Source organism: Haemaphysalis longicornis, unplaced genomic scaffold (assembly GCF_048455015.1).
Source record: "Haemaphysalis longicornis isolate Haplotype H1 unplaced genomic scaffold, Haemaphysalis longicornis Haplotype H1 scaffold_1, whole genome shotgun sequence".
In the NCBI taxonomy this organism is placed as follows: domain Eukaryota; kingdom Metazoa; phylum Arthropoda; class Arachnida; order Ixodida; family Ixodidae; genus Haemaphysalis; species Haemaphysalis longicornis.
The window spans coordinates 263,652,342-263,914,550 of NW_027526203.1; the positions used below are offsets into that span (position 1 = coordinate 263,652,342).

The following is a 262,209-nucleotide window of genomic DNA, read 5'->3' on the forward strand; positions in this document are numbered from 1 at the left end:
ATGCGCAGCGCGCCCGAAGGAGAGGAAACCGCGGAAGAGAGAGTACTGCACATGCGCCGGCCCCAGCGCGTCTGCCGCGGCTATGACGCAACGTGCCGCGGCTATGACGCAACGCAATCTAACACAATCCAAGCCAAGCCAAGCCAATCCAATCGAATTCAATCCAATCCCCCTCGCGAGAGAGTGTTCGCTATCGGAGAGGAAAGGGGGATGAGCGGCGGAGAGCGCAGCTGGCAGGCGAGGGGAATGGGGGAGGGGTGGACAACGCCGACGACAACGACGACGACGCCGGAGGGACAAGGCGAGTGAATCAGATGCTCTGCATTTAAAAAGCACGTACCTGCGGGGATTCGAACTTGTGACTGGCAAAGCAATTCGGGTGACATACCTAGCGCTCCAGATAACTAGGCTACGGGCGGGTGATGCCGATGATGGAAAAATAAGCTCTATAATGTATACCCAGTTTACACTTTTACATAGTTTTAGTATTTCAAGCAGCTTTGGTGACTATTTGTTGTATTGCGCTCGTGCAGTAAGCGTCCCCCGAGTTTCCACAATAGCTTACGTCTAGCAATTGCATTTCGTAGACGGAAAAGCGTTCGCAGATGCGTAGTCGTGCTGCTGACCGCTGTGCTTGTTCGCCCAGCGCAAAAAAGTGCTTCCCGCACCCTAGTTTTACGCTGTACGATAAAAATATCAGTTGATTTTATTGCCTTAGTACCTATATTCACTTCGCTGACTCTTCTCCCCCTTCAAAAAGCCTTATATTTTCCTACTGGCGTACCAGTCAGCGAAGCGTCGCATGTGCGCTTGTGCAGCGTTTGCGTGAAGCGACCTTGACTTGGAGCTAGATACAGTGTACAAAGTAACGAAGTAAAGAAAGGCACATTCGTCCATTCCCAAACGTGTTGTGGCTTAGTTTCAACTGATCGAGCGAATTGCGACGACCCGTCGGCGGCCGGCGGACTAAACGCTGGGCCGACTGACTCGGTCGCGGAAGGTCGGCGAGCCGTGCAGTAGCGCAGCCAATTGCCAGCTTCAGTGTCCCTTTAAAGGGACAAATCACTTCAGTGTCCCTTTAAAGGGACACTGAAGTGATATGTAAACATTGTGGGATTACTTGCGCAAATTGTAGTCCGGAGTCCCCAGGCCATGTTTCGACCACCCTGGGCGCGTTTACGCGATTTTATTTAGTAGAAAAATTAATTCGAAAATGCTGTCCTCCTCTCTTTACGCTCGCCCATTTTCTGTGGCGTTTTCGTGTGACGTCGAGAGCAGCCGAGCTCGCAATTGGCTGCGCTACTGCACGGCTCCCCGGCCTTCAGACGGACTCACGTCGGCCCAGCGTTTCGTCCGCCGGCCGCCGACGGGTCGTCGCAATTCGTTCGCTCAGTTGAAACGAAGCCAGGACACGTTTGTGAATGGAAGAATGTGCCTTTCTTTACTTCGTTACTTTGTACACTGTATCTAGCTCCAAGTCAAGGTCGCTTCACACAAACGCTGCACAAGCGCACATGCGACGCTTCGCTGACTGGTACGCCAGTAGGAAAATATAAGGCCTCTTGAAGGGGGAGAAGAGTCAGCGAAGTGAATATAGGTACTAAGGCAATAAAATCAACCGATATTTTTATCGTACAGCGTAAAACTAGGGTGCGGGAAGCACTTTTTTGCCCTGGGCGAACAAGCACAGCGGTCAGCAGCACGACTACTCATCTGCGAACGCTTTTCCGTCTACGAAATGCAATTGCTAGACGTGAGCTATTGTGGAAACTCGGGGGACGCTTACTGCACGAGCGCAATACAACAAATAGTCACCTAAGCTGCTTGAAATGCCAAAACTAAATAAAAGTGTAAACTTGTTCAACAATATATACCTTATATTACCAAGGTCCTGGCGTCGTGCAGGATGTGGAAGTGTTGGGAAGGGTAAGGTGTAGTGACCACCGTATGGTAAGATCTCGAATTAGGCTAGACTTGAGGAGGGACTTCAACAAGCTAGTACGAAAGAAGCCGATAAATGAGCTAACAGTAAGACGTAAAGTAGAAGAATTCAGGATCGCACTGCAGAACCGATATTCCGCTCTTAACGAGGAAGCCGAGCTTACGACACAGGAAGCCAGCGACAACCTTACACGCATTATCACGGAGTGTGCAGTAGAAGTCGGGGGCACTATGGCCGACAGTATACTGGTAAACTTTCACAGGAGACGAAAGATCTAATCAGGAAACGGCAAACAATGACAATCTCTTCCGCAGCTGACAGAATAGAACTAGCGCAGCTCTCGAAGTTAATCAATAAGCGTAAGACAGCTGACATACGGAAGTATAATATGGAGAGGATCGAATACGCTGTAAACAACGGAGGTAGCCTGAAAGCAGTGAAGAGACGTCTTGGCGTGGGGAAAAATCAGATGTATGCACTTAAGGATAAGCAAGGCAATGTCATCACAAATAGGGATAAAATAGTCAAAGTGGCCGAGTAGTTCTATAGGGATCTGTACAGTAGCCGGGACATCCAGGATAATGCCGAACGAGACAGTAGTTCAGAGGAGATAGACATCCCACCAGTAACGACCGAAGAAGTAAGGAAGGCTTTGAAAGAAATGAAAGGGGGCAAAGCACCTGGTGAGGATAAGATAACAGTAGACCTCTTGAAGGATGGCGGAGAAATTGTACTTGTAAAACTGGCAAAGCTGTATACGCAATGCCTAATGACCGCAATGGTACCGGAATCTTGGAAGAACGCGAACATCATCCTAATCCATAAGAAAGGCGACATGAAGGACTTGAAAAATTATAGGCCGATCAGCTTACTGTCAGTCGTCTACAAGGTATTTACCAAGGTAATCGCTAACCGAATTTCTGCGACCTTAGATTTCAGTCAACCTAAAGAACAAGCAGGGTTCCGTAAAGGTTATTCAAGAATGGACCATATTCACACGATCAATCAGGTGATAGAGAAGTGAGCTGAGTATACTGAACCCCTATATATAGCCTTCAAAGATTATGAGAAAGCATTTGACTCGGTCGAAACCCTAGCAGTCATTCAGGCATTACGGAACCAGGCGGTAGATGAGCATTATGTAAGAATACTGGAGGATATCTACAATGGGTGTACAGCTACCATCATCCTCCATAGGGAGAGCAGTAAAATACCTATAAGGAAGGGTGTCAGACAAGGAGACACAATCTCTCCAATGTTATTCACAGCATGTTTACAAGAAGTATTCAGAACATTGGATTGGGAACAGGTGGGAGTAAGGTTTAAGGAGAATACCTCAGTAACCTCAGATTTGCTGATGACGTTGCCTTGCTAATTAACTCGGGGGACGAATTGCAAAGCATGCTTTCCGCACTGGGCGAACAGAGTAGAACCGTGGGCCTGAAAATTAATATGCAGAAAACTAAAGTAATGATCAATAACCTCGGGACAGCACAGCGGTTTGAGATAGGTGGCGAGGCAGTGGAAGTGGTAAGCGAATACATCTACTTAGGCCAAGTTGTGACCCCAGATCCCAACCATGAGGCGGAGATAATTAGAAGGATCAGAATGGGGTGGGGTGCATATGGCAGACATTCTCAGATAATGAACAGCAGACTACAATTGTCGCTGAAGAAGAAAGTATATGACAGCTGCATCTTACCGGTACTCACCTACGGGGCAGAAACTTGGAGGCTCACTAAGAGGGTTCAACTTAAATTGAGAACGACTCAGCGGGCAATGGAGCGGAAAATGATAGGTGTAACATTAAGGGACAAGAAGAGAGCGGAGTGGGTCAGGGAGCAAACTGGTGTTAAAGACGTATTAGTAGAAATTAAGAAGAAGAAATGGACGTGGGCAGGCCATGTAATGCGAAGGCAAGATAACCGCTGGTCATTAAGGGTAACAGAGTGGATCCCTAGAGAAGGCAAGCGTTGCAGGGGGCGGCAGAAAGTTAGATGGGCGGATGAGATCAAGAAGTTTGCGGGGATAAATTGGTCACAGTTGGCACAGGACCGAGGCAATTGGAAAATAATGGGAGAGGCCTTTGCCCTGCAGTGGGCGTAGATAGGCTGGTGATGATGATGATGATGATTACCAAGGGCGGCGGAGCCCGTCTCGTGGCCGAGTGGTCTGGGGCGCTAGGTATGTTGCCGCAAGTGTTTAGCAAGTCACGAGTTCGAGTCCCCGCGGGTACGTCCTTTTTTTTTTTTTTGTAAGTTAACTTTTTCGTTTTGTGCCGATGTTTTCTACATTGAGTTCACCTTTTTTTGGGCCGCAACGTTCATGGCTCCACGAACTAGTTCACAGAACGCGCGCAGGCTGGCACTGGCGCGCTAGCGACTGAGTTCTCGTTGGCGTGCTGTTGCCATAAGCACCGACTGCTTGCGGGCAGTGGGCACAGGCCAGAATGAACAGACCCTTGGCCTGGTGCGAACACGCTTTTTACGGTACAGGCATGAGTGAGGCAAGCTCCAAATATGGGGGAAAAGCGCATGAAATTTGGGCGTCTGCGGGTACGCGGAGGGCGTCCATGCACTGCGTAGGCCTCGGCTAGTGAATGCTACGATTCCAAGCCGTCCTGGAAGGCTTATCTTTATGCATTTTTACAGCTGACAACATGGCAGAAGCGCGGTACGATGATTACTGAGTTATTGAGAATGCCCATCCAACAACGCCACCGGTTGTGTTTTACAGAACCGAAATCGAAACCAAAACATGTTTGGTTGCTCACCTTGGGCATCGTCCAATCACGGTGCCCGCTCCTCCCAACGTCACAGCTTTAGTTGGTGCGGCCGCCGCAAACCGCGCATGGTAGTTCTTCTTCTTTCGCGCTTTGTAAAATAATTACCGATTTGTCAACCGGATAAACGATGAAAAGTGTGCTAATTTGAGCCAGTCTACGCAGTGCAAGCAAAAACGGGAGCTTGACAAATTCACTTCAGTGTCCCTTTAAGGGACCCATATGCTTCCGCGGCCGCCTGGCCCCTGGAGACCAGCACCAGCTGGTCTTTCAGCCCAGCTTGGCCAGGACAAGTCGTCCCGCCTATATTTGGCTAAGCCGCACTCTCTACTTAGACAGGCGGGCTTTTACCAACTCTTCCACCGTATTGTGTTCGTCCATGCCTAGCAACTTCTCGGTGGACGACTGGCGCGGGATACCACCGCCATCTTGGTTGCTTTGCGTATGATCGCGTTCACTTCATCTCTGTCTTTCTTCAGTAGCTGTTGGTAGGGCGCCGCGTATACGATGCACGACGTCACAAAGGTCGGGACCAGCGTGAGCGCGTCGTCTTCCGTCAGTGCTTTTCGCCTGTTAGTGAGCATTCGGATCATGTTCGTGATCTGTTCCGTGGTGGTCTTGATCTTGCTCAGCGGTGCTGCCGCCTGGCTGTTGTTCTGGAAGATCAATTCCAGGACTCGGGCTTGCGGGGTCGGCGTTATTTCCGTTTCGTCTATGGTAATACGCACCTTCCCCTGCTTTCCTTTCTTTCTTCGTGGCTTTATGATTAGGAGCGCTGACTTTGGCCGCGAGCAGCCGAGGCCGCATATCTTTGCATAGTCGTGTACGGTCTCTGCCGCTCTCTGAAGGGTCTCTTCCATGCAACCATCGGACCCCGCTCTAGACGTCCACGGGGGCCAGAAGTTCATGTCCGAAACATTGGGAAGCGCTGAATGCATGGTGATGATGATGATGATTAGCGGCTTCCCCTTTGTAACGGGCAGGTGTTGCACAGCGGCCTTAGTAGCAACGCCACTGTACAATCACCTCGCCAAGAAAATACAAACAAAATAAATAAAAAATATCAAAATAAAAAGAGAATACTTCTACGAAATTTTTGTGCTAGTCTGGCTTGTTTGTCCACATGTCTTCCTAGATTGTTCTCTGCTCTTTTCCCACCAACATTCTAACCTTCTTTTACTAACCTCTACTGCTGTCCAATTCACTTTTCCGCTAACCTTAAAGCCAAGGGCCTCCGGAAGCTGGATGGCTCCCTCACTGAGGATTGGCCGGATACTTTTGCACTCCGTTACAATATGTCGCATGGTCTGGCTCCTTTCCGCAGCCTGCGCATAGTTGTTCCTGTACCGGCTCGCGGATAAGCGTTTTTGTCCGCAACCAACCCGCCCGGGCTTCAAAGAGCAATGCACTTCCTTTGGTATTATCGAATAATTTTTCCCTTGTGATCTCCTGCTTCCCGATCCTGTAGATATCTAAGGACGTCTTCGCATCCATCCTCTTTTTCCAGGTCGTTGTCTCTGTTTCTTTTACTTCATTTTTTATTGCCTTAATATGGTTAATATGGTGGAAGTTGCCCCGAACGCTCTCCCTTGGTACCTTCCGGAAACAGCATTGACGGGAACAATTCTACAGCCGAAGAGGGTTGAAGGAAAAAAGGGGGGTGGGGTGAAAAACATTTGTGGGGCCCAAATAAAAATGAAAAGAAAAGATGCGTGTGCGAAATCTTCTCAATTTCCAGGGGCGGCGGTACAACCGATGCTCCTTGGGGCGGATAGACATGGTCATCAAGCCTCGAGCTGGTCAAAGCAAGGGGAAAGCGGAACAACCTGCCCAAGAGTGCAGTTACTTTTTTTAGCATAAGGATCGACCGTGACAACAACGCCGATGACGACGCCGGTGATAAAAACGATGACTAAGATTATCATGACAACGATAATGACGATGGATATTGCTTTTGGCAACCCGGGTAATAGAAAAAATCTCCAGACTGCTGACGAATATGCGGCTGATAACTGACATTTTTAAACTATGCGTTTTTCGTGTAAGATGTGATACGTGAGGCCAATCATGCAGTTCCATGCAATCTAGTATGAAACTCTAATATGCTGGCACCAGAGCGTCGGAAGATCGTCAGCAGACAGCGCGGTTGATAAGACCCGTGGCTTCTGCTATTTTATAGGAAATGGCCAGCACTTCCATTTACATCGAACACCCCTAGAGCATATCTGCTGACGGGTATTTTTCCGATAAAGTGGTTTCAATAGAATGCGTTGTATATCAATGGTTACAATTTCCTACCTGTGCGCAAGCCGTCAAAGGAAATCAGTTTCCAGTTTACTCATTCCGTCCATGCTAGAAAGTGGTGGTTAATATGAGCCAAAAAATGATAGCAGAAACACGGCGAAGGCATTCTGCACGACGGCGCGAGTAGAAAAAAAAAAAACGAATAAATATTTTGCAGGAATAGGCTTTGAGTATGCATCGGACACACGTGGAATGTACGCCCCGGGCAACCATTAAAGATGGAGGGTCCACAGAAGACTATCTGCACTTATAATTCGCTTGCTTTAACCCAGCACATGCCAGAATCTGTATTTTTCAGATATGCGAGGTAACAGTCTCTGCATGTGGATGAAGAATGCCCCCAATTAATTTTTTTTCTACATACGTTTCGTGTGACTTCATTTCCTCAATACCCTTTTTGCAATCATCCTGAAAGTATTGAACACTTTATTTTAAATTGCACAGCTTTTCCTCGATGCGGCACAAGTATTAAAAATTTACCTTTCATAGGCTTTGCTCTCTCTCTCTCTCTCTCTCTCTCTCTCTCTCTCTCTCTCTCTCTCTCTCTCTCTCTCTCTCTCTCTCTCTCTCTCTCTCTCTCTCTCTCTCTCTCTCTTCTCGTTATCCACTGCCACTGTTTCTTCCGAGCGTACTTCTGTCCTGGCAGTTTGCAACAGCGATGTTAGTGTCCGCCTTTCATTCCTTCGTTGAGTCGACACGTCGGCTGCCCTGCTATGCAGCTATTTCTTCATTCCCCTTATTCAATTGACTCCTCTTTTACACTACAAGGATTTCTTGTGTCCTCTTTTTCTTCCTCACCTTTTCATCTTTTAAAGTAACTGCAACCTAGGTCACAGCCTAATTTTTGCACGCAGCCTCTTGGCCAATACCACGCGTGGGCATGTGCCTTGATGCGAGGATACCAACCAGCGAGCCAATCGGGATGCCGCCCGTGGCCCAGCTCAGGCCGAATGCCGTTCAGTTCTCTCGCCGACGACGGCGTGCGCCGCACGCGTTCCGCGAGGTCCTCGTTAAGCAAGGGTTTCGTCCCTCCTTTGTCCTTTTCCGATTGTTGCGGCTGCCCCGACACTGCAGGCCTGAAGGGGAGGCCACCTAGCCCGGGTTGCCGGGCGGCGACGCCTACTCCGCTCTCCCAAGCGTCCAGATCGATTACGCTCCCCTTCGGGCCGTGCGAGCTTCCTCAGGAGACCCGATATTCGCCGCTTCCCGGGCGCTTCGAAAGTGTGGCCCTCCTCACCGGGAATGCATCAATGTAAGCCCCCCAACGCTTCTCTTTCCAATCCGAGAGCACCGACTGGAAATTAACGGCGTAGTATTCCAAGTAGATATGGCGTAGCGGGGTTTAGCCCCGCTACGCCATTTCGAGCTGTCACAGCTGCTTTTACGATGCTGCTAAAACACGCACGCACGATTTTGATAAAATGGCATATACACAACGCACTGCGCATACGGTGGAGGTTCTTGTGTGCACAAACCAGGCCGCAGCTACAACTGATTCGTGGTTACGGCCAGCTTGAGGTCGGACACGGAGAATTCTCCGTGCCATTTCTTTAGACAATTTCTTCTGTAGAAATTGTACTCATATATCTCTCCTACATTCTTTTAAAGACCATAGTCGCCCTTGGACCTATTAAACGCGAAATTTTTGGTCTGTCTGTCTGTCTGTCTGTCTGTCTGTCTGTCTGTCTGTCTGTCTGTCTGTCTGTCTGTCTTCACAAAAAAAATATCTAGGCAGAACCATTCCAAACGACTAAAACTGCTGGCGTTCGTCATACGAGTCCCAATTATTTCGCTCAAAAGAAACCTCAGCTACATTTGAGGCAAATTAAAAGTGCTTCCCGAGTAGTTTCCGCGTTATTTTTGTTAGAAATACACGTTGGGGTAGTTTTTAAGACAGCAAGTTGAAAAAACAGCGCGTTAAAAATGGCCCAGAAAGTTTCAGTACTTGCGAGATAAAAGCAAGCACGAAAAGAACAGAGCTCCCACTGGTGCTGTTGCAGGAAGAACAAGAAATAGTAGAAGAAGAAAAAATGCGCGGTGCCCGAAAGATGTCGCGCGACCAGTGCGAAGGAGGGAATATTTAATTGCTTTGAACAAACCTTTATTCAATGCATCGCGAGAGGACCGAGGTGGGAAAGGAAGAGCTTGAGGAGTAGAAGCGGAGAGCGGCAAAGGAGTTACATAGCAGGGGCGGCCGCAGATTTATACATTTCAAGTGAAGCAAGCAGGTACGCGTCCAATTTGTTTTTCTAGGTGACAAGGTGTACATAAAAGCTCGCTTTTATCACTGAATTCATTTGGCGTTACACTATGCAGATCAGAATCGTTTTGGCAACAAAAATAAGCCTAGAAACGCATCGCCAAGCGCAACACAAGGTTCTAGCGCCGAAAATTGAATGAGGTCACACCGCCATGTACATAAGTATTTCCGTCACACGCTCACTATGTGGTGTCCAGAGCATCATTCCAAAATAATTCCCGTCGCCCCACTGTACTTGCTGCAAGCACTCCCTCGAAAGTGACCCCTGTTATGGCATACTGTAAATAACAACTTATTGTGTGTTAAACCACACCACAGGCTTCACTTGTTTCCTTTAATCGTCTGCTGGGCCCTTCTTTCCTTTACTGAACTTGCTAATTTGCTTTACTGGATTTGTTGAACTTGCGATCAAAAATTCCCACGAGAGTGCCTTCGGGCGTAATAAGTATCCGTGCTAATTTCGTGAGCCGGTTTCCGTGTTTCATTTTTCTTTTTGTCAAATGGCTGCAAATGCCGGCGGTTTCGTGTTGCTCAATAACTCCGCTAGTAAAACGTAAACTGTCGTACATTGCCTCACAAGGGGGTTCTTTACGATGCCTGTCCGTGCTTTTCGTTGAAAACAACCTCCATGTAATCCGAACAGGGACAATTTTCGGGAGGATACGTGTAATGTTGGTCTCACCAATTTTCCTGTTTGAACTGCAGGGAAGCCACGGAATGAGCTTCGAAAAAATACGTTTAAAGACCGTGATCCTTTAGGCCTTGTTTTGAGCTAGGAGGTTTCAACGAAAATTCGTACACCAGTTGAAACTCCTATTTTTGCGCCTTGTGGACCCCTATATAACCTGCCAAATTGACGCCCATATACGCCACTAAGTCGTTATTTTTTTTTTTTTTTGTACAGGATCCCTTGTATAATACGGCAACCCTCCCGTAAACCGCCAGCTACGATAAAAACTTCATGGAGAACTCAGCCGACCTTTTAAATGCAGAGCATTTCTTTAACTCATGATGTCACCCGTTCTAGTTGTCCGTAGTAGTCCGCACCCCTCCCCCTACACTATATAAAAAAATAACACTTACCGGCGCCTGGTTTCGATCCCACGACCCTGCGGGCGGAACGCAAGGTACATGGTGCTCTACCCACTGCGCCACGAAGCCGACACAGAATGGAGGGCTACGAACGCGCCTTATATCCTTGACTTATTCAAACTACGTCAAGAAGCTGCTGACACAACGCATTCACTACCTGTGGGCGGAACGCGAGGTCTATGGTGCTCTTCCCACTGCGCCACAATAATCATACCCACCTGCTAATAAATGATGTCACGTGACCACGTAATTACGTCTCCTCATTTAATTACAATACAACAACCAACAGCAACAAGTGCAACAACATTAACGTAACGCAAACTACTTAACGTCGTGCGCCCCCGGAAATGCTCTGCATTTGATCGTGCCCCTCGCGAGGGGGATGTTTACAATTTAACTAATCAGTCAAATCTCAAGTCATGGCCAATACCCCTGAGTGGTTTTTCCTCTCTCCTTGCCAATAATCTCACGTGGCCGCAAGAAGCTGCCTTTGATGTGGCAAAAAAGGCAAAAACTATGCTCAAAACACCTTGTAAAGTCGGTTTTCTATGTTATTAACAAGCGCATGACAAATATACGGCGCATTTTTCATTTATAACAGCGGTTCTCCACCATGAACGTCCGGACGACCTCTAGGCTATAGCAAAAGGGAAGAGCACTCAGCTTTGTAGTATACATACATACATACATACATACATACATACATACATACATACATACATACATACATACATACATACATACATACATACATACATACATACATACATACATACATACTCGCACACACGCATACGTACATACTTACACATGCATACATACAGATATACGTACGTACTATTATGAGCAATATGAAAGGGAACATAGGAACGCGTGGCAAAAAGCCTCGAAACAGGCGCGGAGCGATACGCGGATGGCGCTGTGAAAAACAAATGGGGAAAGGAGGGCGAACTGTTTGCACTCCCGCCTCGCTGGAATTTCTACAAAGCAACAGCTTACGTTATTTCGCAGATAATATATCGTCCGACAGCCGATAAGACGCACGGCGGGAATGGGAACAGTTAATAGAACAGCGTCCCCCTTTCCACTTTGTTTCCTACGGCGGCCGCTGCGTATCACTCATAGCTGGGTCTGAGGGTGTTTTCTACGCGTTCCTGTGTTCCCTTTCATATTGCTCATAATAGTACGTACATAGACAAAAGGGGGAGTCATAAGTGCTACCGCCGCATAACATCACATTAGGCCTCGTGTAATCGCTGGATAATCTCTGTATAAATTTTGTTACGCTACAATGGCCCACCAACATTTTTATGCAATAGCACAAATACATTATACATTTTTATGACGTGCCAGACATGTTTTCCCATTTCTGTGTTTGCTTCATTTTGATCGCGCCATTAGCGCGCACAGCGACCCCGTGAATTGATGGGCGTGCCAGCCTATTTGACGCAGTTTCATGTTCTAATGAGTATGTTGGTGTGTGACGTTCTGCAGCCGAAGTCGTGAAGGGCATGGAAAATTTCCGCTGGCATGCTGGCGACACCGGAATATCAAGGCGCCATACCTCCCAGTGAGGTGGTTGTTTAAACACAGGAGACTGAGGCACATCTCAACTGCGCCTCGTTTGAGTGTAACCTTACTTTTCAACTTATGATCACCGTCTAACTGCAGAGGAGCTCCACTAGCTGACTTCCGTGATGTTTGACGGTTTCACTGAATTTATGCGGGAAGAGCTCGCGTTTCGGCGAAGTGATGGGTATCCCGGGCTAAGATGCCTTGCCAACACAGGATCATTAGGATCATATTCTCTATCCCCAGTAAACTCTCTCTCTCTCTCTCTCTCTCTCTCTCTCTCTCTCTCTCTCTCTCTCTCTCTCTCTCTCTCTCTCTCTCTCTCTCTCTCTCTCTCTCTCTCTCTCTCTCTCTCTCTCTCTCTCTCTCTCTCTCTCTCGAGGCACGTTCTTTGGTCCGTTGAAGTTACTCAACCGCATGTTTCTTTGTTCGAGTTTGCATTAAGGATGCGAGCAGCATGCGTGAAGTTGTTAAGGGTGCGGTGTATGTGTGTGCGTGCATTGTGCAGATCGGGCGACGCATAGGGAGCACCCCCGGCGGTGGAGTCAGGCGGGAGGGCACCCCCCAACGGGGTTGCCAGCGCAAATGCCGCCTGGAACTCAGGTGGGTGGAATAACGATTGCTCGGGTTACAAGGTGAAGAGGATTGGTTGTTTACGCGTTTGTGTGCGTGCAGGTTGGGCCAGCCGTCGGGTGCATTTGCGCAAGCGCGGAGTCCACCTGCAGGTCACCCCCCAACGGGGTGGCCAATGCGGATTCCGGCTGGAATACGGGTGGGTGGAGAACAACGGGGCAGGGGACGACAGCCACACCGCTGCCGCTGCAGCGGCCGACGACCCAGTGGTCAGCGAGGGGAGTACGAGCGAGTGGACGAGGAAAGAGGAGGAGGAGGAGGAGGAGGAGGAGGAGACAAGGAGAAGGTGGAAGTTGAGCGGTCGCGCTCGCCGCACACGACGTACACAAAGAGCTTCAGAAATAAATATCAACAAAAATTTCCCCGCATTTCCCCGAGGGGGAGAATGTGAAAGTGCGAATGCACGGTTGTCGGCCCGCTTGCGGCGCTTGCGCTCGGCCCCCGCAGCCCACCGACTCGCCGCCTTCTCTTCCATCTCTTCCATCGGGTTTGTAGTATCACGTGTACACCACGCAGTTATCAAGCCGCTATAACGCCGCTGAGTCGCCAACGCACGCCGCTGACGACGTAGTTTGAATGCGTTAAAGATATAAGGCGCGTTACTGATATCAGCGCTGACTGATATCAGCGTCGCGTCCGTGGCTTATTCGGTAGAGCGTCGGGCTGCGGCCCGTAAAGTCCTCGGATCGAAACCTGGCGCCGGATGCTGTCTCTTTTTTTAAATATAGAGGAGCACTGCGGACGACGCCGCCGCCGGCGGTGGATGGTTTGGGGTCGCTTATAAAGTGCATTCGCACTTAAAAGGGCAACGCTATTTCACTTCATCTCGCATCTGGAGTGTGGCTGTTCTGATGACCTGCCCGGAGGGCCAACTAACCGAGGAACGTAAGCAGATCAAAGCTCAAACACGGGAACGTCGGCCTCGGTGGATCGGTCATCTCGATGAATACTCAGGATAAATTGGATGTGTTGTCTCGATGGATCATCCTTCTCGGCTGGATATTGAGGACTGGAGTTTCCGTCTCGGAGAATCTTTCCTCTCGTTAGATATTCAGGCTGTATTGAATGTTTTGTCCAGGTTAATGTTTGGTCACGGCGGAAATTCAAACTCCACTGGGTGTTTTTCCTCGTTTCGGTCTCGTTTGATACCCAGGCTCCTATTCGGACATGTACAGCTCATGGACAAATGAAACGCCAACGCGAAAATATGAAGCAGAACACACAAATAACGGGATTTCTTTCTGTGCAAGTCAAAATGAAGGGTGGCTTAGTTACAAAAACCAAAGTTGGGCATTGTGGCTTTTCAAATATACCAATAGCGCACCATTACTGGTCTTCAACGAACAGTATTTTTAAGTTTTGCGAATTCTGGTTCATATTCCCACGTTCGCTTCTCATTTGTCCGTGACTGTACGTTCGTAACGCTCTACACTCGCCTTCAGTGCCTATTTCACCAGAACAGTAGAGAAAACGCTAGCGCTTTCCCATGCGATTACATAAATTCGCTTAAAAATTTAATGAGAGATAATATATGCACCCTTGATTTTAGTTTTAAAAGTTGTACACAGCTAGAAACGATATTGATGAACAGAAGCTTTTAGGACACGAAATGACCGGCTGATGAGACATTGAACTTCACTACCTTATAGAGCGGAGAGTGCTCGCAACAGACGCTCGTTGCGGATGGCCTGGGTTCTACTTTATGCCTTCCTAATCCTAACTTCCTCTGTGTACTTGTCCGTGTCTGCCTATCTTCGTGTCTCTGTCTGTCTGTCTGTCTGTCTGTCTGTCTCTGTCTGTCTGTCTGTCTGTCTGTCTGTCTGTCTGTCTGTCTGTCTGTCTGTCTGTCTGTGTGCGTGTGCGCGTGCGTGTTCATGCACGTGCGCATGTGTGTGTGTGTGTGTGTGTGTGTGCGGGTGCGTCTGCGTGCGTGCGTTTGTGTGTGTGTGTGTGTGTGTAGCGAGCGTTTGCATGCGTACGTCCGCATAATTTCCCTAAGCAAGAATGTCCGAACCAATTAAATACAACTTTAGATTATCATTATAATAGCGAGTTGAAGTTTATTGATGTTGCATGGGCAAGTGCAGGAGTTTAACATGAGTTTCTTGAAGTCTTTAAACTGGGAACCTTTATTTGCTGAACTATGCCCCATGGTGCTTTCTTATAAGTTTCCGGTGGCTTGTTAATGTCCACCAGTAGCCTGCACACCCACCAGTATTTTGACGCTTGGTACGGAAAATATTCCAAATATCAAAAATGGTCCCATTGCGCTGTGCCGCCTCTGATTTCTTCGAAAGACTTCGCGTGATACTCACCTTCTCCCAGCGATTGAAAACAGCCTGCAGGTCTTCATTTGGTTTTGCGTTGACTTATCAGCTGTCTTATGCAGATGAGTAGGTTAGGTCAGACAGGGAGATCGACTGGAAAGCCGACAGTGCACTGCAGTTATGCCCCTCAGCAAGAGTACTGTTCTCGGGGCTCCAACTCCAAGCAGCAGACTCCCACGGTGGGGGGTGATTTCTATTCGTTGCGCCGCTGCTTGTAGCTTCCGCCTGGAAATGAATGAGTTGCCGGTCTCTTCGCTTCTTCGGCAGTGTTATTCCGGCGCTTTAAGTCCTCTCCCACTGGCCAGCAACACGCGGATAGGTGACATCCAACCAGCGACCCGGATATACGCGCTCATTTTAAAGGTAATTCATTCCTTCGCACGAACTGCATCCGCATTCTTTATCTGCGGATTCAAGAGACCGACCAGGGCACTCAACACGGTGATTGCCCAGATTGGCCAAATGGTTGCCCTCGTAGCCATTGGCATCACAGCCTGTAAGAAGCCAATCCTCTACGCCTTGTCCAGGACTTCATCATCCGCAGAAATACCTATCAACCATTTGTTAAGTTCACTAAGCCGGAGAACTGGAAAAAAACACAGATTACGTACGGCTGCCGAACTTACCGTCGGTATTCCTCCATACACCTTGTAGGAATCCGTGCTCCCCATCTTGGACACGTGCTTTTGTTTACGGGCGAGTATGCAACGTGGCCGGCGTATACTCATGATCGCGCACGCCAGGAATGCGTTTCGCGATTACCCCTGCGCATAACTGTGCGTGGTGGCCCCGACAGTTGCTTGTAACGGGAGTGGGCGCCTGCTCGCGGCCGGGGGGAGGGGGACGTTTCCCCGATACAGGTGCCGACGACTGCACCGGATACCTCTCACGCCGAGCTCGAGCGACGGAAGGGACCCTGCCGCGATTGGGCCTTCTGCAAGGACTCCCGGGTCTTAGCAGGTCGTCCGTAGTCCAAGTGTACCACCGCACGGCCCAAGCCGTGGGAGCAGTTGTGGACGGCACCCGTCTTCGCGCACGGTTCCTGACGAGAGCACCGGCGACCACAGCGGAAGGCAGCCAGCGCCGGCTGTAAACGCGCCGAAACGGTACTTCAAAAAGAACTACCCGGTCTGCAAAGATCGTCTCTGGCGTTGTTGCACAACCCTCGAGACTCAATTTATGACAGCAGCTAATAAACGGCTGTGTTGTTGAACCACTGCTTCAGAGTATGTAGCTTGGCGATAGGAGCAAGGCCCAAATGCTTCAGTGACCCCTAAAGTGGCCCCTAACATGCTTCAGCAGTCGTTCCGTGAAAGATTTTATGTTTCTTTTCTTTTTATATAATCCGCTCTTGTTCCTTGTTTTCGCAGTTGGGTTTTTCTATTTTTCAAGCAGCGATGGCGAATGAAGTTGACACAGTTGGAAAGGTGGGAAAATATGGGCATCCATATCTGCCTCGAAAAACTAATTGCAGCTTAGCGCACCACGCAGCATAAACGTCTCGCGACAACTTTAACTAGAGTCACAAAACACAATTTACTCTCTCTCTCTCTCTCGCTCTCTCTCATTGAACCAGCAATTTTCGACTCTCTCGCGATTTTCCATGCCAAATTTGAACGGCGGAAATACAACGCTAGTAGACGACATGCGAGCTCGCCGTAGCACCTCAGTCCCGCACTATGTACCCGGTCTATTACTATGCGGTACGCCTTGCCCGGTCGCAGACCTGCAAAAAATCTGAAGGGGCAGAAGCTGGGGGTGTGAAAGGCCCCGAATTATGTAACGCTTCCGAAAGAGTAGTATAAGTTACTGATGTCGAAGCAGGACTTTTTCCTCAATTGGTCTCTGTAGCTTTCGCCTACGAATTTTCACAAACCTCCAAGTAGGAATTCTCGGATAGTGGGCAACCATTTTCTCCAGTTGCTCATCTTACTATCGTCAGACGTTACTGCATTACACACGTGCCATGCAGAAAAGCCAAACTCATATTAAGACATTGTATGGTGCGTTTGCTATACACCAAGCCCCTCCAAACCCAGTTTATCTACTGTACATAAATGCCTTCAAGGGCTACATTTTTAAAGAACATAAGCGGTCACATGTAAGTACGAAGGGCTAGGTCGTTTTATTATATACCTCAATGAGACATCATATATACCTACCGAGCGCTCTAAACGGGAGGTTCCCATTTGAACCCATTCCCATTTCGACCTTCTTGTTTGTTCCCTCCCACTTCAACCCGTACAAAATGCCGTTCCCGTTTCGTATTTTCCCATTTAGTCCCTTTTCGGAATAACGGACCCAGTTACTCGGGTGACTCGGACCAAGGCATGCGATTATTGAAATTAAAGTTGCATCCGACTGTACTTTAACCCAATGTTTTGTGTTACGTCCGACGTGACCCCAAGTCAAAAAATACACTTACGCCCGACGTAACCTGAACATTAAATTGAAGTAACGACAACGTGTTCCACAGTAAAAAAATGTTACTGCTGGCGGAACCAAAGTACAGACAATTGAGACATATTAAGCTACACGACTTTTCGTTTTACGATACGTGACGTCACTGATTAACAAAACAACAGGTAGTTTGCTGCGTAACGTCCGACTTCGTGAATTACAGCTGAAACTGCGCCCTTCTCTCTGCCTCTGCGTTGGTCGAGCGGTCTGGAGCGTGTTTCTCGCATGCGTATTCGGGCAGCGGTGAGGGTTCCAGTCCCGACGGTTGCACGGCGGTTTCGATGTATTGAATTGTTGAATGTACGAATGCACATGCGCTTCTTTCCTTATGTAACACCGAAAAGAGAAGGAAAATACGGGAATTAACAAAATAGAACCTCTTCCTGCGGGCGCTGTGCCAGTTTGTACAAGTTCGTATTGTGGCGGAAACGCAGTTGGGTCTTTTACCAAATACAATTAACAATTTATTAGGGGTAGTAAAGGGCTAATGTTTTATTTCTAAGCAGTAAAAGATCTCGCGATATTTAATTCCCAAATATAACTAATAATAATAATAATAATATAATAATAATAAACGTATTTTATGAAAGCGGTAATTAGTATGGCCCGAGCCAGTGGATTTACGATCCCTTTTAATTTGGGGCTAGCGGTCACTCTACGTGCAAATGTCTGTAAAAGAATAACCATTGAAGTCTAAAGATGAAATTTTCTCTAGCGGGAAATCATTCGCACATATTTTTTATCCAGGCGTTAAGAACACGCCAAGCTTTACGCTTTTCCGTGTACTTTTTACGGATAATCCAAAGGTGGTCATGAGTACGTGGAAAAGTAAATATAGTGTCCCTTTATAGTGTATTAAACTATTAAGCTGTGAAAGTGGGTGGGTACCTGTGGGTTAAAGGTAACAGTGCGAATATAAGGGCTGCGAAGAGAAAGAATAAATGTTTCTCTATGAGCGTAAGTGCTGGTCTAGGAGCCCTCGCCGTGTGGACAGCACTCCTTTTACAGAATACCAAAGCGTGGGCTTGCTGTCCAGGCCTTCTCCCCGAAGTCTTGTCGGGATCCAAGGTGATGATCGACCAGGCAAGCCATCCACTGCTATCCTCACAGCCCCCTTCTCTATGCTATCTACCCCACTCAATATTGCCGCGAACCATGTATGGGTTTGTTTATTTACTGTTTGTTTTTACTGCCGGGCTATGCCCGGCTGTGTTATCTCCGTTCCAAACGAAGCGCGTCTTACATTCTTTACTTTTATGCCGCACGGGCTATCACATTCAGATAAGCAGACTGTTTCGCCCTAACGTCACTAGCCCAGAATAATCTACAATGTTCTGGATGTGAATCGATGGTTCCAGAAACACTTGCGCCGAAAGATAAAAGCCTGCAGAGCAGACGCCGCGGCATTCGATTCGACGACACTCGCCTGTGCAAGTCACTTGGTTGACCGCTGCTTCGCCGCCTCTGTATTCTTTTGAGTTGTTAGGGGAGCACAAGTTCGCTCCAATAAACGTGTTTCTCCTTCAAGACAACTGCGTCGTCCTTGGCTTCGGGACAATATGTCTCCCTGGCAATTTGTGCTGCCCTCCCGGCACCCTGTACCACCAGCTATTTTGGAGTGTCGCACGTCCCACCAGCCGAAGTTGAGTATCGCTGCTGGAGCTGGCCGGTTCTCTCGCCCACAGCTCATGTGGCGCAGATCTCATTGCAGTCTGGGCAGGTGGGGCTGTTGAGGGTGGGATTTATGACGTGAAGTTGAACGCACTTGGAGGCAGCTCGAAGCACGAATTCTGTAGCTCAGAGCCGTCGGTAATTTCTTTCGTGGGAGAGTGACGGGCACTTTTCATTCGTTTGTCAAACCTTTGAGGTGGGGGGAGGCGTTACCGTCCGCAGATGAACCTGAGCTGTAAGATGTGCCTGATAGGAGGGTTAGGAATTAATTTAAACCGCGTACGCCAAAATCTCGGCACTGCATGACGTTTTTATTTTTTGCCCCAATCATTTTGTTTATTTCTTACTTTATCGGTTGCCGTTAAATTATCAAGGAATGCCTAAACGTTTGTTTGTTTCAAGGAATGCCTAAACGTTTTTTGGCTTTTGCCATGTGAGTTACTCTCCTAACACATTAAACACGTGCGGAACACGTTAACTAAGTTGAACACGTTAAAAATAAGTGCTATAGCTTAGCTACGTAAGCTATAGCACTTATGGACCCATGGGTTGGCATTTCAAAGCAAATCCCAGACCACTAGGGCAGTGACATGAATCAGGCAGATGTTACTTTTTCTAGTTTCGGTTCTATTATTGCGATCTTAAACGCAGGGGACCTCGGTAAAAACTCCTACTCTCATTTATTTTTCTCTCTCCGGCTCTCCCCGGCGTGACTGGCGGGGCGCATGCGCGAAAACAGTCACCGCTGCGCTCGCAGCCGCACCGCACGGCGAAGCCGCCGCGCATCTCACGTAGTGGGGGATTTCTCTTGTGTGGTCTCAGTCATCATGGTGCTGCAAAAGGGAAGCGAAGAACACCAGGATGTCATATTTCCGAGAAACTGTGGCATTTGTACATTGTGTATATATTTCGCTTGACCAACCACCTGACTGGTTCCCTCTTTTGAACGCTTGTGTGTGTTTGCCGCAATTTTGATGTATTTGTGCTTCTCATAACTTCAGTGTATTCTTTTGTTTGCTGGACTATCGTAGGTTACTTTTGAGCGTATTCTCCCGTGTGATCAAGAAAAAAACGGACGAGGTGGCCGAGCGGAACGCGAGGTACATGGTGCTCTCTTTCACCCTTGTTGTTTGCCTTATACCTCGAACCTCTGTGCCTATATAGTATTCAGCAGAGTGAAAGAGTACGGGGCTTTTCATCCCTATCCTGTGAGGTTAATGTCCTTGCTTACGCGGATGACATTGCCTATTTTTGTGCTGATAAAAAAAGCGTTCAAGAAGCCTTTAATCTCACCAGGCAGTTTTGTGGCGCGTCTGAAGCAGCTGTGAGTATGGAAAAAACAAAGGGATTTTGGTTTGGTGAATGGGGTGCAAAACCGTCCTTATTTGGTGGCATTACTTGGGATAAGGATGCACTTCAATACCTAGGTGTACCTTTGCACCAAATACGAAACACCGGGCCTCATTGGTCATTGGCACTCCAAAAAGTCAAGCGAGCCTCTCAGGCATGGATGGGGCGAGAACTTTCTGTGTTTGCGCGTGCGCACGTTTGTAATGTCTTCCTTGTCGCAAAGCTTGTTTATGTGCTGCACGTACTCCACTGTGCGTGTTCTAAAGTACAAGCTCTACATAGAGTTTTTGCGACATTTGTGTGGGGGTCCCAATGGGAACCTATGCGTAGGGACAATTTGTTTCTTCCATTAGTGTCTGGGGGTGCGGGGCTGATACATTTGTTTGTACACCAGCTTGTATCTCGATTTTTCTTTTATAAGGGGACGCATCATCCACTTCTGCTCAACGTTATTCAACAGCGCATAAGTTTTCATTTACCATTTTTGCTTCTCCCCACTGGTGAAGTCAGTACGAAGCCGCCACGGGGGTTTTTAAAGGAGGTGGTCGACACCTTCAATTTCCTTACTGCGAGGTTTTCCCTGCAATATCTGTTTACCCTTTCCAGGAAGGCTTTGACGAACACTTTATTAGAGAGTCTGTTCCCAGTGCCGGTTTATCGCCAGCCTTACATTGGCCGCCATAAGGACAGTGTTTTGAAGCAGGTCACACGTATGTGTCTTCCTCCAAATGCAAAAACGTTTTTCTTTAAGCTGCATACATCAACACTCCCAGTGAAAACACGGTTGCGCGAGAAAGGAATGTCTATTCCTTGGTCTGACAATTGCCGTTTATGCAGTCAACCTGAAACCATTGATCATTGTGTTGTTTTGTGCCGGGATGCGGTGTTTTTCTGGGATGTGTTGCAACGAACTCTTAAAAAGGACATGGACATTACCCTTTATACAATTCGGTTCTTGCCTTTTAGAGACGTTACTGGAGTGCCCTATGATATATTTGTAGTGATCGGATTGTATAGCTTGTGGAAGTGCCGCATGACGGACAGGCACGCGGAACCCCCTCGCCCAACGAAGTCTATTTTTCGGGAGCAAGCTGCGTTGGTGCGGAGCATTTATGCGGTGCAAAGTGACCCACCAGAATGGCTGCATCTGTTGGACGCGTGCGTCTGCTTGCCAGAGTTTTAACCGACGGCTTATTTTAACTGCAGTGATGTGCATCTTCTTGGATGACTCATAACTTTTGTAGGCTGTATTAAGGCCAGTTTTCCATGCAGTAAAGAAAAAAAAAAGGACGAGGTGGCCGAGAGGTTAAGGCGATGGACTGCTAATCCATTGGGCTCTGCCCGCGTGGGTTCGAATCCCATCCTCGTCGGTGTGTTCTTGTGTTCTTTTTGTTTGTTTTTTATACAGGCAGAAATTGTACCCGTGGAAGGCTGTGTCACCATGCAAGGCGTATTGCCAGCCTTGCCTTCACTGGAAAGGTTGAGTAGCTGGGCTTCTGGCAACATAATTTATCCCGAAAGTGCAATCGCTACAAGAAGTCTTTTTGAGTGCTGTGAAAACCTCGTTCGTGTGCCGTGAAGCTGAACTGAAGGATAGGACTTGTGTCGCGCGTGTGCTGTTTATTGTCAGACGACCTTGTCTGTGTTGTATTGGTCATCAAAGTTTCTCGCCGCCCGTTGCGTTCGCGCGCGTAACGCGAATGAAGTGTTCAAGTGATATTAGAGGTGGCGTCGTTACTGCACAAGCGGCGTACGCCGGGCAGCGCAGCCGCGCTGGCAGCGCGCCGGTTCAGAGCAGAATCAAATCGGCATGGAGGGCGAGAACATCACCACTATAGTGCCTAGAATATAGGCAATATATCACTACTCCCCCACGCAAGCTGCACCCCCTCGCACTGTTGCCCTGACAATTATGACGCCTTCACGGCCAACATGGCGGCGGCGTCGCTATGACCATAATAGCGCAATAATGTTTCCCCAACGGCGCTAGTACCGGCATTAGCCCGGACGCTGGGTTGAAGGCTAAGAGACCGCCTCCTGATTATACTGCACAAGATGCACTTGGCGGGCTCAAAAGTATATACATTTCTTGATAAATCTCCTAAGAAAGGCCATTTACCTGGTTCTGATTTCCTGCTGTGCCAGTTGCATTTTAGTAGACAGTTTGCATAGCTGGCTTTAATGGCGCAGGAGTGGCGTCGTGCACCGTACAGCTTGTGCAAGTGGCTGTGGGAGCTTGGGAAACACTGTCACTGTTTGGAAAGACGTCCTATTTCGTTATTTTAGAACAATAATAAGAACACGCTGAGCGGAAACTATGCAGAATCATTTTATCCTAAGTGCCACCAGTTTAGCAAGCATAAACCCGCGTAAACTTTGTTCCGAAACTTTTTTTTTTTTTCAACGCGCGCGCACTTCCACGAGCACACACACAGGACAAAAGAAAAATGGGTTATAGAAGATAAACAAAACTTGCAAAACCAAAAGCAGAACATACAGCTTTATAACTTACGCCCCAGGCAGCACAGGACTGTTCGGCCTTACTCAAGCCGGTCTACTTTGGCCGGTGATTTTCTGACCGGCCTTTCTCCGGCAACCATGTTCGGCCCGTGTCCAAATGTGGGCCATTTGGCCGTATAAGGCCGTACTCCCATCACTGTCCAACGGCCAGTGTCCGTCGGCCAGTCGACCGGCTTACGTTCATAGGCCAGATTCCAGCCGCAGGGCTCCGACCATCCTACAGCTACCCGTGTGCGGCCGAAGTACGGTCACCGGAGGACAGCCGAGATGCGGTCGTCGGACTCCAGCCGGACTAAAGCTGCCGGAAATTCGGCCGTGCTACGGACATTGTAGTGAACCCACGGTACGTTAACTGTACTGAGTCCGGTGGAAGACCACTGCATGCAGCGCAAGCAGATGACTCAATCGCGCTGTCCAGCAGCACAAACCCACATTTTGGGTCCACTGCACCCACATCAAAGTGAGCCCGCGCGCAACCACCAGCCGTCCAGCCTTCAGCGCAGCCTGGCTTAGTTATCAGCGTCAGTTTACACCAAAATTAATTTATTCAACAGTGCTAACAAATGGGCGTTCTTTTATTTGCTGTGCCTCTTTTACTGTCGAATACAGCAAATATTCAATTCTTTGATGTATTGTCCAGGTCCTGATATCTTCTGTGGGGCGGCTTACCTGTAATAAACAAGGAAGGATGGGGGCGGGGGGGGGGGGGGGGGCAGGGCTGAAGGCGCGTACTTTAGTGGGTTGAATTTCACAAAGATGAAAGTGCCGCTTTTAGGCAATTTCTCTTATGACAATACTTTCATGCTCTGACTAAATCAACTATGTTTACAACAGCTGCTTGACCAGTTTTTCTTTTATATAAAACCGGTGCGAATGCCTTTACGAAGCGGTTCGGTACTCCACAAAACACTCAGCAGCATTCAATATAATTTACTTCACACAAAAAAGTATGTCCAGTGTTTGCCCATTTTTGTTGCAAAGAAATTTTCTACTCGATCAACTTGATGATATTTCACAGGGCTGATCCTAGAAGAGATCAAAGAAGTATTTTCAGTTTCAATATATTTTTTATGTTGTTTTCATGAGTTACGTGCACACTCCTTAATAGTCCAAAAGAACAGAATTTACTACGTTAAGAAAATTCTAGGCGTGTTGCGAATGACGCCCATCTTCAGATGGCTGCAGTTGTATCCCTCTGTGTTCACGCAAGGGAAGGCGTAAGACAAGAGTTTCATATTTTCTTTCAAACAAATAACTTAGCAATTGTAGTATTCATACAGCAAACCTTGCATACTGCAACGAATAAAGCAATAAATATTTCATTGGTCAAGTTCGAATGCGTAGGGTTCTCAACCCGTCGGAGGCGAACTTGCGGCTCCGCAAGTTTATTTATTTATTTGTTTATTTATTATTTAGTTATATTTTATTTTTTATTTGTTTATTTATTTTTGTTTGTTTATTGATTTGTTCAGTTATTTATTTATTTATTTATTTGATTCCTGCTTGCCCTTGCATGCATTACAGCAGGGAGATACATTACACTAAGCATCAAATATCAGACCAAATAACCAAATAATTCTACAAAGCGCGGGGAAAATCGTCAATATAAACAGTGGATAAAATCATACGTGGAAGATAATTACACTCTCATATTGATCTAAAATAAAATTAATCGCGCAAGGCGTCACCTTAAAGGAAAGTTAATAATTTGCTTCAAGCTAGCGATCCCAATTTGGGATATGTAGAATGGCGCTTGGTTTTACTTCTCCCCTCCTATTCCAATTTTCGAAGGATAGATATTACAAAAAAATTTCAAACTCAGGTTTCGTCTATGATCTTTCCGGTCTTACCATTTAAGTTTACTTTTACTTTCCCTTATCCTAAGTTGACAGTGCCAATACCTAATACGAATCGCACTGCCCTATTCTGTATGATTTCGAGCGTATCAACCAGCTCTTTGCTGTGGGGATCCCAGAAAACACATGCGTACTCCTACATTGAGGGCACATGAGTGAAATACGGTTGTTCTTTTAAGTTAGGTGGAGGTTCGCTGACATTTTATCTTGGAAAGCTAAATACACGTGCAGCCGTAACTTTTATGTTGTGCATGTGCCTATTTCTCTAACAACTCGTTAAATAAACTCCTCGTTATTTATATTCCCCGGCCGTTCTTAAAGCAGTGTAATTTACTGTATACGCATTTAATTGGAATGAAGGTTTTCTTGGAAAGTTGACGTTAACACACTTTTTAAGATTCAACGACTTTTCTGAATCAGCACACCAGAATGTTATTAATTTGAATCATGCTGCAAGTATTTGGAATCACGTTCATTCGCTATGGTCCTGTAAATTACACAGTCATTCGCGAACAGTTTTAACAAATTTTAGGCCACACAAACAAAAGAGGGCCCGAAACTGAGCCTTGGAGATTTCCTGAGGTCGCGGGAACATATCCAGACGAACAACCATTGAGAGCGACCAACTGCTGTCTTAGAGAGATATACTCGGCTATCCATGCAATAACCGATTCATTCAGTTTATTTCCCGCAATGGACTAACAAGAAGGTCATATGAAACACCGTCAAATGCTTTCTTGCGGCGCAAGAAAATAGTCAGCTACTTCAGGCTCATCTATTGCTAGAGCCAAATCGTGCGTGAACTCAACAAGGTGCGTTGAGGAAGAAAAACCCGACGAAATCCGTGTTTGCTGGGATGCTGGCGATTATGTTTAACCAAATGAGTCATATCCCACGTGTAGCTAATCTCACTTTCAAACACCGCAGCTAAATTAACATCCAGGCTTCGTCATTTACAAGGCTCTGTTGTTATGGCAAATTCAAAATAACACTTGTTTCTAAATAGGCAGTCATAAAATCCCATGAAGTAACATAGTGCAGGGCACGAAGCTGAGCCTACCAATGCACGAGCTTAGCCTCTTCAACGTTTATCACAAACAATATAGTGCACATTGTTTTTCGCAGTATTATTGGGAAAAGAATAGCCGGAAACTTGCGCTTTTGCGCACCCTTGCCTTTCTTTGGTGGGGAGTCCTTGACATGGTGCCGGTTGAGCTCCTGCGTGGTGGCCGCTTGCTCGACACCCTTTAAGGCCACTTATTTTGGTGAACCTCAGCCATCTCGGGTCGGACATCGCTGCTGGGTCGATGTCTCCAATGGTCTCCATTTCTTGAGGGGGCGAATAGCCTCGAGCTGATGCGTCGACGAAGCCGACGGGTGAGGCGTTGTAGCGGCTATGACTGGCGAGGCTTAGCTCACCCGTCGGTGTGGCACAGTCTTCTTGTGGCAATAAATGACATTTCGATGGCCTAAACGTTTCCTTGGTAATGTCCAGTGAGTCCTTGCACCTTGCCCGTTCATCTAGAACACTCATTACTCTTTGACAAACGTACTTCGTTCATTTAAACGTAGAAACACCGAGTGGATGAAAAACGTGTCTGCGCCATTCGACTCCCTAACGGCTCTTTCTTCACCCAAGGTAAAACCGGTCCTACATCGGCGGGTCTTTTTCCAAGCACGTTTGTGCATGAATTCTCGGCGCCCAGACGCGCGCCGTTGTTCGCATAATGACGTATAACCTGATACCTTACGAAGGCCGGTCTCCTCTTGAACACCGGTTGCCGAAAATTCTGCGGCCGTTCGCTTGACGTAATTCGGCCAATGACCGCTAACCAAATGAAAAACGTACATTCGGACGCTGTAAGTCGGCCGGTCTCCTTTATAACACCGGCTGCCCGAAGAAACCGAATATTCTGCCGCCGGACGCGCGGTTCACCGTTGAAAGAGCGGATGCGTGGCAGCCGCGCTACGGCCGGTCTCCTTTTGAACACCAACTGCCACAAGAATACGGATATCCTGTGGCCGGTCGCTTGCCGTGCTTCGGCTGAACACCGCTTCCCGAAGGAAAAACGGATGCCCTAAAGCCGTACTCCGGCCGATTTCTTTCTCAACATCGGCAGCCGTAAGAGAACTGAATATCTGGCAGCCGGTTACCTGCCGTTGTGCGTCCGTACACGGGCGGACGGAAAAATACCGAAGCGCTGGTTGCCGAATGTTGGCCGTTCAACGTATGATCAGTGGCTGCCAGAACCTGGATGCTGGCCGGACATGCCAGAAAGCGGCCATAGACGGGCCGGTCTTGGGACACACTTTCTGTGCCGCCTGGGGCGAACGTGCATGGCTAGCTAAAAATAGCTTGTACACGCATGGGTACGGAACGTTCATTTGACGCAGCGTGACTCTAAAGACCCAGCAAGAGTCAAGCACAGACAAGCACGCCTTCTCCGTGGGGTAATAATTACGGCCCGAGCGATGCAGGGGTGACCGCCACGCGCGGCGCCAGAGATAGCGCAAAGAGAAAGTGATTGCACCCAGCGCATATGTTTCCAGCACTGTCTTCACGCTCGTACCTCATCGAAGGCCCCATCCTCAGAAGTTAGACAAACACCACGCGTAGCGGCTCCTCACAAAAAAGGCATACAGCTAGCTCAAATCGAAAATTCCTTACGCCCAAGCATGATTTCTGTTACGATTGCCGGTCTTATGACTCACTTGGAATGGACAAGATCAATAGCTGAATGCACAAACGCGGAAAAACCGGTTTACATCGGCTCCGATCTGAAATCCTGCGCCCACAACCTCTGTAGCTGAGACCTACGCGGGCTAAAAAAATTCACTCGGCTTCATATGCACGCAGACTCATACCTACAGGGGACTCATAATCATGCCTCCTGCGCACCCTCGCGCGTAACACACGAGCTGAGACTAACCCTGTCTCACGCCGGCTCAGGCTTACTTGGGGTCGAACTCATGACGCCGCTCTGGCCTGCCGTTCGCTCATACTAACGCGTGAGTCCGAGCCATCATAAGGCTCAATATTTGGACTCATGACTGAATCTACCGACATCTGCTTCCATGCGACCTTACGGAGGTATACGTGCCCGGCTAACATTGTCGTGGACTTTGAGCCGGAGGCTCCGCATGTATTTTAGAGTAAGGACGGGAATGCGAGCTGAAACGCGTATATCACGCCGTACGAAAACACTGCGCACCAGTGACCGACATCCTAGCGGAAACCGGAACCCAACGACGCCACAGCCGCACGAGCCTTAATTTTGACTGTGTCAGCCAACGAAAGGAGCACAAGTAAAAGATGGCTAAGAAAAAGAGGCGAGAGCACTGGGTGCTCGGGTACTCAGTGCGCTATTCTTTTTTTGGTATATTACTTTGGCCCCTCTCAGGCTTTGCTCCCCTCTACTGCTCTTTCCCTTTTTCTTTTCTTTTCCATTTTTAAGGCGAAAGCCTTCAATCTCTATGTTTCATAGGACCCGTGAGATACACAGAATCGCACAGAAAACGTCAGCGTGTGCAGGGAAGTTAAGGAAACAGCAGCTCTTGAGGGGGACCATGGTTCTGAGAAAGCGCGACGGTGCGCGCGCCTGAAAATGCGAGGAGGATAGACTGCTGCCGCACCTGCAATGCCAGCCGCCTTACGGCGACGCACTGGAAGCCTGACATAATAGCATGGACATAAACAATTCTATTGAGGTTGCAGAAGTGTGGCGGTGGCGGTGAAAACGTTACATGGAGCCGAAATAATTGATGGAACCCGCCGAAGAGCGCAACATTTTTTCCCTTGTGATTGACGGTAACGACGACGACGATGATGATGGGGAGGATTACGATGATTATTATTATGATTATTATGATGGTTATAACGGTGATCGTGCTGGTGGCGGCGGTGATGATAATGATGCTTGGTGAATGTTTTCTGTGTAAGGAAAATATCTATAAAATGCTGGCGAATCTGGCTGCTGCCTGGTTAAGCTTTTTTTTAATGTGATACGGGAGGCCAATCATCTAATGCAGCAACAAACTGTTAAGAGGCCGGTACGAGAGCATATGGATGACGCCGGCCGCCCTCGCTATCGATAATGCCTGTGGTTGCACCTATTTTATAGTAATTGGCTCGCACTTTCATATGTCAAAGACCACCGGCACACCCACACCACTGAACGATATTTATCCAGTGCAATTGTTTCAAAGGAAGGCTTCGTACTAAACTGACGATTGCTCAGAAGCCGTGAAAGGCAAGCGATTAGCGATTTGCTCATTCCGTCTAAGCTTGAAGGGGGTGGTTAATGTGCGGCAAAAAGATAGTGGAAACCCAATAGAAATTATGGATGACGACAGGTGCAGTGAAAGTTATTATAAACAGGATCGGGAATCGACTTTGAGTATACAGAGTGCATAGCTAGAATATGCGAGAAGGGCAATCACGTCAGGTCAAGGCTACAGGAAAGCCTATTTGCTTATAATCTTCTTTCTTTTTTTTTTTCTGCACCAGCTGCCAGCTTGCGGATCGCTATTGGTTGGGTCCGGCGCGTGACAGAGCGCGAGCCACACGCCCTTCAGTTCTCTCGCCGACGGCGATGTGCGCCGCACTGCTTTTCCCGAGTCCCCGGCCAGCCAGGGTTTCGTCACGGGTTTCGCCAGGGTTTCGTCATTCTTTTCTGGTCATGGCGGCTGCCCCGACGATGCAGGCGCGATGAGGAGGTCGTCTCGCCTTGTTGGGGCCGGCGTCGGCTACGCAGCCCCGCAAGGCGGCCAGCTCCTGTTGGTTCTGCCTGGTGCCCTTCGAGTTCCTTCAGCCAACGCGATCTTCCCCGCTTCCCGGGAGCTTCGAGGCTGTGGCTGGACTCACCGGGTATGGCTCAACGTAAGCCGTCGAAGTTTTGTAGGTATTGAAAATTACCCGTACGGAATGCTCTCTAGCTATGACGCAGTAGGGCTAAACATGGGAGCATGGTTTTATTTCCAGCGGCCAGGTCTTCTTATTTCTCTGATCAAAGCAAGCTCGAAAGAAGTAAAAAACGCCCGAGTGTCGAGTACGCAAGATTTGCGCGAAATGATGTGTACGCAACGCACTGCGCCTTGGCGGGAAAGGGTCATGCAAGTGACGATCCACCATTCCTCTACAGCACTCGCTTGGTGGGCAGGCTACGCTGTGATTCCTAAACGGTGCAGCAGAACTTACTGGGGGATGTGTGCGCTTTCCTATAGTTGCTTGGTTTGAACATTACAACATCGTGTTGTGGCACGGGTAAATACGACGCTGTCTGACGGGCTATATGCGATACTGCCTCGGGCTAACACTCCTCTTGAGATCTAGCAGGGACAAATTTTTGTGTAGTTTCTTTGGGAAATATTTTTCTGTGTAAGGTGTCCTCGAATGCCTGTCTTTCGCTCTTTACGGCGACAACGTCGTGTTGTATATGATAGCTGGCATTAATTCCCTGACTTTATTTGGCGTTAAACCGCCCAGTACCGCGCCGTTTTGAAAGCGAAAAAAAAGGCTGGACATGAGCACCACAGCGCGGCAGACATCCCTTACCACCGTTCATTCCGTGATAACACATCGTCGCGTACGTCATTTACGGAAGGTGCTATGTAGTGTCCATATCATGGTAACTTGAACTATTCTGTCGCCCTACTCAACTTGCTTAAAGGTCTGCCTCGCAAGTGACACCTGCTGGGGCACAATGCGTGTGTATTCATACATACATACATACATGCATACCTACATACATACATACATACATACATACATACATACATACATACATACATACATGCATGCATACACACATACATACATACATACATACATACATACATACATACATACATACATACATACATACATACATACATACATACATGCATGCATGCATGCATGCATACACACACACATACACAAATACATACATACATACATACATACATACATACATACATACATACATACATACACATACATACATACATACATACATACATACATACATACATACATACATACATACATACATACATACATACATACATACATACATACATACAGCGAATCAGAACGGGAAATAAGGGGCTCCTTGAATTAAAACAGAAATAAAGGTTGGCAGTCAAGAAAACATCGTAAAGCAAAGGGGAGATTGTGGTAGGTCATTGAAACAGATAACCAATTCGGAAAGACCGAAAGAAAGTGGAGAAAAAATGCCCGCCGGGTGGGATCCAAACCCACGACCTCCAGAATACGCGTCTGGTGCGATGACCACTAAGCTAACGGCGGGGCTATTTTCCCCTCCACTTTCTTGGGTATTTATGTTAAGGTATTTTGGTTTCCTGCGCTTGGACGTGGTAGCCAGCGCCACTCGGACTACTCGGGGTGAAGGGGACCTTCTTTTTAACCCCGGACCGTGACTCGAGTGTCTACGAGATGTCGAGAGTGGTCTACCAGCGTTGAACAGTCTTAAGCTCCCTATGGCACCAAGACTGCCAGAACACAGGCCCTCGCTATGCATGTAGCGAATAAGAATGGGAAATGAGGGGCTCGTTGAATTAAGACAGAAATAAGGGTTGGCAGTCAAGGAAACCTCGGAAAGCAAAGGGTAGAATGTGGTAGGTCATTGAAACAGATAACCAATTTGGATAGACGGAAAGAAAGTGGAGCAAAAATGCCCGCCGGGTGGGATCCGAACCCACGACCTCCACAATACGCGTCTGATGCGATGACCACTACGCTACCGGCGGGGCTATTTTTGTGTCTTGTTTCTGTCTTAATTCAACGAGCCCCTCATTCCCCATTCTGATTCGCTACACACACACGCACGCACGCACGCACGCACGCACGCACGCACGCACGCACACACACACACACACACACACACACACACACACACACACACACACACACACACACACACACACGCACGCACACGCACGCACGCACGCACACCCACAGGCACACACACGGGGATGTAGTGAGCGCTATCGCCGCACCCCGTGACATTCGGCTTCCTCCATTAGCCTCAGACTTGTGTACATTTTGTCACGATTCAATGCCATAGCAATGTGTTACCGAAGGGGTCCAATACATAGAAATATTTTATGGCGTGCCAATCATACTTTAACGCATCTGTCCTTGTTTCACGTTGATGAGCCCATTGGCGCATCAGCAACCCCGCGAATCGATGCGAGGGCCAGCCTGTTTTTTAGCGGTGCTATGTCATAAGGAGTGTAATGTGCGAGTGGCGTTCTAAGGCAGGAGCCTGGAGCCAATTTCCGGATGCATAAGGCCCCAACTCCCCGTTGAAATCATTCTTGTAAACCCAACAGATTCAGACACCTCCCAAACGCGGCACCTGCCTGCAGTTTAACGCTCACTCTTCAGTTTTTAATAGGCGCCTATGTCAAGAATCCCCTCAGTCCACCTTCACAATCTGTGATAGTCTGAATTTGCTATATATGCGGAAAGAGTGACCCGGCCATGAACCCTTAAGGCACGTTAATTGGTCAGCATACACCAGTCCAACTGCTCTTCCCCTCTCATGTTCCTATTTGTGGGTTTGCTTATGCTATCAGCATGCGCGATTTGTTGACGATGTGGTGTTTGTGTGTGCAGGTCGGGCGACGCATTTGGGTGCACCTGAGGTGCCGGAGTTCACCTTCGTGTCAGCCCCCAACGGGGTGGCTAGCCGGGAAGCCGGCTGGAACTCTGTTGGGTGGAACAACAACGGGTGGGGCGACATCATGTTGATGACGGGGCGTGTGTGTGTTTGTGTCCATGCAGGTCCCGCCAGCCGTCACGTGCACCTGCGCCCGCTGACTCCACGTGATTTCCACCCCCCAACGGGGTGCGTAGCCCGGATGTCAGCTGGAACACGGGTGGGTGGAGCGGGAACGGGACGGGTGTCAACACCGGTGGCGCTGCAGCGGACGTCACCCCTGGCAAACGAAGGGAGGACCAGCCGGAGGACGAGGGAAGAGGAGTAGGAGGACGAGTATGACGACGACGAGGAGGAAAGCACGAGGTCCCTCTCGCCGTGCACTACGTATGCATAGATGTTAATAAATCAATGTAAAAACTGCATATCTTCCTCGACTGAACGAACTGCGCCTATTAAGTGCGTATCTTGCAAACGTACGCCGCCTCACCTTTGGCGTCGGGTTTAGCTCATTAATACCGCTCAGGTGCAACTTAAAACTCGCTCTTTTCTAAAGCGACTGTTTATATGGCTAGGCGAAAGAGAAATCCGCTGGTCCCGTGCACTCGGAAAACTCCGCCGGCGCATAACCAGCCCAGAGAGCGCGCCCATTGGTCTACAGCGTGATGCACAGCTCAAGCGACAACGGCGGGCAGGGGCGGCGGTGGTGCGGGCTCAGCTACACGTTACAGCTTCGCTCGTTAACCATCTGTACGGAGTGCATGGGCGCATTCTCTGTGCCTGGTGAAAAACAGACGCGGGCATTTGGAGTCTCCATGTTCACGCATAGGAACTTTTCCTGTTCGTGAAGCCAGTCTGGAGCTGTCTAGTAAACCTCCCGCAGTAGTGAGATTGCTCGGAAGATAAAACGTTCATTCGCACCCATTATTTTTTGTCAGGTTTTCTTGCTAGTTTTGCGTCCGCCACTTACTAGCCCGAAAAAAAATCTTTCCGCGGAACTACTTACGTACCAATAAAAATTGTAAAACTGGATGCGAACGATTTTATTTTTCTGGTGGGTGCAGTTATTTACTACTCTCTTGGCTTTTTGCCGGGCTGTGTGCTACAGATGCAGACCTACACCCCGGTATGCGTCAAGGCAGAAGCCAAGCTTAGGGACGTATCTACGGCAGGCGCTCAGACGTTGCGCGCGCGGATGCCTGCACTTACCCTCGCGGCTCCCGTATGGCAGCCGAGGTCACAATCAGGAATGCGCTTATCGCTTGTGCCAGCAAATATTCCCCTACGTGAGTAGCTGAATAACTAGCCGTCACCTGGCCATCATACACTTCCCCTCGTCGACCATATTCATCCACTCGCAAGCTGCATGTCGAAGATTCTTCACTAGGAAGGTGCCTCCCACCCCCTCCCCCATCCTACAACGTCTCCGCCCTAACTCAAACACCAACAGGACTGGCACTATTACAGGACTTCAAAATGTCAACTCCTCAGACCACGGACTGAAAACCTCGTCCCCATAAATGGCGTCAATCCATTCGTATCCACCCTCTTCCCGAAAACATGAATCCCACTTTCTGAGTGACTGCTGAAAAAGGGCCGTTGTTCGAACTCAGTAGCCTAGGAGGAGAATTGCGGCTTTTGGAACGATCGGACAGCGTTCGAGACTCAAATTCTGAACTTTTTCCAAGATACCAGTGATTATTTTACTGTAGAATGTACTCTCTGATCAATTCTATGCTGTATTTTTGTCTAAAGGGGTGGTTTTATACCTTCTAGGTCGGTTTAGGGGCGGGAAGCGCGATAAAAACACGTTCAGTTAGCATTCTGCATCGCACCGGGAATGCAGGGCTTGTGCCTATCTTGGAACAGCATGTCGCCTCAGCGGCACCCAGATGCGCGTTTTGTGGGACGCCGCGTCCATAAAAACTTATATTGCAGTCATGGAGAGGCAACCGGCTTTTAAAAGGGTATCTGGCTGCCTCCACTGTGTAAATTTCTTCCTCCAATCGTCACAAAGCTCTCCTGAGGATTTTTTAATTCAGACATAACAATACACCTGGCTATTTTTGGTTTGCAGCTAGGTATGCCATTTACGATGCAAACGCAGTGAAACTGCCTGCGTTCTTTTTTTACCTTCAATTCTACGGCCCGCTCGATCACGTGTGGAAACGCTTCAGGCACATATGCTTTCCGTCCCTTCATTCCGTCCTGTAACGTCTTCGATTTGAATCGTTCTATACCTGCTAATCACTATTCAATGAACTTACTGTCTTTCTGGCCTCCTTTCACAAGTGCGCCTGAACGTCCTGCCACACACGCACACACACACATGCACACACACTCGCACATAAACACACGCGTGCACAAGCACAGGTTTCGTCAAAGGCGTCATCGTGACCCATCTTCACTTTTCCAGGATCTGCGTAATTCCAAAAAATCCCAGGCGATTCTGGTTCCGAGAAGTTTAAAGTAATTTCTCGTTATTCCAATTTTTCTGGTAGTTTTCCAAAGCAAACATTGTTTCACGTGTAAAGACAGTCATAGGAGAATACTTCTCCCCGTTTTTTTCTTTTAATGCGATCTCCCGGGCTAAGGCAGCGGCTACGGCCATCGGCTTTCCGGACTAGCAAACTGCCACCCACTTTTCTTTCTTGTTAACTTTTTTCGACTCCAATAAATGTTATTCAACAGCAGCAACAACGCGAGAGCGTTATTAGACTCGTTGAGCAATCTTTTGTGGGCTCGAGCCGTCCGGTGCAGCCGTGATTTTCAGCCGTGCCCATCAAGCGTTCGCTAAAGGATGCGATCTCCGCCAACCGGAAGCAGTCACGCAAAACCATTGAGCCCCCCTGAAGCTTTAATAGGGCCCTGCGACGGCGGGAGTGCGGAAAGCATAAGACGCGCCAATGAGTCAATGTTTTAGATGCGACGCTGAGAGCATCTCTTGTCGGCGGCCCTGTTCTTCCTGCGTGCGTCCGTCGTTGTCGTCGGCGTCCGCACTCTCCTCCGCTCACCCTCTCTCCTCTCCGATAGCGAACTCTCTCTCGCGAGGGGCATTGGATTGAATTTGATTGGATTGGCTTGGCTTGGCTTGAATTGGATTGGATTTGGATTTGATTGGATTAAAGTGGATTGTGTTGGATTGTGTTGCGTTATAGCCGCGGCAGACGCACTGGCACCGGCGCGTGCCCAGGTGAGAGCGAACACTCTCTCTCAACATCTGCGGGCATGCGGCCCAGCGCGCTCTCACTCCGCCGGTGGGCGGCGCTGCGTGCGGTGCTGCGCATGTGCAGTACTCTCTCTCTCCGCGGTCTCCTCTCCTTCGGGCGCGCTGCGCATATAACTGGTGTGCCGCTCTCCGGCGGCCTTTCGGTCGACGGTTGCTCTCCGCTGCGCTTGAACCCCCCTCAGCGTCGCATCACACCAGGGTTCCCGCGAGGGGAGGTGGGCGTAATTTTTTCCGTCGTCTCTGGATGCAGTCAGCCCACCGGGCCGGACTTCAAGCTGGCTGACATTCAGTGAATGCTGGCAAAGCGTTCAATCATCGCACGGCCTCTCTGAAGTAGGGGAACAACGCAAAAAGACGCTGCGACAGGAGACGAAGGATTTGATTAGTTACGGGGTTTACTGCGCGAACGCTACACAGGCTATGAGGCGCGCCGTAGTGGAGGGCTCCGGATTAGTTTTGACCACCTGGGGATCTTTAAGGTGCACCGAAATCTCGGAACACACGGGCATTTTTGCTTTTCGCCTCCATCAGAGGGAGACGAAGGGGACGACAAACAGAGGCATTGTGAAACGTGTTCAAGAAGCCCTGCAACAAACAGAAACATTGAAAATTAAATTGCCTTTCTTTCAGAAAAAGACATTTAAAACATGATAAAAAAGCCTGGTTTTAAATTATTTGTCTAAATTGTGCAAATGAGACCCCTCAAGCGAGAGAGAGAAAGAGAGAGAAACTTTATTAAAGTGCCTGCAGCTCGTTTAGATCCCCTCGGGGTGTTTCCGCGACGCGGCCTTGACGGCTTCTCGACTTGTCCCTCTACTTCGACTCCGGCCTCGCTTCTCCCTTCGGCCTGCTTCGCCTGCCCTTCTTTAATATGGCCCTCTTGTGCCTGCCCAAGGCGCTCGGAGTAGTTGAAGGTTTGGGGCACGCGCTCTTCGCCGACGACATTTCGCGCTGGATGACAAAGATGGGCTCTTCCGGATGGATTCAAGAGACGCTGCAAGCAGGCGCAGGTGTGGTTGGTAAATACGCAAAGAAGTGTGGACTGCGAGGTTCGGCTCAAAAGTCTGAGCTGATGGTTGTCCGCCCTCTGGCGCCCAAGACACAGAAAGAAGACGTCAAGGTGGTCCTAGAGGGCAAAGACATCGTTCCAGAACCCAGTGTTAAGATTTTGGGGCTCACCACACAGGCAGACAACAAGGCCACTACGTCCATGCGCAAGCTTAAGCACACTCAGAACAGATCCTGCACATGCTTCGGCGGGGGGCAGCCAGATGGAGAGGAATGAAGGAGAACGACACTCTGAGGCTGGTACAAGCGTTTACCTCCTCTGAGGCTGAGGCTGGTACAAGCCTTACCTCCTGATGAACAAGGGAGAAGAGAGCCAGGTGGTCACAATAATACGCAAGGCAATTAGACAAGCCATCGGAGTTCCCATGAGTTCGTCGACGGACAAGCTCCCCCAGATGGCTCTACACAATACAGTGGACGAGCTGGTTGAGGGCCACCTATCCATCCAAAAACAGAGGCTGAGTCACACTAAGGGGGGCCGCCGTGTCCTGGGAATAATCGGCTGGAGCGTGGCAGAGCTGACCGATCGAGAACAGCTTGCGGACAAATGGCTAGGCTCAATAAACACCAATCCTCTACCAAAGAACATGAATCCGGCTCACCATGGCGGCAGGCGTGAGGCTAGGGCTCGTGTCCTCAACAGGATACTGGAGAGCGAAGACGGTGTCGTCTTCACGGAGGCCTCCAAAAACAAGGGGACGACCAGAGCAGTGGCGGTGGTGACAACCAGGGTCGAGCTGCTGACAAGCGCATCGTTTTAAATCAGAGAGGTGGAAGAGAGAGAGAGAGAGGTTAAACGTTTATTTGAACTGAAAGGTCTTGATTGAACTAGGGTAGGTTCCCTCCTTCCAGGGCCCCTGTTTTCTCTGCCCCAGTCTTGGCCCTAGAGATCAGATACTTCTGAACCCCAGGGTCAGAGCTGGCCAGAGCTGCCTCCCATAGCTCATATATCTTGGTGTTGGTGTTTACTGAGGGCCATATAGTACGACAACCTCAGGATGCATGGAATAGGGTGGATATTTCACCGCACTTATTACATGCGTTTGTGAATTTCTCGGGGAACATCTTCGATAGCCTGAGGATGTTGGGATAGGTATTCGTCTGTATTTGTCTAAGAGACTGATGCTCTGCAGCTGTTAAGGTTTTATCTGGTGGAGGAAAGAGAGCTCTGGCTTTTCTTTGAATGTTGAGTCGCTCACCGAAGGTATTGGGGAGAGGGGTGAGTAAGCTAAGACTACTGGCTGAACGGTTAGTACGTTCTCGCGCAGCTTGGTCTGCTCTCTCATTACCCTCAAGCTCCTCATGTCCCGGTGTCCAAATGATATTTTGGAACTTAGTGATATTTAGAGGTAAAATTTTTGTGAGCCTTTTGTGGATTCGGCCATTTATAATGTTTTGTACGGATTTCTTGGAGTCCGTAATTATTTGCAGGCTTTTTCCTTGTAATTCTCCATACCTTACGGCCAATAGAAGGGCGCCAGTTTCGGCCTCCTCTGTGCTGGTGTTCGTTAATGTGAGGCAGTCCCTGATTACTCCTTCTTGGTCGACGATGACTAGGGAAGCATTGGTCTTGTCGTAAAAGGCAGCGTCTGTATATACAACGTTTGGGTTTTTTTCCAACTTTCTGCGTAGGAAATTGACCCTGGCTTTCCTTCTGTCTTCATGTAAGTGGGGGTCCATGTTTCTTGGAATGGGGAGCGCTTTCAATTTCTCTCTGGCGGCGTTGCTTAGGTCTTCTTTGTCGATAATTGATTGTACATCTAACCTGGAGCCTACTCTTTGCAGAATGACCCTGCCAATTCTCGTCTTTTGCAGTCTTTCCTTTTGTGAAACAAGGGTAGCTTCACAAATTTCTTCAAAAGTGTTAGACACGCCGAGATTCATGAGTTTTTCATTTGCCGTGTAGTTGGGAAGACCGAGAGCCGCTTTGTATGCAGTGCGCAATATAATGTCGGCCTGTTCCTTTTCCTGCCTGTTTAGAGAGTGAAAAGGCAGACTGTAAGCAACTCTGCTTACTACTAAGGCCTGTATGATACGCAAAATTTCTTCTTCCTTCACCCCTGCTCTCTTTTAGGTTATCCTCCTAACTATCTTGGCAGTTTGCAGCGTTGATTTTTTAATTTTTGCAATTGTAAAGTTTGCTCTGCCATTGCTTTGAACAATCATCCCAAGGATTCTTAATTTATCTGTCTCTGCTACTTCGTGGTCCCCAAGTTTGATTTTTATCTCCCCTGGCCTCCTATATCTGGCGTCGCGGACTCTGATAACTTCAGATTTTTCTGGTGCGCACTCTAGGCCGTTATCCCTTGCCAACTTTTCCACCCAGTTAGTGGCTTCTTGGAGTGCCTGTTCCTTTTGAGCCAGGGAGCCTTTAGTGGCCCAGATGGTTATGTCGCCGGCGTACAATATGGAACCTATGTCGGGGATGTCTTGGAGTTTCTTTGATATGTTAATCATTGTAATATTGAAAAGCAAGGGGGAGATAATAGATCCCTGTGGCGTTCCTTTGTTTGGCATTTTGAAGGCGTCGGAGCGAACGTCTCCAATCCCAATGGATGCTGTGCGGTCTGATAAGAAGGCTTTGACGTAGTTGTATGTCCTCACTCCGCAATGCAATTCGTTAAGTGCTTGTAGAATGGCCCTGTGGGACACATGATCAAAAGCTCCCTTTAAATCTAAAGCCAAGATAAGGTGTTCGCCTCCTCTTGGGATGTTCTGTAGCATTTCTTCTTTGAGGATTAGAAATGCATCCTGCGTGGACATGCCCTTTCTGATGCCCAACATGGTGTGTGGTACAAGGTTGTTGTCCTCGATCAAGTTTGACAGTCTGTTCATAACGACTCTTTCGAATATTTTTCCCACACATGATGTCAAAGATATAGGTCTCAGTGCGTCGATTCCTGGCTTTTTTCCTCGTTTCGGTATTGTTATGACATCTGAGTGCTTCCAAACGGGAGGGACTTCGCCCTTGATCCACAGATTATTGTTAATATATTCTGTAAGTTCTTCTACTTGTCTGTCACCGAGGTTCCTGATCATCGCATTTGTGATACCATCGGATCCTGGGGCGCTGTTCTTTTTGGCAGCCATAATAGCGCTGTAAACCTCCTCCTTGGTGATGTCTTGGTCCAGAAGTTGGTTTAGTTTAAAGGGTGGTATCCGCGGGTTCCGCTTGCTGTTAGCAGTCCGTCACACAAGAACCGTTTGTGTGCCTTGCGAATTTCCAGGGGGAAAAGAGATTTTGCACGGGACACGGAGCCCATTCGAACGCTCTAGCCCCCTAGCGGCCGTCGAGGTGGAAGAAACGGAAGAGTTGGCAATTGCCCTAGCCCTCACCGTTCCGGGAATTTCCAAGGTTGTCACCGACTCACAGCAGTCGTACAGGAACTTCCAGTCAGGCTGGGTGTCCCAGCGGGTCCTTCGCATCCTGAGAGACAAAACACCTCCAGAGAGCCATGTTGAATTAGTAGTATGGGTTCCAGCCCACTCCTTGGTGGAAAGCAATGAGTTTGCTCACCGACAGGCCCGCGCGTTAATATACCGGGCAACGGCTGAGGAGGAGGTCAGAAGTCAACCTATGATCACCTACAGAGATATAGTGTGGTACTATCGAGAGGATAGGCATAAACTTCCTGCCCCGCACCCAGAACTCACGCGGGAGCAGCAGGTAATGTATCTACAGATCCAGCCAGGATTTTTCCCTCACCCTCGCTTACTGAATAGCATTCCCAATCAGTACAAGAATTTGCCCGTTATGCAAGCAGCTCGGTACTCTTCGCCACATGATAGGAGAGTGCGACTTCAGCCCAGAACCCCCCCCCGTCCGCATTTCCTCCACTAAGAACCCCACCCTTACCCCTAGCGAGCGATGGGAGATCTTACGGTCCAGCCCCGCCTTGGAGGATCAGCTACGGCTGGTTATACCAGGAACCAGGTGACGAAGGCAGCATATGGAATCATGTGAAGAGGGATCCACTCTCATCCAGCGCATTTAGCGCTGACATTCTCTGAAATAAAAGTTTCTCCTCCTTCTCCTGACCCTTCTTTGGTGCGGTAGCCTTCCGCCGGTTTCGCGTGGTCGCTGCCTTTCGATGACCGCCGAGATCTGCTGGACGGCCTTGGTCTGCTCTTCCTAGTCGTAGCTTCCCGCTACGGTGGGGTGCGCTGCAGGCTGCATTCCTTCGACTAGCTGCCTCACGTCGGCTCCTGCTTTAATGACAATTAGCGAGCGCCAATTAGCCATCAGCACGGTTTCGTTATTACCATCGAACGCAGTAAGGTACACGGACCACGCCGATACCGAATTTCGACCGGAGACCCGAGAATTTGGCAAGTTATCGCCGATTTTCTGATCCCGGCGTGGCCGCTCGACTAGGCCTAACCTAGGCTTAGCACGAGTACGGCCCCGAGCTGCAGCGGCGACGGCCGCCCAGCCCCGCCTGTGAGCCCACGGATGGACCCTGCAGCCGTAACGATGGACATGGACACCGGTGCTAATACTACTACCGAATCAGCGACAACGGAGCAACAGCTACGAGTGGACCGAAGCTCTGGACGAACGGCCGCCGCCGTTACCGGAGTCGAGCTCTCGTCGTCGGACGACGCCGGAGGGTGGACGGTCACCGGCAAGCAAGTACGACAACGGCTATCAGCCAACAACGACATCAGCGGTGAGTCGCCCCCACCATTGATTGTAAAGCCAGCGGTTCCGAATCGCGCAGCCTACGCGAAGAGGATAGCGACCCGTCTAGTTAAAGCGGCACGCATGCCACGCACGTTGCCGAGGGAAGACATTAAGATCGTGATGCGGCCACGTGGCGGCTTGAACGTCGCCCGGACTGAGGCGTCAATATTAATGTCGGCGGTTCTAGGTGCTGTGGGAATGCCCAAAACGCAAACGCAAGGCGATACGATCTGCACGAACGGGGCCCAAAATATCATAATCGTGAGTACCCCCGACGAGGAACGGGCACGGCGGTACGCCGGCGCTCGGAGCCTCCACGTAGGCGGTCAGAACTACGAGATCAGTGCGTATCGCTCGGCTCCCAACGGAACGGCGAAGGGCATCATACGAGGCATTGCCGTCGACGACACGGCCGAAGAAATTGTCGCAAACATTGTGAACCCGGCCAATCCACTGGCGTTAGATGCACATCGCATTGGCACCTCAACCACAATCATAGTCTTGTTCGCGGGCCAGAGAGTCCCGAACTACGTCAAATACGGGTCGATACTCGTCAAGTGCAGCCTATACAGGCATCATTACGAAGTGTGTCGGCAATGCGGCAAAGTGGGCCACCGCACCGACGTGTGCCCGTTCCCCAATACAAAAGTATGTTTCGCCTGCGGAACACCAAACCCGGGCGTAAACCACGACAAAGACTGTAAGCCTAAATGTAAACTGTGCGGCGGCCCGCACCCCACGGGGGCGACGGGCTGCACGAACCGTTACAAGACCCCGTACGTCGTTACACGCCGCCGATGGGAGCGCCTGAACGAAGCCCAGGAACCGCCGCCTTTAGGCCTAGCGGAATACCCGCAGCTGCAACCAAAGACATCGGGCGGCAAAGGGCGCAGCCGTTCCCGCCAACGCAGCAGCCGCCGACGCAGCAGCAGCCAGCGCCGGAGTGTGAGCCGAGGTCCGAGCCGTAAAGGGCACGCGTCGCGATCAACGGAGCGCGTCGCGTGGGTTGACATTGTCAAGCCTCCTGCCGCCGCGACCACCGCCGCCGCAGCTGACGTTGTTCCTCCCAAGCAAGCGCAAATGTCACAAGCCAAGCAGTCGCCACAAAACAGTGAAGTGCACGCGCTGCGCGTCAAGAACGAACGCCTCAAGCAGCGCATAGCCGAGCAAGATGCAACCATTGCCGAGATCAATGAGAAGCTTACGCGCCTCATCGAACTGCAGCAACGGCAGTCAGTGCCGTCAAGCCGATCGTCATCCGTAGAAACCGAAGAAGGCACATGCAACCAAGCATGCACGGTCCGCAAAGCCTGCGCCAAGCGCCGCGTCCCCGACTCGTCGGGTGAAAGTGGAACCGACCTCGAAGAACGATTCGACCGGTTTGAAGCAGCCACAAACAGTCGCCTCGCAGCACTCGAAGCGACCCAGGCCAATATCAACACGCGTCTCACGGCACTTGAGCAGACGTGCCAGACAATGCAGGCAGACATCAAGAGCCGCCCAGTCACTACAGACAACCGTCCAGTCAATGCAGGAAACCCTACTACAGATCCAAGCCACCATTGCTACCCTCGGCGCCGGTCCCCACAATCCATCATCTTCTGTGTAACGCCCAGTATGGCCAGACAACCCCTGAATTCTCCACGTGACCTACTGATCTGGCATTGGAACTGCAACGGCTTTCACTTCAAGCGAGCAGTCTTACAACAGCATATCCAACAAGCCCCACGACCACCCGATGTCATCCTTCTCCAGGAGACGCACAGCGAAGCACCACCCACCCTCCCTGGCTATCGATCCCATGCCAGCCCGCCTAGAGCTCGCGCGGCCGGGAAAGGCACCAGCCAGGGGGTATGTACCTTCGTGCGCAAGGGAATCACCTTCGTAGAACATGCGCTCGTGAGCAAGAGTGCCATCGAACACTGCGTCGTCGAACTCGTTACCGGCAAGAAGCGCAAAGAAAGCACGTACAACGTCAACATCTACAGCAATCCCAAGCACTACCAACAACGATTTCGCACACTCATGCACAAGACCCGACAGCTGGCCACGGACAATACGATACTTTTGTGTGGTGACTTTAACGCTTCCCACCAAGACTGGGGCTACACCGCGACCAACGCCAAAGGGCGAAACCTCTCGGACGAAGCCACAGACGCCGGATTTCACATACTCAATGACTTCGCCGCATTTACCCGCATCGGCACGTCGGTCCACCGAGACACGAACCCAGATCTCACGCTCTACAGACCCGCTCGCAACGGCATGCACGCCCGGTGGCGAAACACGGGACAGAGCCTCGGCAGCGATCATTTCATCGTCGAGGTGCTCGTGCCACTACGGTCGGCAATGCAGGCCCCAAATACGCGCAAGCACAACATCACGGACTGGAACGCCTTCCGCACGTCCATGGAAAGCGTACCGACAGACATTGAAGACATCGAGCAGTGGACGCAGGCGCTGCGGACGGCGACGGAAACGGCCACCTCAGAGATCGAAACGGACGAATCCGTTGCTAACGTCGACAGTCGCCTGGCGCACCTGATCGAGGCGAGTCAATCCTTACGACGGCGCTGGAAGGGCCAGCGCCACAACACCAAGCTACGAAAGAAAATCGCGAAGATCAACCGCGAGATCGAGAAGCACTGCGCCGTTCTGTGTCGGCAGCAGTGGCACGCGGTCTGCCAAGAAGCGGACGGACAGATGCATAAGAGCAGCACCTGGAACCTCCTACGCTACCTACTTGACGAGACTAAATCCAAGGGTACGCAACGCCACAGTTTGGCACGAACCCTGCACCGAGCCACGAAAGAGCTCGGAGAAGCCGAAGTCCGAAAACGCTTAGATGCACGTTACCTGCCTGCCACCCCACCCGAGGCGTTACCGGGATACGCGGGGGACGAGAACGCCCTTCTCGATCGGGACATTGAAGAGTGGGAGGTACGAGCGGTGTTACAAACTATCAACTGCAAGTCGGCGGCTGGTCCCGACAACGTCACAAACAAGATGCTGCGAAATTTGTCGGACTCGGGCGTTACAGCGCTCACTCGTTGCTTCAATGAGTGCTGGCGTTCGGGCAGGCTACCTAGACAATGGAAAGAAGCAAAGACGGTCCTGATCCCCAAACCTGGCAAACCCCCGCACGTCGACAATCTTCGTCCGATATCGCTCACGTCCTGCGTGGGCAAAATGCTCGAACACGTGTTACTGAACAGATGGCAGCTATACCTAGAAACGGCAGAACTGTACCCCAACACCCTTGTGGGCTTCAGAGCAAAGCTAGGCACGCAAGACGCGATGCTACTGCTCAAACACGAGGTAGTCTACTCCCCGACCCTCGACAATCGAGCGGTGCTGGGGTTAGATCTACAAAGCGCCTTCGACAGGGTCCGCCACGCGGCGATAATGACCCAGGTCTCGCGGCTAAACATAGGTGAAAGATCATTTAATTACATCAAAGACTTCCTGACAAACCGCACCACAACCATCCATGCCGGAGACACCCAACTATGACCTAAGACCTTAGGCAGTGTTGGGACCCCGCAAGGCGCGGTGATCTCCCCCATTTTGTTCAACTTAGTAATGATCGACGTGGCCAACCACCTCGCACGCATCCCGGACCTTGGTCATACCATCTATGCCGACGATATTACGCTCTGGGTAGCGAAGGGAAGCGACGGCCACACCGAAGAAACCCTGCAACGTGACATCGAAGTAGTGGAGACCCGCCTAGAAGGCACGGGTCTGGTCTGTTCGCCGGCCAAATCAGAGTTCCTAATCCTACCGCATCGAGAACGCAAGCCATGCGCTTCCGCGGCTGACAACATAAGACTACACACAAGAGACGGTACCACAATCCCGCGGGTCCAGACCCTGCACGCCCTCCTCGACGCCCATCGATGGAACGGTCTGACGATCCACAAGCTGGAGGCGAAGACCACGGCGGCCATTCGACTCATACGCAAAATCTCCAACCGCCACGCCGGAATGAAAGAAGCAAACCTTCTGCGCCTGGTTCAATCGTTCGTCGTCAGTCACATTGCGTACGTCGCGGCCTTCCACAACTGGCAAGCCGCCGTGCGAAGGAAGATTGCGGCGCTCATCCACAAAGCATACAAGGCAGCCCTGGGGCTATATGCTTGTACTCGCACAGACAAGCTCCTAGAACTAGGGGTACACAACACCCTAGAGGAGATTGCCGAAGCACAGCAAACAGCACAACTCGAGAGGCTGACCACCACCCGGACAGGCCGTTACATCCTACAGCGCCTGGGCTTGCGCCCACAGCAGCAACCAAGGCAGCTTCAGTCTGACCACGCAGCCTCCCTGCCTAAGGGCACGCTCGAGAGACTGTACGTGCACCCGCTGCCCAAGCATATGCACTCGGAACACAACAAAGAAAGACGGCTCGCTCGGGCCAGGGCCCTCACATCTACGTACGCCGCAGACACTGGCGCTTCCTACGTGGACGTGGCGGCCTATCCGGGAAGACCCAATGCCTACGTTGCCGTGGCGATGGCGGCCACGGACGGTGCAGTAAAGTCAGCTAGCAGCTTCAAGGCGCAGAATGTGAAGCAAGCCGAAGAGATGGCTATAGCCTTGGCCATCGTGGACCCGCAAACAACCACGGTACTAAGTGACTCCAAGTCGGCAATGCTGGCATACGCAACCAACCAAGTGAACCCAAACACTGTGAAAGTGCTGTGCAGTGCGCGTACCAACGGGCTGCCGGTGGCACTCCGATGGTTCCCCGCCCACGTAGGTCCCTTGCGCCTCCGCGGTGGACTGACGAACCGGAACGAGGAGGCCGACTCCGCCGCGCGCGAGCTCACCAGACGCTCGGCGTCCACGAGTCTGGCCTCCTCACCGGACCCGTCCGGCGACGTAGAGATGCCCGGCCCCCTCACCACATACGGGGAAATCTTGGAGTGGTACCGGCAGACCCGAAGACGACGTCCGCCACCTCACCCAAATCTAAATCGGGAAGAAGCAGTTCTCTACAGACAATTACAGACCGAATCGCTCCTTACCCCAGTGCTTGCAAAACATCTGTGAAAGTGAAATGTGCCGTGTATGTGATAGTGCGCGTGCGACACTGAGCCATATACTCTGGAACTGCAGGACACAGCCTGCTGAGGCAGCGCAAGGAACTATGCCCTCTCATATCACAGAAGCCATGAACGCTAAAGACTGCAGTGCACAAATCCAGGCCGTCCAGCAGGCGAAGGCTGCCCTGGCACGCCAGCGGCCCGAAAACGCAACCCCACCTGGGAAGCGTGAGTAAGCCCGGGCACCAGGCAGGTCTCCGCGACGTAACGGCCACGTCCTAGCTGTCGGTGATTTTAATAAAGTTGTTCCTCCTCCTACGCCTCCTTCCCGCTACGGTTTATAGTCTCAGTCAACGCTTCGCGCGGGTTCTTGATACAGTCCCAGAGGATGGTAGCCGCGGTGGCTCTCTCCTTCTGGCACGCTAGGCACAAGTCATTTTCCTACACAAAAGTACAGCGATCTCGTCTGCTGTTGCCGGTATATCACCGCTTCCTCTCGCGTCAAGTCCAGGTGGGGTGGCGGTACCTTTCGTCTACTCAGACTGTGCCACTTCACGATCTCTTTGTATGTGGCCATGGTGTCCTTGGTCTCCATCCACCACCGCGACGGGTCGGCGTCTGCCGCGGCGGCGTGGTTGGTTAGTCCTCACGCCGCCGCGTTCGCCGTCTCGTTGTGGTTGGTGTTACCCCGGTCCGACACATCGCTGCCCATGTGTGCCTGGAACCCCTTGATCACCACGTACCTTCTCTCGCCGTAGAGGTCGACCGCGCGTAGTACTCACACGGCCTCCATGCACACTATCCCTCTGGCGTAGTTTCTCACCGCCGTTATTGAGTCGCACAGCACCGTCGTGCGCGCCGACCCCCAGGGCGACGGCCACCTCCTCCGCCCGGGGCGCCTTCTGGGTTCTCACTCTCGCCGCCGTTCTCGTTTCGCCGGTAGACGCCCCGACGACCGACGCGGCGTAGGCCCCCTCGTTCTCCTGGTATACTCCGCCGAATCCACGTACATGGCTCCTTTGTCTCTGGCGCGGAGGTCGACGAGTGCCTTGGCCCTCGCCGCCTTGCGCTCCTTGTTGATTCGGAACATTGCTGGCGCTCCTTGTTGAACTCGGAGTTCATGTTTCTCGGTACCGGGCATACCCGTAACAGTCTGCCTGTCTGTGGCGTCCGGAATGGGTACCTCTTCATTTTCGGCTCCCTCCTCTCTCGGTCTCAGACCCAGGTCTTGCAGTCTGCCCGTTATCGTTTCCGATAGCCTTGCGATATGGGCGGTCCTCTGCGCCTCCGCGATCTTCTCCAGACTGTTGTGCACCCCCAGGGCCAGGAACATCTCGGTGCTGGTGCAGTCGAAGAGATCGAGTGCCGCCTGGCACGCCCTGCGTATGAGCGCGTTTATCTTGTTTCGCTCGCACTGCCTCCAGTTGTGGAAGGCCGCGACGCACGCCTCCATCTGAAAAACGGCCGCCGCGGCAACTTGGGCCTTTGGACTCAGCAGAACAACGCGCTAGCTACATTTTGTTTGCACTTACTCCGCTCCATGCTTTCGGTAAATCGAAAAAAATACAAGAAACACTCGCCGGCAAATTTTTTTGACAATTCAGATTTATCCGATAAACCCCTATTTTTTAAGCCTTGTAAAAAAATGGCTCCGGCTTAGCTCCGCTAACCCCGGATATGCAACCCGAAAGCTTGGCTTAGCCTGGTTAAATCAATTGGTTTCACTTAGTTAACCTTCGATTTAGCTGCAATTATACTATTCGTCAAAAGCCTGCCTTTGTTGTCTACGGTCTAGGCTTTGCACTGGAGCACCAGCTCCCGCCAACGCTCAGAGAAGACATCCCGGCCTTGCTCTCACCCATGACAAAGCGCGCATGCACGCGGCGAATCACATGCTCAGGCGCGAGCCAGCTGCGGAGAGCGCATGCGCCAAGCTGGCAGCGGCGGCGGAATCGGCTAGCGAACACAGCGAATGCGGCCGGCGGCGGATCTCGGCTCGGCGAGTCACTTGATGCGTTGCCTAGGATACGACGCAACCGCGGTCAAATAAAGGTCAAGTTTACCGCGACGGCGAAACCGTTCGACGGGATTAGTAAAACTTTGCTTTAAAATTATGATCGAAGTTCTGACTTTAGCGAAGGGCCCACTGAGCGTTCGCACCTTCAACAACACGAGCGCGTACGGCAACGAGGGCTATTTCAGCACCTGTAACTGCTAGCCATTGTTTGGGTTTCTCGTTGAGACCATTTTAGTTTTAATTTCTGCAAGGGACAAGGGATGGTGTTGTGATATGGACGCTGTGACCGCTTCGATTTAAGAGGGGAGGGGACAAGGTGCAGCGTTAAGTTTGCTATAATCCCTCATCCACCTTGCGTGGTTTCCCTAGTTCTGTAAATCAAGGTTTCGAGCAGTGACGGCAAGGACGGTGATCAGACGGAACGGGTGGTACTCATAACTGGATTATTTCGAAAACGGCAGCCATATATAAAGGGCCTGGACACAAATTACCACAAGTATGTGGTGCAAGCAAGGAAACGCATCAGAAAAAACCTGTCTAAAAGGGCGCATTTGCGGGGTAGACATGCGAAGATGGCTCACTCGCGCACATTGTTCCCTTTTGTTTGAAACTGAAATCGTCTATGTTTTCACGTGCTGTGATATCCCGGCTTTTTTTCCCATATACAGATAAACCTGCAGTAACGACCCTTTATGGGACGAATCACTGGATTTAACGAAGTTTTTCAATTCCCCATTGCCCCCCCTCCCCCCCCATTGAAGCCCATGTGTTTGTGACCTCTGGGTAACGAAGGCGTTGCGACGGTTAACCTTGATGTAACGAACTCGCTAAGCTGTCTAGTCGTTGTTTTCTGCACTTCTAGTGAGAAAACGGCGGGAGAAATGAACTAATTTAGCGATTACTAGCACTACTGTGAGTAGCCATCCGCAACGAAAACGTCTAAAATTGCCTAAAAACGAAAGTATTCATGATTATAGCTGTAAGGGTGGTGGGAGCTTCGTCATGCGATTTCTTTTTTTTTTTCGCTTTTACTCCCACCTCCTCCATCACTTGGATCGATGGAAATAAAGACTGTTATTATTATTATTATTATTATTATTATTATTATTATTATTATTATTATTATTATTATTATTATTATTATTATTATTATTGATCTTGCGCCGCAAGATGGCGCCTAGTGCGGATTTCTGTATTTTGTGCTCCCAGGCTTTCTTCGGTAAGCAAAAGTTTTTCCGGTGTGCCGCCTGTAAAAAACGTGTGCACGCGAAGTGTGTTGCGTGGCCGGACGCGGAGCTGCAACTTCTGAAGTCTGGTGCCCGGCCGTTCAAATGCAATCTGTGTGAGACGGCCGAGGCCGCGGCTAGGCCTAGCGTAGCCAACGACGACATCGGCCCGTCCGCAAGCAGGGCTCCTTCCCCCTCCCTTCGACGAGACTCACCGGCAGTCGTCACGAAAGCCCCGCCGAAAGCCCCGCCGTCCCAACCGGTTGACCTTGGAGGGGAAGCGGCCGGTCTTCGCGCACTCCTCATCGACGCGCTGGACGGCATTTCTTTCCTCAGCGACCAAGTGGCCCGGCTGCGGGAGGACAACGACCTCCTACGCCGGGAAAACGCGCAGGCTTTCGACTGTCTCCGTCAGGGGAGGGAGGGTGACCGCGCCCATTATGCGCAGGTGGTTGCCTCCTTGCGAGCGGAGGTGTCCTCCTTGCGTGCCCAACTACTTCACCACCCCGCCGTGTTGCCGGAAGGAGTGCGTCACAGATCAGGGCAGCCTTCTTTTGCCCAAGCTGTAAACAAGGAAGTGTTGCCTTCGGCTACGTCTGCTCCGCTGCAGTCGATGTCTTCGGCTTCTCCTGCACTGCCTCCTACTCCGTCCCAACTTTCCCCGGTGCATTCTGCGCCTGTGCTTGACTGTCTCCCTCCTACTGTTGAGAAGAAGCGTCGAAGCCGGGCATGTGTAGGTGCATCGGACACATGTGGACTGGTAGTCGTTCCGCAGCCGAAGCGCCCCAAAGCAATGTTCGTTTCAAAGCTTTCCCCATCCACCACCTCTGCTAGCCTTAAAACCCATCTGTTAACCTTAGGTGTCTCGCCCTTGAACTGCCGACGACTGAAAACTAAATTTGAAACGTACGCATCCTTTTATATTTCCGTCAGTGAAGAGTTTTTCGAGCGCTTGATTGACCCCGCTGTTTGGCCGAAAGACTGCCTCTTTAACTCTTTCGCTACCGCGCCTATCAAAATCGATCAATTTGATCGATACTTTTGGGAGCGCCTTTTCATAGCGTTCCAGGCGTTTCTCGAACAAGTAAAGCTGTTCGGAGTTAGATCAGAAAATGGCCTTTCAAAATCAGTTTTGTTTTCATTTTTGCAACGGAAACGTGATTTTTGACACGCTTTTGAATCACCTGGATGTGGAAAAGGGGCGTGGTCATCGCGCCTCAAGGCTACCAACGAAGAATGCGTGCAACTCGTAATTACTCTGCACCAGCGCTTGTTTTTTGCTATCAGGGCGTGAATGCGCAACTAGCAAACGATTTTCAATCGTCAGGTTCACGCTCTGACAGTAATAATCCCAGAAATCGGCTGAAAATGTCAAGCAGTGCCTGGTTGCAAAGCTACTTTATGATTTTAGGCAGTTTTATTGCCTTTGCGCAAGTTGTCCTAAGTACTCTGGTAGTTCTACTTACCCCAGCACCATTCCCAAACAGTTTACAACAGTTTCGGTTTCGTTTCTGCATCGCGAAATTCATATTTAGCGCAACTACGCAGTTACCCAACTTCAAGGCTAACTGCCATGGCGCCTGAAGCGTCCGCGACTGATCCTCGAACAAAGCACGCCGCTCCTCATTTCCCCCCACCCTAACCCGATTTCTGCGATAAGAACTTCAGATGCAAGTCAAAAGGTCACACCCAGTCGCCAGATATCTGTTCCGCCGAGGACAGCGCTTCAAACCGGCCTTACACTGCCAGCTGTTCGCCTTCCAGTTTCGTTTTCATGCGAGGGTATATCCGGGTGTCTAATGTTGCTGCTTAGTTGAACTGTCTATTCGGACGGAGTCTCTGATAAGTTTTTGTACTGTTTCCTTTGAAAAATGTTAGGTGGCGCTGCAATAGAGGAGGCTCGTTGTGCTGATCTTTTTTAGCGCGCGACTGCTACTCGGCCAAAGATCGCAGGGGACGATTCTAGCTCATCGTACCTCATTTTTGCGAGCAAGGCTACAATTGCGAGTAAGAAGATGATAATAAAGCTCAGCTTTATGTTTTGAGAGATAACTGACCGTGAACGACAACAAACATCAGCCACGGCGTTCCGTTTTCAACTTCATGCATGTTTTTTTCTGCATCGCGTGCTTGTCCCAAATATTGCGCTCGCTGTAAATGCAAAGTCAGCCATTGACAAGATGTTTTTACGTTATGTGGGGGCAAATTGATGCCTCTGATAACGTCAAACCGCCAGATTTATTCCAAGGAACCACCCAAAATTGCACAGTTTGAATTAGAGGTTGGGCTTCACCGCATGACACGAGCACCGTGCGTGCTAACATTTTTTTTTATATCTGAAAAACTGTTCCGCGCAAGTCGACATTTTTTTTAGGGTGTGTTTTTGAAATGTTTCCCTGCAAAATGTATATTCTAATTTTTTTCTACTACCGGTGGTTTGATATACACAACTCCTTTTTTATCATTTTTTTCGACAACTTGACAAAACTTTTGATTTTGATATTTTTTTTCGCAACTATGATATATGAACACCTTTAAAAAACTGGTGTTATTGGAAAGGCCGTTAAATAATCTGCATTTTGTGCTCCTGCAATTAGTGCCTAAATAATTTTTTAGCAGAAAAAAAAATGTTTTCTTGGACCCCCCAAAATTGGTCAATTTTCTGCGGTAGCGAAAGAGTTAAGGAGTTTCGAGGCATGTTTCGCGAAGGCATGCTTCACAGCTCTGAGCGCAACACATCAGAAAAAGAATAATGACTAGTTTCGATGTTTTTTATCAGAACGTGCGAGGTCTTCGAACTAAAGCGACTGAATTTTTTGGTAATGTTCTGGCTTCTTGCTTTCCGTTAATAGCTATATCTGAAACTTGGTTGTGCCCTGATATTCTATCCAATGACTATTTTCCTCAAAATTACCATGTATATCGTAATGATCGTGCCTTAACTGGATGCAAACAAAAGGGGGGCGGGGTACTTCTCGCAGTTAACAAATCTCTCCCGTGTGTGCTACGTAGCGATATTGAAAACGCAGGTGAGTCTTTATGGGTCGAAATTCATATCTCTAAAACTGAAAAACTTCTAGTTGGTGTTTTTTACGTTCCTCCTGATGTAGTTCCTGACGCGTTCAATAAGTTAGTCTCCTCCATTGAACAGGTGCTCACTACTCATTGCGACCTCAAGGTCCTCCTCCTTGGAGATTTTAACGCTCCTGGCGTTCAGTGGAGCCACCTCACCTGTTCCCACTACAACCACCACTTTCAACAGAAGGGTAATAGGTTACTAGATTTTTCGTCTTTCACTTCCATGGCACAGCGTAATCACATAAAAAACTGCAGTGGAAACATTCTGGACCTGTGCTTTTCAAACTTCGATGGCGTTAATGTGTCGCGCTCTGATTGTGCTTTAGTAATACCCGACAAATATCATCCTCCTCTTTCTATTTCCTGTTGCCTTCCTACAATGCTCCACCGTTCTGTAATTTCAAGCAATGCGCAACCTCGCTACGCTTTCGCCCGGGGAGATTACGTTGGGCTGTATGGCTACTTTTCTGCTGCCCCTTGGTCAACAGTCATTGACCACTCTGATGTCAATGAACAAGTTGACCGTTTTACTGAGATTGTGCTTTTGGGTATGAAGAAATACATCCCGCAATATTTACCAAAGAAGTTCAAGTTCCCACACTGGTTTTCTTCTGAATTGCGGGATGCCCTGAAACTCAAAGAACGCGCGCACAGAAAGATGAAGCGCTCTGGTGCGAATCAGTTCGTTCAGGAGTTCCGGCGCCTACGTGCCCTATGCAAAATATTGCACAAACGTGATCATGCTTTGTACCTGGCGTCAGTTGAAGCTAAAGCAACTCATCAGCCGGGAGCCTTCTGGAAGTACATTCATTCTAGATCTAGTACAACGAAAGAATCTATTCGTCTACTGGATTCCAACGGCGATGAGGTTGCAGATGCGGCCGACTGCTTTGCTCGTCAGTTTTCTTCTTTGTTTGGGCTTAGCGGTGGTAGTGATGACGGCAGCGTCTCTTGTCACCAGGACGGTTACTCCGCTTGTTTCCAATTGGATGAGAACATCGTGCGGGCCAGCATCAAGCGGCTAAAGCCCTCGTTTTCTTCTGGGCCAGATGGTATTCCTGCTGCAATTCTAAAAACGTATGCAAATATATTTGTTCCTGTGTTCACCTCAATATTTAATAACTGTCTCCGGTCTGGCACGTACCCTCGATCATGGAAAATCTGTCGTGTATTCCCTGTTTTCAAGTCAGGCCCAAAAACCGACCCCATGAACTATAGGCCAGTGTCGCTTCTTTGTTCTGCCTCTAAAATATTCGAGTTATCTCTTCATAAGGTCTTGTCTTTCTCACTTAAACACGTCCTCATTCCTAATCAACATGGCTTCATGCGTGGTCGCTCAACTTCCACAAACCTCGCATGCTTCATGGAGCAGGCTGTCCCAGCAGTCATTGGTAGAAGCCAGCTTGATGCGGTCTACTGTGACATGAGCAAGGCCTTTGATGTAGTCAACCACTCGTTATTGCTTGCCAAGCTCATTCTGTTAGATGTTCACGCTTCCTTAGTGGGTCTTATACGTTGCGATCTCCAGGAGCGATATTGCTATGTAAGTGTTAATGATCAAACATCATTTAGGTACAAAGCAACCAGTGGTGTACCCCAGGGCTCCGTTCTGGGCCCCCTTCTTTTTTCCATTTTCATTAACGATGTTGCTTCTGCCATTAAAAATTCTTCTTTTTTGTTGTATGCTGATGATGTGAAAATCTTCAGAGAAGTGCGTAATGTTCAGGACTGTAATTCTCTTCAGGCTGATATCGTGTCATTCCATCGTTGGTGCACCAAAAACGACTTAATTTTGAACCCCTCAAAAACGAAAGTTGTTTCCTATAGTAGGAAAACTCAACAGCTGCAATACTCCTATAAAATAGCAAGCACTGCACTGCCGAGGGTGACCGAAATTCGGGACTTGGGAGTACTATTTGATTCTTCACTGACTTTCTCTTCCCACGTTACACAAATTACCGGACGCTCTCTTCGATGTCTGGGTGCTGTCTGCAGGTATTCTAGAGAGTTTAAAAGTCCTCTTCCTTTCTTAAAGTTGTATTCGGCTCTGTGCTTACCTCTTCTCGAATACGGTTCTGTTGTTTGGAATGGAACTTGCAAGTCCAATAGTGACCGCATCGAAAGGGTTCAAAATAAGTTCCTTTCTATCTTTAGGCATCGTTTCCGTCATGTACAAGAAGACGCAAACGGCAGCACGTCTTGTCTCAAAAGTATTCCTTCCCTTTGGTGTCGACGAATGAGAGCTGACATTATCTTTCTTTATAAACTTCTTCATGGTGATATTTTGTGTGATGACGTGGTTGCACTTATCAATGTCAACTTGCCGAACAAACTTTTCCGAAGATTTCGAACTTTCAGAACAGATGCTTTAAGTAAACGATGCTCGTCCATCTGCAGAATACAATGTGCATATAATGAATATTCCGATCGTCTTGATATATTCCAGAGCTCTTTGTCTTTGTTCTCTAATGAATTGAAAACTGTTGTAACTTAAGTGCCTTTATGTCATTTATGTGCCGTATTTCTGTTCCGTATTTATTTTATGCAAATCATCATCTTGCTTGTTTGTTTTTCACTTTTCCTGATTTTGTGTTGCTTGAATTTCTGTCGGTTTAAGTGTCAGTGCTTGTAACGCTGAACTTCGTTTTTCCATTTTGAAACTTCCTGACATTTTGTTACAAAACCTTTGTTTTATGTGTATAATCTATCTCCGTCTTGTGCATTGAGTATTTGCTTGTGTATTTTCAATTTTTCACGTGCCTTCAACGTTTTGCTGGCCGGGTGTCACGGCTTCTAACACTAGGCTTCCTTTTTTTTTTTGCTGTTTTGCTGTTTTGCTTTCTGGGATCTCTGTAACTATTTTTATCTTATTGTTTCTTTCATATATACGGTTTTCTGTGTTGTGTTGTCTTGATTTTAGTTTGTTTTTATGAATGCTTGTATATGGTGTACCAGTACCAAGACCCTAGGGTTGTTCCTGGGCACCAAAAATAAAGGTTGATTGATTGATTGATTGATTGATTGATTGATTGATTATTATGATAATGAACGGAGCGGCTAGCACCCTCCCGTGGCTAACATTGCATCCACTTCTGGTTTTGCTTGTGTAGCGTGAACCACACCAGGTAGCAAGAGTAACAGCACTTAACTTTTTTAACTTAACAACTTCACTCACACGTGGAAACAGTCCGTGCTAGGCCGTCCTGTCGGCGTATAGTCGCGCGTCTCCACTGCTATGTGTGGTATCGTTTCTTCGGTGATGACTTCGGCAGCCAGAAAACTAAATGTTTTGTCCTTTCAAGACCAGCTCGCAATTTTAAATGCTGTCTCCGCCGAAGAGAAAGAAGAAAGTTGCCGCCCGGTATAGTATCCCAGCTAGCACCCGCTCAACAGTTTTGAGTGCGGCAAAGAGCATCAAGTTCGCGAAAAGGCACCCTTTCAGCACCCGTTTGGTTCTCGAAACGTTTAAGGCGCCGAAAAGGGTCAAAAGGCAGAAGTGATACTTGAGTTACGCTTGTGAATACGGCGGTAAGTGACCTTGCTCTTTTTGGAGCGTCGTGTAGTGCCTAAGCTCGTGCGAAAGCAGCAGGCGCGACTAGCACAGCTTTTTACTGTGAAATAAATCTTTGAAGGATGAGTTCCCCTTCACTGATGTCTTCCATTTTGGTTCCTTTCTGTTTTTTTTTCCCGCGAGCCTTAAATAGAAACCTGCTTGCAACGAAAAATTGTGAACTTTTGTCAACTTCGTTACATACAAGTTTAACTCACATCTAAAACTCGTTAATTCGAACTACAGGGAGAAGCCACCTCCGTTCAAGTTCGAAAACCCCGAAGCGAAGAACAAAAACTGTGTAGTATGTTTGATGAGCGGTAGGGCATGTCAACAACTGAATACTTGAAAAGCATCTGATTGAAGCCTGCCTTTTGTCCTTGAAAACAAAAGCCAGCACTTATTTTACGATCGAGCTGGTGTGGCGGAAGGCCTTCTCTTCGCCTTCTTCATAACTGAAAATGAGATGGGTGGCATTCCCTCCGGCCATGACTCCCACAGACGAGGGCTCCACTGGCTCTTCGTCCTTCTCCTCCACGTCGCCACTGGCAGCGACAACGTTTGCGATCCTCGCCTGAGGAATGTAGTCCTCATTTGCCGTTACACCACGCACCACTGCACTCGCGTCCTCATCAACGTGGACCGCTAATAATATGTCTCAAGGCTTTCGCCTTAAGAATATTCGAAAACATGGAGTTATAAGGAGCTTAAACTCCCGCGTGGCTAGACGCATCTCCGTGCCACGCGTATAAATTCCCACCGCTGATTTTCTGATTGTGCTTTCTTAGATCAGAGCGTATAGTCGCATCATGTCACCACCCCTCAAGAAAGCAAAACGTAATGCCTTCTCGAAAAGATAGCTGTAAGTTAATGCATTTCTTTGCGACGCTGGAGTGAGGACCTAAAAGATACAAAAGGGATCAACGCATCCAGCTTGAACTTCTCGGAATGACCGGTATTGTAAGGGGTGGTGTCTTGCGTAGTTCAGAGGCAAATGATAAACCAATGCGCTGCGTGCTCCAGTCCTGCCCGTATGCACAGTCGAAAAACGAGGAATGGCACTAATAGGACTTGATTGCTGGCTCATGACGTAACAAGGAAGAAGTTTGCGCGAAAGACGAGGACGAAGATAGAGAGGACAAGACGAGCGCAACTTCCAACGTTATTTTGCATGAAATAACAACACACATATATACCTCCAAACAGTATCACCCGCAATCCAATCAACAGCCGCACCACCCGATTCGGCATAACAAGCATCACATGTGAAATACAACAAACATGTATGTATGTATGTATTTATTGTTCATTGGAAAAGGAAGATCCACCAACAGGCGTAAATTGTCTCGCCTAGGGGGCGGACACCGGAACGCCTGCTGGTTAGGGCGGTGGAGGGGGGGGATAGGGAGGAAAGAATACATAGGGATAGGAGGATAGGGGAGAACGTTGACATTACAATGTATATAACACACAAGGGTAAATATAACACACACAAGGGTAAATATAAAACACAAAAAAGACAAAGAAAAAAAACAGTTACACATTGAGGAAATTGGCATTACAGAGAAACACTACAGATATAGACACATGAAACTACAGAGGACAATGTTTAACACACATGTAGAGGACACACACACACGCACGCACACACAAGTAGAGAAGCTGCTTCAGCAGCAGCACTCCACCACAATCTGGGCAGTTAGGAGGAGTTGTAGTGGAGTGCACTGTGCAGCCCCGAGGCCCCCAGGTATGTACCCAGCGCCTCAAGCACTTGGTCCCGCTCCCTAGCACTGCCCGGGGGCCAAAGCAGCTCCTCAAGTGGCCGCACTCCTTGAAGCACGACCAGCAGCTCTGCCCGCCCTGCCGCAAACTTGGGGCACTCGTAGAGTACGTGCGGCAGGGACTACACAGGCGCTCGGCAGTGAGTGCAGGCGGGGCTGGCCACCCGCCCCAGTCGGTGCTTCCGCTCCGCCGTCCACGCGTCCCCCACGCGGAGGCGCAGTGTCGCGAAGCCGAGGTCTGTTGATGTCTGGTTTTTTTTAGTTCTGTTGCCGCCGCCGGGGCTCTTCCTTCCTAGTGTTGTGTGTGCAAACGCTTCGGACGCGGCTGGGCCCTGGCCCTCTTTTAAATGAGGAGCATTTCTTAGGCTCGGGATGTCACTCGTCGATGTTGTCGGCGCCGTCCACACGCTCACTGCGCATGCGCGTCGCGTCGAGGCGCAGGTGCGCGTCTCTCTCCCGTACCCTCCTCGCTCTCAACAACAGGTGCGGCGGTGCGGGAGGAGCGCGTGTACCCCGTGCGCTCCGTCGCTCTCAACAACAGCTGCGGCGGTGCGGGGGGAGCGCGTCTGTGCGCGCATGCGTCGTAGCTACCCGTGCGCTGCGTCGCGCTCAACAGTAACGGCGGCAGGGCGTGTACACGTGATAACGGCGTGGTGGGTGCGTGGAAAGTTCGCGCGCTTGTGTACGGAAGTGTGCGCATGCGCGTCTCTCCCCCGTACTCCTCTCCCTCTAACGCGGGTGGTGTGTATATAAGCGGCGGAGCGCGCGTTCGCAATTGAGTCAAGGGTTCGCAATTGAGTTCGCAATTGAGTCAATTGTCGCCTCTGTAATCAACCAGAGACAATTGATCATTGTTTTGTGTTGTGCCGGGACGCTGTGTTCTTCTGGGACGTTTTGCAGCGGACACTAAAAAAGGACATCGACATCACCCCGTACACCATTCGCTTCCTGCCATTTGAAGATGTTAATCGGGTGCCATATGACGTTTTCGTCCTCCTAGGATTGTTTAGCTTGTGGAAGTGCCGTATGACTGATCGGCATGCGGAACCCCCTAGGCCGACCAAGTGCATTTTTCGGGAACAGGCGGCGTTGGTGCGGAGCGTTTATGCTGCGCAGAGTGATCCACCAGAGTGGCTGCCTCTTTTGGATGCGTGCGTTTGCTTGCCTGAGTTTTGATCTTTGTTCGACTGTCTGTTAGTGCTTAAATTGTGTGTTAAGTGTCTCGTCTTTTGAAGTTTTCTAACATTTCCATGCATTAAAGAAAAAAGAGTCAAGGGCGTCTTTGCTTGGCTTCCGCTTGACTTGACGCTTTTCTTGACGGCACCAAGCAATAAAGACAGACTTTAACTTTACACTCCTTGCCTTCGGTTCTCCTTCATTCAATAAATAAGAATAATAAAGACGAAATAACAATTAAGCATTCCCAAACCATACCCAATTACGCAACATTCACGCGATACCCCCACCACTCTGCGACGCATTTACTCGAGTTCCCCCCATGGGAAGATGCGGGCGGGGTTTTTTTTTTCTGATAAACGGCTCCGGCGCGTGGTTTGCCCGTCGACAGACCAGGAGACGGCCCGTCTCAGGTTACCGCGCGCAGTGGCGTCTCCGACCCCCTGTTGCGTCTACGCGGGCCGCTCTGTGCTCCGGAACCCTCGGCCTATAGGCCGAGGGTTCCGAGGGAAAAAGACAGGCCGAGGGAAAAAGACAGGCGGTCGTTTCAACTATAGTTGAAACGACCGCCTGTCTTTTTCCCTTTCGAGTTTGTATGCACTACTTTATTCTCACCAGTATACCAGTAATTGTTTTGCCAGAAACGGGCGTGATTTTTTCCTTTTCACTTTGGCGGAGACATGTCTGATTGGAGCTAAGAAGCGTCTCCCCGATTGGCTGCAGTAAGCCTTGTTCCAAGGCGTCCGCACACTCCAGGATGCGCTTTTTCCACCAATACGTCCCCCACCGGACCGCTTGAAGCGAATATAACCCGGCGCCTCCGACTATTGGGGGCGAGCAACACCAGGAGAGCCACTTGCTGCCGATCGTCGGGGCCGGACGCCGGGAGCCCTTCGCCCGCCAACCATGTTTCGTTAAGTACTCTTGATTGCCTGTTTCATCCTATTTTATGTAACAGTTGTAATGTATTGTCTCCATGTTTTAAATAAAAGTGTCAATAATTAAACCAGTTAACATTTGAACATCTGAAACCTTCATCTGAGTGCTTCATCGCCGGACTGATCCTTTAAAAGTAGCGGTGCTGGACAAAAGTGGCCGTTACAAAGTGGTGGAGTGTGCGGGGTAACGACTTCCCTGCTCTACTGTCATGGCCCCGACCCTGAGGAGCCAAGGAGAGATGAGCGACGCTTCAACTTCGACGCAGTTCCCTGCAACTAGCACGCCCGCTGCAAGCTTCCATCCAAACAGGCCGTTCATTGGGCCTCCAGTGTTCAAGGGAACCCCAGAGGAATCCATCGTGGAGTGGATCACGTGCTACGAGCACGTAGCATCTCTGAACGCTTGGGACAACGATACCAAGGTGAAATTTCTTTATTGGGCTTTAGATGGGGACGCGAAGAAGTGGTACACCACAAAGATTTTAACCGGCGCCCCAAATTCATGGGAAGAGTGGGCTGTGCTCCTGAAGGCCTGCTTCAGCAGTCGACATGCGGCGGAAATAGCGCGCCTTCGTCTACAAAACCGGGCGCAGCTGCCTTCCGAGAGTCCGGAGAGTCCGGGCGCAGCTGCCTTCCGAGAGTATTTCTATGATGTAGTGCAGCTTTCTGCTAGACTACGGTAGATCCAACCATGAAAGAGAAAGATCGTTTGAGACATTTATTGCGTGGCCTCCGCCCGGAAACAATGGAGAAAATGATTATCGCAAATCCAAGCAACTGTGGCGAGTTTTTGCAGACGTTGCAGCGCATCAACCAGGCCGCTCTTATGGCCCGCGCATCTTGTACACCGCCCAACTTCCCACTATCGGGAATGCAGCCGTGGACACCGACCATCCCAGGGATGCCCAGTGCAGCTGCCGCCACAACACAGCCTTCGCCGGCGAGTCACCTGCCCTGCGATCACCCGCACGGCGCGGCGCCCTGCGCAGCCGGACAGCATGTTCAGCGGCAGGATGCGAATGCGGACAACAGGGCGCTGAGGGCCATTTCGGAGTCGATTGAGGCTCTGACCAAGCGCATAAAAGCGACCGAGGAGCAAGTGCGTCGGCCCCCCGTGCCGTGGCCTCCGAAAACATCACGCGGCGACGACGGCGGCCCGCGGTGCCAGTATTGCCAGCGCCTCGACCATGTCGATCGCCAGTGCCACCAGCGGTACAGAGACGAGGAGCAGCAGCGAGGACGCCGCGACCGACCGGGTGAGCGAGGTTTTGATTCGGGAAACCGGAACGGCCGGGCTTAGGGGGCCAGCCTGGCCGACCTGTCTGCACAATATGGGAGAACCAGCTGCTTACCGTACCTGTCAGCGCAAATGGAGTTAGCACAAGACTCATAATTGACACCGGCTCGACTGTGAATATTATATCCGCTGACTTCGCAAAAAAACTTTCTTTGGGCTCAAAGCAGAGTCCTACCGGAATCCTCATCAAAGGAATCAGCGGAAACCTATTTTCACCAATCGGAGAAACTGGAATCACCCTCGAATTCGCCTCAACACGCATTGCGCAGAAGTTTTTGATTGTTAAGGATTCCCCATACGAGGTTTTTGGGTGGCCTCCCATTTTGCCGAACGGCACATTTGCTCATAGATTTTCTCAAGAAGACGCTTCAGATTGAGGCCGAGGTATTCGAGCCACAGGTCGAGTCGGGCACGCCGGTGCATAACGACGTCCTCACCGCGTGGTGCAAAGATCATGTCCGAATCGAACCCCGGACCGAGATCGTTATCGAGGTGAAAATCCCCAGAAACGGACCCCACCTCGTCGAACCAAATAGCACACTGAAGAATGGACTGCAGGTGGCCCGGACCTTGACAAATGTGGTGTGTGGGGTTGGAATAGTTCGCGTGGCCAATCCTACAAAATCACCGGTGACTGTGCATCGTGATACCAGACTTAGTTGGGCTGCCTCGATCCACGACGTTCAGCTGGGCATCACTGCACCTGGGGACTGATGTGACGGTGAGGAGCTACACTTCGACATCGGGCCTCACCTGCAGCCATCAGACGAGTGTGAGTTATTGTCTCTCATACGCAAGTTTCGCCATCTTTTCACGGGAAGGCATAACCCCATTCAGAGGACAAACATCACCGAACATGTTATTGACACAGGCGATTCTCCCTCTATTCGCCAACAGTCCTACCGCCATTCTCCCTTTGAGAGAGAAACCGCCCACTAACAGGTTGAGGAGATGCTTAATGACGAGGTTATCCGAGAGTCCTACAGTCCCTGGTCGTCACCAGTGGTTCTCGTGAGAAAGCCCGATGGAGGTTGGCGCTTTTGTGTAGACTTTCGAAGAGTAAATGCTGTCACAAAGAAGGATGTACACCTTCTGCCCCGTGTCGACGACATTCTTGATGTATTGCAGGGTGCAAAATACTTCACGACGCTTGACCTAACGTCAGGCTATTGGCAGATTGGGATTCGCGAGGAAGATAAGCCGAAGACGGCGTTCACCTGTGGGCGAGGGCTTTATGAGTTCAACTTCGTTCCTTTCGGTCTATGTAACGCCCCCGCAACGTTCCAGAGGATGATCAACAAAGTACTGAGTGGTCTCCTCTGGAAGGTGTGCCTGGCCTACCTGGACGATGTAGCGATTTTCTCCAAAACGATGGAGTCTCATTTGAAGGACTTGGAAAAAGTTTTTGGGGCACTCGATCAGGCAAAACTACGCCTGAAGCCAGAAAAGTGTAAGTTTGCTCAAGAGGAAATTAAATATCTCGGTCACGTGTTGACCGGGACCAGTAACAGTCACCGCGGCAAGTGTCCGGGCACGTGAGGCGAGATGTGCCGAAGAGGTGGCTATAGCCTTAGCCATCGCGGACCCACACACCAGGACCATTCTGTGCGACTCTAAAGGGGCCGTGCGGAACTTCGCCAGAGGGAGAGTGTGTAGTAGAGCAGTGAGGTTGCTCGCCTCGCTGGACTTCGCGAACAGGCACGTGACAGTGAAGTGGTTCCCCGCACACGCGGGGAACGAAGTGTCAGAACAATATGTGAACCACAATGAGACGGCGAACTCTACCGCGCGAGTGTTAACTGGCCTCGCGGCTGGAGCGAACCCGTCTGCAGAACTGTGGGGGGAAACCAAAGACAGGATGGGGACATATAACGAAATCACGACATACTATAGGATGAGAAGAAGAGAAATGGCGCCGCCGCACCCCGGCCTGGCCAGGGAGCAAGCGGTGGTACTAAGACAATTGCAGACGGGTTCCTTACTGACCCCGGTCATCATGAAGCATGTGTGCCCCGAGCAATACGAGGACGATACGTGCAAAGTGTGCCGCAGTGCGCGGGCTACGATGGCTCACATCCTGTGGGACTGATCGGCGTCAATGGAGACAAAGATCCCGCCTTGGTACCTGACCGCGGCGCGGAGCAGTGACAAGGACGTACAATTACTGGCCGTCCAGCAGATCCTGGTGGCACTTGAACAGCATCGCCCGAGCGAAAGCCGAGAGGGCCCGGCCGCCCAGCGCGGGCAGGCCGGAGGACCTCGACGCTAGTAGCGAGGGAGCTGCCTAGTAAAGAGCCCAGCCGGAAAGACGTAGGGCCGCGTCACGGCACTTCGGTAACGGAGGCCGCCTGCAGGAGATTTTAATAAAGTCTTCACTCACTCACTCACTCATCCGACCCGACCCGAAGAAAGTGGCCGCGATCGAAAAGTTGCCTGTACCAACCACTAAAAAGGGAGTTCAAAGCTTCTTAGGGATATGCAACTACTATCGCCGGTTCATTAAGAATTTCTCACGCATTTCTCGACCATTGACGAACCTCACAAAGAAGCACGCCGTCTTTTGCTGGGACACAGCATGTGAAGATGCAATGAACACGCTCAAACAGAAATTGGCCTCGGCGCCAGTCTTGCGTCAGTTCGATCTGGGGAAAACGGTCGAGATTCACACGGATGCCTGCGATTACGGTGTTGGTGCCGTTCTGGTTCAGAGGGAAGGGCCTGATGAGCATGTCATAGCATATGCTAGTCGTCATCTTAATAAGGCGGAGCTCAACTACAGCACCACGGAAAAGGAATGCCTGTCTGTTGTGTACGCCTGTGCCCAGTTTCGCCCCTATATTTTTGGGACCCCATTCACCGTTGTGACCGACCAGGCCAGCCTGACATGGCTGATGAAAGTCAAGAACCCCAATGGGCGCCTCATAAGGTGGTCGCTGCTACTACAGGAGTTTGACATCACGCTCCGTCACCGACCGGGACTAAAGAACGGAAACGCCGACACGCTTTCTCGCATGCCACATGAGCCGGCACCGGCTAGTGAAGACCACTTTTTGACGCTGTTCGTGCTGGACCGTGTGGACGTCCGAATGAAGCAGAGAGAGGATAAGTGGGCAAGAGAAGTGCTCGAACACCTCGAGGACACGAGTGCACCGGTGTCACGGAAACTAAAAAGAACAGCACGGTGCTTTCGGGTAGTTGAGGGGGTTCTGTACAGGAGGGCGAAGGGTTTTCGGGAAGATCGCGCGGCGCTCGTTGTTCCAAGGAGCCTAAGGACCGATATTTTGCGGCACTGTCACGATGACATTACGGCAGGCCACGTGGGAGTTAGGCGAACCTGGGAGAAGGTGCGGAGCCGTTACTTTTGGCCCAAGATGTTCATGCAGGTAGCCAGGTATGTGCGGGCATGTCCAGACTGTCAGAGCCGAAAGCGGCCGCCCGGCAAGCCGATCGGATTTCTCCAACCCATCCCGCCGGCTGGCAAGCCGTTTCAGCAGGTAGGGATGGATTTTCTGGGCCCCTTCACGAAGAGCAACGGTGGGAACCACTACATTCTTGTGATAACGGACTACCACACAAAATGGGTGGAAGCGGTCGCTTGCCCCTCGGCATCAGCGGCAGAAGCAGCGAAGGGGTTCGTGGAGGGCGTTGTCCTGCGTCATGGAGCGCCTGAGAGAATAATCACCGATCGTGGGAAGCATTTTGTCGCCGATCTCATCGAAGAAATATTCAGGGTAATGGGCACATACCACGTCCGTCACTAGCACAGCCTACCATCCGCAGACCAACCGTCTGTGCGAGCGGTTCAATCGCACACTGGCTGATATGCTGAGTATGTTTGTGTCGTCGCACCACCGGGACTGGGACGAGTTCCTGCCTTACGTGTGCTTTGCCTATAATTCATCACAGCATGAGACGACCGGCTTTACTCCGTTCTTCCTTCTTCACGGTCACGCGCCAACGCTTCCGATCGATGTGGCTCTTGGGCAGCAAGGGGGAGGCGACCACACCTTGGACGCTAGCAGAGTCGCTCTCCGGCTCCGACAGGCATGCAACGTGGTCGCCCGACGAGAGGAACGCCAGCAGGGGAAAAACAAGCGACAATACGACGCCAGGCGGCGCACAGGGGTTTTCCATGCGGGTGACTTTGTGTACTTGTGGACGCCTACGAAGGCAAAGGGGAAAAAAAAGCTCCTACATCGCTACCATGGGCCATTTCGTCTCATCCGAAAAGTCTCTGAAAACAACTGGGAGGTGACGGACCGCACGGGGAGAAAGCGGGACATTGTCAACGTCGTCCGTATGAAGCACTGCTACACACACCCAAGCTCCGACTATGACGCGGACAACGAGACGGCTGCAGCGCAACCAACAACCGCCAGTTTCCGAGCGGCCCAGTGGTGTAGTTCGAAGTGCCAGTGAAACCGAGGTGTACTTTGATCCAGACACATTTGGGCAAGACCAGTGTGCGGGACTGGACCCTGTGCAAGACATTTATGACAGTGACACGGAACTATACTACAGTGCCAGTGAGAACGCGGACTGACTCTTGAGTGTGCCCGGACTTGCATTGGTCGTGACTCTCATCGTTTCTTTTGTTGGCGTTGCTATGAAGTGTTTGTGCTACGTTGTTGTTATATACCAGAGCGTGTGATGTTGTTTCGGGAGTTTGATCAAGAGTGGGGGCACTCTTTTTTTTCCGTCGGGGAAGGTGTCGCGAAGCCGAGGTCTGTTGATGTGTTTTTTTTTTAGTTCTGTTGCCGCCGCCGGGGCTCTTCCTTCCAAGTGTTGTGTGTGAAAACGCTTCGGACGCGGCTGGGCCCTGGCCCTCTTTTTTCTGAGAAACGGCTCCGGCGCGTGGTTTGCCCGTCGGCCGACAAGGAGACGGCCCGTCTCAGGTTACCGCGCGAAGTGGCGTCTCCGACCCCCCGTTGCGTCTACGCGGGCCGCTCTGTGCTCCGGAACCCTCGGCCTAGTTGAAACGACCGCCTGTCTTTTTTCCTTTCGAGTTTGTATGCACTACTTTATTCTCACCAGTAATTCTTTTGCCAGAAACGGGCGCCTTCGAGTTTGAACTTTGTGTCTTCTGTGTGTGATTTTTTCCTTTTCACTTTGGCGGAGACATGTCTGATTGGAGCTAAGAAGCGTCTCCCCGAGTGGCTGCAGTAAGCCTTGTTCCAAGCCGTCCGCATACTCCAGGATGCGCTTTTTCCCCCAATACGTCCCCCACCGGACCGCTTGAAGCGAATATAACTCGGCGCCTCCGACTATTGAGGGCGAGCAACACCAGGAGAGCCACTTGCTGCCGATCGTCGGAGCCAGACGCCGGGAGCCCTTCGCCCGCCAACCATGTTTCGTTAAGTACTCTTGATTGCCTGTTTTATCCTATTTTATGTAACAGTTGTAATGTTTTGTCTCCATGTTTTAAATCAAATTAAACCAGTTAACATTTGAACATCTGAAACCTTCATCCGAGTGCTTCATCGCCGGACTGATCCTTCAAAAGTAGCGGTGCTGGACAAAAGTGGCCGTTACAGCAGGATGGCCGATCGCAGTCGTCGAAGCAGGCGTGAGGCCCGCACAGGCGGCAGGCCCCCTCCGACACGCAGCCGCGGGTCTGGATGTCTGGTCCGGATGTGTCGCTGGATGAGCAGGCGGGCGTCATCCGCTGCCGCCTGGGCCACCATGTCCGACGGAGGCAGCGCGTGTGCCCCGGCGGCCAGCTCGTCCGCCCGCTCGTTGCCATCCAGACCGATGTGGGCGGGGACCACTGCAGGCACTGTTGAGTGCCCCGATCCGCCAGCTGTGCCGTCTCCCGGATGCCCCGCACCAACAGGGAGTGCGAGTCTCCGTCCCGAAGACGTACCAGGGCCACCCGGGAGTCGCACAGCAGGGCGCAGAGCTCGGGCAAGGGCTCCATCTCCAGCAGCAGGTCAAGGCCCAGACCGACACCCACCGCGCTCAGCTGTGGCCGAAGATGAGGCATAGGGCAGCCGCGCCTGCCGGGTGGCCTCTCCCAGAACGGCGGCCGCTGCGGCCGACCCCTGCTGCTGCCGCACCGGGCCGTCCGTGTAAACAAGGGCGTGGCTGTCTACGTCGCCCCAGACGACGCCCCGTGCCATCTGCAGTTGCCCGCAGTGGGGCGTCCGCCGCTTGCTGCGTGCGCAGCCCCGGATGTGTTCAGCCGCACGTCAGCTGCCAGAACAGGAGCAGGGTCACCAGGTCCCGCGTCCACGGGGGCCACCACCTCCTCGTAGAGCCCCAGCATGCGCCCCATGCGCGAGTGGTGGTGGCTCCTCAGCCGCTGCAGCAGCGGACCGCACCCCTCGGCGCGCCACAGCCGGCAAACTGGCCAAGCGCCCGCAGGTCAGCTGTCATCTCAAGGGTCCACGACCCCGCCTTGGCCAGCGTCTTCTCGCACGGCGAGCTCTGGGGCATGCCGAGGCAAGCGCCGGCCCCCTTGCGGTGGTCTCTTTCCAGCTGCCGCTAGGTGGGTCTCCGCAGGTTCACCAGCGAGAGCGCGTACATGAGGAGACCCGCCAATCTTTTACATGCAAAGCTAAATCGCTTCCCGTTCCCGTATTTCATACAAGCGCTCTCCTGCAGCCAGGCAACGCAATGTAGTATATTTCGAAAGCGTACTGCAGACCCTCGCAAAAACAGTACGATTTCGACAAGATGGTGCGGGAAGCGAAAAAGATTGCCGGGAACAGGACGCTCCTGATACTCGGCGACTTTAACGCTCCTCATCCGAAATGGGGCTACAAGCATCAAACCAAGAGAAGGACAAAATTAGCGCAAGTAATGGAAGACCAAGACATGGTACTCCTAAACGAGCCGGGGACGGTCACCCGGAGAGGCAACAGCACCTGCCGAGACACCACGCCGGACCTATCGTGGCTCTGGAGAACGGCACCGGTGGCCTGGCAGTGCGAGGACCAAGACTTCGGGTCCGACCACTACCTTATCTACATTAAAATTCAAGGACCGAGTTACCGGACAACGCTGGGCAAGGCCAGTGTAACGGACTGGGACCGGATGCGAAAGCACACCGAAGAGAAAGCAAATGAAGAAGAAGACTCGGACACCGAAGAAAGCCGGGACGAAAGAAGCAACCAAACGTACGCCGAGTGGGCCCGCGAGCAAAAGACAACGCTCGACAAGTTCACTAAGGAAATTGTGACGACTGCGTAAACACCCTTCGTGGACGCCCGCCTCGCGCACATGTGTGCGGCGCGCCACTCCCTCACGCGAAGGTGGAAACGACAGCGTCACAATAAGAAGTTAGTCAAAAGAATAGCGAGGTTGAATAAGGAAATAGCCGAGTACGCGAGCAAGCTATGCCGCGAAAACTGGCTCAGCTTGTGTGATGGCCTGCAGGGCAAGCTGTCGGCGCGGAAGACGTGGTGTCTCCTGAGACATCTCATCGACCCGCTGAGCAGCAAGGCAGCCGGCAATCGCAATTTTATCAAGACACTGAACGCCTCGGGGACGGACAGCGCCTGCTGAACGACCTGGAACGGACGTACTTCAAAACAGAGAAAGGCCAGTATCCGATCCCTGACGAGTATGCGGGGCCGGAGAACCCGGACCTCGACGAACCTTTCACCACGGCTGAGCTTTGGTCCGCAATAGACGAAGGTAACAAGAGGAGTGCCCCCGGTACGGACACGATTACCTACAAATTGCTCGGTAACATGAGCAATACGGCGGCAAGAGAACTGCTGGGTCACATTAACAAGGCCTGGGAGAAGTCGGGGCTACCGCTTGAATGGAAAACGGCCGAAGTCAGGTTCATACCGAAGCCCGGCAAACCGCTCAAGATCGAAAACATGCGTCCGATATCGCTGACCTCCTGCGTAGGGAAGGTGGTCGAGCGCATGGTGTTCAAGAGGCTAGAAGCTCATCTAGATAAGACGGGACAGATTCCGGCCATGATGTACGGCTTCAGACAACATCTAAGCACGCAAGACGTGATGATCCAGCTCAGTGAACTGGTGGTGAAGGAAGCAACGAAGACAGCACCGCGAGCGATACTGGCCCTAGATCTGAAAGGGGCGTTCGATAACGTGTCGCACACGGCCATGCTGGAAAATCTAGGAAGGACGGGATGCGGCCGGCGTACGTTTGGCTACATCAAAGACTTCCTGACCAAAAGAACGGCAATGATCAGGATTGGCAAGGCGAAGTCAGAACCCGTGGAGCTCGGGGACAGGGGCACCCCTCAGGGGTCTGTCCTGTCGCCTCTGTTGTTCAACCTGGCACTCCTTCCCCTACCCTCGTTACTCGAGCGAATAGACGGTGTGAGCCACGCATTATACGCCGATGACATCACGCTGTGGACCAGCCGCGCGGGCTCTTACGTCTGGATGGAAGGAGTGCTGCAGAGAGCGGCGGAGACTGTCCACGGATACGCCAAGTCCTGCGGCCTGAGCTGCGCCCCGCAGAAGTCAGAACTGCTCATCGTCCAACCGGGCAGGCCAACGAAACAAGCACCCCCGAGCGTAACCGTAACCATCGACGGCACGCAAATCATACCGACTGGACAGATTCGGATCCTGGGTCTGTTACTCAGGGGAGACGGAAAAGCCTCGGCCGCCGTCACCAAGATCAAGCACCCGACCGAACAGATCGCAAGCATGATACGTAGAGTTGCGAACCGCAACCGCAGACTGAAAGAAGAAGACGCCCTGCGGCTAGTGCAGGCGTTCGTCGTGTCCCGCGTAACCTACTCCGCCCCGTACCTCCGGCTAACGAAGGCGGACAGGGAAGCGCTGGACACGGCGATGCGTAAAGCCACCAAGATAGCCATGGGTCTGCCAATGTACTCGTCAACGAAAAGATTGATGGACATGGGCACCCTCAACACCACGGACGAACTCATCGAAGCACACTTGTCCAACCAGAGAGTTCGTCTGAGCAGGACAGAACACGTAAGAGCCGTCCTACACAACATAAGATGGCAGGTTGAACCACAGAGGGAAGAGGCACCACTCCCTCAGGGATGGCGTGACTCCATCGCAACCAAACCGTTACCGCGCAACATGACAGTGGAACGGCACGAAGGCAGGCGGACGGCGCGGGCCAAAGCCCTGGCCCGGAAGCTAGAGGAGGACCCCCAGGTCCGGTACGTGGACGCCTCACTCCCAAAACACGGAACAAAGGCCGTGGTGGCCGTAACGGACATCGACGAGCTGAAGACCTGCGCGTCGGTGAAGACTACGGACCCGACCGTGGCAGAAGAGGTAGTCATAGCGCTGGCCCTAGCCATGCCGGAGGTCAGCACGGTGGTTACCGACTCCAAGAAAGTGTACGCAAGCTATCGGAAGGTAATCGTCTCCTCTGAGGCAGCAACTATACTCGAGAAACATCCCACAACGCCGGGACGAGTCACCGAGCTCGTGTGGGTACCGGCTCACTTGCTCGTGGAAGGCAACGTCACCGCCGACCACTATGCCCGAGAACTAGCCATCCGGGCCGAGGAAGAGCAACCGCACCCCGTCACGAGTTATAAGGAGATCGTCCGCCTATGCAAAGAAAGTAGAACGAGGCTCCCGAAGCCACACAAGCAACTAAGCAGACGGCCGCAGACGATATTGCGCCGCTTACAGGCAGGGTCGCTCGCACACCCGGCGCTTCTGCACAAAATGTACCCTGCAGAACACGACAACACATGTCCCTTCTGCCGGGGAGACGGCACTCTCGCGCACATTATTGGGGAGTGCAAAAAACTCAAGACAACCCCCTACACCCTTCCCCCTTCCCCCAATTCTAACCCGCTCGAGCGATGGGAGACCTTACTGTCCAGCTCTGACCTCGCCATTCAGCAACAGCTGGTGGCTCGAGGAGAAGAATTACTGGACACATATGGGTCCCGCGAATAGGGAACCACCCCATCTGGTGCCTGCGCGCACCATTCTTTATTTGAAGCTCAGTAAAAGTTGTTCAATCACTCACTCGAAAGCCAATTAAAAGAAGACCATTTTCTATTTCTTTCAAACTATCACAAATTAAAGCCAGGGTTGCTCTCTATCACCTACATCAAAAACATGTTGCACTATTTTCGTTTTTTTGCAGCTACAAAGCGCCCAGATGGCCTTGTTAGCAGTATTGCGGTGACATACTCAAGTGGTTTGTAAGAAGCTTATGACCACAACGTAGGGCGAGAAATCGCAGTTACAAAGAGAAAATTATTAACGAAACATTGCGGGGAGCATGCTTTGTTGAAATTGAATGTGTTTCGAGTACATTGCCCCTTTATGTCGTGTTGAAACTCCGGCTTCCTAGCCCATGTTTGGTCCTGTACATAATTATCCACTGGCCACGTCTCAAACACGCAATTGGAGACCTGGCTTTTTTTAAACCGCTGCCGCAACATTTAGGCCGTAACGTTTTGCCGTAACATTTTGGATGATACACAATGGAGCCATGGAGTGATACAAAAATGTCTTTAATGAACCAAGACTGCAGATTATAGTTTTGTTCGAACTATATATGCATTTAAATTGTCTGATCGCGCTCTCTTGATACCTCGGGAATGTCACCCGTGTGCAATGATCTGCTCACTGGAAAATTGAGTCCACATGAACTTCTTCCCCAGGATCTCTTGTTCCCGCCTTCACGCAAGCCTCCAGCCTTCTCTCTACCATGCAATCCGCAGTACTTAGTTGTAGTTTGAGTAAACTTAGGTTATTGTCTTACGGCAATAAAATTTTGAAGGAAAGTAACGCAACAGTAATTGATTACATTTCTGTAATTGCTCAGTTACTTTTCTGGGGCTGTAATTGACCCCTGTAACCAATTACATTTTAAAGGAAGTAATTGTGATTGTAATCGGTTCCTTACTTCGTGTAACGTGTACGAGTCTGCCACTGACTCAACGGCGCGCCTCCTCCGTTCCATACGTCTGTCGCCGCTACGCCCGATTCCAAGCTTCAGGAGGACGCTCGTCTCCGGTTGCCACGTCTTCGTTTCCTGGTGGCGGTGATGACGCCCTTCCTCGAACGGCTACACCGGACAGCTCGCGCTAGCGGAAAAATGTTCACTTAGCCTGAAAACCCTCTCTGCATTAGTATAAGAACGTCCGTGTGCGCGATATTTTGGAGCACGGTATGATTTCCACGTAACGGACAATAAAGGCAGCCTTCCAATACGGAGCGGCGTGCCTCACAGGTGTACCTCAATCACGTAAAAATCCAGCCCAGAAGCACAGGTTCAATCATTGTACGCCGGAATCCAGGCCACCTCTTCAGCAGATTGACCCAGTTTTCAACTTACCTCACACGTCCCTTACCCTGATGCAAAGCGACTGACCTCTCATTTGTTTGACAACTGTGTTCACTCATCCAAGTCTTCAAGCCAGAAGCCAGTGTATCTTCAATTACTAAATATAGGTCTTAACGCAATTCTTACCCTCCGCGGGGGCTCACTTGCTGCTGAGCACGGAGATGGGGGTTTGATCGTGGCCGCAGAGGCGGTTTTTCTTGTGGGGGTTAAAAGATAAAATGTCCGAGTGTGGTGGACATTTCGACGAACGTTAAACATCCCCTGGTGGCCTAAATTAATCCGCAGCCCTCCACCACGGCGCGCTTTATAGGCCAGGTGCAGCTTCGCCGCGAAAAAACCCGAAAGTACGGGTTCGTTAACGTGTTTCTTGTCTTGAGGTCACCTCTCGTATGTCAAATATAGGTAACAACTTCGGCTGCATAAGCACATTCTGACTGTAAATAATTGTCACCTTAACAGCGGACATGACAGCTCTATTCTGAGTTAGCGACATCTGCAGTTCGACGGGACGAGGGGTTCATTCGGGATTCCGTGTTTTGAGGTTGTAAAGAAAGCCGGGGGGTGAGGGTGGGGTAATTGTCTTTTTTTTAATTGATAATGGCGGCTGCATGAGAAATTCTGAAATAGAAAACCTAGAACACCTAACTTTTAACCCTAAGTATTGGATACCGCAGCGTGCCGGTTCAATCGCAGGGTGCATAAAGGAGAGTGCAGCTACAGACTTGTAATTCACTCCTTGCATAGAATAACCTACCCCTGCGCATAACTGTGCGTGGTGGCCCCGAAATTCCTTAAGGAGAGTGCATAAAGGAGTGTGCAGCTATAGAGACGTAATTCACTCCTTGCTTAGAATGACCGTGCCCCCAGCCCCTTCTAAACCGCAACTAAAAGATGGGTGCCCTTCTCAGGAAAAATATTTGGTGCCCCGTTTTTGAAAGACAATACAGCCAAAAGGTTTTTCAGGAAGCTTTTCGGCCGATCTCTGAGTTTTTATGTAAGTAGAGGTGGGGGGAGGGGGGCTTACGATTGCTTACTTCCCTGGTACAGGGTAAATAGAAAAAGTTTGCTCGCATGTGGCCATATTTACTCTTCTTTTCTTGGCCTAGACATACGCGCTGCCTGCAGCGGGCGTCTCTATGCGTCGCCGATTAGACCGCTTATGCGGTATAGGGTGTCTGATCAGTCGCCCAGCGATCCCTGGGAACGCGTAGGATTCTTTATTCATTGACTGCGAGTAGGCACCCATTGTGCGTCAGCCGAGACAATGCGTCGCCGCTTTGTTCTCTGTTCTCTACCGCCTAGTCGAAGACGAACCCGTGGGACCTGCATCGCTGCTCCACGTTGGATTAGTGTAAAGCGATCCGCGCCTGCGGGGGACGTTCGTGGCACGCATGTGTGCAATCCCAACCAGTCGAACTTTCGGGCGCCATCGGGAACGGACGCGCCGACAACGCCGGACGCGCCGCTGCCGGACGTGCTTCCGCCGAGATCACCAAGGTAAGTGGGACGGCGACTTCCTTTCCCGTAATAGAAGCACTTCTGCTGGGGGGCCGACAGAAGGAGTTACTACGTTCGAGTGACTTCAGTCCGAGACGCGGTCCGAGTTTGAATCCGCAAAGAGGACCATTGAGAATCGCGGTAGTTGTTGGTTGTGCAGCGTGGCGTCACTCCTCATCGTCTGTTCACTTTGCGCGGTGTCGAGGAAGGAACCCATTCTCCCTCTAGGTTCACCACGGGACTTGCTATTTTTTTAATGCGTAGCATTCTTCGTCGAGTAACCCCACAGCCCACACCATGCCACGCCCTGCGTTTGCATAAAAGCGCATACCTGTAGGAGTTAACACACTTAAAGGGGCACTGACACAAAAATTTTGCATCTTGTTTTTTTTTGTTGCGATAAGTAGCTAGTGACCTACTTATAACCTGTAGAAACCTCATTTGCTTCAGCGTGCAACGGTTGTTTAATTAGAGGCATTTTCAATGCGGCCAGTCGCAGTTTCGGTTTCAGCGAGTGCCGCGAAACGATGGATTTTGTGGATTTTGTGTGAACAAAACTGACCACGTGACCGTCAGAGGGATATCAAAGAGCAGAGCCGCCGTAGCACTGTCGAATCCGCATCGACGGCAGTTTCTGCGAATGCCCCCACGTACTGATCGCGTGAGGCGCTTAATTAAAAAGCGACCGTGGACGTGACACAGCCGCTGCGAGTGCAAATGCTACCGCGGCTAAAGAACGACGCGCGACGCTCGAGACGGTGGGTGGCAAGACGCGCGCTGGGAGCAGCCGGCCGGTCTGCCTACAGGTCCGCCTACAGATGTGTTCGGCTTAGCACTGCGGCGGATATTCGAGTGCCGCTCTCGTAAGCGGTGCAGATGACAATTTTTAATGCAACCCGCCATCGCATCATTAACTCCTTTCTCATGCAAGCCACCATGGTCGGGAGTTGGGGACAATTTCGTGCAGCGGTAACTAGCTATCACTCGAGCTACCTGCGCCGGCCTGGGCCACTTCGCGGCCGTGGCCGCCGCCTGCACAGCGACCGTGCGGCTAGCTCAGTGGGCTTTTCGTGCCTCCGGCGCGTTTTCGCATCCAATGGTAATAAACAGTAATAGAAACAGAGTGCCTGGAATCGCTGTAGAACTTTGGTCGCGGCCACCTGCCCGATGAGCTGATGAAATCACGGCGCCTCCGCCGCCAACGATCGGGCCTTCGTTCTCGAGAGCAGAAGCTCCGCCCTCCGGCCCTCCGATTGGAGCGGCGAGCCGGGTGAGCCGGCGAAAAACGCCGGCAGTGCGGAAGCGGCAAACACAAACTCGTGACGTGTTTCGATGTTCTTTATTTACATAATATCCTCGGGATGTCGATTGTGCGTGGTCCTCTCCTGGCTGCTCGGTTGCGTTTCGCACACTTTAAAATTGATTTTAAATATGTTCTAGGCTGTGTTCGCCGCTGATATTTTGCAGATGATGTATATGTGTTCCCACCAATCTATCTCCGAAGTTATCTCGCCTTCAAAATTTTGTGTCAGTGCCCCTTTAATCGTTTTTATAACGTACATGGAGATAATTGGCAGAACGGGACTTCAAAAAAATAACGAAAAGTATAAAAGCGAACTTGTGAAATCGAAAATGTGCAGCTTACGCATCTTCCCTCACAACGAAGACGAAAATAAAAAAGCCGTAGAGAACCACAGAAACACGAAAAAAAAAAAGAATTGTTAAAACTTACAACCGTGCATAACCTCGCATTTGCACAAAAATGAATAATTGGCCGAGGGAACACATTTAATCTTTATGATAGCGCAAATAGAGGTAATTGGTCGAACGGAATTGAAAAATACAAAAACTCGAAATAAAAAGTTACGAAAGTGGACTTATGACATTAGTAAATCTTCCTATAATTCTCCCAAACAAAACGCCGACAAAAATAAAAAAAGTGTTTGCAAAACAACGACGGAAACACGTACGAAAAAAATCGTGAAAACGGACCAACAGGGAAGGGTCCTCCTGGATTTGCACAAAATTGCATAATTGGCGGAGTTAACACATTTATTCGTTATAGTGGCGTAAATGGAAATGATTTAGTCGAACGGAATTCTGAAAACCAGAACGTACAAAAATATAAAAATTATAAAAGTGGATTACGAAATCAAAAATATGCATCGTACCCATCAACCCCACAAAACAAAGACAAAAATAAAAAAAAAGCCTGCAAAGAATGACTGAAACACGAATTTGAAAAACCGTGAAAAAGAACCAACCCTGCACTATGCTTTGCATCCACACCAGAAGACAAAATTGGCGAAGTTGAGGCACTTAATTCCTATAATGGTGTAAATATACTTCATTGACGAGAAGAAACAAAGGAAAACTCTTAAAAAATAATATAACCCCACGTATTTGGCTGCTCATAGCCAAATCTGGCTATAAAAAACTCACAATGAAGACATGGCGCATAAGAAGGCTAAACGCATTAGTACACCATTCTCCGAATTTCTGCATATTTTTATGCTATATGCGTTACTACGCTACCCTGGCTTCTGCCACGGATATCAGACAGTCTTAGTATAGCGAGTAGTGTGCGCTACGTTAGCGGCTTCGGGTACCGGGATGGCGTCACTTTAGAAGCGTGAAGCCTAGTCATAAAATGTAAAATAAAATCCGGCCCACATGTCACTGTAGCACGTGACCCTGTCATGTGCGAGCCCACGGTAGGATGCATTGGCCGCCGCCGCGCTGCTGACCCACTGCTACAGCTGAACGAGCATGCTGGTTTCTGGGACAACGTATACCACCTGATCCTGAACTACATTAGCCAGTAATCATTTCTCCTCTATTCTCTTTTGTGAACCAGGTAAAATATATCGCAAATCGAGCCGCACGCACACACGCGGGCACAAGAAAGCGCCGAGCAGACGAATACAGAGAGGTCTGCTAAGAGCTACCTCCCACCAAACAGCCGCAGGCATGAAGCTACAAGAAAAAAAAATATTGTGGGTCACTTGCTGGGCCGATTCCGGGGGCTCTGGAAAGAGGAACAGCCGAGGGAGCTGCGTCAAAGGAGCAGGGCTTGCGAAGGCTGGCTACGCGGCGTCATGCCGTCTCCAAACTTTTTCCGTCCTCCATGACCACACCTCTCCTCCTGGCCACCCTCTTCCGCCCCTCGGCTGCTGCAACGCCTGCCCCTCTCTCCCCCCCACCCAGTTGTTGCTCGCTGATGCGTTCTTTATGCGGGCATTTCCGGAATCGGGTGCCCCCCCCCCTATAAGGGGCTAGAAGCAAACAGCTCCTTTGCAATATGCTCGTAAGAGGTGGGAAAGCACCCCACAACCTATGGACCGAGCAAACCATAATACATGTTGTGGATATCCATGAGATGCAAGCAACAGACATTGAACATCTTTAACAGGGGTCTATTTTGATATAAATTTAATATGTTCGACGTGGATACAACTGGGAACATAACTTGCATCCGCACAAAACTGTCACAGCGGTATACGTTTAAAATATAGTGATTACCGTTCCATTCGTGGTACGTGCTATCGGATGTTACATTAGACACCTGATACATATACACTACGTTTCCTAGTCATCTGCGATAAATAAACATTTACCTTAAATTACCGCTGTTTAGACAAGCTTGTTGCCGTGTCCTATTGATTATTGTTGCTGGTTATGACTTAGCTCCTTTCTTAACAGCGACATTTCCAGTGGGAAAGCACGCGTCTACATTACCTCTCTTAATTTCGCGGATGTATAAGATGAAATTTTAGCAACGGTGTCACGTTTGCTAAGAAGACAGCAAGACCGCTAGCGGCAGCGCAGCGGGAAGACATGGGGGAGCAGGTATGCACCGGCCTGATGTTAGGCCTAACGTTACGCTTATTTTGAATTTACTAGTATCTCCTGCTGTGACTTCCTTTAGCTGTTATTTCCACTGTCACCGAAGGTGCATAAAACGGTCTGTGATTTTAAGGATTAGAGTTGGGCTAGTTCACGCGTGCTGGTTACTGACCCTAAAAGGAAAACGAAGAGCGAGAAACAGCTGAAAGGACGAACGCTATGTTCAATGGTTTCGGCGTGAAAGCTGTGAGGACAAATAGGTATTTTTATATAAACGTGCCAATGGCGTTGAAAACTATAAACGTTTTACCTTGTATGCTCATTCCAAAGTTTGATAACAGCAATCGTGTATAACAGTTCCAGCTTGTTTCGGACAATTATTCGTTCTGTAGCGTAGTTTAGGGTGGCAGCGCTTACATCGAACGCTCTTTTTAAGGCGAGAGCCTTAAATCTTTAAGTTTCAAGGTTGTGTTGTTAGGTACAGAAGTAAAGTACAGAAAAGCTTTGTGAGTTGCACAAAACTGGAGCGCGTGCCAGGAAAGGGAAAAAGCAGCCCCGGAGGAGGGTTCTGAAAAAGGGCGATGGACCGTAGCACGCTCTGGACGCGCCTTCTAGGCTTGTACGTCGCCGCGTGGGCTCAAGCTTCATTCCACATCGCTATGCGTGACGACGCACCTGATCCTATTCGCGGGCGGGGAAGACCGAGAAAGTACGCAACGGCGGAACAGGCTAGAGCACGTCTAAATGCCACTCGTCGCAACCGCCATCGCGAGGAAGCGGCTATGGATGAAGCCGCGGCAGCGGTCCGACGACAGCAACACAAAAGTTCAACAGCCAACCAACAGAAGGTCCAACTAGCCTTTCCTTTTCAAATTCTTAGAAAATTCTAAGCACCCCCTGTAATTTTCAAGGGAAGCTTGAATTGGCTGACTCGTGCCGCTATCGCTGTTGGCGCCGTTTGCCAAAAACCTCCTCATCCCAATCCCTCTCCCTCCTCGTCCGCAGCTGGCGGCCGCTCCCACAAGTGGCGCTCCGGATCCCGCCATACTCCCAGCCAATCGTAGGCGCTCCCTCATTTCGGAGAAGAGAAAGGGAGGTTAGCTCGCTTCGCGCGCGTTTTTCGCCAGCCAGTTCAAAATGAACGAAGAGTAAACGCAGGACAAACAATAGGTCTCTTCGATTCGGCCTGCACTTTCTGCATGAGTTCAGGATCAGTTCAGCGTATACGTGCCGCCCCATCAGAACCGGCCCTGGGCTTCTTTCGTCTGCTTCTGCACCTCCTCTGTCGGAAGTGCAGGGAAAGCCGTGAACTCGTCCCCCACTCTCTGCACCGTCGGTAAATCGAAGAGAAAAGTGCAGGCGCCGAGCGCTGCACTCGAAAATCGAAGAGGCGAGTGCTGCCCTACCTGAACGAGTTCAGCGAGTGCAGCCAAATCGAAGACAGCTGATAACACATGCCGAAACACAAGCGTGGGGCATTTGCTCTCGGGTCAAGCTTATCGGAAGAACAGGGCTTGGGTAGGGGTCGGTCAAGGGTTTGGTTGTGGTTTGTCACAAGTTGGGCATTTGGTTTGACGGAGATTTTCACAAGGGATCGGTTAACGGCTTCACAGGGTTGCACAGGCATCACGTGCACCCCTGTTCCCGGTTGAGGAGGGGTTGGTAGTTTTGTGTAGTTCTCTTTTATTTAAATTGCCTGTATCCTCTCTGGTACAGGCCAAGAGTACCAACATGCCTGTTAGATGGTGACCGTTAAAGGGAAACTGCACTCAAAATTTAGACCTCTTGAAAATACTATTTCCGTATAGTCTGCTGAAAAAGAAAGCAAGATTCAAAATAGAACAGCTTAAATACGCGCGTGGACGCCGTAAGCGGTCAGCAAAAATCGGCGATTTTGAAACCGAAATCGAGGAGAGCGCGGACATTGAAGTGACGTTGCAGCCGTCCAGCGAGCGGCCGGGCGGTCAGCAGCTCGGGAGCAAGCCTGCGCGCAAGTTCTGCGCGCGCACGGGGCAGCACATGGGTGAAGCGTTCGCGGGAGAGCTCGACCGGTTCTCCAGCTGCGTGCTGGCCAGAGGAAGGCACCCCGGCCGGCCGGAGCGTCACAGGCGCGTCCACTGCCGGACTGGAGGAGCGGCGAGCACGGCCGTGGCGCGTCATGGCTGTTTACGCGAACCGCCGGCAGGTGCAGCGTGGTTTGCGGCGGAGCTTTTTTAAACGCTTCTGATTGATTAACGAGGCGTTTCACGGGGCTACCACTGGTGTCCCAGCTGATTTGGTGGTGCTTACTATATAGCAAAAATAAATTGGGTCGAGGTGAAATTTGAGTGCAGTTGGCCTTTAAATAATGACATGGCAAAGAAAGCAATTTGCTTCCTGAACTTCTAAATTTCGACATTGACATTGTAAACAATACTTTCAAATTGTAGGGTGCAAAAATATTTCGTATACATTCCCGTTCATCATCACCCGTAGCAGCAACAGCATAATAATCATTGTAATGGTTATTATCTAACAACTATAATGATTGTAATTATCATCGTCGTTGTCATCGTTACTGTTATATTATCATCAGCACGGAGCTTCCAAATATTTGCGCTGCTGAGCACGAGGTCGCGGGTTCGATTCCCAGCCGCAGTGGTCGCTTTTCTGATGGAGGCGAAAAGCAAAAACGCCCGTGTGTACGAGATTTCCGCGCACGTTAAAGATCCCCAGGTGGTCAAAATTATCCGGAGCCCTCCACTACGGCGCGCCTCATCGCCTGCATTGCGTCGGCGCGTTAAACCCCACAATCAATCGAGCTTCCAAATATTCATCCGTCACTGCCTCCACAGTTTATCGGTTGCTTAATGTTGACGCCCCACAAGTCGTTGCGCACGCGATTTTTTGCTGGAAAGAACAACTCGCTGAATTCCATTTATCCGTAGCCTGTATAATTACACGGCATCGACACAAGTCGCTACACAGCCTTGCGCGCACAGGCATCGACTGACAGTTCGGTATAGCCTACAGCGCATAGACCATTTAAAGGGGCCATAAAGGTAAAATAAAAGTTTGACTCATCGAAAGTCTGCTTTGACCCCATAATAATGGTCCCAATTTTTACTCAAACTTTAAACAAACAAAAAAAGATGAAGCAGTGGCGGCTCTTCAAACCCTTTCCAGTGAACATTCTATGACGTTAGTATTTCTATGACGTTACTATTTCTATGACGTTACTATTCTATGATTATTCTATGGTGGGGATTATTTTATGTTTGTGCGATTTGTGGCCGCCGACCTAAGTCAACGCCAAGAAACATGACTGGACAATTGTAGTGCATCCTGCAGTTCCGTTTGACTGTATCACTTGAATGCGAACGTAGAATCAAAGCACTGTTGCAATGTTTTTAGTGCTGGCACGTAATACGTCACTCCTGCCCATGTCATATCACTGTGGCACGAAATTTGAAAGTTTTTCCAATGCTTTTTTTTTGTTAAGAAAGAGTCTTTCGTGGCTGGAATAGAACTGAAGAGTTTCCAAAGTTGTGTTTTGTATTCTTGGCCCGTTTAATATAACCGCCTAATTTCCGTTATTGTGGGCGCAGCGCTGAGATACCGGGATGAAACATGAGCAACAAAGACGTCTTCTCGTTTCGTCACTTCGGCGAGAAGCAAAATTTCGCTGTCCTAATTTCAAGCATCTGGGAACAAATCGTGGCCCTCCTCCGTGCCGCGCTCGGGACGACACAGCTCCCCCCCTCCCCCCGGATGCTCTTCGCCAACGAAGGAGTTCCCTTTGTCCATTGTTGTGCTGCGGCTGGAGACCAACCGTCCGCACGCGGAAAATGCTGTCGCTCCCAGAGCGGGGCTGCTCACGTTTCCGGCCGTCTACCGATGCCGCCGTCATGTAGACATGTTCGCAGACGATTCCTGCGAGGGCGACAGCGCATACGCGCCTCAGCAACTCCACCAACGACTCCGGCGAGCTCGACGGGCTCGCTGGCCTCAGTTGAGGATGTGCTCTTTCTGTATGTTGTTTGAGGAAAGAATCGGTACTATGTTGCTGTTCTGGGCTAGTTGGGTGATGTGATTGATGTAGGCCTTCAAAGAGCGCAACGGGGGCGGGGGGGGGGGGGCGGGGAATGAAAGACGGATAGATAAGACAAGACGAGCGCTGTTTTACTCTCAGATAAAGTTTTTGTTCAAGAAAAACACGGAATATACATTGCATCCACGATACCAGATCATGCATGAGAAGTGCAATATATATATATATATATATATATATTTAGGATATAAAAATTACGGGGTTGCTTAAAACTTTCAAAGAATGTGAAGGCCAAAGGCTTGTTAAACCTCCTGTTGATCTGCTGTCGAACTTTCTGTTAATTGCGACCGCGTCCGCCCACCACTTGACCCTGTAGGCAGAACCCTCCGAAGCTCGTTCCGCTCGCTCGCCATCGCCTCCTGTTCGCCCCCGTCGGCACCTTCACCTCTCGAAGGCCGGGGCTCGTGTTGCACGCGCGCCAGCGGTCTACCTTCCTCTGGAGGTGTCGTTTCCTTTTACCGGAGCGCGCTCCTACTTTATGTACCCACGATTTTCTGTACGACAAGACGCTGTCCATAAAACATCGAGATCTCCGGCTGTCGCTTCAAAAAACACCCCAAAAAATGTGCCTCACTTGGTACACAACGTCCGAAATTGCAAGTAACTTGCTCGCTGCCGCTAAATGTTAACGCGCAGAGCCGCAGAGTCCTGACTGGCCCACTCGGCTCCTCTCAAGCTAATTTAATATGCCACCGCAATTTCCGTAGTTACTAGGTGCGCATGCCTGGAGACCATTTCCGTGTCATGGAGGATCGGACGACACGGGCAAGAGCTGCAACGCACCGTTAGATGAGAAGGTACTGCTCCTTATAAAAACAATTCGTATTCCCTGAGGCGCACGTTGATGCACCTACCTGTCTGTCCAACGTACACATTACCGCATGAAAGCAGAAACACATATGTGCTCAGCCAACGAACCACACGCAACATACTTTGTGTCACATTTCACAGCGCACACACGCCTGCCGCTGTCAGGTGATAGCGGACCGCTTTCGGTTAACCATACTCGTCCCTCTGGTCTATATATAGTGCTACCTTCCCGTCTATCGTTTCCCGATGTTTGATGGTCTATACATCAAGTATCTTATCCTCTTGGGATTGCCGACAATCGCTCCGGTTGCGTGGTGACTTATAAGATCTAAGCATCCGGATATTCGACTCACTCTCACCGTTTCCTCGATCACAGCTAAACGACGCTGGTAATTCGTACAGGTTATCAAGTTAAAGGGAAGGAGTAAAGACTTGACTTCGTTACTTGGTCATTCTTATTATGTTCATTTGTTGTATTGCAGTCAACTGTTAGCGGCCCGCCACTGTTGACGCCGTTCTTGGCCTTTACTAGCGCCACTAAATAAGCTGCGCTTAAGAGTACCGCCACTTCATGCACCCAGAAGCGTCTGGGGGCCATTTTGTTTCTGGCTGGCAGTGTTGCCATCTCTCCCAACGAAACTGCCGCCGGTTGTGACGGGCAGAGTGTGACTGGCCGCTCTAGTGTCCGCGCAGCAGAGAGAAAGAGAGAGGAGAGGTGCCCAGAAACAAAATGGCTGCGCCCACAGGTAAACAAATATCACGTGGTGCCGACGGACCAATGAAAATTTCGGTGGCATATAACAATGAGAGAAAAGAGTGCCGATACTCTAAAAGCCTTTATTTAGTGACGCTAGCCTTTACCGAGCAGGCTCTCGTCATTTGTTTTTGGTTCGGCGCTCCCACAGAGCATGCAGCACAGGACAAACTTCTGAAAGGCTAGTCTGCATGTGAAACGAACTGCATTGCTTAAATAAACGGGGTACCCGAAATTAATTCTAAACAATTTATTGAATTAACCCACCCCAGGTCCATACGAAAGTAAATACAACGCTGATCTGCCTATGAAATGTTCACTGAGCTCTTTAAACATGCTTTAAAAACACTAAGCTGGTAACCTTTTATTCTCAAAATAAATTGGTTATCGTTAAAGGGACCCTACAACAATTTTCTTAACTTTTTTTTTCTGAATGCTAAATGCTTTCAGAACGTAGTCAACAAACACATCCAGTACTTAGAATAGGATGCCACAAAGTACCTCAGCCAAAAATTACTGCTCTAAAGGCCCCTATCAGATAACTTATAAACTTTCCTGAGAAAAGTTCTTCTCTTTCCCGGACTTGGCGTTCTTCAAGTGCTCGAATGACGTCATTAGAGCGGTGTAGCGGCTATTGGCCGGCTTTCTTTCAGTTGCAGCAATAAGCGCATTCGATAGTCACTTCAAAAGTTGCAGGTGACATCTATGTTTAGGTCTTAAGATGTATTACGCGATAGCGTTACTTCGGCGTGGAGGGAGCGTTTTCGATTGGAGTTCGTGCATTTACCATTTATGTTTTCCAAGAACTGCAGTTCAGCGACGAGAGCTGGGTAGCTGCAACGATTTTTAATCCGTTCGGCACAGGGAAGGCAAATTCCACTTACGCTTTTGTGGCTTAAAATGCGGGCGTGAAAGGTTGTGGCTGTGGAGTGATAGTGAGTTTAAGCAAAAAGGGGATCGCGCGCGCGCGCACGCACGCATGCACGAACGCACGAACGCACGCACAGACAGATAGATAGATAGATAGATAGATAGATAGATAGATAGATAGATAGATAGATAGATAGATAGATAGATAGATAGATAGATAGATAGATAGATAGATAGATAGATAGAGAGAGAGAGAGAGAGAGAGAGAGAGAGAGAGAGAGAGAGACCTTTAATGAGTAAGATTTGATGGAAGTTTGGAAACATGGGGTAAAGAGAAGGCAGACTTCAGGGTAGAACCCGAAGTCCACGGCCTCGGCATCAGCTGATGCTCATCTTGAGGGTAGAGGCTGGCCAGGACAGCCTTGTATGTGTCGATGTAACTGTAACATGCAAAGTTTGAATTGTTCACCCCTGAGCATATCCATCAATATGACCTGGTTGCGAAAAGAGAGTGCGTGTTTGCCCGTATTTAGCACAGTTTAATGTTAATGTCGCACGTTTCCGACTTAACATCTTCGCTCACTTAGACTTGGTTTGTATCACGCGCGCTGCAGGGTTCCTCTTCTTCGGCGTTGAGATCCCCATGTGACACGGGGAAGGATGGTGTTCCTAGGCTCAGAATGACCAGACGTTCTCACTATTTTTCGGGGGAGGCAAAGGTGGCAGTCGTAGCCAAAAGAGAGAACGGTGTGCGAGTTTTCGTGGATCTTCGTCGGCTGCGTCGTTTCCTTCCAGACTTTTTTTTCCGGGTGTTGATGTGATGTGAACTTTCATCACTGTTGATTTAAAAACCCTGATCAAGCGTTTAGGTACTATGCCTGCAGCCAAGAGATTAATGGCCTATTGAGCGTGTGAAACGATGTTTAAGCATCTATTTTACAGTTCCGCTAGACCGATATCGCCAAGAGGATTTTTGCTGTTTTGTTCTGATGTGTCATGAATGGGTAATGAAGTCAAATTGATTGCCACTGTAGTCCACTACGACAATTGTTGCCTTCGTACATTTGAACGTCCCGGCGTCGGCGTATGCTCTGTTTTCATAGTTTTTATAGCTTTTCTCGACAGAATTTGATGCTACTTCCTTGTGTAGGTTTGAGTCTATATTTTTCGTCGTTGGTAGGGCTTTTATGGAGAGCCGTTGGATCGGTGATATATCCCTCATGGCATCCGGACGTTTTCTCTCTGGAGGTGCAGCATATATTCCATAGTATGGCCGCTCCCATTTTTTTTTTACCCATAGGCTTCTTTTGAGCCAGGAGAGTGGCTTCTTTGATACATTCAGTGATTATAAGACACAATTTAGGACCCGCGCGGTGATCATGAACATTGACAGGTAGGACTGCCTATGCTGTTGCGATAACGGTGCTTATTTGGCTGTCTTCAGTGCGGGTAAGTTTCTGGTACGGCAGGCTAACCGATATCGGGGTCATGATCAGTGCCTACATAAGTTTTGTCGTTTCCTCTTTTATTCATGCTCTTCCCCTATATCGGCGTTTAACACTGTGGGCGAAATGTTGAAATATTTCCTGTATTTTGGGGATTGTGTGATCGGCTCTGCCGTTTCTCCGTAGGGATTGACCTGCCGATGATGCTAACGTGACTGTTTCCTGAAATCACATGCTGACCTATTTTTAGGTTTTATAAACGGGCAGCGTGGCGTCATTCATCGTTTGCCGCGGCAGGGACGAGGCCGCGAAAAATTCTAAAAATCTTATTAAAATTCTTGCAAGTCGCCTGCAAGTTTTATAAGGACACTTCTTATTTCGTTTCTGATTTTAATGTAGATTTTCCTGGGTTTCAGAGAGCCTGGCGTTAATCTTTTGCACCCTTTTTTATGTAGGTGACACAATGTTAGCTAGCGCCAGAATTAGTATCGTTTGGAGATGCGCTTTAGGGGTGGCGTAAGTTGAAGGCACGGCAAACGACCGTATCTGCAGAGCATCGACTACCATGGCGCGTGCTTATCGCGTATCTTTTCTTTCGGCTCTTTCCATTATCTAGTAGTTGCCGCTGCTCTGTGCTCCCGATTCGGACAAGCCCTCGTACCTGGCCGCCTTAGTTGTAGTTTCCTATTAGCTTCGATTATGTACTTCCGCGGGCGCTTGATGAGCACGGCTGATAGCGGACGGCTAGTAGGCACGGAAAAACCGAGAAATGAGCCTAATAACGCTATCGCGTTAAAAAGCCAGAAAAGCAAAGTAGAAATGAAAGGCGGATCTGTGCGACGAGCAAATCACGCAGTGCTTCTCCGTGCTGGTGGTAGGAGTTATAGCAGAGCGTAGAATCGGTCCCGGTACGGTGCCCGGTGCACCTGCGCATGCGCGCAACTACAGGTTTTCCGATCGCCATACAATTTAATCCAGGCACCAGCTAATTTAATCCAAACGACATCTAATTTATCTCAAACGCCATCTAATTTAATCCAGGTGCCAGCGAATTTAATCCAAGTGCCGACCAATTTCTCCGGTCGCCAACCAAATTAATCCAGCTGTCATTGTTCAAGAGTGTTTTGTGCGTAATTATAGGCGCCGCTTTGCGGACTGTTGCGCGTGGTGTGGTGAAAACGTGGAGTTTTTTTACTCATTACATGTGCAAAATATCTTATGCACACAGCTTAATGGACATTTACTAACACGCGGTCTTGGTTCCGGGTGCTGTGAGCTGATCGTCCGCTAGAGCACCATCGATAGCTCACACCAGAAGTATCGTCTGCTCCTCGCGTTACAATCCTGTCAGAAGTTCCTTTGACAAAAACACATTATTTAAATGCTCTTTCTGTTCTGATTTTCAATCAATGAATGCGCTTCTGCAGTGTAAAGTATTCTTTTCATATTACAAATATAGTATGTTCGCGTCAAAAATATCACCAGCTCGCGTCAGAAGTATCGTCTGCTCGCATAAGAATACGCTAGAAAGTCTGCCGGCGAAACAATACATGAGCAGACGATACTTCTGACGATCTCGCAGACGATCAGCGCGCGGCACCAACGGATCAAACAAGATTGCTCTCCAGGTCTGCGCGAGTTAATATACGTCCACTAAGTTGTGCGCATGAGATATTTTGCACATAATGGATCAAGAAACACCCCGTTTTCACCCCAACACGCGCAATGAAGTTCGCAAAGCTTCGCCTAATTTCGCACAGAACACTCCTGAACAACCTTCATACAGCTGGATTAATTCGGTTGGCGACCGGATTAAATTGGCTGGCACTTGGATTAAATTCGTTGTCACCTGGATTAAATTAGATGGCAGTTGGATTAAATTACATGGCGCTTGGATTAAATTAGCTGGAGCCTAGACTAAATTGTATGGCGATTGGATTAAACTGAGCGGGAATAACTACAGGTTTTCCCGCTCAATTTAATCCAATAACCGTACAATTTAATCCAAGCGCCAGCCAATTTAATCCAACTGCCATCTAATTTAATCCAAACGCCATCGAATTTAATCCAGGTGCCAGAGAATTTAGTCCAAGTGCCAACCATTTTAATCCAGCTGTCGGAAGGTTGCTCAGGGGTGTTTTGCGCGGAATTAGGCGCAGCTTTGCGGGATTTCATGCGCGGGATGGGATGAAAAAATGGTGTTTCTTGATGCCTTATGTCCAGAATATCGTATGCGCGCATCCTAATAGCATTTACTAACACCCGGAGACGAGCAGAGCTGTCTCGTTTGATCCATTAGTGGCGTGTAGTGATCGTCTGCGAGGCTGTCAGAAGTATCATGTGCTCGCGTATTGTTGCAGCAGATTTGCCAGCGTATTTGTACGCGAGCAGACGGTACATATGCCGCCAGCAGGCGATATTTCTGACGATTTCGCAGACAATATTACAATTTGGAAATATTGCTCAACGCTGCAGAGAAGCATTAATGAGTTTTTACCAACAAATATCTAAAGCATTGTTACACGAGGAGCGGACGATACTTCTGACGCGAGTTACACTACGCTGGCAAGTCTGGTGGCGTAACAATACCGGAGCAGACGATACTTCTAACGAACTCGCAGACGATCACCACACTCCACTAACGGATCAAACCCGACCACTCTACTTGTCTGCGGATGTTAGTAAATGTGTATTAAGATGCGCGCTTATGATATTTTGGACGTAAGGCATCAAGGAATGGCATTTTTTCATCACACCCCGCGCATGAAAGCCCGCAAAGCTCCGCCTGATTCCGCGCAAAACACCCCTGGGCAACCTTCCGACAGCTGGATTAAAATGGTTGGCACTTGGATTAAATTCGTTGTCACCTGGATTAAATTAGATGGCACTTGGATTAAATTGCATTGCGCTTGGATTAAATTAGCTGGAGCCTAGACTAAATTGTATGGCGATTGGATTAAACTGAGCGGGAAAAACCAGTTTTTCCGCTCTGCGCACGCGCAGTAGCGCCGGCCGCCTACCGGGTATCGTACCGGGACTGGTTCTCCGCTCTGCTATAACTTTCTAATAACGCTTGCAGACGTGAAGGAAATGTTGAAAGCGTTTATCGGAAGTATTGTGATGCCCCTTTGAGAAACTAAGAAGATGAATCGTGCAGGGCTGCTAACACGTCAAAGCTTTACAAAATTTCTGATCATCCATATGTAGTACGTTTCATTCACGTCAGTGAGACTTTAGAGCGAGGTAGAACGTGTCGGTGCTGCAGGCGCTCCATAATCCGGGGGTGGCGTGGAAGTTTTCCCCTCGGGTGCTGAGCGCACACTCTCACTCCCCCCCCCCCCCCTTCTTCACCTACTTCTCACTTCTGTTCCCCCGCCCCTCTCATGGCCCTCTCTCCCATACCGCTTGTTTCCGGTGTCACGAATATCCCGCTCACAAATCGATCAAATCATCACGGAAATGGAAGCAAACGAATCGGCGGCATGCTCACCTTTATCTCGAAAGGGAAGAGATAGGAAACATACGTCGCAGTACGGTTATGTAAGCAACTCTTTTCAAAATAGCTGTCAGCCTTAATTGTTTAATGCGCCATCGCTGCATTTTCATTCCCTGAATATTTTGTTCTCCTACGCTTCCGGCGATGGGGTTTTTGTGGGGCAGCTGGTGAAAAGCGGCACGTTGGCTCCTCATTGTCACGTTTTCAGCTCACTCACAAGAAAGCAAGAGCCAGAAGAGCAGCGGACACTGTTTTTGAATTATTTCTTTTTCAAATTCACCCACCGCGCGCCTTCTGTTCCCAGAAGGCACAATCTGTGCTCAACAGTTTTCATCAAAACCCAATTTTCCGCCGCTTTCCCCTCAAAGCGGAGATGGTGGCGCCTCCACGGGGCAGCAAGAGTGACTTGGCAGTCTTCTCGTGGACAGATGTGGCCGGCAGTGTCTGCTGCGCGGTTGTGAGACCGTTGGACAGCACATCGCCTCTGCCGCCGTGATCGTTTATTTGTCGGCTCTAGGCGCCGCCTGCCAATTGAGCAATATGCACAAGGGGTCCGAACCACCGAACCATGACGAAACCCATCTGTCATATCTTCAACACGACGGAAGTGATAGCGGGCCTAGATATCGCAAGGTACTTGTATGAATACCTCCTCAGTATGTTTCGGTTGGATCCATATATGCAACGGTGTTATCACGAGGAGGAAACAGTCGCGTCCTGTAGCCTCGGATGTTGTGTCCGCATACCTCGCTCCTTGACAGCAAATCGGGGATAGTATAGGAGGCTATGAAGAGGTGAGGCACGAAACCGCAACCGACAACATCATTTGAATGGCTGCGCGCGTTCCCGGTTTGCACTTCCATAACGCACGCTTGCCACTTGCGAGTAGTTTTGGCAATGAAAATAAGCTGATGGCCAGTTTATAATCCAGATAGCAAGGTTAAACATCGTTGAAGGCGCTTGTGGGCCAGCATGCTAAGAGCGAGAGCAGAAGGGAAGAGCGTGCGGAGTGTAAGGGGGAGGTGGAATTAACAGGCAATTTTTAGAACCATTCACGATTACGTTAAAATTTTCATTTCGTGCTGTCTTCTCCAAGTTTGGAAAAGAAAATGCACACAAAGCCGGGGGAGAAAATTCTCTCTTGTGCTAGCCATCAATATATATATATTTTTTGCGTTACGCGCTAAACGCTCACTAAGAGCTCGCAAATGGCGTGAGCGGAGAGGAAATACATCGTTGTTCGCAGCGTCGAGGCTGCCGGCACCTAATCATTCAAGACAGCGGCCAAATCTGCGAACCTATTTCACGCCCCTTTCTTCCCAAACAAATTGAAAAGAGAGAGTCGGAATGGGGCAATTTAAAGGAGTAACAGCCGAAGATAAAGGCCCGTGTTATTCCCATCTCTGTGATTTCGGCGGGCATAAATTTCTCCTCGAGGCAAGATGACGACCTCAGACAGTCAGAAACACCGTCAAGCCCGATCACGATATTAGTTCACAGTAATCAGGAGTACGCGGACGCCACGATCGGATGTGGCACTCTGGTGAATGAAAACGGCGTTTAAGCCCAGCCAGCCGGCTATCTAAACAAGAGGCGAGATTTCATTTCGACGCAGCTCGCTTTCGTTGATCCCCTCGAGATCTTGAGGGCCGCTCGAAAATCGAGTGCACGGATGGCGAATGCAAGGGAGGCAAGGAAGTCCATGCAGAGAATCGCCCCACACTCGTCGATGCGCGAACCTCCCACCCGGCCGGAGAGGGAACCAATTACAGAGCAGACGTTAATCTCAATATACGGCAGGAAATCCCTGCCGCCGTGAGGACTTTTCAATGGCAGCCGGCTTGCGGACTCCCTGTTCGCACGCCGCTCCCACTCAAAGGCGTACCGACACAATCTCTGTGCCTTGGCGGCGGAGTAATCGTCTTTGGAAAGAAGCGCTAATGAAGGCTAATCGAAACCAACTAACCCGGGTGAGAGTTCATTTCATCTCAGAAAGGATTAGGCTGAGCGAAGCGCGCAAAGAAATAGAGATATCTAAAGACTAAAGACCAGGAAACCGCGCTGATTTACAAGTTTCTCGGTGGAAAATGCACAGTCACTTGTATGGGGTCAACACTGCTTCAACTCTAATATCATTCATGCTCAAAGCCGAAGCAGTGAATCTCCACGGGCCGCTTTGATCACTCGCATCCCCCCCCCCCCCCCTCCTCAAAGCACCTCTGGAAAACTCCCAGCGCCATCGAATCATAGCTTTTTAAAGCGGTATTTATTCATCGAAGACAGAGCCTGAACAGTGACAGAAGAGAGAGAGAGAGATAGAGATAAACGTTTATTTATCCCAAAGGAAAAGAAGTAAGAGCGGAAAAACAAATTTAGGGAAGCTTGCGCTCACGCGCAAGACTTCACTGGCGAATCTGTTGTAAATGAGCATTGCCGGCCACATATTAAGTTTCAGTCGTCTCGGGAAGGATCTGCAAGTCGTCTCGGGAAGGATTGGCACACTCGTAGTCATGTCTCCAGTTATCCGTAATGGCTTCCAGAGAATGCGGCAGCCGCGGTGACCTCTCCCAAGCAGGGTGTCTTTTCATTGGCGTTGGAGAGGGTTTTTTTTTTTTTTTTTACATGCGTGTTAGCGCTTGACGACAGCGCTGGAGTTTCTTTTTTGCTAGAGCCAGTGCGAAAGCCGGGAACTGCCCCGTCGCCACGAGGCGCGCGCTCACGAGTGCTCGCCATTTGCTCGCTCCTCGAGGTTTTCGCGTTTTTTTTTTGATAATGCCACTGCGCGTGACGGGGACGCTCGGCGGTCGTAGCGAGATACGCGCTCACGAGCGCTCGGCATTTTCTTGGTATTTTTTCCGAGACAGCGAAATTAAGGCTAGTAACAACAGCTCCGCTGTTCAAATTAATCGAAGATCCATTGATGGATCCTTAGTGATGCGTTAGCGTTGCTATCCTTAGGATTCATGTGTGGATAGTCGTGAAGTTGTATAATGTTTCTTTCACCTTTGGGAAGTAATTTGGGACTTGCATTGGAATCACTCTTATGCTGTATGAAGGGTCGGGCTGTTTATTTGATTTGTGTATTTGTTCACAAAAGCACTTATCGTGCATCCCCTTTTCAGCCGCGACTGCTCCGCAAACTTCGGGATCGCTCCGACGCGCACGCCTCGCTCTCGCTTCAGAAGCCCGCAACTCGGAGTTTGCCGGACACTGTTAGCGACCCGAACCCGCGCCTTGCGCGAAGCGTGCTTTGCATTGTTTGCAGTCTTCGTGGCCACCTTAGCGCTCTTATCGGCCGCACTGGGTGTCTGTCGCCCCTTCTGTTGTTCAACAGTTTCGACATTCCATCGCCCTCGATCATATCCGTCTTCTCTAACCGCCTACTCAGCCCTGCAGCCGTTCCACACACAATTTAACACTATGCACCAACGTTGTCGCTGACAGACGGCAACGGGACACGCAAACACGTACTCGAGCTACGCCGCCACCACCTCGACGTGACGCTACCCCGAGCAACTATAAAGTAAGCCTGTTTGTGCGCCTGTAACATTTGGCGTGGCACACTTTCGAAACGTAAGAAGAGGTTATCAATAAAAATACTAATCGTAACACGCAGAGGCAAATCAGTTAATTATAAATATAACTTTGCGACATTGAGATCCGGACCTGTGACTATACTGGGCTTGAAAGCAGGAAACTTAACCATTGCACTATACCGGTCCGTTCTTATAAGAAGTGGAAAAGAGGTATGTACCTCTCGCTTTGGCGGCAAATGCGTCCACTGGGTTCTAGCACCTGGCCGCGGTCCCCCGCAACGAGTTCAGCGAAACCACACTTTACAACATACCAAAAGTATTGGCTCGTGCCAGACGAGTCGCGCACTGCCTCAGCGTCCCACCGTGGCGCATAGACTTGTCCATGTGGCACGCTCTAATCTCAAATGTTCTCTTCTCCACCACTATAAAGCGCATGCAGTGATGTAAATTGTCGGTGGTGTATAAGGGCCACCAGGACTCGTTCCACGCTGACCGCTCACTGATAAAGAACGAAGACGAATAAACACCTAGTGAAAACGAGCGTATCGGCTAAAGCCCGTCCTACGTGGTGAGAATTCGCAGGTAAATTCGTACCATTCAGAACGGGCTCAAGAAATAAACAACTGAATGAGGTACAAAATGGCGCGGCTGCTACAAACACCGATAGAGCGTAGGAAGAGGAGAAGTGATGCAGCCAGATGGCGGCGCTTCAGGGCAAGCCATAGTGCAGAAAAAGCACAAGAAAAATTACTCCCACCTTCCCTCGCAGGAACCCCTGTGTAGATGCGACGCATAGGGGGTTCCGTTGTTTCCGTTAGGTTGATTCTCCCATTGCGTGAAACGTGCCGTGAACCCCCTGCCGCGGCTATGACGCAACGTGGCGCGGCTATGACGCAACACAATCCAACACAATCCACTTTAATCCAATCCAATCCAAATCCAATCTGATCCAATCCAAATCAAATCCAATCCAATCCAATGCCCCTCGCGAGAGAGTGTTCGCTATCGGAGAAGAGAGCGGGTGAGCGGCGGAGAGCGCAGCTCGCGCGGCGAGGAGAATGGGGAGGGGTGTGGACGGACAACGACAACGCCGTATGGAGGGACAAGGCGAGTGAATGAGATGCCGTCGCATCTAATATGAGCGCGCAATACCGAGGGTGATTTGGAATGAAGAGCACACTACTACGATGACCAAGCACGAGATATACAAGAACGAAATGCCGAACGACCCCGGCTTACACAACTCTAGGCTCGATAGAACAACCCTCACTGCACCACATCCAAAATTCGCGAAGAGTAAGGAATCCACACTCAATCTAATATAGACTAACACATTTCCACATCCAACCAGGATGTACCTGCTATTCACAACACGATTCGATGACCATATAAATTCTGTAACCAACCAGGCACAAACACGTTATATGGGAGTGCGACAGCAACCGAGACCTGCTACCCCTTTTCCCATCCCCTGAGCAGTTGGAGATATTGTTGTCCAGCTCTCTACCTCAAGATGAACGTCTGCTGGTCGAGAGGGCCACTCGGGCTAAGACGGCGCATGGATTCCTGAAATAAGGGACCATCCCGCATCGAATGCTCATTACAAGAGCTCTCTCTCTCTCTCTCTCTCTCTCTCTCTCTCTCTCTCTCTCTCTCTCTCTCTCTCTCTCTCTCTCTCTCTCTCTCTCTCTCTCTCTCTCTCTCTCTCTCTCTCTCTCTCTCTCTCTCTCTCTCTCTCTCTACAGTGGCGTACGCAAGATTTCATATCGGGGGGAGGGGGTCCACATCAACAAGGTAAAGGGAAAGCGTGGAAAGAGGAAAAAGCGAAAAAATAATAAAAAGCCAAAGAGAAAAAATTTACACACAATAAAAATACAACCACTTCGAGATGGCGTCGCACCCAACATAACTTTAACATTGCTTTATTAATTCTTTCCCCACTGAATTTGCCAAATGGCTGATCTTCGTGGTTACTACGAAGCCGCGTGTGGTTGGTACGTAGCTTATCCATCCAAAGACAATTATCGGTAGTCATTTTTGTTTGTGACAGACAAAGAGTTATTTTTGTCTTTCGTCCACCCCGCCCCCGGGGGGGGACGAAAGAGGGGGGAAGCATCACACCTCTCCCTCCAACTTATGCCAGCGGCCCCCGAGCGATCATTTGCACATTCCTCAACTGCTTGCTCTTTAAGTAGAGAGATTCAGTGTCAGTTGCCTAATAAAGTCTTCCTTGGTTAGACAGCTGCAAGAATCGCGAGCTAGTACCCTCTGTCCCAGGCTTTTTTTCCGTTACCTCGGCATGCGTCACTACCCACCACCGAAAGAAAACGGAAACAACTGACCGCCTTGAGGCATTGAGGGCATTATCGCCGAATTTACCGTGAACACAGATGCAACCCCTAATGAGATCGTAACGCGCGACTCGTGTCCATTCCATCGGCGAGCACATGTGTACGTACAGAACGGCCATCGGTAGAGATTGGTAAAGTTCATGAAAAAAGAACACCTGGTATTACACAAGAAACATAAGGAAATTTTATCGAAATGTTTGGTGTTCGAAATAACAACAGCTGTGTTTCCTTCATGGATTCACTCCATGTAGTTTTGTAGTTCTGTTTTTTTTTTAAGCGAGTAGAGCTGAACAAAAATTAGGATAAACGAAGTACATTAGGCGAGCGCCCCATCTCCTTGTTCTGGTTTTCTCGCTTCGTATGTGTCGCTCGAAGCTCCATTATGTGATTATATTATCTCAGGGCTAGTTGGTGTTTAACGATTTCAAAATGTAGAAGAGCACTGGCTAACACGAAAACGTATACGACGAAAGAAAGGACGAGGACTGACAAGGTCAAGTGCGCGACCTCTGTCAGTATTTATCTTCTTTTTCGTAGCACGTTTTCCTGGTGCGGTGCTTTTGAAGAGCACTGCATTTCAAAATATTCGGCAAGTTAGAACAAATACCCCCCCCCCCCCCCCAACGTTTCTTGAAGCGATATTTCTCAGGTTTATTTCTCAAGCTCTGTGCAGCAAAGCCAAAGCTACGCCGTCTATCGATGTGATCCCACCTTCCGAGCAGGGGACAGATGCGTCCATTCAAGGCCCCAACACCTATTGTCTATTTCTTTCAGCCAGCTTCCTTAGAACATCACGGCACGGCGGCTTTGTTGAGAGCCCTTAGCATCCACCCTTCTTCTGCAACTTCTGAAATGAACTGTAGTCGAGTGGTCAGATGTTATCCGCCCCATGGATGCCGAGGAAATTACGAAAATTCCAACGAAAATTTTATAAATCGTATAAAAATTGCTTGAAGAGACCTACCCCGTCGGACCGGCAAGTATCAAGTCCACGCTAATCTTTTCAGGAAATACACGTTTGCTTCATTCATTCCGTACAATCTTTTGATTGAGTACGCGGAGGCAAAACCGTGGATTAATAAAAAGTATGGTTGTACGAATAGCGACTTTCGGTATTAAAGCGAATACGAGGCGAATAATGATTTTGTACGAATTTTTGCTAATCAAAGCGAGTATTTTCGAGCCAAAGCAAATATTAAACGATTTACTATATAAAAAAAGTTATATTCGAATTTCTCAAGCATGCTTCATAGGTAGCCTAAAGAAAAATAAAAGGGTCATGGAAATGGCTCGCAAAATTTTTCGGTGGCGTAACACAAGCATATACAAAAGCTATGCCACTGCTTTTAGCTTTATTGATGATATGCTACATTTCGCATGAGAGCAAGTTTCATCTCATGTCCTCCACTCTTTCAGTATTAGCATAATAAGGGCGTATATATTCAGACAATTTGCTATAAACATGCTTCTCCTTATAAAAAATGCGCCCATGCACTCCGTACAGGTGGTTAAAGGGACACAAGGCAACCACCAAGTTGGTTTCAAACGAAAGCCCGACCTTGCCATACCAATTTTGGTGTTTATTTGTTGCCGAAAAATGCCTTTATTGCCGAGAAATCGCTAATAAAATGCTGATCAAACGTGACGAACAGCGACTGCAGCCACCGTTTGCGTTACGATAAACCGGAAGCAAGCGAGGCAGCTGTGATGTATAGCGGCATAAAAGCAACCGAATACAACGCTACCGCGTACCGAGCCGGTTGGTCAGTTTCGGTCATATCAGTCGTGCTTTCCTGAACTACCACGTCCTTTGCAGATCCGGGCCACTAAGCAAAATGTTCCTTCATGGGACCCGGGATCAGTATTGACGCTCTCTTAAAGAAGAAAAACGTGTTGTCCTTTTGAGGCCCAGCGAATGTTGGCGCGAATCAACCGCTCGTGCGTAGCTCACACACTTCCTCGAAAAGCGGTACCGTCACCCAGAGAGAGAGAGAGAGAGAGAGAGAACTTTATTTACAGCTGAAGTGAGGTTGGTACATCCGGCCGTCTTCGCCCTTTGCACTAGCAAAGGCTGCGTTTCAGGACAGGAGCTGGCCAGCGTACTCTCCTACTGCTCGCGTGACGGGTTGGGGATGGGGGGAAGATCTGGGTTCAGTCGACATTCCTATACCATATGGTAGAGCGTGATTGGGGCTTGTATAGGGGATCATAAAGAGTAGGATGGATGGCGCGTAATCGTGTTGGGTGTGGGTAGGTATTAGTCTGTAGTTGTCTCAGGATGACTTCCTATTCTTTAGGGGCCTGATCAGTGACCGGTGGGTACAGTTGTCTTGCTAGCCGGTAATGTTGAATGCCAGGTTGCCAGTTGTTGCCAGGTCCGCTCCGACTCTTCTTGCGGTGCCCGTTGGGCGAGTTCTCGGGCCACGAAGGATATATAGCCCAGGGCTATAGCCTTCTTTTCAGCCTGCTGGGTATTTGATGACCGAAGCGTCAGACATGAAATAAGGTCGGTTCCGGAGGTAATGTCCGCCGATCTTACCCCGTATCTCGCGTATTCCGCCGCGTCTACGACGTGGTCTTGGCCTCCATACTGTTTATCTAACGTAGTAGCTCTTGCTAAGCGTCTTACCTCATGATGTTGAGGGGACATATTCCGGGGTATAGGTCGGGCAAGAATTCTGGTCCTTATATCAGGCAGGATATCCACGGCGTTTTCTGTGATGTACGGCGCTGTGTACCCAAGCTAAGCTAGCGCTTCACTTCCAGTAAGGCTTGCTCCGAGTCTTACTTTCTGCGCCGTTATGTGGGCATCTATGTGTTCTTCCATGGTGTTGTGCAGTCCCAAACCCGTGAGGCGAACCGTATACAGGTGCTGAAGTGTCAGGGCTTGTTTGTATGCCTTTCTAAGTGCGCCTGGCTTTTCACTCTCCGATTCCCTCAGAACCGCATAAGGAGCCACGTAAACGATTCTGGAGACGACGAAGGCCTGCACAAGACGGACCATGTCGTTTTATTTTAACCCATCGCTCCTGTTTGCTATCCTACGCAGCATCCGAACAATTTCAACCGTGGTTTCTTGAAGCCTGTTGAGGAGCAGGGTTTTTCTGCAGTTATTAGATAAGTTATTCCTAATACCATGATTGAGGATGTCGGTTTGATGAGTATACCGTCAAGCCATATTTTCATGTCATCTGGAGCGTCCCGGCGGAATTTTTGTACTATGATGAGTTCTGTCTTTTGCGGTGCACAAGCTAAACTACATCGACTGGCATGGGTGCGGGAGGCTGCCGTTTGTAGGCTGTCCTGCATGACGCCAGGAGAACCCTTGGCAATCCAGATCGTTATACCGTCCGCATACAGAGTGTGCTTAATGTTGGGGATTTTGTCTAATTGTCTGGGAAGGCCTATCATAGCTATGTTGAAAAGTAGGGGCGATAGCACTAGCTGCCCCTTGTGGTGTACCACGACGGCCGCATTGTATGGGAGGAGACTCGATGTCGCCAATTTTAATGATGGCAATTATATATCTGACAGAAAATTCTTGACGTAGGAGTACGTTTTTACACCACAATCCAGGGTACCAAGATCTGTAAGGATTGCTTCGGGTGTTACATTATCGAACGCACCCTTCAAGTCTAAAGCCAGGATCGCTTTAGGGGTGTTGCGACTGGCTGCCTCAAATACGTCTTTCTTCAGCTGAAGTAGTACGTCCTGAGCTGAGAGGAGCGGGCGGAACCCGAACATCGAGTGAGGCATTTGGTCCGTCGTTTCAAGAAACCTTTGTAGACGGTTAAGCTAAGGCTCCTAAAATTACTAAGGTAGTTACAACTGCTCCCTCCTTCTCCGCCGCTCTCCTCTTTTTTTCTTTCCCCTCACCCACGGCGCTGTTTTTGTTGACCTCTTCAGAGCAGACGCCCTCGCAACGCTACGGGCCGCTCGCTGCAGTTTTTCTTGCAGTTTGCTCTAGTTTTTGCGCCCAATCGCTGTTTAGTGGCATTTATAAGATTTCTAAAGTCTCGTTTTACCAACATGCACTAAGTGAGGCTGTTTTGTTTTATATTTTTGTCTGCAACGGGATATTTGTGCGGGGTAGATGCCGCATCGCGCATACGCACAGCGCGGTGTTTGTTTAGGTGAGCGGCAAAAGCGGCTCGCTGCAGCATCTCAAGATAGTTCGTGAACGCGAAAGGATCGAACGTGAGCAATTTACAATTTACTCTGTTACGGTAATTCGATTCTTGCATTCGCGTGATTGGGTTGTAGTCGTGCAATCACTGCACAGAGGGACTGCGCATGGCTTGCGGCAATATACAGAACGCGTCATTCGCAAATGTCGTAGTTCGAGCGCTGCGCTGGCTTCCTTGCGTTCGCGTTTCTTACGCTGGTTGTGAATCATTAGCGGCGCTCAGTCTGCGCCCGCTTTTACTACCGACATACATCCAACCTTAATTCCGTGCAGTTTCGAGCGCTTTGCCGTTTTTGGGTGTGTATGTTGTTTTACTTGGAAGCTGAAGGCCCACCAAAGAGGCAAATGCTGCGGTGACATCTACGGCTGATTGCAGGGGACTCGCTTGAGTTTCCAGGTCATGGTGAGAGCTCCACACGGTGATGTCATCGGCGTAAATGAGAAATTTAACATCCGGTACATCATGAAGGCGCCATGCCAGTAGAATCAAGGCCATATTAAAAAAAGTCGGAGCCAATACCGATCGTTGAAGCACAACACGTACAGGAACATAGGACCCAACAGCTTGTCCGTGAAGGCGTATGGCAAATGTCCTGTCTTGAAGGAATGACTGGACGAACTGCCGTACCAGCATGGGAAGGTGGAGCATATCAGTTGAGTCCAGGATAGCAACATGACTGATGTTCCCATACGCTTTTTGGATGTCCATTGCTAGGATGGTCCGAACACGATGACTGCGGATTGACGACAATGTTGATGCTGCTAAAACGCTAAGCCCGTTCTCCGTGCCAAGTGATGGGCGAAAGCCGATTTGCGCGGGGTGGTAATACCCATGCTGTTCAAGCAACCACGACAAGCGAGTGACTAGCATTTTCTTCACAAGCTTGCAAACCGTCGCCATGATATTGGCCGAACGTTTTCTAGTACTATCACTGGCTTGCCAGGTTTTGGTATAGGAACGACATGCGCTGCTTTCCAGATACCACGAACAACTCCACTAAGCCATACCTCGTTGACTGAATCGAGGAGCTGAGCGAGCACATCATTGCTTAAATTCTTGAAGGGTTCGTAAGAAATAGCGTCTGGACCAGGCGCAGTTTTTCGCTTAGCACAGTCTATTGCCGAAACCAATTCTGCCATCGTAAAAGCTGTGCCAATACCTTCGATGCCAGAAGGCAGTGGAGGCTTGTCCACATGTGCTGGGAGGAATCTTGGGCAAGGCAGTTTTCCTTGCACAAAACTGCCCGCGAAGAGATATCGAACAGGTCCGCGAAGAGATTTCGGACAGGTGTCGCATCATAACGGAAAAAACGCTCTGGCCGCTTCCTTGGCGAAATCTTCGAGACATAGCCTAGCGGCAAAGCAAACATGGGCAGCCGGATCCGGAGGTCGCCGTCCACGTTCCGTCGCCAGGAGTGTTCGTCAGATACAGGCATCCGAGGTCTTCGAGGAAAACCCCTCACTGACGGCGCGGTAGGTCCTTTTCGTATCGGCGTGCCTTTGCTGTTATTAGTAACTGCAAGCGCGCGCGGGCCTGTGGGGAAGCAGGGTCACGAGAGGCTGCAAGATCTGCTTGCCTGCAAGCAGCCCACAGATGAAGGAGGCCGTTATCCGGCGCAAGCCTATTTACGTTTACCCATGTGGTAGTAGTGGCACCATTGAGCGCACTTCGTTTCCTGTCGACAAGGCCTGTTGCCGCCTCCACAGACGGGGCAGCCAGCCTAGACCGGAAACTGTCCCAACTCACGACACAGCACTCGCGACGGAGCCGGCAGGCCCGCGACGAGCGTAGTCCTAAGATGATAAGCTGGGTAATCACTCCCCGAGCAATCGGGCTCCAGGTGCCATAAAGGAGTGCCTGGCCCCAACCACCAAGTGAGGTTCGATGCATAAGACACCCCGCGAGAATGCGCAGCGACGCGCGCGGAGCAGGTTATTTGTTTCTCGAGGTTAAGAAGCTACGTAACACTGTCGAGTTCTTGGCCTTACATGCCTGACAACATATCAGTGTGAAGTAACACTAACAAATTTCCCTGGTAGGGAATTATGTGTGGCCATTACACAGTACGAAGATAGAAGAAAAAACGGAAAGCGTGGTGCAAGTGATTACAGATGGTAGTACGATGGCGAATAGCGTGCGAGTTGTATGGGTGCGGTCGTTATGGCTGCATAGTTTGAATATTATTACTAAACACTTTGAAGGTCTCATGTGATATCCCTTATTATCAACGCCTATACTCGATAGTAAATCACTGTGCACCCGTAAGATTATATGCGGCTTACCCAGATCGCAAGTTTTTCATCTGATGTCGTCTTGTTGTATCGTGTAGAAATAATTCATGCGTGCAGAAGAACTATTTGCATGTGCATTTCATTCCATGTAAAACTATTCTGCCAGCGCAGTTTTCAAAACTGCCAATTTTTGTGCTAAATTCTACTGGAACTTGCCACGCCAAGTGTAAAAAGGGCATTGGTGCTTGTGCACCTAATTATTCACACTGCCCGTCCAGAATTCCGCGTGCAGTGTTTGCTTAGGAGACATTCCTGAAACAGTTATTAAGGCGAAACCTTATCGAACACAAAAAGTGACGGTCGTTGTAACATGCATCGTCCCAATATGGCCAATGCTGGTGCAAGGCATTCTATTAGACAAGGTGGTGTTGGACAATTAATGCCCGGTGCTCGTGCTATTCGCAAAGTGGTCACCACCAAAGTTGTACGCCGTTCAAAACATGATGTGGGCCTCGTGCCTGCACGTGAGTGGAACAGCAGGTGCACGCCAACCACGGAGAGCCCTGATTCTGAGAAAGCTGTAGCGTTAAGAGCGGCCAGGTTGCCTGTTGAAGTAAATTTGTGGCAAAAGACAAAGAAATGGAACGGAAAGAAGGGACACAAACACAGCTAGTCTGATAATTGCTAGGCTTTCGCCGCTAAAGCACATCAACACAATTAAGTGTACGAGGAATTTTACAGTGAAGCTGCTTTCCTCACCCCCCCCCCCCCCTGCATGCAGTGGCGTAGCTAGGAATATTTTTCGGGGGGTGTTATACCCCGCCGGTGAAAAAAATTAGGAGAGGTAGTCTGCGCCCCCAAACAATACCTTATTTTCGTTTTCTTATGTTATTATCGTTTTTACATTTAAATTTACAAATGAAGTGTGTAAAAAGCATGGGGGTAAAAAGGCGAAAGGAGGGGGGATGCGACACATAAAATTTTGGGGTGTGTCCTGACACCGAAACACCCCCGCCCGCTGGCTACGCCTTTGCCTGTATGCATTTCTCGAGTGTGTTACCAAAGGGTAAGGACAGAACGAACAGAACGAGACTACGCGCAAAGAGCAAGGAAGGGGGAGGGTGCGGTTGCAGAGGAGGGATAGGAGGGGGTGTGGCGGTGGTGCTGCATTAGATGCGCGGAGTGGTGGAGAGGGCACGACGCAGCATCAGCGGAAACACGGAGGAAGGGGGAGATGATGTGGCGTCGAATGCGACACAGCTGCTCCCACCACCAATCACGCGGACAGTGCCAGCTGGCAGACGCAGCCGTTTCCTGCGCTCCTTTGGTTTGCGCCCGCGTCATTCGTTTAGTTTCGTAAATGTGTGACACCCAATAACACCAAAACAGCTTCGCGGTGTAATCCACCACCGCTTGAACGGTTCGGACAACCGTTTTTTATTTCTTGTGCTCAAATATAATTTCTGCGAAGGTGCCCCCAATTGCTAAGGCGGAGCTTCTTTGTGTTTACATACGGAAGTTCTGATAGGAGTTAACTTGTCTCAACTGCAGCAACCCATGCTTCTGTGAACCATGCATATTTAAGGTGTCAAGGCATCTCCTTAATGAATCCGAATGCACACGAAACCACGCTGTTCAATATTGATAGGAGTTCGGGTGTACCCCTGCCAGATACTTGCGCAGTTGCTTATCTCCTTGGTCGATTATGCGTTTCAACCTTCGAGGTTCACCGTTTCTCTTCAACAAGTGGCCGTGTGCTACCTCACATGTGCAAAGTTAGAATAAGTTCGAAGAACCTGCACATCACTTCCAGACTGGTGGTCGTTTTTCACCACTTCAGCCCAGTACTACTTGCAAGAGTAGTGCGCATTATTGTTACGAACGATGGCATCAGTACACACCGTCCAGAACTGAAATGCGTGGCCTGATCGGACTCGTTCTAAGGGTCAGGAAGGTGGAAGGGAACACAGCAAACGTAAATGTCTTAGCCTTTTCAATACCTTTCTTTCTAATGAACTCTGAAACCTTAATATAGCTCAATATTGCCAAACTTTTATCCTCCGTTGTGCTTCTCTCCATGAAAGATGTTCCCCGGCTATTGCTTGATCGCGAAGGAAGCTTTCGCAGGGTGTTTTCGCACATCTTGTAACCCTGAATTTGAAGGAGCACGTCACTTCATTATGCACCGCTAAATCCGTTTATGTTTAGTGTTTCCACTCCGCATATTCGACTATCGTGAAATTCTTGACAAAATAAATATTCTGTAACCAATTTAATATTATGTATGGTATAACCATAGTCGCGGATAAAACATTCGTCACAAATATTACAACAGATACCTTAGAGGGTTTGTCAAAAGCATTATTATACACTCAAGCATATAAGCAATTAAGTAAAGTCGCTTACCGTAAGTGATCGTTAGTTTCGTTTGACGAAACAAGTGACTACAGTTTCCACTAGCATCAGCTTGCGTCGATGTCTCCTTTGACGCATGGAAAGAGGTTGCGTTGGCAGGTAGAAGATAGTAAAACGGAGGAACGCCAGCAGCAAGTCAGGGCCTCTGTCTCTTCACCTTCACCGGAGCTCTCAGTAAGCTCTTTTTACGACCCTCATGAAGCCCCCCCAGTAGTTTAGCAGCCGCAAATGTTGCTATTAGGCCTGTCAGGCGAGCCGTCTTGACTTCCCGTCCTTCTCAAAGCTTTCTTTGACTCGTTACCGGGCCTCTTTATTTCATGGAGTCCGGTCTGAAGCACAACTTTAGCCTTCCTCGAGAAAATGTACGTCGCCTCCTCCTGCTACTTTTATAGAGTGGCTCAACCCCATCCTTTTTGCTCCAGATCCCGGACGAGTCCTTTTCAGAAGCGCTGCTGCAGTACCTATAGGTGGTATTCGTTGAAAAGTTTAGCTGTCAATTTCTTCGCTTGGCAACACTGGAAACGGCCACAGACATGGCCGATGCGCCACGGACATGGCGCGGCTTGGGCCACTGCGCCCGCACGCCGAAGAAAAAAAAAACACCGGCGTGCGTCGTCCGCTCCGTTTCAACCCGACTCTCAACGGTGGGGTCAACAGAGATCTTATTTAATCGCACTGACATTGTACTCGAGACACTACTTTGCGTTCGGTAAGGTAGAGTGCCACACAGTCATGTGCTCAGCACGGACAAGTACCGCCATCCCACGGAGCCCGACGTCACCAGTGACGGCACACTCACATGGTTGCCTGCATGCGCGCCTCGCCAGTGAACCCCGTTGGTACGTCCCCTGGACTTACGACGACCCGCTTCTTACGACGGATCACCACGGTCCCGGCAAACTCCCCATAGAAACAATGCTATGACGCTCGGGTCCAGGCCGTCCACTTCATACGACGGACCCTCGAGCGGATAAGCCGGCGTTTTCTTCATATTTTACACCGCTTCACTGCCTCGTCCCGCCCTTCTTTATTCTTAACCCCCGTTTGACGCTGCTAGATGTGCAAAAGTCTGCAGGCAGGCCAGTGTCACGATTTGGCCCGCATTCGTGAACGTGGGAGGGTCGGGGTACCCTCCAGCCAAGTGACGACACGCAGCGTGCTGGTGTGACGGTGACTGACCGCGAGCTGCTGTGCTCGGCGGTGTTTATTCGCCAGCCACACACAATGTTGCCCACCAAGCCTAGTGGGGCCACTGAACTTAGCGGACAACAAAGATTAGGGTCGGGGGGCGCAACACACTTGTCACACCCCTCACCCCCAAGTTTGTTCGTCCAACGCAAACACAAAACTACACCTGTTACCCCGGCGAGTAGTGGTCCGGTGGTCTCCACAGTCTCTCACTCCGCCTGAGCACAGGTGTCGATGTATGTGCGGCAGCATCGGGAGCTGCCTGTGCCATTCTTGCACCGTCCGTCGGTCTTGCAGGTGTCACCGGACTTGCACGTGGCGCCACATTGGCGCGAGCAGCACCAGCCCCTGGTGCTGTGCTGGCAGCGGCCGGTGTAGTTGGCTCCCCTGCCTGCTGGCTTCCTGAAGGGGCGGCTGAGGCTGCCAGGCGAGGCCTCACGTGGTCAGCATGCCGGTGCCACGTGGTCCCATCCGACATGCGGACGAGCAGTGACGACGCACTGGCAGGAAAGATCACATGCCCGGCAGAACAGGGTGGACCAGGCCGGACGTTCCTGGCGAAGACCGGAGCCCCAGACTCCAGCAAAGGCCCAGGACGGCAACCTCGGTCAACCGCCAGCTTCTGCTTGAGCTGCTTCAGGAGCGCTGTGGACCGGAGGTCTGGTGCAACACATCCAACGGTGTCTTCACCATTTGGCCCAACAGGAGCTCGCAGGGGGCACGGCCCATGACGTCGTGGGGTGTGGTCCGGTTCTGAAACAGGACCCGCGCAACCTGCGTCCGGAAATCCCCAGCCTTGCTCATCTTGAGCTTGTCTTTCACAGTTTGCACCACCCGCTCGGCCGGCAGCTCCATTTGACGCAGGGTGGTACGGCGGAACCATCATCCGGCGGATTCCGTTCTTCGTCAGCCAGGCCAGGTACTCCTCGCTGGCGAGCGCGGGTCCATTGTCGGACACGATGACGTCCGGCAACCCCTGGGCTGCGAAGACTTGCCGCAGCGCCGCAATGGTTGCTCCTACCGATGGAGTGTGACTGGTAGGACCTCCACCCACTTGGAGAAGGCGTCCACCACTACCAGGAAGTAGCGGCCCTTGAAGGGGCCCCCGAAATCCACGTGCAGGTGAGACCAAGGTCTCTCCGGGAACGGCCAGGGGGTGATCTCAACACGACGCGAGGCTCGTTGGTTCTCCTGGCAGACTTGGCAGCTCTGCACCATGCGAGCAATGTCCTGGTCCAGGCCAGGCCACCAGATATGGGACCGGGCCACCATCTTGGTCTTCTCCACGCCTGGATGACCCGCGTGCAGCAACTGCAGAACCCGGGACCGCAGGCTCTGTGGAATCAGCCCCCTGGAACTCCACAGCAGGCAGCCCTGCTGCAGGCTCAGCTCGGCGGCTTTGTGACTGTACGTACGCTCCGCTAACTCCTCTCCTCGAGACACCGCCTTGACCACCTGTGACAGGACTGGGTCCCCGCTGGTCGCCTGTGACACTGCCGATCTTGCCAGCACCTCCGGCATCCTCGTCGCCAGTGTCACGATTTGGCCCGCATTTCTGAACGTGGCAGGGTCGGGGTACCCTCCAGCCGAATGACGACACGCAGCATGCTGGTGGTGACGGTGACTGACCGCAAGCTGCTGTGCTCGGCGGTGTTTATTCGCCAGCCACGCACAATGTTGCCCACCCAGCCTGGTGGGGCCACTGAACTTAGCGGCCAACGAAGATTAGGGTCGGGGGGCGCCACACACTTGTCACAGCCAGACTCCTCGCTGAACAGACGGAAGCAAGCCGGCGGTACTCGTGAGCGGGAGTTAACCTGCGACGGCCCCACGCGGCAGCAGTACGCCAACACGCCAACATGTTTCGGTGTCAAAATACCCCCGGAAATTTTCAACTTTTCAACTTTATCACTGGGAGATTATATGGGGACGCAGGCTTTATTGCTCTTTATTTTTTTACCGGTTGCATACAACACCACCCCCAAAAAAATTACACCCATCTCCCCGAAGGGAACCATGAGTAGGATGCGGAGGGTCATGGGGGATCCGTTTGCGTTTCCATTATGTTTGTTAGCCAAATTGGGTGGAAATGTAGTGAACACCGTAATGCTCATATATCCTACTCATGGTTCCTTCCGGGGAGATGGGTGTAATTTTCCTTATTGTATGCGTATATACGCGAGTGAGACGAGATTGAAGTGGTATCTAGAGGTCTTTATTTAGGTTTGCACGTCTTCTTACTTTGAGTATGACGGCCTTATGGTCGCTGAAGTGCGGTTAGTGGATCTCGTAGCAGCGGTTGTATGTAGTCGTCGCCGTTGCAGTTGGTAAAGACGAGATCGATACACGTTCCGTGGATTGTAGTTGGGTGTAATTGCTGTTAGTGTTTGCGCTGATGCTATCACTTAATTGCGTCAGCACACTCACTGACGGGGCTGTTGCTCCCATCCTACATCATCTGAAGAATCACGGAGGCAAGCGCAAGCACAACCGGAGTTGTTGTTGTTGTTGTTCCTCTTCTATAGCACGTACCCACGTGGGGGATTGGCCAAGAAACGGTGGTGTGCGGACGCCGGACCACCGCCGACGCCGCGGGACATACCCCCGAGCATAAGACGCTCCGCATCTAATATTTCTGGCTACGCCACTGGCACCTGATGTTCCCACTCGAAAGTTATTAACGCGATGAACGCCTTGGAAATGGCAACTGTGCACGACTTTCCACAACACAAGTGCGCAATGGCGAATGCTCAGGGACATTATCCTCGAATGTACCCATATTTGCTCCTCCCTCCCTCCCCCCCCCCCCCCCCCCCCATTCGCATTTCCCCGAGCAGTGGGAGACGCTGCTGTCCAGCTCCCGCCTTTGCGATCACCTCCTGTTCGCCCGCTTATTTACGACCATGCAGCTGAGCACAACTACGGCACGGATAATAGAAAAAGCAGAGCAGAGCAGCCCAACTCGATACAATGTGCTCTGGCTTCCTCGACATGAACGCATCTTTGGAAATGAGCGGCCGAATACGCTTGCCCGCGAACTCAACACCCGGGCGCCAGCGGATGGTCATCCGATGACAACGCCCTTCTCACGCAGCCGCTATATTGACGCGAGAGAAGCCCATCGGGAGGCACGCCTGCCCAGGCAGCTCTTTCCGACACCTCACAGTACGCCAGCACGACTGCACTTATAGCTATACTAAGACATATACAGACCCGGTCCCTTCCTATTCCTCACATGATACACAAGTTGCGGAAAATGGAGGGTACCCCACACTGTCCACACTGGGGGAATACCCATATTTATACACACAATTTGGACCTGCATCCACAATCCAGCCCTCCCACCCGTACTTCACGCCACCTCCGCCAAGTGGGAAGAGTGGCTGGCCGACTCGAGCGCACAAGGCCAGCGACAGCTGACTGAACGCGCAGAGTTGGCCCTCATCTCCATACCCGGAGCCCGAGACATAGGGATGCCTTTCGGTAATAAAGTTACTTTTCCCTTTCCTGCTGGTTCAGAGAGCGGTAGTAGCTAGGGCGGCGCATAGCTACCTGTAAGAAGGCTCCACTCCTGTAAGACTATGCCCAGTAAGAAAGCGGAAAACGCGGGCGCTTCCCGAAAGAGGTTTCACACTGTTTTCAGGAAATCGGCCGAGGTAGACTAGAAGCGTGTACCCAGAATTCAGCAAGTCAGCATAACAGAGACAGCCTCCGCAGCGCGGTGCTTAACGGTGAGCCTTTCTTAAGAGCCGGTCAACAGGCCAGATAGAAAATTCTCAGTATTTAAAGCGCACAGCAGATGGCGCTCACTGTGCACGGAAGTTCAATTCCTGCACAGTTGAGGAGGTGACGCTCAATACAACTGAAGGGGATGTTCATTGCAGGCGGTTTATTTTATGGGGCATTGAATTTATTGTAAACGAGGTTTGGCTTTGTTAGACCGTCGATTTTACGATGTCTTGTTTCTCCGTTTCTTTACTACAGCAGTCAGTGGCGAGCGCCGCGCGCGAGGAGAGCCCAAAACACGAAGTAGAAGAGCCACCGCAACCGCTCCTTAAAAACGAGCTTCTTGCCAAGGCCCAGTCATCGCTGCGCCGACCTGGCCGTTAGCATGGAAAGGTCACTGCCTGAGGTGGGCTCAGACAACTCTTCGATGGTAGCGAGCGATGTTTTTCGGCCATGTCTTCCAGGCAGTGGCATCCGGCCCTTGAACGTTTTAGCTTGGCTCCAGGAGAATCCCGAACCTGGAAATGCCTCGCCGACGACTGGCCTGGCTACACATATGTTTCCGGGGGGCTCAATTCCTTTGCGACCAGCACCCGAGAACGAGACATCGATAGGGGAAGGAGCGCACTTTTGTTTTGAATGGCCTTGGAACACTTCGTACTGAAGCTTCTTGCCGTAAAGAATCTGGAGGTCCGAGTGCCCGCCGGATACCACGCGGATTTGGTGGAACTCAAGGGAGCAGTGTCGACGTCATTTGACATCGACGTGCCTTCACTGTCAATGTAAAAACTATCTCGCTGTTCATGGGGATTTCTCTTGCATCTTTGTCTCAAACTAAAGGCGGGAATGGTAAACAAACCGCCTATGGCTTCTTGGAGAGGTCGAAAGTGACGTTTAGTTTGCTGAAATCTTGAGAAGGAGTGTTGTACAGACAAATAGGAAGCGTTGGCGTTATTTGCAAACAGCTTCTCGCCGGACGTTTCGCACTTTTTATTGGCCCGATGGCGACCGGTGTCAACATCTTTCGCTGGAAGCATAGATTTTACCAAGGTGAAAAAGTGATGGGAAGCTGCTAACAAAGTCGGAAGAACTGCGACTGAAAGTGCGACCATCGCTGCGAGCGAGAGGGTAAGGGCAAGGTGGTTTTCCAGGAACTTCCCGCAGAAGATGTTTATCGCGCTAATTAGTATGCCGTAAAGTCGTGTGCAGTTTCCGGCAGTCAGGGGGCGTGCCATTGAGCTCAAAGCAAGATTCGGTATCCGCAATCCCGTTCTTGTAGCCTGCGTACGACACAATAGTGGTGCTGAATGTTCCCAAAGCAGCAATCGATGCTCCACGTCCTGTGCACTTAATAAGGACGACTTTTGCCGTGAGTGACGCAAACAAAGGTCCTCGCCCGGATGGCGGCCAACCCATCTCGAGGAGCCTGTCAAGGTGCGTACGCGCACAGAAGTAACATTTTCCGATCACTCCCGTCGACGCTAGCACCACCATGAAGGCAGTTGCGAGCCCGTTAAAGAACGTGATGAGCCCCGCGGCCGACAGAAAAATTATGCCTGGGTATATGTATACGTCCTCGATGTCCTTCCGTATACGATTTGACACAGTTGCGGACACCAGACGTTACGCCGAATGCGAGCAACGCTATGACGACGCACAATGGGACCATAGCAATGGGAACGGCCGCCAATTCGATGCTCCTTATTGTGCCCCAGAGCTCGGTACGCCGCTCCATAACGTAAATATTGGTTCGCAGCTCATCAATACTAGCGAAGGTACGGCGAAGATGAGACTCGAGATTCTCTAACATCAGTTTGGTTGCGTTAGGAGTAATTGTACCAAAAAAGAGCGTTCTGGCTGAGATGTTTTGGCAGCGGCGCACCTTGGTCGAGCCCTGGTCGTGTGGCGCGACTCGGCAATCGTTAGGACTCATGCGGGCCAGTGTCTCATTGGGCATAGCCGCCAGAATGAAGTACTTAGCACTTTGCGATACGGCGGCGTCGACCCCGGTGAGCTCCGACAGTAGCTCTCCGATGGTCTGCGCTACGTAGCGACGCAGCCCAGCCAGCGCCAGCTCCAAGACACCGGGAAGGCGGTGCATGGCGTCGACCAGGGCAGGAAGACGAATGCCAGGATCGTGTACAGTCCGGGTGGCAGGCAGGAAAGAGCGCAGTGCCCGGGTGTTGTAGTTCCCTTGAGGAATGGCACGCGGCCGCCGTTGAGGCAGGCGACTGTGGCAAGCGGGACTGTAGCTCCGAGCGTGGCCACGACTGCCAGTACGAAGCCGGTGAGGAAAGCGCGCAGCCTGGTGTGCCGCTGGTACATATGACGTCGAGGACGTCGACGAGTCCTGTGCACGACGCCAGGTCGTCGAAGAAGTCGCCTGCTGTGCCGTAGTAGCGGTGTTCTCCGGCGGCCCCGCCCAGGAATTCAGCGGTGCGGATGGTGGCGGCGTCCCAGGCGGGAAACAGACCTTGCGGTAGTGCGGGCAGTTCTCCCGCCGTATCCTCCACTGTCGAAGTTTCCACCATTGAATGAGGCTAGGCTGCCACCTCCAAGCGCGAAGAGAAGTCGAGGGCTAACCACAGCCCGGTGTTGAAGCAGCGATGTTTAGCCATGGCGGCTGTTGTTGTTGTTGTTGTTGTTGTTGTTCCTTTGAATATTGGCGCATACCCAATCAGGGGATCGGCCAAACATCAGTCGTTAATTCGAATGAGATTCAAAGGAAATTAGAAAATTAGAATGATTCAAAGAAAAATATAAAAATTTGGAAGCTTTTCTTGTGTTGGAGGAATTGAGTTTGGAATTTGGTTAATATTGAAACAAAAAAAAGGAAATAAGTAAATAATTAATTAAATAAAGAAAAATAAGAAGAGGAGGAAGAAGAAGGAGGGAGAGGAGGAGAATTAAAAAAAAATTAGAAATGGATGCTTGTGGAGGGCTCAGGTGAGGATCCAGAACAAGATACGAATTAGGTTGTAAATCTTTTGGAATTTTCAATGAAGCGCAGAAGAGCAGAACAAACATCCCGGCGGCAATATCCCGTTTCTGAAGCCCCAAATGATAAAAGAGCCGGCACTGATAATACAAACCCCAGGCGATGAAGCGGCACTTCAAGGAGCTGACGTCTGAGGCTTGAAAATCGCCGACATGACAAAAGGAAATGGTCGACAGACTCTTCTTCATTACAGTAACTGCACATGGCAGTCTGCGCCAGACGAGACCTGTGGAGGTATCTGTTCAACTGGGGCACACGACATCGAAGGCTCGTTACAATCGCCTCCAGGTCGCGTGAGGGGCACCAATTCGGATTCCAGGAGAATTTTAGATGAGAAAAATCTCGCATTGACAATAAGACTGATTCGTGCTGCCCTTGAAGCTTCAACAATCTACGGAATCTTACAGCGGCTAATAAAGGCGTTGTCTCTATGACATCGACAACAGGCCCGGAGAGTGCTACCCTTGCCAGTGAATCTGCGGTTTCATTAAAGGTGATTCCCGCATGCCCAGGGACCCAAAGAAGGTCAATTTCAGTAATGGATGGTACTTCTTTGTCATCTTCACGTAGCCATTGACACCCGCCTTCCAGAGCAGAAGCGGTCACACTTTCATGGGTTGCGTGGATGGTACTACGAATTTAGCACGTAGCACGTGGTACTACGAATTTAGCACGTAACGTACTCCGCACCTTTCAGCTTTGAAAAAAAAAAAGCTACTGTAATGTTAAGTGCTCTGCAGTAAGAATTTAAGAAAACATCCGGATGACTCTGCTGGTCAATTGAAAGGAGCGCAAGCATATTTAGTTGACTATGTATAGACATCTGATGGTCATGATGCCACGACAAATGGTGCATGCCTAATACGGCAATGACATACCAGGGCTGCCAGGGCTGCCAATGACATGCCAGGGCTGCCAGGCAAGCCAGACACTTCCGGTAGGATGCAGAACGTTAATTAAACGTGTTGCTGCGCCCCGCCCCTAAACCGACCTAAAACACACCAAACCACTCTTGTTTACAATAAAAATGCGGTAAAAAAAATTGGGACAAGAAAACATTTTACAGTAAAAATAATCACGGGTCCCGCAAACATCTGTGCACCAGGCCGCTCGCGCAAAGCATATATGTTTCCACCGATTAGGCTTCTAAGGCCGAACATTGGGGTTGTTTTGGCAGTTGCTCAAAACAATAGAAGGAGTGTTCGATATCAACCATAGGTGGCGCTAGGTGCGTATAAGGAAGTTGCGTTCCCACAGGAGAACGGAATCTCATGGCCACGGCCCCTCCCGAAATTTTCGAGCTCGAGCTCTGGGGCGCGGAAATGAACGGGGCCACCAACTGTGCCTATCATCATATTATTACGATTGTTGTTGCTCTAGTCCTTTATTAATCAAGGGAACGCCATGCGGCCAAAACATATGGCTGGAGGGAAGGAGGGGACGTAAGCTAGCAGCCCAGTTGAAGAACTGATGTGTCCATGAAGGCCATACAGGAATTCCCCTTTAGACAGCAGAGGCCAGACTAAAGTGAATAGCATATCTCATAAGAGAAAATTCACGACTGCATCACAGTCTTAAAAGAGTACTGACACGAAATTTCAAAGCTGAGATAACTATGTAAAACGCTTCCTTTTTATCAGGAGATATCTCCCAGCAAGTTTTAACAGCAACCGTTCAGCGAAACATATTTAAAATCCATTTTAATCTTCTCCCGCACGAGAAAGGCCAGAGCGGGTCGACGTGACATCATCTGCTACATGCCCCAAACTGTCGACGTCGGGGCTCCCGTGACGAAGCCGACGCGCTGGCTGTGGTTGGCGCGCGCTGCTCGGGCGTGTGTACACGTCATGGTTTTGGAACTGACGTCATGCTGCCCGGGCCTGTGGGGACGGCGCAGACCTCGGCCGGTCTGGGCGCGCGCGTGCGCTCGCTCGCGCGCGCTTCCAGAGAGGCAGCGATACGGCAAGAATGGTGACGCCATGTGATACATGCTGTCATGGCGGCCGCTCGGCGTTTTTTTGTCGAAACCGAAACTGGCACGAATAAACGACGCCGTAAATGAATGTTTACGCTGCGCTCGACCGTCTAATCTGTCATTCTATGATTAGTGGGCTGGTAGGCACGCATAGCAGCGAAAAAAACGTAACATAAAAATTTCGTGTCAGTACTCCTTTAAGGGACCACTCTCTACGCCGAAGACCCTAATTTTCTTACAGCCCCTAGGGCTGTGAGAAAATTAGGGTCTTGAAATGGAGGGTTCTTTTGAGAGGCATCGGGAGGCGTAGGGTTGGTAAGGATAGGGCGGTGCAGAGGAAACGCGGAGCAGCGCCAGATTAGATGGTCGAGGGTGGCGAGTACGGTCATCCGGCAATATATCCCGTCGGGTGAGTACATTTTCTAGTGATGTGGTATGTGAGGGCTGCGTTGGCCCAACGTTTGTTGAATATTTCCGCAGTGCGAGGCATCGGGGGAGCCAGAGCCAGGAAGCCAGGGGGCGTAACGGAAGAAAGACAGGACTTCCGTGACTGGCATGTGTGGTTAAGTTGAAGGCGAGGGTACGGTACGAAAAAAAATATATATTTACAGGGACAAACGGAAGGTAGTTCGTTAGAGTAGAGGGAACCCTGGACCATCACTTGCAATTTTCTGCACTATTTTCATTGGACAAGGAAATACACTGAGCGAAGTTCTCACGAAAAAATATAAATGTAACAATGCGGTTTACTTTTGCTCATTAATTGCAAAAAACAGTTGGACTGACGTATGCCGCGAAACTATCCCGTCCGGTTGGACTAACGTATGCTGCAAAACTGGCCCGTCCAGAATTGGACTAATGTATACCGCGAAAGTGGTCCGTCGAAGTCATATGGCAGTTTTTTTAGGGAAGATAATTCATAGTTACAGCCTAGCGTTTCCTCGTGCCGTCAGAAAAACCTAGCAGAGACGAGAAAATGCGGGTGACGTCGGAGCTACTAAGTCGAATCATGGAAAAAAAAACTTTTCTGCTGTTTTCCAGAAAAAAGTATACAGTCGAACACGGATATATCGAACTCCAAGGGGATCGCGAAATAGTTCGATATATGAAAAATTCGATATAAAAATATGGGCTCTGAGACCTCACCTATGGCGGACGATCACTTACCGATCGTCGCATTCAAGAATGACAACTAATTCCGCACTCACGACGCAACAGGACGCTTTATTTCTGTGAAAAAAATAGCTGATCTTGGCCTGCTTCTTCGTCCTGGAAATGAAATTAAAGACTCTGGTCTCGATCATCTCGAGGCTGCACAACCAGAAAATTCCAGCAGTACGCTACGCCTTCGCACACCATGCACAACACGCACGCAAAAGAACAGCGCGCACGTACCACAAGAACTTTGAAGGTAGCAATGCCAAGGCTCTCTTCACAGACTCCAACAAAGCGCTCGCGATGGTCATCTCCGAGAGAAACAGTGATCTCTGAAAGGTTCGGGACAACTCACCAAACAGCAGCAACAGCAGCAAAATGCAAAAAAAGGAGGCCGCCGGCGCCTTCGTTCCCTCTTCCCTTTCCTGAGACGACATCGGGGAAGACAGTCCCAGAGAGAGAGAAAAAAAAACCTTCTTCGGCAAGCTGGGGAACGTACGCAGCCGCAAAACAAAAAAAAAAGGACGTGCGCAGTCAGGGCATCCCTACCTGGCATTGTCACATTTTCCGAGCGTTCGGGCTTGTGTGCCTAGAGAGATTTAGCATAACGGGCTCCATCCGCTAACGCTACGGCGGCCGGTAGCGGGGCCCGACTGGGCAAGCGCAAATTCGTTCCGGTAGGGGGGATTAGTTCCGGGAGCCATCCTTCGCCATGCCCGCGCATTAATCCACATCCTCCTAAACCTCAATCGGGGGTGCAGCGATCGCCCAAGAGCACCTTCCAGGTCGCGCGGCGTTCGATATACGCAATGTCGGGAAAAATACGGTTCGATATAAACGTACGAATTCCTATACTTTCACACAGAATTTTCAAGGGGATAATTTATGAGTTCGATATAGACAATAATTCGATATAGCCGTGTTCGATATATCCGTGTTCGACTGTATACCTATTACGGAGGGAGGGATGGGGAGACAGACAGAGAGAGAGAGAGAGAGAGAGAGAGAGAGTTGAAGCTTTTATTTGACAGGAAGGCCGAAGCCAATGAGGGAGCGTTTGGGGTTGTGAGGGAGGGGGTTGTATAGTAGGATCAGTTTCAGTTCCCAGCGTCACTTCACAGGTTTTCAGTCGGTGTGATGGACTAGACGTCGCCCTGCTAGACAACTCGCGCCAGACCACTCTTAAATGCAAAGCTAGCGAGCTCCGAAAGAAGCTCACCTCAGCCTGTGTTGTCTGATACTTCAGAGGAGGTAAACAAGGTATGAAGGGATAGAAGTTGTGTTCGATGCTCCTGGAACTATACGCACGACCAAATGAGATTCTGTAAATCAGATTCGACGTCCAAATCGCAATAAGGGCAGTGTTCCCGTCCTTCAGGTCTGCGAGTCCATTTCTGAATTATATGGGGGAGTATACGCAGCGTCAGCACAAATCTTGGTTGCGTGCCAACATTGAAGAGGTAACCTGCCGATGAGGGCATCTGGTATTCCTGTTGTCTTGCCTTCTTAAGTCGGAGCAGGAGAAGAGCCGGAGGCGTAGGAGGGGAGGACATGTAGTTCGGCGGATAGGAACGAGCGATACTCTCCTGCGCTGCCTCGTGGGCAACCCGATTTCCTGTGTTCGTGTCCTCAAGGCTCGGCGTCCAGTGGGCCTTGTACAACCTGTCCTCTAAGGAGTCCAATTTGCAGAAAAATAGAATTTACTATTGGGCTGTAGGAGAAAAGATTCCGGAGCTCTTGCACAGCCTCAAATGAATCCGTGAGGATACGCATGTATCCAGGGGGCCGGGTGTCGAGATCATAACATAGATGACTGAGGGCGTTCTTATAGCGCACAATTCACCTTCCAGGCTAGTGGCAATATTGTAATTGAGTGCAAAGCTGCCATGTAAAGATTTTTGTTCCGGGCAAATGCATGCAGTGACAACAGTACCCGGTGTAATGTTTGCATCTGGGAAAATGTCCACTTCCCTTCTGAGTTTGTGTTGTGTAAGTGTCGAATTCGCCGTTTCCTTGCATGGCGCGTGTTTTGCGGTATCGCTCTGGAAATGTGGCCTAGGGCATTGTCTGCGAATTTCAGAGGTGCCAACGCAGTCGTCAAAGTGATTTCCGGAAGAGGCACACCGCCACCCTTGCGCCCAGGGGGAAGGGCCACCACTCTAAATCAAAAGATTCCCCCTCGCTCCGGGGGGGACCCTACCCTGAGTGGCGTTATCGGAGTTGAATGATGATGGTTGGTTGAGTTTTGCTGCTCCGGGGTGCGGCACATTGGTGCCAATCCCCCAACCATCTGACAACGGTAGGCTTCTGCGCGTTCCATGCCATAAGTTCAATGCCCTGCCTTTTGAGGCCATGTTCAGCGTCCGCCTGACATCGCGTACCTTGCACAATAGTGTCTGTCGGAGGGATAAGGCTGCAGCACGTTCGAGGGCGTCGATTCGGGTGCGCTTTGAAAGGCCAGTAATTGCTCTCAGAGTGGCATGTAGAGCACGAAGAGTTTTAAGGTTTGTCTTATAGAGGTCATATGCCATTGTGCCAATTGCGACAGCTCGAGCCATGGAGAGGCATGCCCGTTGATTACCTCCGCCGTACTCATCAGACAAACAACAAGTGCGAGCATCTATTTCCATTTTCGTCTTAATTGTGACAGGCCTTGGGACTTCCACTGCTACACAGGGGGAGGCGCCAAGGAGGCGAACTGATCCTCTCGCTGCCTCAATGACCGCTCCGCCAATATGAAGAATGGCATCCTCTGTGTGCGCGTTTGCTTTGGAGCAATTGTCGCCACCAGAAGCTCCGTTTTTTCTGGGGCTAGTTCAAGGCTTGAGTAAAAAAAAAAAAAAATCCCCGAGTGTGTTCACCACAGCTTGTAGTTCTGTAATCATGTCCTGTTCTGTGTGGTATAGTCATAGCCTTCGGTTCAGATAGTAATATCGTCGGCGTATATGACGAACCGCGTCGACGTTTCCTTCTCCAAGGCCCTTGCGAGCTGAGCATAACTACGTTAAAAAGCATGGGGCCAAGTACAGATCCTTGTGGGGCTCACCTCTTGATGTAGTATTCCTTTGGTGCCCATCCGCGAGCCACACAGCTGAAATTTTGAGGAAGCATGCGTATCCAGTTTTGCGCACTCACACTGGATACGCTGTGCCCTATATATTGCCCTCGTCTTCGACCACATCATCAGCTCCTTTCCTGCACAAACGCCTTCGTTTGTGCCTTCAGTGATGTCTTAAAGAGCGGTTAGAAGCGGTCGCTGGAGCTACGCGAGCGCACAAGCGCTGAGGGCACTATAACACACTAAATCTTCGAATAAACCAAAATTTTATTTTGTCTGCGTGGCCCCTTTAATTAAATAGCTTTGTAATCTTGACGCTTGAGACACTTTGCATTGCGATCCGCCTTAGCGCTTTCGAGTTCCTCCGATCTGTCTCCTACGCGTTGCGCCGCAGCTCGTTCGTGCGGCCGTGTAATGAAAGGTGAATTTATCTGCTTGTCTATTCGCTCGTTCCGCTGCAATCTTCCGCTCCATGTGCGCGGCACGTGTACACGGGCGCAGCTAGACGACAACCTCTTGCGCGGTGTGGAGCCTTCCGCTATTGAACGTTTCCGAAGGAGTCAACTCTCACTACTGGAGAGTTTAACCCATCGTGGTATAGAACGCTTCCTAAAAAGCCGTTTCTAACTGTTACGGACGCCGGGGGCGGGCGTTTTTACTCAGGCCATTTAAGGCTTTCGCCTTAAAAGCCAAAAAGCCACTTCTCTGCTGAATTCAGCCTCTCTTTTACACCTTCTGTGAAACCAGTTCTTATTCATCGTCATCATCAAACCGGTTCTTGGGAGTACGAAACTCCTGCCGTGGGGCCCTCTTTCGCAGCACTGAGAGAAGTAAGCGGGCATCAGCCGCACGTTACGGCTGCACCGCAGGAAAGCCTGTCGCCGCTACGGAGGAAGCCGCCTTGCGGCAATCGATCGCCGGCGCTCAAGTGCAATACGTACGGTGCCCGTCCAGTTGAAACCGTCGTAGAGAATATATTTTTCGTGTGTTTGAGAGCGCAGCTCTTAATTGCGCCCGCCCCTGAGGTTTCGCGGCGTCCCTCGCCGCCGTCCCTCGTAACCGCGAGAATGGGGAGGACACCGAAGAGAGAGCGAGCAGGAAAGCAGGGGAGGAGAGTATTGCGTAAGTTTGAGTAGGAAAAAGGCATGCCAAGGGTGCCGCACGAGACGTGCTCCGCGGCGGCAACCCGCTACGCGATAATGCCAAAGTAGGGCGCGCCGTCGTGCGTTCGCCGCTCGTTTATCTGCAGCGGCACCCGAAGCACTTCTTTCTCCTTGAGAAAGAAGTGCTTCGGGTGCCGCTGCAGATAAACGAGCGGCCCGAGCGGCGGCTCAGCGCTGCCGACACCAGAATCCAGAGGTGCGTGCCGCTGAAGCAGTCGCTATATATGCGCCGTCGCCGAGAAGCCTGCGTGCAAAGTTCGCGCCACCGATGCGAGGTTTACACATGTCTGGCTGAAATTATTCGCCTTAACATATCTTGCAAAGTCGAAACAGCAAACAGCTGCACTGAAATTTTGCATTAGAGAGTATCATAATCGTCAGCCATTTTTTTTTTGCCGGAGATTTTTTGTTGTCAACAATTACCGTATTTACCGATTCTAACGCGCACTTTTTTTCCGGAAGAATAGCCCGAAAAATCGCATGCGCGTTAGAATTGGATACGAAACCGAAACTGCCGAAACAGCGGAAATTTCGTCCCACCCATCGCCATAACCATCTCAATATGGCGCCAAACCTTTTAGCAACGAGTTTTCGGACGCAGGAAGCATAGGCGCCCAGGCTTTTCTATCGGCATTCTCACAAATCGTCAAATCGTTCCACTTGCGCGCTTGATAATAGCAATGCCAGCAGCGGCTCTCACGTGTTCAAAACGAGCGGTCGGCTGAAGCGTGCGCCTCCGGAGAAGCTCGCGGGATGGGCGTGCGAGGCGTGGGCCACGATCCCATCGACCATGGTTGAACATTCGTTCAGAAGTGTGGCATCGTGAATGCGCTTGACGGCACCGAGGACGAGATGTTGTGGTCAGCGGAGAGTGACGAGGAGTGAGATTACTTTGGGAAATAAATCGTCCGTTTCTCTTGTCGCGTTCGTTTGTCTGGGTCACAAAGTTCCGTGCGCGTTACAATCGGAGGTGCAAGTTTTTTCGGTTTTTTTGCTAGGAAAATCGGGTGCGCGTTAGAATCGGGGGCGCGTTAGAATCAGGTAAGTACAGTAATTTCATGTATCAGAGTTTATTAAAACAACTGTCTGTTGGCACTTTTGAACTTCTCCGGAAAATTTTAGGTTTTCTATAGTGCGATTCATTTCAAAGTCGAGTAGAATATCGAAGCGAATAATGCGATATTTGATTCAACATCGAATCGAATATCGAATTATTTCCTTTGATATTCGAAACTTTCAAATATTCGCACACTAAAAGCGTTCGAAGAAAATGTGCACAAAAAATAAATTGTGCAGGCAATTTATTCAAACCAAATATAATGACAAGTTTGAATAGTTCAGGTCCCAAAGAAACAAATTTAATAGCCTTTTGCAGAAGCGCCAACTACGGGGGGGCAGTGGGGCTCGTGCCCCCCCCGGACGGCTTTACGGGGGGGCAGAGCCCCCTCCGGCCCCGACTGAGGATTTTTTTAAGGGCTTGGCTCGGCTCTGCGCCCGTCGACATCGGACTGTTGGCCGTTCTGTCTGCCAACTATTGTTTACAACAGGGGTTGGGATCTTGAAAGACAGTTCCGTCCTCCCGATGGGCAGGGGGAAACGCAGGGCCGTGTCGCTGCCATAGCTTGGCTTCAGCAGCACGCCAGCAAAGCGACATTTTGTCGGGAGCATAGGTCGGTGCACTCACTCGTGAGTACACTCATTTGTACTCATTTGTACTCAAACTCACGAGTGAGTACGATGATGAGTGAGTACACACCCAGATTAAAAAAGTGAGTATGATTACAATTGAGTACAGGGGTAAGTCTACTACTCGTGAGTACAGAACTCGTGCTTGCACTCGTGAGTACATGCACTCATGAGTACACCAGTGCAAACAAGTTCTATCACAAACCCAAGTCTGGACGCACGTGTACGAGTTTCAGACATTTAGCGGTGGCGCTGTGCTGCTTAACTCTCAAGGATGGTAAAATCAGGCAACGAAAACTGCACCTCCCTCCTTTGCCTGTCCTTGTTCGGCGCTGTTACCGTTTTTCGGCGGTCGCTCGCTAAGGGGTCGCGGTGAAAAGGGAAAAACGAGGGGGTTAGGTCCCGGTGGGAAGCGCGGCCAAAGTTGCTCTGTTTCTACGGCACCTGTTGATTGGAGCAGGTATTTTTATTTACAACTGCGCGGCCTGGGAACGCGTAGCTGCTTCGTTCCGCTTGCTTCATTCAAATTGTTTTAGGGGAAGCGGTGGGGGCTGCTCACAATGCATGCACTACGCGCACCGAAGTCGCTCTTTTCCGGTCTTACGCAGTTTCCATAGATGCATGTCATGCTCTGGAGTCGTTTCGTGAGCGGAACCGCTCATTTAAACATTCGCAGTTAGTTTACGTGATTCGCGTCAAATTGACTGCATGGTTTGTGTCAACCACATGGTTTTATTAGGCTCCCGTTTTGAAACTTTTTGCTCTGGTTTGGTAGGACTATGTCCTCGTGGTGTCCATTTACAAGTGAGCATATAGCCCCACCGTGCAGGTTGTGGGTTGTTAATCGGACATCATAATGCCCAGTCGAACGCGTGTGACGCCTTGTTCCGCCTCGCATATTTTGTCGAACAGCGCTGGCATCTTGCTGCTGGAGGAGCGTTTTGCTTTCGAATGGCAACCCGATGCGCTGCTTCTCGTTTATGCCACCGTGTAATGATGAAGCTGACGACGACGGTGAATTTTGGTGGTTGTTCTTCCCCTACCTTCATCTGCTGTCTACTGGCGGGGCGACCACTCCTCGCAAGCAACTTGTGCCGAGTTTAAGCTCGCACTGTGGAAGGCCTCGTGAAAGGGCCGTTTTTTATGATGTACGCCAACGCCAGACGTTGGGTTTTTACCTTTAGCTCGCGTCTTGGAACGTCTCGTAAAACACGTTGCTTGCCCATAACGACGCCACCGCATTTTTTATCGATAGCTCTCAGCTTCATCAGCGCTTCTCGAACAAATTGCAAGAGCTGCAGATTTTCCACTGTGCAACCAACGCACCAACACGGGAATACAGTGACGTCAGTGCAAGCTATCACGCCTCCGAAAAGCCTGTCTGCAAACTTTGTTTTCGAGGTCACAAAGCACGCCAGAGCAGTTGGACAGTGCTGTAACGGCTGCCAAGCACCGGCAGCAACTGGGTGCACTGCGGCCGTTGACTGCGAGCGATACCCGCTCCAAGCCTCCAAAACACATACACATACACAGTTGGGACAGGGCCATCCCAGCTCAGTCACTACTGTTGCGACGTTGCCCTGCCCAGTCCGCTATCGACGCGGTGCAGACAATAGTGACGAAGTAGCCGAGCTGACGGTTATTTGAAGCAGCATTTATATACAATGTATACAAAGGTAGCAAGAGCGTTACATGGCTAAGACAAGCGCGATAGCACTTCTCAACTCAGGGCCTTCGATGAGATGCCGCCGCACCACCGCTGCTTCCGGGCTGGTTTTATACCCCCAGGGTTCCGTTGCAGCCGCGTGCAGTTCCAATGCCTCCAGTCGGAGCTATCACTGGCCGCATTATGAATCTGGCGAATGGAGGCGGTGCGATTGCGTCAGCCGAGCCGCCACGACCGGGAAAGGAAAGGCGACTCTGCGGCGGCGTCTCCAGGCGCTACTTGCTGCTTGTCTGCGGGGATTAGTTCGTCCCAGGCATGATTTGGTCCAGCCGTCGCGATGGGAAAGGGAGAGCAGACTCGGCGGCGCCTTTCCCGCCAAGTCGCGGCACGTGTGACTCGAGCGGTTTGACCTAGGCGCGAATAAAACCCGCCATCGGCACCTCGCCAGGTGCAGTGAATTTGTGTCGGGCGCTTTGGCACAACACACACACGGATACAAAAATGAGTGGTCAAATACAGACCCGTTTCGGGGGCTCTTAACGGAAATGCACATAGCAGCACGTAGCGCCCCTGTCGTGTCCCTTTCTCGTGTCTCTTTTTTTTTACCCCCTAACTTCCCATTAAAAAAAAAAACAAATTGACTCGTTTTTTTTGTGCTGATGGTTCAGTCATGCAATATTTTTGAATAAATGTGACCAGTAAAAGACGTATTCAAAGAAATTTCTACTGGATGCGTCAAACCGCTGAAGTTCACGGTTCATAGACTTGCGGGACGTCTTATATTTGGGGACACCTCGTAGTTAGCCGGCACAATGTAAAAGGCCTTCACTGCTGCAGGTGCCCCTTATGATGATGAGGATGATGATGATTAGTGGTAGCCTCTTTGTAGCGGGGTGATGACATGTCATCTCATAAGGACCCCCCACCGCTTCCTCCCCCCTCCCATCGCCGCTTCGAGGCGCACTCCAGGTCTGCCCCCCCCGGAAAAATAAGAAGTCTACGCCACTGGCCTTTTGCATTACGAAAGGAGTGAATAAGGGCGCAATTTATTTAATACTAACGTAATGAGCAGACCAGATATTGCATGCATGGAACTGAATTGTGTTCTGAACCATAACACTAATAGGTAGTGATGACATAGAACATCAGGTTATTTGGAATTAAAAAAATTTAACAAATACTCCTCCTAGAAAATGTCAAACAATTACTTCATATCAGTATGCAAGAGTGCATACGGGACAGACTATACAATCTTCATGATGGAAAGCGCATGCAATTCAGCTTTTTAAGCATCTGTCACTACAAATGGAATAGTGAGTGCTTTCCTTTCTATAAAAAATAGTACTTGTTCTGACATTGATGGCTTGGAAATTATATCAGTAAAGTGTGTACTAGACATAATCTCAGTGTAGTAGGAACCTTTAACCTCCTTTTTCCTGGTGGTACATTTCCTCAAAAACCTCAAATTGCTAAAGTAATAGTTTTGCACAATGGAGGTATAAAAATAAATTTGCATATTACAGACCGATTGTGATACTTCCTGTTTTTAAAAGAAAAGGCGTAGAGAGCTTATACACACTTGCATGATTTTATTCCTTGATGAGCATAAAAAAATTATGTACGTGCAATTTTCATTCCTGAAAGGACATTTTGATTGGAACGGACAGTTGAAAGTCACGCACATTCGAAATATTAAAGGCTTCTGACCACACTGATCACATCACTATGTTAAAAAACCTCAACCACTATGGCTTTCCTGGCACCTTTCTACAGTTACGTACATCATGCTTTAGGAATTACCAGCATCAAATACTAACAAATAATCGTACGTCTCACTTTAAGTATATCTATGCCGAAGTACGCTGCGAGGCATCCCAGTACCTTTAATATTGTGCATTTATGTTAATGATTTAGTCAACATCGGTAACACTGCTAATATTATAAAATACACACTGATGACACGCGATCATGCTTTCTCGCATGAAAAGCCAAATCCATAAGTTTTGTATGGCCGATGAATCGCTTCCTAAACTGCGATCTTGGAGCAGAGTATTACCTTCACAATTAACACAAATAAAACTAAAGCTGTCTGTTCAGAATAAGAAACTGTACAACTGGCTGCCAGTACACACAAAAAATATATAATTCAAATAATGAAGGTGTACCTGCCACGAAATTTCTCGGTAAAGTGTTTGAGCAACACATTGTGGAATGCTCATGTCGACTAGTTAATATGAAAGATTTTTTTGCATTGCTGATGTACTCTGTAAACTGTGGTTCTGTCTACCAAAAAGTGTGGAGCTTTTCATAAAGCATGTTGGCGCAACATTTAAAGCCCTGTCAAATAGTATGGGGCATTACAAACATGCTGCATATGATAGGCACACCGGCCTCTTTATTCAAAGTATGTATTTTTTACCAATAACTCATTTTCACAAGATCTTACTGCTCAAGCACTATGAAATCAATCCAAAAATAAAGAAGAATGTACTGTGTAATATTTCAAAGCTAACACTAAAAAACTACCAATGCAACATTTACCAACTTGACCTCTGGGAAACACTGAAGACTCGAAATAATTATGGTGAACAAATGCTATGATATCAAGTGCAATTCCATTTGAATGTGTGTACGACTCTCATACCTGTGCTTCATGTATGTGAATTTCATGTGTCAAAGGACTGTTCCTGTTGCATCTGCTTTGTATACAGGGGCCATGGGCCCCATCAAGCCCATTCTGAGGCTGCTTGCATACGGTCCTCAGCACTTGCTCTTCTGATCAGGAAGCGTAACTGGTGGCCTCTCCTTCGTTCTTTATGCGATGGGAAGGATCAAAGAATGCACACAGTGGCACAAAACCAACATGGGTAATGTTCCTGCAAAAGAGCTCCTCATGCAGCTCTTGCCATACAAATGCGAGGCCACAGCCATTTACAAGCCTAACTTAAGCACACATTTAATTAATTGTGGGGTTTAACGTGCCGACGCAACGCAGGCGATGAGGCGTGCTGTAGTGGGGGGCTCCGGATTAATTTTGACCACCTGGGGATCTTTAACGTGCGTTGAACTCTTGTACACACGGGCGTTTTCGCTTTTCGCCAACTTAAGCACACATCTAGGTTCGCTTGAGTTCAGCAACGTCTGTCAGCAATTGCAGCAGGCCCAGGTGCAGTCGCATGCAGACGACTAGAAACGAATACACAATACACATTAAAAGAGCACAATGTTTATTTACAGCAGCTTTTGGCACAGACTCATCTGTATGATACGCGCTAAACACGCACACGCACACACACACAAAATGCGCGCAGAGGAAAACAAGGGTGGGCATAAAAAAACACATTATTACAGGAATATCACAACGTTGGGACGTAAGTACACGGGGAGAATGAGGAAAAAAATTTTGTGAATATTCTGCGCACATTTGCAGCGAACAGCAATAACTCAATGGGGTAAAAAAAAAAAAGAGAAAGAAACAAGACATTTACAGCACTTTTTCATCCTAGTTCGTTTGTGTTCCCCAGATATGTTCCCTGTGCCGCTTTCGAAGCGAACACAGTAAAAGCCTGGGGAAAAGGAGAAAACATCCCTTGCTACACACAATGGCCGCATGCAGACAAGCACAGCAAACTCTTCCCTCCACAGCCCTTCAGTCGAGACCCTCGCCCTCTGCCCAAGCTGTTCCCCACACGCCTCGGTTATTGGATCTGGCACAATTGAATGGCAGCCAAAGTGGTGGCACCCAAGAGCCAGCAGCACATCGGTGCCTTGCCATAGTATAGGAACTCTGCCTGTCAATGCTTCACAATGCGTGCCACTGAATCAACGACAGCTTAGTTGGTGCACACGCAGTGGGAGGAACGTCACACAGTGCTTGCAACATTTTTTACTGAAGCAAAGATGGCAACTGCTCAGCTCATCGCAAGCAAGAACTGGTGCAATAGACCCGCGGAGAGATCCTCCTGAACATAGATTTACACGATCAACCAACATGGACGTTTCTTCAGAGGCGAATCCCGGCTTTTTACAGCTCGCTTGCAGCTCTGCATTGTGCCAGGCACACATAGACCCGTCTTTCGAAAACTCAACACTCAAATGTTACACACAAACCCGCCATTGTGATGAGACCTGCAAAGTCCATGCTAACCATTTCGCTGCCCTTGTAGAAAGACCAGTGAAGACAGCAGTGGCAAGCCTCACACAGCACCCCGAAGCATGTATCAGACTAGTGCAACTGCATGCGTGTTATACACAAAGATGCACTGCCTAGAAGCTTGGGGTCAGATGTAAAACCATGGAAAGGAAAAGAGGCGAGCCAGCAATGCTGCATTTAATACTTGCATGTGCCCCGTCTTGTGCTCTAAGTGGCTGCAGGTGTCTAATGCAGTGCTCCTGTTCAACAGAACCTGCACTGGCATGTTTGCTGAAGGAATAGCGACAATTGTGCAGTCACGACACACACTACCCTCATGACCCTCAGGCCACTCCAGTAGAGGACAAGCTCCGAATGCAGGCAAAACATCAGAGCCAATGAGAATTGCCTGCATGACATTAGACTATTGCTGGACTCCATCTCACCAGTTTCGTGTATGCCGACAATACAGGAAAATTAAAATGGCATGGTGGCCTTCAATTACCATGCCACTTCTGACGAGATTCCAAAGCGAAGTTCGCATGCATACAAGCAGAACAAGTGCTGCTACGGGGCGACAGACCCATAGGAGTCAAAATATGTAAGCGACAAGGTGAAGCATTTTGTTACAGTGTGCCTCCAGACGAACCGTGTCGTGCAGCAATTCAGCTTTGAACTGTGCATAGCCGTAGTTTCACAGGCTGCATGCGAACTAAGAGATGTGTGCACAACTGAAAGAATGACACACATTCATGAGGCAACACAATGCCAAAATAAGTTTGCTTCCAGACTAAATAAACCATCAATAAGTCTGCATTTGGATGCACCAAACTAGTGACACAGAGGAAGCATTGATGACCTAATTTAAGAAAGAAAGAAAAAAAAGAAAAACTGGCACTGCTTCCAAATCTCCCGATTGCACTGCCCCAGGGCACAGAAAGATACAACAGAACACTTATGGGGTGCGCTTGTGGCAATCTTGTCACTACACTCGCTCTTGACCACGATTTGCGCATTCGACTCTACGTATTCCTGTGTGCATTTTGGACATGCCTGCAGCATGACGACTTTGCAGGCAGAACTAATGCAAGAAACAAATGGAAAAGAAAACTGTCATGGAAGTTGTGTATGAAGCAGCTCAAATATAACCCTGCTCGATTGCCTACAAAAGTGAACAAAAAGCACTCCAACAGATTCTTTTTTACACAGCCACAGTGCGACCATTTTACAGGACACCTTCGCCTTTTCACAAATTGTACACACCAGCGCAAAAGATGCATTCTACGAGGCAGACCTTCTCGAGTGTTCCGTAAAAGCCCCTGTGTGCATTCTTCTTCGGTACTCTTTCACACAAGAAGACAGCCTGCTAGTCATACTGCCGCCCAAACACCACACGACTCCTGCCCCTTTCCATGAACCAACCCAGTGAACAAACTAGCGCAGAAAAAAAAAAGTAATAAAAATAAAAGCACTGCAAAGCATATTTGTCAACAATAGTTCGGACATAGGCCTGCAACCAGCTTGCACATGTAACTTCGCAGACATCCGCTAGAGCTGAAGGAGACTTTGAAAAGCAGTTCTGAAGTCACACTTAAAACAACCAGCGGACCAATCACATCATGGCAAGGGGCAATGTCTGTGCGACCGTCAGCGTTTTGTTGTTCCCTAACGCGCCGAGAAAAAGTGGGCCAACCGATTTCCTTTCCAGTGGTCACACTGCCGAGCGTAAAAGTCCCGCTTTCAACAGTAATGCACCTAAACACAAACACACTCTCACCACTGACATCTATGGCTGGTGTTCAGTGCTTGGAGTTGCTCATTCTGCACTCAACCCAGGAAAAGAAAAAAGAGGGCGGGGGGGGGGAGGGGGGGAGAAGGACGGGGGTCTGTGTTTTCGCCACAGGTGAAGATTCAACCCTTGCAAGGCTAAACTGTACACTGCCATGTGTATGGCACCACTACAAGCTTCGCTTCCACCTTCTCCAAGCTCACAGACACGCAAGTTGCATGTACAAGACGTCTTGTTCACGAAACACGTACAAGAACACTAGGATTGTGTATCAACATGCGACGTCGATGTTTGTCTGCTTCTATCCGAGCAAGCAGATTCTGGCCATCCTGACTGCCAAACTTTGCAGGCATGAACCGCAGATTCATCATTGGCATAGTCCATGGATCCCGAGCCAGTTACACTATTGCACTTGCGCAAGAGGCTTACTTGCACCTGCCAACCCTAAGCAGCCACCATCATGAAGCCGTGTGTGCGTTATTGTAACCCTTTTTGTTCACCCCTCACCATGTGCGTGATGCGGCTGGCAACTGCGCAAGCAATGAAAGAAAGAGTGAATTCTCCCAGTCGAGAGCTCTCTCCACACACGGCCATAGACAAAAGTGTCGCACAGGGGGCAGCGCCCATGGTGCGTCGTCTGCCAGCCACCTGCAACATGGGCCCAAGTGTACGGCAGATGCCTTGCATGTTTGTGCTTGGGCCACCAGCTGCTCCGAAACTTGAATTATTGCTCAAGTTAGCAACATCGAGGATCAAAACGCGTGTGTACTGTGACTTTACAAGACGACTTGCAAGCACGAAATTGGCCACTACCAGCGAATGCATTTGACATGATCTCACTAGGGAGGGCAGCGCACTTTATTGACAATGCCAAAGCATCTATATTTGCAGCAGCATTTGTGGCTGTGGTGGAGGACCAGAAGGAAGAGATCTCCACGATGGATACACACTAACACGAAACCTCATTTTCAAAAGTGCTGTGTGACGTGCGCGCAACTGCAGGTAAGATTTCAATCAAAGTAAGGTTAACCTGCAGCTTCTTTTATGAATGGAGTCTCAGGATACATAGAAAATTTTGCCTGGAGGTGTCTGCCAATGCAAAAGCACAAATCTTAAAGGGACACTGCAGTGAGTTATGAACACTGTCCAAATAACTTGCAAGGTTAAAGTGAGAAATGTGAAGGCAATTTTTAAGATTCTTGCGGCCAATTAACACAGATTTCTTTCTACTAAGAAAAGTGCATTTGAGTTAAAGTTTATCATGTAGTATCCTTCTTGTCAATTTGGTGATGACAGCTGTGACAACACATTCGAAACTTCTCCCGACAAAATTTAAAGGCGCACTGACACCAAATTGCTATGTTCTCTCTTTATTGCTTTGATCGATGCTACTGGCCTAGCAGTCATGAAAAAGCGCTTTAAAGAGCACTATAAATATTTAGACAGACCACAATGAAAATCGTCAGTTTCGGCTTCCAATGCTTCGAGCCCGGAGGGCACATACGACCTAAACACGCCGCTCTGTTGCCATTTTGCGTGGACATCAAAACCCTGCACACGCATTTTTTTTACCAACCCACTGCCAAAGGCTGTCCCGGCATGCGTCAAGGCAACACTTTCTGCTTCAGGATGCCAATCATCCCATTCCGCGGCTGGGCCCCCCACTTATTGTGCAAATAGAGCAGTGTGCCTATGGCGGCAGTTTCAAAGCATTCAGAGCAGCCAAAGGTCTACCACCACAGTGAATATTCGACGACCCCTTTCCCTAGAGGTGCGGATGGAGACTTCTCTTGCGATTCTCACCGTATTATCAGCACGTTTCCTGCATGCCAAACCCTGTTTTCACTAAACACACCATTCTGGCGAGTGGCGATACCTGTAGCTGTGGGTACCTTTATCAGTTACTGATCCCTGCCAGCCCCACGCGAGTTAGTGATGTCACAAGTTCGTGCCACACGTTGGACACACTCGGCTATGTCACCTTGGTTTTCTCTATATGGGGGTGGTCACGCTGATGTCAATTTTTTGTGCGTTGCTTATTCAGCAGTTTTGTTAGCATGATAAATAAGATCAAATTAAAATATGTTGCGGGCGACGCAGGTCGTTCATACTTTACCTAGAATATCTTGGGGAGTAAAGGAAGCAAACTGTATAATATTAACCCCCAAAACTGGTGTCAGTACCCCTTTAAACCGACTGGGAGCATAATTAACTTGTGCAAACTGCACGTGAACATACAAGGAATCATTATTAACCACCAAATAGTTAAAAACCCAATTTTGGAGACTGAGATAGCATCAAACCACAAAGCAAGCCAGCACAACATCATTGCGGTAGTTTGGAAGGCGGCTGTGAAGTGCACACAGGCTTTTGCTCGTATGCCAAGCCTAGCAAATGAATAAATGCTATAGACTTCTGCTAAACAGTGAAGTAAAAGATCTTGCAAGTTAGGGTCCATTCGTTTCACTTGCACCAAGTGAAACACTTCAGGCGGTGCAGCACTTCACCGTTCGTTTCAGTAGTGCAGCTCGCGGCACCTGAACCACTCCGTCTTATTCGCCAAAGGTGCGGGCGGGTGCAGGACGAGTTCACGGCTCTGCCTGCACTTCCTGCCAAGGAGGTGCAGGAGCAGACGAAAAGAGTGCAGATCTGGTTCCGCCGATTATTCAGGACCGCGGAACCAGCTTTGCACCACTGTGAACTGGTTCAAGAAGTGCAAGCTGAATCTAATGGACCTTAATCTACATAATTCAGCCATCAATAGCAGTTCAACAAACTCATTTCAGTGTCCCTTTTAAAGTGTAACATGCACGTGTGCATCTACAGTTGATTCCCGTTAGTACAAAGTCCACGGGGACCGAAAAAAAAGAAAAAAAGAATTGACCGAACTTCCAATTAAACAAAAAACACAAGAACATTGTCATTAGTCCAAAACATGTCTCCCTTCTTGATTTTGTCCAGAACCTCAACTTTCGTTGCCAAGTCGAGCGTACTACGTGGGTTGCACGATAGCCGAGACTTATGGTTAGAATCAAAGCCTGAAGCGCCCCCCATACAAACTGCTCACATGGCGCTGTGCTCAAAAAAGAAGCTCGAGGACCTCAAAAGGGGGACAATATGCATACGCTGGCGCCAGTCTTAACTGGCCTACCACTTTATTGACTGTGCGCTGTGATGGCATCGACATAGTACAGAGCATGGCGCTGTTTTGGCGGTTGAAAATTTTGAATTATATTAGGAAATAACATGGTCACCTCAATGATTTTATTCAAAATAACTTCTAATTAAGTGAGTTAAGGGGTTTTCGCTTTGAACTATCAAGCAATTTCTTCCACTGAATTGCATATAAAATTGCTGGTACCAGCACATCTCATCTAATTAACTGAAAATTCCAATTAAGCGACTTCGAATTACCGAGAGTCGACTGTATATGGTTGTAACAACACACTTATATTGAAAAATTGCCCATTACATTTTTGGGCGCACTGCACATAGAGATGTGAAATTCCTGAAGGGCTGCATAATGATGCTGACATTTTAAGAGATAGAAAACTACATAAAACGGTCACTCACGCAATAAAATGAGGAACAGATGCAATATGCACCGCTCACTTGGGCAGCCAGAGGGTCTAGCAGACGACACATCATGGTCTACCTACTCTGATGGGATTTTTGAATGTGCCACACATTTTGCATTGCAGCTGTTACCAGTGATGTCTTTTACCCCCCCCCCCCCCCCCCCCGCCTTCTTCCTTCCTTCTTCCCATCCCATTGCATCCATCGACTGCGCCCTTTAATACAGTGCTCTAACCATACCTGTGAGTTCTAGTCCATCCCTTCCCCGAACAACATACGGAGACTTCGCTAGTTGGTGTAGTCGTAGCACTGTCAGCGTTCTTGTAGTTTGTGTGCCTTGAATCCCGCATGCACGACTTAAAAGAACCATGCGACGCACCAAGATTGTTATGTTATAATACTACTGCTCTGATACAAGCAGACGGGTGTCATTATCAGCAACGGTGCAAAGGTCAAAGTGCCCTTTGCCACATAGCCTGTGCCAAATGAAGCACAAGCAATAAAATAAAAATAACCTATGAATAAGCAAAAAAAGCTAAAACAGGCACTTTTTGTTTTAAGCAACCTTTCTCTCTCTCCCTCTCTCTCTGTTTGAAGAAAGCATGGGCTGCAGCCAACAGTATGCCAATGTGGCTCGAAGGTAAACATCCTCCCCTTGGTGCTACTAGTGGGGAAACCTACAGTCTCGATCTGATCATACAAATCACACACACACACACACACACACATATATATATAGATGAATGAATGAATGAATGAATGAAGAAAGCAGTGAAACAATGATAAGCATAGTTTTGACTGAAATGACCTCTAGGATACAGGCTCCTCGGACAACCTACAGAAGCGCACAATGGCACAGGAATAGGAATTCGTGAGTCTATGCCATATTGCAGGTCGCAGCACTTGAACACCACTCTGTTTAAGAAAAGCAGGGATGTGCAAATCGCAGCCTGCGTCTCCAACCTCGTCAATGCCTACAGACGATGGTAACAAGACATCCACACAACAACCTTGACAATGCATTGATTCAAAAATGTGATGCCGGACTACAAACACGAACCACACAAAACGGCACAATGTACAAAACGTTCGTATCAGCCAGGCTGCAGTCTACAGGGCATGTAACGGGATATCGTCTTCTGTGCATATAACACACACACACACCCAACACACAAAACGGGCAAAGGCTAGACATCCATTCGTTCAACAGATCAACGTACATAAATTATTATACTGTGCAGATGTGTCAAGAAAAAAGAAAAAGGACTAACTAAGGTACTCGGCAAATGGCAAAATCAATCTGTACAAGATGAATGCGTACTGTGTTCACCTGTTCACCTGCCCAGCAAATGGGTCATTCCGCCTAAATCCAGTTCAAGCAACATGTCCTTCCCACTGGCTGTCCCAAGAAGCTAACATGCCACACAAATGAGACTTCACAGCAAATACCCGCCGTGTGGCAAAGGTCAGTGGCATCTGTGTGCAAATCATGTGCGCCTTTGAAGGAGGGGGAGGAAAAGGAGGAGGAGGAGAAAGAACAGGAGGCAGACGACACGTACATTTTTTGTGCCCTTTTTTCTTTTGTAACATTTTTAATGAGATGCAGACACGCCACATAGCTAAAGCAGTCAGAGGCTCTAACAAAGAACAGATGTTTGCAGACAAATTGTCACTGGTAGCCTTTTACAACCAGTCTCAAAACACTTGAGCTGTTGCACTCTAACTAGCTAGGCAGAACACCTGTGTAGTGATGCAAATGGACTCGCATTGCAGACACTACCATATTTTTTCAGTTCTAGCCCCCCGCTCCCACTTTACTGAAAAGACGTAAAAAAAAAAAAAATGCTGGCAAATTAAGATTGATGGGCTTTGCATCTAAGCACCACTTTCCCCCTTGAAGTGTCACAGGTTTAAAAGAAAATAGGGAACTTCGAATCGAAAAAGTAGAGTAAGCGACATTTTTTTGCGATGGGAATATGCTATGCGGCTTTTGTGTTAAAAATCTCGTTTGCACTTTCTTTTAAGAAAGAGAGGGCTAACCAGATCAGAATTGTCATGTTGCATCGAAGCACATATGTTTTTCTTGCAAAACACACTCGGACTTACTATTGATTGATTGTAGGGTTTAACGCGCCGACACAACGCAGGCGATGAGGCGCGCCGTAGCGGAGGGCTCCGGATTAATTTTGACCACCTGGGGATCTTTATCGTGCGCCGAAATCTCGTCCACACGGGCGTTTTTGCTTTTCGCCTCCATCAGAAAAGCGGCCGCCGCGGCCGGGAAATCGAACCCGCGGCCTTGTGCTCAGCAGCGCAACGCCTTAGCCACTGAGCCGCCGCGGCGGGTTCGGACTTACTATTAACAAGAACTGCAAAGCTGCCCCATATGCCAGCTGTAAGGCCAGCTGAATGTAATGCTTGGGTAGCGACCAGACCAGATGATGCGAAAAAACGGCAAGGGCCCGTTGCACAGGCCCGAAAGACGACAGATGAGGCACTGCAAGCACATCCAGAGACTGTGAAATGGTGAAGGGAGCCAGATAACATCGCACATGATTGTGACCCAACATCCTGCTTCTATGCTGTTTCGCTTCCGTGTGCCGCACGAGCATGCAAGCACCAGCAGTTTTACATCACTATGGTTACGCGAGGTTATCAACAATCATTTTTTGGCACGAACATGGTGTGTGGAATAAACTTGGCCGCCACTTGGCTGCCCATGTGGTGCGGGGGGCTTCTACGAAAACTAATCACCCAACCTTCAGTCAGACACATCCCGCACACTTTGTCCACCCAGCGGCAAAGCTAAAACAAGCTAGCTAACCAAGCGTGCTACCATAACATACAATGGAAAATCTTGCTCACATGTACCGAAGTGAATTGCATACAAATTGGATTTTTTTTTTTTCGATGTTTTTTCCATTTCTTAGCTTGAATAGTAAATATGTGACATGAGAACTGCTGCCCTAGTCAGGAAGTGTTTAGCGTGAAAGTGAAACAGAAAAGGTTGCTGCTGAAAGTCAAACTGCTGCTTCGTGCTTTATGGAGCCCTCCTGCATATGTCAGGCCCATGTCAGGCCCCTTGCCAATGGCAGCACGTGCGAGGGAGCTAGCAAATTGGAGTGCACTAACAGGTCTCCACCACACTATAATTACGAGTGCAGGTTATGACAGACAACAGCCATTACATTTTTAATATAGGTTCCAATCATCATCAATCAATATTTATGCCCCCTGCATGACAGACGTCTCTGATAGACATCCAAATGTTGAGAGCCCATACAGAGGGTACCTAGCCTGTCCAACTCAAAGAGTGAAAAATGCCAATGTCAAACAAAAACTGAACATGTGTGACTCTGATACAAAAGACATAAAATTGGCAAGGCATGTATCGCACTTCTTGCCCCGACATCGTACACAAAAAGAAACAACAAAGGGGCTCTAACATCGAAAATCCCAAGTGCCAAAATACAAAAAGTGCGACATGAGATCACGTGCTTTGTTTATAGACTTCCTTTGTTCTTTAACCCCATGGTACACTACTTTTTCAGTCATTTAAAGACAAGAAAAGAAATATTTGCATGGTGCCCTACAGCATCATAGGTGGCGACGTAGATAGAAATTATACATAGTGTGCAGAAAAAAGGTGATAGCATAATAAAAACGAATGAAACAAAAAATTATGTTGCCTTTCTACCAGAGAAAAAGCGAGTGTTGCAATTTTGTGTTATTGTTAGCTTTAGTTTATCTGTAGAGTCAACTTATCTTACAAAGTCAACTTCCGAGTTAATCATGAAATTTTGTTCTAAGAAATAACATGGCAATGCTTTTTTGGTACAAAAGAAAATGAAGAAAAAAGAAAGGTAAGGGCTCCACTCAAATGCAATGGCTGTCAGTACTATTAGCAAAAAACAACAAAGAAGCACTATCAGTCGAACACGAAAGATAACACAAAAGCAGGTAAAACCAATAAAAGTAAAGTGAAAAGAAAACCCCTTTCCAAAAATATTCTTTCAAGTAAGTAACTACGACAGCATGAGTGCACTGCAATGTAAAAAAAAAAAAAAAAAAAAAAAAACATCATCCGAAGGTAGAATGCTGCAGGCTCCACCAAAAAGCAGTGGCTGTCAGAAAGCACAATGAATGAGTGCACGGCTATACAAAGGACAATGCAATAGACAGGATGTAGCACAACGAAACGCTACAGGGGAAAAAATAAAGCAATGTAAAGGAAAGGGATGGATCTAAAGCATCACTATCAGGAGCCATCCCCCTAACACAGTCGCACATTAGAAGCAGGTAGGAACAGCGAACACAAGTGGGTAATCCCCCAGAAAAAAGCACGTCGCCAGAGGTGGTGCAGTAGTGCGACAGTGGCCCATGAAACGATGCCAAGAGGACAGCAGGAGCCCCATTTTTGTTTCCAAGCTATGCCAATCGCCTCTTACGGCGCCAGTGTTACACTTTGTACTCCTGACCTTTCCCACATTATCACAGAGGCGTCACAAAGCCTGAAGAAGGCCACAGGGGGCAGGGTGAAACATAATCCGACTTTTCACTGCAATGACTTCAACAGAAGTGGCCACCCGGAGGTGTGTTCCCCTTCTAACTCGGCCGGAATGCACCGAGATGCACGCCTGCGCCCCACCAAGCTAGAGAGCAAGCCAGCGAGGTTCTGCCATCTTCGGGGCACTGCATAGAAGGTGGTTGTGCATGCGGCGCGGTATGCCAGCAGCTTCAGGCCACTTTGTGCGCTTGGTTTACGTGGGCTGCTTTAGCACGGAAACAATCAACTCAACACTGCGACAGATGCAAGGGCGGACAGCTCAAAGCTTTCCCAAGAAAATGCAAACTTGCACAAACACTGTGGGAACTACAACAAAAAACAACAACAAAAAAACTGCGCCCAGTGCTTCACACTGCATGTAGCACTCAAGGCATGATGTAGACCTGTTTACATGCACCACATGCTTTGCTTGTGGCGAGTGTCCCTACATAAAAAAAAAAAAGAAGGCAATGTGCAGAAAGAGGCAGAGGTATACTACAAAAGCAGTCAAACCAGGACACTACCATTGTCACAGCCAGTGCAATATTGTGTCTCAACTATGAGATCGTTGCATATTACAATTTGCCTTGTGTCATGGCCAGCCTACTTTAGCCAAGACACAAAAGGAGAATACTGATCCTTTTGAAGGATGCACTTCAAAAGATTTGTAGCAGGTCCCCCCGCTGGCTACCAACACCTCTGAATAAATAAAGTACACAGGGTAGGTTTTCAACAGAAGGTAATACCTCGTTGATTTTAGCGAATTACTGTGCCTACTGCTTGTAATGCCTGTGTCACCTAACAGTCCCGCTGATTCATTCCCATGTTAGCACTCGCGCAGCCTAGTCTCTACACGCTCGTATATACATAGCATATTTCCACAAAAACAAACAAACAAACAAAAAATGTCCACTGCATGTACACTGGGGAACAAATATGCTGCTTTTGAAAACAAGTGCTAGGAATCTGCGATTTCCCACCGCCAGGAATCGCTCACTCTTGTGCAGCGAAGGTGCAATCATAGTCTCCATTATTTGCCTGCCCAGCACAGCTCCGAGCAGTCTGTGGTCAACACAACACTGCTCTCGCAATTTAATTTTTATGGTAGGAAAAAAACAAACTATGGAGCTGTTCTGGAGCAGTTCAAAGTGACAAATAATAGAGACCTATAGTACGAGCTGGGAAAAACAGCCCTAAAACAGGCTTAGTCTTTGTGCAAATGTGTGAACACGCACACAAGCTCAAACAGTGGCTCTAGTCCATTGGGGAAATGCCCGTGTAAATGTGACACCGGATTTTCTTCATGTGTGCAATGCTCCCTCATCTGACACAACTCCTAAATAACTCATCAGCTTTCATGAATGACAGCCTGCCCCCATTTGCATCCCCCATGTTTCTGAAGTTTAGCACTTTTAACACGCCCAGTGTGACCATTGGCAACGTTCCTTGAACAGCTCTGTAGTCTTAGGAGCCAATTTCCTACAGGAGATGCCACCGTGTTTGTACCAACATGTTAAACACTAACACAGATGCCCTGAAATGTGTCACTAAGCCCCTAAACATAACGTAAAATGTGTACTGGCAAGATTGCTCTCTAAACTCATCACGCAGCGCTTTACAGCTGTCACCAAGGCGAACAAATCAAATACTGCCAACTCCATTTTCAACTGGTTTTTTTCAATCACCTTTGCTGTGCGATAGGTTGCATTATGGAACGCCTTCAAGCAGTGCAAGTGACCTCCATAAAATATGCTATATAGGCGTGTGTATACATGTTTGATAGACATATGCAATTATATATATAATATATATATATATCCAGGTACTCATACGTTTACTGTAACAGCTCTCAATATCAGGTCTCCCTCTACCACGACAAGTTCACCGAGCAGAAAGTAGTAGGACACGGCACTGGGCCCGGTGGCCAAATTTACTGCAAAAGCTGGTTCGCAATTTCAAGATTGTTTTGTGCAAACGCCACATGCTGTCGCAGTGGAGTCCAAGAAGGACAGTGAGAGTCAGCTGAACTCGCCAAATTAGGCACCCGCACAAGCTAGAGTTGATATTCCTGTGTATGAAACAAGCATGGCGCACGTGGACAGCAACATTGATGACGTGAAAGCGAAACACACCAAACTCTTGTTTTTTTGTCAGGAAAACAAAAACAGAGGATAGCTGGTTTGTGAAGGTAAAGAGAGAGGTGTAAGACGAGTGTGAAACTAAGGGGTGAACACCCTAGCACTGTGCCTATTATCTTCTTGCTCTTGACCTATCTTGGCTTGTACTATTTATTTTTGTCTTCAAACAATCCTTTGTTCCAGTAACAGAGGACAATTTTAACCGTGGAAGCATCGAAACTACTGAAAAGATTTGCGTTTCTGTCCCGTTCTATGCAGCCAATGGTCCCTCACGGATTGTGCGGATGGTCACTGACGGATTGTGCGGACAGTTTCTGCTTGTACACAGTAAAACTACCGTAGTCATATTCGTGGTATCACTCAGAACTACGCCCATAGTGATGCTGGGAGCATTGCCAGGTACTCAATATTTATGGACCACTTACCTTCTCAGTTACAACTTTTTTCGCGTTATTAAACACTAAATATAAACCTAGCACTTGTCTGAAATAATACAATCAAAAGTCAAGCATCTTTAATAATAAAAAAAAAAAGCCAGAAAAAATAGAAGGTTATGCGCAATCACAAAAGTTCTCAAAACATTTTACGTCAATGCAAAAGTTTCAGCTACTTCGAGCGGCACTGCTTGGCCACGTGGCAGCGGCACCTTTTCTTGCCACGCAGATTCGCTTCAGTGCGCTCTCTGCCTCCCAACCTGCTCATGGAATCTATCACCAGTCAGTAGCTAATCACCGGAACGGACGGCACAGAACAAGCTTTCCTTCTTCTCAACCTCGCACGCAGCAAAACATACATTTCATCTCACAAGGGGCAAAAGGGGCGTCCATAAACAGTTTGAATAAATACAAAACCATGCCACACAGCTGAGCACACCACTGACTTCACATACGAGTACGCACGCACACAAAAAAGATACAACGCATTACATGTGCACGCAGGAGTGTGTACGAGTGTCTGTGTGTGTGTGTGTGTGTGCGTGTGCATGAGAGAGAGAGAGAGAGAGAGTGACGTACTAATGGTGTGGGTAGTGACAGGCGGAGGAACATGCCTCTGGTGGCACAATCCAAACAGCAGGGGGCAGAGGAGCAAAAGGTGGGGTAGACCGGTTGCCCTAGATGTGGGTGGCTTCCTGCGTGTCCCAGTCATCGTCGTCCGTAGTATCACTTTCGGTGCCCTCGATGTCGCTGCTCGGGTCGTCGCCCGGCCCCAAAGGGCACAAGTGACTGATGGGAGCAAAGTGAAGTGACACCTGAAGAGGGAAAAAGCAGCACACTGTCAATGCTCAAGAGTGCTCGCCAGTACAAGTCCCCCTCATCATGTGCAATTTTAACTTCGCCTCCTGCCGTTGTGTCTTAACTTTATCAGGGGGTGGCAGCGTTGTGGACAAATTCAAACCCCTTGGGTGTCAGCTTTCTCTCTCTCCTTTTTTTTTTATGCCCAAAATATTGTTGCAAAGGCAACGGCAATGCAAGCTGCAGCAACTAAATACTCTTCAATAACGCAGGCATACTTGTGATAAAAAATACAATAAAAAAAAAATCCTCGCAAATGAAGACAGTGAAGAAAGAAATAGACATGGACAGTTTGCAGTCACTGTATCAAATAATGCAGCAATCAGTCAGCCGGTATTTACATTACAGTCTAGTATAAGCAAGCTTGGAATGTGATCATTCCTCTCCAAAAGTTAAAGACCAATACACGTAACAGGGAGTGTGATGCAAGGAGCAAGTGCTTTGCTTTAGATTCCAAGGTGGGCGAAATAGCGAAGCAAGGCCAAATACACGATATGAAGCAAACCGTACTTGGCGGCAATATGCAGGATAAACACCCTATTACAAAATTTGTCTGCAAAATTTGCTCCTAGATAAACTGGACAAAGCTACTACAGACACCGCGAAATGAGCGAAATTTTTATTTTTCGAGATGGCACTGAGCGATCCTCCCACTGTAAGAGAACTAGGTTTGTTTGAGAAACACTGGGTTTCGCTACAGCAACAACTGAAATTATACTTTTTTTAAATCAAAAATCAAATTGTTTCAGAAACCAAGTGCATTAATTTATGAATAATTAATTAGCTGCTTGGTGCTAACGTTTCTCTACAATCAAGCCTTTTTTCCCACTGGTTGCGCACAGAACGGGAGAAAGCTGCTTGGCAAGTTTAAGTGCATTAAGATTCTGCATCAAGTGGCATCGGAGGCAGGGCATGTTAGGACAGCTGCTCTCTTAGTGGCCCCATGATGCAGACACACCACACCACCTTGCTCCTCCCGAATGAGCAAGTGAAAGAGTTGCTTCTACGGTCCTCCACATCCACAACGCAACGTGACATTCAAAAATTTGTGCCTACAGCACCTATAAAACAAGCATGCTTTCAGAGAAGTCCATTTCTTCACGACTGCAGAGAAAGACAGGTGCTCACCTTGAAGTCTTTGCTAAATTTACTGTGAGCTGTGTCCTTGTATGCTTTGTCGAGGTCCTCCTTGTACAGAACTAACGTCCTCAACTCCTCATCACCACCATTGTGAACCCTGCACAAGAAGGGCACAACATTGCGTATAGTATAAGGAAATAACAACTTAACAGCAAAACTGCAAAACCCCGATGCCCAGTGGGTGCGGGGAATCCCAGCATGCGTGGGCACTGCTGTACAGGAAATGCAGAGGAGCAATTACGGTTTATAGTGGCACTATGGCACCATGTGTGCAAGTATAAAAAAAAAAGTTCTCGCCCATGAGCTCATAACAGAACGAACAGGCCTGTCAGTTCAGTGAACGCAAGGCACAGCAACAGCTGGAGCCAGGTTGTAACAAGAGGGAGGGCGAGATTTTTCACTGCAAGATTTGATTTCGGCGTTCGGTGATTGCCCGACAGCACATTCTCGTGGCCTTGCAATGTGTTTAACATGCGGCAATGAGAAAGGTGACCTATGTGTTTTCTCTTGGAAACCAGCATGTCTCTTCTTAAAAAGCAGACGTTTCACACAAGGAATGACAGCACTTTGAATCATGGTAGCACAGGCGCACCTTGGAAGAAAGGATTATAAAATCTGGCAGCAAAGAAGTTGACCCAAAAATAGCAACAAAATCCATTTTAAGTAAAAAGCCATAGATCTCTATCTTTCGATTGATTTGATTGATTGTAGGGTTTAACGCGCCGACGCAACGCAGGTGATGAGGCGCGCCGTAGTGGAGGGCTCCAGGTTAATTTGGACCACCTGGGGATCATTAACATGCGGCGAAGTCTCGTACACACGGGTGTTTTTGCTTTTCGCCTCCATCAGAAAAGCGGCCGATGCGGCCAGGAAGATCTCTATCTTTCAAATGCATGTTGCGAGGTACAGAAAATCAGTGGCATAAAAAAGTTGTGGAGCAGGAGGAGGAGGCATAAATGCGTATCTAAAGTTGTCAGCCCTGGGGAAGAGTCCTCATTCCAGGAGCCCTGGTCAGAGCGAGTGCGAGTGGGGACCACGTGCCAGGAATGGGAAACCGCGGTGTGGGAGGAGGGTCGGAGGAGCACTTTGAAAAAAGGGCAACACGGCGCACGCCGGTAAAGAGAAACTGCCCCACCCACGACCGGAGGCGGGTGGGCCGCTGCCTTGAGAGGCGCAGCTACCAAAAGGGGCAAAAAGTGGCTCCTGGCAATGGCAAGTGAGTGCAACAAGCTTCGGAGGGTGCTGTCCAGGGGTGTGGTCAAGTGGTGACAAGGGCAGCCTCCAAGTTCAACATGAAGTTCAACAGCAGATGAACAGAAGGTCCCACTACACTTTCACTGTCACATTCATAGAACGTTCTAAGCATCCACACAATTTTTCTTTTTTCGGTGTTCCTTATAAAAAAGACTCCAAAGCAAGTTTTGAACATAGCAAAAAAAAAATGCAGTTAAGGAGTATTGACACGAAATTTTCGTGTTACGTTTTTTTCGCGGCTATGGATGCCTCCCAGTCCACTAATCATAGAATGGCACATTAGACGGTCGATCGCAGCATAAACAATCATTCACGGCGTCGTTTATTCGTGTCAGTTTCGGTTTCGACAAAACGAACGCTGAGCGGCCGCCATGACAGGAGGGTGCCCGTGATGTCACCATTCTTGTCACACCACTGCTGGTCTGGACGTAAAAAGGAAGCATTTTAAATAGTTATCTCAGCTTTAAAATTTTGTGTCACTACTCCTATAATAAACGGCATCTGTGCCAAGCACAACTTTTATACTTACAGCGGAAAGCTCACAGTTATGCTTTAGAGCGCGTTTATGTGACAATGGGCAGAGAGTTCTATTAGACAGCTTTGTCATGCACATCTGGAGAATTGAAGTGTCGTCCTTGCGCTGTATGCTCAACATAGGTGCATTCTCTCAACACTAATTTAATTAGCAGTACATGCAGCCTGCTTATAAGACATTGCATTTGTCTGGGCTTATCGTTTTTATGTACAAGGCCTTGTCACACTTTTCAGAAGACACGGATGTATCATTCAAAATATGCTTGCATGCTGCTTAAGTGCCCTGCTCATTCACCCTGTGCTGCCCCAGGAAGGCGTCCATTTGGCCCAGGAAGGGAAGGCCATCTGGACATCTTTTTGCACAGCGTACAGAAATGCATTTCGCAATCCTGAATTATCCACCTTTCTTTGAATGTTTTAAGAAAACAGCTGCAAAGCCTAGGAAGAGAATATGAAAGTTTGCCATCGCATACCACCAGACAACGAGCTGCAGAAAGCATGGCTATGGCGCATCTGGCTCTCAGTGTTGGCTAAGCAAAAATGCCCGTATGTTTGCGGAAGATGCTATGCTGCTGATGCTTACTGGAGAAATCTGGAGGCGATACTTTTTATCAAGCTTGCTAGCAGAATGTTTCTGAACCCAAATGCAATGCCAATGCCGCCCCACCACTGCTTTCACCACTGCTTTCAACACTTTACCTGTTAGAAAGGATTTAGCCACTTTGCTTCAGCTGCAGGCACCCAGTAGCATGACCATAGGAGAAGATCTTTGCTGTGCACCCAACAGATGTCACTTCCATACCTTCAGTCATAAAGCAGTCGATTGAATCGTGGTGAGCATGTACGCAGAGACACCCTAGTCGACCAAAAGTCAAACCAGATGTTTGCTAATGCAGGGGTGAGACAGCTGAATCAGATTTGGGAGCAGTGTTTGGAGCAGTGAAATCTCGATTTTGCAGCAGAAGAACCTTGATTTGGAGCAGACTGATGACATTTATTATGCCACCTTAGGAGCCTAAAAATCAAATTTTTGGCAACTCGGGGAAGGGGGGGGGGGGGAGGGCACTTTTTAATGGGTTTTGAACGTACATAACACTGAAGCAGCCGTTCAATGAAGTTTTGTCTACTAGAGTATCACAAAGCACGAACTGCCCTACGTTTTTACAAGCCATTTATAAATTCTTAGGCTCTATGCATAGATAGCATGGAGTGCCGTTGGAAACATCGAATCGAAAAACTAAGCAATCGTAAGGCATTTTCATTATCATGTGAATGCTGAAATTGTTATTTTTGTAATCCCAGACTCGGCTTTACACACAATTGTAGAGGCATGGCAAAAGTTGCGCAAGGCGAGGTGACAATCTTCCAGCCGTCCCATTTCACTCCCCAAGGTGCGCATTCACTACGATCGCAATTTGAATAATGTTGGTATGTTTAGCCGCCTCCTTCTTGGCATTAAATTTCACTTCAGATAGATAAACCATTATTACTAGTGTGCAATAATAGCCCGTCCCGCTATCGGCCACTGGTTGAACATTTCTCACCTCTATTCCTTCCCATTTTGGTGTGCTCATTTTCAGTTACCAACCTACTGCTTATTTTACGTAAAAAATACAAAGACACAATGCAATATCTGTGGCAAAAGTTTGCCACCGAGACAGGCAAGATATGCTATCTGTCGTATTGGGGCAGAGCGAGCAACACAAACTTCACCCTCGCCTTTCACCACCAAAGCGTGCGTGAGCGAGGCATGTTGGCAAAGACAGTGACCCCTATTGCCAAACGCTGAATGTGATCAGCTTTGCCGCTTGAAGTAAAGGAAAAGAGAGGGCAGTATATGGAGGTTGGACACGCACACCGCTGCCTCGACACCAAAAGTGCAACATCAGATGACGCGGCGATGCATTTTGCCACGCGCACGCATGCCCTGGCTAATTTTGCCGCTGGGTGTGCGTGTATACATATTGCGGTGGTGTATTCAAAATTAGTTCTGACTTCAAAAATGCAGCACTCCTGGGGTCGTGACGCCACCTGCCAATCTGTCAGCTAACCAAGACCCCGGGGCACACAGCACCAACAGAATTTCCAAGCACAGCCCCACACATCTTCTGACAAACCCGTTCAAACTAGAATCAGTGGAAAGTAGGGTCCTTGAAATGGGGTTGCTAGCGGGAGACCAATATACCCTCCGTCGCTCTTGTTCCTACATCATGTGGGAGTGAGGGGACAGTGTGCCACCCAAGGGCCACAAGAGTGCCAGAAAACACGTTACCATGCCGTTAGCCAACACCGCCACCTCCACAATCCAGGGTAGCGGTTGAGAAGGTACCCACAACCTTCACAATGTGGAAAATTTGTGAGGTGAACAGCAATGCTATATTCAACATGGAAGTCTGGACTGGTTGGTGATAAAATAACTTTGTCAAGTGCAAAAGAATGCGAACACAAAGAGACAGACATAGAGCCCCTATCATAGCTCTGGAATTATACAAAGCACAAAAGAGTGTGCTAAAATTTTTATAATGCCAAAGGTACGATATGTTTGACTAACATTCTGAGTGATGCATGGTAATGTCCTGAATCTGCTGGGATTTGGAATCATAATACTAGACTGCATAACATGAAGAAAAAGTGGCAGATTCCTCTTCAGGCTCAGAACCTAAGCCCGACACAGGAAGCGCAAGAACAATGTGAATTGCAATTTTTATGACTTTACTGCAAAAGATTTCTCTGTGCCTACCAAAAAAATGTAAAAAAAATATCTACCATGCTGACTAACAACCGACGACCTGCTGTCCACACAATGTGCTTACTACACCACTGTTTTATTAATTTTTAAAACTGCATAGACTTGTGTAACTTTGTCTTGAAGAAGTCCAAATGTGGTGCTACTCCAGATAGTTTGGTATGCACAAGAAATGGCAATGTACTACAGTAGAACCCCGATAATACGACTTTCAAGGGACCGCGAGAAAGCGCTGTATGACCCAGGTGTCGTACGACCGGGGTGCTTGTAAATGCCGGCCTAGTAGACGGTCTCACGCGACAGGTGGGCTAAGAACTTATTTAAACTACTACATTTAGCGCGTTCTCGCGTGATTTGTGAACCTTTAGCTGATATCCCAAGTTTAAAAAAAAAAAAAAAGCAATGCTAATTTGTGCCCCCTCCCCTGCATGGTGTCCAGTTAGCCCGCCAGCCAAGCGTAGCGCGCTACGCAACACCCATGCCGCACCTTGCGCGCGCGAGATCAGGCGGACGTGGTCGAGCAAATTGAGAAAGGAAAAGGAGAGTGTGAAACTGCCAAGGTTAAGCGAAACGAACGATAATACAAGTCGGAGATGAACAAAGAACGGCATGCCGTACATGGGGGAGACAACCGTTGAACGGTCCCGTGCCGCCGCTATTGGGTCATAGTGCTCAACACATGAATGTTTTCGTTTCCCACAAGACCCAGCAACGCGAAATAGATAAGTTTGCGAGTAAACCGTATTGCGGCAAAAATTATAGCGCGGTCTTGCAACAATGTCTTGCTGCGGCGCCCAGCGAGTGACCCAAAATGGCGGGGCTAACTGGTACGTGTCTCCACCCTTGCGGTGGACTCGCGTGAATTGAGGCACTCTAGCAAAGGAAAGAGCGGAGTGACAACGCGGCTTTGAAAGACACTGATAAGCAGAGAGCAGAGATATTGGGAGAAAGAGCGTCGTGAAAGGAAGAAATTTGGATCAAGCGGGCGGGGAAAGCGGCTGTTCGGCTATCGCTGTGGGGTTGCATCGTGCGTGTTTCTGCGTTCATCGGTGGCTCGACGCGAGCTTCGAATTCCGGGTCCGCCCGCCACCTGAACTTAGACTTCTCGCGGTTGGCGCGTTGGTGTACTGCCGCCACGTGGGGCCGTCGCAGATTAACTCCTGCTGTCTGTGTGCTTGCGTCTGTTCAGTAAGTGGTGTGGCCCACCTGTGGACCTTTGCACATCATGCATCGTCGAACGGGGGTTGAGAATAAAGAAGGTCGGGACGAGGAGGCGGAGCGTTGTAAAATATGGAAAAAGCACCGGTTTATCCGTGCCAGGGTACGCCATATGAAGCGGATCGCGTGCACCTGAGCATCATATCATCGGGGTTTTCAATGCATTGCTTCTATGGGGAGTTTGCCGGCAGCGCGGGGATCCATCGTAAGAAGCGGGTCGTCGTAAGTCCGGGGGACGTACCAGCGGGGTTCCACTGTATTAGCATTACAACAACATAGCGCAACCTGCTGTAGCTTTTTATACTACAAGGAAAGGCAACCACCATAAAAACCCACAAATTTTGGTCTTTTCTGACACGTGTGTAGGGCCCTTGTCACGACAAAGAGCAAAAATTTAAAAATTGAACTGTGACAGCTACTGAAATATACAGACAAAAAGGGGAATAAAATGCTTAAAGCAAAAAACAAATTTAAAACGAGTTTCCCTGTCACACGTTTTCATCAACTATTCTGGTATGATGCAAATGAGCCACTTTCACAATGGCTATGCAGCCTCTCCAAATTCAAATTTTGGGGGCTTTAAGCGCCGAAGCTACACCTGGACTATGAGGCACGCTGTAGTGGAGGGCTCTGGATTAGTTTTGACCACGGAGCAAGAATATATAGGAGAGGAAACGCCCATTGCGGCCGGCGTGATCGAGCGACCAGATAAGGACAGCCAAAGTGGTGCCATGACCATTTTTTGTTTGAAATGAAACTTTAATATTGTGTAGAATATTGTACCTTCACCATGGAACTGGCATTAGTTTAGTGCGAAACACCATTGTTGATTTAATAAAAAAATATTTAAAACGTGATCGGGCCGGGCTACTTTCCACATTGCTTGGTGTGGCAACTTTGGGAACCTGTAAAAGGAAGCAAATATTTTTCAAAATTTTCATAATTTTTTAAACAAATATTTGCAAACTTTTCTGCTGGAGTCTCGAAAATTAAATTTGCAATGTTTATACTTTTTGAGAAAATATTTCTGAAACTTAGTAGCGAGAGCAATGTCCTGCAAAAGTGGCACTTCTAAAAAAATTTTTTCACACATCACCCTAAAGGCTAAGCTGTCTAGTTTTTTTAGACGTGTTTACGAGGGGCTGCTGAACACCTGATACTCTGCTCAATGCTCTACAAAGAAAATTTATAAAAATACCGCTTCGTGAAGTGCAACAAAAAATGAAAATTTTCAAAAAAGGCCCACCTTTCAACGTTATTTTAGAAAAAGCATGTTTCTCAATTGTCGCGATATTTGCACAAAATGGCACTCAATGCCTGAGTATTCCCGAAATATAAAAACTTGTATTATTTTTGTTCAAACTTGGGAAAATGAGGTAACATTCAACACACTTTTTAATGTGCGATCAAAGGGTGAGTAGCAGTTCGCAGTAAAAAAAGACAAATAATTATGGCTGTTTTTCCCATATTTAAAAAAATAAAGCAACTGATATAAAGAAAACTGATCATAGTATTCATATTTATCCATTGTTGAACTTGTTAGTTGCGGAAGGCATTAAAATAATTGTTAAGTTCCTCAGCTTGTGTCTTCCACCAGCGTAAGGCTGCCATTTGAACAGTATTTCTTTATCGCCTTGCCTTAGCTGTGTCAGAAACCCTTATGTTTTATTTCTGACGCTGCTTACTAGCACATTATTGATAATTTACGCAATTTATAAGCAAGTAACCAGCTACTGGCACTGAGAATCTTTCACGTGCGATCGTCATGTTCAAAGGTGTATTTCCGTTCTACCTGGTACATGCGAAGTGCTAACTGCAAAACAGCTTCGCCTTCCCAACTGTCTGTCTTTCAGGCTCCCAGGGATAATAAATAGATGTGCTTGTTGAAAATTTAGTTTTTAGTTGTTTCAAGAATAAACGTTTATCCCCCTACAAAATCTGCCAACTTTTACTTTGGACACTTCAAGGTTAAGCGGAAGGTGCAGCTTTCTATTTCCAAGGCCCTTCAAAGAGTCGACTTACAGTGGTCAGAAAGTTTGCTTGTACTGTAGGAAATACCTACTTCCCGATGAAGGTAGATGATACCATTGACCGCAGAGGCAAAGAAGTATGTTCAAGCGCGTCGCGATGTCGATAAAGACTACAACGACTCTTTACGGGAGCACGGTCTTGATTCGGCCCATGCATGCTTGGGGTTAGTCGAAATCAAGTGACTGCTTGAAGAGCTTGCATCAATATACGCTTTAATGATGTATATAAATAATCGTGGTGCTACCCAATTTAAGAACAAATATCAGTTCCTCGAGGTGCACAGAAGCGAATGCAGGGTGACAAAGTGGCTTTTCTCTGGAACCGGACATGACAAAAGTGCGTAAGATGGCATGGGGGTCCTTGTGAAGCATCAAGCTGCTGTTCATATTTTGCGTTGACCTTCCAGCGAAGCCGCACAAAGTACGAAACAGTTCGTGGACAGCATCCTGGAAAAGTGAATTTCGTCGTGCTATATCTTGACGATGGCAATCTCACAACATTTGAGGAGAACAAAGAAGAGAAAAGCAAAAATGTTCCACCGGTACTCAGCATCCCGTATCCTCCCAGAAATAGCGAAATGAAGTGAAATAAATTAAAGGTACACAACATCTAACCAGGACTCGGAGAGGCAGCAACGGTTTTCACCTCTGCTGGTCGACACTTTGAAGGGCCTTGAAACTAGAAAGCTGCACCTTCCCCTTAACCTTGAAGTGTCCAAAGTGTGGTAACGTTTATTGACACCTGCAAACGGTCACGTCGTCAAGTCGGGCAGAGTTGGAGCGAGCGTAGGAAAACCACGGCTGAGGTCCGAGCTGTGCGAGCACACACTTCGTCTACATCCGAAAGCGCTGCACGGCACATAACCTTCTCGGAAGATTGTCCACCTACTTCTATTTTATGACAGGACATAGCCACTGGGAAAGTGTGCATCTTCTGGTGTTCAGATTCTTCCCTACAAAAGTAAAGGTTGGCAGATTTTGTAGGGGGCTAAAAGTCTATCCTTCCAACAACTAAAAACTAAATTTTCAAGAAGGACATCTAGTTATTATCCATGGGAGCCTGAACGACGGACGGTTGTGAAGACGAAATTGTTTTACAGGTAGCACTTTGCATGTACCAGGTAGAACGGCAATACATCTTTGACAATGACGATCGCATGTGAAATATTCTCGGTGCCAGCAGCGTGGTTACTTGCTTATAGATTGCGTAAATTATCAATAATGTGCGAGTAAGCAGCGTCAGAAATAAAACATAAGGGTTTCTGACACAGCTAAGGCAAGGCAATAAAGAATTACTGTTCAAATGGCAGCCTTACGCTGGTGGAAGACACAAGCTGAGAAACCTCACAAATATTTGAATGCCTTCCGCAACTAACAAGTTCAACAATGGGTAAACATGAATACTATGATCAGTTTTCTTTTATCAGTCGCTTTATTTTTTAAAATATGTAAAAAACAGCCACAATTATTTGTCTTTTTTCACTGCGAACTGCTATTCAACCTTTGATCGGACATTAAAAAGTGTGTTGAATGTGACCTCATTTTTCCAAGTTGAAACAAAAATAATGCAACAAGTTTTTAGATTTCGGCAATACTCAGAAATTGAGTGACATTTTGTGCAAATATCGCGAAAATTGGGAAACATGCTTTTTTTTTAAAATAACATCGATAGATGGGCCTTTTTTCAAAATTTTCATTTTATGTTGCACTTCGCGAAGCGGTATTTTTATAAATTTTTTTTTGTAGAGCATTGAGCAGAGTATCAGGTGTTCAGCAGCCCCTCGTAAACACGTCTAAAAAAACTGGACAGCTTAGCCTTTAGGATGATGTGCAAAAAAAGTTTTTTCAGAAGTGCCACTTTTGCAGGACATTGCTCTCGCTACTAAGTTTGAGAAATATTTTCTCAAAAAAAATAAACATTGCAAATTTAATTTTCGATAATCCAGCAGAAAAGTTTGCAAATATTTGTTTAAAAAATTATGAAAATTTGGGAAAAATTTTTCTTCCTTTTAACTCTTTCGCAACCGCGCCATAGGGCATCGATGCGATGGTATCGACGTTTTGAATGCACCGCCAAAAATTTGTTTCAGAGACTACGGACAAGTGGCGCCCTCTGATGTGTTCAAAAAGAACAAAAGTTTTGGTTTCGATTTCGTTTTGCTGTTTTCACCGCAAGGAGGCGCCGAGAAAAATACAAGTTCGAGTCGGGGTGACGGCGTTGTTTGGCAATCATGGCTGCGGCTCCTCCGCGCACTACTCGAAACCAAAAAGCGAAACCAAGCACTTCGGCCGCTTCTAAGTCCGATTCTTTTGACGAGAGCAGCAGCGAGGAGTCTAGTGATGTTGAATCGTTGCACTTCAGTTCAGACAGTGACATTTCATCGCAGCAGCCGGGGACATCAGCCACTGTGCGCACGTAAGTTTCGTTTCAGCGCTCCTATTGCATAAATACAGTGTGCGGTCTTTATAACTGACGACAGTTGTTTATTCTGTTTCCTTAGTGTCTCGGCAACATACGGTGGAGATATTTTGCCCAATGCGCCAACACGTGTGAAGTTTGAGCCCAAGCGACAGCCCGGTGTCCATATCGACGCTACACGGCGGAGTGGCACCCGGAAGTTCGCAAGAGCGCTCAATTTTTTTATGATGTTTTTTACGGCCGAAGTGATCAGAATGTTGTGTGACAACACAAACAAGTACGCCTGGATGAACATTCTTGACAAGCCGACCTATGCTCGTCGTGATGGCTCATGGGAAGAAGTAACTCCGCTAGAGATGATGCGTTTCATTGCGATCATCATCTACATGGGAATTGTAAGTACCACGACTGCACTTATACTGGAGCACGGGAAGTATATACAGTGGCCTTCTCCCATCAAAGATTATGCCCCGAAACCGGTTTGTAGCTCTACTAGCCTTTTTACACGTATCGGACCCGGACGACTTTGCAAGTGAAGCCACTGTTGGCAAGATCTGGAAGGTGTCCTGGCTTCTGGAGCACATCAATCAGACGTCAGCAAATTTTTTTCAACCAAAGCGGGACCTCTCGGTGGACGAACGTATGGTGAAGTCAAAAGGCAGATCAGGAATGAGGCAGTATATCCGGGACAAACTGACTAAGTGGGGGTATAAACTTTGGGTACTAGCCGACTCCGAAACAGGGTATACCCTCCAGTTCTCTGTATACACAGGCAAGCGTGCAAGACCAGGACCACATGGCCTAGCTTTTGATGTGGTCAGCAGCCTGTGCTCAAAGTATCTAGATCAGGGGTACAGGATTTACATGGACAACTTCTACTCCTCTGGGAAACTTTTTGACCATCTGCTCGAGCGCAAAACCCTTGCCTGTGGTACCACCCGGAAAGATCGCCGATGTTTTCCAACTGAGCTGAAGGATGTTGGTTGGGAACGAAGAGCTCAGCGCGGAGACGTTCGGTGGCTTCGCGATGGCAACATTTTATATATGCAATGGAAAGACCGGCGCGCCGTGAACCTGATGAGTACCATTCATACAGCCAACAAGTTTGTCCCAGCCACGCGAAGGCAGAAGACAGGTGACAGATGGACTGATTACCATCAAGAGGCCTCTGCTTGTCCAAGACTACAATGCTGGCATGCTGGGTGTGGATAAATCGGACCAAATAATTGGAACCTACAATGTCTTGAGGAAATGCGTGCGCTGGTGGAAAACCCCGTTTTTTCATTGCGTGGACATAGCGTGTGTCAACAGTTTCATCCTCTACCAAGGCCATCGAAAAGAAAACCCAGGAGTCCCAGAGCTAGCCCAAAATGCCCGATTCGACCAGCTTGCTTTTAGAGAGCAGCTCATTCAGCAGATCTTGGATTATAATGACATCGAGCAAGACCGTGCCCCATATCCAAGTCTAGAGCCAATTCGCCACCAACCCCAGAAAATGGAGAAGTCGAAGAACTGCAAGCTGTGCTATCGAAAGAAGAAAGTAGAACAGAAAACATATAACAAGTGCAGCACATGCTTAGTGCCCCTATGCTTCACGTCCTCCCGCAACTGCTTTTCTGAGTGGCACAGCAGTCACCACCCCTAGCTTGAAGGGCCATGAAAAATAGAGTTTATAACGTACAGAAATGAAATTTTCCAGAATGTGAGCTGACATCATGTGCAACGTTTTGTATATTCCAGAACTTTGAATTTAATTTTGCAGCTTTGTTCAGCTGCATGTGTATGTTTTGTTTACTTCGGTTTCGTGTGTTTTTTCCTTTGTTAACAGCTAAAATAACAAACAGTTTCCTACCTATCACACTGGAGTTATTTTTGTTCGAAAGCTTGATTAAAGATGTACAATTTGGTATATCACAATGCCAAATGCAATAAAAATTACTCAAGAAAAAAAATGTGATCGAGGATGTCGAAAATCGGCCCTTTTTTCGCGGTTGCGAAAGAGTTAAAGGTGCCCAAAGTTGCCACACCAAGCAATGTGGAAAGTAGCCTGGCCCGATCGCGTTTTAAATATTTTTTTATTAAATTAACAATGTGTTTCGCACTAAACTAATGCCAGTTCCATGGTGAAGGTACAATATTCTACACAATATTAAAGTTTCATCTCAAACAAAAAATGGTCATGGCACCACTTTGGCTGTCCTTATCTGAACACACCCAACTACGGCGATCTATGGAGCTCCGCAGCTGCGGCGGCGAACAAATTGACAGCGGCAGCTGGTTGAATGTATTAAAACCAATATTGTTGTTTGCAGCATTCGCCACAAGGCGTGAATCACTATGCGCTCGAGCTGCTGCGCGACGCGGAGACGGAACGAGCATTTATCTTCGCTCGTACCGGCCAGTCTAAATTTGACAGAAAATTAATCGCGAAGGTGGGCTCTTCAGCGAACGGAAGCGCAGAAGAGCGCACACACTCTCGGTTCAGCCACGGAATGTTTCGGCGGCCCAACGAAATGCCGACGTGATGCCGCGGCTGGTTGGACTGGGTGAACACGAAGAGAACGTGCACCGGCCGTGGCGATGACCGCGCACTTCCTTCGCTTGCCGCCAGATGCCGGAAACTTGACGTTCGTCAAGTGCTTGCGACGTTATCAGGCTGCCCCAGGAAGCTCAGTTTCTCCTCCCATTTTATTCTTGCTCTGTGGTTTTGACTGCCTGGGGGTGTTTAATGTGCACCAAAATCTTGACATAGATGTTAATTCTTTTTGCCTCCACTAAGCAACGTTTCCAAGTGTCTCTTCACAGCCTAGAGGTAGCATAACTGACTTATTTTCCATGGTTTATTTCTTATTTTTATTTTCCTTCAGCTTAAAACCTTCCCTCACCTTCAAATTCATTAGATGAATTTGTTGTGCAAAGCATACTGATTTTATTCCTAGTAATGGCTTTTTTTTTTACTTTCTGATGATTTTTCATTCTATTCCAGAAACAACAATGTCTTTTTTCCTGAATGTAGTCGATCCATCTGTTGTGTGTAGCCTAGCCAGCAGCACAAATGGATGTCGCCTACGGGAAGCAGGTTCAATGAGCATCATTGAGCTTTTCTTTCAACATCACATTTCTATTTTTTAAAAATTCAACTGCACAATCTTCTATTTCTAATGCGTTAAACCAACTGTTTTCATGGCCCGACTGGTAACGCATCTGCTTGCAGTGCAAGACTGGGGTATGGTTTCTCCCAAATTCTTTTTTTTTTCCCCTAGCCATTTGAGGCGTAGATGAAGTGAACAGGTAAAGAGTCCAGGAGAGAAAAATGGACCATACAGGAAAATTCTATGCACAGCAGAATCACTGAGGAGAAGAATAAAAGTGGGAAGGCATTGCACACGTGATCACATTAAAGGACCTTGGCACGAAAGGTTGACTTATGAAAAATCAAAAGTAGGATCAAGAAATCTGGGCTGAAGGGGGGTCGCAGAGGAGGACTAGCACAAGGAACAGAGGCATGGGCAAGCTGCGGGGGCCAGAAGGTGTCAATGTGCGACGTGGTATTGAAAAGGGTAGTCCACGTACCGCATAGTTAACACTGGCCTGGAAACGAGGACAGATAAGGAAAGGCTAAAGGGGCCACAAAGACGAACGACAACTTAAACAATTAGGTTAAATAAAAAGACCAATTTCTCGCGATGAAAGTGATACAAATTTTAACAAAAACTTCAAACTATGCTACACATTAAGAAAAATAGTTGAAGCAGTGGTGTCTCGTCCCCTCTCTCGCCCAGTCCTTATGATGTCACAGGGAGGGACCTATTTGTGCGATTGACAGCCACAAATCGAAGCCACCAGCAAGAAACATGACTATGCAATTGTAGAGGTGCCTCTAGTTCTATTTTGATCGTGCTACCACTTAGGTGACATACCGATAGCTATTTTTGCTATTTCTCTTATTACGTAACTGCTGACATCGTGTAGCACAAAATTTGAGTTTTCCAATTACCATCTTTTGTCGGATAAATTGCATCTTTCCGGGCTGGAACAAAGTTGAGTGAGTGACCAAAGGCTAGGTCTTTCAAATTAAACAAGGTTTTATTTTGTCTTCATGGCCCCTTTAACTGTTCCGCTACTGAGGGAAAAATAACCCTTTTTTTTTTTTTCAGAGGTTTAAGAAAACTATTTCCCTTGTTTTTCACTGCAAATAAGCTTACCATAAGTTTACCGCGCTCACTAAATATAGACGACTGAATGCCCTTTCTACAATATCAGTTGTTAAACATAAATTGAAAAATTACTTTAAAAATCACTCCCACGTATCATCATCTGACTTGCAATCGAAGCTCCAAATGCGGAAATAGGGTGTGGATGCACTAAAACGGGGCCCAGCGCACTTTTACCGAGGTGCTGTCATGCAACAAAGGTGGTTTAGTTACCAAAGCCGCCCAAGAAACAGTGCAGTATAGGCTTTCACTAAAGAAACAACAATGAAACTGCTGCCAACTTCATGAGGATATTGTACTTAGGACTAAACAAAAAAAATAAAATCCTGAGCAGTGAACAGCATATGGTGCTCTGGACCAATTATTGACAGTGCCACTGTCTGAATTGATATACGACTTGCCCTTATCTCCCAACTTGCAACTACAGCCCTTATCGCAAAGCCAGGCACAGACACAACAGAATTGTAAAGGGTTTGCTTTTTTTTGAGGAGCAGTAGTATGCGACAAAAGTGTCATGGAAAACTGACTCACAGTTTGGTACCTGTGTAGTACCATCTAATATACATTTTTAACTGCAAAAACGATACCGAAATTGTTACCTATCTGAAAATGGGGTTGGGGTCGGCCAAAAACTCGACGGAGGGATGAACTACGGAAATCGGGGGCAAAGACTGGACTCGGTTAACACTCGATAGACGCGGCTGGATATGTTTGGGAGAGGCCTTCGCCCCACAGTGGCACAGCCAGGCTGCTGATGCTGCTGCTGATCTGAAAATGGTCCTAATAATGTTTAGGCCGAGTCAAATGCTACAAAACTACTTGGAGTCAAAAAGCTAAGTTCACGAACAGACATCTGCCAATATCTTTCAGAGGAAGACCTGCCAATTTGACTCATCATCACATCACTATCATGACACAAACCCAACAGTCTTCTGATTCAGCGTTGGTGCCTTGATAGCAAGAAATCAAACCTAGAATGTAGAATCATACTGCAGGGGTGAGACAGCCCAAGGAGATTTGGGAGCAGTTTTTGGAGCAGCAAAATTTCGATTTTGGATCAGAAGAATCTTGATTTGGAGCAGTTAGGGACATTAATTACATCGTCTTGTGAGCTTTAAAAAATCATAATTTCAGCAATTTGAAGGGTCAAGTACACATTCCAATCAGTTTTGAATACACAGAACACTGAAACAGCCTTACGTGAAAGAATTTTTTAAGAGTATCACACAGTTGTAACTGCACTACCTTCTTCCTAACTAGTGATAGTGTTGCGGCTGTACGCAACACTGACAACAAAATTGCCCTTAACATTATCAAATTTAAGGGATCTGCAATTGTGGCGTGTTTTTTTACCGTTTCAATGCGAAAATTATTATTTTTGTAATCCCAGGCTGCGTTGTACGAACTCACGGCTAGAGCACTGCACGGGCCCGGGCCGGCCCGAAAGCCCGGGCCCGACCCGGCCTGCGGGCCGGGCCGGGCCGCCCGAAGTCGATTTTCGGTCATCCCCTGCCGGGCTCGGGCTGGACGCCGTGGGCCCGGGCCGGGCTCGGGCTTGAATTCATAGGCACGGCCGTTAATTGGTCCGACGTGAAGTGTAGAAAAGATCTTAAAAATGAATATTCTTGGTTTATTTTTGCACGCTTCTTGCTGTTAGTTGTACGCATTGTTTTAAAAGCGTGTTTTGCTAGGTCTGATGGTCACTATACTGCAATTTAATGACATTTCTTGTACTGCATCAAGATTTTATATTTTGGTGTATAACATACCAAAGATACAATTACAAGGAATGCCCAAGAGGGGAAGGAATTATTTCAGACATCCTGGAGCTGTGCACCTATGTCTATGTATATACACGTGTGTTTTAGATGTCGCACCAATCAAAATGCGGCTGCCGTGGCCGGGAATCAAACACGCATGCCAGAGAAACACCACCGCTTAACAACCACTGCAGGTGAAGTATTTCGACGCGCGTACATACTCGTTGATTCAAATGCGGATCAAACAATTTCAGCAATACCAACTTGTGGCCGAGACAACCACGTGAAGTTGCCAAGAGTCTGGTAATCAAAGGTGATGGTCTCTCGTCTAAGAATACGAGCTAGCATTACGCCGATGTGGCGTGAACTGCAGACGGTGAAAGCTAAACTACATGACGTGCTTGTACAGACTCGATGCTCCGTCTGATCGCCTGGAATATAATAAACAAACTTTCTTCAGCGCCAAAGACCGGGCCTGGTCACACACGCGCGGGCCCTCCCTAGGCCAAAAAATAAATCACCGGGCCGGGCCGGGCCTGGGCTTGAGATGGCGGGCCCGGGCCGGGCTCGGGCCAGGCTCACTTATGAATGCCCGGGCTCGGACCGGGCTCGGGCTAGGTGTTACGGGCCCGGGTCGGGCTCGGGCTTCGCGAAGCGGGCTCGGGCCGGGCTCGGGCCTTAAAATCAGGCCCGTGCAGTGCTCTAGTCACGGCAGCAGTTGAGCAACTTCGAGCTAACGGTCGCATAGCCCAACCAGCCTACCCGTTGCAGTCCGTGGGGCGCACGTTCACCCCATGGTCTTTTGAGTAGCGTTACTGTTTAGCCACCTAGATTTTGGCATTAAAAATTTCACTTCGCATACATCAAGTGTTATTAGTCGCGTGCTATGGCAACCGTGCAGTCCTGCAGCCATTGGGCGCTGCCTGAACAGGTCGCGGCGCCGCAGCACAGCATGCAACTTTCGTGTCGACCGTTCCACCCCCGAGGCTCGCAATCACGCTTTGAAGCACAACAACACCTCAGCATATTATAACACCACAGTGAGCCAAAAAAATTCCCCCGCATTTCCCCGAAGGGGAGTATGAGGAAGTGCGAAGCACGGGGTGAGGGGGAGTTTGTTGAAGTTTGGTGGCATTTTGCCCGTTAGTTACATTAACACCCCCTCGTGATCACGTTCGGCTTAACACGCCTCGTTTGTCCCTCTGCGGAAATCTTGGTGAATTAACGTTTATGTTCGAGAGGAGGAGCGCACCGCACCGCAGCGCACCGCAGCTGCGAAGCGCCGACCTGAGTGAAGGGAGAGGAGGCGCAGTCACGTGAGAGAATGCAGAACTAGCGGGTTTGTAGTATCACGTGTACACCACGCAGTTATCAAGCCGCTATAACGCCGCTGAGTCGCCAACGCACGCCGCTGACGACGTAGTTTGAATGCGTTAAAGATATAAGGCGCGTTACTAACACTGATATCAACGTCGCGTCCGTGGCTTAGTCGGTAGAGCGTCGCGCTGCGGCCGCAAAGTCCGCAGATCGAAACCTGGCGCCGGATGCTGTTTTTTTTTTTTTATATAGTGTAGTGGCCTGGCTGGCGCGCCGAGAGAGGGTGTTGCGAGCTGGAGAGTAGTAAAGGGGCTTTAGGAGAGTAGGCGAGGGGGGAGAGGAGGCGCTATGCGAGCGCGACGATTCAGGCTCGCTTAAGAAGTGCATTCGCACTTATTCCTGGCCAATCTCCCACGTGGGTATGTGCCATGTCAGCGGCCAGGCAACGCGCGCCCATCTCCCCCCGTTGCTAAGGAAGACGAAAAGCGCGCGCACCCGCAGCTGTTGCTATGCGGACGGCGGAAGGTTCGGGGTCGCTTATAAAGTGCATTCGCACTTAAAAGTTCACTTCATGAACCCGATTATAGATGCACGCACCGCGTTTCGCACTCCAGGACAAGCCACGCGGAAGTCTTAGGCCCTACATTTCAATGAACTTTTTTTCAAGCTGCGCAACTTCTCGTAATCTCGCACCAATCTCAAACCATAACCCCGGGTTAACATCACTGTTCAGAGCCACAACTGATAGAATTAATAGACTGGAACCCAGCTGATTGCGTAAAGTAAACCAGGGAAAATATTGGCGATGCGCACTGAGCGCGTGAAGTAGGCAGTAGCAGCCGGATCAGGCGGTGGCCATGTTTGTAGCCATAGCGATGCGCAATCAGGAAGGCCGTTTCAGCGAACCCGGACGGAAAGCCAATCGTGTTTTAGAAGCTATCGTTTGCTTCATTTCAGTCTTTCTATTTCTGCCATTTCTGTGTTTGCACTTGACCGACAATAAAAGTGGTAACCAGGATGCACGAGGCTTTCGTCCCCGCCGGAACTGACATGAGCATCAAAATCCGTGCTTTTCAGGCTTTTCTGGAGCAGTTTGGCGCAATTTTCGCAATTTTCATGCTTTTGGAGCAGCTTGGCGCAGGAAAATGGAATTGTATCAAAAAGGCGCAATATGCGCAGCTGTCTCACCCCTGATACTGAGAAGTGGTGCACTTTTTTTTTTCCCCGAAAGCAGCAGCCAGAAACAGACATTTTCCCACTTCAGGAAATACGAATTTGTGCATTTTTGATGCAAAAATGAACTAAATCAATTTTATAAGGTCATTTATTTGGCTCACCACTTGTCCTACAAATGTCTCAAATGCAAAAAAAAAAAGGGGGGGGGGGGATCAAAATTATAGGGTCAAAATGATCGATTCCTATCTGCATGGTAGCAAAAGAATGAAACAAGTATAGGACGATCACTCAGAGAGCAACTGCAGCAAAGATTCAGCAAGCACAGAAGGATGGATAAGGTAAAGAATTAATCGTGGCCAGTAAAAAATTTTTGCATCTCCTTCACATCATTCCGCTCCTATTTTTGGAGTCTAAGTCCGGGGTAAAACGTAGGCAATGCAGACGCAGATAAAGTGCGAGGGTGGATAGTGTGGAGTAGGACTGCCATCAAGGGGGATCAGTGCAGAGGGAGACTGAAAAAACATACGGAAAAATTTCACGTACAGCAATACCATACACAGTGACCAAGAAGGAGTCATGCAAGAACAGTGGAAAAGGATCAAGTGCACATGATTAGATGAGGGCACATACTAGAGGATAAGAGGAGAAATCAATGAAGTGATGACTATGAGAAAGTTCGTGCTTTTGCACCTCTCGTGCTCTGTACTCGCATAAGCTTGCGAACTGAACGGGCAAAGACAGAAAAAAGAAAATCCTTGAAAGCAACCCAAACAACACGCCTGGCATCGAAAACAATAACAAGGAAGAAATAAAAGTAAGCTGTGGACTGTGAGCCTGCCTTTCTGCTATAAATGTTACCTTTGCCGACTGTAGCAGCTCACATGTGCTTTTCACTTACGAGTGTATTTTGTACTGCTTGCACCCTCAATGTGGCTGATGGTATTGGGCAACAGCTTCACACACTAACACTGAATTCAGGTTCAACGCCTCTCAGTAAAGCAGCCGGTCGGAACCAAAAAATGAAGATCCTATTCCTTTACCTCCACTGGATTTATGACGCGAGGAAATGGTCCCAGAATTGGAGAAGACGACAACTGAAGCTGCAGAAGCTCGTGAAATGGGAAGGGGATGGTTGAGGGAAAAAGCTGGCAAACAACACACTCCGCTTGCACATTGCTCGTGCCGCTTTTGGCCCAAAGTACAGACGCAGCTTTCATCTTTGTGACGAGCAAGAGGAAGGTTTTTCCAAACCACCAAAATACCCACCCTACAAGGTGCTAGCATACTGGGCTTTGCTACAGTGCTCCTGGAAGTAGCGTTAAAAAATGTACACCCTTTACTTGCCCCTGAAACTTTTCCTGGCCCAACATTGAACTTTAACATCCGCATTGCTCACTATTTTAAGCAATGGCACCAAACGAACACAATACCATTTTTAAATTCCTAAAGCAGACGTCCCGCTCCCATTCTCCAAGTGCTTATACCACAGTGTATGGCTACACTGTACAAACGCCTACAGTGTATACATAGCTTGCACGTGACGTCACCACCGCCCGCCCTTCCTTGTGCACTGCTCGAGATGAGAGCACAAGATAAGTTCACTGCCTTTCGTCGTTCACGCGGTTCACCAACATGGCAGCTATCGTGACGTCAGTGCAAGCTATGTATAGGCATGACATTCTCTCTTATTTTTAAATGAGGTGTCCAAATATTGAAAACTTCTATACTTGGCAAATAGTTTCCTATTTCATTCAATTAGCAGTACACCTGTATGGCTTCATGTAATCAATTTATTTCTTCAATATGGACAATTAGGATTGTGAAGGAACAAAAGTTGGCTTTGCCACACGACACCCACATTTTCCAAAGTTGCACAACACTCGTTATTTTTGGAAGGGAAAGGGGGATGACTTTCCCACATAATGCCACAGGTGTGCAAAAAAGGCTAACGTGTTAACTTTGCATGTTAGCATATGATAATCATGAGGATAAGTTTGGTGAAGACTACTAGGAGCGTAAAACTTGAAACTAAGAAGAGGCATTCTTGTGAACTAGTATAGATGTGCTTTTACTGTTTCAGGAGCATGCAGCACAAAGGCGATTTTGACAGACCAGTGACAAATTAAAAATGAAACAAATGGCAGTTTCAGTCGTAGATAGCTGCGGCTTAGATGCTGAAAAGACCACTGACAGTCACATGTACCAAATCTATGCGACTAGTGATGTTGCCATTTTTATGTGATCAAATCAGGTTCATTTCTCAAACTAATCATGCAGTACAGCCAAGATCATTTTACGAACCTTCTCATGAAACAATATTATGACCTTACACAACTTTCAGATTTTTTTAAACGGTACTTTCTCTGTGATCTGCTGCTCAGAAACTTAGCTGTCAGCACCTGATAAGCTATTTTCCTCGGCCAGTTATTATGCTGAATATGACCATTTCTGTAATGCATTTGTATTTCAACTACATATTCGTACAAATGCCAAACCGATAGAGTATTCACATCAGGCAACATTGAGCTTGCGTGGCCTGAGTTTAAACAGGATGAATTTTCACTTAAGAAGGTCCTGAAGCATTCTCAGTCGATGCTACGACGCACATAGAGTCGGCCACAATGCAGTTTGAGCATGTGTACTCCCACAAGAATTTTGTCAGTACCAAAACAGCGCATATGCATTTATGCACTCTTCTATCCTTCTCTCCCAAGGAGTTTGCAGCACTGTTGAAGGGCAGAGCCGTGATGGCTCAAGGCCAAAACATGCATACATCAGCAAATATTCAGCAAATAATGTCCAGTTTAAAGACTCACCGACTAGGCTGCCTCGACGCGCGCACTGCCCGCCACTTGATCACTTACACTGTAGACAGAAGATATGGCCACAACACCTGTTGAGCACGCAACAAAGTTCTCCTAGATTACATCCGCTGGGTGGTTGAGCTAAATGCCTTTCTCACATGGAGCATCGGAATGTAGTGATGGTGCTGCATTGGAAGCTCATTCAGCTTGAAAAGGAATTTTCTGGCGAGTCCAATAGCTTGTATCAGCTCCAGATTTCCTCCATAAGCATCGGTATCAAGGTGTTGTCCAGAGACATGCACGCATTTTTGCTTGTCCAACAATGCACTGCAGCTATGCTTGCCGCATAGATAGAAAGACAAACTGTTTATTCTGACGTTTTGCAAACCGCTCTGCAACTTTCTAATTGGAATTTTTTTCCTAGCTTCGTTGCTTCAGAAGTTGGCTAATTAAAACTGACTAATTACCTAATTAAGCAAAATACAAAACAGTGTGACACACTAGATGCAAAAGTGAGCAACATGCATTTGGTCGCATCGTCTTAGAGTGCATCCGCATATTTTTAAACTGTGGCTAAAGTTAACTGAAACACCCTGTATTCAGGGTGTTTCTGAACATATCGACCCATATATGTTGTTAGCAATTAAACCCAGGTTATTTATTAATCACACAAAAAAATTTAATGGCCTTCCTCAACTGAACTTTAGAAACACTAACACAAGACTTTTGAAACAAAACTATTCGCTACTACAACAAATAAAAACAAACTATGGGAAGTAGACTGCCTTTCCTGCAGGCATAACTGGGTGAAAACTGTGCGGCTCAGTGAACAAGGCTTCCGTATAAAAGCCAAACGTCTTGTTTACCTTTTTTAATCAAACCTTTCGTCGGTGATAACACGCTTTTAACGCTGAATGAGTGAAATCTGCTGCCACCATCCTATCACCCCATACTTTTCATTTCATAACAGCTAAAAGTGCTTTCATATTTACAGCCCATTAACATGACTGTCATCGAGAGAACCCATGTTGTGCTGCTCACCCTTACTGTTTAGCGGTTCTTTCGAATATTTCTTGAGTAAAGTTGTGTTATCCTTTTGCTGCTATTGCATAACAGACTGTTATTCCTTCTTTATTCAGCACCTTTTGAAGTTTTTTTTTTAAACGCTTAGGTATTAGTGTTTGCTTCAACTGTCACATGTTAATAACCTGAACAATGTATGCAAAATTGCATAAGAGGTCCCCTCGATAATTTTTTCCTGTGTGAGCTGCTGTGCTATATTTAAGCTGCAATATATATTTAAGAAATAAGTAAAAACTTCAAAACTGAAAAAAAAAAAACCCTGAAGTGGACATTATAAGCAAGAGAGGTCGTTGAACTTGGACTGACTCCCTAATATCAATTCATATAGGCACATCAGAAAATACACAATGTTGCTCATTTTAAACTTAATTTAGCAAATGCAAGCACAGTCTCTCAGTAAATGAAGCATTTTTTTCCAATTTTGCCATTGTGGACAATTCGTAAAAAATATATTGACACTCAAAAAAGGAGAAATGTGCGAGAAAACGTTGGTCAAATTTGGAAAATTCTCCTTTCCGGCCCATATTCACCCCTAAATTGTGCATTGCTGTGCTCGTAATTAAAATATCAAATACAAGGCATTCACTAATACAAATCATTGCAGTTTATATCAGAAAGTTTAATTGGAACAGCTTTTGCTTTAGCAGAGAAAAAAAATTGTGTATTTGTACACAGACACCTCACCATATTGTTCCACAGTGTCTTATCTGCACAGCATGTGCCATTTCCCATACTGGCACTACGAAATACAATTGCACGGAAAGGTAATCTTACAGCCTGAAGCCACTGGCTCGCGCGTCCTTCATGAAGACTGGCACATGGTGTGCAGAGAAGACACTCTGTGGAACAACGTGGAGAAGTGTCAGTGTACAAACACACAAGACAAACACACAACATGGCGCACCGGTATCTATGCTAGCAGAGTTACCGCTGGACCACAACGCCTCCCATCGGCATCCCATTCCCGTTTCACATCCCAACACACCCTGCCTTCTCGTTGTCATGAGGCTATCCCCATGCCAGTGCATCAAGCAGGATGAGCAGGTATTGAAGGCCACCCAAGTCCAAGCAGCATGTTGTGTGTTTGTCTTCGGATCCATGGTCGTAAAAAAAAAAATGGAAAGATTTGGATTTAGTGATGAATGCGGACATCATTAGACCGGTGAAGGCCAATGAAAAGAAGCCGTCGGTGACAGAAGCATTCGAAATTCGAAATTCCTCGCAGCACATTTTAGCATGACACTGCGCAGCAAGCTGACGTGAGGTGAAGGCAGCGTAGCCCGGCCGTTCTGGAGCATGTCTTGTGCGTGTTCCTGCAGCTGGTTCCGCAAGCGGCTTCGTTGCAGCTACAGACAAGAGGTGTTCGAATACAAAAGACAATGGCGTTGAGTGTCTCGAAAGTAAATTATAGAGTTGTCAGAATTCCCATGCCGAATTCCGGATGCTGCAACAGCACGTAAGTTCGCGAGTGTTGACGACGACGTGCGGGCTGTGGCGGATCGCAACAACAAGGCGATCGCAGAGGGTATCGCCGTTACTGAAGAAGTGGACCTTATTAGCAACCCTGACGACCTTCCCAAACTGCCTGCAGATCCCGAGCTTGTGTCAAAATTCAATGTAATTCGCATTCATGGCGGCGCAGTGGACTGCACCGGGCTTTCTGATTTGAATGGCATTAGTAATCGTGAGGGCAGTTTGGTGGCCTTCATGACGTAGAAGATAAAGCAAGCGAAGCCCATGGACGTTTTTTGTGCAAAATACAGTGCACTGGTCGTCACGATGTGTATCGTATTTTCCATGCTTTGAGGAACAAATCGGCAAGTTATTGCTCGTTGCGATCTCGGAAAGCTTTTGGTGATGTGCGAAAATTTTGGATAAGCTTCAGATGGGCATATTTTATATTTCGAATTATCGATTACTGAACTATTTTGCAATCCCCTTAGAGGTCGATATATCCGGGATCGACTGTATTTGTATTCTTTTTGCTGCAAGCTCGGCAACAACAAAAATGCACACCCCATAATGCATTTGTGTGAATTAGTGAAGCAGACTTCAAAGGGGCCCGATGTACAGTGGAGCGGTTGGAAAGAATGCTTATGCATTATGCGAAAATTCTCACTTGGTAGTTTGACAACAAAAGTCCCTGCAATTTGAACTGTAAAAAAGAAAAAAACAATTCCCATCCCTTCCCAAAGAAAGTTGAGAGAAGCACCAAAGCTAAAAGTGTGTCCAAAGTTCGCTAAAAGTGCGTACAATCAATCGTCAAACCTTTAAAGACCCAAATTGCAAATGAACAAACTGGCCATGCAATGATTTTTCACGCACTAAGTAAACGCATCTACGAGCGATCTAAATGTATACCGATACGTGGTTTTTGAGATAAGGGTATACCATTGTACTCCTTCTTCATGATCGCTGCGAGTATTGTCTTATCTAGAACTGTCCCTTTATCGTGATTTTCAAGTAACCGTTTTGACACGATGGAAGCCCGGTTTCACGCACGCGCCGTGTGTCCAGAGATCTTATCAGGGCTTTTCGGTCGACCAACCGGTCTATGGGGCAGTGCATCAGTTTTCAGACAGGACGCCATCGGTTTCACAAAGAAAGCTGTCGCTTTAAAAATGTTTATAAATGACCCACACTATACACACAACGAAAAATCAAAGATAAAAAAGCCATTATACCAAACATTTAGCTAAAATAACAGCTTTTTGTGGCTGCCTGGCTTGCTGCCATGCCAGTTTTCCTCCCACCTCAGCAGGTACCCCACATATATCCACTTCTCTGCTTCTCGCAGACGTTGCTTCATCACTCTTTGTATTAGCTGGTGTTAACCATTATGGATGCATGGAATGAAAAAATAATTGACTTGTAAAGCTGAAGTTTAGTATGGTTGTGCAGCTTCATCTGAAAAGCTACTAAAAACATCTGCCACAAAAGTTGTTTAGCAATTTATTTAAGAAAAAAAAAATCCCCTATTTTGAGGGGCTCCTGTCGTACGACAATCATTCCAAGCATTGCAACATACAGCCTGCTGCAAAGAGCCCCCACCATGGTGCCAAAACTGGTAAAATTTTTAGAAGCCAGGAGAAAATAACTCAAGCAAGAACCACACAACTCGCACAGGGAGAGATGAGCGAGCACGTACGAGTGAAAAAAAAAAAAAGTTTCACTTGATTTGAATTTGAACTGCCGAATACTACCGTCCACATTTTCTTTGTTTATTTTGAACAACATTATCGCTTGACTGCTGTTGGTAAAGGGAAGGTCTACATAGGGCATTGATCGTACAAGTCAACAGCCTCATCGCCTGGTGTCAAGGAGCTAGCTACACAGGAATAAAAACAAAACATACTCCTTGTGGAGCTACTGCTTGGGGCAGATGTACAGGCCTCTACAGTGCACCACTCAACTCCCCCCCCCCTCCCTCAGAATTTTGTAGTTTTGCGATTTTGGAGTTTATTTCTGCATAAATTCCGAGGACCTTCTTCTAAGGAACTAATTTTTTTGAAGTGCTTTTATTCTGTGATACCAAAAATTAATTTCTTTAGTTAGTTTATTCAGTTCCAATGCTAAAAAATCTTTTAAGATATATAACAGGCATTTATACTGCAAAAGTGCATTGGATATTTATCTTGGAACACACTAAGCAGTGCACCCCACATTAATACTTTTTGAATATGTGCACACAGTTTTTCTAACATTTGTGGCCTGAGCTGCAGCACACTCTTTTTAAGTTCTTGAAATGACATATTTAAAGCACTTTTTTTTACACTCACACTGGAGAATGAGAAAAGAAAAAAATCCAGCGCATCCGACGTTTGTGGTTAAAGAATCAAACGGTTTAGAACAGGCATACACCAGAACATTGTGGGGGAAACTTGCGCAGAACACCCTGAATGTGAACAGTGCTGCCACAAAATTTAAAGGAAAAAAAAGGGTATTCCTTTTTACTTTTCTTTCCAATTGTTTAGTTAATTTTGGTTTCAGCTCTGACCCACCAGCAATCCTCTTGACACCAAGCATCAGCCACAGAAGCAATGCAAGCTACACAAGTTCACACAAAACGACATCAGCCAGGGCCAGTCATTCCACGAATCATGCACAACAGCTGTTATACTTAGTATTAACAGTCATAACAGTCATACTGACTATAACAGCCATACTGAATAACATTCATACTGACTGTTATTGGTTCGAGGGCATCAATGGCCAAACGGCACCATGCTAAAAATCCGTGGTGCGCTTGGTTGGACATGTGAAAACATAGAGCCATTTCTGAGGCTCCTAAAAACTTCACCGATTCGTACACCACTCATCACAACATGACAATGAGCCTGTTATGCCTGACATTTATTGCAGTGTACGCAATGCCCTTCAGCACGAAAATTTTCAGAATTCGCATCAGACTGAACTTTATACCAGCCGCATTCTATTTCGTTTTTGCCCACCAGTGCCACAGGGTGATCTGAGAATGTGTCTTCACAGCCTGAAGACAGCAAGACAGCTACGCTACCAGAGAAAAGTGCACTGGTGCAGTTTCTGCTTTAAGCCTTAAACTGGAGGAACATAATTGGAGGAACAGAAAAGAGGCCCGCAACTGTCTGATGCAAAGTCGATTGGCCACATTTAATGGCCGAGAATTATGCATCATAATCCCGACTTAGTGAAAAATTATTGTTGCGAAATTAAAGAGCTTTATAGGAGAGTTGTCTAAGGGATCCCAAACCACTGCCATATAGAAATGAACAATTCAGAGAAAAATGAACACAGCCAGAGCTGTGCGTCACAGAACAGCAACCATACTCTGGCAAAGGTGCCCAATTCACAGCATTTAGTAGCTTTCTTCCCTCTTTCCTGCTTCAGCCTGCTATCTGCAAGAGCTTTAAATCCCATGATTAGTAAAAAAACTTCACATGCCACAAAACATCAAAGGCGCGCAGTGCAACCTTTGCTTTTCTTGCAGATAGGCTTGTGTCACTCTGAAGCAGAGGGTGATTTACCCATCAATACTGTGCCTTGATTCTTCACGAGAAGAAATGCCTGGAGCGTATTCATTTCTTCAACTTTTGTGCATCAAATTGGCAGATGACTGCAATCTTAAAGGCCAACTGCACTCCAATTTTTCTTTGTCCAAATTTGATCCAAATAAGTAGATTATGCTTTTAAAATCACTATGGCGAAATCCTAAGCTTCGTAAGCACACAGCACACTAAATACTGTCGTTCAAAGTAGCTTCGTGCTTTGCATCTGGCGGAAAGTTGCCGAAACAAGTTCCGAGTGGCCTGGGACGGAGGTTGGGGAACCTGCCCCGTAGGGCTCACGCTTCTCCGGCGACTTGCACAGCGCTCCGCCGGGCGCCGAACATGTTCGCCCGGGGTTTCTCTGCTACACCACCGCACTGTACCGCCAGACATCCTGCAAACTAACCGCATAGGTGGCAATATCTGTCTTTTTTTTTTTTTTTTCCAGTGCAATGAAAGAGATTAGAAGCCTACAAACTCACACGCTTGCGAACCTTCTGGAGCCAGCAAAACTTTTTTGACTTGAAAATAATATTTCTACTAAAAAAAAAAAAAAAACGCGACACGCACATTTGCCTTACATTTGTCATTCATATTGCATCTACTATCACCAAAAAAAAAGGATATTTTATAAATTCTTGACCACTTGCCCTTCCGTCTATATTTGGGCTGGCCCAACGACATCTCAAATCCCTTAGACTTTTCTAAAAGTTTGACGACCTAACTGGAGTTGTTGTACACGCGGGTATAAACATTTGTGCGAATTTTGCCTCACTCGCTATGTGAACCAAAATTAGCCTTGCTTGTGGTAACAAATACATCCACACAAACATCGGCAGTCGTCTTCGTGAAGTGCGAAAGCTAACAAAACTGCTCCTCTTATAAACAATAAACTTGATTTTTTTTTCCAATTCCCGAATGAAGTATTTACTTTTGTAGAGCACTAGATTTAGTTTACTTGAAAGTAAAATGTTTTCAACAGCACGTCTCTTGTGAAAGTAGAAAGCAGCGATAGGTACGTCACTTTTTTCGTGTTTTAGTGCATCATTTAGCTGTGGAAGCTGGCTAATAGTTATAGATCCCTTTTATAATTCGATTCCTGACGTGCAGCGAGGCGAAAAATACTGGGCTGATATTCACGAAGCTGTCAGCACATAATGTATAGTAAAAATAGTGATTGATCTCCGCCCGCGTGCGGTTTATTCCCTTCAAAGACAGCGATGTGACAGCCGAGGCACCGGCTAACCAAAGCTGCTTTTCGATATCATACGAGCAACTAGCTTTGTAAATCAGGGCCCGCTTTTTTACTCACAATGCCAAGGATTGCTGCAACGGCAGATTCTGATAGAAAAATAACTGTCGTACGGTGTACTTCATTCCCGTTGATAGCAAAGCGATGTCAGAATTATCTACAATTAACTTCATTATCCTGGGCAAACGTTAGTGGGAATTCTTCCGTGGAAATAGCAGTGCCAAACGCGATGCTACCACGCGCATTTGAAGCGCAACCGCTTCCGTTCCCTCACGTACGTCACGTCCGGCCGCCGGTAATGGCCACCTTTTCTATTCAGTTTTGGTTCAGAAAACGCCAATGTCGTGAGCAGTTTGCATCGCTCGCGTTCATGTTTGAAACGCAGTATTTTGCATTTCGCACTCTTTTTATCTGTACTATTAGGCGACATTATTTTTATATTGTCGAAAATTTGAGTTCAGTTGGCCTTTAACGGTGGGAGCAAACAAAAGCAACGAGTGCTGTAAAACAAGCCAAGGGCCGCATGCTACAGCAACAAAATGAGCAGAATCTGTTTGCATCTGCAAATACAGCATACACACTCGTGCAACAGCTGCAGTTAACTTTTCCTTCTTTTCATTTATATTCAAAAATTTAAAGGGCTCCTGAAAAACGTTCTGAACAGGGTAAATAAACTTCCTCATACATGAGGGTGTGTGCTTTAGCCCATGTGAGCCAAGTATCCCTTTTTCCTGAAACGCAGGAAGCTCACAATTCCGCTTATTTCGAACCCCTGCCATCTTCAGCGGTGTTTAAATCTGACAAAACGGAGATCTCAGCTGATAGTCAGCTCCTTTCAAGCATTTCCCATAACACACAAGCACCACCCTTGCATTATCTGCTCTCCATTGGCGCCGACTTTTTTTCTTAATTCGTACAGCCTGCAGAGCCCGCTTCTGCTCTACAGTCAAACCCGACTATATTGAACTCTTTTACAATGCATTATCCTTTATATCGAACTACTTCTGGACACAGTACATTTACAATGAGAATATACCGTATTTACTCGCATAATCCTCGCACTTTTTTTTTCGGAAAAGTCAATGCGAAGATAGGGGTGCGAGAATTATGCGGGGAAAAAAAAATCCGGTGCACTTTGCCTTCTGCCAGTCCTGCTAAATGTAGCGGTCGTTTTTTGTATATGTAAGCTCAGTGTTGCCAACAGCAGCTATTTCTTTTTATTTTATTATTTACAACGTAAACAGTCTCCCGTCGATCAGCGATCATGAAATTGCCGCCTTTGCTTTCTGGCGCACGCCCTATCTCGTCGTCGTCATGTGCGTGCCCTACTCCAGTAACGCACGTTGAAGTCGGTGATGCCAAAGTGCCTGCCTGCGGCGCGGTTGCCGTGTTCGATCGCGTACTCTATCGCTTTCAATCTGAAAGCGGCAGTGTAGCTGGCGTTCTTCCCCATGGCGAAGCGGCACCAAGCACAAAACAAAGAGATCGGCACCAAGCACAAAAGAAAGAGATCAAAAAGTTCTCAAAATGGCAGCGAGCTATCCACCACTGACGCGAGTGACTCACTGACTGCTGCTGCTCAACGACGGGACCACGACGGCGACACGACGACACGACAGCGGGCTGCGCGAACGCCGTCTAGTTTGCGCACAAGCGAAACCGGCTCAAGGACAGTGTGAGTAGCGTGTTAGGGCGCCTGTTAGGGAGTAGCCGTGCAGGTTGTTAGGGCGCCTGGATGGCCTTGGATACACAGCGCTCTCCGCCGAACGGAGAGGCGGCGGGGGAGGGCGCGCGTTGGAGAGCACGTGCACCATGCGGATTTCGCGAGCAGGCAACTTTCGCCGCTGCAAAGTTGGGGGTGCGAGGATTACGCAAGTGCGAGGATTACGCGAGTAAATACGGCATAGCAAAAACTACACTTATTTCAACAAAAATACTAGCGGCAACCGATATATCGGACGCGCAATGCCTAAGAAGAGCCTCTCCCCCAAGTTGGCTTTCCCTCGGGGCGGAGAAAAAATTCCGCCGGCACACCTGTCAAAGTGGTCTAGCTCGGCCACTCATGGGCAGCGGGTGGCTCTTTCCCCTCCCTAACCTCGCTCTCCAGATTGTGACTGCGCCATCGCGCCGTGTAGGGCAAGCCGTTGACACCCCCCTTGCAAAAAAAAATGAGCCGGCCCGCCCGCCGTGCTTTTTTTTGTTGTTCGTTGTGTTTGCGTCGTTCGCGCTTTGTGGCCTTTTCAGAAGGGTAGCTGTGGTGGCAGCGCTAGTGTCACTAAAGAGAAGTGTATTTACTGGCTCTAGCTAACGCGAAGCTGCCAAATTTCTCTTTCACCGTGAAGCTGGCAATCATAAATCGGAATCGAACTTGGTGAGAAGTCAGACATCCCCGTCAGGCATGAGATTCCCGAGAGCACTCTGTCGAAGTAGGTTCTGGGCGAGTGTTACTAAAGAAACCGCCCGAAATTGCTACAACTCTGCGGGCTTGTGCGTGCCAGTGATGACTGAAAATCATGAGTGCAATGAAGCCACCGCTAGTGTTGCCAACGTGTGGAACGGGCTGTCGGAATTTCCGGACGCCGTTGGCAGATCAACGGTCGACGAGTTTGAGAGTGTGGATGATGGTGTCGCGACCACGGGAGAGTTTGAAAAACCACGTTGCTGAGCGCAAGTGAAAGCGAGCACAACGAGGAAAGCAACAACTATCCTTTGCCCACAACCTCCGAAGTTAAGGGTGCACTCGCACTAGTCCGACACTTCTTCGCAAATGTGAAAAGGTTGCGGCCTCAGCTCCTCCGGCCCTTTAGACAGTGTGGAGAAGTGCGTACTGTCTTGGGCAGCAAGGTTGTTCAAGCAGAAGATGATACAGGACTATTTCGTGCGAAAGTAAGGCAGTTTCATCAATAAAGTGTTTTATAAATGCTATGTGCTTTTATGACATCCAATTCATTAGCATTAGCTTCCTTATATCGAATTATGCCATATATAAAACTGATAGGTGTTTTTTTGCAAGTTCGATATAACCGGGTTTGACTGTATCAATGTTAATCCTTTGTTTAGGGGTATCTTATTGTACATCTTGTCACTAGAATAGGAATGCCCTTTGTGGATGGAAATTGTGTAGGCTGTCAGAGTTAACTCCCTTCGAAAGTCACAGTGGCGAAAATCCTCACCATCAAATGTCTCACACACGTACTAAATAGCAATCTGGCACTAGCTTGAATGCCACTCACTCAGTCGCCCGTGTCATGATGGGAATTACGAGTCAAGTACAGATTTCTATTTGCTTTGTAAATGGCTTGGCTGGGAACGTTTTAGCACATGTAAATACATGCAAAATGCAGCAAAATTGATGATAAAAGTGTTGATTTACACAGGTAGGAAACGAAGACATGCCATAGCAATGAGGAAGGGAGAAAATTTATCATCTCCAATTATCTACGATTCTGACAGGCGAAGCCAGCTGTTACATAATATTTTTAACTTTTGCAGCACCCCTTGAAGAAGCGTTCTGATCATCATTATGGCTTTTAAAAGGATAGATTATGAGAACGGCATATAAAAGTTGTACACGCATGAAAAAACAACTGCACCATGGTCAACAAACAGCTAACCAACACGTAGTTTGTAATGCCAGACAAGGTGTGCTGTGGTTGACTGTGGTGAAAATGTTTTGTCGTACGTATACAACATTTACGGACTGTCATAATTTTTTCTTTTAAAACAACCATGATTATCAAAATGTATCTCTGTGAAATATTGCGAAAATTAGAAGTATTTTGTAACAGCTGACTTGGCCCGTCGGAATTAGCATGTGATTGTAGATGACAGAAAATTTTCACATAAGCCTCCTACTACAAAGACAAACAAGCCAAAATGGAAGAAAACGCCCCTCATTTCACTTCCTCATTGCCACGACATGTTCCTATTTTTCCCCATGTCAACAAACACTTTAAAACCAACTGTGCTGCACTTTGTGTTTTCCCATCCTACTGAAACGAACTTTTGTCGTGAATTTTGCTGCACTTTCCGCGCTTTCACGTTTGCTTAAAAGTTACGAGCAAAACCAATTAAGAACCAAATGGAAATGTACTCTACCCATAATTCCCACTGTGACCCATAGTTGCAGTGTCAGTTACCTCTAAAATATAGTATATCTTCTAAGAAACTCTACGGTCCTAACATTTCAATGTGCAGTGGGAGTACCGAAACGTTTGGTGCAACCGACTTTCCTCCACTCCCTAATTGTGCTTCCCCAAATGTGAAGAAGTACTAAATTACACAGACAGATACGCAAAAACACGAGCACCTTGCTACTAACAGGCGATTGTGCTTTTACTCTGCATGCCCGCAACACACTTTAAAAAATTGAAGCATTGACTCTGCCGATGGATGTACCAATTGCTAGACATATCAGACGACATTCGAGTAAAGCACAGGACCATCGCAATTCAACCCAAGCCATCAGCATAGCATATGGTTTTTGTTCTCTAAGACATCCTGTTGAAATTGCTCGCATGCAAGGCAATGTTGACTGCAACTTGCAAACTCCGCCCTTGAGGATTTTAAAACTTTGTTGTGAGCACAACAGATGGCGCCACTCTATACCAAGGAGCTTCAGCGAAACATCTGTGACGGATGTGCAAGATCAGGGGCCGAATTCCCTAAAACGACGGGGCGTCGCTTTGAAACGACGGGGTAGCGCCATGCAAATGCATGTGTTCTGGGGTTGGGGCCGCCGCTTTGGGGTGTTTATCACAGGGACTGCGCCGCAGAAAAGCAGTGTGGCAAGGGCGCGAAGTGACACCCACTGCCCCCCGTCGTTTCGCTCGTAGCTTCGCGCCCTTGCCACACTGCTTTTCTGCGGCGCAGTCCCTGTGATAAACACCCTAAAGCGGCGGCCCCAACCCCAGAACACATGCATTTGCATGGCGCTACACCGTCGTTTCAAAGCGACGCCCGTTTTTTAGAGAATTCGGCCCCAGGCCAGCCGTCATCCCCAGCCAGCTAGCCCCAAACGACACAAGAGGAAGGACAAGTAACAAGTGCTCTCCCGATGTGCAGTCACTCATTTAACACTGACTGCACAGTGTTAATTTCAGCACATCACAGTTCTGCACAAAACTGTGATGTGCAGAAGCCCATTAGCTCTGTAGTGTTGGCGGAAGATACTTCGGGACCTGTTTATGGTGAACACCAGGAAACCTATATGCAAAAAAAAAGAACTACTTTTTTTGTTGTTCAATATGCCTTCTTGCCAAAGTAGCCTTTAATACAACCAAACTTACTCACGGCAGACAAAAAAAAAATGTAGCCCCCTTTTTAGCGTAAAAGAAGTTATCACTTATTCACATCTTTCTCCCCTAAATACATGAGGATGTCTGTGCATATTAAGTCACCGTCTGCCCTATTGAGGTTGAGATTCCTGACATTTCAACGCTTTGCTCTGCTGCCTTTAAAGACGATCCCCAAGACGATCACCACGATCCAAGAATACAGGCAACCATCCATACGGAGAAACCCCTTTGTGGTTTACTGACGTTTCGACTGAAGGACCAGTCTTCATCGGAGTCATACTCCGATGAAGACTGGTCCTCCAGTCGAAACGTCAGTAAACCACTGTTTTTGAAGTGACATGTCGGCGTGTTATTTAGTGGATGTTTGTTGCCATGAACTTAAAATTCTTCAGAGCTTGTCAGTGACCCAAGAACCAATAGAGAAGTACGAATATGTGGGGATGCAAAAAGTTATAAGCTCCATTCAATTTAGACACTTCACTGAAACACCCGCACTGGTGCCCGGTGCGTTGCACCAAAGCGCTCGATTCGCCACTGCAGAAATGGTGCCTTGCGCCACGTCGCTTGATTGCCCATGGTGCAGCTGCGGTGCTGCCGTGATGCAGAGAACTGCTGCACCTGCTTGGAGGTGGTGCAACAAATCGGTGAATGCGCGCACGTCGTAGTTGGGGCGTTGCGAGTTGGCAAATGGCTACCGGGTAAAAACGCAAGTTGAACTCGAAGACACGTTGCCCAAACTTCACATTGTCACTGGTTCATCCAGCGCAACCGAGATGGTAGTCAACCTCGAATTGTACAGGACGACAGGAGAGTATAATTAGCAGATGACTATGCTTGCACCTCGCTCGATCGTAACACACACGGGGGCCCTTCTGAGGCTGCTGCCGTGTTGCACAGCTCCATGGAACTGCGCCAAGCACCATACCGGCACCGCAGAAATTTCTCTGCACCGGTTCTGTGCATCGGTGCCGAGCACCGCTTCCGAATCAAACTGAGCTATAGTGTGGCACCTGCAGGACAGTAGTAACATTTCTAAAAAAATGTTCTCAACTTGTTACACTGTCGAATACATGGCAGTTCCAAACTCCTTCAAATCATGGCTAGCACACAGGTTACTATTTAAATACATTTCCAAAATAGCCCTCCCCCCTTTCCCATTAAGTTAAAGGCCAAATGCACTCAAAATTTCAACCTCTTGAAAACGCTATTTTCGTATAGTCTGCCTAAAAATACTGCAAGATACAATATATGAGAGTTCAGATACACGTATCCACGGTGCAAACGACCATAAAAAATCGGAGACTTTGAAGCCGAAATTGAGAAGAGCGCGGCCATTGCAGCCAAGATGAAATGACGCTCCTGCCGGCGGGCAAGCGGCTGCACGCGGCTAGCCGGATGGAGTGAACCTGCGCGCAACGCTCCACCCTCGCCACAGCCCTAGGAGAAGCGTTCCCAGTGGAGCTCGACCGGTTCCCCTGGCTGGCCGTAGGAAAAAGCACAGGGCCGGCCGCAGTGTCACTTCCGCTTCGTGGCTGCTTGCGTGATCCGCCGGCAGGTGCAGCGTCGCCTGCGGCGGAGCTATTTTAGGTGCATCTAATTACTTAACAGTGCATTTCCCGGGGCTACCAGTCATGTCCCAGTCGGTTTGGTGGTACGTTCAAACTAAATTTGGCCGAGGTAAAATTTGAGTGCAGTTGGCCTTTAAGGGTATGGCACTGAGTGGATGTAGCCATAATACAATTAAACCTCGATCTAACGAACTTCAATGTAACGAAACCCTCGATGTAACGAACCACGGAATTTTTTGTAACTTCAAGTGTATGCACACCATGTACTTTCACCCTCTGTGTAACGAAGTCCCGTTTGCCGGAATTTCAATGTAACAAAGTTTCATGGAGAACTAGGCACGAAATTTAAGTTGTAGAAGTAGATTTTGGAAGACGCAAGCGCCGAAATGGGGTGCCAATAAAACGCGAACGGCGACACGGGTCGCCCAACGCCGTGGATGCAGCCAGCCACGGAGTCTTTGACTAAGCCCCTTGCCTACAAACTGCGTGGCGTGCATACACGGCTCGCGCACTGTTTCTGTTTCTGTCGGAGCTTAATCGTCTACAGCTTAATCGGCATCAGCGTGAACTGCACGGAGCGTTTTCTCCCCGCAAAAACGCAAAATGAGCCCCGCAAGCCACAGGCGCGCTGACGCAGCCGCGGAGACCACCCGCACGATGCGGGTAACTCCAGCGGCCGCTTCTAACCGCTCGCTGAAACACAACTCGAGGGGCAAATGAGAGGGGCATGCGAGAAAAAAAGCGGATAACGTGGGCGAAATTTTCATCGTAAAACATGACACGCGCCGCTTACGAAAGCACCCATCAAATATCCTCCGCGGTGGTGAGCCTAATCGCCTCTGGCGTTGCCACCGCCGCCGCATGCCGCCGCTTTGCACTTCGTTCCGAGTTTGCTCATGCTTGTTGGGTTTCATCATCCCAGCAAGCATTTGTGAATCTTTATGAGCTTTGCACGCACGTTTTTTTCACACCAGCATCCGCGATTGCGTGCCGGCGGCGGGAAGTGACTCGCGTTGCACGCGGCAGTGGGAGGAGCCTGACCAGTTTCGCCATGGTTTCGCCAATGGGGAGGCGTGCACCCTATGGCGGCAGCTTCGAAGCGCTCGGGGATGCCGGCTGGCTAGGCGATAAGGCTTACCGTCGCGGAGGATATTTGATGGGCGCTCTCGTAAGCGGCACGTATGACGTTTTACAGTGAAAATTTCGCTCACGTTATCCGCTTTTTTTTCTCGCATGCCCCTCTCGTTTGCCCCTCGAGTTGCGTTTCAGCGAGCAGTTAGAAGCGGTCGCTGGAGCTACCCTCATCGTGCGAGTGGTCTCGGCGGCTGCGTCAGCGCGCCTGTGGCTTGCGGGGCGCGTTTTTGCGGGAAGAAAACGCTCCATGCGGTTGCCGCTAATGCTCGCGTAGACGATTAAGCACCAATAGAAACAGAAACAGTGCGCCTGCCGTGTATGCGCGCTACATTTTCTTTTTCTGGAAACACTTAACGGGATGAACACTTCATTATAACCGCGAATTTCAATGTAGTGAAATTTCAACGTAACGAAGTAAATTACGAATTTTACCTACTTCGTTACAACGAGGTTTAACTGTATATGTCCATACGCTGACTCAAAGTTCAAATTTGATATGCTTGAAGTGTTTAAAAAGTAATAAATAAAACCCTCCATTGCATTCTGCAATTCTATTTCAAGGATGTATTGGGCTTAGTTCCTCCTGGGCAAGGCACAGTCATTTAAAAAGTTATTTTGAGAAAGCCCATTACGCCTGCCTGCAATCAGCATTATTTTATAGGGCCCTACAGCTCCACTGAACTGCATATTTTGCCCCTACAGCTTAGAAGAAGAAAGGACCAATGGTTGCTGTTTTTTTCCTGTCTCACATTTACTTCTTAGTGGGTCCAGTAATTCTTGGTTGTCACTGCCTACCTCTCTATTGACACCACTGCCTCAAAAAAGGCGATTCCGAACAGGCTCACGGCTTCCCGGGCATATGTGGCATTGACGGGAGGCGCACAATGCTTACTGCCTCCTCAGAGGCCTTAAAGCTTGAGGGGTGGATGCTGGAAGGCTCTGCCAACACCTGAACCAAAAGCACTTGCTTGGTTGTTTGAAACAGCCTGACATGGAACCAGCAAGAATAGTGTCTCCTCCATATCCTCTTTCTCTTAAAAAGGTGAGATGGAGGCCGTGAAGCCAGCGTCAGAGGGAACCAGCATACCTCCCTTGTCCGCTATGGGTGCCACTTGTGTAGTGGCGACCATGGAAGCAGCAATTAAAACTGGACGGGGGAGGTTGAGGCAAGTCAGCAAGGCTGCACTGGGTCGCAGCAGAGACCGTCCACTGCCCTACCTACAGGCAACCATACCTGGCATAATTCCACTCAAAACTCAATCGTTCCTCTTGGCATGGCACCTAGTTATGGCGAGCCTGATTGCAAAGGTCACTAGTCTTGCTCGCCACTGCCTCTACACGTTTTAACAACATGCACAATTGTAAAACCAGCAAAAACTGGCCTGCAATAAGTACACTGCAGCAAACCCACATTTAAGCATTAATATCATGCACCAGTGCTCATAGTGCCTTGTTGTCTTGCAACCATCAAGCACATCAGTCAATTTTTAGAAACAAAAAGCAGCGTGAGAGGTGTCTGTGCACCATACAGGGCATATGTTAGAAACATTGCTTTTTAAAGCAGTAAAGAAAAAAAAAAACGCTCACACTGTGGTACTGTGTTTATCATTAAAAGTGCCATGAAGACAAAATGCAACGCCGTTTAACTTGTAAGAACTAGGCTTCAGTACCTCACTCAGCTCCATTCCAGCCATGTAAGACGTTTTTTTAACCGAGAAAATGCAAGAAGTATTGAAAAACTTTCAAATTTCGCACTACAGTGACGTGTTATGGACAGGAGCGACATCATATGGGCCAGCACTGAAAGCAGTGTGTTAACTGCACGTTAGTATTCAAGTGATGCGATCAAATGGAACTAGAGGCCCCACTACAGTCGTCCAGTCGTGAATTAGTGATGGGTTAGTTTGGCGGCCACCAATCGCACAAACAAGATTCTGTGACGTCATAGAAAAGTTGCCGGAAAGTGGCTAGGGAGTCGCCACTGCCTCGCGTGTTTTCTTTAATAACACATCTCCATTATTCGTTCGAAGTTAGCCATAAAATTGGTACTATTGTTACCGAGGTAAAGCAGTCTTTCCGATAAACCAAACTTATTATTTGTCTTCATGGCCCCTTTAAAGATTTTCGGTTGACATGATGACACTGGCCTCCACTGAATGTTACGATGGTCATCCTCCACCAGCACCCAACCACCACCCGTGCATACATCAAATTTGCATACAGTTAAGGAAACGTGAAGAATGGCACCACCATTTTGGTGACCCCCTTTGAAGAGCAGAGGAGGAAGGAACCCTATTAAAAAGGTAGTGCCCCGTGTCACCAGTTAATCTATTTCCCAGCCCTCACAACCCAGTGTACATGCACAAGTGTAAAACAGTGCCTCCCATGCCCTAACTTACTGCCAGTCATGTCATTAGTTGCGTCTCACCTGTGGTATTTTTTTGTGTTTGCCACTGCCAGCATGTACTGCTTGTAAAGTGATATGGCACTACTTCGTGCTTTTCCCTTTCTAAAAGCAAGAAAAAAAAATGAAAAGGAAAGACATAGTGGGTGCCAATTTACGGAACAGAAAAAGCCATGCCTGGAAAAAGAATGCATGTTTTTCCAGGCAGCAGCAATATATTTCCACAATAATGCCAGCATAAATACACTGATGTTTCAATCAGTAGATCACAAGTTTAACAAGCACATAACCGAATGCCATGCATTGCACACATGAACACAAATTTGTCACATTTGTCAGTGCGTTTTTCTGCAATTTCATATCCATTAAGACAAAGGAAACAGCTCTTTATTATGGAAGCAAGTCCACACAGAAAAATATCAGCAATAAAGTTTCACACTGCATCCACACTGGTGCACTACCAGGCCATATTAAAGCACAAATGCGGGCACTAATCAGCTACAGCAGTGTAGAAGCCTGACTGCACACTGAGACAGGAGTAGGACAGCAAGCACCGCTGCCGATGCAGAAGAAACTGCATGGGGGCACATTTCACATCCCCCACACCGAGGCCGCACTCGCAGCCGCAATGCACCGATTATTGTTCTGATCGGTGCAAGCACTACACGCTGCTGTGTTAGCATGCCGCCACCGAATGGTCGAAAAGGATCATAAGTAGCGTCAGCTTGGAACTTACCAAGAAGCCACATTTCGTGAAACCGCAATTACAGTCGAATCCCGCTACAACGAAATTGACGGGACGTGCGAAAAATTTCGTTGAAGCGAAAATTCGTTGAGGCGAAATCTGCCCCAACACACCACGGAAAGGCCAGAAAAATAGCCCCGTGCGTTTCCGCAACATTGGCAGCATAATACAATGTTTAGAAAAAGGAGTGACGCGCAATAACTCATGTTTATTCGGATAACAAACATACCAATGGTTATCTGATTTTTCACCACCCAAAGAACGCGTTACGGAGGGGGGTGAAGATATGCAAAACGTACAGCTGTACAACAAGGCGTGTCCACCGAGCTGATTACTTGCAGATAGCTGCTAGGCCGTGGGAAGCCCCGCTCTCGCGTGTGGCAGGAGCAGTGCCGTTATCTTATCCTCTGACAGGGCACGGCAGCTACTGACCTTGGCAGGCAAGACGCGCGCGCTTGCATTTAACAGGACCGCGCGCTCGCGACTACGATAGGATGACTAGGCTTCACGACCAAACGCGCAAACATGATTTTCGCTCTTGGCTATGAAGAATGGTAGAAGGAAAACGGCAAGGACAGCTGCTCACAACGCATACATGACGGCACCGCGCCAGCAGCGGAGCACATTCATGCAATTTCAACTGGATACGGATTGGCTGTAGCTCTGGGGCTCCGCCTTGGTAAGGTGGCTAGAATGGGGAGGTGTGAGTACCGCGGCGCCTTCCTTCGGCCGCGCGTGACTCCTTTGCGCGCAGATGACACCAGGGGGAATGTGGCGCTGCCTGTCGAGGCGCGGTAGCCGCAGCCGGCCGCGCCGTCCTGCCCGCGCTCGCCCTGCCCTTGCCGCGGCCAGCTTCGTCGTGCGTTGTGGACCGTCTCGCGTCGTTCTCCCATTCTTGGCGCGATGCAGTTGACAGCAAAGAAGACGGAGCAAGCGGAGAAAACAAGCTAACTCGCGCATTCAGCGTAACACGTTTGCATGCTAAAGCGGCGGCAGAAATTCGCTAGTCAACGGGTGATGTGCCGCAGATTGCCTGCCCAGGGCATTCTGCTGCCCTGACGGCAACTGTTGTACGGTTTTATTGCATTACGAGGATGTACGTTATACTTAAGGTGTGAACCATCAAGGTAATTAGAAGAAACTGAATGCAGTGAAGCCTTACGTGATGTAGGCTGAATTTCACAAATTCTTGTTTTTTTTTAATTCTTCACCTGTAAAAAAATCAAGGGAAGCTTGCATTTACGCGCAGTACTTGAATGGCGAAGCTCTTGTAGGTGGGTATTGCAGGACCCATAGTTAAGTTTCATTATCATTGTTTATTTGCATAGTTGCGGGGCAAGTAATTCGTCGTCATATGCATTGAAGAAGTCGTCTTCTTCCCCGCGAGTAATAGATGCAAAGTCATCCTCAGCATTGCAGACTTCCACTATGCCTTCTCATGCAGCGGTGGCGGGATCTGCAAGTCGTCTCGGGAAGGAGGGGCACACTCCAATCCATTTGTCCAATTATCCATTATGCGGTGGTCCCGTGACCTCTCCCAACAGGGTCTTTTAAGTTTGACATTGCGATAAAGTTTTTATCTATTTTTACATGGGCGGTAGCGCTTCACGACAGCGCTGTTTTTTTTTATTATTATTAAAGCCACCGCGCGTACCGAAGGCGCTCAGTGGTCGCCGCGAGGCACGCGCTCGCGAGGGCTCGGCATTTTCTTTGTATCTTTTTCCTGCAACGGCGAACTTACGGCTTGTACAACAGCTCCGCTGTTAATTCTTTTTATGTTTCCCCTGTAAATATACTTTGTTTCCTCTTCGCCTATAAGTACTTTTTATTTCTTCATCACCTGTTAGTAGTTTGTTTTCCTAGTTTTTTTTCCTACTTCTAACTTCTTTTTGTTTCTTCACTGTAAATATTTTTTTTGTTTCTTCATCTGCAAATAGTTATTCCCCTCTGAATACTTCTTGTTTTCTTTTCACCGGGAAATGATTTTTTTTAGTTTCTTCACCACCTCCAGTGTGCATCTTCTTAACCCTCAAATAAACCGTTTTTTTTTTCATTGTAAATAAACGATTTCATGACGAGACAAGATGTGTTGCTTTAATGTCAACTATAATTTCTGATGTGAACGGGAAAACTGCGTGCGGGCTGCCGATTTGTTACGGCCGGGTAGCAGAAAGCGCTGCAGTGTCCGTTGAGACGTCTTCAGTTAATGACAGTTCGCAGGCTCTACGGTAGTGCCGATCTGGAAGACGGCGGCTGTATTCCGAGGAAGACGAAATGCATGGCGCCCGTGTAGCGGGTGGTGTCAGTGCATATTATACAACCCCAAGCTTTTTTTTTTAATAGAACCACTTCACGTAATGCGCGAACGCTTTTGAAACTGCAATGTGAACTGGGCCCGTAAAACTACATTTCACGGGTGTAATCAAATGGGCTGACAAAAATTTTTTAGTGATAAATATTCGTTCTTTTACTCTTCCAGAAAGCGCACGATACCGCAACGAGTTCGTTTTCACCTTGATGATAGAAATGCAGCCGACGCGATACTGGCGGTGCGCCCATTCCAGCCGCGCGCCTTACCGCGCCCCGCCGCGTCCTACCGCGCCTTGGTCAACAGCGCCGCCCGTGGCATCCGCGCGCTGTGGAGTCACGTTTCCGCCGCTGGTACTCACACCTCCCCATTCTAGCCACCTTAGCCTTGGCGAAGCGGGCCTGCGCCTCGTGTAAAGACGGCCAGCCACATCGCTATCACCATCAAGCAATGGCGTGCGCCTATGAGTTATTTTTTGTTTTGTTTTGGGTGGCGGTGTGGTCGCAACGCGCATTTTCGGTGAAACTAAGCGTCCTGAATGTATAAAAAGTTACAGATAGCTGGCGCTATGCTTATTTTATTGTAAAATAATTGTTCAAACCCAGCCCAAATCATCGAAAATTTCGTTGAAGCGAAAGCAAGCCTGACAAATGGTTCGTTGGGGCGAGGACTTTGTTGCATTGACTTCTATGGCTAGCTGACGGGGAATTGGAAATATTTCGTTGAAGCGGAAATTTCGTTGAAGCGGCGTTCGTTGCAGCGGGGTTCGACTGTAATTCTCATGCAGTACACATGGGCACAGGTTTTCTCGCATGGTCAAAAATGCAGCCTGCCTGGGTGGACTTCCAAACCCACAACTTTTTGGGTGGCATTGCCAACCCTTCAATCACCATTAAAAGGCGGTGGGTCAATCTCACGTTCACAAAAGGCACATGGCAATTCAATGTAATTTTTTCAGCTTACCATAAAAGGCACAAAGTTCCATACAAAACAGCAACCTTTGCACCAACGTTTAGACACCGACAAATACTCACAAAGGGGAGCAACTTCTACAAGCGTACGAGAAAAGTGGGTGTGGCCCATACACACAAGTGCGCACAGCATGCAGTGGGCCTCTTAGTCCTGCCAGTTCTGGAACCCCTATGAGCAGTCTGACAACTTCCATCAGGCACAGAAGTGGGAGGAAAATGACTAGCCACCCCACCAAAAGACATCGCTAGAAGTGCCTGAAAATCGAAAACACTAGGTGTACTATGCCTGCTGTGCCCTAAGTTCGAAATGGGGACCCCAAAATTTGAGAAAACACTAGGTTTATGTGCGTAGAGATATTCAGACAATTTATTCCGCTCAAATTATAAGGACCGGGGAATGCAAATCAGCAACAAGTATTGACTCAGTTTGTTTCTTTTGCTTCCCCCCCATGTTTTCTTGCAAGGCTAGAAGAGCAGCCCGGCCGTGTGCAGCCCTCACCTGGATTCTGTGGCTGCGGCCCCAGCGCCCCCAGCCACACCGTTTGGATGTGCATCGCCCCGCCCGACGCCGCTGCCAGCGCTCCTGCCCCCGCCAACACTGCCGCTGCAGCTCGGAGGAACAAAGAAGGTGTTGAACCAGAACTGGAACATCTTCTCCTGCACGGGGACAAAGGAAGCAGGCGGGTCAGGTATGGACGGCCAAGGCCACAGCACCCATCTCAAATTGCAAGTTCATTTGAATGCCAACCAACACGGGGTTTGGAAAAAAAAAAAAAGAAAAAAAAAATGGGCAGAGGGCGCACTTCAGACCCTTGACAGTAGGGGCATGCCAATTTTCGGACGAATGCAACAGTCAAGCCCCTCTAGAGCGAAAGCCCCTACAAAGAAATATTTTATTAGAAATATTCTACGAATATGAAAATACTTTACGAATAAATATTCTATTATCAATTTATTGAGCATAGCTTTCTCAGTTTCCACCTTTGCTTGAATTATTAATCATTTGTTACATGATTATGTGTTGCTGCTCCCTATGAGAGGCCCTTTACGAGTAGTCTAAATAAATAAATAAAAAGAAATGATAAACCCCAGCCAAGTTTCCATCTATACCATGCATTGTAATTGCCTCTACAAGGAACACGCCTCAATGCAAATGTCTACAAAATGAAGAGTTACTGTAACTTCAAACACCACACATTTCCTTTTTGATATTAGCACATACCAAATGCTATAACAAAAGCATTTGTGCCACACACAGCACAAACCTGCCCTAACAAGCCTCCTTTGAGGATGGAGGGAAAGGAGGAGAATACAGGGGGCCTTTATTTACATGTGAACCACAACTGGGCTTCACGAGGCTGCTTTATTTATGCTGCCACATAATCCAAGCTGGGCCCCCATCCAGTTATTCAGTAAGCCACATTTAGCAACTCATTTAGTAAGCCTATGCTCCGGTACGCACAATCCCCAAGGTTGTTTACCTGTGAAAACCACTACACAGGATTGATGCTTTGGCTACTTTTAAACTCATACTACAAGAAAACCAGCGCAGACAATGGGACGAAGGAAGGGAAACACACAACACGGGGGCTGAACACACACACGCTTCCCTTCCTTTGTCCCATTGTGTGCACTGTTTTTCTTGGAGTTACAATGTACCAACAAGCTCTCCAGCAATTTTAAACTCACTCCAGCTGGCATGTTCCCGTCTCGACACAAGGCTGCCAGAACAATGCACATGCTCCATCTGATTTGACAACAGACTGTCTGGTTTGTTCACAATTGCATCTGCAGTGGGCTCTGCTCCCCATTTGTCCCTTTTTTTAATTTGTGAGCAGGCACACAGAGTCTGTCACAATGAATGTGACAACTCAAGCATTTTACCACTACACTTGTGGCAAGAAATTTTTTAAACTGTCCTGCAGGGGAGAGCAGATGAAAGAAAAAAGAACTTGCTCATGGACAAGCTCCGGTGAGCACAAAACAGGAGAACTCATGCAAAAGTGCCATTTTTCGGTTCCCCAAGTTGCAATCCCTCTAACATAAGATCCTATAAGTAGCCCGTACGATGAAATATTTCCACGGCCTTGAGCATCTCGTTATAACGGCATTTGACTGCAAAACAAATAGAATAGTAAAATTTAAAGAGGCCCTGAAAAAGCTTTTGACGATACATGGGTGTTTGCATTTTGAGGTAGTAAACCAATTTCCTAGGAATCACCTCCTTCAAGAATTTCGTTAAAGCGTTGAGTATTAGTGGAGTTATTGCAAATCAAAACATCACATTTTCACCCGCGCCGCGATTCAACCTCGTTTCGTCCACCTCCTCGCACCGCATGAGTGTGACTGCCCACGATGCCTCACTTCTCGGCATCGTAAGCAGCCACTGTTACGAATCGGCCCGCGCCGCCGTACTTTCCCGCATCACTCCTCGGCTGTGCGGCGAAGCCACTACGTGCGCCTTTCGACCAAGGCGCCACCGTGTCACGTGTCAGTGACTCATACCTTCATGCCTCGACAAGCCGGGCCAGACACCTTGCTTTCAACACGCTTCAAACTCCGGCGGTTGCCAGCGGCACGTCGAGACCCATCCCAAGGACACAGAGGCCCCGCGATCGCAGCGGAGTCGTCCTCTCTCCCCTCTCTCGGACTCAACGTGCGCCGAGGCTACCGACTGCTTACGAACTCTGGAAAGAGCGTTGTGTGTGTCTGTGATTCTCGTGGCATGCGCAAAATGCAGAGGGAAGGCTGTTTTGACCGTTACTGCTTTTGGGTATAAATAGACCCCCGCAAGCACTGTAACCCATTCCTGTTTAAGCAGTGAATCCATGCTGTCACTCTGCTCGGGTCCTGTATTGTAACCTCGCCCGGCGGGGCATTGTTCTGTGGCTTCGGCTCACCTCTCGCTATGAAGTAAACAGTTACGTTACCCTACGGCTTCTGGACTTCTTCACGGCTGCAACAGCGACTGGCCGCTCGCTTTACGCCACGCTACCACACGTATGCCGAAGGCGACGGAGCTCGGTTCGGCGCGGCCCACCCGGTTGCAACACCACGCTCGTGCGGCTCACTTTTCGGTAACGTCTGCAAGAACATCCGGTTGCGTCGTCGTCTGCTACTGCGATATTCTGCACCACAGCCTCGCTGTGGGACGGGGCCGTCTGAATTTCTGCGTTTTGTTTGGGCCATTTTTTATCCTTTTGCTTATGAATCCTGCACTCTGCTCACGACTGGAAAAGCTGATGGAAGAAATGGGGCGAGACATACGCGAGTCCCAAAATCTAAGCAAATGTCTAAAGAATCGCCTCAAAATTTGTTAGAGTGAGCACGTACATGCTTCCCGAACTGATGTCGGTTTATACAGGGGTGAGACAGCCGAAACAGATTTGGGAGCAGTTTCTGGAGCAGCAATATCTTGATTTTGGAGCAGAAGAACCTTAATTTGGAGCAGTTATCGACATTTACCACGTCATCTTACCAGCCTAAAAATGTGTGTGTGTGTGTGCCCGTGCACACACGCACGCACACGTGTGCGCGCGCGTGTGTGTGTGTGTATGGAGGGGGAGGGAGTACACTTTTTAGTCAGTTTAAAATACACACCACACTGCAGGCCTTCGGAAAAACCTTTTCAACAAAGTATAACAAGGTACGAACTTGCACATACCTTCTTGAAAACTTCCTAATTTTATGGAGTTATGCGTACGAAATGTCAAGAACCGTTATAAATATTAAATTAAAAAACGCTGCAATTGTAAGGTGTTTTCATTATCATTGTGACACTGAAATTATTTTTGTAATCTCACGTTGCACGAACGAGTGTACAGTCACGGCAAAAGTGGCACTAAATGTGCCGACGATCTTTGCACCCCACCAGCCCTCCTTTTTAATGCCTGAGGCGCACGTTCACCATGAACGTAATTTTAGTAACATTGCTATGTTTAGCCACCTCGCATTTGACCTTAAATTCCACTGGAGATACATCAACGATTACTACTCCCCACTATCGGGTGCTGCCCAAACACTTTGCGGTGACGCAGCCTGCGCTGCAACTTTCGGCATGTCGATCGTCTAATTCGCAGGACTCGCAAGCTCGATATGAAACAGCAATAACTCAGCGTTTTACAACATCGCAACAAGTCCGAAATGCCACCTCAAGGACCCCATTTATCGACACGCACCGCATTTCACTGAGCGGGCGCCATGTTGCTTTGGAAGAACTCCACCTTTCGAGCCGTGCAACTTCCCGTAATCTGGCACACGTTTTGAAGCATTATTATTGCGATAACGTGACTGTTCAGTACCACAACCAACAAAATGACTAATTGGGACTCAGCTGCGCGCGTAACCTAAGCCATGGAAAGCATTGGTGAAGCGCGCAAAGCACCTGAAAAATGCAGCCCAGCAATCCGGAAGGTCGTTTCAGAAGCTGTCGTTTCCTTCGTTCGACCTTCTTGCATTTTATACCCATTGTGGGCTTTTGAGAGATGATAAAGGCGACCAGAAAGTGTAAGACAAGGGCTCGATAAATCTAACCATACCAAGATCGTGGCGCCCGTGCCGTTCCAGAAACAAAGAGCACCAACAATTGCCGTTTTTTCGTCAACTTGCACAAATAGTTTGTCACCGGAGCTGACAGAAGTATTTTCCAATGGTACTTTGCAATAATTTCGGACGGGGAAACTTTGGAAACGCACAGATTATAAAACGTGCAATCCGAAATTGTGACTTTCTAAAATCCTATCTTTGGGCATTTTTCGCCATCTAATCGCAACGTTTTTTGATTAATTGATCAGCCAATCAAACCGCTAAAAACGTCATAGCCTCGAGGCCGGTAAGAAAATTATGTTGTGAAGTTGGAATTTTTCCCTATTAAAACTGACGTGAGCGTCAAAATCCTTCCTTGCCAGGTTGTTTTGGAGCAGTTTGGCGCAATTTTAGGAAATTTCATGCTTTTGGAGCAGCATGGCGCAGGAACACGGATTTGTATCAAAACTGCACAATATGCGCAGCTGTCTCACCCGCTTATATATTGCTTAATTGGCTGCTCATTCTGGCCAATGTTGAGCTTGGTTGTGTTGTAATGTGGTGTGGCGACGCCATGCATGCGCGTACACAGGCAGTTGTAGTATTCCATTCCGTTCTTCCCATCGGTTCTAAACATTTATAACCGTAACAAAAAGCAGCAGAAGGGTTGCACGGTACGGTACAGGCACTATTTTTAGAGTGCGTTAAGCCTTCCATTTCCCCCTCCCTCCAGGGACCCGTAGTTTCTGGGAAACTCCTACGCGACTGTGTTCGTCAACTGCTAGAAAAGTACACCATAAGAGATATTACGAGCAGTCCCGGAAGAGTATACATTGTGGGGCGGTGCGTGCCTGCCTCTTTCTTCGACTGTGCGTAGAATTGCAAAAAACAATTATTCCACCCTCGCATTTTTCTCCTGATGGCCTGGAGTCCCTTTTATCTCCATAAAGGCTGGTCGTTCATTTTTACGTGCTCAGGGCTGCCAGTTGCGATACGTGGAGGGTTTGGTTGCGGCCGCGGCCCTATATTCATCCCCCCCCCCCCCCCCCCCTGAAGCCTACCTTGTGTCTTGTTTAAGTGGATGGGAGGACACTACCTTGACGCTATATAAAGACATACCAATTTTACAATACACACAGATCAGTATTTTGCCCTCTGAAGGTACAATTGCCTTTTTATATATACACGAGCTTAAGACTGAACAAATCGTACCTATGACTCAAATGATGCATTGACATTCGATATGGTAGTAACACAGTTCAACCAAAAAGTTTTGTTTTGGATTCATGAATACAATTCCCAAACTATGCCACTTAAAAGGCAGGAAAAAAAAAAAAGAAAGAGCAACACCCTGCCGGGATTTGAACCAGTGGCTTTGATTGAACAGGCGTGAGGCATTAGTCCAATGCGCCACAAAATAACCTGTATACTACATTGAGACCCAACCCTTGCATCACATGAATGTTTTATACACAATTTCAAGGCTTCCTGGCTGGTTAACTGAACATTTCTTGAATAACAGTTGCACAGTAAGTAAGGTTCCATAAAGCCCCCACCATAGCTGACCTCCGGCAATAGCACTGCTCCGGCTGCGACTGCGATTTCACCCTCTGGGAATTGTGCTCGCCGTGCTTTTGTATTATGATTTACGCTAAAAACTTTGATCGATATTGATTCCTTATTACCTAATTCACCTTCGTAACTCCTCTTCTGCTATTAACATAGCTTACGTTTTCTACAAGCATTGATGGTCGCACACGAAATGCAGTTTGCAACTCCGGGAAACGAATTGTTGCCAAAGCGAATGGACAGAGAGTCGTAAGTCGAAATACAGATCGCATGTGTTAAGCTGTATGAACTTCATGGACCTTACTATGTTTATTACACTTAGGAACTAACAGAACAGAGCCGAGTCGCATTCAATACAGCACTATTGTTGTCGGGGTGCAGTTTTTGCTTCGCAATCGATTCGCGACACGATCGGTCGGCGCCGGCGTCTTCGGTTGGCGAGCCAGTCACACAACACGGACTTTTAGTCGGCCGACGTGTTCGTGTTGACGTTGGCATCATGTGACAAGGCGGTTGCCAACTCGAAAGTGGGCGTCGCCGTCATTGTGTCATCGTCGTGTCGGCCTAGCCAACGCGCCTTAACGAGAAGCGCGATAACAGAGTAAAAAAAGATAAATAGCATGGACGAGCACGATAGCGTTAGGCGTGCTGCAGGAAGCGCTAATTAACCAAAGGCGCCGCCCCGACCCGTCGACGCTGAGCAGACGACGCTTCTCTTGGCTGGAAGTGAGAGAAAAAGCCGTCCAATTGCAAGATTTCTGCTTCGTGACGCGCATGGGAGACTTGATGACGTACACAGAAGAAGACGGCAGAGCCCAAAAAGATGCAGGAAAGGGTGGGAACGTGACAACAAACTTTGCAACAAAAGTATGAGCTTTTTGCTGCATGTAAAAATGTTATATACTTGGCACAGACGACGTTGACCACCCAACCTAACGATTGCGCTAATTCATTTAGTGTGCTCAAAACGTCTTTCAGGGCCCCTTTAATGCCAAAGCACTAAATAAAAACTTGTGGAAACAGCACATGAGCAGGACGAAGGAGGACGATATAACAAAGCGCTGCATGTTGTTCCTCCTTTGTCCCGTCCACACGCTGTTTCCACAAGTTTGCAATAATGTACCAACCAACACAAACTTCCACTTTGTCGGCATTATATGACCAATTGAGCGAGAAAGGCAACGGCACTGCATTGTCTGCAGCAGTGAAACGGGCTCCATACACAGTGTGTACTTTAAAAATAAGACACAAAGAAAAGAGGCACGCGCCTCCAGTGAGGCAACGGCAGGGCATGCGCGGAGCCATGTGGAAAAGCAGAGTGTGCGGAGCCTGCAGTAGTTGCTGTGTTATCTATCCCCCACTCCTTTCGATAATGCCTCTGGTTAAGCCGGATCGATTTCAGCACACACTGTGCTGAGCTTTGAACCTTTGGCTGCTTCTGCTCTTCCCGCCCAGTGGCGCAACAGTCACTAGCAAGCCAGGACGCTCTGCGTGGCACAGAGTGCACTGCAGTGTTAATTTGGACATTAAAGCTTTAGCATTCACAACTCGTAAGAAGTACTTCGCTGTCCTTGGAGTCCTTTTAAATAGTTAAATGTACAAATTAAGTTCCCGGTATTCAATTTCTAGAACATTAAAAAATATGCAAGCACGCTAACAAATCCGTAAACTATAACTTTGACACCACCGTTACTCATAAAATCAGGAACATTGCTAGAAAAAAATTATCACTGAATGCCACAAACTTGATACCATAGCAATAATTTAAAGACACATCTAAAGGCACATTCCCACTGGCGATTTGTCTCGTCGCGCGACGGCGCGCGTCGCGCGATGAGGCCTTGAGGTGGTGTTAGCACTTGCGATGAGCGATGATGCGACTGTGTTCAGCGCAGCTGCTTCCCGACTTGTACATACGACCTCGTTGGTGCGTCAACCATTCGAAGTCAAAGAATACGCGACAAAAGCAGGTAGAAATCAAACTAAAACACATGCTACTAACCTGGAGCAATGCGGAAAGCATTTGCGGGTTGCGGGAGGAGCAGAAAATAACAAACTCACGAAGGCTCTTTTTAACATATTATTGCACGAAGAAATGCACACGCTTGCTTTCACGCCATAACACCCGCATCACGGCCCACAAATGTCGCTTCTTTTCACAGGCGCAACGTTCTGACGCCTCCGAACTCTACGCGTGTTTATCAGTCGCCGATAGACGAAGAGGCTGCAAGTCAACCTACCGTCTCGCTGTCCACCTAGCTCTATTTACAATCCATACACGCTTCTCCACACTGATGAGTTCCACGCTATTCGTTGATTAGTGCACGCGTACGCTGAAGCCACTGACCAAAGAACCGATGCACACGGGAAGTTGCTTGCCGGCCCGACCAGGCGGGTACAGCGATAGCGGGCCAAGCCGCCAAGCGCCTGGCCGAGCGAGCCAGCGGCGGTGGCAGCGGCGGCTCGTCCTTGCCCGCCCGCCCGCAGCGTTTGCATACCGGATGTAAAGAAACGTTTCGTTTCCGGCTACGTCAGCCTTCTCCGCGGCCGTGATTGGCTTACCGATTTTGTGGGGCCGTCGCGCGACGAGGGAATTCGGACCGAGAGCGATCGGACCCGCCGTCGCAAAGCGACGAAAAGCGACGGCCGGCTCGTCGCTTTGCGACGTCGCTTTTCGTCGCGCGACGAGGCGAATCGCCAGTGGGAATGTGCCTTAAAGGCCAACTGCAGTCAAAATTTAGACCAGTTGCAAACCTTATTTCCACATAATCTGTCTGAAAAGACAGCAAGACACAAAATATGACAGCTGAAATATGCTTATGCAAGGTGCAAATGACCGTCAATAACCAGTGATTTTGAAATCGAAATTGAGAAAAGCGTGGCCATTACGGCCAGGCAGGAGTGACGTTGCAGCCGGCGAACGAGCGGTCGGCCATCTGGTCGGAGCAAACCTGCGCGCAACCGCTTTGCGCTCGCAGTAGCTCAACCAGTTCCCCTGGCTGGCCGGGGGACCAAGCACCTGGCCAGCCTCAATGTCCCTTCCGCTTCATAGCTGTTTGTGCGATCCATGGGCAGGTGCAGCATCGTTTGCGACGGAGCTATTTTGAACATTTCCAACTGATTAATAAGCCATTTCACAGGACCACCAATCATGTCCCAGTTTGTTGGGTGGTACGCACTTACGTTCAATATAAATTTGGCTGCGGTGAAATTTGAGTGCAGTCGGTTTAACTCTCTCGCTACCGCGCGGCGCCTATTCAAATCGATCAATTTGATCGATACTTTGGGAGCGCCTTTTCATAGCGTTCCAGGCGTTGCTCGAACAAGTAAAGCTGTTCGTAGTTAGATCAGAAAATGGCCTTTCAAAATCAGTTTTGTTTTCATTTTTGCGACGGAAACGCGATTTTTGACACGCTTTTGAGTCACCTCGGTGTGGAAAAGGGGCGTGGTCATCACGAGTCACTGCTACCTACGAAGAATGCGTGCCACTCGTAATTACTCTGCACCAGTGTTTGTTTTTTTGCTATCAGGGCAGAATGGTGAACCAGCAAACGATTTTCAAACGATTTTCAATTGTCAGGTTCGCGCTCTGACAGTAATAATGCCAGAAATCGGCTGAAAATGTCAAGCAGTGCCTGGTTGCAAAGCTACTTTATGATTTTAGGCAGTTATATTACCTTTGCGCACGTTGTTCTAAGTACTGTGGTAGTTCTACTTACCCCAGGACCATTCGCAAACAGTTTACAACAGTTTCGGTTTCGTTTCTGCATCGCGAAATTCATATTTAGCGCTACTACGCAGTTACCCAACATCACAACATCAAGGCTACCTGCCATGGCGCCTGGAGCGTCCGCGACTGATCCTCGAACAAAGCACGCCACTCCTGATTTACCCCCGCCCTAACCAGATTTCTGCGATAAGAACTTGATTGATTGTAGGGTTTAACGCGCCGACGCAACGGAGGCGATGAGGCGCGCTGTAGTGGAGGGTTCCGGATTAATTTTGACCACCTGGGGATCTTTAACGTGCGCCGAAATCTCGTACACACGGGCGTTTATGCTTTTCGCCTCCATCAGAAAAGCGGCCGCCGCGACCGGGAATCGAACCCGCGACCTCGTGCTCAGCAGCGCAACGCCTTAGCCACTGAGCCACCGCGGCGGGTTGCGATAAGAACTTCAGATGCAAGTCAAAAGATCACACCCAGTCACAAGATATCTGTTCCGCCGAGGACAGCGCTTCAAACCGGCCTTACACTGCCAGCTGTTCGCCTTCCAGTTTCGTTTCCATGCGAGGGTATATCCGGGTGTCTAATGTTGCTGCTTAGTTGAACTGTCTATTCGGACGGAGTCTCTGATAAGTTTTTGTACTGTTTCATTTGAAAACTGTTAGGTGGCCCTGCAATAGAGGAGGCTCGTTGTGCTGAGCTTTTTCATCGCGCAACTGCTACTCGGCCAAAGATTGCAGGGCACGATTCTAGCGCATCGTACCTCGTTTTTGCGAGCAAGGCTACAATTGTGAGTAAGAAGATGATAATAAAGCTCAGCTTTATGTTTGAGAGATAACTGACCGTGAACGTCAACAAGCATCAACCACGGCGTTCCGTTTTCAACTTCAAGCATGTTTTTTTCCACATCGCGTGCTTGTCCCAAATATTGTGCTCACTGTAAATGCAAAGTCAGTCATTGACAAGATGTTTTTACGTTATGCAGGGGTGAGACAGCCCAAAGAGATTTGGGAGCAGTTTTCGGAGCAGCAAAATTTCGATTTTGGAGCAGAATAATCTTGATTTGGAGCAGGTAGGGACATTTAATACTCTGTCTTGTGAGCTTAGAAAATCATAATTTCAGCAATTTGAAGGGTCAAGTACACATTCCAATCAGTTTTGAATACCCAGAACACTGGAACAGCCTGACGCGAAAGAATTTTTTAAGAGTATCACAAAGTTCTAACTGCACTACCTTCTTCCTGATTAGTGATATTGTATTGCGGATGTACGCAACACTGACAACAAAACTGCCGTTAACATTATCAAATTTAAGGGCCCTGCAATTGTGGCGTGTTTTCTTGTCGTGTTAATGCTAAAAGTATTATTTTTTAAATCCCAGGCTGCGTTGTATGAACGAGTGTAGTCACAGCAACAGTTGAGCAACTTCGAGATAACGGTCGCATAGCCCAACCAGCCCACCCGTTGCAGTCCGTGGGGCGCTCGTCCACCCGGTGATCATTTGAGTAGCGTTACTGTTTAGCCACCTAGATTTGGGCATTAAATTTCACTTCGCATACATCAAGTGTTATTAGTCGCGTGCTATGGCAACCATGCAGTCCTGCAGCTATTGGGCTCTGCCTGGACAGGTTGCGGCGCCGCAGCGCAGCCCGCAACTTTCCTGCCGACCATTCCCTCCCGGGCCGAGGCTCGCGATCGCGCTTCGAAGCACAGCAACACCTAAGCATTTTAGAACACCACAATACACCGCATTTCGCACTCAAGGACCAACCACGCCGAAGCTGTAGGCCCCACATTTCAAAACTTTTTTACGAGCCGCGCAACTTCTCGTAATCTCGCACCAATCTCAAACCACATCCCCGCGTTAACGTCACTGTTCAGAGCCACAATTGATAGAATGAATAGACTGGAACACAGCTGATAGCGTAAAATAAACCAGCGCGTGAAGTAGGCAGTAGCAGGCAGATCAGGCGGCGGCCATGTTTGTAGCCACAGCGATGCCGAATAGGGAAGGCCGTTTCAGCGAACCCGAACAGAAAGCCAATCGTGTTTTAGAAGCTATCGTTTGCTTCATTTCAGTCTTTCTATTTTTGCCATTTCTGTTGACCGACAATAAAAGCAGCCACCGGGATGCGGGAGGCTTTCGTCCCCGCCGGAACTGACATGAGCATCAAAATCCGTGCCTTTCAGGCTCTTCTGGAGCAGTCTGGCGCAATTTTCGCAATTTTCACGCTTTTGGAGCAGCTTGGCGCAGGAAAATGGAAATGTATCAAAAAGGCGCAATATGCGCAGCTGTCTCACCCCTGGTTATGTGGGGGCAAATTGTCAAACTGCCAGATTTATTCCAGGGAACCACCCGAAATTGCCCATTTTGAATTGGAGGTTGGGTTTCACCGCATGACACGCGCACCGTTCGTGCTAACATATTTTATTTATACCTGACAAACTGTTCTGCACAAGTTGACATCTTTTCTAGGGCGTGTTTTTGAAATGTTTCCCTACAAAATGTATGTTCTAATTTTTTTCTACCACCGGTGGTTTGATATACACAACTCCTTTTTTATCATTTTTTTTCGACAACTTGACAAAAATTTTGATTTTGATATTTTTTTCACAACTATGATATATAAAAACATTTAAAAAACTGGTGTTATTGGAAAGGCTGTTAAATAATCTGCATTTTGTGTTCCTGTAATTAGTGCCTAAACAATTTTTTTTAGCAGGAAAAAAATGTTTTCTTAGACCCCTAAAAATTGGTCTATTTTCCGGCGGTAGCGAAAAAGTTAAGTAAATTGTAAACATTCTCTAATAACTGCAATAGGTTAAATGAAAGGTAAAGTGTAAAAGCAAGTTGGCCTACATTGGTAGATCGGAGTGTTGTGAATACAAATATGCTCTCACAGCAGCAGCAGTTGTTTATTAACGCACAAAATGCCGAAAACTCAAAAGTGAAAGAATAAATAATACCCTCTACAAGTCGAGACAAACAAACAAAAAAAGTTGGCCTAACCCTTCCAGCATCAACGGCAAGCCTAACTCATGCAGAAATACTTTGACAGCTTTCACGCAAACACTTCGACAGCTGTTCAACAGCCAGAAGGGGAAGGGGAAGGGCAAATGGCACCAAAATAAGTTGTAAAGACAATTTCCTAAAACATATTACAGTAGCTAAGCCTGCTAAGATAAAATAATAACCTCAGCACTTTTCACTGCGCTCATTCTCCTAAGTTACTGAACTGAAATTTGAAAACGATCGTAGTTTAGCATCGCACTTGTTTGGCCACGACTATGACAGCATCTTGGTTATTTTGCAGGCCTTCCACGGAGATGGCATAGCCACTTTCTCACACAATAAAGGCGAAAAGTAGGTACGTGATGTTTTCTGACACTCACATAACGACCACAGTTCTTTCAATCAAAGAACGCAGGGAAATCTCAACTTCTCAGAATATATGCCCTCATTAACACTTGTAGAGATGAAAGGAAGATGAAAGTTGACCCCATAGAAAATACAGCATCGTACAGTTAAAACCTGCCGGATAGCTTCTGTACGTTGCATGCCATAGAAAAATCCTGCAAACCCTTTTAAACAAGCTTTTTATTTTTCTACAAAAATTTCTCAAACATGCCGCAGTAGGGGCATGCTTGAGAAATTGTAGATTTTGTAAATATCGTAAATGTGCTCTTCGAACCAGAAATATCCACTTAGATTTGCAACTATTCAAACAAAATCATTGTTTGCTTCGTATTGGCTTCAAAACAAAAAAACCACTATTCGCACACCCCCACTGTTATATAACATCGCCTTCGACGCAAGCTCAGCGTGGCCTTTGAGTAGCGAGGGAAGGGTTGCCATGAAGACAGCTAACTATCGACATTAGGAACCGAAGTTGCATTTGTGGGGCTGCTGTTGCAGCAACACTTGCTAGACATGAAGTGGATTGTAGGAACGAGTCTCGTGTGGGAAAAGATGCATGCAGTCGGTACTGTAGATGGGCAAAAATTGGAAAAACCCTGTACGAGGAAAGACTTTCCCCTCACTGCACAGAAAGTTTATTAGGCGGCAAGATGTGAGGAAAGCAGTGTGCGCTTTTCAAACCTAGTTATCTCAAGGTAACGAAAGACACAGAATGTGTAAGATTTCCGCAGTTGCATGTAGGAAAACAGATGCACATTTTCCTTCAGTGTGCTCGTTTGGTTCATTTTCGATGGCAATTTCCGGCAATACAAACATTTTTGGCTAGTTCAAAGAATTTGAACCACTGAGATAGTATTGTAATTAGTGTTGTACGTAAAACACTCACACACCATGATGTTCACTTGTGCTCACTTAAAATTTTTAGAAGTACTTTATATAGGGTGTTTTCACGAGAGATCGGACAAGCCTGTCCGGTCGACGTCTTTAATTTTGACGAACATTTTATATATAGCTCCTTGTGCACAAGGGAAAACATATGTGAAGTTCTTTTGTGGGAAAAAATTTTTCCCTTTCTCAAAAAAATTCCAAAAGCTGGCTTGGGTCACTGAGCGGTTTGCGGAAAATTGGAAACTTTTACCGCTTTAAAACAAAAACTACTGCAGCTATCGAGTTTTTTTTCATGTAAAGATTTTGCATGCTCTCAAACGATTTAACATATTTGTGTTTGGCTTGCAGAGCGAATTCTTTCTAATAAAAATTCTCAAATCGGAAAAAATTTTGAAAATTGCCCAAATGTGGGGTTTTGTTTCTTAGATCTAAACAAGCTAGGTAGTTGAAATTTTTTAGTGTTATTCTTCTATCCTTGTTCAATCTTCATGCCAATTTCAGTTTATGTGGTCAAGACGCTTCATTATGAAAAAATCCCTGTACTGCAGCTAAGTAACGCCTTCTGGTATATTTTCACAGCCAATTAAAAAAAAAAAGGCCATGTTCAATTTCTTTCAAACTTTCACAAATTAAAGCCAAGGTTGCTCTCTATCCCCTACATCAGAAATATGTTGCTTCATTTTTTGTTTTGCAGCTAGAAAGCGCCAAATATGGCTTTGTTAGCAGTACTGCAGTGACACACCAAAGTGGTTTGTCAGAAGCTTATGACCGCAATGTAGGGCGAGAAATGGCCGTTACAAAGAGAAAATCATTAAATAAACACTGCGGTGAACATGCTTAGTTGAAATTGGACATGTATAAAGTAAACTGCACCTAAATCCCATGTTGAAGTTCTGGCTTTAGAGCCCATGTTTGGTCATGTGTATAATTATAGCCTGGTGCGGTCTCAACCGCGCAACTCAAGACCTGGCCTTTTTAAGCTCTGGACTTTAAATGATTGCCGCAATATTTTCGATGAAAAACCGTGGAGTCATGGAGTGATACAAAAATCTCTAATGAACCAAGACTGCAAATTATCCTTATGTACGAACTATATGCATTTCAGTTTTCTGATCTGGTACTCGCGCTGTTATCAAACTTCAGGAATAGCACCCTTGTGCAATTGTATGTTCATTGAAAATTTAAGTACACATGAACTGGTTCCCGAGGATCTCTGTGGCACTAAATGCTACTGCAAAGCACTTAGCACCGACGAGGTCGTACATCTTTACTGCCGTTCACTTGAGCATGAAGCAGGAGGGCAGTGATTGATTGATTGTAAGGTTTAACGCGTCAACGCAACACAGGCGATGAGGCGCGCCGTAGTGGAGGGCTCCAGATTAATTTTGACCCCCTGGGGATCTTTAATGTGCGCCAAAATCTCGTACACACGCGCGTTTTTGCTTTTCCCTCCATCAGAAAAGCGGAGGAGGGCAGTGAGGCTGATCTAAGTGGTCAATAGAGGGCTAGCGGCAACCAAAGCGTTTTAGATGCTAACAGTCCCAGGGCGGCAGCCATCTAGCGATCTTCAATACAGGCCAGGATGTACGTGCTGGTTAGTCGGCTGAACGGGATCTTTTGTTCCAGTGTTCAGATCTTTCACTCTAGGAAAGTTCCTTCTTTAGAGTTTTTTTTTTTCTTATGGCCCTCTTAAATAATCAGCACAAAGCAAAAGCACGCGCTCCTCCCTACTCTTGGGCTATTAGCCTTCTCTGGCTCGGCGATGTACGTGAAGCACCGCAGGCGATGATCAGGCAGGAACTGTTCCTAGCTAGGGTGGTTTTCTCAAGCCGCCTGATGCTGTCATCGCTCACGGCGGCTAAGGTCATGGTTACATGTTTTGTTTGATACTTTTAGCGCTGCTGGAAAGCATTAGATCACATCTTTCTGAAAATAAGCACGAAGTTCAGCCGCCATCCTTCAGTACTTGTTTATTTCCACGGGAACGCTTACCCCAACGCCGCAAGTTAAACTAAGCTCGAGCATAGCCTGTGCTCCCCGCTCACTCCTGAGAGGTCCGGATCTCATCTTACCAACTCTGTATGCAAGTGGGCCAGTACAGCACACACACAACAACGTTGAGCAGCGCATAGAGATGCATCCAGAAAAGCAAGTGCGCTAGTTTGAACGATCCCCTTGGGGTGCTTTTCTACAACTTGTTAAAATGCTGGCTATTATGTTCACGATTAATTTCAATAAAGCATGCTCCCCGCAATGTTTATTTAATGATTTTCTCTTTGCAACAGCCATTTCTCGCCCTACATTACGGTCATAAGCTTCATACAAACCATTTGGGTATGTTACTGCAATACTGCTAACAAGACCATATTTGGTGCTTTGTAGCTGCAAAACAACAAAAATAGTGCAACATGTTTTTTATGTAATTGATAGGGAGCAACCTTGGCTTTAATGTGTGAACGCTTGAAAAAAATCACAGATGGCCTTTTTCTTTTTTCTCAATGGGCTTTCAAAATATACCAAAATGTGTTACCTTGCTGCAGTACAGGGCTTTTTTCATATTGAAGCGTCTTGACTACATAAACTAAAATTGGACTAAGACTGAAGAAGGATAGAAGATTAATAGCAAAAATATTTCAACAACCTAGCTTGTTTAGACTCAAAAAAAAAAATCACGCCATATCCACGGAATGAATGATGATAAGTGGGGCGAAGCTCGAGAGGGGGAGATCATCGGTAACCGTAACTCTCCCGTGAAAGTTCGCCCATTACATCATTAAGAAAGACGTAAGACTGTGTGCGTACATTGTACAAATCAACTTTTATTTTCGGAGTCAATGCTCCCAGGCCCAGACCTGGTGAAAGACCCCGCGCCATCGAGGACTACCCCGCACCTCCACCACAATTTGTCACGTAGGATGGGACACAACGGTAAAGAAAGAACTTTTATTTTGGGCGAACTTGTGCCCGAACAAGACGAGAGGAAACGAGCAAAGGTCTTTGCGTCTCGTTCGATCTCCGAGAACGACTGCCTGCGTTCGTGGCGTGATCTCCCCCTCGCAGTGCACGTGCGCTCGCGCCTCCGTTGGCGAACACAGACAAGCTCGCGCTCCCGGTGCCGAGTTTGCGCTGCCGGTTGCAGCCGGTTCTTGCGCGTGCAACGCGGCCCACTTTGCGACATCTCCGAAAGCATGCGGCGGTCACGTACCACGAGACACAAGGGATGGACAGACCCATGACTTAAGGAGCTTCGCCCCTAAAAAAAAAGCCCCACATTCGGGCAATTTTCAAAATCTTTCCCAATTTGGGATTTTTTATTAAATGTAATCCACTCTGCAAGCCAAACATGAATATGTCAAATCATATGAGAGTAAGGTGAAAAAAACTACGGCGGCAGCTGCAATAGTTTTTGTTTTACAGCGGTAAAAGTGCACAAGCCACTCAAAGCGCCAGTGACCCAGCCGGCTTGGGGAATTTGAGAAGGGAAAAATTTCTTTTCCACAAAAAAACTTTACAAGTTTTTTCCCGTGCACAAGGAGCTACATTTAAATTATAATTCAAAATATCGACCGGACACGCCTGTCCAATCTTCGTGAAAGCACCCTATACGCCTTGTCAAAGATCATGTGCATGGCTTATTGAAAGGATTTTGTGGTCTGTTTGAGTGTGCAGCTCTTTTGACAAACCTAGCAGAGCTTGTTCCGTTGTGTTTCATGATACTGGATTTTCCACCGCTATTCTGATTGTACTTTTTTGATTAATGCAACGGGACTACATTACAAAAGGAGACATACTAGAGGTGTGCATATAAATCAAAACTTTGATATTTTTACAAATAGTGTTTGCTATTTGATTTAATTCACAGCGCAGGTCAAAAGTGGTGAATAATAGGGGAATAAAAGTTGGCTCTGCCGCAACACATGTAAACTTTTAGGTTTCACCGCACGGCATGCTCTTTTGGGTTGGCTTTCTCGCATGACAGTGAAACTGTGCAAAAAAAGCCTAATGCATGTAAGCCTCGCAGGAAACGAGTGTATGCTAGTTCTGGTGTATGTTTGCTGAAGTGGAACACTACCGTAAAATACTGAGCCAGTGCCCCCCTCAAAGTGCAGATAGTTCAGGGAATTTTGGGGAGGGGGGGGGCCTTGTTAGGAACTGCCCCATAATTCAAAATGGCGGTGTGCAAATGTTCACCAACCTTACCTCCCCCCCCCCCCCCCCCCCTTTCTGCAAAAGAAAAAAAAATAATGCAGTTCATTCAGGAGAAACATTTTTAGTAAAGATGCAGTCTATGAAGCCCCTCTTGGCACAACCAGTGTTAGCAATTCATACGGTGTTCCCGTCAACCGCGTTGTTGGTCCTTTTAGCCAGAGAATCCATTCTTGCCTCTTGCCATCATCTGTCCATTTTTGAGATGTTGAAAAAGGTGTACTCATGATGTGTTCGGAGTTCGTTCACGGTGGAGCCTAGGTGCATCTCTAAAAATCTTCGAGTGTCTTCTGGCTTTCGTTACGAATGCATGTCACGAACCAATGCTGTCACAAAGTCACAAGCACATTCGGCTATGTCAGATGACAATAACAAAATTGAGAGCGTGTGCGGAATCAACGGCTACCCTGAGTTCTTAGATTGGATTCTGGTTTAGCCAAGAGCGCAGTCAAAAGTGTTCCTGGGCGGTTTCAGTTTCCCTGGTTTGGGCCATTAACGGTGGTTGGGGTAGGGGGGCACTCGTTCGGTAATGCGTGAAAACTCAAAATACTCAGGTAATGAGAGGGGGGCGCTTGCACGGGTGGGGGCGCTTGCACGGGTGGGGGCGCTTGATCGGTATTTTACGGTACCTCTGGAAAAAATTTATAACCCGAAGTTTGCTGTAAATATTGTAACGTGGCAGCGCCTCCCCACCACCACCACCAAAATGTAACGTGGCAGTGTGACAGATGACACGAACCATGGCGAAGAATGATGAACGATCTCTTTACAGTACCGTATTTACTCGCATAATCCTCGCACTCGCGTAATCCTCGCACCCTTAAAGGGACACTGAGGTGATATGTAAACATTGCGGGATTACTAGCGCAAATTGTAGTCCGGAGTCCCCAGGCCATGTTTCGACCACTCTAGGCGCGTTTACGCGATTTTATTTAGTAGAAAAACTAATTCGAAAATGCTGTCCTCCTCTCTTTACGCTCGCCCATTTTCTGTGGCGTTTTTGTGTGACGTCAGGAGGGGAGGAGCTGGCAATTGGCTGGCTGCGCTACTGCACGGCTCCCCGGCCTTCAGACGGAGTCAGTCGGCCCAGCGTTTCGTCCGCCGGCCGCCGGCGGGTCGTCGCAATCAAGGAGGTTAAAAAAAATTGCTTGGTCGCAATTCGTTCGCTTAGTTGAAACGAAGCCAGGACACGTTTGTGAATGGAAGAATGTGCCTTTCTTTACTTGGTTTGTTTGTACACTGTATCTAGCTCCAAGTCAAAGTCGCTTCACACAGGCGCTGCACAAGCGCACATGCGACGCTTTGCTGACTGGTACGCCAGTAGGAAAATATAAGGCCTCTTGAAGGCGGGAGAAGAGTCAGCGAAGTTAATATAGGTACTAAATAAATAAAATCAACTGATATTTTTACCGTACAGCGTAAAACTAGGGCGCGGGAAGCACTTTTTTGCGCTGGGCGAACAAGAACAGCAGTCAGCAGCACGACTACGCATCTGCGAACGCTTTTCCGTCTACGAAATGCAATTGCTAGACGTGAGCTACTGTGGAAACTCGGGCGACGCTTACTGCAGGAGCGCAGTACAACAAATAGTCACCTAAGCTGCTTGAAATGCCAAAACTAAATAGAAGTGTAAACCGGTTGTGCAATATATACTCTATATTAGGGAGCCCTGCGGATCCGGCTTCGTGGCCGAGTGGGCTAAGGCGTCATGTAGTTCACCGCAAATGTTTTGCAAGTCACGAGTTCGAATCCCCGCGGGTACGTGCTTTTTTTTTTTTTTGTAAGTTAACTTTTTTGTTTTTCGCCGGTGTTTTCTATATTGAGTTCACCTTTTTTTGGGCCGCAACGTTCATGTCTACACGAACTAGTTCACAAAACACGCGCAGGCTGGCACTGGCGCGCTAGCGAGTTCTCGTTGGCGTGCTGTTGCCATAAGCACCGACTGCTTGCAGGCAGTGGGCACAGGCCAGAATGAACAGACCCTTGGCCTGGTGCGAACACGCTTTTTACGATACAGGCATGAGGGAGGCAAGCTCCAAATATGGGGCAAAAGCGCATGACATTTGGGCGTCTGCGGGTACGCGGAGGGCGTTCATGCACTGCGTAGGTCTCGGCTAGTGAATGCTACGACTACAAGCCGTCCTGGGAGGCTTATCTTGTGCATTTTACAGCCGCCAACATGGCAGAAGCGCGGTACGATGATTACTGAGGTATTGAGAATGCCCATCCAACAACGCCATTGGTTATGTTTTACAGAACCGAAACCGAAACTTGTTTGATTGCTAACCTTGGGCATCGTCCAATCACGGCGCCCCTCCTCTCAACGTCACAGCCTTAGTTGGTGCGGCCGCCGCAAAGCGCGCATGGTAGTTTTTCTTCTTTCGTGCTTTGTAAAATAATTACCGATTTGTCAACCGGATAAACGATGAAAAGTGTGCTAATTTGAGCCAGTCTACGCAGTGCAAGCAAAAACGGGAGCTTGACAAATTCACTTCAGTGTCCCTTTAATATGGGCCACCAAAACTTAGATTTTTCGGTTCCTCGCATGATCCTCGCACCCCCAACTTTGCAGCGGCGAAAGTTGCCTGCTCGCGAAACCCGCGTGGTGCACGCGCTCTCCAACGCGCGCCCTCCCCCGCCGCATCTCCATTCGGCAGAGAGCAGAGCGCTGTGTATCCAAGGCCATCCAGGCGCCCTAACAACCTGCATGGCTACTCCCTAACAGGCGCCCTAACGCGCTACTCACACTGTCCTTGAGCCGGTTTCGCGTGCGCGCAACTAGACTGCGTTCGCGCAGCCCGCTGTAGTGTCGTCGTCGTGGTGCCGTCGTTGAGCAGCAGCAGTCAGTGAGTCACTCGCGTCAATGGTGGATAGCTCGCTGCCATTTTGAGAACTTTTTGATCTCTTTGTTTTGTGCTTGGTGCCGCTTCGCCATGGGGAAGAACGCCAGCTACACTGCCGCTTTCAAATTGAAAGCGATAGAGTACGCGATCGAACACGGCAACCGCGCCGCAGGCAGGCACTTCGGCGTCACCGACTTCAACGTGCGTTACTGGGGTAGGGCACGCACATGACGACGACGAGATAGGGCGCGCGCCAGAAAGCAAAGGCGCCAATTTCATGATCGCTGATCGACGGGAGACTGTTTACGTTGTAAATAATAAAATAAAAAGAAATAGCTGCTGTTGGCAACACTGAGCTTACGTATACAAAAAACAACCGCTACATTTAGCGGAATTGGCAGGAGGCAAATTGGTAACACTGTGCACCGGATTTTTTTTACCCGCATAATTCTCGCACCCCTAACTTCGCATTGACTTTTCCGAAAAAAAAGTGCGAGGATTATGCGAGTAAATACGGTATTTACATGGCAGCCATAAGACAGCATGCTCCAGGACCCAGCCACTTCTTCGTCGTCTTCGTCGTTTCCTGACTGAACACAGGCAGTATGGGACATTGCCCGCCTATGTATCTTGTGACAATATATTGGCACGCATGAGTGAGGAACCAAGAGTTAATACTTTCTGACAAAGTATTAACTTTTAAAATACTTTAAAGTATTAAGTAAAGTCATACCAGCCACTAGCATGCTTAGCCTCTTTTCAATGACTGAAGAAACTGCATCTAGTCAAATATACTTCACAGCATGTTGGGAAAGTTTTCTCCCTAGCAATATATGCGAAATTTTCGCTCAAATGTATGCCGCAGAGTCTTAATCTTTCAGTTTTAATTTTTGTACCCCTTTCTAATTGAGAATTACTATACGACCAGTCCCGTTTAAGCACTGAATGCCTAAGCTTTCCTTGTACCCATGTTTCAGAACCTACCCACCCTCTAAGAAAGGATATTTGTATCTGAAAAAATTCGGTTTGATTCACAGTCAGTTTTCACTGTTTGTGTTCAATTTGCGGTTTTGAATTTGATATTCACACACTTCAAAGACTTACAAAAACGTGAACTGACACTCGCAGCCACCTTCAATTTTCCTCTGTATGTCTCTGAGAGTCATGCAGACACTTTGAGCTACTTTTTTCAAACAAGACATTTGTTCCTTTTTTTTGCACAAAGATCATGTTGCATCAGCCCCACTGGCAACCACCTGTATCAACTTACTTCAAAATTGAATGAAAAAAAAATTCACCTACGTGGGCAATGTCTGCTGTGACCATTATTCCCAGTAGCATCTATCGGTGCCACACGAAATGGTTGACACAGCCTTGTGGAAAGCGGAGCATTTCGCTGGCAATGATACGCGGTGCCACCAATCCTCAACGTCACACAACGCTCTGCTCCCCATGGTGGCTCAGTGACTAAGGCAGTGAATTACTAAGCACAGGACTGCGAGTTCATTACCTCGCTGCAGCAGCCATCTTTTTTATGGCAGCAAAAAACAAACACAATCGGCAATTGTGATGCTATACAAAGTGGACCCTGTGGGCCTGCTCTCTACGGCATGCCAAGGAATGAGGCACACTGCGGTTGCGTGAAAGAACTCTTTACTTACATCCTCCACCTCGCTGTTGCCAATCCGGGCATACACACGTACACACCAGCACAACCCCCCGCGTCCCGAGTCAGAGTCTCCGCGCGCGGTTCTTCCCCCACACCGCTCTCTGTGTGCACCAGCGCCATCCCTCGGGCGCCGGCGTCTCGAAGTCTTGCGGCCCGTGGCCGCACGCCAGGCGAGGAGGTGAGGGGCTCCGAGCAACACCCTCTAGCCCAGAAGATATCGTGCCAAGGCGCTTCCCACAACCCTAAAGTGCAACCTTTGTGCAACACGTGAGCACAACTGAGCGAGCAGAAATGCATACAATATGTGCCCAATGTTGAGTACATACATTTTTACGCCTTTGAAAAGAATTTCTGCTGTATCTGTGCACTGCCAGATGCCCACCCACCCTTCCCACAATCCGCACACACCCAGAGGAAGGAGCAGCACGCACCTTCTTCATCATCTTGGGTTTGTTGTAGACCTCGACCTTGATGTCGCCCCTGAGGGGCACTGCCCGTGTCAGGTGGAAGCACAGCGGCGCCCCGCTGCCCTTGCGCACCTCCAGCACGGGGGACGCATACAGCTTCTCCATGCTGCTGGAGTCGCTCTTCCACAGCAGGAAGAAAGGCGCTGCACAAGGGGGACAACAGGCAGGGCCTAAGCCCAACAATGGCCAACACTGACAAGACTGACGCCCGTTTCCCTTGACCCGGCCGAGAGAGGCAAAAAGGCACATGTAGGCGCTTTACAAAAAAGAATCTTCACAAAGAAAGATTGGTGGCTGAGATGACGGTGCTCTATCTGTGGCAAGCACCATAACGGCACATGACGGAGGGATAACGTAGAATTGCTTGGGTTTGGGCGAGTTGGTTCAAGTTGACTCGAAACTTTAGCTTGAACGAAAAAAACACAGGACATGGGCAGAAAACAAGGACACAATGCTGACTATCAACTGAGTTTACTAACAAAAAAGGGGAATATATATACATGAAACATTGCACAACATTGGCACAGTGCAACACTCTTTCCTCAGAGATTAGTTGACAGGGTAATCACTAAGAAGGTCCATTTCTTTCTCTGTCAGAGCTACGCAAGCTGTGCTGATGCGTGTGTCAGCTTTCCTGCTGATAGCCACTGCCTCGACGGCTTCACGTGCGAGGCGATTGCGTTTTTTTCCAAAGCACGTCGATATCGTCGATGTGCGTAGTGCATTTGGGGCAAGTGCGGCAATAGAATAAACACACACACAGCATTATGTCCATTTTTTCTTCCTACGTCCTGTGTATTTTCGTTCAAGCTGAAGTTTCAAGTTCAACGAATAACGGCACAGCTGCCCTTCTTCGTATCTTTCTTGCACTGAACAAGAAAAAGTGGCAAACGCTGCCATATCCTCTTTGAAGCTACTAACAAGCTACAGCCACTATTTTGGCCCCTACAAGGTGAAATTTTCCCACACATCTTAATAAACTTGTCTTACAATTGGAACTGCCACGAGGGCAGCCCCAAATGATGATCCACACTTTTGGTGTTAAGTGTTAACTGGGTGCATAATGCTGCTGTCTGCTCAAATCCTCAGCTACCCCTTTCCCATTGCCACAGCCATTCAGCGAGCTGCTTACCCCAAGTAGTCTGCACCACACACTCCCTCTCTCATACACCTCTCCTGTGCATCGAGCCATTCCAAGGGCTCACTGTGCTCACACTTCCTAAATAAGCATCATACTTGAACACAAAGTGTGCTGTGAAATGTTCTGTAGAGAAGATTTGGCTGTTCCTGCATTATTTGCTCACATGCGGCACTGAAAGCATGTATCCTGAATTCAGGGGTGAGACAGCTGAGTAAGATTTGGGAGCAGTTTTTGGAGCAGCGAAATCTCGATTTCGGAGCGGAAGAACCTTGATTTGGAGCAGAAGAACGACATTTATTATGTCATCTTAGGAGCCTAAAAAATTAAATTTTTGGCAACTCGGGGGGGGGGAGTGCACTTTTCAATCGGTTTTGAAAGTACACAACACTGACACAGCCTTTCAATACTTTTTTCTACCACAGTATCACAAGGTAAGAACTGCACTACCTGTTTACAAACCATTTTTAAATTCTTGCATAGATTTACTAAAGGCTCTATGCATAGATAGCGTGGAGTGCCGTTGAAAATATTGAATTGAAAAACTAAGCAATCGTAAGGCATTTTTATTATCATGTGAATGCCGAAATTATTACTTTTGTAATCCCAGACTCGGCTTTACGCACAAGTGTAGAGCCATGGCAAAAGTTGCGCAAAGAGGTGACAGTCGTCGAACCCCACCAGCCATCCCATTTCAATCCCCACGGTGCACGTTCACGACGATCGCAATTTGAGTAACTTTGGTATGTTTAGCCACCTCCCTTTTGGCATTAAATTTCACTTCAGATAAATGAATCATTATTTCTAGCTTGCAATAATAACCCCTCCCTCTATCAGACACTGCTTGAACATTTTGCGGCGATATAGCCAGCGCCACCACTTTCGCAGTGTCGATCGTGCCATCCCCGCCGCTCGCAAGCTAGCTATCAAAGGCAGCAATAACTCAGCGTTTTATAAGACCGCAATGAGTCCGATTTCACTTCAAGCACGCACCGCGCCTCACACTCAAGGCCGAAGCACGGCGAATTCGTGGGCACCACGTTGTTTTTAATGAACTCCTGTTTTTCGAGTCGCGCAACTTCCTGCAACAGATCAAACAACTAAATGTAAACCCAGCCACCCCCATAACCAAAACCACGGTAAAACTCGGCGAAGAGCACTCTGCCTGAACCACGAGCAACTGCTTTGCCCGACGGCCATGTTTTCCAATCTTTACCACACCAAGATGGCGGCGCCCAGTAATGTCGTTCCGGAGCACATGTTCCGGAGATACGGCGCTCTAAAAATTGCCGTTTTTTCATCAACTTCCACAAGTAGCTTGCCGCCTCATTACACATAAGTATTTTTGCTACTGAACTTTGCAATGGTTTTCGATGAGAAAAATTTAAAAACGCACAGAGTTATAACCTGTGCAACCCGACATTGTGACTTTCGAAAAAACTATCTCGGTGTCAATTTTATGCGAGTTTTTTATTGAATGATCAATCAATTTATCCTTTACAAACAGCATTACCTTGCGGGTGCTGGAAAAATTATGCTGTCAGTACGCATTTTTCCCTACTGAAACTGACGGGCGTTAAAATCGTTGGCTCTCAGACTGTTTTGGAGCAGTTGGGCGCAATTTTTGCAATTTTCAAGCTTTTGGAGCAGTCAGGCGCAGGAAAACAAATCTGTATCAAATCTGCGCAATATGCGCAGCTGTCTCACCCCTGTGAATTTTAAGTGTGGTGTCTGCCTGCCAGTTATGATAGAATGGCGGAAAAAAAAATTGAACAGAAAAGAGAAAAAAAAGCAGCTCACTCGCTTACTGCACATGCTTACTGCTATCGTTACCTTTTGTCACAGATGCATGTTTTTAGTTATTACTTCTCTCCAACATGACGTGCCCGCCTGACTCATTATAGTCTTTTTGACCTTGAATGGATGCCCGCATAAGGAATTTTGTAAGCGAGGAACAATAGCTAAAGGTCAAACCTTGCACATCCTAAAACACAGCTGAAATATTTCACTAGTTTTTCTTCCTGTCTACGTTTCAACATTGAGGTCGTTGCTTGAGGTTATTGCTATGCCCTAGAAGAGAGACCTCAAAAAAAGTTATTCGAAATTCTGCACGTTAGCAACAAGCACTATGAACAGCAAAAACAATTCAATCACTAAACAGCTTGCAGAGGAGACGCGGCAGTTATAAGAACAAAAGTGCTGGCTTTAAAAGGCTGCCTCAATTGTGAAATCAACATGCCAAAAAGAAAAATCGTGTTTCAAAAGCAATTTAAAAGAAGCACTAAACAAAGAAAACATGGTCTTGACTGCAATCAACTTTCACATTGCAAGACAATGTTGCTAACAATGCTTACAGCTACACGAGTGCAGTTTCCGGGGCAAGTTGGTCAAACATGGCAAGAAAAAAAAAGAAAATAGAAAGAGTGCATAACAAACAAAGACTATACACTTTCTCATCTCGTTATTTTGGGCCAGTTTCTGGACAGATTGAGGAGCAGACGCCACCGTTTTCTTTAAAGTCGCCTATACTGCCCCATCACCACTTACTGCAGTAATACCGTATTTTGTCGAATTTAGACTGATACTTTAAAAAAAAAAAACGTTTTTTATAAAGTCAGAGGGCCGGCTTAGATTTGAGGATGCGGCTTTCCTGTCCCCGCTAGACACTCAACGCCATCTCGCGGCTACAGGCTTGCAGCTTTTCAAGCTCCATTTTGCTTGTTTGAATATTATGAACCCAGCTCTCAGTGTTCCGTGCTTGCTTGCTTACATTGCCACGTGACCTTGAGAAGTGCCCGTGTTCGCGGCCCAATGGCGCCTACCAAGCGGTGCCACTACACCGCAGCTTTTAAGCGGAAGGTAGTTTTGGAGGCCGAGAGGACTTCAAACCTCCAAGCACAGCGCGACTTTGGCGTCGATGAGAAGAACATGCGCAGATGGCGGAAGCATCGGAAAAAACTTTTCAACTGCACTGCCAAGCAAATGGCCTTCACAGGACCCAAGAAAGGTCGCCACCACAAGGTGGAGAAGGATGTCGCTGACTTTATCCGGAAGCAAAGAGAAGGTGGAACGCCTGTAACGACGGAGATAATACAGGCGAAGGAGAGGGAGATCGCAAGCATTCGAGGCGTCGCCCAAACTGAGTTCAAGCAGCAGGGGCTGGGTCACTTCTTTTATGAAGCGGTTGAAGTTCAGCCTGCGACGGGGGACGTCTGTGAGCCAAAACCTAACCCCTGACTTCCCTGACTTCAAGGAGAAGCTTGTCACATTCTAGCACTTTGTTACTAAGACGTGGCTGGAAAGGAAGTACAGACTGGGTGTATTTTACATGCCTGTGGCCTACACAGTGAAGCAGAAGGGTAGAAAACAAGTGAAGCGCACCACCGTGATGTTGTGTTGTACGGCCAATGGGCGAAAGCTGCTGCCGTAGATTATTGTTAAGAGGAAGACTCTTTCAGCCTGGGAAGTTTTCCCTAAAAACGTCGTCGTACGAGCCCATGAGAATGGGTGGACGAGTGGTGCCCCTGTCGAAGATTGGGTTATTAAGACTGTTTGGCAGCGCCATGCCAGGGCTCTGCTGTTTAAGGAGTCACTCCTGGTTCTCGACTCCTAACGCGGCCACTTGACAGATGCCGTTATGTCCGCGCTTCCAGACGGTGGTACGAACATTGCGGTGATACCCGGCGGCATGACGAGCCAGCTACAACCGCTCCACATGGCCATCAACACGTGATTTAAGGACAGAGGACAGGCTGCAGAAGCATTACAATAGCTGGCTAATGCTGCAAGCCCACCAACTCACACCGACTAGGCGCATCAAGCAAGTTTCACTCAGCCAAGTGGCGAATTGGGTTGCTGTGGCATGGGACGAAATTCCGGCCGGGCTAATTGTGTGGGCCTTTTGTACGTGCAGCACCTCGAACGTGCTGGACGTAAGTAAGGACAGTGGGCTGCGGCAAGAGGACAGCAGCAAAGAGGACAGCGATGTCAACGAAGACGACGACAACGGTGAGCATTGAACGTGCTATGACAAGCACCGCACCGCAAGCGTAATAAAGTGCATGTTCTAGTCCCGGTCCAATGCCTTTTTTCATTCAGCTTACATTCAAGGTAAGCTTTAATTGTTTTCTGACCTTCCGAATTTTGGGGGTCGGCCTAGATTTGAGTAAATATGGTAGTATTTAACAAGGTGGAAAATTCCCTGACACCGCTATACCCATTACATTTTGCCCACAAAGATTGTTGCACAGTAATGAAAAACTAGTTTAATTATCACATACTACACTTTGCATGGAGATGCGCAGTAAAACCTTCATTACAAAGCTAAAGCAGCAGCAAAAATTCATTCGTCATAATGTTGCTTTCTTATAGCCTGTATTCACTGGCGAGGCACGCACGCAGGCAACCATGTTACATTGATTGATTGATTATAGGGTTTAACGCGCCGACGCAACGCAGACGATGAGGCACGCCGTAGTGGAGGGCTCTGGATTAATTTTGACCACCTGGGGATCTTTATCGTGCGCCGAAATCTCGTGCACACGGGCGTTTTTGCTTTTCGCCTCCATCAGAAAAGCGGCCGCCGCGACCGGGAATCGAACCCGCGACCTCATGCTCAGCAGCGCAACGCCTTAGCCACTGAGCCACCGCGGCGGGTGCAACCATGTTAGTGCACCGTTACTGGTTACATAGGGCTCCGCAGGATGGCGCTACTTGTCCCTACTAAGCACATGATATGTGCTGGACGTCCCAAACTCTACCTCACCGAACGCAAAGTAATGCCTTGAGTCCAATGTGAGTGCGATTCAAAACATCTCTGTTGACACCACCATTGAGAATGGGGTGAAACGGAGCAGACAACGCACGCCGGTGTTTTGTTTTTTGTTTTTCTTCAGCATGCGGGCGCAGTGGCACAAGCCGCGCCATGTCCGTGGCCGTTTCCAGTGTTGTTAAACGAATAAATTGACAGCTAAACTTTTTAATGAATACCACCTATAGTCATCGTCCACCCCTCACACCAATACAGCAAATGGCAACTACAACTACCTACTTCGTTATATCTAGTACTTCGTCATAGCACATATTATATTATGGGAAAGATTGTAGAGAAACCAGATTTAGTACTAATAATCGCCCACACTTGTTGCTAAACTAATCAGAGGTCAAATTTCCTTCAGGGCTAGCTTAGCATAACAAATCAGCATGAGCCGCATGACGTGTCGTCCGATGCTTACGCCGCAAAGGACAGGCTCGCTTGCACTGGGGTGTTCCAACTTTATGGCTCGCCCTCTCGTGGTCATTTGGAAATCACGAAATCACTTTCATTTGCGACACAAGCAGCCATCCCACGTGGCCTTTTTATGCCCTAAACTAGTTTTGCCTCTTTCTTACACTGGCACCTCGCTTCGCCCAACCATAGAGTTTTTTAATCTTGCCTAGAGGGGAAACTATCGCTAGTGCCTACACGAGTTTGCAGAAGAGCCCTCCAACCTCATGGGAATCATGGTAGTGTGCAGCTTGGCACTGGCATGGCCAACAAACACACTGCAGCATCATAAAAATTTTTGCTTGAAAAACGGTGACGAAATATTGCGTCACTAATAAATCACACTCCCCCGAGAGGACTGCTTCTCTCACTCACTCAAAGTTCGAAATGATGTGCTTTGAAAAGAGAGAGAGGAGTAGAGAGATAAAGCAGGCGCCTTGCATTCACCATAAGCCACCAAATTCAGCGGGCCATAACGAATATATTCAGAAATTTTTAATGCACCCAGCGCAGTGCTTCCTTGCTCCTAGCTCTTGCTCCGAGGATTACAAACCATATCTATAATCCTGATTGCTCGCTAACAATGACAACAAGGTGTCATGTAAAATGTTCCACTTCGCCAATACATTCTACCATGTTGTGTAGAAAAACCTAAAAGTTTTTTTTTTTTTTTTTTACCTACACACCGACAGCACACATCCGTTAGGAGCAGAATAAGCTCACAACCTAGCCTCAAAGAGAAAAATTTTCAAAGCCACAGTGCAATTTTCTTACCCAGTTTTTATCGCCATTAGATCCCAAAAATGAAGTAACCTTTCTTTGTGCAAAAGCTTTTTATGAACAAAGCCACTCAACTCAATCAACTACCCCTGCAGTTAATGTATAGCGTATCATATACGACCGCCACTCCATAAAACATGCATGAAAAGAAACAAAACCTTGCACTCTGAGAAGCAACCTGTGTTGAGTCTCGCAACGATTCGTTCAGTGGCTCCCCCTTTGTACGAGAATTTCAACTGGTTTTGTTTTGAAGCCTCTGTTGTGGCAGCCGCATGGCATGCACCGTGACAAAAGTTGGCAAGTAAATTATGGCCCTTCGCAAGAGACACATTTGGTATCATTCACAAAAAATTACGAGGGAATGCTGCTGTTATTTCCCGTCCTGTCAGGATGTTTTTAGGGCAGTAAAGCAGCGCAACGTACTGCCAGGCAGAAATGTTAGAGCCGTGTATGATAGAGTGCAGTTAGGGACATTTTCCACATGCTATTATGACGCTGAAGTTTTAGCAACACAGTCAAACCTCAACGTAACGAAGTCGGTAAAATTCGTAGTTTATTTCGTTTTTGAAATTTGCGGTTAAAATAAAATGTTAACCGCACGAAGCGGTTCCTGCAAATAAAAATGTGGCATGCATACACAGCTGGCGCACTGTTTCTGTTGGAGCTTAATCGTCTACGCGGGCATCAGCATGAACAGCACGAAGTGTTTTCTGCATGCAAAAACGCGCCTCGCAAGCCACAGGCACGCTGACGCAGCCGCAGAGACCGCCTGCTGAAACGCAACACGAGAGCCAAACGAGGTTGTTCACGCGGGAAAAAATCTGATAATGTGGGCGAAACGTGCACTGTAAAACGTCATACATGCTGCTTAGGAAAGTGCCCATCAATATACTCCGTGGTGGTAAGCCTAATCGTCTCTGGCGGGGCCAGCAGGTAACCCCGAGCGCTTCAAATCTTCCACCATAAGGTGCGCGCCTCCCCATTGGCGAAAGTCATCAGGCTCGTCCCCCTACTGCACGTGGCGCAAGTCGCTTTCTGGCCAATGCAGAAGCCACCGCCAGTGCGTAATCGTGGACGCGGGCGTGAAAAAACGCATGCGCAAGGTTCATAAAGATCTACAAATGCTTTGCCGCGCTTTTTCTGGAACAATGGAACCCAACAAGCATGAGCGGACTCGAATGAAGGGCAAAGCGGTGGCATGCGGCGGCGGCACCATACGCAGTTTGTAGGCAAGGAGCTCACTCACAGACTCCGTGGCTCGCTGCATCCACAGCACTGGGCGGCCTAAGTCGCTGTTCGCGTTTTATCGAGACCCCTTTTCAGCACTTCCGTCTTCCCAAATCTACTTTTACAACCAAAATTTCGTGCCTAGTTGTCCATGAAACTTCATTAGATTGAAATTTTACAAAACTGGACTTCAGAGGGTGAAAATACATAGTGTACAGTCATGGACAATTCAAATACGAACCGCGGAGCGCACGACCGAAGATACCGGTGCCGTTACCTGGCAGCGGCCGTGGAAAATGCTAGGACATGCGCAGTTCAGATGTCGGGAGCGAGGCTGCGTGTCCCACTGCGATATGTCGCCCTCTCCTTGCCCGCATGCTTGCCTTGTCGCCATGCCGCAAGAGCGCTGTATGCACTGAAAGTTCTACCGCCGCTGCAGCTTAAGGTGTTGGCCATGTTGAGAGCAATGCGGCAGGTAATTGCCTGCAGCTGCGGCCAGTTCTTGCGTGGGAAACGCATGCACGCTTTCGTAAGGCATACTGTTGACCTCATCATGCTCTCAAAGAAAACCAGCGCGCAGAAATGCAGACAAAAATAAATGCATGCCGCCTAACTTTTGATGGCGCTGCAATGTTTTGCGTTCGTGGTGCAGTGGCTCGGGAATTGAACAATGAGCAGGCCGCCAAGAATGCTCCATTGTTTAACGGAGTCATGGCTGAGTCATTTCGCGGGTTCTGTGCTTGTAGCAAACAATAGGTATACCACCAGAATTCGTCTCCAATAATATACATTAACTGCAAGCATTGTGTGGGCGGGGAAAATTACGACAGAATTTTATTATTAACAAAAATTAAGAAAATAGGGAAGTCCAACCTATCTGTAGGGCAGTTGCCCGCGCGCAACAATTTTGGCGGCCTGCTTTTTTTTTTTTTCAGACACCTCAGTACTTCTAGAAATCTGCGGAGCAGGTAGCACTAAGCATGGTTTGGGCGTGACCCATGCATCCATCGTTATTTGCTCAAGTTACTGCACCCTGCATGCAAAGCTATGTCGGCAATGTGACGCCAGCACACACGGGGAGCAGGCGCTCGTGTGAGCCGAGCACACAGAGGCAGCAGATACTATCTCGCGCCGCATTGCTAACAATTGTTTCCAGCGCTCTTGCGGCATGATGACAAGGCAACTATGCGAGCGAGCAGAGGGCAACATATCGCAGTGGGACACGCAGCCTCGCTCCCGACATCTCAACTGCGCATGTCCGAGCGTTTTTCCACGGCTGCTGCCAGGCGACGGCACCGGTATCTTCGGCTGTGCGCTCCGCGGTTCGTATTTGAATTGTCCATGACTGTACATATACTTGAAGTTAAAAAAAAAATTCCGTGGTTCGTTACATCGAGGTTTAACTGTAATAAGCATTTTGGAGTGGCGGATTTTCACTCGTTCTCTCTTTGCAAGAAACCTAAGCAGCTTTTTTTTTTTTTTTTTGCAGGTAATGAATGTTTTACAAGGCAAGGAGTCAGCCCCATTCCCGAAGATTGCAACACAAGTAGCAACAGCAAACTGTTTGATGTCAACAAAGACGACACTGCACCACTCTGGCTCCTTCTGTGTGCTAAGCAATTCCCATCTGAAAGTGAAAAGGAAAAGGAAGAAAATGCTGCCCACTCAGCAGCAAGAAAAAAATAATTGAATTTGTCAGAGATGCTACACGTTCATCAACTATCAAGAACCACTGCACTTCCTAATAGCTTTCAAGATTAATTTTTCGACTGAGCTCTACCAAAAGATGCAGCTGGAGTCCGTCACCTATTCTATTCAATGCCATCTTAAAAAGCCCTCCCAACAACACTGAAAGAACATGAAGAAAGATTTACTGGCATGGCACTCTACATTCATTATTCATTTTGAAACTACAAGTTGCCAATGAAGTTGGGCTTCAGAAGTAACGAGACTGCAACGCTGGAATGAACTGCAAGTCTCTTCCCTTCCATGACAATGGCCCATTACTGCCCCCTGGATAAGCTGGGCATGACAAATTGCACAGTGACCGCACTTCAACATTACCCATCCACATTTGGGCCTGGCACCGAGAGAAGGAAATCATCCTTTACAAAAGACCCCATATTTTGAGATAATGCATTGCTAAGGTGGTGCTACCTAAGCAAAGAGCTTTTGCTAAGATGCTGAGTTGCTCACTGGTGCCAGCGACAATGACCAACTCCTGGGCGAACACAACCTGGCGCCAGAAACAATGAAATAAGGCTGGCCCAATCAATCCCAGAGCACTCATCATCAGCTTCATTTTGGCAACTAGCGAAGTAGGGAGACTACTGCTTTGGTACAATGCGCCGAACCCCAATACGTGGCTGGACAAAGTGTGTGAAGTGTCCACAGCTAAGCTTAACGCAGTGCTGTGGCATGACAATCCTGTGGTCACCCTACTGTGCCCCTTGGTCACTGATGTGGGAAGAGCAAAGCACAACTTCACCTAAAAGAATGCACACAAAACGGTGCCCCGCCCTGAAGCTGCCACGTAGGTGGTGCTAGGGTACTGTAGTATCCCATTAGAATTCAATCAAAAAAGTGGTACCACCCCATGTTTTTCCATGTTACGGGCTTGGCTGAAACAAATGCACAGCTCCTGTGGTGAAAGCAGCAAGTCCCCCACTTCTTGAATTACAGTTGTCTGTTGCTACAGGGCTGTGCAGAGCTTGCAAGCAGCAACAGAAAAAGATCCCTGGGTGATCCAGCTCAAAAACGAAAAGGCTCCTTCAAGCCAAGAACAGGACAGAGGATAATGCCATACGCGCGACTACTAAACGCCACTTGGATTAAACCACTCACTAACATGGCTGGTCAATCGAGTGCAGTGCACCCTGCCCTCTCACAAACACCACACAAATGTTTCTTGTCAGATGTGCAGTGCTGTACCGCTCCAACAGGGGACCCTAGTGCTTCAAGTGGTTTCATCAGACTCGCGCCACAACAGCAAGCAAGCAGGAAGAGTGTGTGACCCTGCTAAGCTTTGTCTTTAACAACCACTTTACTTAATATATCCTTAATAGCGGCCACTGCTGCACAGCGCATCATACGTGATACGTCACAGTATATCAGCAATAAAGTCATACCCTCGTGCTGGCTGAAAACAAATACTGTTTTGGGTATTTTGGCAACAAATAAGAGCGGTTCCAAATCTTCCATGTCAAAAGAAAGATCTGCCAAGGTTAGAAATTTCACTAAGTGAAAGAATATCTCAACCAATTTTGATGAGGCACACCCAATGTTCCGACAACAAGCTTAATCAACCACAACTACGAGTACACGTAGTGAGCTGAAACATCCAATGCTTGCAACACAGTTTCTATTTCTCTTGAACTGGTATTTCTCAAAAGACCACAGTCGTCCAAAGCAAATGGGGCAACATTGCCTACGATGCGAATTGACTAAACATGAACTGCTTGCTCATCAATAGGGGAAAAAAAAAGTACCAAGCCATATGCTGGCTTGGTAGGCTTGGCTTGGCACACAGAGAAAAATCAAATTCTTGCTGTCAGCGCCACGCTACGATGAAAAAAATGCTGTGAGCATGCAAGATTGCTTCTGATACAGAACTTTGCAATCCCAGCATGATACCACTCTCTGCTAATAATTCTGCTACCTTCTCACGAAGGACAGAAGCTCCGGATACAACAAACATGCACTGCCCTAAACACAGCCTTGGCCACATGATGCAGGATGGAACACTTCTCCCCATGAGACCGTACAAGGTTCGTTTGTTGATTTCGCTTGCACAAAGTGCATCAGTTTTCAGCAGTTCTAGACTGATACTGCCCCCATACTGCCCGCCTGGCACTCATCCCATGCCTCTGCACCCAGCCAACACTCGGTTACCTGTGTGTGCCCGAGAATGCCATTTGGTATGCCCGCACTCCCTTGCGCTGCGGTTGTAGGTTAATCAAAACAGCACAGTGCCAGCATTGTGAGCTGATACTGCACTGACAGACCGAAGGGGCCGGTAATAGTGCATTGCGTCAACCAGCCCAACCGGTGAACCAAACCAGAGACACTATGAAAAAGTTCACGGTAGCCCACCCAGGCAGACAAGAAGCAGGCACAAGCTTTGCTTTGGCGCCTCAGGATGACAGCGAGAAGAACAATAATGCCCAAATTCCCCACTTAACCTCTCACTCGCACAATAGTGTAAACCTCGTCAGAGTAATCGGGTTACGTTAACGTAATTGCAGTCCTTGTCAGGAAACCTCAGCCATAACGAGTGCAAGCTTTACAGCGAAGCAATTTCAGTGATCCTCTAACCACCTACACTATGCAGTAGACAGCAATGCTAATCTAGGTATGAAGGCTGAAGGGATAGACAGGAGAGTAAGTTGCCACAATGTAATGAATAGCACAGAGAGCACAGACCGAAAAACACAGCTGCTGCTGCTGTTGGGATTCCATAATACCCGCTTAAAGCAACACCAAAAATCTCTTTCAGTTACTTCCCTCCTCCTCTGGAGTACCACTGTAACACCATGCAGCAGTAGTCCGTATTTAGGCAACAACGTCATACAATTTTCAATTCAATTTCAATGTCAATTCAGGTTTATTTTCCCCAGAATCAACTGGACGACTTCCTGGCTAAAAGATGCTTGAACAGCTTGACAAAGGCCAGGAAGCCAATCAAATAATATTCAAATAATTCAAATAATAATAATAAATAATACAATAAATAATTAACAAAGATAACAGCTGAAGCCCCTGATACCATAAGTGCGGCGAGTGCAATCGTAGAGCCATTCGCTGCGTGGACTAACAATGATTTTGATTACCTTGACAGTACATTTGCGAGTTAGACAGCATGGTGATTCTGCAAATGTTGCTGTTGGCAGCACCTACTACCAGTTATTTTTTCCCCCCACTTTTACTGTAGCACATATGAAGTTACATTTGCAATGGACATAACTTATTATTTAGCACCAGTAGAGTAGTCTTTGCCTGCATTCTTTCATGCGATCCATTTTATATATCTGACAGAAGCTCATTAGTCACGGAATACTAATTCGGCATCTTTCGCACACCATCTTGCACTGGAGGATATTTTTCTAGAAAAACTGAAACTAAGACCGAGAGAGCGCTCGAAGAAAGGGGCCATAGAAAAATGAAAAAGGGAAAGGTAAAAGTATATGGGGGTGCTTCAGAAGGGGGGTGGGGGGGGGGAACACAAAGGCATGGTAATGCTTGCAACACCAAGTGGAGCGAGCCTCCATGGCACCCCCCCAACGTGAGAGTGAAGAGGGGCCTACTCACAACAGGTTCCTCCATTGAAGGTAGGCACAGGTTCGAGAGAGAGTGAGTGGAGCACCAGCGTCTCCGGGTTGTACTCCACGTGTGTACTGACTAGCTTGGCATAGTACTCCACGTACCGTCGCTGGCTGGGGATAGTCACCCCCTGCACAGATCGCAAACCAGGGCATCAAACGCTGTTAAGTATCACTGGCACCAGCCCAATTTGGCAGAAAATCTGTCCCATGTACAGGGGGGATTAAAAGAAATACGAACAACGGAGAGCAAAGCCTCCGACGCATGCTGCCCCGCCTGGCTGCAAAGTCAGTAAACTGCGCGCATGTGCACTTTTTTGATAGCATTTGAGACTGCGCATACCTTCATTTATGGTAAATGCTTGATCGAGAAATTACGCATGGTCGTTTATTTTGAGGCGCCTTTTCACGCGGCATCGCCACTGAGCAGGGTGATTGTTCATTGGCATCATGCTTACTGCAATCAGGGTATCGCGCGCCTGGCCCCCGAATATAGCAGATAACAGGGACTCCCATCCTGCTCAGTGAAGAAAGAGCGTAAAAAAGCACCTCAACATAAACGAATGGTGTCGATTCTCGATCAAGCATTTCCCATAACAGTATACCACACTCTCAAATGCTACCGAAAAATTGCACGTGCGTGCAGTTTACTGATCTTGCAGTTAGACGGTGCAGTATGCATCGGAGGCTGTGCGCTCCGTTGTTCGTATTTCTTTTAATCCCACCTGTACAGAGACTGGAAACAATCCCAAACAGGAGAGGTACAGGTCGTTTTTTTTTTAACATACACAAGAGAGGTCACCTTTACAATTTGTGAGGCGTCGAACAGATTGCGGAAACGATCAAGAGGGATTCATTCAAACAAACACTTTCAAAACATTTAGGCAGGTTTCAACTTCTCTTGCTTCAACCCTCTACCATCACGGCTGGGCGAGCCACAGCAAACACAGTTATTAGGAGCCCTGTGTGCTTGCAAAGTGACACTTACGTGGGCAAGTTGGAATTCATATTGGAATTTTAGATGCCAAGTAACATTTCACCTGCGAGACCCACCATACTCAAAGGTTACGTAATAAGTTAGAGCATGCAAGTTTTGTTAGCAGATAACAAATCTTAGTGCATGGGTCCTTTTCTTAGCTCTGCCCTCTTGAAATGTACCACCAGCAAACCCCTGCCACATCAGACCACTCAAGTTGAGCTGGGCAGATCTCATTTTCTGCACCACCATGGCAGATTCCCTCGAACCTATTTGTGCCAAACACACATAGATGAGCCAATATGAATAAATCTTGGTCAAGTGCGGGCTGCTCAAGTCTTGGTCAAGTGCGGGCTCCTTTGGTTAATAAACATGTACAAAATCAAGAACCGAGTAAAGGGCTTCTTGTGAATCAAGACCTGTCTTGAGTAGGAAATGTACGTAATGTAAAAGGAAGCTATATCATCATATAAGTGCTACTCACAGAGCATCCAGCATGAGAAGCATTTTTCCTAACCCAGCCCTGCTTCACACTGCAATGGCACGCCATTCAACTACTAGCCATTGCTGGAATTTCCTTTTTACTTTATGGTGCTCTCATTATTTGCCATTTGTCCTTTAAATATTGTATTCCTGGCTGTTTTCTACGATTAATATCTCCATATTCACAGAATGAAAAAAAGGACACTCATGGGAAAGTGTTGAATTACAAAACCAACTCTACAAATCCTTCGATTTTGAAACAAAGCCTACAGAGCCTCATCTTGACCCATAAGTGGCACAATCTTTACAGTCTTCACTCCTAACTGTGTTCTCCCTTTGGCATGTAAAACTGCGCTTTGTGCACTAAAAGTCTCGCTCATCAAGTTAACCTCTGCAGGGCAAATTCCGCCATGCCATTCGGAGGTGCCTGGCCTTTGGTGCCCCAGTGGCATGCATAATCTAACGGCAGTAGCAACAGCAGAGACCGGATACCTTGAGGTCTTTCGTCCTGCGTTCACTGTAGTAAGACAGGGCCTCCCTGGCAGTGCCGAACATCTTGCAGTGCACAAGGTAGGAGCACACCATCACCCCCGTCCGACCCTGCACAAGCAGCAAGCACAATAACCGCATCAGCAAGGGGAAAAACGCACCCCGCCCTCGCATGCTGCCACAAATGAATTCACTTCAGGTCTTCGAAATTCCCTGCGTGCCAGATGCATCATTGCATTTGCGCATGGCACTCACGGTGCACTAGCAGTGGAGACTTAACAATGCTCTCCCAAAAGTCGGCCTGACAGACAGCCATAGCCTGGCCCAAGCTAGTAGAGCCGCCTGCAGCAAAAACCCGTGGGCGGCCACAAACACACCTTGCCCGCTTTGCAGTGGATGACAGCTACATTGTCTGGGTGGCTGTCCAGCCACCGCTCCACGTCTTCACAAAAGGGCTTGATGAGGTCGATCTCAGGAGGGTTGTGGTCCTTGAAGGGGTAGTACGCCACCCGGTTCTCGAACTTCTTGGCATCGTACTGCCGCTCAGAGCACCTGCGCGAAAAGCACACGCACCAGGTGGCTCAGCTGGCTGGCCACCCAGCTCACCCCGATGCATCCCGGGACGTTTTGTAACGATCACTCCTTAGCTCTGGCACAAAGCCAGTCATTTGTAGCTCTGCTTCAGCCAGTGCACGAGGTGGAAGTTGCACGCTCCAGCTGACGGTCTTAGCTGCGCTGCTGGAACCATCTATACTGTCCAGTAGTTCTATACCATTCATGCACAAGATATGCTTTTCCCGCAAAAAAAAAAAAAAAAAAAGCAAAATTGGTTTTGCAAGGCTGTTGATTTTGAGGCCACAATCAAAGCCTGGCAGAACCAAATTACTCTTGGACATAGGGTGCAAGCAGTTCACATCTTTTTGCAGTACGGTAGAAATGCTGTCATCCAGCTCTGCTCAAATTTATCGTGCTTTAAAACGGAAAGTGGGATTTTAGTGACAGACTGAGCTAAAATTTCCATCTAAGCTTTAAATATCCTGTAATATTGCTTAACTAGTTTTCACCTTCATACAAGACAGCAGCCTGGATGGAGATTGCTTGCTTTCAAGAACAGCTTCTATGAACGAAGAGAACCTCAGTGAAACAAAAGTGCTGACGAATAGAACCAACTTTACGGGTTCTTTCAGCACTGATTTAAAAAGCCACCTGCCCCAATATTTTTCACAGTCCAAATTAGCAGCTTATACTTGTGAAACCAAAGTGGCAAAGTCCCAAGCTTGGTAGTCATGCAACACATTAACTACAGGCATTAAAGTATAGCACCATAGCAGACGAGGTCAAGCCTTGTGGACAGCCGCCAGAACAAGTTCTGGACGGGCTGTGACTAAGAAAAGGCACCTGTCCCCTGAAGGACGTGCTTACCCAGTGGCCAGCCCGGCCGGTCTGCCCGGTACAGAGAAACATTCGTCTAAAGTTTTTTTTCCAGCTAGTAGCCTCCTACGGTGGAACGGCGTCAATATCTATGCATGCTTACAATCAGCATTTACGCTGTCGAAGAAGCACAGGAGCGCTTGCCTAATCTTTCTTTGAAGTTGAAAAATAAGTGCGCGACTGTCTGAAGCAAAGTTCTCCCTCTGGAGACAAACATAACTTTTCAGAAAAATTTTAATTTTGCATATTTCCCTATTTCTTTGAAAAGTAAACTAAGTGCTTAACTACAACTTCTCATCCTATCAGCCCTCCCAGTTTTGAAAAGTAAACTAAGTGCTTAACTACAACTTCTCATCCCATCAGCCCTCCCAGTTTGGATTCCCTGCTCTAAATGCAAGAGGCTTTCACTCATTCAATACAGAAGTGGCTTGGAAGGGTGTTTGCACAATGCCATGCACTCGGATAATTATTACTGCCCCAGTTCAGACCTTAGTTTCCCAATTTTGTCGAGTGGTATCTTTAAAAAGTTTAAATGTTATAAGCTACAAACAATTTAACTATCACACGGCTGTCTGTGGGGACTGCATGCCATCATAATCTTTTTGTATGCATTTTAACTAGCTTCAGTCAGGTGCACTAGGTTAGGGAAAGGGGGTTGAAGGCATACAATTTGCGGCAGCAGCCAGTCTCCGAGGTGCACTTCTGTCCCTTCTTCCTTCCCAGTTTGAAATTCAACCTCTCCTACGCTTTCCACCACTGTTTTCGCCAACACCAAGGGGAAAACGTGCTCCTCTTCTAGCTGTCAGCAGATGTGGCAGCACCGCTCTCCAACAGGTCCAGCCCAATCAAGCGTATCTCCCCCTCCGCGCCCTTGCCTTATCTCCGTCACCATGCTTCAACGCCCTATCAAACTAGTATGAGTGATAGTGCACACACTGGCGAGCAGGTCACTCACATCGGCGGCTCAATAAAACAACGCATAGGAAGAGGAAAAAAAAAGAAGAGCGGCAGGAGATTACTGGCACGTACACGTGCAGCCAGGGTAGATAAGAGCAGCAGCAGGTTTTGCAACAGCGTGTCCTGCCGTGCCGGCCAACTTCCGCATGCCCACGCCGAAAAGATTGCCTCGGGGCCAACACAACGCCACAGCCACACGCACTAGGGCCACCGTGCAATGTTCCAAACGCTATACGACAGGTACAGCCTCACTAAATGCAGAAAGACCTACACAATCTGAAAGACCTACACAATCTGAAGCTCACAGTTGGGTGACGTCTTATCAAATTCGAAGATGGGAGACTGCAGTTTTCAACAAACAAATGTACAAAAAATAATGCGGCAAAGCAAGAGTATTTAGGGAAGAAAACCAAGACGCTTTAGTAAAAAGCCGAGCGTACAATGTGAAAATGCACTTCCCATGCTGTCTGGCCGAAATGTACACAAGGCAGGAACCCCGCAAGCATTGGTTCTCACTCTCCTGACTAGGTCTACGATTCATTACATTCACTAGACCGTAGCTGAAAAGAAAGCGCTCTGTCAATTGCTCAATAACAACATAACTGCTTAAAGGTACACAATAATACTCGGTAGGTTAGGTACACCTGACTGCAAGAATCTCAACTTCCACCAGCTCAGTAACACACTCGATAATATAACTGCGGTGGCATAGTAAAAAGCGAAAATGCATAGCCAGCCACCGTTGTACTAATCCCTTGCACAAGTTCGCCAATAATTTCACTCAAGACTCTAGTACACGTCAAACCTCATAATCAAATCAAAATCAGTATACATGTCTTTCTGGAGGAGAACTTCACCCCCAATCATCACATTCTGTGTTCCCCCCCCAATTCTTTCCAGGGAGAAATCAACCCTGAATTTTTGTGTGTGTGCGTGCGCCCCGAGAGGGCGCATTCACTGTGTGCAGCCAGCAGTGGCTTCAACAGGCTCTGAACAGCAGATGCCACACAATGAACGGAGGCCCATTCCCAAGGCGCACTTTGTTTGGCTGGTACAGAGGTGCTTAAAAAAAATGGCATTTCTTTTGCTCAGTTCATTCACTTCCCATTAGCATGGCACAAACTAGAAAGCATGCAGGCAAATTAAAAAAAATACAGTCCTGAAAAGCACACCTCTCTGCATGCCATGTTCTGACAGACCACAGGCACATGCAGGGTCTTAGCTCCCAGCTTCAAGCAACAAAAAAAATTTTACAAGGAACTGCTTGAAATCATCAAATTTTTGGCAGCAAACATAAGAACCAAACTTACAGGTTGTATATCTTGTAATGGCCTTTGTGCTTCTTTTCAAGGAACCTGTCAAAGAGCAAAAACTTGGAATTGAATGACTCGCATGGGGACGTAATAAGAACACGCTAACGAAGGCACCACGAAACCCTTTCAGTAAAAGCATATTATACCAACAGCAAAGACATGGGCATGAAAATATGTCGGCCAGTGGGGTGAGAAATTTTTAGGCATCGACTAATTTCCAGCTGGCGGGCATAAGGCCCTAAGTGACTAAAATAACCGTGTGGGGATACTTTTGGCAAAAAAATTAAAATCTGCCACTTTTTGGTGTTTTATTGACAATGCGATAGCAGAGACTGGCAGTGTGGGCCTGAACAACCTTTGGTAATTTTGAAGGCTTCCAGGGCATTCACTGCTACCCCTCCCCCACACTGCCAGTGACCAAAAAAAAAAAAAAAAAGCAAACTTAGGTTTTAAGTGTGGTTTCCAGTAAACTTATACCCTCAATCATTTGCCCAAGGCATTGACTAGTTCAGCCAAATCACAAGGAAGCCTTTTCTTTTTAGGGTAACAAATAGCAAGGTACTCTTTAAAGCATAGAATGAATAAATGTAATGGCCAAAAAGCACTGTATTGTACCGCAACACCTGCAACTAGAGGAGAGAGCGCGAGAAGATAACTTTATTCCAGCAAATGGCCAGACGCTTTATGGAACTAAGGAGCATTTAGGCTATTTAGGAATTCCAAACATGTACCGAAATCTCAGCCCACCAAAAACTTACTAATAATTTTTCACTCCATAAAAAATGCCATCCATGCTCAGAAGTCTCGATTGAGCAGCACAATGTCAAATCAGATACCATTTTTGCCTCGAAGGGCCTGAATTCACAGTCCCGACACTTTGAAAGAACGCTCTTGGATTTAGTAAAAGGTTAAATTCTGAAACGCAGGAATGAATGTATTTCTTCATAATTAACTATCCTTACAGGACATGCACCCCGTCCTGACCTTTGATATCAAGCACTTAAATAGGAAACAAAGATGCCCGTAAAGGTCACAAACGCCTAAAAACTCAACACATGACTGCTGCAAAAGTCATGCCACTGAATATGCAATTTATTCAGATGCCAAAGTTCAGTGGCACTCGTCCATGCCTGTGCCCATTTCTGTGCGATTGCACGCGCCGGGCAGGCATTCACACAAAAGGTCACAGGCACACGAGTGCCTGTGCAAATGTATATTTGGTATGTTACCAGCTGGCCTTGAATTTTGCCACAGGACAAAAAGCCCCCTTGCTATTACACCAGTCTTGTTAGCAGCAGCATTTGTTTCTAGGCAGCTTCTGAGAAAATAACAAAAGCTAGACGGTTTCATCTGATGTTCTCCCTCCCTCCCTCTCCCCCCCTCCCCCCAAATATTCAGCAGAAAAAATTTCAACAGGTAACCTTATGCACCTAGACTGTTTGTTTTCTTCCCTAAATTACATTGGGAATTCCCGCACTAATGATATGAGGTTCAGACCCGATTCGGCCCCCTGATATTGCATAACCGACATATTATTCATTCCGCTGTGGTTATGAAACACACCAATTTATTGAATCAGCTACTCCAGAATACAAGCAGTTTCTTTCTTCAGCAATGGCCCTCTACTTGACAAAGCAACTAAAATGGCTTTCGCTCTCTTTTCACAAATTAGTTGAAGGTCGGTGACATTTTCCAGGAGCCCAGAGTTTTTTTTTAACTCCCATTCTTCCACTGTTAGGCCCAACTAAGTTGGAACATCAATCCTCCCTTGCTTTACAAAGCTACCAATAGCAGGAAGCTCCTCATACTGCCTAGACTAAGTGCAGAACAATAAAAAAGCGTTTTAAAAGAAATTAGTCAAGTAGGACTGACAAAAATTGTGTTTCGCGGGCACAATTCCTGGACCTTTGGGTGACGATGACTAAAACCGGATTTGGAGCAGTCCTCGGGGCAAGGAAAATGCCGAGCTCACAGCAGAACACCCAAAATTTGGAACCTCTTACCGGGGAAATGAAAACTTTTCAACTCTACAGCCCTTGCTTAAGGCAGTTTTCAATAAAACTGCAGCTTAGAGCACTGCCTCAACATAAGCCTTGCACATAGTCAGCCTATCAAACCCGCAAGCTAGTTACACATAAGCAGATGCAGCACCCCTATGCGACACACAAGCTACAAAAGCATTCTAAACGTAAAGCAGCCACTGAAGCTGGCAGCCCCTCACGTCGACTGGCAACATAAACGCACACCCCACAACAAAAGGATCAGCTTTTCTAACAAGGCTCTAGCTTTTGGTGCACAGCGAGCAGAGAAGCCTGTTACTATAGTACTTATGTGACTGGCTACAACAAAGTCAAAATTACATCCCCGTCTTCATTCTGCCGAGACTCCCCAAGAACTGAGAAAAGAAGAGTGCAAAATCCTGATAACCTCGACATGACTGTCATATTTCATTCAAACCAGTCGCAAGAGCAGTAAACAATGTATTCAGTACGAACTTCCACCGCGTCACAACTGATCATATTCAAAAATACTCTCTTCCAGTCAAAAAGCCCTTCCAGGTGTACATGCTTCAAAAACTGCATGTGGTCCAATGTAAATTTTGTACTGTCAGTCCATCGTTAAGCTTGCCAATCCAATTTTCACACTTTTGAACAACATGCGTCTGATAAGGTTGATAGCAATCCAAAAGAAAAAGACACTCATAACCAAATCAGTCACCCTTCGCTTGAGGTGACTGGTGAGGTGACTGAATCACACAAGAATTGTGCGATTAGTATAGAGAATGTGAAGGACATGCTTGAGTTTGCACAGCTTCATTCCAAATCAGCTTAGCTTTTCTTAGACCCCCCCAACCTCCGACCCCCAAAGAATGAACTCTTTCACAATGAAAGACAACACCTTACGTTACACTGGTCATTTCCTTGCCGAGTCATATATGCACGAAAATGCATGCATTTTGCAGCACCCTTCAGTAAAAAAATTGTTGGCTCGACAGACACATCATACACATGTCCAGTTCGGATGATGCCGGCTTACTCAAGGGAAGTCCTGCCACCAAGTTGTGCATCATGGCAAGACACTTCCTTCTAAAGACTGCTAGAACACAGAAATGAACACTTTGAAGCGTGATAAGGACAAATGCTAGTAGTGCAAGTGTTTTGCCTAAGCTTTTCCCCAAGATGCTTTAAAAATAATACTTACGCGAACTGTACTCCTGGCACGAAAATGAACATCTTAGTACACCACACTACCACTGAGCAAAGACATGATAAGTGAGAAAAAAAACCAAGCGATTGAAGGACAAATGGGACTCACTTCTGGACATCGTCCATATGGTTCCGAAAGACCCCTTCCAGTTTCTCCGCTGGAAATCCCATGGCAATGATCTTCTCATTGATGTCTGCCGTGGCACACCAGTCAAGGCGTAATCAACTCGCAGGACTGTTGCAATGCTATCACTCCGCGGACAGCAACATCAGAAGCAGCAATAGCTCAACTGGCAGATGAATTACCGGACATCATGAATGAGAAAAAAGAAGATGCTGTACTCCTCGACCCTTCTAAACCCATCATGCAACTCCTCACGGTTGCTGTGGAGGATGAGGAATGGAGGGGAAAGAGGAGGTCACTCTTTCCCAAACTCCCCCCTTTCTCCCTTGGATGTACTACGAGCTTCAAGATGTTGCACCAGGCAACCCAGCTCAAAAATTTTCGCTCCCGAGGTCGACTGGCCCCATCAATGCCACCTGGGTCATTTGACATTCCCAAAACTTGATTTACACAAGCATGTGAATGTCAATTTACAGGGCCAGCCCTGAGCAAGCGAACAAGCCACGCGCAGTGAGCTCAGAGCATGTTTGTACGCTAAGCAGCATATGCTTTGCAGTATCACGGCTCCAGGGGTGAGACAGCTGAATCAAGTTTGGAAGCAGTTTTTGGAGCAGTGAAATCTCGATTTCGGAGCAGAAGAACCTTGGTTTGGAGCAGTTAACGACATTTATTACGTCACCTTAAATTCCCCAAAAATTAAATTTTTGGCAACTCGGGGGGAAAGAGCAGTTTTTAATCAGTTTTTAACGTATATAACACTGAAACAGCCTTTCAATAAAGTTTTCTACCAGAATATCACGAGGTACCAAATGCACTACCTTTTTACAAACCATTTTTAAATTATTAGGCTCTATGTATAGATAGCATGGAGTTCCGTTGAAAATATCGAATTGAAAAACTAAGCAATCGTAAGGCATTTTTATTATAATGGGAATGCCAAAATTAATATTTTTGTAATCGCAGACTCGGCTTTAAGCACAAGTGTAGAGCCACGGCAAAAGTTGCGCAAAGCGAGGTGACAGTCGTCGCACCCCACCAGCTTTCCCATTTCAACCACTAAGGTGCACGTTCACTACGATCGATCGTAACTTGAGTAACGTTGATATGTTTAGCCATCTCCCTTTTTGGCATTAAATTTCCCTTCAGATAGATGAACCATTATTACTAGCGTGCAATAATAGCCCGTCCCGCTATCGGACACTGCTTGAACATTTTGCAGTGATGTAGCCTGCGCCGCCCCTTTTGAAGTGTCGACCATCCCATTCCCGCCGCTCGCAAGCTCGCTGTCAAAGACAGCAATAACTCCGCGTTTCATAAAAACGCAATGAGTCCGAAATTTCACTTCAAGCACGCACCGCGCCTAACACGAAACGCGGCGAATTCGCGGGCACCGCTTTGTTTCTTATGAACTCCACTTTTCGAGTGGCGCAACTTCCCGTAACAGATCAAACAACTAAATGTAAACCTAGCCACCCCCATAACCAAAAGCACGGTAAAAATCTTCGAAGAGCGGTCTGCCTGAACTAGAGTGAACTAGCCTACGTATGTACGTAATGTCGTTCCGGAGATACGGCACTCAGAAAATTGCCGTTTTATCGCCTCAGTAAACATTAGTATTTTTATACAGGACTTTGCAATGATTTTCGATCGGAAAGCTTTAAAAACGTACAGAATATAACATGTGCAACCGCACATTGTGACTTCCGAAAAAACTATTTCGGGGACCATTTTATGCGGGTTTTTATTGAATGATCAATCAATTAATTTTTACAAACAGCATCACATTGGGGGTAATGGAAAATTATGCGGTCAGTAAGCATTTTTCCCCACTGAAACTGATGGGATCGTTAAAATCGTTGGCTCTCAGACTGTTTTGGAGCAGTTTGGCGCAATTTCTGCAATCTTCAAGCTTTTAGAGCAGCCTGGCACAGGAAAAGAAATTTGTATCAGATCTGGGCAATATGCGCAGCTGTCTCACCCCTGCGGCTCTCTCTTCCCTGATATAACAAGAGCAAGAGTTGTGCAGATGTTAGCTACAACTTCCCAATTGAAACTTTATACGAGTAATGATCTGACATTCGGTCAAACTTAATAAACCAGTTTCCCCCAATGAAAGAAATGCCGGTCGTTTACTCCACACACACACACACACGCACACACAGTATACTGTGATAAGAAGTGGAATCGTAACGATCCTACTCCAAATTAACTGCTACAAAAAACAAAAAAGGAAACAAGTACCCAAACAAATGCCACTATTTTTAAAAACTAGCTCCCTCCCCTAGCCACAAAGCCCAACAAAACTGACAAGTCTGGTGGAGAGCCACAGCTTTTGCAAGAACTACTGTGGGAGAAGGAATGGCGGTTGCTGCTCCCTGCCCCCACCCCGCTCCCCTCCTAATGGCCGGTCATGGAGGGGAAAGGGGGACAGCAGGAAACAGAATATGCATGCGAGGGAAAAGGAAGCCTTCCTCAATCCCTCTGCCACCTCACTCTTAGCTGCACTGAGACAGATTTTATCGCATTTTAAAAAGCTAATCAAAGCAGGACCGAACTCGCAATGCTGTCCCCCATAGTCAAGAAATGTGCACTGAAAACAGCCACTCCTTACAAGGTCCTTTGTGCAAGTGCCATTCACTTGCAAGTGCCAGAGAATAACACAACGCCTCAATTAGGCACAGGCAAACAAACAGCTCAAAAATGACCCTTCGCTTTTGCTAATCTGAAAGGAAACAACTTTTGAATTTTATTCTCAATCATGAAATGCTTCAGTGCTTAGGAAAACCTCAAAGGAAAGCTTCCTGTTAAAAATAGCAAGAACCAGCAGGAATATTTTGACGAATTCAAAGGACTCGTCTACTGCGTTTATGTCCCCTGATTTAATTTTTGCTTTTCAGGCTGCATTTCAGGTAAACGTCAAACGCTCCCTTTTCAGAAACTTACTCCACCTTGGGGTTTTTTCCTAAACCGTTTGCCTTATGGCAATGTTTAACACACAATACTGAATTAAGTGCTTAAAGTGTCCTGTGCTATAATAAACAAAAAGGGAAAAGAAGAGTGACAATGGGAAGAAGCAGACACTTCTGGGTTCTCCAGAAAAATCTGGCTATGCATTGCTGGAAAACTTGCAAAAAGGTCCTGTGATGTTTTTTTTTTTAAGGATTCATTATTAACCTCTGTCAGATACTGGCGTGTCAACTCAACACGTTACCAATTATAGCAAATCCAGGCATTGTTGCTTTGCACAGTGCTGTTCCAACAATGATGAAATGTAACTGCCGACAAAAAAAAAAAAAAATCCAAATTACATACAGGGAGGCCCAGTGGAGGAGACAAGGGGAGAGAGCTAGAACCCTTATCACACAGGCAGCCTACGGCCAGAAATCCATTAGGCCTCTCACATGCGACGCTCTTATCGTATAGATTCTTTTTCTGCAGGGCTTCATACAATCACAATGCCGCTGGCGGAACACTAAAGTAGCCGGCACCATGCGAAAGTCCACACAAGGGCCGACAGCGTGGGAAGCAAAAATGAGAGGGCTTCCCTGTCCAACAAAGGATCCCATATGTCCAAATGCGAGCCTTATCAGCTTCCGTACTCGCACCGATTGCCAGATAAGGCTCGATGTGGATCAGCACCTTAAAAAGGTCCCGCACTAGCTGCCCCGGGCTGCCTTTCATGTCAACACACCACCAATAGCACTCATTAAAAATAGCCAGCACACCTGTAAGTGCTCAGAATATCCTACAGAGGACCAACTACCCGAGCTAACACAAACAGATGACCTCTTGTCCCAATGTCTAGCACTGCATTCTGGTCAGGAATGTGGTGCTAAACTTGGGAACATTCCTGTTGAAGTGGGCAAAATAACGCTATGCTTATGCAACTGAGATGTTGTCTCAATAAAGCTAACAAGTCCATCAGAAAGCTTGAACCATGATGCAGTTTCCTAAAGCCCACCAGAATGTTGCTACTTTGATTGAATAAACAAAAGGGAAACACATAGCACTGTCCTGAAAATTACACAAAGTATGTCTAGCTTTCCCTTATTTCTCTTGAAGAGGCTCTTTGTAAGCAATATGCATGAAATTTTAAGCGAGGCATGCTATGCACAGAGGTCAGCTGCAAACACCATTACATAACCCACACTGCAAATACTCTTTTACAAGGAAAAATAACGCACTAAAAAAAATTTGCTCAAACAAATTCAGCTCAGAGAATATTTAATGGAGCTAATGAGGCCTGCTTTCTTACACTATAGGCAGGCCTGAACATAACGAAATACTCATCCACAGTTCCCTCACGAAATTTTTGTACAGTAAAAGTCAAATGTCAGGCTTTAAAACACAGTTACCAAAAGCAAATTCCTTCCTATAATGACGTCCTGTCACCTTTCGTGAACCCTGCACGTTCAAAAATTAACCCACTCGACCTCATCAGCTAACGTGTTACTCACTTCAGCCACGGGTTCAATGACGCGGCTGGTCCTTCCTTCAATGGCTGCAGAAATGACGCCAACGCTCATAATAAGCAGAAAATGCAGGACGCTGGTATAAGCACAAAGGCTTCCTGCGTTTTCAGCTTGTACCCGAGTTGCTGGCCATCATTGCTTCAAAAAAAGGTTCCAACTCTCATATTCTTTTTTCAGTGCCGCGCTACAAATTACTCACGGCCGTACTGCACAGTGCAGACTGAACAAGGCTATGCAGCAAAAAAACATGCCCAGCCTCACATCTGAGACTACAAGAAATCAATTCATGCACACCAAACACCGATGCTACCAGATTTCCTTGCGGTAGCTCACCCCTATACTCGACAGACAACATGCAATTTTTCCATACAGGATAATGGCAAAGAAAGCACATAAGGTAGTGAAGGATACACGACAAATCCAAGTCAAAATCTTCATCTTGATAGCGCTTCTTATTCTTGCTCACAACCTGTTTTATGCGCGCAGTCATGGTCATCCTAGACCAACATAGGTGCAGTACCCTGAATGGTAGGCAAGCATAACAAATAACTGTTAGAAATGTGGAGCTTAGCAGCAAGAAGGGGCAGGTAAATGTTGACACACATGGTTTTTCTTCTCTTTTCTGCACCCATTGAATACATCAGTTGTCCGATGTCCATGTGTGCGGTACGTTCACAAACCTAACATCAGGAGACCACCGGCTTTCCGAATTCAACACATGCCTGCAGAGACTAGAGCACATTGGTTGTCAAAGCCACGGCGTAGCCAAGATTTCATTTAGAAGGGTGTTTAATACCTGAAAGCCGATGCTCCACACTACCATTGCAGTCAGCGGCCCCTAGTCCATACATTGAATTGCTGAGTAGACTATTTTATTCTGTGCTCAACGAAAACAAACATTTTCTTGGATGGGAAGGGGTCATTTGATTTCCATCTGGCAAAGGCGGGAGCACCCCTGAGCCCCTCACCTCGCAACACCTCTGGGTCCCATACACCAACTGCACGGCCCAAACTCGCTCATTACATGAAAAGGTGCACCTGCCCTGCTACCCATAAAGCACGATTGAGTAAGTACATGAAGCAAGGCTTATTTATTAACTACATGAAAGACAACTTGGTGCAGCTTTCTGACACGAGTCCCAAGCGTGACAATATGGCCTCTACCGGGAAAGCAGGTTTATGCTAAATGTTAACTGCTTTTCAACCTGTACTTAACACTTACTTCCAGACTTTTGTATTAGTGGAACAGCCAGGAAATCGCTAACACGACAGTGGTCGCCATTTCACGGTAACAAAAACACCGTGACCACTGAATGCAACAAAACGTGTCTTCCTTGCAAAACATGCACTAAAGTTTCACAGGTGGCCCTGCTAGAAATCTCACTGCTTATTCTACGCACACGGCAAGCTTAGCAAAAAATTTAGCCCTTTAAAAACTGCGACAAATGTTGCCTTACAATGGCAATGCCAAACCTGCATGTACCGTTCGAAATTATAATGGCGTGGAAATGCAAACTTGTTTTATGCATGCATAAGCAAGAGCAAAATATTGAAATTCTTTTGCCATAATAATTGAGGCAGGCACGTTCCACATAGGACAATCAAATACACCGCAAATAACACAATAGCTTCATTTGACTATGTTGAAAAACAAGATTATGTTGCAAAAAAATAAGCTTTTGTTAAATGCAAATGAACAAGATGACTGAAGCTGCGACCAACTGCTTTGCAAGAATGAATGCAGTACAAAACACGCAACCTTCCACAGAAAGACTGCAAAAATCACGAATGCTGCGTTCGTAGTCAGACTGAAAAGTCAAACATTCAAGAAGCCCATCATTACGCTGCTACTAGCCACATTTCACCGCAACAATGTCAGCTGTTTCTGCTGAGGTACAAGAGTTTAAGGTGCTTATACGAAGACAACTGCCTCCTCCCGTTGGATTGGTTTACACATATTTACTCAGCCCTACTGGAGGACCCATACTCTGAAAGAAATCTTCAACAACAGGGCCAGTAACTATGCAGGACCCAACAATGATACGGGAATTTGGTGGATGTCACAAATCAAACTTGTGGTGGATGGTTAACGTTTCAGAGATGAAAACAATCTCCACCTCCATTCAGGCAAAACCTCGCGTTAGTATAAATGCGCAAGGAGCAGTCGCGCAGATCACACGCAAACGAACATACTTGCTTCTGGATAAACAAAAGGCCGCAAGTAGTAGCTTATCCATAAGCTAACGGCAGTAATGAAGTGGTACCCACGAGAGCAGAAATAAACGATAGCGCTGCGTGTTGCAAGGGGGAACGTTGACAGCAGCCCGATGCACGGAATAGCTGACCAGAGGTGCGAATGCGAGGTTTGCCGCAGCAATGAAGGGCTTTAAGTAGGCTCGCGTGCTCGCGGAACCGAACGTCTGGCCGGCGCTGCTGAAGGAAAGACGTGAAGAAAGAGTACATAAATGTGCCGGCAGCAACGATTCTGCGCCGACTAACCAACCACTAAGCCGGCAGTGGCATCCGAGTAATTAGAAACTAAAGACAGCCGGCGAGAAAGCACTCGTCGGAAAAGTAGACGAAGGCACGAAGAGAAGGAACAAAAAAGGCCGTGACCAGACGACAGCTGATTGAGCAACGCCGGTTCCCGCACGACGACGGACGACGATGGAGGCGCGGCATGTCCGTTCGCGTTGCTCGTCGATACAGGGGAGGGAAATGAAAAGAACGAAAATGTACGGTTCGGGAGGAGCATTACCTGAGCATGACTGTTCCTGCCGCGTTCTTTTCGCCAGACTGGATTACACGCCGCCAGCTAACACGCACGCGGCAACAGCACAATCGCCGCTGCACGCGCGGGTGGCTAGCGAAGCCGAACTACGGGAGGCTAACATGTCGACGGGGAGATTTTTCACACTCGTTTCACTTCATGCGAAAGCGCATCGATCTCGCGACACTGTTCTACGTTACAAAACCCTGCCCGGGACTCGTCAGATGCGCGCTAACAGCACAAAAAGCGAGACTCACCTCAACGAAAGGTGCCGGTGAGGGTCCCTGGCGCAGTGGCAACAGTGTCGCTTGGCGGTTGTGTCAGCTCCAAAGGGTGATCATCTTCCGTATGCGCGCAGCAGAAACCTGGAACAAGTGTACGAGCAGGACCAGGGCTCGTTCACCCGCTGCGTGCTCGAAGCGCGAACGACATCGGTGGCCGCACACCGCACAGAGTCGCGAACAGGGGCCCCGACGACGACGCGACCGCTTACTTCCGCGGGAGGTGGTGTGGAGGGAAGGAGAGGGGGGGGAGGACCCGGAGCGGAACTCAGTGGCGGTGCTGCTCCTCGGCGTTTGCGAAAGGCGGCCGCCAAATTGCGTAGCACGCCGATACGGCACCCGAGGCGGTTTCCCCGGTGCGGACCAGCCACATTTGCGTGGTCGGAGGATGGTACGGGGTGAAACGGAGACAACTATTTCCCCGCACCGGCGTTAAGCCTAATACGGGATGCTAGCTATCAGCACAAAACAATGCTTTCGGGTCTTTCCGTTTACACGGAACACGGAGGGCCTAGCAAACCGCGTGGTTTGGCTAGCAAGCCGAGCCGCATTACTGATGGCCCGACGCCGGACAGTGGTTTTCGGCAAAGGTACACTCACAGTATCGTTTGGGCATGTGCCTATCGTTACTATCAAGTCCAAATGCATGGATCACTTCGTTCGGAATCATATGCTACGACCTCTGAATACCTACGGCGCCTTGCTGCTCCTGCCGCTGGCTGCTACGGGGGTACCAGTTTACGGTGAGGGTAACGTCAAGGCCGTTGCCGACGCCATGTTAGTTTCTAAGCGTGATCGCTACAGTAGTTGTTTGTAAAAGTGGAAGGTGAATTATGTAAAATTCTCTTATTCAAACTTCAGTTAATACCCGTATTTTGCTTTCTCAAATACTACTCATCGCAAATTACATTTATCAACTTTGTTACATCTGGCGCAAGCATCACACCGTTATTGATCCTATGTTGCCATGCGTACAATGAATGGCAGAAAGTTGTGCGATGTTCGATCAAAAGCAAGATCATCCCAGTTAATGAAGCCGTAAAAGTAAAAGGTTTATTCAGTTTGAACATAAAAATAATTAGAACTTTACTTGGATTGACAGCAGTTATTTGCCTCACAACTGCATATTTGACTGTATATTATTTTGGTGGGGCTTTGTGTTGTTATTATAGTAATAAGTAAGCAATTTTGAAATTAAAACACAAAATAAAGTGATCTTTCAAGTAAAATTGTAGAATTTAGAAGATATTTAACTCCTGTGAATGATTATAGTATGCTATATTGCAGCCTTTCTTTAGTTTCGGTTTCGGTATCAGGAGTTTATTCTGCCGCCAATACCTCAGCCAACACAATGCCTGCCACTAAAAAATCCTTACCTTCAAAATAGTCTCTGCCCCGCCATGCACGAAGTTTTCACCCTCATTTTTTAAGAGAAAGGCGCTAACAAAACCAAGGCTGCGAAAGAAAGCAGAGGGATTTTTTTAGTGTCTGTCTTTTATTTGCCGTCTCTTTCAACGGGCTCATTATTTCAAATGCATGAGCCCAGCAACGTATTGGTCTTAAGCTGAAAGGGGTAACAAAACAATTCATCCCTGCGATCCACCTCCTTCATCAAAAGTAACGCCCTCCTCCCTTAAGTCTCCTAGAATAATTTTCTGGTACACTGCAACCTCGCCTAGAATGTCGTCTGCTAGACACGACTGGAATGAATTAAAACACACGCGGTCTGCGGCATCGGCTTCAGAGCTGTCCCACTGGTCACACTTATTCGCGTTCGCTCTTGCATATGCACTCTCAGTTCGGCGAATTCACCGAAATAACGTGTCCTCGACCAACTTCGCAACACCGGTACCGCGTAGGCGCGACTTCAGTGTAAACGAATTGTGGCCGAAATTGCTTGGTAATTGATGAATAAAATGCCTTAACTTGTGGGAGCAATGGATCTTCTCCGACTTCTTTTCTCTTTCCTTCTTCGCTAAATTTTTTACTGTGATCGACAAATATGCTTGCGCCAAAATACATCATTCTTCCGCAAGCAAATACATTTGACCTATTGGGGCGCCTCCTCCAGTGGTACATAACAGCATTCTGGGTACTGAAAGAACTTACATAATTGTCAACAGCACCAATGTTTAATGTATACAGCAAAAGAAGCAGTACACCTCTCCCCTTCCCCCCCCCCCCCCCCCCCCCCCTTCGCCTCCAGCCCCCGCCGCTGTGTGTTTTGTTCTCACCGTTCCTCTTCGCTGGCAGTGTGACATCTGATTCTGTACCTCAATGCCAAATGTGCGCGCGTCATTCGTTGGTGCCCGCGTTCTGTGGCATAAAAGCCAACGAACAAAACATCACGCGTGAGGCAGACATAAGGAAAGCAGGTAATCCCCTTCCCCCACCCCCGTTGCACAGAGATGAACCACTTAATTAACTTGCCAAATTACCCAATAAGCGCATATATTAACTGCCACTCGAAACCTTCTATTCTACAGACATTTTGTCCAGTTTATTCGTGCCAGCGTCTTACTCTGATCAGCCGAACATTGAAACTCCTCCAAATCTTCGTACATTTATCCTACACCTGTCCCGCCGCTGCAGCTTGTGCCGAAGACTTCCAGCACTGATGTCGTTCCCTGATTGAGACTGTGTAACTATACTGTTACACGTCATTTGGGCTATCGGCGGTTAAACACGAGTTGGCTCAAAATAAATCATGATTGAGGTCCCTTCCGTTTAACGACGACGATGGTTGAACGCGAAGCTTTCTTGGAACGGATTCTTTGGTTGTCGTCTGAGTTTGGACTGAGTTTCGACCATGTCGAAATGGAGAAGTCGTATAGACGCCGGCTTCATAACGCGAGGGACCCAGGTTTGATTCCGACCCCGGGAACCGTTTATTTCTTTCACTTCACCCGCGACCATTCATCATCATCGTCAGAGAAAGTTGGCTTTCCTGCAAGGCGTTTTCGCGGTACAGACAGGTACAGACGCCATGAGTGAGAACATTAAAGCTTCGCTATAAAATAAGCTACTGCATCCTTTGCATAGGGAGTGTGCATGCCTCAATGTCGTAAAGATCTGAAACGACTATACAAGCAGCGGAGCGACATCTTATTTACACGCACCAAATATGCACGCTGATAGGTTTACACTCCGAGAAGACTTGCACGTTGATGAGCATCAGCAAGCCCAGCATACGAGGCTTCAAGGCAGCAAAAGACAAAAATTCCTGATGCCAGGGGTAGGTTTCTTGCGGAGTTCGAACCTACGCCTGACTGGCTCTTCCTACTTATTGCGTGGTCCACATAGCACGGGGTTATGACATCCAGCTGCGTGCCGATGACGTTCAGCTAGGGCGCACACCACCGGCATAACGGGAAGCTTTCGTAGCATTTGAGATGTGCACCAAAAGATTGATTGGCTGGGCATGCACTCTGCCCCCCCCCTCCCCCCTGACCCAGCCGTAAATAAAGTCTCTCTCTCTCTCTCTCTCTCTCTCTCTCTCTCTCTCTCTCTCTCTCTCTCTCTCTCTCTCTCTCTCTCTCTCTCTCTCTCTCTCTCTCTCTCTCTCTCTCTCTCTCTCTCTGAACATGATTAATTTCCGTTTAACACGCGCAGTGTGAGGCACAACATCCCACACGCCTTTGACGGAAGAATACAGTGTAGGCTGCAAACACTTCTTTTTATTTGCCGAAGTGTCGCGTATCAGTGTTGGTATGGTCCCATAGTAAATTAATGCTGGACTGGGGAGAACAGGGGAAAAGGTGCTAAAAACCACAAATTTGACATGAGTGGAATTCTTTTGAGAACCCGTGCCGTGATATTTCGGGGGATCCAGATGTTTTCAACATAGCACACTTCCTACAACACACAACCTCTGCAGTGATTAAAACAAGAGCACTGAGGGCAGGGTTGACACGTAATATTCGACGCTTTCTTTTTGCAGCACTTTGTTTCTTGTTCGGTAAATGTCACGCCAAGTTTTGCTAAGCACTGCACAATAAAGGTTTTCCAGAAAAGTCACAGTTGACGGTCAACTCTTCTAAGGAAGCAAACCGAGACACTGCATGCCTACAGTGAAGTAGCAGGAGAGAGAGAGAGAGAGAGAGAGAGAGAGAGAGAGAGAGAGAGAGAGAGAGAGAGAGAGAGAGAGAGAGAGAGAGAGAGAGAGAGAGAGAGAGAGAGAGAGAGAGAGAGAGAGAGAGAGAGAGAACGGAGTAGCCGTCGCTGTGAGGCCGGCTGTGAAGTCGGTACGCGAGTGACCAAAAAATGGGCCCATCTCCCCGCGAGGGGGACTCGAGTAAATGCGTCGCATAGGGGGTGGGTGTATTGCGTTAACGTTTAGTGTTTGGGGGGTTGGTGCTATCACGTGTACACCACGCAGCTATCACGCCGCTAGCACGCCGCTGAGTCGCCAACGCACGCCGCTGACGACGTAGTTTGAATGAGTCAAGGATATAAGGCGCGTTCGTAGCCTTTGATTCTGTGTCGGTTTTGTGGCGCAGTGGGAAGAGCACCATGTACCTCGCGTTCCGCCCACAGGTAGTGAATGCGTTGTATCAGCAGCTTCTTGACGTAGTTTGAATGAGTCAAGGATATAAGGCGCGTTCGTAGCCTTTCATTCTGTGTCGGTTTTGTGGCGCAGTGGGTAGAGCACCATGTACCTTGCGTTCCGCCCGCAGGGTCGTGGGATCGAAACCATGCGCCGGTAACTGTTATTTCTTTTTATAGTGTAGGGGGAGGCTGGCTGCTGCGGACGCCGACGCACGGGTGACATCGTGAGTTATACAAATGCTCTGCATTTAAAAGTGCCTGGAGCTCTGGGTCTGAGCTGCCCAGCGCTCCCTCCCACCGATCTTCATTATTTGTGGAGGCAAAGTGATCTTGAGGGCAGGCCCACGGAGAGTAGATCACATCGGAGCAGTCAAGGCAGCCACAGTGCGGAATCGCTGCTAAACCCTCTGCATTTCTTCCGCAGCCGGAAACTTCAGCCGGCCAGCATTTGACGAGTCATGGCAGCCTCGTCGTAGCATCAAAAACGTGACGGCAGGGAAATCAGGATCCGAGGGCCAACAGCGCCTACGCCACCTGACAGAGAACGGACGTCACAGCATATATCCATGGTTATAAGGGCGCGTTGACCAAGGAAGGCCATCACGTCGGGGGAGTCCAGGCAGCCGCGAGGTCTAATTACTGCTAAACCTTCTGCACTTCTTTCGCAGGTACGTGTACAGACTATCTTAGCCACTAAGTACTATATTTGGCCACTATAAATTGCTCCGAGTGTGAGCTAGAAATGGGCGATAAACAACCCTCTGCGATAAAAAGAGCTCAGTGAGGCACTGGCGGACAAAGCTGATAGGTTTAAAGAAAGTCTGGACGAACTAAGGGGAGACCTTACTAAGGTTATTGAAACAGAACTTGGACCTGTAAAAGAGAGCTATGGATTTAAACAAGATGGTTTGAGGAATTAAAAACTGAAATTGCCGGCGTAAAAAAAAAATAACTTGTTGATGCCAGAACAGAACAATATGTAGCGAGGAAAGAAAACAGCCGCCTCATTAAAAAGCTAAATGGAACAAACACAGAAGGAGCTCATTGATCTGTAGCAGCACAGCCGCCGGGCAAACTTGGAGATAAAGGGAATTCCGGAAGTTCCTAAGAACGATCAGATCTTTTAGCAACAACTAAAGCCAACTCCGCCTGTCTCTAGGTTCCAGTCAAGGAATCAAATATTGATGTTGTACATTGCGTGCCTACTAAAGACAAAACTAAATCCAACATCACTGTGAAATTTAATCCACGTGCAGCAAGGGGTGAAGTACTAAAGGAAGCAACTAAAAAAAAAAAACAACGACTTAACGCATCCCAATTGGGTCTCCCTGGGCAGGAACCTATATATTGTGAGCACCCTTGGTCATTTACCGATGCCGTTTGGCGTAACCACCCATGTGTGATAAACCTGAACATTTGGCGGTGCTTCCGTTTCATCTGTTGAACACTATCATCATTAATTAGCTGACGCGTCTGCACTTCGTACTCATCTGTTTAGGTACCCATCATCACCCTTTGAGTCCGCCGGTTCATATCGATCCCGTCTTTGTCGTCCTAATAAAAGGTCACCCCGACAACCTGCAGCCTCTGGAGTGAACCTTGGCCTCTCAATATGTAAATTAGCATAACTGTTCAGCAAAAAATGGTTCTTCTCGGGTGTGCTCTGAAGGCGAAACGAGAAAAAAAAAGGAAGGTCACGTGGGTGTCGGGAGGAAAAATCCTTGTGCGCAAAACAGAGAATTCAAGGGCCGTTTACAAAGCATGCATGGATGACCTCAAGTGGTATAAAAAAACATTCAAGTGATACGAAACAAAACTGGGATTATGACTTAAACCACAACTCAAATTGAACATATAATACTTGAGAATGATTTAGTGTTTTGCACTTTAATGTACGCAGCATGCGACAGAATTTAGACACGTTGACTGCTTATGTATCCAACTTTACGTTTAGTAGCTTCGATATAATCGTGGTTACGGAGACTTGAGAGAGGGCGATGCGGTAGAAATTCCCGGCTATTACATGCATTCACAACCGAGAGAATGTTCGGCACGTGTAGGGGGCATCGCGCTGTTTATTAAAAGAAATGCACATAGCTGCTATCTGACCGAATGCACCTCTACCCAAGACGAGATTGAATCCCATCTTGTCCTCATCAAAGGCAGTATTACGGTCAATGCTGTCTACCGCCCTCCCGAATAGAGCATAAACTATTTCATTTCGTAAATGGAAACTATACTGATGTCTACTAGAGCACCTAAAGATTCCTAATTATTTGTGGTCACTTCAACATTGATTTTTCAAAAGTTATTGCTGTGATTATACATTCCTACTATTGCCATTTAACGTAAAAAATGTTATAACAGAACTCGGCCACTCTAATTTATCACATACTATGCAACATTGATATGAGTGCATCAACTGGTGTCTGGGATGTTGCGATTGCTGACCACTGTACAACTAATTACCCTAACAATACCTGAATTCTGTGGGACGAACGCATAAAACGAACGACTAGAGTAAATTACACACTTGTAAGAAGTTTACCGAATTCTGTCTGCAGCTCTGATGAAGACCAGAAATGATGAAGACGTACAAATAGAATGCGAAAACTTTGTGCAAAGTATTGCAAGTGTAAATGAACAATCTACCGACACAATTACGGACACGCAATTTGTCCTCGAATGTCTACTGCTATATTTGACGTGCCCCCCCCCCCCCCCCAAAAAAAAGAGAGAGGACTCGTATTACCATAGATGGAAGCATAATAAAACAAATAGGTACTACCAAAGGCAATTTAAGTGACACCGGAACAAGTCGGTCGCAATGGAGAGGAGCTCAAAAAAAAAAAAAAAAACTATCACCCAAATGTCATTGCGCAAGGGGGTGACAATAGGAATTAAGGTTTTGAGAACTGCAACCGTTGTATTGGTACGGGCGGAAAAGAGATTGTTGTACTCAATAACCCCTCAACCGATAGCGCTAATTGTCTTAGTACTTATTTCACAAACGTAGGTAAAATGCTTAGCGACGAACCTATCTCAACCCAAACTGAATTTTTTCCTACGAACATTAATGGATTTTTTCAAGGATTCAAGGATTTTATTAAACATTTTTGGTACATACGCATCGCACGTAGTTATAAGTACAGAAGGAGGTCCCAAAGACTGTCGGGGGGACCTCCTGTTAATAAATGCGAAAATATTGTTAAAAATATTTAGGCAGTCGATGTACGGGTCAGTCTTACACGCTAATGGAATATGTAAACACTAGAACAAGAAATTATACACTATTAACTCTGGAAAATCAGGTTTAAGTACTATAAACAGGGGAAAGCACAAAAAATTGTTATTCAGAAAAACTTGTTAAGCAAGAATGATCTTAAACTACTGTACAATGTCGAAGCAATATACTGTAGAGGTACTGAAATATTGCAGTTAGGTATAGGTGAGCCTAACACGCCAATAAAATATGCAAGCGCTAGAACAAGAAATTATACAATATTAGCTCCGGAAAAACAGGTTGAACTACTATACACAGGGAAAACAAGACTATATTATTCAGAAATATTCTTCAGAAAAAAAATTCAGAAATTCAGAAAAAAAAAGAATGTACGCATAGAATAAGACAATTTAATTGTTATTGGTAATGCATTCCATAATTGAATGCCTGCGAAAATGGATGTTTGTTTCCCATAATTAGTGTAGACCTTAGGCAGCAGTAAGTTAAGGCCTCGTGCAAATCTTGTGGTGTTGGTGTTTGTTAGGTGGGTATCTAAAAAGCTACTAATGATAATGTCGTGTGTGCGAGCCCGAAAGATAATAGCGCCCAGTTTTAGCTGAAAAGGAAGTTTTAGCTGTAGGATGTTCAGACTGGTGTAGATTGGAAGCGCGGATGCGTTGTAAGAGCTGAATGTAATTAGGCGAACTGCTTGGTTTTGTAAATGATGGAGGCATGACAAATGAGTAGAATATGTGTTTCCCCATGACGATAAGCAGTAATTAAGATGGCTGTAAACAAAGGCATAGTATAGAGATATCAGGATAAGTTTCTAAAAAAAGCTTTGAGATCTGATTAGTACTCGTATGCCAAAACCAATTTTTTTGTAAGTGATTTCACGTGGAGATTAAATTTCAGATGAGTTTCGAGTAGAACTCCGAGGAATGTTACTGTGCTTGACACAGGAATGGCGTTGCGCTCAAAGCAAAGGCTTGGAACTGAAACTGGATGCCAATTAGAGGTATTAAATAATAAATATTTTGTTTTTGTGGGGTTAATCTGGAGTGCGTTTTTATTACACCATGCTGCAATATTTTCGAGATTCTGGTTTAGCCTTGCAGTAAGGGCGTCTAGATTAGGATCACCTGTTAACATTGTGATGACATCAGCGTAAAAAATACAAGTAGTGTTATGTAGGCACGTAGGCAAGTCATTAATATATACTAAAAAGAGAAGTGGGCCTTAAAATTACCATTTCGGAACGCCTTGATTTACAGTTATAGGTTTGAAAGTTGCGTCTAAAAGGCGTACCACTTGGGACCTGTCTGCTAAATAGCTCCGCAAAAGTGTTAGAGGTGGCCCACAAATTCCCAGTGATTCTAATTTAGAAAAAAGAATTTTATGATTAATGGTATCGAAAGCTTTAGTAAAATAAATAAAACCGCTCCAGCCCAGTGACCTTTGTCAATAAGCTATTTAATCTTATCTGTAAATTCTATAAGCGCAGGTTCTGTTGAAAGATTAGGTCTCTTTACAGTTACAATAAAAGACAATATTTTTAAGATTGATGCAGTAACTCAGGAAGATATAATAAATATTGTAAACCAGCTATAGAAGAATAAAGCTAATGGCTATGACGGAATACAAACGAAAGTAGTGGAGTAAAACATTGATATTCGTTGCATTTCCTTCATCACGTAATAATCATGCAATTGCTTCAGGTTTTTATCCAAATGTACCTAAAATCGCCAGAGTTATTCCAGTATACAAGAATGGGGATCGAAACAGCTCTAACAGTTACAGACCAATATCTGCATTAACCCTTTCAGCCCCGATTTTTTTTATTTTAAGCAAAACAATGTTTTTTGTGTGGTTTCATAAAATTTGGGGTCACATATACAAGCCACGAACAAAAATATAGCTAGTAGTGCCAGTAATAACGGATTAATTATGAGGCATTTAATTATGACATCTGGTTATTAAAAATCGCATATTGAGCAGAAACATCTCTTTTGCATATTTTTCTAAACGTTAGGACCACATGAGCCTACACACACAAAAAAAATGAGCTTCGTAGTGAACGTATACTTATAGGTTTACGATCTTGGGAATAAAGCTAGGACCTCTGTTTTTTAGCCTTAATGTCGAAATGTCGTGTTCAACGGAGATTTTTTTTTTCTTTGTAGCCTGCAGCTCCGCTAAAACGCAACAACGGTGATGTCTATCGCAATAGGCATCATTGAAGATAAATTTCCCAGAAAACTAGCAGTTTTGGTTTCGTTTTCTATGCGTTAGGTGAACTTCTATGTCATAGCGTCAATTGGCACCGCCTAAGGTCGAAAGGGTTAAGCGTAATTAATAGCATTTTCGACAAATTAATCTCTTTGCAGCTTAAGAAATGTCTCCATGAAAATAACGTAATTTGCCGCAGCAGCATGGCTTTGTTCCCAATTAAACTACGCACGCAGAACACGACTCCACGACACTAATGTATGCGGGTGACACCGCCCTTGTATTTTGTGGTGATTCTCTTTCTGAACTTTGTGATACCATAACAACTAAAATGTCCAGTATCCATTATTGGCTCCTGAACAGCAAATTAACTATAAATATGAACAAAACTAAATATGCAATATTTAATTCAAGGAGAAAAATAATGCATGATACTCCTTTAAGTGTGTTCATAAATGATAAGCCAATTCAGAATGTAATTCCCGAAATCGAGGATAGGACCTCATGAATGCTCCGCTCCGTATTACGATTCCCATTAATCTTCCTTGTGCCTTTAATCCGATTCCCGGCCGCTTTTCTGATGGAGGCGAAAAGCGAAAACGCCCCTGTTTTCGAGATTTCGGCGCACGTTGAAGATCCCCAGGTGGTCAAAATTAATCCGGAACCCTCCACTACGGCGCGCCTCATCGCCTGTGTAGCTTCGGCGCGTTAATCCCCACAATCAATCAATCAATCAATCAATCAATCAATCAATCAATCAATCAATCAATCAATCAATCAATCAATCAATCAATCAATCAATCAATCAATCAATCAAATCAATCAATCAATCAATCAATCAATCAATCTGTCACACCTATTTGTGCTGAACATTATATCTTGATTATCAAACAGTATCTTGATCCCACAGAGTCTTCAAGAGTCGAGGGAAGTCGAGAGTACGTGGCCTTCGCTAATAGCAGCGTGTCGACTCGGCGGCGCCTGATGTCGCGCACACTCCGCCTTCCCCCCCCCCCCCCCCCCCCCCCCCCCCTCCTTGCCTCTTCCTTGAGAGCGCGCCGTTTGTCGCGCGCATCGGGTCATCGCAGCGACAGCGCATCGCCTGCTACTTCAGTTTCGGATTATGGCGACGTTCGAGGCATATCCGATTTTGTTAAACTCTAAAAAATCATGGCGAATTTCCATAAATTTTGTTGCATACGTGAAACTCCCGTAACGCTCAACACTTTGTCCGGGATTTTTTTGCCCCAAACACGAATTTTGATAATCATGATAAACGATAGTTTCGATCATCATGAATGCAGCCGATAGATCCTGCCGCCATTGAGAGTTTTGCATGCGTGGCGATGCTGCTTTCGGATATCCTCATAACGCCACCATAAAAATCTCCTAGAACGTGCCGTGAGTTATTTTATGTGGATGCTGGGCCGCTTCCCCTCCTATAGCAGAGACCTCGACATGAGTGTCTGGCCCAAGGAGGTTAAAAATTTTTTTTTAACCTCCTTGGTCTGGCCTTACTTTTCTCTGTCGTTTTCTGGGCGACGGAGATTCGCAGTGCCAGCACCGCCGAGCGAGTGGCGCGTCAAGAGGCTTTTTCGGCCAACTGAACTGCTGACGCCGACCCAGCTACCACCACGGCCAAGCGACATGGACTGCGGCGTGATTTGGGCATTCCTCCTCTCCCCACCACTGACGACGGGCTGTCACTCATTCCACACCGCGATCGCTTAGCGTTTTTACGCCTTTGTGCGCCTGATGCGTTGGTTAATGGCACGCAGCGCGCAGAAGAAAAAAATGGCTGCGGCTTAAGCTCAGCGAACCCTGGATATGCAAAGCAAAAAATTAATCTTGGCTTAACCTTTGATTCAGCTGTAATTATCATACTTAAGTATACACTCATCGTTAAGCCAGCTATGACCGCTGTGCTTAGGTCGCTGGCTAGACACGACTGGGATAGACTCCGACGCCATAGCTTCGCGCGGTTGGAATTCCGGACCCTATCCAGTGAAGCTGTTCGCCGGGAGGTATGTGCGGGATGGCCAGGCGCCGCTTGCCGACGACGGCTCAAAGCCTCCCGCTCCCGCGCAACGCTCAGAGAAGATGGACCGGCATCACTCTCATCCATGGCCAAGCTCGCACCGACTAGGCGAGCGCGGCGCTCTTCTCAGCCAGGCGCGCGGCGAGTCACGTGGTTAGGTGGCAACTTAGATGTGGAGAGCGCATGTGCCAAGACGCCTGCGGCGGCGGATAGCACACGCAGCGGCGGAGGAGATCGGCGCGGCGAGTCACATAATGCTTTGCCCAGGCTGCGGTCAAATGAAGGTCAAATTGCTGGCCATGGCGAAACTCGGCTTGACTAGGTTAGTGAAGCTTTGCCTTAAAACTAGAAGTGTCGTAAGAACGGAATAAATGCGAACATCATGCGTACGTGCAAAGTAGCGACAGCTACCTGCGCCACCCAGCGTTGTGTATGTTGTGACTGCGCCTTCACTGTAACACCGCCATTGAATTTTTTAATTGAATTTTCTAACATATTTTAGTGCCTCCGTCAAACTACACGCCTGCACCAACCAGCCTGCTGGCGCAGCTGGCGAGTGGCCGTAGAGGCACGCACCTGCACATGGAGGGAAAATGAGTGAAGCAGACTCCATGACGTCACGCATACAGACCTCGCCAGCCAACCTCCGCGGACGCCGTTTCCTCTGCTCTGTTTTATCTACACAGCCGCGAAACTTCAACGAGCATGTGACCCGCAACTCTTTTTTACTGTAGCTTCATGCCTGCGCTTAGAGTGATCAAATAAGCTTTTATTTAGTGGCTCTACCTGCACTTGTGGCGTTCAATGTAGCTTTCATCCCATTCGTGTGCATTCGGCTGCTTTACGCTGCCTTGGGCGCGCGTGCTTATTTGTGGTATTGTTTTCACTGCGGCAACAGCGCCGAACGCACCTCTTCACGCCGGCGTTTTTTCGGCGCTCGTTGTGCGTGCTCGACTACAGCGAGTTTTGCCTCGAGAGGACGAGCTGGGCGGCCAATAAGCCCTACAGAACGCGATCACATGGCCAGGCCCCGTGGTATAGTGACGTGTGAGGCTTTACTTTCAATCTCTCCTCGCCTGTGTAGCGTCGGCGCGTTAAACCTCAGAATCAATCCGGTACCTTGATTCATTGATTATGAGGTTTAACGCACCGACGCAACACATGCGATGAGGCACGCTGTAGTGGAGGGCTCCGGATTAATTTTGACCACCTGGGGATCTTTAACGTGCGCCTAAATCTGGAACACACGGGCGTTTCCGCTTTTCACCTCCATAAGAAAAGCGGCCGCCGCAGCCGGGAATCGAACCCGCGTCCTTGGGCTCAGCAGCACAACGCCCGGGTAAAAAAAACTGGCTGAATGTGGAAGCTAATATTCAACTGTTTGTGGAACTCTGCCGCGTATTGATGAACTGTCGAAAACGAAGGGATGAGACTTTTCTAAATTAAAGGGGCCTGTTTCGCGCTCGCGCTCTAGTTGTGTTAATTTATTTACATATCCTCCTTACCCCCCCCCCCCCTCCCATCTTCAACTGGTTCACCACCGCTTCCACCTGCCTACAAGGGATCCCTGCACATCCATGGCGGAAAACCACTGAGCTAAAGCAAAGGCAGAAATTTAGCGCGTAGCTGAGGAGTAGAGCAAACACTGCAGGAGAGAAAATACGTATGTTTGTTCGATGCTCTCCGGCACTGTTTTCCATATACACTCCTTCGCAAAAAAGTCGCACAAAGGGCAATTTCGGCGCCGCTTTTACGAGCTGCAGCGTTTGCGGAATCAGCATGCTACAGATTGAGAAACATTCTATTCGATTGCAGCATGTCTCAATGCGTTGCAGAATTTATCAAGACCGTGGTCATAACAATCTAAATATTGAACAAAGAAATGTTGCATTTGCTCAGTATGTTAATATTACCCGGAAACGGAAGCTAGTGCGTGAGCAGCACGCCTTCGATTTGTATGTCGACGAGAGGGACCGACTTTTTTCAAAGGTATATAAATGGGACGCATGCGCTTACGTTCTTCCTCGTAAAAGATTTAATGTTTATTGGTACTTCGCGTTCATTTAAATAGTTCATAATTCCAACTGGTCCAGTACGAAGCTTTAGTCAAGAAAAACCAGAACTTCTCTCCAAGGAGTGTCGACCGCAATGGCCAATTTTCCTCACTGAATGGCTCGCAGGTCGTCCAATAAGTCATCTTGATCAGTGATGACACACCGTCCAAGTCCAAGGTTAGGTACTCTAGAATCGGGCTCATAGTCGGAAACGAGGTCTCGACCTTCCAGGATGTACTGGTAACTTCACTGCACTTCAAACTCTGCCTTTTGAAATCCATAGAGGGCTGCATGGTCATGGACGTAAGTGGAACAAGGTAGTCTCTGAATGCGGTTGCCGCCCCCATTATGCTGTCTTGAGCTTCGGGTGAAGAAGAGATCACGTTCCACACCAGCCGTGTCTTGCCTAGCGGTGATTTGCCCAACGTGTCCACAACAGAAATGAACTGGTAGAAGGAAGCGTCCGGGTCGGCCACGATGTATAGGGAGGCACGAGTAATGCTGCGATGCTGGCACAGAATCCAAAAAAGCGATGGTATTGTCCGTTAAGCCGTACATACATGGGCAAGCATTTAACCTTCCTGCAAAATGACAGCCACAGCGGAAAACGAGACTCGTTCGGATTCATGCTGACGTCGATTTCGATGTGCTGCAGTGCCACGCAGAAGCTTACGATGAGTTTATGCAATTGCCCTTCCTCCTGAACAAACTGGGACAACTCGGAGCAGGGCAGTGATGGTGGCGTACCAGACTGCCCGCCCAGCCACCCTTGCCCGCACTCGGGGATCAAGCACAGCGGCCGGAGTTGCAGAAAACCGTAGAGAGCTTGTATCCCGCTGATGTCCTTTTCGTTTACTACGACCTCGATTTCCAGCGTTTCGAGGGGTGGGCAGCACTCTGAAACGTGCAACAAATCGGCGGTGGGGATTATATTCACTGCCAAAATGCGGGGCTGTTGGAGGCTCCCAAGATAGTCCCAGCTTTCGTTGCGGGAAATGTGCTCCGAATTGACCTCCAGGGTTTCAAGCCGAGGGCAGTTGCGACGTAGCTCCTGCAGAACGTCGTCGTGAATCTCTACATCGTTCGATGTTACGAACCTTCCGAGAGCGAGCAGCGTCTCGAAGATGTGGACGTCGGTCGCAGCGAGCCACTGCTGGCAGTAGACCATGATGGTGGCGAGGGACTTGCAGCAGTGTTCGACAATGCCCGACATGTCCCGACGAGAGATCGCGCTGCCGGGAATCACCAGGTGGCTCAAATACCGCAGTCCTGTTGACGCCGTAGCCCCAATGTCGAAGTCTGCAGCTTCTGGTGTGATTTGTAGCGTGCGCAGCACGGTGACGCGTTCCAGAATTTTTGCGCTTGCTGCGGGCTGTCACCGTGCCCGGAGGGGATGCACACCACGGTGTACAGAGAAAGGCAGAAGGTCAGCTTCATCCATCGCTGCGACACCCGGGCGATTACCTCGAAAAAGTCCTGAGGTAGATGCGAAAATATTTTGAGGACCACCTCGGTAGGTAAGCCGTCGAATTCCGTCGTGGTGGGCGATGGGCGGTGGGCGTGCTCCATGCGGTGGGCGTGCTTCGTCTTCCTTGTCCTCTGCGCCGTCTGACGGCGACCGTCGTGTTTTTCGTTGGTTGGGTGGTGCCAAGGGAGTGGCTTATGCCCACTCAGGGGGATTGGCTAGGAAATGGGTGCTAACTGTGAGAAAAAAAAAACTGGTCTCGGGATTAAAAGAAATTTACTGAATGCACTTGAAATACTCGTTTAGGAAAAAAAATGTATATAAAAGGGAATAAAAACATTATAAGTTGACTAGGAAAAAAAGTGTGTGTAAACGGGAATAAAGACGATAATAAGTAGACTAACGTTTAGGTTTGGGCTAGCTGGTTCACCATTAAGCTTAAACGAAGCTTAAAACGTTGGCACGATCCCTATCTGTGCCGACGACGAGTGGTCAACTGTGAACAGTTACGAGACATGGCAACTTGCGCAGGCTATGCGCGTACATGCCTGGAGCGAAACGAGACTGAGCTCGTCAATCCAAGACCGGGGTCCCAGCAAGGCGAATTCTCTTTTGACACCGGCGGCTACGGTGGACCAGGGGCAGGACAGAGGGGCACCGGACATCGCTCTTGTGGTCTGCGTTTGCGTGATCGAGTTCGCGGTGGGCTACTGCGTGGTCACCTTGGCGTTTCGGCTGCCATACGAGTTTCACAACTTCGATATAAAAACCGCAATTTCAAGGGAAATGAAGACTACCGCAAGATGCCGTTGGGCATCATCTTCACGTCTGGGAACGCCATCGCCATGTCGTACGCCTTCTAGAATTCAGAAGCGTTGCCAGCCTGAAGAATTGATCGAAGCGTCTGTCCGTTAACAGTCTCTGTGGAACCTTTTTGTGATTTTGTAGGTCACTGAGTTGAACACGGAGAAAGAGCGACTGTCGGAGATCTATACATCGCCTTAATGTTGCCAGGTGGACGGATATACGTCCTTGAGAGAGACTGTTGGTGTCCGTTGCCTACGAATTGAACTACTCCCTAACCTCGGGTAGGAAAAACGTTACCATCTTCGAAATCTCGGACGACTCGTCGTTTGAGATGATCTTACCCAGCATTCGCAAGAATGTTGTGCCAGCTGCTTTCTGCACTTTGGTATCCTCAACTCTCAGTGCATTCGGGGTAGGCGACGATGTGCTCGGACTGGTGCCAGCTCCATGCGTACTTTTTCTTGTCTTTCACCGCTGCACTTTCATCGCCGTGTTCCGCCTGAACTTCTTATACACAGTGCCGCCTCTGACCCCGCGTTTTGATCATCGTACGTGGGTCAATGTGTGTATCGTCCATTGCCTCCCATTTGTTTTCACGGTGCTGAGCCTGCGCACCTTGGCAGCGGGAGTGTGTTGAGGATGGTACTGAATGAAAGAAGCAGGGCTGCACGGGCACGGGGGCACGGGACCAGATCGCGTCCCGCGCTCGTGGCAGTTGCGCGAGATCAGCCCAGAGAACGGGCGACCGGCTGTCTGGCTCTCTTCTCTGCGCCGCAATCCGCGACACATGTTTCTCCAAGAAAACCGCGAAGACGATGGGACGAAGCACGAAAGCACACAACACAGGCGCTGTTTTCATCTGGTTATAATGTTCAGAGTTCAGAAAACCCTTCTGAACTCAAGTTTGCTGAGTTAGGCTTATCGGGAATCAGCTTGGCGAATGTAAGGTTCGTGCCAGTGCTTCCGCAGCTCAATTTGTAGAAAACTGCAGAAACCAAACATACACATCCTACTCTCTTTGGTAATGCGATACAGCCAAGAGGCAAGCGCAAGAATACGCCAGGACGAGCCGAGCAGCGTTCCGTCATCGGGATTTTGTGTTTTGGTTGTTTTTTGCTTCGAGGAAACTGCAGCAACAACGCACACAAGCCTGGAGGCGGATACGTGATCACGTTTGTTACTCGATATACGGCGAAGCGGAATGCGCAAGAACGAGTTACGACGAACCAAGCAGTGCTGCGTTCTTCCCTGCGAAGTGGATTTTAGATGAGGGTGCCATGGGACTGCAGAAAGCTTCCATCACTACCTAGCCGGGTTTCAGAATGGCGATGATTACGATGATGACCGTAATCATCGCCCAATCATACCCAATCAAGGGATCAAAATTTTCCAAAATTTCGGGGTTTAATGCACCGAAGCTACAACTGCGCTGTGAGGCGCGCCGTTGGACGGTTCCAGAACAACTTTGACCCCCTGGGGGTCTTTAATGTGCGCCGAAATCTCGACACACCGGCGTCTTCGCTCCTCGCCCTCATCTGAAAAACGGCCGCCGCGGCCGGGAATCGAACCTGCGTCGTCACAACGCCTTAGCCACTGAAGGGAGGAAGGAATCAAACTTTATTTCCTACGCACCCTTAGTGAGCTAGCTACCGCGGCGATTCAATCAGAGGGTCAGCGGGATAAGGGGGGGGGGGGGGAGAGGCGGAATTTTCGACAACCTGAAAAGGACGTCAAATGCGAGATTTTAAGAGGACGACACAGTGGTAGAGTATGGTATAGTTTAAGCTTTGCAAACTCGCATAATTTTTGCAATGTCTGAGTTCCCAATTCGCGATAATGTTAACAGCATAAATTATTGGTAGCAATTAACAATGACTGGATTACAACAACCCAACTTTTTTTTTGTCGAAAACAAGCGCACTGAGGGGTGTGAGCTGGCAGGAAGGAAAGACAGTCGTCGCATGGTAACGCTCTTGCAGTTAAGTGATAGGATTTGAAATCTTACAGCACAGTTCAACAGATCGCGTGTTTATTTCTTAAATTTACCGCAGATTACACAGACGTTCACCGCAAAACACCCATGCACATTTTTAAAACACCTGTGGATCACCACAGCGAACCTAACTGACCAGTAATACAGGTCAAAGGGGCCAATTAACGATTGGACCGAAAAATGTGTTCTGCGTTGAGAAATTTTTTCTATCCAGAGAATTGCGCCTCACGCAGCACGATGCAACAGCGCTGATCACGGGGTAAAATCAGTGCCAGGGCGGAGCGTTTCTTTTTTTAAATTTGAGATTTAAGATAAAGGTTCGCAAATCACGCGAGAACGCGCTAAATATAGTAGTTTAAATAAATTCTTAGCCCACCTATAGCGTGAGACCATCTACTAGGCCGGCGTTTACCCGCATCCAGGTCGTACGACACCCCGGTCATACGACGCTTTATTGCGGTCCCTTGAAAGTCGTATTATCGGGGTTCCACTGTATATTGTAAGAGATATAGTTGACCCTCCGGTAGTAGACCGAACGTCGTTTATTGGCAGGAGCAGAAGCAAGGCGAGCGTAGGTACAAGCGTACAGACGATGGCCGAATCCGCGCGCCGAGCACCTTCTGCCGTACTTCTTCTTCCGCTGCTACGCTGCTACCAACGTGCGCGCATACCGTAGTGCATAGATCGGCCACGATCGCATGGCACTCTTTCTTGATGGGGCGCATACCCCGATAAGCTGATAGCGTTACAAGAGCTGCTCATTTGATGTTGCTCGTAGAAAATCCAGCACATATGTGCATCTTGTGCGACCAAACTAATGTCGTAAGATCGTACTTTCTAGTCATTACGGGGTTGAACCCATCCAACCACCCGAGGTCGTGTCTGTGCTCAGAAAAATGGAATGTTCCCGAAACCTAATATCTAGGCAGCGTGCCGATTTCCCATTGTGTAAGCCCGTCAGCAGCTCAAAGGTATGCGGTAAACCACGATCGCTTGGGCATCTTACGTTCAACGTGTCGGGCTTCGCACTGCAGACATTTTGCCGGTCTTTTCTGCTGCGAGGTATTTTCTGTAAGCTATTTCCTGTGTATTTTCAAATCCTGTAAGGTATTTTAAAATAAAAAAGTCTGATTCCGTCGGAAGCTTAAAAAACGCCGATCGCGTGGTTTCCTCGATGCAGTTTTGATCGTAAGCGAATCATGTTTTCAGGTCACGGAGGAAAGTTTGCGGGCCCAGATTGTCCGACTGAAGGGAATTCCGCAAGCGGTTATGACCTCTTGCACTCCTCTTGTGTTGGTGGTCCGTCCAGTAGAATTTTGCCCCTGTCGGTGTACTTGAAGTTCTGCATCATGAATAGCATCTCCCTGTGAAAGGAAACGTTCAGTCGTTAAAAAAATAGTGGGACTCACTGTAACCTTACAGACATCAGTACCAACTTCGGGCAAAAATCAAATAATGTAATCAGATGACATTTAACGTAGTTATTCTGGCCTGCCAAGAACTCAGCCAGGTTTTCTTTAACATATATATTACAAAAGTAAGCAGAAACGACCGGTAAAATGTCTGCAATGCAAAGAACGCCACGTGGAGCGTAAGATGCCCAAGCGATCGTGGTTTACCGCATACCTTTGAGTTGCTGACGCGGTTACACAATGGGAAATCGGCACGCTGCATAGATATTAGGTTTCGGTAACATTCCATTTTTTTGAAGACCGACACGAGCTCGCGCGGTGCGCTGCGGAGAATGCGGAGGCAGGCCGATGTTACACGATACCAGTGCGTCTTTAGTCACTGGCACAAATAGTCAAGGCGTTTGTCAGAAAGGAAGGAATTGGGCAAGCCAAGCATCTTCCACTAAATGAGCTGGCTTATTTAGCTGACGGGGAGCGGCAGAGGGCAGAATTTTTTTTTTTGCCTTGAACTTTCCTTAACATGGCGTTACTGATGTGCGTTTGACTTCTTGTTGGCTTTCAAAAAAATAACCTACTTGGCACGGAAGGCGTGTGGAAGGGTTTTCAGACAATTCATCGAACGCCGTTACATATGATGCCACTTCATAGAAGCCGTTTCAACAAACACAATTTCATCGAACGCCGTTTGGCCGGAGGACGTCTCATCGAGGACATTTCTTCGAAATTAAGTCGCGCACAGTGGAGCAGGGCCTTTGGCTTGCATCGACAGAAATCAGTGTTGAACCGGAACCGAATCCAACCTAAAACCGGAACCGAACCGGTATTTTTTCCGGGACTGAACCCGAACCCGAGCCGTCATTTTTTGAGCCCTCTGAATCCTAAGCGGAAATGAACCGATAAGAAAAATAACGGTTACCGGTTCACGACAAAATGGTTCGATTACCCTTTCTTGATAATGCGCAGTCAACGTCATTCGGGCGCGTTGTGCTGCTGAGCAGGACGACGCGGGTTCGATTCCCGGCCGCAGAGGCCGCTTTTCTGATGGAGGCGAAAATAAAAAACGCCCGTGTGTACGAGATTTCGGCGCACGTAAAAGATCCCCAGGCGGTCAAAATTAATCTGGAGCCCTCCACTACGGCGTGCCTCATCGCCTGCGTTGCGTCGGCGCGTTAAACCCTACAATCAATCAATCAATCAATCAATCAATCAATCAATCAATCAATCAATCAATCAATCAATCAATCAATCAATCAATCAACGTCATTTGAGCTTTTCTCCTTCACGCAAGATCAACTCCGTCACATCTCACGGACTTTTCCCCTTCAGAGCAATCTCTTCAAGTACGTGGTCGCAACATTGGGGGAGGTATGCCCACCAATTTTGCAATGGCATGTTGCTGATGGCCGCGCGAGCAGGGCTGAAGGCTGAGTGAAAGAAATGACGCACTTTTGGCGTACTTCAGGCGATAAGAAAGATCAAAATTGCCCTTTCTTTTCTAGCTGAGACTGTATGGGAGCATTCTGGTTGCAAGACTGCTACACCACGCTAAAGCGAAGGCCCACACCTTAACCGTGCCTCCATAATGCCTTTTATGATTTTTTCTCTTCTAAAGGTCGCGAATCCGGAAAGCGTAAATAGTTAACAAGTGCTATCCACAGGAGGGGTTCAGTGTCCAAGCAACTGGAAAGGATGCATGTTCGATAGTCGCCCCCGGCGGACGTTCCGTTGTTGCGGTGCAGGCAAAAAACTAAAAAGCCTGTGTCGATATTTCCAAGTTTGCAAAACATTCCCAGGTGGTCCAAATTTTTCGGCCGCCCTGCAATATAGGGTGCGTAGCTTAGGAGCACAGTGCACAGGATACGGTGCACAGGCATAGCTTCGGAGCATCAGACGAGATAATATTGTTTGTCAAGTGTATTTCCGCGGGAATTCGACAAAAAGAAAAATGCCCATCACTTGATTTTAAAGTATTCCACGCTGCGTTCGTACACAAAAAGTTAGTGCCCTTTTTGGTTGCCTTCAACCATTGAACAAGGGCAAAACCAGAGGCCGTGTTCACCGTACGTCCCTTCTTTGTCTGACATTTCACATAACCAAGCCTGTCATCACTGGGTATAATGCGCGGTATAATAGTTAGTTTCTCAGGGTGCGTAGAGCGGACAAGATTATACTGGCCATTTCTCGTCTTACGTTGACGTCAGTTCGTTGTAAACCACTCTAGTATGTCTTCGCAATACAATTACAAAGTCATATTCGTGTTTTGTAGCTACAAAACTATACAAATAATGCAACATGTTTTTGGAGGAATGTGATAATCAAAGCACAACCTTCGTTTCAATTAGAGCAAAATGCCCGACTTATCTGAAGTACTGTGCATTTTTCAAATTGAGCCATTCTTGCTACATAAACTAAAATTGGCATGAAGAACGGAAAACGATAAAAAATAATACGAAAAATTCGAATGAATTTCTTCGTTTGTGAACCCAGAAATCCTGCTCACGCACCTCCGCGGAGAGCAGCGCCTCTGTCGGCCCGTGGCGGCGCGACGCTCCGTAACTGAAGGGAGCGAAAAATGAAAAATCAATAACTCCTCACCCAAACCAGGGAGCTCATTGCTCTCCCGGTTATATGGAGAACAGCTTTCACTCTCCATTCCTGCGCATTTTCATTCATGTAACTGGAACGATGCGTGTTACCTGGGCATATAACTTTTTCCAATGGCGTCTATGGGCAATCTCTGAAAAATGCACCACTTGGCTCTATTAAATCGAGCATTGTGTCGCTGCAAGATCAGATATCAAACTGCTCTCAGGAATTTGAGTACTGCGGTAGTTTAACTTCAAGACGCCACAAACTTCATCATGATTGGTTCACAGAAAAATGTTACTGGGCACTTTTTGTCTGGAGTCTGATGCCAAGTTAAAGAGCGGGGACGTGTGGTGCCCTCTCTCGCAGGGGCCGGACTTCCTCTACAGCCCCATTAAATTGAAAAATGATTTGTAACAAGCAGCATGGCTTGTTACTGAGAATGGCGGTAAACTGAGTCTAGCGGTACTCCTTTACAGAAGTGAGACTTCCCATACGCACTGTTTTTCTGAAATGAATGCAGTTGCGGCGTGGTTTACCAGATAATTGCATTGCTTCATGTCGGAGGGAAAGCTGCTACACACACGTAATTTCAAGCTACATCCAAATCCAAGAATTGTATTTTGTTGTACAAAAAACTAGGGCATATTGTTTAAGTTAGAAACCAAGCCACCATGACTTATGCAAAAAAAAAAATCACATAAAATTAAGGTCTCTCCCCTAAACTCAAACATGCCGTGTTTTAGCGCCATATTATATATAAAGTGAAGTTTGTGCAGCCATTATAACACAACGCTGGGCGGTTCTTCATAGTGTTTTTTTTTTTTTGTTTACAGACGTTTGTTGAAGTAAAGCCGAAAATGCCATGGCCACGTGGTGATTGGAAAATATAATCAAATTTGCCAGTTTACCACGGGACTTCGCAGTACGCGACAAGAAACTGCTATTTTTCGTGTTTATTGAACCCTCGCCCACCCCACGAAAATGAGCGAATCTACAGCAGACGCCACCAAAAAATCAACCATCGAAAATCTGCGACAAATAATGAAATCAGTTTGTCTTCATAAGAAGCAGTATCGGCTGAAGCATGTACGAAACAAAAACAATGTGCTGAAATTCTAAAGGTAAACTTTCGAATATAAAAAAAAGTATCACCTGAAAGAGATGAAAGAGATATAAAACAAAAAGAAAGTGCTTAAAATATTATGAAGGTAAATTTTGGCAACATGCCACTAATGGAATAATTTCAATCATGGCAGTAATTAGTTGTCCATAGCATACGATCTGTGAAAATCAAAATATGCTAGTAGTTTGAAACAGGTAAATATGCCCAAACTTTGTTCACAGAAAAGTTCGTGCGCAACAATGTCCCTGCACCGGAATTTGCCACGCGAAACATGCCGCACCGAGAGGTCCTGATATATTGGCCCGTGTTTTTATTGTGCACCTATTTTGCTAAACCAGTTCCACTTTTGCAAACAGTGCTTCATGTT

General features: G+C 47.9%; 1 protein-coding gene and 2 non-coding genes across 4 annotated transcripts; 1 reads left to right on the plus strand and 2 right to left on the minus strand.

The window, feature by feature from the left end:
• Nucleotides 1–21,681: 21,681 nt before the first annotated feature.
• Nucleotides 21,682–21,763, plus strand: Trnas-gcu (transfer RNA serine (anticodon GCU)). Its single transcript has one exon. It is a non-coding gene; the product is annotated as a tRNA-Ser (tRNA).
• Nucleotides 21,764–31,446: 9,683 nt separating this feature from the next.
• On the minus strand, nucleotides 31,447–31,519 carry Trnat-cgu (transfer RNA threonine (anticodon CGU)). Its single transcript has one exon. It is a non-coding gene; the product is annotated as a tRNA-Thr (tRNA).
• Nucleotides 31,520–126,161: 94,642 nt separating this feature from the next.
• LOC144145248 (phosphatidylinositol 3,4,5-trisphosphate 3-phosphatase and dual-specificity protein phosphatase PTEN-like) lies at nucleotides 126,162–239,286 on the minus strand. Of its 2 annotated transcripts, XM_077676789.1 has the most exons (13): nucleotides 239,056–239,286; nucleotides 238,338–238,445; nucleotides 235,722–235,831; nucleotides 230,824–230,908; nucleotides 227,506–227,550; nucleotides 224,185–224,359; nucleotides 223,811–223,918; nucleotides 221,849–221,990; nucleotides 208,095–208,273; nucleotides 185,322–185,479; nucleotides 180,823–180,903; nucleotides 141,553–141,661; nucleotides 126,162–140,381 (listed from the first exon to the last, which is right to left on the minus strand). In XM_077676789.1, the coding sequence occupies exons 3-13, from the start codon at nucleotides 235,804–235,806 to the stop codon at nucleotides 140,244–140,246; spliced, it is 1,305 nt and encodes a 434-aa protein (XP_077532915.1). In that variant the 5' UTR covers nucleotides 235,807–235,831; nucleotides 238,338–238,445; nucleotides 239,056–239,286; the 3' UTR covers nucleotides 126,162–140,243. The 2 variants fall into 2 exon arrangements, with proteins under 2 accessions (XP_077532915.1, XP_077532924.1); XM_077676798.1 differs by lacking the exons at nucleotides 180,823–180,903; nucleotides 239,056–239,286 and having other exon boundaries at nucleotides 238,338–239,048.
• Nucleotides 239,287–262,209: the final 22,923 nt, after the last annotated feature.

Bases quoted from the DNA above. Each gene is read 5' to 3' on its own strand.
- LOC144145248 (XM_077676789.1), bottom strand. From the start codon at position 235,806: ATGACCATGACTGCGCGCATAAAACAGGTTGTGAGCAAGAATAAGAAG. The intron at 208,274-221,848 runs GTGAGTAGGCCC...CCCCTTGTGCAG, and splicing joins CTTCAATGGAGGAACCTGTT to CGCCTTTCTTCCTGCTGTGG. The intron at 180,904-185,321 runs GTGAGGGCTGCA...TCTTGCTTTTAG, and splicing joins GCCGCAGCCACAGAATCCAG to AAAGGGAAAAGCACGAAGTA.